We start from the raw sequence: 253,045 nt of genomic DNA, 5'->3' as shown, positions 1-253,045 counted from the left end.
GTGTTGAAGTGAACCTTACCTACCAACTGCTCTCCTAATGGCTTCCATGGGGCATGGGGGTTGGAGGGGCTGCCATCAGTGGCAGAGTCAATTAATCCTAGTTTTGCACCCATCCTCTTCCCTGCTAAATTCTACAAGGGTTAGGAAGCCTCTGGCAGCCCCTGGACTGGTTGTAAGTTGGAAGGCAGATAGTTGGGGGCTGGCTGAGGACAGAGGCTGAGGTTGCCCTAACTGGCCAGCCTCCACTGACAACCTCTTGCCCTCTGCTTCAGGCAACAGAAGGCCTTAGGTTGGTGCTTGAGGTACTTCTCAATGGAAGTAGCAGAACACTTTCCCTCTTAGGGAAGACTTACTGTGTGAGAGGACACATATTCATAACCAAATGTCTGTGTCTACCGCAGGCGTGCAAAATGTGAATTTAGCCCACTGGTCAAGCCCACCAAGGAACTTGAGAAAGGTGTTTTTGCAAGATTTGAAAAATAGGAGCTCTTTTGTTCATGTGTTTACTGCATTAGCATCCACCTTTCCTCCCAGGAACACTCTTATTACACCACATGGAGGAAGGCAGGTGTGATTTGACTGTTGAACACCACAGAGGCCCCTATCTAGAGATCCATGACTGGGAACTTCTGGTCCATGTGCCCAATCAGGCCTGCCAGGCCTCCCCACTTGGTCCCCTTGAGACCGTTTTGGTCAAGCCACGTCCTCCAGGCCTACACCCAATTCTAGGTGGGAAGTCAGGGATGGGGCAGGTAAAGCTGTGACTTAGCCAAAAAGGAGATTCACAGACCCTGCAAAGCCCTGCTGTGACTTTTTGCATGCACAGGTGAGCAGCTTAAGATATTGTGAATGCTTGTGGAAAGCGGACGGTGGTGCTTTGAAGTCCCAAATATCAGCTGATTAGCAATTCTTCAAAATTCTGCAACACAGAGTGAAAGCAGGTTGTGGAGGTCAGCAGTAACTGGAAGAGAATGCTCTGTTCTTGATGGGCATTAGCCAAAGGGGCAGGTTACAGTCATACCAAAGCCTGTGAACTGTTTGCCAGTTTCTTTTGGCAATTCAGTCAATGTGCTAATTTAAATAGAGTCCCAAACTGAGATGGGAAACTGCGGCTCTCCAGATGTTATTTATTTCATAAAATTTAGATACCACCTGATTGTAAGAAGAACCTCAAAACTGACATTCTATATTATAATATTATTAATATGCATCACCCTTTTCCCTGACCAGGACTCAAGGCAACTTACAGATTAAATAAGAACAGCTAATTAAAAGAACAAAAATTAAAAACAATTAAACAGTAATAGAATTAAAACTGTGTGTGTAAAAATTATAATAAAAGCAGCACAGCACCAGCCTTTTTACTAAAAGCAGTCAGTTCCCAAAAGCCTGTTGGAAGAAGAAGGTCTTCAGCTGCCAGGGGAAGGACAGCAGGGACGGGAAGCCTGTCTAGTTTCTCTAGGGAGGGTGTTCCAAAAACTGGGAGCAGCCACCAAGAAGGCCCTGTCCTGCATCTCTACCAGGCATGCATGTGAATGTGGTGGGAACGAGGGAAGGGCTCCTCTGAAGAACTCATAACCTGGGCAGGTTCTTACAAGGCAATACGGTCTTGGATCTAAGCTTTATAGGTTATAACCAACACTTTGAATTGCTCTTGGAGACAGGCCAGTAGCCAGTGAAGCGGCTATAATGGTTTGGCTACAGCTCTTTGAGCCAGCGCTGGGCTCTTCATTTAACCAGTGCTGATGCGTTGCCCCACCAAAGGTTCTCAGATAATGTTGTTTTCTTTTTCACAGTGAGTTCTTGCCCAAGTGACTTTGCTGGGTGGGAAGGTCAAAGGCATTCCTTTACTTGTATTTAGCATTATTAATAACTGTTTTGGTGCCTGGAGCCATCTGATGATGGGAAGGGAGGGGTTTGCGAGAACCCGGTGTGAGTTCTTCTGAAGAAAGAAGAGATGGAAGAATTACAAGTAGACTCAGGAATCGCGATAGCTAAAAAAAATAAAATATTTAGGAATTTGGATGACAACAAAAAATATAAACCTGTACAAGGACAACTATGAGGTGGTATGGAAAGAAATTAGGAAAGATATGGATATATGAAGCAGACTAAAATTGTCATTATTAGGCAGAATCTCTGTGATAAAAATGAATATACTACCTAGACTGTTATTTTTATTTCAAGCAATACCAGTGGTAAAAGGGATAAGACAATTTAAGGATTGGCAAAAAAAATTAGCGAAATTTGTCTGGCAGGGGAAAAGGCCAAGGATAAAAATGAAGATACTAGTAGATAAGAAAGAGAGAGGAGGTTTTGATTTACCAGACCTGACTTTATATTATGAAGCTTCGTGCCTGGTATGGTTAAAAGATTGGCTGACTTTAGAAAACACTGACCTATTAGATCTAGAGGGACACGACAATAGATACGGTTGGCATTCGTACCTATGGTACAACAAAGTAAAGGTGCATAAAGGTTTTCTAAACCATGTGATTAGGAAATCTTTATATGAAGTATGGGATCGGAATAAAAACCTCCTGGAAAGAAAGACACCGTGGTGGATATCACCAATTGAGGTGTTGACAACAAAAAAAGTAAACATGGAAGGGGAAAGAGTAACATATGAGGATATTACTAGGAAAACAGACCAAGGGATAAAGCTCAAACCATATGACCAAATTGAAAAGATGTTAACAGGGTGGCTGCAATACCACCAGATCAGTGACTTATTAAAAAATCGAAATTCCAAATCGAGTTAATAGACTGTAAAGATAAAATTTTATCAAGAATGTATAGTTTATTGCTAGAATGGTATACAAAAGACGAAGAAGTAAAGGAATCAATGATAAAATGGGCAATTGATATTGGGCATAACATTGAATTGGATGCGTGGAAAAGATTATGGAAGGAGGGTTTGAGATTTACAGGATGCATGGCTTTAAAGGAAAACTTGCTAAAAATGATGTCTAGATGGCATTTGACGCCAGTAAAATTAGCTAAAATGTATAGGAAAAAAGAAAGAAAATGTTGGAAATGTAAAAAGGCAGATGGGGACTATTTCCATATGTGGTGGACCTGCGATAAGGTAAAAAAAAATTGGGAATCGATTTATAATGAACTAAAAAAAATATTTAGATATACTTTCCCCAAAAGACTGGAAACGTGTCTATTAGGCTTAATAGGAACAGAAATTAAAATAGAAGATCAAAATTTGTTCATGTATGCTACAGCTGCCGCGAGGACCCTTCTGGCCCAAAGATGGAAAGTACAAGATATACCAACTATTCAGGAGTGGCAGGCGAAGTTGACAGAATATGCAGAACTTGCCAAACTGTCAGGGAGGATCTGGGACCAGGGAGATCAAAGATACCAAAATAACTGGAGTAAATTTATTGAATATTTAAAGAAGAATTGTAAAGAGGTCAAGACACTAGCAGGATTGACATAATACCTCCAATGTATAATAGTACTAATATGAGAATGATGTGTGTGATGGAAAGAGGATAAATATACCAGTTGTGGGGAGGGAGGGGGGTTGCGACTCGGTAGAGTCAAAGGGAATGTACGTGCTATTACAATTTGTTGGAAAAGAATATGTAAGGAAAACAATAAAAATTTACTTGGAAAAAAACCAAAGGCATTCCTTTACTTGTATTTAGCATTATTAATAACTGTTTTGGTGCCTGGAGCCATCTGATGATGGGAAGGGAGGGGTTTGCGAGAACCCGGTGTGAGTTGTTATTATTAGTTTCTGCAAAGGGAGTTGTCTCTTCCCGCACCAGGAAACATTAAATCACCCTGCAAGAAAGGGGGGTGAACATCAGTTTGAAACCATAGGGGAAACGTTCCTCTGAATATGACTGAAATGAAAGAAACACAGAGTGAGGGCTTTCTGTTCCTATTCTTCACCTACCTCAGTCAGAAAGGTTTCAAAGAAGCAAATTGGAATCTGTGGAACATGGTCTCAACCACTTCTGGGCATAGCTAGATGTCTCTCTTGATGTGGTTCATTGATCTTGCAACATCAATTCAATGTCATACAATAGATAGTTGTCCATGGGTGTGACCCACTCCTAGCTAGCCATGCCTGATGATGGAGTTCTCTGCCATACATACATCTTATTACGAGGATTCAGGCTTCCCATGACATGTTTTGCATACAGGAGGCCCCGAGTTCAGTTCCCGACAACTCCAGGTATGGCTGGGGGAAACCCCCAGGTTGGAGAGGTGCTGCCAGTTAGTGTCAACAGCAATAAGGTAGGTGGACCAGTGGCCTGACTTGGTATAAAGCAACTCCCCTATACTGTATTCTAATCAGTCTTCACACATGTGGCCTGATTTTGACTCCAGCATCTCAGGAACACCTCTGTATTTTCCTCCATAGCAAGAGCACATCCAGCAAATGTTATCCAGATGGATTTTGTCCAATCTTAATTTATTTTACAAAATCAACATAAATGCATATCAGGTAGAGAACTCCATAGTGCTAACCTTCCAAGTGGCAGAAACAAGATAAACGGGGGGGGGGGGGGAGAAATTGGGAAACAAACCAGATTCTTTTGCTACTTATCTCAATTGCACCTCTTTAGATTTGCAGTCTACCAACACATTTGTAGATTGCAAATATTTACAATCTTTAACCAACAGAGAAAAATCCAACACATTAAGTAACCTCTGCCTTTCCTGCCTGGTGCCAGAGAGCAGTTAGTTTAGCTTTCTGTAAGCTTTTAAGGCAAAGGGGGAAAGCAAGTGAATGAGAGTGATGAAAAGGGAAGGAACACAAAACAAGCAATGTCTTGTGTGCATTTGGCCTTATGACGTAAAAATCCGACAGAATTTCTGGCCTCAAACCAAATCCTAAATATTTGCACTGACGCATTTCCTTGGAATGCAGATTTGACGCCATGGCTTAGAACCGTGAGCCACCAAAAGGTCGTCTTCTTTTCAGAACAAAACTTTCCTATGTGGCTGCAGAATTGCAGGATGTTTAACCACATCCAGGCCACACTTTGAAACCCATTTCGCTCCCATCCCACTTCCACAAAAAGGACACCAGTTCCTTGACAGAAAAGCTTCCCCGAACACAGAAAATGTGAAGACTTCCGCCCTGGTAAACCTCCCTATCCACCTTTCTGCACTTACAGCTCTGTCAGGTGTGCCCTTTGCCCCACTTGTTTAGATTTTATATTCCCTATCAGGGTTCTCACAATAGCTAACTGACTGCAGGTAATCTTCCTTATCTTTATGGCAGTAGAAAGCAGGCCTACAAAGCAAAGAGCAGAAGGCAAACGTAAGTGGGTAAACAGCGGCTGCTTCACTTTACTCTGAATCATTTGTGAGTTGGGCCACCTTGTGATTTACACACGTACACACAAGGTTGATACATAAGGCACAAGCCAATATCACATAACTGGAAAGAACTATCTATTTACATAGGTGCAAATATGTACAAGGAAGGTAGAAAACACATAATTTCCTAATCTTTCATTGTGTAAAATCATCATGGAATGTACAAGGCATGATAATATAGAAGCAGTCAACAAAGGTCAACTGATCTTACTAGATCAATGGTAAAAAAGGTAAAGGGTAAACGACCCCTGGATGGTTAAGTCCAGTCAAAGGTGACTATGGGGTGTGGCGCTCATCTCACTTTCAGACTGAGAGAGCCGGCATTTGTCCACAGACACCTTTCCGGGTCATGTGGCCATCATGACTAAACCGCTACTGGTGCACGGCGGACCGTGACAAGTGCCAGAGTGCATGGAAACACCATTTACCTTCCTGCTGCAGTGGTACGTAGTTATCTACTTGCACTGGCATGCTTTTGAACTGCTAGGTTGGCAGAGGCTGGGACAGAGCAATGGGAGCTCACTCTGTCGTGGGGATTTGAATTGCCGACCTTCCGATCAATGGTATGCGATTTGTGGCCCTCCAAATGTCATTGGATTCCACCTCCTATCAACCTCCAGCCAGCATGGCCAACAGGCATGGAAGATGGGAGTTATTATTCAGCAAATAATAATAATAATAATAATAATAATAATAATAATAATAATAATAATATGCCACCCATCTGACTGGAGTGCCCAGCCATTCTAGGCAAAATCAGGAAGGCCGCAGGTTCCCCACCTCTGGGGAACATAAGACATCGGCTGGATCAGGCCATGAGTTCATCTAGTCCAGAATCCTGTTCTCACAGTGGCTGAGCAGTTGCCTGTGGAACCTTGCAAACCTGCACAAGAGGCCTCTTCCCTCTTGTGGTTTCCAGCAACTAGTGTGAATTGTAGCCCAAAGCACTGAAGGTGGGGAAGTCTGAGCTAGGCATTTCTAACACAATCACTAATACCAACAACGCCAGATTGATGTCAGTAGGTAGCAGAAGCATGCATGTTGCATTAGCAAAAACCGGACCAGCAGCTACATAAAATAAAATCCTAAGCCCCACTGCCAACTTGGAAAGTTTAACACAGGTTCCAATGTGGAACTAAACTTTGCAATGATCCAAGGAAACAAAACTGTAACTGAAAATGTTTCAACCCTTCTGGGTACTGTAGTTTACCTCACCCGAAGTTACAGTGCCCATCAACCCTCAACAAATCACAGGCCCAGAATTCTTTGAGGGAAAGAAGGTGCTTCAGATGTGCAAAAGGCATCCAGACTCATTCAAGTTCCATCTCCAACGACTCCGAAGCCCCTCACCCTCCCTGCCTCTTTCCTTTAGATCTCTTTTAGTAGGGGAGGCCCCCACATCTTCTCTCCCCACAGTGTCAACTATAGTTTTTGGAGGCCCTTGAGCAAGACACACTTGGGGGGGCACCTACCCTCAATCTGGCTGGGGGGAGTGGAGACCCTCCAAGTGTCCCTATTTTCCAGGGACAGTCCCGGATTTACAGAAGCCGCCCCGGTTTCTGATCTGATCCCAGAATGTCCTGCTTTCCTTAGGACGTCCCTATTTTAATTGGAGAAATGTTGGAGGGTATAGAGTTAAGCAACCTCGAGCCAAGGAGATAAGTAACTATACAACCTTTAGAAGACATCTGAAGGCAGCCCTGTATAGGGAGGTTTTTATATGTTTAATGATTATTACGTTTTTATATATGTTGGAAGCCGCCCAGAGTCAGATGGGCAGAATATAAATAATACAATTGTTGTTGTTGTTGTTACGATACGATACGAATTGTTGTTGTTGTTGTTGTTGTTGTTGTTGTTGTTGTTACTACTACTACTACTACTACTACTATGTCCCTATTTTCATCTGAGAAATGTTGAGGGGTATGGGAGTAGGGGAGTGTGGGCCATCAGCCAACCATACCGAACTTTGGCTGGTACTGCCTCCCCGAGGCCCCAAACCAATATGGATGCTCTTTCAGCCTTATTTTCAGCCTGGAGATGAAATGACGAGAGACAGCTTTTGTGGTTGAAGTCTTCCTTGTTAGTATGCAGGAGACTTGTGTGGATCATAGAATGCAGAGCTGGAAGACGCTATGAGGGTCATTTAGTCCAACCCCCTGCAATGAAGATCTTTCACGCAACATGGATTTTGAACCCACAACCCTGAGACTGAGAGTCTCATGGTCTACCAACTGAGCTGGTTTTGAGTACTTTCTGCTGCTACATCTTTCTGCTGCCCTCCAGTCCCTTCACTGATCCAACCTCTGTCTACATCAGAAAGTATTGTTACCCAACCTTCCAGCATGGGAAGTCTCAATTTATAGATGAATTTTAATAAGGCCACATGCAGACTATGCACTTAAAGCAATATGATGCCATCTTAAACAGTCATAGCTTCCCTCAAAGAATTCAGGGAGCTGTAATTTTTTAAGGGTGTTGAGTTGCTATGAGACCCCTGTTCCCCTCCCAGAACTACAGTTCCCAGAGTGGTTTAATAATAAACTCCTCTTCATGGGGAGCTCTGGGTATAGTAGCTTTGTGAGAAGAAAATGGGGCCTCCTAGCAACTCTCAGCAAACTACAGTTCCCAGGATTCTTTGGGGGAAACCACAGCTGTTTAAAGAGGTATCATCTATCTATCTATCATCTATCATCTATCTATCTATCTATCTATCTATCTATCTATCATCTATCTATCTATCTATCTATCTATCTATATCTATATCTATATCTATCTATCTATCTATCTATCATCTATCTATCATCTATCATCTATCTATCATCTATCTATCTATCATTGTCATCATCCTTTTTAGATATGGGAGACTTGTTTTTTTCTTAGGTCTTTGCTTAGTTAATAGCTAAATAGCCAACCACACTGGTGCTTCCTTAAATGTGTTGATGGCTTTTGATGGCTAGTGGCTACTAACTACCAAACATACTTTACTTGCACATGAACTGAAAAACAAACAAACAATGTTTAAAAGCTGAGCTGCAAGTAGTGCAGAAGACAGACATCTGAGTTGTTGCAGCTCCAAGAAACGGGTGCTACATCACAATCCAGCAATGCCTGTGAAAATTTGTATATTTCTACGGAAACATATTACAAAACCATTCTAAATCTCAAGGGCTCTCATCTCACCAGGAAACAGGTAGTGTGGAAAAAAAAACCTGCTGTTGAAACTCTACCACTCAAGTTGAGAAAAAATAATCCCCTGGTTTGCTGAGGGAGAAAGTTCAGGTGCAACTTGCAAAAACATTCAAAGCAGATTGAGCCATGAGATGATTTTTAACCCAGTCCTGCTATATTATGCCTATCAGAGCCTTCCCATCATCAGTGCAGTCACTATAATCCCCACACATTTTACATACAGGAAAAGGAACACAGTAAATAGAGACTTGATTAAATAACAATTTGTTCACTTCTTCCTTCACATACACTCATTAAAGAAAAAAAGTAAATGTAACCAAAGCTGTGCATCAGATTTTCCTTCAGGCAATGGAGCAGCACAAGGCAGGAGAGTGACTAACAAATCTCCCCCCCCCCCCCCCGCCCCCAGTGCAGCTTCCCCATAAGTCACCTTCCTCCTCCCGGCACCTTCTTTCCTTGACCTATGCAACACTCAAATGTATGTCTCTGAGATCTCAGTGAAGAGATTACTGGCTGCTAGCTAAGTACTTTAGGAATGGGTTGACCATCATACTAGATAGATCCATGTGCCAGGACCTCAAAACGTAAGTTTCTAAATTGTCTTCTTGGTGAGGAACCTTATAGGCATTCACTCAGAGCTGCTTCCCATAGATTAATTTGTAGCGCAGGTACTCTTCTAAACACTGTAAGGCATAGTCATCAACTCTGGGGTCAAACTTGTTGGCAAACAGGTGGTGCTGGGTGATCATCCAGTGTAGGTCGCCTGCCCCATAGACACACACTGCTCGCCGGTAAGAGCCTGAGCAAGGAGGATAAGGGGCCCCCTTACTGATGTCTCCTTCACTGTAGGACCATTTCACCAACCTTGGAATGGCGTTCATGTCCGTCAGGTCAAATTTAGCACTAAAGGGGACTGACCCTGGGACTCCCGGCATCCGGTGCAGAGTGGCCCACAAATGTTCGTCTGGGCTATAAGTATCTTTGGACCACTCTATCAGTGCTTTTGCCATTGGATCTTCAAAAAGATGTTGAACAAACTCTCTGGTGACCACGATGTATGCGTTCCCAGTGAACATGGGGGAGCTTTGTGGAGGGGGGTTCTTTGCAGTGGAGGTTCTCACCACAGAATTCGTCACTTCGTGCCGGTACTTCCACCGGCCCTTTTTGCTCTCTGACGGTTTCTCTGACTCCATGTTGTTTTTCCCATTCAAAAGCTTTAGAGCATGGACAATCTCTGCGTTGGTTTTGATGGGGAAGTCTGTCCCACAGGTGTTCAGGAGGTATTTCCAATGTACTTTGCTCTGAAGGAGGTCTTCCATGCAGTTCAAATCAGCTTGGACCCTGGACCACGAAGCATACACAACACGCTCCAGCTTAGATGCCACAAAGACATTCCCAAAGCAGGAGGCAATGGCCCGGACTGCCTCTTGGAAAGGTTCTGGGGCCTTCCTGTCAACGTGGACGCAGTACACATTCTGGGGGGCATAGATGGACCTCAACAGTCTCTCAAACATTTCAATCTGATCATGGACCACCATGGAGTAAGCGATGGGGAAATCCTCCTCCTCTTTGCTCAGTGGGAACTCGATATACCTCCGGCTTTCTTTGAAGAGTCCACAGTCCTCAGTCATGTTCAGGTACTCTTTCTCTCCCAGGAGATCCCTTTTGTTTTTGAGTTGCAGCCTGCTCAGAATAGCCTTCTCGATCTCTTTGGGGTCCCCTCTGCTGATCCGTGAGCAGCTGATATTTCCCTCGGGAGCGAGTCTCACAGACTGGTAGAGCCTGTCTTTGCAGAACTGAATCCCGGGGTCTGCGATGTCTTTTCCCAAGTGGCTGAAGCCACATTGCCAAGTGGAGTATTTCAGAAGGCCAGTGGCAAACAGCATCAGGCTCCCAAACACCAGCAGGCGTGAGATTCGACCCAGGAACTTTCTTTCAAACCAATACATTTTGGGGGGCAGGGTGCAGAGAAGGACCCTGATAGTGAAGCCCAAAATCCTTCTCCCAGGCCAGTAAACTTCTGAGCCTACTCAAAGGTTTCTTGTCCACATCACCTTGGCAGCCACAGGTGCTCTAAGCAGTGCTTCCTCAGTCCAGCCTGCCTCATATCTGTGCTGCTGCCAAACGTAACCTGAGAGCTCAGATGAGCTGTCAGGCGTCACCCAGGGAGGGAGGGAAGAGGCTTGTTTCACAGCAACGTCTTTTCACCCTGGAGATGTTGCAATCCAGTGCAAAATGAAAAACAGGACGTATGGGAGGTTTAAAAGAGGCTTAACTTTCCATTAGAGCATCAGTGAACTTTAATAAGTTACTTGATTTTCTGGTAGATCTGGGATTCTAAATATTGTCTGTACCAAGAAGAATATAATGTGAAAGGTGGCATTTGTGATTATTGGGATCCGGGGGGGGGGCGGGGGAGAGAGGTGTGGTTCCAATTGTGGAACTGGCTTCGCCGAAAGACTCATCTGGCATCTGCACTGTGTCTTTTCCGTATCAGGTGAATCATTACATTTTCAAAAATCTCCCCAGACTTTTTAGTGTCAGTTATTTCCAAGATGGGGTGGGAAACATTTCCCAGCCCAGCTCAATGCCTCATGGACAGTCTTCCAGGGGCCACTTGCTGGGGGGGGCGGGGCAGAGGCAAAAGTGGGTGGGGCAACTGAGACATTGTCTTACCTGTGTAACATAGGTTACATTCCTACCAAAGGGAATGCACACAAACACACAACTCCATTCTCCATCCAGGCAAAGGACAGGTGTGGTTGTGGTTCAAGGACATGTTCCAGCCAGGCAAACACACTTGAGGAGGGCTGGTGATGGGTGTGGATTGGGGAGATAACTGCCATTTGGGGAGTGGGCTTGGTCTGAGGAGAGTTCCAAAAGAAGGATTCAAAGGCCTGACTTTTGCTTGTTTTCCTCTTCCTCGCCCACACCTGCCCTTTTCCCTGGAGGGTAAACTGCTCCAAAAGTCTTTCTGACTGAAGAATCTACTGCATACTTTGAATATAAAAATATTTGTATAATATAGTGTATTTGTATAGTTAGTATATTTTTCTCTGCCTTTTCTCAATGCATTTGGACCCCTCTTAAGATATCATAACCAAATTTTGCCCGATGGTTTCCTAAGAGCAGGGTTTCATCTAAGTTTGGATACAACTGGGTGCCATTTTGAATTAAAATAGTGGACTGAACCTTTCAAAACTGGGCTGAGTTTAACCACTGAATTCAAAACTGCACTGCTTTTTTGTTGTTTGTTTCTTAGAATTCCCAAGAAATGCCAGACACTGCCAACTTGTTCTGTTCTGTTCTGTATGATCTCGTTGAGATTCCTGCATTGCAGGGGGTTGGACTAGATGACCGTCAAGTCCCTTCCAGCTCTATAGTTCTATGATACTAGTGGGTTACAAATGCTTTGAATGGATGGATGGATGGATGGATAGATGGATTAAAAGCCAGGCCATTTCCACAGCTGCCAAGTGTCAATGTGTAACAAAAGGGACAGCATTTTGGTTTTTTTTTTTGCTTTATTTTGGCAAAACATGGAGAGAGGAGGGGAGGTGGTTTACTGATTAACTAGGAAGTCTTTCATTTTCTTGACAACCCTGTGATCCATTCACCCTCCCCACCCCCACCACCCCCAATGCAATTCAACTCTCCCTTACTGTGACTTTTTATTCCTGTGTATTTGCTTCCTCTCTAGTCCATGGTAGTGCAGTCAAAAGGATAGTAAATTATCTGACTAAACATTGTTGACAGATCTTAGCTATCGTAAGGGTTTGATCCCTACCCAAACTATATATTTTAGCAGAGCCTCCCAAACTTATTTGGCCTACTGCCCCCTTTTCAGGAAAAAAATTACTTGGCATTCCCTGGAAACCTACCTCCTTTAAGCCTCCGGGTATACAGCAGTGTATCATCAATCAATCAATAAAAATAAATAAGTGAAGGGGTGGGATTGGCACCGTAGCCCGCCTGCCATTGGCCAAATAGGCAGACAAGCTGCGATCCACTTTCCGGGCCTGGGTGAAGCTGAAAAGAGTTCACCCAAGCCCAGGAAAACCCTTTGCCTCCAGAACGACTGCTGGATCCAGGAGAGGTGTTGTCGCTGTCCCGCATCAGCATCCAACCTAGTGGTAAGTGTCATTTAGGGACGTGGGTGGCGCTGTGGTCTAAACCACTGAGCCTCTTGGGCTTGCTGATCGGAAGGTCAGTGGTTCAAATCTGTGCAACGGGGTGAGCTCCCATTGCTCTATCCCAGTTCCTGCCAACCTAGCGGCTCAAAAGCACACCAGTGCAAGTAGATAAATAGGTACTGCTGCGGCAGGAAGGTAAAGGGCGTTTCCATGTGCTCTAGGTTCCATCACAGTGTTCCATTGCGCCAGAAGCGGTTTAGTCCTGCTGGCCACATGACCCGGAAAGCTGTCTGTGGACAAACACTGGCTCCTTTGGCCTGAAAGCGAGATGAGCGCCACAACCACATAGTTGCCTTTGACTGGACTTCATTGTCCAGGGGTCCTTTACCTTTACCTTTTGAATGTCATTACATAACAGATGAAACATGACCGATTTTTCAAAATTCTCTTCTCTTCTTTATGCTTCCACCACCCCCTTATTTTTATTCAACACCCTCCAATTGCACCAGAGGCTACTACTGCCCCCCTAGATCATTTCAGGACCCCCAGGGGGCAGAATCACCCACTTTAGACAACACTGTATTAGAAGATAATAATGATACACTTTTGAGGCAAAAGGCCAGTAGGAATGACAGTGGAACTGCTTGAACTGAACAGAAACTGATTCTACAATCTAAAAAACATTATTAACTTCAGTAAAACCCAAAATATGCTGTGAGAAGAAAGGAAACACCAGAAAAGAATTTTAACTGGAAAAGAAAGAAACAGAGCTTGAATAGAAGCAGTAATTTAAATGCATCTACTTTTGAGTTTGAAATTAATGAAGTTGAGTTTGAGAAAATGAAGACCTTGATTGGGTGATCTATGTTGATCTTGAGAGCAAAGGACCACATTACTTCCGTCTGTTAGATGATGATGATTCCATAGAAAATTAAGGAGCACTGTGAAAAGTGACCATAATTAAAATGGAGTCAAAAGGAGAGTAGTCTTTGCATCACTTTCATCACTGTTGAAAGGCATCCTGCTCCTTCTTTCAGCAGTCTTTTCAGATTTGCTCTTCAGGAAATATTGCTGGCAACAGGCTTTGCCTGCTCTCACCTTCCTGTTGGGTTAAGATTGTCCATATGGCCAACCTTAAGAACATCGGAAGAACCTGCAGGATCAGGCCAAGGCCCATCTAGCCCTGCATCCTATTCTCACAGTGGCCGACCAGATACCTGTGGGAAATCTGCAAGCAGGACTTAGTACAAGAGCATGCTCTGCTTCTGTAGTTTCCAGAAGTGGCATTCAGAAGCATTGAAGCCTCTGGCTGTGGAGGCAGAGCAGAGCCCTAAAGGCTAAAGGACCCCTGACAGTTAAGTCCAGTCGCGATAACCCTTTCTTCCATGAAATTGCCTAATCCTCTTTTAAAGCCATGCAAGTTGCTTTTTGAAGATGCATACAAGTATGCAGCCACAGATGGGGCCAGTGTGGTGAGGGTAGAATCATAGAATCGTAGAGTTGGAAGGGAACCTAAGGGTCATCTAGTCCAACCCCCTGCAGGGCAGGAATTGCAGCTAAAGAGTCCACGACAGATGGCCATCTAAGTTCTGTTTAAAAACCTCCAAAGAAGGGTAGCACCTCAGAGCCATCCTCTTGCAGATTTAAAGCTATACCTGTGGTGCCCCAGCAGACCTGGCCCTTCCCCTGAGGCATCCACGCAGCCCTGCCCTGTCCCAGCACCAGGCACTGGCTCTGTAGCTTTGCCCCACCCCACCAGCTCTGCTCTGCTGCTGTAGTTGCTCACCTACTCTGGGCCAACAGCTGAACTCCAAGTAAAATTCCACACAGGGGAACATGAGCAGCCGTGTTTAATGAGGCGGCTTGTTTCTTCTGTTAATGAATTACCAAATATGTACAAGTGATCGAAATCAGTTTCTTTCCCCTTGTACATTATTTGTTTCTTTTAAAATGCATCCTTTACAACATTAAGTTCCAGTAGGGAACATCTAGCATTGATTAAACACAGAAAAAATGATTTGGGGTAGATTTATAAAAGCCCTATTGAGCATTAACACAATAAGTTAACAGCACCAAAGTACAATTAAGGACTTCTGAATTAGTACTAATAAGGATCTCCTCTCCCCATATGAACTGACTCAGACCCTGTGATCATCACCTGAGGCCCTTCTTCATGCGCCTCCTCCATGAGAGGTCTGGAGGTGGCAGATGAGAACCAGGCCTTTTCTGCAGTGGCTCCTCATTTGTGGAATGCTCTACATATCTTTAGGCACCAGGCAAAAACTTTCCTTTATATCCAAGCCCTTGGCCTTTAACCATCTGTGGCCTTTTAGAAGTGGGTGGGAATTTTTTTTGATGTATTTTTCTTTCCTCTTGGTTTGACTGAATCTATGTGGGTTTTATTGTCTGTCTGCCTGTCTGCCTGCCTGTCACTTTGGATTGCCTTGGACAAGATGAAATGACTAACAAAGGTAATAAATAAAAGGTTTATGATACACGACAACAAGGGCGCTCCAAGAACATAGAAAAGAAGTTGGTTTAGCAAATCTAAAGGCATTGCTCTTTTTTTAACTGCTTCCGCATACTTCAAGGAGTGTCTTCTTTGACACATTCCTGCCCATTCAGCTCGGGGAGGCATTTGTTGATATCCACTCCTTTCAGGAGGAGTTAAATCTGGGGTTGCTAGCATGGAAACCACAAGCACAATGGCACCCTCTGTGCCTTCCCCTGGCAGCCACAAATCGTCCGAGTCCCTCCCTTCCGCTGGTCGCAAGGTGGTAAAGGAGGTTACCATTTTCTTCCTTGAAAAGGACATAGAGCTGAAAGAGGAAGTGGGAAGGAGCTCTTTCTCGCTTTCAGCTCTATGTGCTTTTTCTAGCTGGCCACTGCGAGAACAGGTTGCTGGATGAGATAGGCCATTGGCCTGATCCTGCAGGTTCTTCTTATGTTCTCAGAGCCCCTCATCCAGCAGGTCTTGATGTCTTTTCAGCATCAGGCAAAGGCCTTTTTTCTTTAGCTCAGGTGTCTATCCAGCATGCTTTATGTCTGGCCTTAGTTCTATTTTTAGGGTTGCCTTCTGCTGGATTTTGCCAACCTATTTTATGGATGCTGCTTCTGTGATTTTTGTGTCAGCGTTATGGTTCATTTTTTTCCTTTTGGTGCTCAGGTTGGGAGTGCCATTGATTATGTAACCAGAATGGTAGTTTCCATGTGCACAAAGCTCAGTTAGCAAAATTACTGCAATGCCTTGCTCTGGTGCCATGAAGGAACCCACAGGGCAAGCCAGGCCAGTTGTCTCAGCACCAAGCAGAGCTCCTAATGAGCCACTTGCTCTGATGCAGGTCAGAAATGAACCAGGCCTTCTGAACCTCTGCGTCCAGTTTGCCTTCCTCCTAGGCTCTGCCCTCCTTTGTGAACTAAAGTGTCTTAAAAGACTTGATCCTCTAGACTGAGGGGAATGTAAATTTCTTTTCTCCATGGACTTCCACCTGGAGTGCTCTCTGCACCATTGCACTGGTGAGACACTCCATACCTCAACCCAGGGGTAGGCACCCATGATTATCCTGGCTCTGGTTCCATGGGCCTTGGCACTCTGGGATCTAGTTCAGCCAGCTCCAGCTAGCTAGTGGTCCCCAATCACTGCCATTGAGCCAGGAACCAAGTCTGCCCCCCCTTTTTTTTCTGGTTGAGACTGTAGTTTCTGGCTTGGTGTCCAGGTCACTACTATGCTTCAGGGGGGAAATGTCTTTAGAAATTGGGGTTGTGTGGACTCAAAAGCAGCCTAATGAGGGTTGAGTATGGATCAATGAGCAAGGAATCCTGATTGGATGGAATGGAGTGTCCTGGATGACAGCATGACTGGCTGGCAAACAGCCTGAACAGAAACACTCCACACTGCAACAGTTTGTTGCTAGTCCCATCTGTTGTTAACTTCTTTTATTTTCCTTGTAGAGTTTTATTGCATTTGTTTCAAACTGCATCACACTCTAGGTGAAGTGTACTGAAGTATGGCTTATAAACCACCAAATAAATATATAAAAACCATGTTCCTCCCTCCCTCTATTCATTTCCAACAGCAAGTAAAGACGTGGCAGGTTTTTGTCTCTGTCCAACTGGACTTAGACTGGTATTTATTGCAGACTATAACTGTGGGTTATTTGCTCTGATGTCTTTATATCCAGCACTATGAGTGCTTCATGATGTTACTGTGCTTTTATGGTTGTGGTACAGTAACTTTGAGGATTATATAGCAGAAACTGACAAAGAAATATCCACCCATACCAGTAAATGACTGGAGGCAGGGCAGTGAGCAGCACTCTGGGGTGAGCTGGGAGCCACAGAACAGAACCATGGGGCAAGCCAGGAGTCAAGACCAAAGAACAACCAAAGGTTGCCAGAAGACCCTGCTACTCAAAGAATCATACAACTGTAGAATAGGAAAGGACTCCAGTGATCATCTAGTTCAACCCCTTGCAATGCAGAAATCACGGCTAAAGAATCGTTGACAGGTGGCCCATGTTTAAAAACATCAAATGAAAGAGTCCACCACTTTTCCATGTAGTCCATGCCATTGTTGAACAGCTCCTAATGTTCTTCCTCATGTTTAGTCTGAATCTCCTTTCTTGACCTTTGAATCCATTGATTGGGGTTCTACCAGATGGAGCATGTGGCAGCCTTTCAGATATTTGAAGATGGCTATCCTATCACCTCTCAGTCTTCTCTTCTAGCCGACTCCCTCAACTGCTCCTCATGAGGCTTGCTTTCCAAACCCTTTAGCATCTTGATCGTCCTCCACTGCATACATTCCAGCTGGAATCCTGGGAGATGGTTATGCAAGATCTCATGGAACCCAGATGGCCCTGCAAGCTCTCACAAGATCTTATGAGAACACCCCAGAGTCTGTGTGCTGAGTGGGCCTTCAAAGCTCTCCACCTTGCTTACTGGGCAAGGCCTGCTCAGTGCACTGGCTCCAGAATCCAAAGGATGTTTTATGTGTGGGTGGTTCCAAGGGTTTGAATATATGTGTCTTCGTGGAACTGAACCCCTGCATAAGATGCCACTGTACTGTACAATATGTGCAACTTGGATGCTAGGCTGGGCTTGGTAAGGTTCTTCTAACTTTCATTCTGTTACCACATCAGGATTCCCTTTGCGTGCTGCAGGTGTGCATACAGTCTTCATATGAAGGAAGGAAAGGCATCCTGTTTCCACCAATGTGCCGTTTACTAGAAGAATTTGGACACACAGCTGTATGACTCATGCTATATAAGCAAGGAATAAGTGATTCATTATTGGCACATGGGGTGCGGAGGAGAGTATTTCTTCACTTACTGGGCTTCTTAGATACCCTATCTTAACGAGTACATTATGATCCAACCTGATAAGCCTCCCAGTAACCTCCTCACTGCTATTTTCTACTTCCTGCATGCTCTTGTTTTAGAAATAAGAATCCCCATTTAACCAAACACAAAAGGCCTTTGGTATGAGAGTGCTGTGATCCCAAATACATGGTGAATATTCACACTTCAAGGGTTCACAGCTTTTTGTTTCTTTTTTTTAAATCATCGTTGATTTATTCATCACCTTCCAAACAGGCTCCTCAACGAGACTGACACATAATAATAAAAACTGTTATAAACAAAACCATACAAACAAACAAACAAACCCAGATGAATTTAAAACAAGACTAAAACAATTCTAAGAAACAGCCACACTCATGGTAAAAAGATCAATTTATCCAGCTTTTTAACTTGTTCTCTAGATCATTGAAGAGTTCCATTAACGCAGGTGTCTTCAACCTTTCCAAGCCCAGGACCCACTTTTCAGCACAAACATGCGTTTGGGGAACAATTTATTCATATCTTGCCAGATATTTGCATGGTGGCTGTGCTCCTGCTGTGAGCCGCCCTGCATCAGGCTGAGTCCCAACCCACCAGCTGAAGACCAGTGCATTCGCAGTCCATTTTTATCCATGGCTCCTTGGGCCAGTGAGCCAGATCAGCTTTGACTGGTGTGTGGCTACTCACTTTTCAATCCCTTGAAAAGTGATCAACACCTGTCAAAGTTCAAAGGAGGCTGCTGTGACCACCAATCAGCTGATCAAGTGGTCCAATAAAGTCCATTTGGAGGAAGCAGCTTCAAAGTGGACTGAAAAGCAGCCCCAACTTGGCTTGGCTTTAGCTGTGGATTGCAACTTCTCACAGTCCACAGCTTTCACTCCTACCAGCAAGCCACACGTCTCTGGCTCCCTGGCACCCTTGGGTGGCTTTCTAAACATGGATCCTCATTGTTCATTGTCATCATGGTCCTAAATAACAAATACTCCTATTAATCCTGGCTGTATGTGCATGTTTGGTGGTGCAAAAAGGTGTGCCAGCTTCCCACAGAGATCTGTGTCTGCTAGGCAGTTCCTGGAACCTCAGCAGGTAACGGCTCACTACCACCGCCACCCGCCCCACCCATTCTTTCTCAGAAGCTAGCCTGGTGCAACTATGGGATTAATAACAAGGGGATGGGAAGGGAGGTGGTGAATTGGGCATTCATTAGCTGCAGTTACCGTAGTTCAGAATGCTGCAGCACAATTGCTGGCAGGAGGAAGACCTTGTCAGCATATGACACCTGTGCTTAGAGATCTGCAATGGTTGCTGATTTGCTGCTGGGCCAAGTTGAAGGTGTTACTATTAGCATATGAAGCCCTGAACAATTTGGGACCAGATTATCTGACAGTTCATTTTATCCTACTCAAGCATCTAGACTGGTGAAATTGGCAGTATTACAGACGCCACATTCTGCACATGTAAGAATTTGACCTTTTAGTGTGGCAGCACCAACACTTTGGTACTCCCTGCCTAATGGTACTAAGCAGGTGCCTCCACTGTGCTCTTTTCCGCTCCGGCTGAAAACATTTTTGTTTAGGCAAGTCTATCCAGATGCATGGAAACTTGATGCAAGTTCTTGATGCAAGTTCTCATCAGGTTTTAGGCTATTGTTATTTTAACTTTTGGTATGGCTTAAATTATTGTTAATTTTATTTTTATTTTTATTTTATTACCGATCATTTTATTGTTTTATTGTTTTTGAGGTTTGTTGACAACCAAGCAGTGCATAAATTATATTAAATAAAGAAACAAATGCCACTCTTTTGAATTGTGTCCACTCCAAAAGGAAGTGTTAATGGAAAACCTAGCATCTGGTCAGAACATGTCTGAAAAAGGTATGTTTTCTTTCTGTTTTTAAAGGAGGAGGAGTTTGTACAGATGCGTGGATGTAAGGGGTCATAGTGACATCCACGTCGCACACAAACCTCAAGAGAAGGGCTTAGCCCTAGAGTGGGGCACCTCCATGAGCAACTTTCAGGCAGCCCCATCCCAGAGGGAGGTGAGTGCCACATGGGAGACCCGCGTTTGAATCCCTGCTCAGCCTTGCAGCTCCCTGGGTGCCCTCTTGGGCCAGTCACTGCCTCTTAGCCTGACCTACCTCACAGGCTTGTTGTGGGGATTAAATGAGGAAGAGGAGAACCATGTACACCACCTTGAGCTCCTTGGAGAAAAAGGTAGGATACAAATGCTATGAATACAATTAAGAAATTTTTAAAATGCAGGTTGTTTATTCTGCCACCTGCACCCATACACCATCCTGCCTGGTGTATCAGGGGTGTTAAGATCAGGGGTCAGCAACATTTTGGGGGCATGGGCCGGTTCGCGATTCTGCAGATGCCACAGTGGGCCAGAGTGTGTGCGCGCACGCACGCACAAACACCATTTCCAGCACTCCTTCCAGCATGGAGGAGGCATGCACAGCTCCCCATTGGCTGGAGGAGCATCTTGCAGCCAATGGGAAGCCACCCAGCATCCCAGAAGGCAGTCCTCGCTCTGCTCCATGCGCGGGCGGCAGGGGTCCATGGGCTGGTTAAACAACCCCCCACGGGCTGCTTCCGGCCCACGGGCCTTAGGTTGCCTATGCCTGCTTAGGATGTGTTTTGAGGGCCCACCTCCTAGGGACGCGTCAGAGGAACAGGTGGGATTGGAGGATGGTTCAGCAGACTCCCTGCCCGCTCCTCAGCAAGGCCTCTCCTCTGTTCATTGAGTGCTCTGCATAGGGACATAAGAACAGAGGAAACTGCTTTCTAATGAGTTGGATCTTTGGTCCCTCTAGCTCAGCATTGCCAACTTGAGGGTCTTTTCCAGCCTTCCCTGGAGATGTCAGGATTTACACCTTGGATTGCTGCATGCAAAGCAGATATTCTACCACTGGCCTACAGCCATTCCTCACTTCAATGATAGGTACTGTAGTTGTAGTAGTATTATGACGTCTTTCCCTGCTCCCCTTTTTAGTTTTCTGCGTAGAACATTTTCTGTGGAATTGCACCATCTGGTGGTGGAAGAAACATTTTCATGTTGCAGTCAGAGATGCAAAAATTGATAAAATCATGGAATTTTAGAACTGTAGAGTTGCAAGGGACCACAAGGGTCCAAACCCTCTGCAGCGCAAGGGTCTTTTGCCTAACGTGGGGCTCAAGCCCACAACCTTGAGATTAAGAGCCTATTGACTGAGGTATTTTAGGACTGATATATTTGGCACAAGGTCACCTTTTTTTGGTCTAGGAGAATGTTTTTTAAAAGATATGGATGTGGCAAGGGTCACTTTCCAGTTGAGGCAGCATGGAATGTATAAAAAGTTGGTGTATTCAAAAGCAAACCACATTGCATGGATTTCTTTGTTTCTTTCCAAAGTAATCATAGATGCAAAGTTAAAATAGTCTTAAGTTGGGAGGAATGGCCTGACTTGGAATAGGGAGGCTTCATATGTTCCATGATCTCTTGACCATGGCAACCTACGATGGGCAACCTATCTTTGCCTTCTCAGGCAGCTAATTTTGTGTGTCATGAGAAGCAAGTGAAAGGTTAATTAATCTATTTATTATTGTGTGTTGATTTGGCAATCTTTGTACAGCTCAACTTGACTTTGAGACAGGCACTATTTGTGCCCCAGGCCCTAAAATGGCTTGGGCTGGTCCTGTGGAGAGTATCAGAATAGCACTTTGCAAGGCCCGCTACAGAAGATAATAACATAATAAAATCCAAAACAGTAACGATTAATTAATTGCACATTTATTCAAAACCCAGTTAAAACTATTTCATAGAATCATAGATCATAGGCATACACAGTTGGAAGGGACCCCAAGAGTCATCTAGTCCAAGCCCTGAAATGAAAGAATCACTGCTAAGGAATTTCTGATCTCTGCTTAAAAACCTCCAGTGAAGGAGAGTCTACCATCCTCTGTCAAACAGCCCTACCAGCAGAAAGTTATTCCTAATGTGTAGTCAGACTCTCCTTTCCATCTTCCATGTGACAGCCCTTGAGATATTTGCAGATGGCTATCATATCTCCTCTCAGTCTCCTCTTTTCTAGGCTGAACATGCCCAGCTCCCTCAACCATTCCACATCAGGCTTGGTTTCCAGACCCTTGATCATCTTGGTGACCCTCCTCTGCACATGTTTGAGCTTGCTAATGTCCTTATTCTGGTGCCCAGAAGTGGACACAGGACCGCAGGTGTGGTCTGGCCAAGGCAGAATAGAGTGGCATTATCATCACACCTTTGAGTTGCATTAAGCTTGTGGTCTACTGAGACCCCTATGTTTATACACTGCTTAATACAAAACAGCCTCTAAATAGTTTACAAAAATAATAAAGAAAATATAAATCAAATAAAAAGAAAAAAAGGCAAAGGATCCCTTACAGTTAAGTCCAGTCGCAGACGACTCTGGGGTTGCGGCACTCATCTCGCTTTACAGGCCGAGGAAGCCGGCGTTTGTCCACAAACAGTTTTTCCAGGTCATGTGGCCAGCATGACTAAGCTGCTTCTGGCGCAACAGAACACCGAAACCAGAGCAGCGCATGGAAACGGCGTTTACCTTCCCCCTGGAGTGGTACCTATTTCTAACTGCTATGTTGGCAGGAGCTGCGACCGAGCAACGGGAGCTCACCCCTTCACGGGGTTTAGACCACAGCATCACCCACATGCCCATTTGTCTCTATAGTGACACCACCCGCGTCCCATATAAAACAAATAACAAACCATAAACATATCTCAATAAAACTACAACAGTCCTTATATAATACAATAAAATCTTAGAAAGGCAACAACATAACAGCAGGATTGGTGCTTCTACAGAATCAATCTTTTAGTGTGGCAGCACCAGCACTTTGGAACTTCCTGCCTATTGACAGTAAGCAGATGCCTTCACTGGACTCTTTTTGGCACTAGACAAGCCGATACAGATATATAGAAGGCTGATGTGTGCTTTAAACTTTTGGGGGGGGCTTATTGCTGGTTTTATTTTAATGTTTTAAATAGTTGTGTTTAACTGCTTCTACTGATGAATTTGTTGTTTTTTATCATTTGTAAAGCACTTTGAGGTTTCACAATCAAGTGGTATAATAAATCTGCTGAAATAAAATTAAGATGAGTTCCCCCCCCCAAAAAAAGTGCTAGAGATTGAACCTAAGGCCTCCTGCTCTCAAAGCAGGTACTCTACTCTAAGCTATGTCACGTTTATATCCCACCCTTTAAATCAGCCCTGGAGAAACAAGACCCCTCCAGAAGTTGTTGGACTTCAATACCCATCAGCCCCAGTCAGCATGGCAAATGGTCAGGGAGGGGGGATTTGTAGTCCAACAGCATCCTAGCGATCCACCAAGTTATCCATCCCCGTTTAAAATTAAAGGTGTGGCTGAAATGTTACCAGACTTTGCATTTATGGAGCTCAGCAGCCCCAACTTATGCCAGTGGATCAGGGTGTCCTCAGTGCGGGGCATTTCCACAAGGAAAACCACGTGCTCAGAGAGGGCAGACCACATCATGAATGCCCCATGGAGTTTGGCTCTGAGCAAGCTGCAATTTCCAAGCATTTTTAAAATGGCAACCCCATGCAGAAGACATTATCAAGGAAAGATCACAGTGCACCTGCTTGGATATGGGGCTTGCCCAGCTGCAAAGAAATGTTTTAGCACTTGAAAAGGGGAGCCAGTGAAGGAGGCAGAAATCTGAATGGGTACAGCAGCCTGGCAGAAAGGAGTGGGGAGGGGATGCTGTCTTTTGGAAGGGCTGACACCACTTGACAGACCACCCCTGACCCACCAAATCCTTGCCCACTCCCCTTTACTCAGACTATACACCTGCAAATAAAAAGAAGTTACAAAAACATCTTATTTTCACTGGTGAAATGTTGGATGCTACCATCAGATCACATAGGAAGGGTTTGTTGTTTTTAAGAAAGAGGTTTGCAACTGTTTTCAGAAGCTTGTTTTGGGAAGAAAGAGCAAGATATAAATTTAATAAATAATGACAGGAAGAGACAAAAACAGGATACAGGTTTACATAAAATTTATGTGTGGCAATGGACATGTCCAGATGCCAATTTAGAAGTCATTAATAAAATTTTGCTGTCCACCACTTTGAGAACCTCTGGGCTAAAAAGCTGTAAAAAGAGACCAGAACATGAACCTTCCACCTACAGAAACCTTGTTATGGCTTTTACTTCCTCTAGATAGTTAAGTTTGACTGTCTTCGCAGCACTCCACCAGGACCAAGGCCGACCCCTGTGGGGCCGATCTGAGGACCTCACTAAACCATCCAATCATAGACAGCATTAACACTGTAAAGAGTGTTATCTCACCTTAGAGTGGGGAGAGAGAGACTGGGACCAGGTGACCTGCTGTACGCCCGCTCAGTCTGCTGTCCAGGTGCTGCTACCCATTGATGGGCCTCTTCATGGCCTCCACACTGCATTCCATTCTTGTTGTTCCTTATCTTTAAACTGGTAGCTTATTTCAAGTGTTCCTTTTGCATGGGGGGGATGCTACTTTGGGAACTCCACCAGGGATCCTAGCCATGTTAATTCAGCCTTGCCTGATCTTCTTCCCATCCCAGCTCCTAGCATTTTGAAATCCAAAGTTGCTGACATGCATTCCAGGATGAATGGAACGAAACACAGCAGCATATCCTGCACTAACTTAACATGTCCCTGATACAGGCTGAAAACACAAACTGCCAAGGGGATGTGCAAATGCCCTCGTGGTCGGGGCATGCCCCCTTGAACATCTTCATTTGCAGAAATTTGCTGATGCAGATGCACTCTTGGCATCCATCCAGCATATCTTTATTGGTGCATTTCCCAAGATCTGCTCCAGCTTGCCTAAGGTCTGCCTAGTCATTAGTTCATCATTAAAGCACGATGAGGCCTTGCTAATGGGTTTTTGCTGTTCCAGCTGCTGCGCTGAGAGCTTCTTACTAGGTTTTGCTCTTTCCACATCTACGACTGATGTGGCGATGCTCGAGGTTGAGAGGGAATGTTCAAAGGGAGCCAGTAGTCTTTCTTCTCCACTTTCCCCCCATGCAATAATAATCAGAGCAGGAAGACAGGAAGATGTGAGCACTTTCCTTTGACATTAGCAAAATGATGGGTTCAGCTTGTCCTGGCATCCCACTGGCAAAGTCCCATTGGCTGAGCCAAAAGGGGTTTGCAGCTGATCACTGCCACTGCTGAGGCCTGTGCAGAGGGCATCTGACAGAGATTTGACCATTGACATACATTAAAAGCCCTTTATGCCAGAACTTGTGAGGCCCCCCCAAAAAACAGATTTCTAATAGTTATAAAAGTTATACTTGAACAAAATAAAGTCCAGGGGTCTATTCCCTGCTCAGCCATGACTGCGAGCCAGTCGTTCCCTCTCAGTCTAACCTACCTTGCAGGGTTGCTGTGAGGATAAAATGGGGAGAGGGAAAAACATGTATGCTCCCTTGAGCAAAGTCACAGAATCATAGAGTTGGAAGGGACCCCCAAGGGTCATCTAGTCCAGCCCCCTGCAGTGCGGTCACAGGATCCCAAGCCCCCTTGTTCCCTGGACACAGTCACACATGCACAAAAGGCCTTCAACTATGCCAGCTGGAATCACTTTGGGGCACGGGAAGGGGCAGAGGAAAACATTGCTCCCTCAACCTTGTGACGGCCGCTATGAGCTGGTAGAGCTCTGCATATAGTGGTATCTGTTTCCTGAAGGGTTGGATTGCTCTCTTACTGAGCATTTGATAACTATAAGGAGTCTATTCCACCCTTATAAGTAAATGGTTGCCATTCATGAGGCTTGAATGAGTGTGTGTGTGTGTGTGTGTGTGTAAGATAGTTTGTGTGCATACCTACAATCTCATTTTCAGAGATAAAACCTTTGCACTGCAGCTTGTATTAGCGACGGGAATCCCATGGCAACCTTGTCCGTGTTCTCCTGTGATGTTTTCCTTTAAGCAGAATGTAGTGGTTTAAATATAGCTTGATAGTCACCTGACATTTTTATGTTCCGAAGTTGTTCATTGCCAGGGAGATAAATATATATGAATTTAAAAAGGTCTGGAATACATTTAATGACTCCCCTTTGCTGGCGCCTCCTTTGATTGCCTTCTGTGCTGGAAAGGACTTGACTTCTCATTCCTGATTTCACTGCACCTCCATGACTGTGGTAAATATCAGGTTCTTTTGCTCCCAGCTGAGACTGTTCCCACTTCTCCTGAGTGTCAGAAAGGACAGACACTAAGCAGGTGAGATGATTGTTGCTTTCATGGAGGCAATGCCTGTGGGTGAAAATTAACAGGAGGGCTTCCGACCTTCCGTGTTCTGTCTGCAACAATTTTTGCCAACCCAAAAGAGGGAGTGGAAAATAGAAAGAGGCAACCAATGGCAGAGGGCCTGGCCTGGCTCCGGGGTGCCTCTTCTGCAGGCATAGGCAGACTCAGCCCTTCAGATGTTTTGGGACTACAATTCCCATTATCCCTAGCTAACAGGACCAGGGCTGAGTTTGCCTATGCCTGGTCTTCTGCATAGCCTCATATTTCCTATGTTTTGTTAGGAAAGGAGTTGTGGTCCATCACAGCCTTCCCCAACTTGTGTCCTCCACAACTTTTGGACTACAATAGCCATACAATGCTGGAGCTGATGAGAGTTTTAGCCCCAAACTCTGGAGGACAGAAGGCTGGCAAAGGCTGGCCTTTGGGGCTCCCAGGAAATCCTACTGCTCCAGCCCTTTCTTCCTCGGACTGTGATCAAAACTAAACTTTCAGAAGAGTTGGGGTGCTCCTAGGCAGGTGCTTATTGTGGAATCCGTACTGCCATTGAAAGCAGTTGATACACTGTTGGGACTCCAGATAAATGGCTTGCCAATGTGAAAGCACCATAAGACTGCATCCCTTGTGCCATTGGATATGCAGGTTCTGCACCATACAGAATGTGATGATCTGGCAGCACCTCATTAGCACAGGATCACCTGCCTGAAGGGGGACTCTTCCTCCACTTGCCGTTTAAGTGCCTGCACAGTCACTGCCTTATCAACCTCCTAAAGGTGAACCAAGAACCCTTATGATACAAGAAATAGCCTGGGAGCTGCTTCCGTAGGTCTCTTCCCACACTGATCCAGGAATATTTCGACACATGAAGCACATAGGCAAGACCAAGAACATGGATGCCTATGGCGTGATTTTTACTGGGATGAAAGTAATGTCTAGGTGATAAGAGAGAATTTCAAGTCAGTCACAAAGAAACTCAGGAAAAAGTGAAGCCTCAACACCACTTCAAAAAACTTTATTTTCCACGGCAGGGACAAGAAATCACTTGGCATTGGCTGTGTGTGAGTGTTGTTTTTTTTCTTTTTCTCTACTTAATCTCCAGAGAAACACTGCAATGTTAAAGCCTATGATCATCAGGAACTCACAAAGGCTGCAGGTGAAACTCTGTGTGGTCTCTCTCTCCCTTTTTAGCCCTGAGCGTCTAAGAAAAAGGAAAGAAAGGAACTCCTGCTGACAAAACTACAAAACTTCTGGTTTTCATTTCTAAGAAAGAGATGGAAATGAAATAACATTGAGAGGTGAGTCATCAGTGAAGCATGAAGCACTGTGGAATTTAACAGTCAGGCTTAACACTTTTTGTTTTTGAGTTATTGGGAAACTGTTATTTTTAGCTATTACTGATGGGGATGTCAGAAAAGTTGGCTTGCAGAAGACTAAATGAATAGGAAACTTTTTGCAGAAGACAACACACCTCCTTAGAAACTCATTTGTGTTGACTTCTATGTTCATTCATTTCCACAACACTAACCAAAAAATATAAGGCTGGCTCAATATATTTTGCTGCCTGAAGCAGGGTGGCAAATGGCACCCAAGATCAGCTAAGTTATTAAAATCTGAGTGTAATAACAATATTTAATATTTACATTTGATATTTATTTTGGAAACAACCTGCCCAACTTTTCTGTCAGCATTTATGCCAGTGGCTTACAATATAAACAACAAAACAGTAAAAACAAAAACAAAAAAGAGGAGGAGAAACCTGTGGCCCTCCAGATGTTGGACTACAACTCCCATCAGCTCCAGGAAGCAGAGCCAGTGGCAAAGGAGGATGGAAACTGAAGTCCTGCAATAGCTGGAGAGATGCAGGTTGTGGAAGGGTCGGCCTGCTTAGTGATTAGCCATGTATGGAGGCAGCATCTCTCAGGAACCGGCAACAAGCAGTGACTGCTGCCACTTTCATCCACTGCGTGTGAGCATCCTAGAAGCATCAGTCTAGCCATCGCTTGATACAGAAAGTTGGGCTAGATCAGGCAGGGGAAGCTGGTGCCCTCCCATCAGATTCAGCCAGCCTGGTTGATGGTATCAAGAGATTATGGGAGTTGTGGTGCGGCAACATCTGGAGGGAACCAGGCTCCTTATCCCTGGCATATGTTAAAGGCAAAGGATCAGCTCTTAGAAATGCTCAGCATGAGCATCAAACTCCAAATCCAACTGCCTGTGCTTTGAATTCATGACCTTTTGGTAAGGAAGTGGAAGCCAACTAGGCAGGTGAAAGGATGTGGCTAAGTAGCAAAACATGTGTTTTGCATGCAGAAGGTCCCAGGCTGAATCTCTAGGCAAGCATCACGATGGGTTTGCAGAACCAGGAAAGTGCCAACCTCAGCAACACTGGACGGTTTGGGAAACAAAGTGCACAGTTAAACTATGGAACTCACTCCCACAGGAGGCAGTGAAGGCCACCAATTTGGATGGCTTTAAAGTCTGGTGTTTCTCTTCACAATCAGCAATGCTTAATGTATGAGAGGGGGCAATGAGGAATTGGTACATAAAACATGAATATCCTTCATGTTACTGACTGCTCGACTAATCACTGAAAAAACCTCAAAGCTGGCAGTCAACTTTCCACAGACTTTTGTATATTATAATTTATTTACTTTATATGCCACCCTTTATCCAAAGATCCTAGGGCAGTTAAGCATATAATTTATGCAGCATAATACACAGCATAATAATAAAATAATCACAATAACAGTATCCCTCCCACATTTAATGGGCCATTGATTATTTATTTTATTCAAGTTTGCATGACAACACACCCTCTGTTGTGGAGATTAGCCTGGGAAAAGGTGGGGAGACGATGATGTACAATAAGATGACCATCGCAGAGGAAGGCCAGGATAAAAATATGTTTTCACCTGGCACCTAAACATATGTAATGATGGCGCCACGTGAGCTTCTCTGGGGAGAGCATTCTACAGTTGGGGAGCCACTGCAGAAAAGGCACGATCTGCACAAAATGCTTGCAGAAAATTGACATTCAATGTAAAATTGGCTAAAGCAAAAGCAAAATAAAGCTCCCTGGGTGACCTTGAGCCAGTCATCCCCTCTCAGCTTGAACCTACCTTGCAGGGTTGTTGTGAGGGTAAAATAGGAAGGAGAAGGACTGTGTACACCACTTTGGACTCCTTGGAGCATGGGTTGGCAAACTAAGGGCCGGGGGCCGGATCTGGCCCAATCACCTTCTCAATCCGGCCCCCAGACAGTCCGGGAATCAGCATGTTTTTACATGAGTAGAATGTGTGCTTTTATTTAAAATGCATCTCTGGGTTATTTGTAGGGCATAGGAATTCATTCATTTCCCCCCCCCCTGCAAAAATAGTCCGGCCCCCCACAAGGTTTGAGGGACAGTGGACCAGCTCCCTGCTGAAAAAAGTTTGCTGACCCCTGCCTTAGAGGAAATGTGAAACATGAATATTAAATAAATTTCTTTTAACTTTTTTTTGCTACTCAAAGCTCACCTGTGGAATATGTTAAGGGACGTATACAAGGCCTTCATATTTTTTTAAAAATGGTTTTTATTAAAGAATTTCTTGGGTTACATAAGTACATATAGCGTCTCTGCAAGTCAGTTATAGTCAATGTGAGACACTAATGTTTTAGACAAGATAAGGTTGGGGAAGAAAAGGGGTGGGCAGAGAGAAGGGAAGAGAGAGGAGAGGGGTCGTGAACATTCATTATTTTCATTCTTAGTGTACTGTCAGTTTTACATGAGTGCGGTGCTCTTTCTATTCATTTAATAGAGGGGGGCCCCAGGGCCTGTTTGCTGCTATCCAAAAGGTTTGGATTTGGGGGCAATCTCACCACATGTGGAGGTATGTGCCTGTAGAGGTGCAACCTCTCCAACATTTTGGTGATGTTCCTGGGTGTATCAGTGCCCAATTCTGTGGTGTTAGGTAACGTCTATAGATAAGTTTCAAGGTGAGTTCCCTTCTTTTGGCTGACATGGATTTCAAGGGAGGTTTAGACCAGTTTAGTCCACTGGGTAGGGTTTATTTCGTAGCCTATGTCATGCTCCCATTGTTTTTTGATTGAGATGAGAGGGGTTATGGGATTCTGGAGCAGTATTTTGTATATTGTGGATACCATCCACTTGCCATGTCCTTTTGGTGCCAGGAGAAGGTTTTCAAAGGTGGTCAAGGGCCTAGTGGCTGCTGTTCTTACTGCTGGGTTGTTTAAGAAGGCGTACAGTTGGTAGCGTGTTAGCCAGGGCATTTGGGTGTCTCCTAGTTTGTCTTGTATTTCTTGTGTTGGTATGAGTTTATTATTTTTGTAGAAGTCTGATAGCCAGTACAGTATAAGCCTTTGGCTTGCCAAGGTTTTATTTGGAAGTTTTGGAATAGTGGATGGTGGGCCAGGGGGGTTAGTGGGGCTGGGGACAGTTTGCCTACCTTTTCTTTCCATGCTTTAAGCATGGACTGTGTGAACCTGTTTAGCACTGTGAGGATTTTCCTTAGTTTGTTTTAGAGGAATGGGTGCGCTGTGACAGGGGTGTTTTCAGTTGTGTCTATCTCCAAGTTCCATCTTGTCTTCTAGAATGTATGGCTGGTGATGTAGTACAGTTCTATATTGGGAATAGTCAGTGGAGACTGAGGTGCATAGGATACATGGTTTTATTTGCACATGTATACAACCTGAGCATTGGATGGAGGGTCTCACATCATAAACACCCCAATAGATATTGCTTTCATATTCAGTTTCAGGGAAGCCCCCAAGCCACCGTGTTGGAGTCCAGCGCACAGCAAGATATGTCTCTGTCTCCCAAACTTCTAACATCAGCAAAACTCCCCCCCCCCCAGCCCCATTCTTGGCCTATTGTTCTTCAACCTAGGATGACACAACACCCAGCCAGGTGAGGTGAAAAAGCCCCCCCCCCATTTGTCTCTATAAAGGTAAAGGGACCCCTGACCGTTAGGTCCAGTTGCGGACGACTCTGGGGTTGCGGCGCTCATCTCGCTTTATTGGCCGAGGGAGCCGGCGTACAGCTTCCAGGTCATGTGGCCAGCATGACTAAGCAGCTTCTGGTGAAACCAGAGCAGCGCACGGACCACTGTTTACCTTTCCGCCAGAGTGGTACCTATTTATCTACTTGCACTTTGATGTGCTTTCGAACTGCTAGGTTGGCAGGAGCAGGGACCGAGCAATGGGAGCTCACCCCGTCAGGGGGATTCGAACTGCCGACCTCCTGATTGGCAAGCCCAAGAGGCTCAGTGGTTTAGACCACAGCACCACCCGCCTCCCCATTTGTCTCTATAGTGAATGGTAAATGGCAGTACCTAGGTGGCCAACCAAGCCATTACCTTCATGAAGTAACTGATTTGGTTGGTTTCCTCTAATAGAGTCTAACCTCACATACACAAGATCACAGGTTTGGGAGGCTCCTGCGGGTATCATCCAGACTGACATTCCCTCCTCCCAACTCATAACATAGCTTGGAGGATATGGTCTCTGTTGTAGATGGGGTTGATGCTGTTCAGGGGCTGTGATGCGAATGTTTCCCTGTTTTTATGGCACAAATGAAATGTAGCATGATAGAGTCACAGCAAGATTCTGTTGGGAAAAGTAAGCACCGAGCCCATTAAATGAATTGATTAGAATACTTTATTTTAGCTAAGTGGGACCGATAATGTGCAGAAACTCTCAGTCTGTGCAAGCTGTTAGGAAGACAAACATTTTGGTAATTAAATATTGTGTTGCGGTAATTGATTTTCTGATAACTGTGCCGTGCAAGATAAATTTGGAAATACAGAACCTAAGACTATTCTCATGAGATGTGGGAGAAGGATATTTATGGTTTGTGGATTTTGTTTTCCTGCTTAAAACTTATCAGTGAGGTTTGCATATTAAAGCTTCCCACCCCACCTACACACTCCCAAATTTAGATGAAGACATTATGAACACTGTTGCCTCAAAGGCATAAGCAAGGATAATTAACTACGAACCCCAAAATTGTGGTTCCCTTCCAAACCTGTGCCAAGGTTTTGCAGTTGTTTTGCAGAAATTTGCAGTGAAAAGTCTTGTGTTTTGCAGTCATTGATACATCAAACCTGGGGTTCGTAGTTAACACCCAAAAATTCAGCATTGTCTGGTTCTCTCCAAACCTGTGCCAAAGTCTGGCAATAGTTTTGCAGGAAGCACATCAAGGCCAGATAACCAAACTTAGAATAATAGAATTGTAGAATTGGAAGGGACCTGAAAGGTCACCAAGTCCAACCCCCTGCAATAAAGGAATCTCAGCTACAGCATCTATGACATCCCACAGTGCACCTGAACTATCAAAGGTTTTCTGTGGGTTTTAGGTAGGGAGGTACAGAATGCTCACCGCCATTAAAAAGGTCATTAAGTGGTATAAGAGTTATATAGGGCATCTTCAGTTTCATTGTAGACAAAATCCACCAGCATCTCTAAAGTCAGGTATGTGTGCTATCAGGGGGATGATTTTAGCTTACTCTCATCTCCAGAGATGGTTCAATTTTCAAGATTTCCCCGGTGCTGATTTCGGGGGCCCTGGGTGCTCCAGCCCCCACCAGCTTCCCCATGAAGGGGCTAGGCACCCACAGATTTTTTGCTAGGGCTGTGCACACTGCGGGGGCATGTGCACCTGACACCTGCATGCCCATCAGGCACACACTCTGGCAGGTGTGCTGACATCAGATGCACAAGCACCAGCAGCATGTGCAGCCCCAGGCACCCAGAGTCCTGGGGAGGCCTGTCCCATGACTTAGTTGGCTGCCAGGCTTGGCAATGCCCTTGTTTTTTAAAAATGATAATATCATAGACTCATAGAAATGTAGAGTTGGGAGACCCCAAGGGTCATCTAGTCCAACTCCTTGCAATGTAGGAATCACAGCTAAATAATCCCTGACAGATGGCCTTGTTTAAAATCATCCAATGAAGGGGAGTCCACCATCTTCTGAGGAAGTCTGTTCCACTCTCAAACAGCTCTTCTTACCATCAGACAGTTCAAATGAATGATAAATAGGCTGGGAACATACATTTAATTGATTTGGTCATTAGTTAGATTAATGGTCTTTAAAAAGCTTAATTGGCTAAAATGGTGACCTGTTTCCAGGCAATTTTTTTTTAAAAAATGATGGAATGCAAGTGCTTATAAAAACCTCAGATACTTAAAAGAGGCACAACCTCATTCTAAGACATGCATGTTTAGCATCTAAAAATAAAGTATGTTTCTTGCTTTGGAACTATTGTTTTTAACCATACGAAAATTTCACTGATAATCAATTAAGTGGCTAAAGATGCAGTCTTATACTAAACAACTTCTACCAAAGTTGATGGGACTTACTTCTCAGTATTCATGAACAGGGCTGCACAGTATGGTGGTAACCCTATAACACTTACCTTGAAGTAAGTGGAACTCGATGAAAGGACTATGAGTTCAGTTCTGGTACTAAGTCCAAGGGTGCTTCCAGACTCTTGTCATTTGGTGGGGGGGTGGGCAGATTCAAACACTTACTGGCAATTTTAAGCTGCATAATTAAAATTGATTTGGTGCTCTTGTGTAGCAAACCTGCTCCCCCAGCTTAAACTTTCTGTCATAAGGAAAATGTGAAGAAAATGCACAACAAAGCATGGGATAACAATTTTTTGAGGCAATATCATGTAACCTCCCTGTCAGGGAACTGCCATCGGAAGGAGAGGAGGAGGAGGGGCTCCACGACGATGCTGGAGAGGGGCCAAGTAGGGAGAGAGACAGGTCTCCTGTTGGGGAAGAAATTCAGCGCGACACCAGGGATGGAGGGAGGCCAATGGGGGAAGCGGAGAGCAGGCTCAGAGACTCTTCACTGGACACCAGCGGAGAGAGCACAGGTCCTCCAATACCCACGCCCACCCTGCGCAGAAGGCTTCCGCGCAGGGAGGCTAGGAGGAGACTGGGCGTCAAACAACTTTTATGTTGAAACAAAAAATTTTTTTTTTCCTTTCCAGTAGCACCTTAAAGACCAACTAAGTTAGTTCTTGGTATGAGCTTTCGTGTGCATGCACACTTCTTCAGATACACTGAAACAGAAGTTGCCAGATCCCTCTATATAGTGAGAAGGTGGGGAGGGGTATTACTCAGAAGGGTGGTGGGAATGGGTGATTGGCAGATAGCTGTGATGAGCCTGTTGACGACTCTTAACGACTGCAATAGGTCTTACAGGAAAAAGCAAGGGGTGAGAAGGTGAAAAATGGCTTTGTCATGTATAATGAGATAAGAATCCAATGTCTTTGTTCAGACCAGGTCTCTCCATGGTTTTAAGTATGGTAATGAGTTGCAATTCAGCAGCTTCTCTTTCCAGTCTATTTCTGAAATTCCTTTGTAGTAAAACAGCTACTTTGAGATCTTGTATAGAATGTCCTGGGAGATTGAAGTGTTCTCCTACTGGTTTCTCTGTCTTGTGATTCTTGATGTCCGATTTATGTCCGTTTATTCTTTGGCGTAAGGTTTGGCCTGTTTGTCCAATATAGAGAGCTGAAGGACACTGTTGGCATTTGATGGCATATACAATGTTAGACGATGAGCAATTAAATAGTCCCGAGATGGTATGTGTGATGTTGTTGGGGCCAGTAATGGTGTTGTCCGGATGTATGTGGCAGCAAAGTTGGCATCTGGGTTTATTGCAGGCTCTGGTGCCAGTGTCCGTGTTACGTCTGGTTGTAGTATTATTGTGGGTTAGGAGTTGTTTAAGATTGGGTGGCTGTCTGTAGGCAATGAAAGGTCTTCCTCCCAGAGCTTGAGAAAGAGAACTATCATTGTCCAGGAGAGGTTGTAGATCTCTGATGATGCGTTGTACTGTTTTAACTTGGGAGCTGTATGTGATGACTAGAGGTGTTCTGTTATTTTCTTTTTTGGGTCTGTCTTGCAGCAAGTTCTCTCTGGGTATCTGTCTGGCTCTGTTGATCTGTTGTCTAACTTCATCTGCTGGGTATTTTAGTTCTAAAAAGGTTTGCTGTAGATCTCTTAGGTGAGAGTCTCTGTCTGTAGAATTGGAACAGATACGGCTGTAACGTAGTGCCTGGCTATATACAATGGACTGTTTGGTATGTTTGGGATGGTAGCTAGAGGCATGTAGATATGTTTGTCAGTCAGTTGGTTTACGGTATAAGGTGGTGTCTATGCGCCCATCCTGTATTTTTATAGTAGTGTCCAAAAAATGTATTTCTTGCATAGATTGATTCATTGTTAGGTTGATTGTGGGGTGAAAATCATTGAATTTCTGGTGGAAGGTGTCCAGGGTCTGTTGACCATGTGTCCAGATGATAAAAATATTGTCAATGTATCGCAGGTACAAGAGAGGTTTGAGTGGGTAGGAGTTTAGGAAATGTTGTTCTAAATCTGCCATGAAGATGTTGGCATACTGTGGGGCCATGCGGGTGCCCATTGCTGTGCCGCTGATCTGAAGGAACAGGTCATCACCGAATTTGAAGTTGTTGTGGGTAAGGACAAATTGGCAGAGTTTGGTGGCAAAGTCCGCTGTGGTTTTATCTGAAATGGTGTTCCTTATAGCTTGTAAACCATCGTTGTGTGGGATGTTGGTATACAGAGATTCCACATCCATAGAACTGGAACTTTTATGTTGGAAAAGGTTGAAGAAACGCCCACTGTCGGATTCTGCCAGCGACTGAGCAGCCACGAAGTGAGGGGCTGTCCAGCCAGGAAAGGTTTAACCAGGCCACCTACCCAGGAGTGGCGGCAACTTACGCACGAGCAACCCCATAACCATTAGACTCCCAAACCAATAAGAATGAATAAGTAGCTGCTGTCATCCAGCCTCCCCCAAGCTCTATGCTAACAGATTATTTATTTATTTATTTTATTTAATAAGATTTATATACTGTACTGCTTGATTGCAAAACAACAACCTCAGAGCAGTTTACAAAAAGAAGAAAACAATAAAATTATATCAGTAAAAAGAAGTTATTCAACAATAAACTGAAAGCAGATGAAAACATGTATCAACATCCTACACATCTGGGGAGGCTTGCCCCAGCCAAAAAAGCTCAACAAGAACTTTGCTCAAAACAAGAAAGTTTGCTCAAAAGAAACGGTGAAAGAATGGTGTCTCCTCCCCATTGAGAACTACCTGCAGCTCACGGGGCTCTCGCAGGGCCCCTGCCTGGATCTCGATATGATCATAGTGTGTTTTAGGGAGCAATTAGGCAGGCAAGGAGCGCTCTTGACTCGAGATGCAGGCCCTATGCATACATCATGGGCCTGACAATAAAATTCACAACCACTTTGTGGAGCTGCCAACATTTTAGAAAACAACTCCTTCAAGAAGGGGAATAAAAATATGGAGTTGGGAAGTTTTTATTAATAGACATTTCTGCACAAGTCTGCTGAATTGTGAAAGCAAAGCACCTGCTTTCTGAATATGGTAGCTGAAATGTATGTGGGTTTCTACGAGATCAGATGTAGCGATTACAGCAAGAGACTGTATTGTGCTGATGGCTAACAGAACTGAACTGCCAAACAGGGGCAATGCAGCTGCTTTTATGTATTTCTGAAGGCCTGGGCCACTCCCACCCTCAACGTGACTGGCTGTCAAAGACCCCAAGGAGCGAATCATAACCCAGAGCTTAAGAGCCTATGCCAGTAGCCCAAACCCTGACAATACTACGTGATCGGATATCCTTTATCCTTTATTGCAGGCATATCCAAAGTCCATTTCGGGGGCCTAATCTGGCCCACTGGTTGCTTTAAACCAGCCCCTGTGGCAGTTTATTTCAATCCTTTAAAAAGCTCAAAAACTTCAATTCTAAAAAAGGGTTAACAACTTTGGTCGGCCCTCACGGCCCTTCACTTCATCAAATCTGGCCCTCTTTGAGAAAAGTTTGGACACCACTGCTTTACTGAATCAAACGCAGGGCTCAGGATCCTACTCCAGACTCCGGCTCAGGCAAACACAGAACCCTGCCTACATAGCAGTAGCCAGACATTTTGAAGGACAGGATCATCAAGGCTCTCCCCCCCTGCTCTCCATCAGCTGCTTTGCCCCAGCACAAGCTCTTTGTCATACTGGCCTGGCAAGAGCTGAACTTGTCCAGGGCCTCTGGGCCCAGACCCCTTTCCCGCTGTCTGCTTACTGCGGCAGGCGGTGCTCTGAGAAGGAGCCAGAGGAGGGGATATAGTGACTGAGGAAGGGGGAGAGATGAGCTCAATTATTCCTCCCCCCAAAAGATTAAGGAAACGAGGCCACAGGTCAGTGCATACCCTCCAAGTGTCCCTATTTTCTTTTTCTTTTTTTTAAAGATTTTTATTGGAGTTTTACAGAAAAGAAAGATAAAAGTTCACAGAATAAAAAAACCCTAAATTACAGAAAAAAGAAAGAAACACCAAAAATACAAAAAGAAAGCACAACTAATTAAGAAAAATTAAATTTAAACATAAAAAAGTTAAAACCAATCCATTTTTCAAATAACCTCAATTTCATATGCTTATGTTCTTGACCTCCTCCCGCCTCCCCCCTTTTGTATTCCCATTCAAATATTTAGTTCAGCAAATTCTTACCCTTTTTCAAATGTTAAACTTTATACCATAACATTTACTATATCCATATTTTCAAACATATCAATACCTATTTTTTTGCATAATCTTATTAACTTTTATCACTAATTACCACTTATTGCCAATCCAAGCACAGTTTTAGCATTCATTAATTTTATAATATTTCTGAAGATAGTCTTTGAATTTCTTCCAGTCTTCTTCCACCAACTCTTCTCCCAGGTCTCGGATTCTGCCAGTCATTTCCGCCAGTTCCATATACTCTATCAACTTCATCTGCCACTCTTCCAGGGTGGGTAGCTCTTGTGTCTTCCAATACTTTGCGATGAGAATTCTTGCCGCTGTTGTTGCGTACATAAAGAAATTTCTGTCTTTCTTTGGCACCAATTGGCCCACCATGCCCAAGAGAAAGGCCTCTGGCTTCTCCAAGTGTCCCTATTTTCCAGGCACAGTGCTGGAATTACAAAAGCCATCTCAGCTTATGATTTGATCCCGGAATGTCCCTCTTTCCCTCGCCAGTGCTGCTGAGCTTGGGGAGCAGGGTGAGACAGCGTTTGTCCTGAGTCTGCAAGGGAGCACCCTGTTGCCTCTCCATGGCTTCTTCATGGCTGCCGCTGCCGGCCTCCTCCCTTGGCAGCAAAGATCCCCTGTGTTGCGAACAGAAAAATCTAGCAACCTAAAAGCAATACAACAGGCTAATAATTTGATTACAACACTTTATATAGCTACAAAATTGTATCTTCATTCAGAGTCAAGTGGCATACAATATATACAAGGTAACACCAACTAATGTGACTTCAGAGAATTTCCCAAAGTAGGACCTCTTATTTGCTGAGGAAGAAAGTTTGAAACAGTCGGTTATCCAGGAAGTACTGTCCTGCTGCTACTCTGGAGCTCCCACTTCTTTCAGCGTGTTCACTGCTAAATATATGAATAAGTCGTGAATATAACCAGCCGCATCTGTGCTGTGCTTGGGACTTTATACTTATTTTGGAAGGCATGTTGCCTCGAGATTGAATCATTCTCTGTTTGATACACCGTTGAAAAAATCCCCTACTTTGGGAAATTCTCTGAAGTCGCATTAGTTGGTGTTACCTTGTATATATTGTGTGTGTGTGTGTATATATATATATATATATATATATATATATATATATATATGTATGTATGTAATTCCAGGACTGTGCCTGCAAAATAGGGACACTTGGAGCCTGTTGTGTTGCTTTAGGTTGCCAGGCCTCCTCCCTTGGGCAGCTCATAGTGGCTGCTGGAGAGCAGGCGAGGAAATGGAGAGGCTGCCACCACAAAGGCCCAGCTCTGAGGGACAGGCAAAGGGAAGGGCCGCCCTGGGCAGGAAGAAAGGGGGAGCAGAGTGGAGCCCAAGGAGTCTTGATTTGTTTTGTGCATCCGCGTCCAATCTTGTCCCTTTCTAAAATGTATTGATTGATGTGTGGTTCTCTTTTTGTAAATCTACGAAGAGTAAAACAAATTCTGATCTGGATTAAGGGGTTTTCTCAGGACAAGGGCGGGTCTGTGTGCTGTGTTCCGTCCCGTGGGTGTAGGGGTGGGAGAAATGCTCTGGGTGAGGAGATGAGGAGAAAAATGTGGCCAAGGAGGGTGAGTTGTGAGGGACCGAGAAATGTCCCTATTTTCATCTGAGGAATGTGGGAGGGTATGCCACAGGGTGGCTTGAGGGAGGGGGGAATGTATGTGCACAGCCCTAATGAGAATTGGGAATAATACTGGCAAATGCTGCTTTTGTATTATGTGACTAATTCAAATGGATCTGTATGCACTTTCTCTGTTTCCTTAAACTATGTGATAGCAGCCTGCTTTTTTTTTTTTTAATTGCACTGGAGATGCAAACCGTGGGATGTGTGGTGTGTGTGTGTGTGTGTGTGTGAGAGAGAGAGAGAGAGAGAGAGAGAGAGAGAGACAAAGGGAGGCAGAGAGAGAGAGAGAGAGAGAGAGTCCTTGAGGCTCTGCTTTGAATGAAAGATGCTTCAGTATTTAGGGATTAGTTTGGCCTGCATCTCTGCCAGGTATGAATTCTAAAACAGCGAGGCTTAAAAAGAAAAGACAAAAAAACACTTCCTTCCTCCCCTGCATGGACTAGTTCTGCTACTTTATATGCAGAGAATTGTCACAGAGTATGTTTACATGGTTCCAGTGCAATGATGGGAAAATGGCCTGTTCATTCATATAATTGCATTCTATCTCTGTGTAGCCTCTCTGCACTCCATTCGGCACCTGAGGTTCTGCACTGGGCTCCCCTGTCTGATGAGGTCTGGCAGGTGGGCACAAGGGGCAGAATGAAAACTCTCTGGAGTTTTATTTTATTCACCTTCCCTCTGGCCTCGACATTTACAGACCACTTTTCTTTCTTCGTTTGTTAAATATATAGCCAGCTCTTCTCCCAAAGAAGCCCAGCAAAAAAAAGGATAAAGCAATAAAAAGAAGGGGACTGCTGCAACCACTAAGTTGTTTGGAATTAAGAGTAATGGCTTTCTGGAAATTTATGCTAGAAATTTAACACTGTGTGTCATTTGCCGTTTAACTGTACAGGCAGTACTAATTGCCAGAAAACCTCTTCTTTCTGACACCGTGGGTGACTGGTGCCCATTGGTGCAGGGTAGGGGGCAGAGGGCAGAAGGCAAGGATAGAGGCCAACATTAGGTGGAGCCAGAGACAATGATAAGCAGAGCCAACCAATTCTAGTTTTGCACCCATCCTCCTCCAACCCTTGCTGAGTTCTGCAAGTGACAACACCTGACACTAAGGAGGAGGAAATGGATCATCAGTCCTGCCCACTGGCCTGGCTATAAGAAAGAAGGCAGGCAGGTGGGGCTGGTTGAAAGCACACTGCCCCACTTGCCCTAATAGTCTAGTAGGCTCCATTGGTTAGCACTGTTGCTGGGCTACAGCTCTCATCGTCCCTAGCCGTTAACCATGAATAGGGTTTCCGCAGAAGAACTTTCTGGTGGATTGTGCCCTGCTAACATTCCAGGCTGCTGGAATGATTGTAGTTGTAACGATGAAGCTGCAAAATTAGTGTTTAGAGACCCCAACTGCTTTTTAAGGGAAAGCATTAGTCAGCCTACTGCGAGGATGCACAGTCCACTTGATTGAACTGGATTCTTTTGGCTTTGTTCATCCTTATCTCCTCAGAACAGCATGGAGAATCCACACTCTACCTGCCCTCTTTGCACCAAAAAGCATACATTTTTATTTTTTTATTTTGCACAACTACTTACTATTTCTCTCTCTCTACATCAAAGCTTCTGGGATGACAGAGCTCAATTTGCTATGCAAGGATGTATTTATTCATCAGCTCTACAGCTTTTTCCTGGGGGTCCATTTGAGGATCCCTTCCACTATCTTTCTGTGGACACCCCTTTCCTAATGGAATGAATATTAATCTCAAAATGCTGCCTGTGGACTTGAATCTTGCCTCACTTGGGGCGAGAGTACAAAAAATACCCTTTTACAGCAGCACTATTCTTTCCTTGATATTTGATCCATTTTTTGGGATCCCTTAGAGTGGCAGCAATTTGACACCTGTGCAGGCAAGGAGATTCCCACCCCAACTCCTGTCTTTCAGGGCTGCAACACACTGTGGACTCATGTTCAGCTTGTGGTCCACCAAGCCCCCTAGATGCTTTTCACATGTACTGCTAGTAAGCCAGGTGTCCTCCATCCTATATTTTTGCAGCTGGTTCTTCCTTCCTAAGTGCAGAACCTTACATTTGTCCCTATTGAAATTCATTTTGTTTGTTGGGGCCCAGCTCTCCAATATGTTAAGGTCATTTTGAATTCTGATTCTGTCCTCTGCAGCATTAGCTCCCCCTCCCAAGTTTGGTGTCATCTGCATATTGGATGAGTATCCCCTCAATTCCTTCATCCAAGTTGTTTATTTTTTATTTATTTATTTATTTACGGCTATTAGCCCATAAAATATGTACAAACATAAAAACACAGAGACATAAAAACTGATATATCCGACAACAGAAGGTGAACACCACGATGCAAGGGTGGGTCATTGAGCAGAGCCAAATGACAGCTTGGGGCCAGGAGAGCTCCAAGGGACGGATCACAGAAAAAGAAAAACTGAAGACGAAATCCGACATGCACTCTCATCATAACAGTCCGATTAGTTTTGCTGTTGTTGTTGTTTTTTGGTGGTTTTTGAGTGTGAGATAACCGCATTCAGGAATCTCGCCACCTGCAGAGTTACAGAAGGATCTGTATCCTGCAAAAGCAGTGCGGCGTGTGACTCAACAGGCCTGCCAACCAAGCGCAGTAAAGCAGGACCCAGGAATTTAGTCCTGGCTATGCTATGTAGGGGACAGTTGAACATTATATGTGTAAGAGATTCAACAGTTTCCCCGTCACACACGCATAGCGGAGACACCAAACCCTTGGAAAATCTGTGGCTCAGCTGATTCGATGGAAGGACATTGAACCTTGCACGAATAAATGCAAGTCGGTGTGGTACTGATGAAAGAGATGACATGTATGATGGAAGGCCAAGTGGTGGGGTTATTCCGTGATACCTGGGGGAGCAGACACCCCCACCCCTGGCGAGGTTGTGTTGATTTTCAATGTCCACTAATCTTTGCTCAATAAGGCTTTTGGCTGAGCGTAAGTTCATCTTTAAGGAGTCCGCTGGGGAAATTCCGATGCTCAGAAGTTTGGCATGGATTTTTCCTACCCACGGATTGACAAAGACGTCCCGCCAGAGGCACTGAAAAAGGTAATGGTCGGGAAGCCTATGCCAGCTGGACAGCCAATAGCCAAAGACTTGCTTCCAGATGACAGTCTCCAATGATGCAATCCTTAACTCCAGACGTATGGCTGCGTTGCTCACACACATGGGGAGTTTCAGAAGGCGACGGAGAAACTGATTCTGCAATGTCCCCAGCGATGTTAAATTGGACCCTGGGGCCCAGAGCGGGGCAGCATAACAGAGGGTGGAGACCACTTTTGCGTGGTATACCTTCAATGCAGAAGGGATGTGAGAGGCTCCGTCGGCCGCAAAAAATTGGAGTAGAGTATAAAGTATTGTTTTCCCTTTGTTTAGTAAATACTGTTATCTGTGGCTTCCAGCTTAGATTGTAATGAAAAAAGACTCCCAGGTATTTAAATTTGAAAACCTGTTCTAATTGGACTCCATCTAACTTCCAGCTGTAAGTTTTCCGAGACCTGGAAAAGACCAGGACTTTAGATTTCCCATGATTAATTGTCAGATGGTTAAGTTTGCAATAAGCCGCAAAAATCTTTAGAGCTCTGCATAAACCAACTCTAGAGTAGGAGAGGATCGCTGCATCATCGGCATATAGGAGCAGAGGGCAGCGAAAATCAGCTAGGCGGGGGGCATGAATGTTGGCTTGAGACTCATTCAGAAAGAGCTTCATATCGCTAATAAACAAGTTGAAGAGGAGTGGGGCCAAAATGCAGCCTTGGCGCACACCTCTATTTATTGGGACCTCGTTGGATAGGTTTCCCGCCGGTGTGAGTCTCACTCTAGCCGACGACCCATGGTGTAATTGGGTTATAAGCCATAACAGCCTTCTATCTATGCCCCATCTCTCTAATTTCTTCCATAGGCAGTTTCTTGGGATACTGTCGAAGGCAGCCTTTAGGTCTATAAAAGCGAAACACAGGCGCCCCCGACTCGGGGCAGAATATTTTCTGGCAAGATGATACATGATTACCATATGGTCAGAGGTCGAATAATTGTTCCTAAAGCCCGCTTGCTCATGGCCAATCAAATTTGAGTCGTTTGCCCAATGGGACAGCTTAGACAGCAAAAATTTTGCATAGATTTTCCAGATGATAGACAAAAGGCTGATGTTCCGATAGTTCTCCGGGTCAGCAGGGGGACCCTTTTTATGGACTGGCACGATCACGGCCTCCTTCCATGACCTAGGGATAAGCCCCGTAGAATTAATTGCATCAAAGACTTTGGCCAGAATTTCAGCCCACCACCTCGGTTGCGCAACAATAGCCTCAGCAGGGACTAGATCCGGCCCGGGGGCTTTGCCCGTTTTCAGATCTAATATCAAGTCCATTATCAGGTCTGGGTGGGTGGAGGGCCACAAAGGTAGATGGTCGGCTCGGAATTCCGTGGAAGAGTTGGATTCCTCTGCCAAGGAGAAATATTTACTCAAGAATTGTTCCCATGTGGGCGCAGGGATAATCGTCAGTGGGTACTTCCTTCCTCTTTTGTTTATCAGAGCCCAAAATTCCTGTGGTCTACGGGATCTCGAGGCCGCAATCAAGGCTCGCCAACGCTTTTGATACCACTCGCGTTTGGCCAGCTTTAAAGTCTGTTTGTATGCTCTTTTGGCTTGTAAATAGGAGGATGGTAAAGCCTGGGCATTAGAGTTTTTGTATTCATTATAGATGGAACGAAGAAGGGATCTTGCTTGTTTGCAAGAGGTGTTAAACCAAGGGGCCCCAGCACTGCAATGCGCCACTTTCGCCTTTTGAGAAGGTGATGTAAAAAAAGTGGTAAGGTTTGTTATAAGAAGGTTAAAAAGTTTCAAAACCGAATTGGAATCTTGTAAATCAGTAGTTATTTGAGGTAAGTAGGCAGTGATTTCCCTATGGAAAAAAACCTGGTATTTTTGGGCCACAGCCTCCGACCATTTGATCCCTCTTATTTTGTTCGATGATAAGGTTTCCAGAAGGACTGAGTGTTTATTGTCGTTCTGGCACCGGAACAATGACAAAGTGGTCACTATTGGGAGGTGATCACTGAAATGTTGGTTTTCAACTTGGAAGGAAAGTACATTAACGGCCAGATTTGCGGAGATCAAGAAGTAATCGATAACACTGTTAGATGTTAGTCCCAGGTGAGTGAACTCCCCCGGTATATCGGGGGGGAAAGTGCCGTTCAAAAATACTAGATTCAGGCGAATGGCCATTTGGTAAAGGGTCACTCCTGCTTTGTTTACTCTGTTGTCCTTTGAAGTTCTAATTCTGGCATGTTCCAAGTCAAAATTGTCCAAACATGGGGGAGTCCACCATTTGGACTTGGTTAGTAGGTCCCAATTTGTGGCAATACGAGCATTAAAGTCTCCCCCAATTAAGGAGTACGAGTTAGGGCATTTGGTATGACATAACAGTAGGTGATTTTCAAATGATTCCCATCTCCAATCAAGATCAGGCGCTGAGCCTTCGGGGGGGGGAGATAAACATTAGTAATTAGTAATGAGGACTTCCCTTCTGTGATCAGTCCAGATAGAGCAAAAGGCGGGGAAGCCCGTACCAGAGTGAATTTGGCGCGAAGTTGGAGTGAGATCCCAATCAAAAGACCCCCTTTGGGGCGTCCACCTTTCAAAGAAGGGGAGGCCGGAAGTGTTAGAAGATCAAAGCCGTCTATGGTAATCTCTTCCTCATCCCATGTTTCTTGGAATAGAATGATTTTAAATGAATTTATGTACTTCCTGAATTCGGGGTCTGATTTTTTGGTTCTCCAACCAGCAATGTTCCAGCTAAGTATTGATAATGTCGGGTCCTTGTGCTGTCCCGGTAATTGTCACTTTGAGTAAGTTGTTTATAAAGACATTAAACAATAACAGGCCCAGGACAGAACCCTTTTTCCCCAGGATGATGAAGGACCCTTAATGAGTACTTTTTGCGTTTGGTCAGTCAACCTGCTACCAAACCACCTAACAGTTACCTCATTCAACCCACATTTTACCAGCTTCCTCACAAGAATATCATGGGGGGACTTTGTCAAAGCCCTACTGAAGATACACTACATCCACAACATTCCACTGATCCACCAAGCTTGTAACTTCATCAAAAAAGAAAAAAAGAAATGAGATTAGTCTGGCATGACTTGTTTTTGAGAAACCCATGCTGTTTCTTGATAATCACAGCATCCTTTTTTTCTAAGTGATCACAGGCCGTCTGTTGAATTATCTGTTCTAGTACCTTTCTTAGAATCAATATCAAGCTCACTGGTCAGTAGTTACCTGGGTCTTCTCCCCTCCCCCCTTTTAAAGATGGGGTCATTTTCCCACCTCCAGTCTGCAGAACCTTACCTGTTCTCTAACAATTCTCAAAGATTATAGAGAAAGGCTCTGAGATTACAATCGCAAGCTCCTTTAGTACCCTTGAGTGCAGCTCATCAGGCCCTGGAGATTTGAATTCATTTAAGGTATCTAGGTGTTCCCTTCCTACCTCTTTTCCTATCTTGGGCTGCAGCTCCTTCCTAACATCATTTATTCTGTTATCACCAGGTTGGGCATCACTTTTCTTTCAGGTGAAGACAGAGGCAAAGTAGGTGTTGAGTAGTTCTGCCTTCTCTCTGTCACCCAATAGCATTTCTCTGTGCTCCCCATGCAAAGGACCTACCACATGCTTGTTCTTCCTCTCACTTTGGACATAGCCAAAAAAACCTTTACAGTATTATTGTTTTATCCCTAACTCTCTCTTGCAAGTCTGAGCTCATTCTGAGCTTTAGCCAGCCTGACTTTCCCCCTGCAACTGTTGACTACTTGTGTATACTCATCCTTTGTGATTTCCCCTTTCTTCCATTTCTTATACATACCCTTCTTAGCTCATTTGTAAGCTCCTTATGCAGCCACATTGGTTTCCTTAGATGCCTCCCACTTTTCTTTCTTGTTGATACTGTTTGCATTTGGGCCTTCAATATTTCTCCATGGACTCCCTTCCCTTTGAGTATTTCTGACCAGTAGCTCCTTCAGGTTTTGTTTTTGTTATTTTTTGAAATTTTGAAACCTTCTTAAAGTCCAAGAGTGTATGTCTGACTACATTCAGCTTTTCCTTGCCTGTGTATCATGAAATCTAAGTTTCTGAGTGCTTCTACTTCGTCAGTCAGTTCCTCCTTGTTGGTGAGGACCTGGTCAACCACACTTCCACAACTCTGCCACCTACATTTTTTATTTCTTCTGTTGTTTACTACCTCATCAGCCCACCCACTATAAATCCTGGCAACCCATATGTTATTTCATAGTTGAAGTAACTATGTATATCTTAAGAAGAAGTGCCTTCCCAGCCTCAAGCCAGATAAGATCAATTGGTGACAGGAAAGACTCCTGTAACGCTAGGGAGCTGTTCATGGTGCTGGAATAAGATGCCTTCAGCTTTCAGTGCCAGTTTACTAGGTCCATCTTGCTCTATGACACCATGGTTTCTTTTCTCTGGCTATCAGTTATTTATTCACTCAAGTGCTTATATACCACTTAATATAGCAGTGAACTGTAAGGGAGACACAGAGATCTAAATAGAGACCATTATTTGTGGTGCGACACTCCTTTTGCTTGTATTTATTTTTGATTCAGATTTGTCATGGCCAATAGCTAGGAGAATAAAGTCATTTTGATTGGATTTATATCCCACTTTTCAAGGCAAAAGACTTCACAAAGTAGCTTCGTATAGCTTAAATCCCATCCATAAATAATAATATTCAGTAAAATCAGCCTTTACCTAAACATAACCTTAATGCAAATATTAAAAAACAAGTTTAAAATAATACAAACCTGACACAACACTTTAAGAACAGGCTAAAACCCAGCACGGCATCTGAAGTAGGGCAGGGTGTTCAGATATGAACATATAGTACAGGAAAAGCAGGCCACAGCCTTCCTTAGACTTTAAATAATGATGATAATATTGAAAACCATCTGACTTCCCTGTGAAATTTTCCCTAAAATGCAGCCAGAAACTGCTGGCTTTCATAACTACTGGCACAACAGCACTACAGATTTAAGCCATTTCCAGATTGGTTTTACTGTCAGGACTTGCTTCCAGCTCATGAGAATGATCCCCAGGAGCACCATTCCAGGTTTAAGTAAAAGGGTATGAAGAAAAGATTAACGGAAACCTACTCAGGGATCCATTCAAGATGCAACTGCAACATAAGCACGTGTATTTTTAAGAGCATTTGTTGCATTTGCATTTTAATATCTCATTATCAACACAGGTCACACAGCAGCCTCCCCCTCCCCTCTGCTTGTTTGTTTTTAAATAAGAGGATTCATGCCTTTGCCATTCACAAGCCCCTCCAATGTTTATAACAGTTAGGGATTATGATTGACTTGAGCAGAGATATAGATGCTTCTGAGAAACAATCACAGCTGGTCTAAAACATTTTTGAGGGGGGGGTGTTCCCCCTACTCTTCCTAAATGGCACCCCTTGTTCTGTTTCTTTCTTTCCCATTTTGCTTATTCACACAGCCACTTTTAGGACTTCCTCTGCATCTATTCAGATTACACAAATGCACATACAATTTGAAGAGCACTGGAAGACGCTCTGCCTGCCAGATGAGTAAATGCACGTGGACAATTTTTACCATGGCATTGAAAACTGTTAGAACTGGGGCAGTGTGCAGAAAATTTGTGTGCTGCCAGCAATAGCCCTATCATGAGATAGTGTGAGTTGGACTCAGGGGGTGGATTTGTGGCACCATTTATGGAGGCCAACTTGGAAACAAACAATTTACACTCATGGGGCACAATCCCCTGAGATGTTCTCCTGTCCAAACCTTGCTAAAGTGAATGGGAGGCAGCTTAAGAGTACAGTGAACCATCAAACCCCTTTCTCTTCTTTCAAATGTTCACTCTCCAACATTCCTACCTTTCAGGAGTGACACTCCACAATGGAATCTGAAAGATCAAAGTTCAAATTCCTGCTCAGTGCACAACTGCCAATGCCACCAATGCAGTATGGAGCAAACTGTTACGAAAAAGGAGCAATGCAGAAGCAAGCACCAGGTGGCTGGAATGGTAAACAGGAAACTGATGTTATTGGATTGTCCCGTGGGAAACTGGGACTGTCGGTAAAGTGCTCTGAGAGCCGGATGTTACCTCAGAGCAGCACATGACCCTGTACTGGAAGTACATGGGAGGAGTTTATTCTCTCTCTGCAACTGGGAAGCAAAGTGTACAGACATGTTTCTCTGTACTGCTGAAAGACAGAAATAAAGGCATGTAGATATATTTCTGTCTGTCTCTTTCCCCCTCCCCTGGGAATGGAGGTGGGGGGGGGAGTGGTGTGTTCTCTTCACGTTGAGGAGAATCGCCGATTGGAGACCTCCTTTGATCTTGCCGGGAGTCGCAGACGGGAGGTCATAAGGAATCAAGCCGGGCACCTGGAGGGTGGCCAAATTCCTCTGGACTAAGAGCTAAGCTGGAGGCTCTGACTTTTGGCTTGGATCCCGACAACTGGTAGCAGACCGATGGATATCTGATCTATAAGAATCTGCATGAGAGGTGAGAGGTCGATGAATCGTTGCCATCCTCTGCACCTAAGGAGATAAAGAAAGCGTCTGCCTGCAGCCAGAAGCTGAACAGAACAGACAGCTGGACACCGAGAGGAGTGTATGCTCACAAGGTATGCTGCATTTCGGGCTAGAAAAAATGAACGCAGAAAGGCTTATTTTCTGGTTCACAAGGAAGAGCTGCGTTTGAAAAAAACAAGCTCTGAGGGCAAGCTTGCATACCAGGAATTCCTGTGGTTTAGATAAGGAGTTCCGTCCTGAGCAGGTTGCTAGGCAACGTCTGCCAGTTACTGAGTGGCCTAAAAAGAGCCTGGGAAATCAAAAGTGTATCTGCGCAGCTGTGCAAGGGTTTTGAAAAAACAGCCCAAAGGCAAGCCTGCCAGTGAAGCAGTAAACAAAGACTTTTGGAGTTTTACTGGCTTGAAAAGTGAAAGCTGGCTTGAGATTGTGTGCAAAACTGACCCTTGGATTCAGCATGGATTCCAAGAAGGCGGGAGGTTTGCCCTATCCACCTCCCCTCACTAATGACAATTATTCATCTTGGTCTATAAAGATGAAGGCCCTGCTGCAGAATCAGAGGGTCTTTGACGTGATTGAGAACCCCATCCCAGCAGCACCAACCCGAGGTTGGGAGTCACAGAATCTGAAAGCCAGGACGGCTATAATTCTGTGTGTGTCAGATGACCAATTGGTGCATATTCAGGGTTTGGAATATGCACGGGAAATTTGGGAGATGCTACGAAGAACACATCAGAGGGATGCTGGTTCTTCAGCATTGCTGTATTTTGAGAAGCTGACCAATCTGAGGCTTGCGCCTGATGGAAATGTTCAAGCGCACCTGACGGAGATGAAATATCTGCGCCAGCAGATGGTGGAACGCAATTTCCGTCTGCAGGAGGAAGTGTTTTGCTTCATGATGATCAACAGCTTAAATCGGACTTACAAAACCGTTGCCAGTCAGCTTGGTTCCCTCCCGGCTCAGGATTTGACCGCGGAGAGGGTGTGTGCCGTAGTTCTGAATGAACAGGACAGACTTGCTGCACTGGAAGTAAAGGACAGGGGGAGGGAGGAACGGAGTTCTAATTCCCCCGCAGATGAAGCTACTGGAGAAAAAGCTCTAGCTTTGAACGCTGTCCGATGCTACAATTGTGGACAGGCTGGGCATCTTCAGCGAAACTGTAAGAAGCCACGTCAGCCTAAAGGAGCGAAGGGCCGCTCAGCAAAGCCTGAGGCGTCAGGCAAAGGTCACACCAAGACTTCGGTGAAACCTGGAAAAGCTATGATGGCGACAGGAACCACGCCAGACGTTGGGAACTCGTTTGTTATTGACACGGGCGCGACAGTTCATATGTCTCCACACAAAGAACTCTTTTCATCGTTTAAGAAGCAAAGCTTCGCTGTGAAACAGGCCAATGGTCAGGAGCTAGAAGCGGCCGGCGTGGGGACTGTCTATCTAAAGAGTCTGGACTTGACAATAAACAATGTTTACTTGGTTCCTGAATTGAAGTTCAATCTGCTGAGTGTTTCGCAGATTGCAAAGAGAGGACTGAAACTGTCCTACGATGCTGAGAGCTGCGAGATCTACAAAGATGGAGAGTTATTTCTTTCAGCCAGGGAGAAGGATGGACTTTATTTGTTGACTTTTGCACAAAGTGATTACATGGAATGTAATTCATCTGTGTCTAACCTAGTTTCTCTTGCAGGTGTGAGCAAGAAGAAGACCGGGGTCAACAGGGCATTTCAGCGGGTGTATGCTGATGTGATTGGTCCTCTAGAACCATCTAGAGGCAATGCAAGATATTATCTTGTGTGTGTGGATCATTTCTCTAACTATGTCTGGGTTTATGTGCTGAGAAAGCCAAAGGAAGCCTTAGAGAGGTTTCAGGAGTTTTGTGACAAAGTTAAGAGTATGCATGATGCTAACATTGATTGTCTATTCACAGATGAGAAGCAGATTTTTCTTTTACAGGATTTCCAGAGGTTCCTGCAGAAGAAGGGAATAAGACACAAGGTTTCTGTTTCAGCGGAAGCGTGGAACAGGGGTGTCTGTGTACGGGTGAACAGAGAATTGCAAAAGGGGATGGAAGCGCAATTGCTTAGTTCACATCTGCCACATGAGTACTGGGCCGAGTCTCTAATGTCGTTCTGTTATACGAAAGTGAGAAAGGTTTCAAAAGAGTTGGGAAGTTCTCCTTTTGAGAAACTGTTCCACAGAAAACCTTCTGTTGCCCATTTCAAGGTTTTTGGGTCTCATGTGAGAACAGAAGCTCCAGGTGGAGTAAAGAATGCCAGAGGCATTTTTGTGGGGTATGAAAAGGGTCTCTACAGAGTAATTTTGTCTGAATCTGGTCAGGTGATTCTCACAAAATTTCTAGAGAGTGCTCCTGAACAGGAGAGAGTGATAGTACACACTTTTCCCACTGAGGACGATTCAGATGATGATGATTTCACTGATTTCAGCTGTACAGAAAGTGATGACACTGATAGCTCGAAGAGCTCAGTTGTCACAGTCATTGAGAGGAAGTCTCACACAATAGATAGGCCTTCACAACTGAAGGATGAACCACTGTTTACCATTGGAACTAGTTCTCCAAAGAGTCCTGAGACTGGACCAGTGAGCAGAGAAGATCAGCACCTCATACGTAGGTCTGAGAGAGTTACAAAGGGTCAACCACCCAAGAGGTACTCAAAAGAGTTTGCTAACTTAGCTGTTGCATGTGTTGCTGTTGTAAACAACCGAGGACAGGTTGGAGCTGTGTCTAAGTCAGAGACAAAGACACAACAGAGAGTTGCTAGCCAAGGTAATGCAGATGCACTCATTCCTTGGAAACCAGACAACCAGAGAGGTACACTGGGGAAACCAGTGGCGGGGAGTTCCAAGAGTGGAACTGAAACAACAGGGGAGTGTTATGTGTATAACAACTGTTTGTTTTCTTCTCTGGATCATGCTTTGCTTGCTGCAACACGCATTGATTCTTTTGGGGGAGGATGTTACGAAAAAGGAGCAATGCAGAAGCAAGCACCAGGTGGCTGGAATGGTAAACAGGAAACTGATGTTATTGGATTGTCCCGTGGGAAACTGGGACTGTCAGTAAAGTGCTCTGAGAGCCGGATGTTACCTCAGAGCAGCACATGACCCTGTACTGGAAGTACATGGGAGGAGTTTATTCTCTCTCTGCAACTGGGAAGCAAAGTGTACAGACATGTTTCTCTGTACTGCTGAAAGACAGAAATAAAGGCATGTAGATATATTTCTGTCTGTCTCTTTCCCCCTCCCCTGGGAATGGAGGTGGGGGGGGGAGTGGTGTGTTCTCTTCACGTTGAGGAGAATCGCCGATTGGAGACCTCCTTTGATCTTGCCGGGAGTCGCAGACGGGAGGTCATAAGGAATCAAGCCGGGCACCTGGAGGGTGGCCAAATTCCTCTGGACTAAGAGCTAAGCTGGAGGCTCTGACTTTTGGCTTGACCTCGACACAAACTGCCACCCATACTCAGAGTTTGTAGTCAGCATTGTTGTATCTCCTCCAAACCTCTGCCAAATGGTTTTTTTTTCTTGTTTTGTGCCATAAACCCTGGGTTTCTGACACCACCAGCAAGCATGCATCCAGTTCTCCCAATGGCCAACCAGATAACCTGTGGGAAACCATCAAGCAGGATTCATGCACAAGAACCTTCTCCCCTCCTGTGGTTTCCAGCAACTGATATTCAGAAACATTGCTGCCTCTGACTGTGGAGGCTGAGCAGAGCCATCATGGCAGGTATCCCTTGATAGCCCTCTCCTCCTCCATGAATTTAACTAATCCTCCTTTAAAGCCATCCACGCTAGTAGCCATCCCTGCCTCCTGGGGGAGAGAGACTGTTGGCAACATCACCGCAAGTGAGTTTCTACATCCAGGTGAAACCGTCAAGCTCCCTTGTTGTTTTTGCCATTGCCATGTGCAATGTTGCTGAATTAATCTTGTTACATTTACATCCCTCTTTTTTTCACCAAGGAGCTATAATTTAGGTTTACCAGACGTCCCCATTTCCCGGGGACAGTCCCTGAATTTGCAAATAAGTCCCTGGACAAATTTCATCCCTGGAACGTCCCCGGATTTAATCTAATGTCCCTGGGAAACGCAGCAGCGGCAGTCTCAGCAGCCCGGAGCAGTTGGCTCTGGCTGGCTTCAGGAGCTGCTCAGAAGTCCCCATATGATGGTGGTGCAGGGGCTCAAAGATGCAGCTTCCGGGCTGCCTCCACCTTCCCTGAGCCCAGCAACTAAGCTGTGAAGGGAGGCTTCATGCTGCCTGCCTATCGGAGCAGCCTCCCAACTCCTCCTTGCGTGCAAGCAGGAGCGGGGCAGGGATCTCTCAGCTGTGAAGGGAGGCTTCACACTGCCTATCAGAGCTTGTGTGCAAGCAGGAGGGGGCAGGGATCTCTCAGTTAGGCAACGGGAAGCCTCCCTTCCCAGCTGAGGGATCCCTGCCCCCACCTGCCTGCATGCAAGTAGGAGTGGGATTGGGGCTGCTCTGATGGGAAGGGAGGCATCGCACTGCCCAAGCCTCACCACTGCCGCCGCTCTCGGCCCTCCTTCTCCGCCTTCCATGCCTGACCCACCGCACACTGCTTCCCCACCACCCCCACCGAAGAACCAACAACTCGGGGGCTGCTCAGGCTCATGGAGAAAGGAGAGAGAAGCTCAGCGGAAGGGGAAATGTGGCGGATGAGGTCAAGGTGGCGGCCGCCCCTCTGCCACTGCCATTGCGGCAGCATCAACGTCCCAAATGTGTAGGATTTATTTAATAATTAAAGTGACCCTGGATTCATTGGAAAAAAATCTGGTAACCTTACTATAATTACATTTTAATGGTTGCCTTTTCCATTTTCTTTTTTTAAAGCTTTCTCCCTATTTTATCTGTGGCCACTTTACATTACATGACACCACATGGCTGCCCTTTCCATGGACTTTCCCCCTATTTCGTGTGTGTAGGCCGCCTCCAGTTTGTGTCCGCCGCCTTGGGCGCCTCGCCCTCCCCTCGGGCGCCGGCGAAGGAGGAGCCCGCCGCCCCATCACCTCGGCGGCAGCGGCGGCGGGTGGGCCGGGCCTGGCTGGTGCGCCGCGGCGGCGGGCGGCGGAGGCGGCGGCGGCGTCGCGAGCTGGGCGGAGGCGCCGGCGGCAGCCTGGTCGTGACGGGTCGAGCCCGGCCGGGCGGCCAGCGGCAGGTGAAGAGGGGCGCCTGCTCGGCTTCTGCCCTCGGGCTGGAGGCAGGGGACTGGGCGCGTCTCCTCCCCGGGTCGCCCCCGCCCGCCGGCCGGCCGGCCTGCCTTCGCGGCCGAGCCCAGCAGCAGCAGCAGCAGGAGGAGGAGGCGGCAGCTGCAGCCGCCCGGCGGGGGAGGCGAGCGCGGGGCCCCTGGCGGAGGGCGGCGGGGGGGGGGTCTCCTTCGCGGCCGCCGCTTCTTTCCTCTCCTCGTCGCTCGCCTCGCCTTCATTTGAGAGAGAGAGACAAGGCAGCGGAGAGCGGAGCCGGGCGGGTTTGCGAAGGGAAGAAGGCAGTGTCTGCATTGCAGAAGCTCCGTCTCTCTCCCTCTTTCTCTCCCCCCCCCCCGCCCGCCTCTCGCAGCTGCTGGGAAATGCCTTCCTGAGCCGGGATGCTGGAGCAGGTAAGGGAAAAGAGCCAGAGTCTGCTGGACCCGGCTTGGTTTTTCAGCAAGCAAATAAAGGGGTGATGTGCCAAGGTGTGTGTTTTGGGGGTGTATCTAGTAGGTTGCTGGACTGATCATGGCTCCCCAGCATTTGAGAACAGCCTCCGTATAGCGGAGGTGACGGGGGGGGGGCCACTGGCCAAGAAAGGCTGCTAGGCCATCCTGCTGCTAGTTGCCTGCACAACCGTTGCGTTTGTGTGTGGGTCCCCATCCACGTATGCACATGGGTTGTGTACTGTTCTCTTCCTCTGCCTCCCTCTGCTGCCTGCAAAAGACGACCTGGCAAGGATCAGAGTGAATAAGCACCTGGCAGTTATGAACGGGAGAGCAGAGTGCAATGAGCTATCATGTGCCTGTCGAACGTGATACATCTGCAACAGCAGCTAAGAGGGAAACTGGGTTTTTGGTTTTGTGTGCATGTGTGCTTTGGCATGATTATGATTTCTTTGAAAGTGCCACTGGATCACTGCAGAAATGTCACACCTGTAGATGTTTCTATGGAGACCCTCCTGAAGCCGAGGGCTGGGGTGGTAGCCTGTGCCGTAGCTTCCCACCACATGCCATAGTAACGCCACAAGAGGATATGTGGCTTCACAGAAAAGGAATATGGTCCTATTTGCTACAGAAATGGTACTGGGCTCTTTGGGCTTCAGTGGTACTCTGGCAACAGAGTGTGGGAAAAGATGTTGTCACTTGACCCTTCAGATTTGGCCAGGGCCGATGATGTCATCTGGTAACAAACTCTTGTGTCTTCATCAGCCTCTTCTTTCTCCCCCCTCCCCCACAACAGTGCAGTAATTAGCAACACTTAACCTGGGCCTGTGGCATATAATTAAATGCAAATAGCCAATAAATTAGAACAAAATTAATATGTGTCTTAAAAAAGGTATTTCAGAATGCTTAAATTATGGAATGGATATTTGGAATGGTCTGGGTAGTTCTGCATGAAACAACTGAAGATATGATTGGTTTTAACCAGTTAGCTGTTGACGGAGGCTAGCATTCTTTCACCCTAGCAATATGAAAAAAGTAGGTCCATTCTATATGAGAACTCGTTTGCTTTCATATCTTGAAATTTTATTTAACTCTTAAATAAACTGGTACTTAAATGTTTGCTTGTTTTGCACTCAATCTATAATTATTCATGTCTAATATTTGTTAATGTATATAGATAACGTCTCTCTAGCAAAAGGCCAGATTCCAGATGGTGGGTATGGTGGGCAACTGTGCAGTGTAGAGGACTCTCAGTTCTTTTTCTCTCTCTTGACCCTTGTGAGATGCTTCTGGTAGGCCAGTGAATATAGTTGTTTGGCTTTTTTCCTGGAGGATATGAATTGGGTCCTGGCTCATTACTGGGTGTCAAGGTGCCTCTCAGGCCCATTTCCCACTCTGTTAAAACAGGGGTATTATGAAGAGGAACAAGAAAGCTTCTTATTCTTGAGTCTAAAAATATAGCAGACGAGAAAAAAATGTTACTTGCTCTTTTGATTTTTTAAATTATTTTCAGTGCAAATTGATCATATTGTTTCTTAATTTTTTTTTAGTAATGAGATCAGAATTTGACCTCCACGTGCATAAGTATTTTGCACTGTAATGGAAGTACAGTGGAACCTCGGGTTAAGTACTTAATTCATTCCGGAGGTCCGTTCTTAACCTGAAACTGTTCTTAACCTGAAGCACCACTTTAGCTAATGGGGCCTCCTGCTGCTGCCACGCCGCTGGAGCACGATTTCTGTTCTCATCCTGAAGCAAAGTTCTTAACCTGAGGCAATATTTCTGGGTTAGCGGAGTCTGTAACCTGAAGCGTGTGTAACCTGAAGCATATGTAACCCAAGGTACCACTGTATGTATCCCTAAGTGTAATATGTGTGTTTCTGTTTTGTCTTGTTCTTCATTTGCAGTGCTGTCTATTCGTGTCATGCACATCATGCCTATAATCCTGTACCTGCTTACTTCAGAGTAAGCTCCATTAAACTCATTGAGACTTGCTTCTGAGTAAATGTGTAGGAGTGCTTTATGATTGTACTTCTGCTGTCTGTTTATGTCAGACAATATTCATGTATCTGTCCTATAGCTAGGATATTTGGGCCAAGAAGGAGATACACTGAGTTGCAATGGAGGCATTTAATCCAGTCTGTCAGAAGGCTTTTATATGTTACAGGTATTTGTTTTAAGGAGCATGTACATCCCATTGAATTCGGTGGTGCTTACTCTGAGGTAGGTTGTCGGATTGCAGCCTAAGAAAATAAGTTGAGGGAAAATCTGTATTTTATCATTTGTATTTGTTTTCGTTAGACCAATAGGCCTGATTCTCACGAGCGTGTTTAGGTGTCAGACAGAAGGAAGTTGTTGTATCTTCATTTTTCAATCTGGTGGTATGAAATAAACTTTCAAACTGTGGTAGAGATAAACATTTTCTCAGATATTACATTAATAATTTTGTTTTTGTTTTAAATGACACATTTTCCGTTATTGATAGGGCTTTAATGGTCTGCGGTGATGATTGTTATGAAGCAAGCAGAGTCCATTAGAAATTACAGTTGTATTTCATAGAAAGTATAGTCGCATAACACTCCCTCTTAGCTCTTTGTGTCTCTGTTTATAACATTTAAGCTTTCATATGGAAGGAGTCTGGAGCTGTGGCCAGTGTTAGAAACTCAAATATATAAGGTAACTGCCAAATGGCACCATAAACCTAGGTTACGGTTGCCACAGAAGAATGTCTAGGTGCCATTTCCTCCACAATGAGCCTTATTGTTATAATTATTTTTCATTTCATTTCTATACCAACACATTAAAAATCAAATAAAACAATCCCAAATAAAACAAATTCAAGCTTCAAGGAAAATATTTCAGATGCTTCTCTAAGTGACATTTTGCTTTTCCCATATTTATTTATTTATCCACTTAATTTATAGAGCTGCCCCATAGCAGAAGCCAGTGTGGTTAGAGTGTTGGACTAGGACCTGGGAGATCAGGGTTCAAATCTCCACTCAGTCATGAAGCTCACTGGGCCAGTCACAACTTCTTAGCCTACCTCACAGGGTCGTTGTAGAGATTAACTGAGGAGGGAACCATGTGTTCCTTGGAGGAAAAGGTGGGATATAAATGCAATAAATAAGCTCTTCTGCTGACCTGCTTAAGAAAGAAGAGGGGCCAGCCAGGTGGAGATGTCCATTGCCAGCCTGGCATCCAGGTATCTCCAGGTTGCAGTTGGACCCACGGCAGTTGCAAAACGTGCCCAGCTAATTGTGAACACTGGCTGGCACTCTCCAACACATCCTTGGGAGGTTTGAATAGGAGAGAGCATTCCTTTGCATATGCCCTTTCATTATGTAGAGATGGAAAGATCTCTCTTCCAGTCCCTCTTCAGCCAGACCTGAGTGGATAAATTATAGTATAAGAAAGCTGGGCTTACTTTCCACTCCAGCCATAAATATTCCATCCCTAGTGCTTTTCTGAATGGTGAAATGGGACCAATAATGACCTCACAGGCTTTTTTTTCTATTTGGAGCCTGATCCTAAGACTGAAGTACCTCATCAGGCTCCTGTGTAAGCTTAGCAGTTGTGGGATAAACGGAGAAGCAGAGTGTAGAACTCAGTGGAAAGTTCTCCCAATGGAGAAATGTTGAAAATGGAATCCTTCAAAGATTGATATTGGGACCTATGGTTTTTAACCTGTGCATAAATGACCTAGAGTTAGGGTAAGCAGCAAGATAACCATGCTTGCTACTGATACAAAATTGTTCAGAGTGTTTAATGCAAAAAGGGATTGTGTAGAGGCCCAGCAGTAAAATGGCAAATGAAATTCAGTGTAAGCAAATGTAAAGTGATGCACATTGGGGTGCCCATGGCGAATGAAGAGGAACAAGAGCTTGAGGTCATAATGGATGGCTCAATCATGATGTTGACCCAGCTGTGAATTCCCTGTTAGGCATAATTAGGAAAGCAGTATATTCCTTTTCTTATCACAATCCTGTTATACAACCACATTTCAAATACAGAACATAGTTCTGGTTACCTCACCTCATAAAGGATATTGTAGAACTGGAAAAGTTTCTGAAGAGGGTAACAAGAAGGATCATGGGCTGGGAGCAACTCTCCTGTGAGGCTATGTGATAACATTTGGTTTAGAGAACAGCGAAGTAAAAGGAGACATAAAGGAGGTGCATAAGATTATTCCTGGTGTGGAGAAATAGATATAGAGAAGTTTTTCTCTTTCTCTCATCACACTAGAACACAGGGCCATCCAAAGAAGAAGAAAATAAAGTACTTCTTCACACAGTACATACCGTATTTTTCGCACCATAGGACGCACTTTTCCCCCTCCAAAAATGAAGGGGAAATGTGTGTGCGTCCTATGGTGCGAATGCAGGCTTTCGCTGAAGCCTGGAGAGTGAGAGGGGTCGGTGCGCACAGACCCCCCACGCTCTCCAGGCTTTGCACACCTCTCTGCAAGCAGCGGGAGCCCAGCGCTGGGCTCCCGCTGCTTGCGGAGAGTTGCCTGCATGCTCAGGCCTGCGCGCGCTGAGCTCAGCGCGCCCAGGCTTCGCGGACCTCTCCGCAAACAGCGGGAGCGGTCCCGCTGCTTGCGGAGAGTTGCCAGCATGCCGAAGCCTGCGCGCGCTGAGATCAGCGCGCCCAGGCTTCGCGGACCTCTCCGCAAACAGCGGGAGCGGTCCCGCTGCTTGCGGAGACTTGCCTGCATGCCGAAGCCTGCGCGCGCTGAGATCAGCGCGCCCAGGCTTCGCGGACCTCTCCGCAAACAGCGGGAGCGGTCCCGCTGCTTGCGGAGAGTTGCCAGCATGCCGAAGCCTGCGCGCGCTGAGATCAGCGCACCCAGGCTTCGCGGACCTCTCCGCAAGCAGTGGGAGCGCTCCCACGGCTTGCAGAGAGCTGCCTGTTTGGGGGCTGGGGTCGGGGGAAGCTTCCCCCGCCCCAGCCCCGCGTCTGGGGGGGAAATAATTTTTCCCCTTTATTTCCCCCCCAAAAAACTGGGTGCGCCCTATGGTCCGGTGCGCCCTATGGTGCGAAAAATACGGTAGTTTGTGTAATTTGCTGCCACATGATTTAGTGATGGTCACCAACTTGGATGGCTTTAGACAAATTAATGGAGCATCAGGGTCTCTTGCAAATGCCATCTTCTCAGGAGGTCCCTTGTGCACAATATAAGAATCAAGTCTTTAGTGCTCTATAATCTCCCCTTTGGAGTTCCCTCCTATTAGATAGGTGCTGCCTTGGTTGTCTTTTAAGCACCTGCTGAAGGCCTTCCTCTTTCCACAAGCATTATACAGTGGTACCTCTGGTTACGTACTTAATTCATTCTGGAGGTCTGTTCTTAACCTGAAACTGTTCTTAACCTGAAGCACCACTTTAGATAATGGGGCCTCCCGCTGCTGTCGTGCCGCCGCCGAGTGATTTCTGTTCTCATCCTGAAGCAAAGTTCTTAACCCGAGGTAATATTTCTGGGTTAGTGGAGTCTGTAACCTGAAGCGTATGTAACCTGAAGTGTATGTAACCCGAGGTACCACTGTAATGGGAGATCTTTTCCAGTATGCATCTGTATTGGAATTGTTTTTAGTTTCTTTAAGATGTTTTGTTTTGCTACTTGTGTGTTTGCTACTCTGGAATCCTTTTGGGAGGAAGGGTGGGATATAAATTTAATACATAGAATAAATAATCAAATAATAAATACGGCTATCAAGAACTACAATCAAGGGAAGTATTAGACTGCTCCATTCCTCCTTGTTTTAAGAAGTTTAAGAAGAATATGGACAAGAAGAATATAGACAAGTTGCAACGTGTGCAGAGGAGGGTGACCAAGAGGATCAAGGGTCTGGAAACCAAGCCTGATGAGGAACGGTTGAAGGAGCTGGGGATGTTTAGTCTGGAAAAAAGGAGACTGAGAGGAGATACAATAGCCATCTTCATATATCTGAAGGGCTGCCACATGGAAGAGGGAACAAGCTTGTCTTCTGCTTCAAGTTATAAGACAGGAGATTCCGACCAAACACCAGAAAGAACTTTCTGACAGTAAGAGCTGTTCGGCAGCGGAATGGACTCCCTTGGTAGTTTGTGCGCTCTCCTTCACTGGAGGTTTTTAAGCAAAGTTTGGATGGCCCTGTGTCATGGATGCTTTAGCTGAGATACCTGCACTGGGGTCCCTTGCAACTCTACCATTCTATGATTCTACTAGCTATGCTGAATATGTTCTCTCTCCACTATTGGAGGTCGTATGCCTCTGTATACCAGTTGTATACTCAAGTAGGACTCACAAGTGGGCAGAATGCCACGGCATCCTACTTGTAAGCTTCCAATAGGTATTTGGTTGGTCAGGGCTCTTCCTAGGTTCTTACCCACAGTTGTGGTAGCACATCACAAAATATGGTGTGCTGAAGTTGTAGATGGTTTATCCAGTTCTGAAGAAGTGTGCATGCACACGAAAGCTCATACCAAGAACTAACTTAGTTGGTCTTTAAGGTGCTACTGGAAGGAAAAAAATTTTTTGTTATGGTTTATCCAGTGCAAATGATTAGTGATGGAGTTGTAAGTATAAGAATTTTAAAAAATACGTTATATTGTGTGTAATAACTTTATTGTACTTTTAGGCCTGCGGTTCAATCTGCATCTGAATGGTGCCGGATGGGGGAATTTTTAATTTTTCCATCTCACTGAATGCCCCACTTTAATAAGAATTTGCTTTACTGTGTTGCCTTAAGTAAAATGAATTAATGCTTTAAAACTAAAAATCAGTGGTTTTAAAATACATTCTTCAAAAGAGCTGGTAGAAAGCAGCTAAAGCAGCAATCTGTATTTTTCTAAGGAGGAAGATTGGAACTTGGTCAGTGAATCTTTCATAATTGAAGGCTGCGGCTTCCCTTCTTTTCAATTTTTAAAAGACTTTTTAGATTGAGATATTGGTCATGTCATATTGAACCACAGCTTAATTAAACTCTGTTTTAATTTGAACAAGACCATGCTTTGCTCCCCTGTTCCATTTCAGCCCACTGAGAAGGAAATCAGAGACTGGCTTGCTAAGTGTGAAGCAGCACTCATGGTTTGTCTGCTAACAAACCACAATGTTAATTCAAGGATTGTTGGAAGACAAGAAGTAAGGAATGCTGGTTTGCATGCTGCTGCAGCTCCTGGCACACTGATGAAAAGAGTGGGCGAGGAGCAAAGTGCACTTTTACATTATTTTATTTGTTTGCTGTCCTTAAAATGAGTCAAGGACAATGAACATCAAACATATAAAATATACAAAATGTTTTATACAATACAGTAAACTAAAATTATATAAAACAAAACAAAACAGCACCTTTAAGAATTTTAATTGATCATTTAAAACAAATATTTGTAAGTTGCTGATGAGGAGCCATCCACTTATTTCTCAGATTGTGGCAGCCTGAGCAAATAACAATGTTTTCAGTTGGTGTATGAAACCTAACTATGTGTGGGACAGATATACTTCTAAATGTGGATCGTTCCAGAGTTGGGACCCTAAAACAAATAAAGCTTTTCTATACATCCCTTCAACCCCAGACTTGGTGGGGAATGCAAGCAGAGCCCCCACCCCCTTAGGTTTTGAATTGGTTGGTGGAGGAGGTGCTCCTGCAGATATTTGGGCCCCAAGCTGTATATCATTTTGCAACCACCGTTGACACTTCTATCAAGCCTAGTAGCATACAGGTAGCCGTTGCAGAACTTTGTAAGGTGATCCTACCTCATTGAACCAGTTAATAACTTGGCAGCCACATTCTGTCATAGTTGCTGATTCTGGGCCATTTTCAAGTGTAGCTCCATGTGGAGCGCATTGCAATAATCCAAACATGAGGTCACTGAAGTATGGATTTCAGCAAGCAGGACCTCCCAGTCCAGGAATGGGCCTATCTAGTGAAAGGCTCTACCTGCCACCTAGACCTCCGATGACGACTCTTGATCAGTGCCCACAAACGCTGAACCTGCTCCGTCCAGGGGGAGTGCTGCTCCACTCAAACAGAACATCTTACCAATTAACAGCATTTTCTGCTGTTATCCTTGCACTTTAGAATGCCTTTCCCTCTGCCACATGTGAAATATTATCAGTTGTTTGCTTCAGAGGTCTTGTAATACTGTATCTTTTTGTGCAGTTTCCCTGATTCCTAGGATTAGCACTAGAATTCTGTTTTTAACTGTTTTATGATATTTTACTGTGTTTATGTTGATTTGTATTTGAACACTGCTTGGAAATGTTTAAATCAGTAGCTTAAAAATAAAAGAGTAAAGGTAAAGGATCCCTGACAGTTAAGTCCAGTCGCAAACGGAGCCAGTGTTTGTCCACAGACATTTTTCCCGGGTCATGTGGCCAGCATGACTAAGCCACTTCTGGCAAACCAGAGCAGCGCACGGAAACACCATTTACCTTCCCGCCGGAGCAGTACCTATTTATCTTTTTTTATATATAAAATTTTTATTAGGGTTTTTACATTACAAAATAGAAAAAGAAAAAAGAAAAAATACAAAATAAAAATAATTAAAAACAATCAATCTTTTCATCACATTATTTTTCATTAACTTATTTCCCGGACCTCCTCTTACCTCCTTCTTTTGTATTCCAGTTCAATTTATTAACTTAGCAGTTTCTTTCCCTCTTTATTCTACCCAGATCTTTAATCTTAAGTTATTATAACATTAGATTTTTACTTATAAAAAACCGTTTTTTCATGTTCTTTTATACCATTACAGCTAGAAACCACTTAATTTCAATCCAATATCATTCTAACATTCATTAATTTTACAGCATTTCTGTAAATAGTCTTTAAATTTCTTCCAGTCTTCTTCCACCAACTCTTCTCCCTGATCTCGAATTCTGCCAGTCATTTCTGCCAATTCCATATAGTCCATCACCTTCATCTGCCACTCTTCCAGGGTGGGTAAATCTTGTGTCTTCCAATACTTTGCAATAAGTATTCTTGCTGCTGTTGTAGCGTACATAAAGAAAGTTCTATCCTTCTTTAACACCGATTGGCCGACTATGCCCAGGAGAAAGGCCTTTGGTTTCTTCAAGAAGGTATATTTAAATACATTTTTCAATTCATTATATATCGTCTCCCAGAAAGCCTTAATCCTTGGGCACGTCCACCAAAGGTGAAAGAATGTACCTTCAGTTTCTTTACATTTCCAACATTTATTATCGGGCAAGTGATAGATTTTTGCTAGCTTGACTGGGGTCATGTACAACCTGTATATCATTTTCATAATATTCTCTCTTAGGGCATTACATGCCGTAAACTTCATACTTGTGGTCCATAACTGTTCCCAGTCAGCAAACATAATATTGTGTCCAACATCTTGTGCCCATTTAATCATAACAGATTTCACCGTTTCATCCTCAGTGTTCCATTTCAACAGCAAGTTATACATCCTTGACAAAGTCTTAGTTTTGGGTTCTAACAGTTCTGTTTCTAATTTTGATTTTTCCACCTGGAAGCCAATTTTCTTGTCCAAATTATATGCCTCCATTATCTGATAATAATGAAGCCAGTCTCACACTTTGTTCTTTAGTTTCTCAAAACTCTGCAATTTCAATCTATCTCCATCTTGTTCCAAAATTTCCCAATATTTCGGCCATTTAGCCTCCATATTGAGCTTTTTCTGAGCTTTCGCTTCCATCGGTGACAGCCACCTTGGGGTTTTGTTTTCCAATAGATCCTTGTATCTTATCCAAACATTAAACAATGCTTTCCTAACAATATGGTTTTTAAATGCTTTATGCACTTTGACCTTATCATACCACAGATATGTATGCCATCCAAAAACATTATTAAAACCTTCCAAGTCCAAAATGTCTGTGTTTTCAAGAAGTAGCCATTCTTACAACCAGCAAAAAGCTGCTGATTCGTAGTAAAGTTTAAAGTCTGGCAGGGCAAATCCACCTCTTTCCTTTGCAAAGACCAAGCAGGCTTTCTCCCAGGAAGACATTTATCTGACAGTGTGAGAAACATAATTAATATTTTAGAGAAACTACAAGTGAATATAAATACTAAGGCAGTTTTAATATTTGTGGATGCGGAGAAAGCTTTTGACAACATTTCTTGGATTTTTATGAAAAAGAACTTACAGGGTATGGGGGTAGGCCAAGGCTTTGAAAACGGTATAAGTGCAATATATTCAGAACAAAAGGCCAAATTAATTGTAAATAATGTGGTGACGGAAGAATTTAAAATAGAAAAAGGGACACGACAAGGTTGCCCAATCTCCCCATTGCTTTTTATATCGGTCCTGGAGGTTTTGCTGAATATGATTAGAAGGGACCGGTTGGTTAAAGGTATACAGGTCGGAGCCAAACAGTACAAATTGAGAGCATTTGCAGATGATTTAGTATTGACGTTGCAGGAGCCAGAATCTAGTACTAAAAGGGTCTTAGAACTGATTCAAGAATTTGGTCAGGTTGCAGGGTTTAAATTGAATAAGTAAAAAACCAAGGTTTTAGAGAAAAATTTAATACCAATTGAGAGAGAGAGGTTTCAGAATGTGACAGGTTTAACAGTGGTTAAGAAAGTTAAATACTTGGGGATCAACATGACAGCAAAAAATGGGAATTTATTTAAAGACAACTATGAAAAATGCTGGGTGGAAGTGAAAAAAGATTTAGAAATATGGTCAAATTTGAAGCTTTCATTGCTGGGACGTATTGCTGCTATAAAAATGAATGTATTGCCTAGAATGTTGTTTTTGTTTCAGGCATTGCAAATTGTGGACAAAGTGGACTGTTTCAAGAAGTGGCAGAGAGATATTTCAAGATTTGTCTGGCAGGGCAAGAAGCCTAGAATAAAATTTAAACTATTTATCTACTTGTACTTTGACGTGCTTTGGAACTGCTAGGTTGGCAGGAGCAGGGACCGAGCAACGGGAGCTCACCCTGTCACGGGGAGTCGAACCTCCGACCTTCCGATCGGCAAGTCCAAGCCGCACGGTGGTTTAGACCACAGCACCCCCCGTGTCCCTTAGCTTAAAAATAGATTTAAGTGAATAAATTTTAGCAGAGCAGGGATGAGGAACCTGTGGTCGTGCAGATGTTAGTTGGCAAACCCTAGAACCCTTAGATTGCTAAGATCTCAAGAAATGTCTTTTTATTTAGAAGCCTCTTCTGCTGTATAAGCAAACCTTTTGGGTCAGGGATCTTGTCTTTTTCTTTTTTTGTTTATGCAACTTTACAAAGCACCATTTACCTGGTTATGCTGTTTAAACAGTAATAGTGTCATTTAATCCTTTTTAAAAATGTAGCGTACAAAATTGTGTAATGAAAGTTGCTGAAAGGAAATGGTGTTAGTTGAAAGAGATTTGGAATCTATACAGAACAAAAAGCTAAACTGATTATAAATAATGTAGTTACAGAAGAAATAAAGATACAGAAAGGAACAAGACAGGGATGCCCACTTTCACCACTATTATTTACAACGGTGTTAGAAGTCCTTTTGAATTCGATTAGACAAAATAAGAAAATAAAAGGAGTGACAATCGGACAAAATGAATATAAGATTAAGGCGTTCGCAGATGACTTGGTAATAATGATCGAAGAGCCAATAAGTACAGTAAATGAAGTATTGGAGGAAATGGAACAGTTTGGAGGAGTGGCAGGTTTTAAATTAAATAAGAAGAAAACGAAAATGATCGTGAAGAATATGGACCATAGTGCAATAGAAACAATGCAACAACAATCACAGATAGAGGTGGTTAAAAAGGTTAAATATCTTGGAATACGGGTAACTCCTAAAAATATAGATTTATACAAGAATAATTACGAGCCAGTGTGGAGTGAAATAAGAAAGGACCTGGAGGTGTGGGGAAGAATGAAATTGTCATTTTGGGGAAGGATTTCTACAATTAAGATGAATGTGCTACCAAAAATGTTATTTTTATTTCAGACTATCCCCATAATTAAGGGGAATAGAGTTTTCAAAGAGTGGCAAAGAGCGATTTCAAGATATATTTGGCAGGGCAAAAAGCCAAGAATTCAATTTACCGTATTTTTCGCTCTATAACACGCACCCGACCATAACACGCACATAGTTTTTAGAGGAGGAAAATCCGTAGGCATGCCACCCGTAGGCATTTCTTCCATAACACGCACAGACATTTCCCCTTACTTTCTAGGTGGAAAAAAGTGAGTGTTATGGTGCAAAAAATACGGTAAGTTGTTAACAGATATAAGAGAAAGGGGAGGCTTTGCCCTGCCGGATTTGAAATTGTATTATGAGGCATCATGCCTTTGCTGGTTGAAAGATTGGGTTAAACTAGAAAACAACGAACTGCTTGACTTAGAGGGGTTTGACAACAGATTTGGATGGCATGCGTATTTATGGTACGAGAAAAGGAAAGTCCATAAAGGTTTCGAGAACCACATCTTCCGAGGTCCTTTAATTGAAATATGGGATAGGTATAAAAACCTATTAGAACCTAGAGTGCCACACTGGTTATCTCCTCTAGAAGTTTTGAGTGTAAAGAAAATTAATATGAGTAGTAAATGGATAACATATAGTCAACTGTTATTTAAAGAAGGAGGAAAATGGAAAATGAAACCATATGACCAGGTTAAAGATTATGTATATGATTGGTTGCATTATTTTCAAATAAATGAAATGTTAAGGAAAGACAGTAAGGAACATGGCTATGCGGATAAGGATTCTAAATTTCAGATGGAAATCATAGATAATGATGGGAAAATACTATCCAAAATGTACAAGTTGTTGTTAGAATGGAATCTAAAGGATGAAGAAGTTAAGTCGGTAATGATTCACTGGGCCAGAGATGTGGGTCACAACATACAATTTGAGGATTGGGAAAAACTATGGAAGGAAGGCTTAAAATTTACTGCATGTATGACGTTAAAAGAAAATGTTATGAAAATGTTTTATAGGTGGTATATGACACCCGTAAAATTAGCAAAAATGTATAAGACATGTAATAAGTGTTGGAAGTGCAAAGATAAAGAAGGTTCTTTTTATCATATGTGGTGGGAATGTAAGAAAGTGAAAGACATCTGGGAAAAAATATATAATGAATTGAAGAAGATTCTAAAATATACATTTATAAAGAAACCAGAAGTCTTTCTGTTAGGGATATTAGGAAACGAGATAAAAAGAAAAGATTGTAAATTTTTTCAATATGCAGTAACAGCAGCAAGAGTGTTACTAGCCCAGAAATGGAAACAGCAAGAAATACCGACTGTGGAAGAATGGAGAATGAAGTTGTTGGACTATGCAGAGCTGGATAAATTGACAGGAAAGATTAGATACTTAAGAGACCAAAAGTTCATCGAGGACTGGGGGAAATTTGTGGAATATCTGGAACATATAAGTGAAGGACAGATAACCCTAATGGGATTTAAAGAAGCACTGTGAAAGACTAAGAAATATTGTCTAAAGGGAATAGAAAGAAAGATATAAATAATGTCAATACAAAATTAAGAAATGCGTAACTTAAATTATAACTACGGATGATTTACGGATAAGCTGGAGGAAGTCCTGAAAAGGAATATGTTGTGAAATTTTGATGTGAAACTAATATGTTTTTTGTTTGTTTTTTCTTTTGATGTAAATTAATAAAAATTTATTTTTTTAAAAAAAGAAAGAGATTTGGAATGGAATGTACCAAAGTTCTTAAAGAAAGCAGCATTGCCTCATGGAGCTCTCTCTAGACATATTGGGAAAGCTCTTCTGTTGCCTCATTCAAAGGAAAGAGAGAGGGCACTTTTTGCTACAGGGAGTCTGCCGAACTAATGTGCATCTCATTTAACTGTAGTACCTCATAGTTCCTTCCTTCATAAGGGAGGCCTTTGGGAAATGACTGTACTTACTGAGGTCCGCAATTCTTCCTGCTTAAAGTGTTTTGTGTTCACTTTAATTTTCAGTAGTAGTTAATGCCTTTCATTGCTCTGTTCTGTGATGAAAATTGTCTATAGGATGGAATTTTGAAAAATACTTTCCCATTTGCTGGTGTTTGGGGAACTCTACTCATTTCCTTTCCTGCAGTCTCTGTCTCCGGGGGCCATGAGAATATTGAAGTTAGAAAATGCAGTCATCGCGGGATGTGTGTGTGTGTTGTTAATTAAATAGTTGGTGTTACAACTGGAAGGAAATAAAGAGTGATTGTAACATAACTGGTCAAAGCAGACAAAAGGAAAACACCAGGTACAGAGGATATACAGTAGTAGCAACAGCTTGTCCAACAGCTGCTCCTTTTCACCCAATCCTGGGGTGAGTCTATATGATCATTTCCACTGGAGAAAGCATGTCACAAGTTGAGAATTTTCTAATTATCTCATAGTTGTTTGTTTTAATGAATATGCCCCACCCATGTGATGAAAATAATTGTGATGATTTATATTGAACTTTATCTTTCCCCAATGAGATGAATTTGCGTATTGGATTTACGGTACAATTGCAATTTACGCACATTTAACACATGTGATTTCAACTTTATACGGATGAAATCTGGCTGGTTGAAATCACACAAATTAAATGCACAGAAAGCTTAAAAGCTCCTTTTGCTCAGGGTTCTTTTAACACAGAAAGAGCTTTTAAGTTCTCAGGTTTACTTCCGAGGATCTTGGAGGGTTTTGCGAGATCTTTTAGGAACATGGATGACACTGTGAGATCTGCCTTCCTTAGGGAGCAAGATCCACTCAGCACACGGCTCCAGAAAGGTAAGGATGGTCACACAGGGCCATTCCAAGGTTTCAGTATACATGTTTTTGCATATACGGACCATCCCCGAATTGTAACCCCTGCACAAGACACAATGGTACTGTATTTGGTTTTTATTTTTTTTATAAGATATTTATTAGAGTTTTACAAAAAACAGAGATTTACAGAATAAAAAGAAAGCAAAGAAAAGAAAGAAAAGAAATAAATAAAAATACAAAAAGTACAAAAATACATAGAAAAAAAGAAAATACAAAATACAAAGAACAAATAGATAGGAAAATTAAAAAAAAAACAAATCCATTTTTTGATATCTTTAAGCTCATTTGCTTGTTTCCTTGACCTCCTCACACCTCCCCTTTTTGTATTCCCATTTACTTAATCAATTCAGCAAATCCTTACCCTCTTTCATTTATCTTAACTCTATATCTTAACATATTATAGCTATATGTTTTCATCCATTATCAATCCATTTTTGCATATTCTTATTAACCTTGTTACTAATGCCACTTATTTTCAATCAAAGGTGGTTGTCACTGATAGAAGCAAAGGCTCAGAAAAAGCTCAATATGGAGGCCAAGTGGCCGAAATATTGGGAAATTTTGGAGCAAGAAGGAGACAAATTGAAATTGCAGAGTTTTGAGAAATTAAAAGACAAAGTGCGAGACTGGCTTCACTATTATCAAATAAGAGAGGCCTATAATTTGGACAAAAAAAATGGCTTCCAGGTGGAAAAATCAAAATTGGAAACAGAACTGCTAGATCCCAAAACAAAGATACTTTCAAGAATGTATAACTTGCTTTTAAAATGGAACACTCAGGATGAAACGGTTAAATCTGTTATGATTAAATGGGCACAAGATGTTGGACATAACATTATGTTTGCTGACTGGGAACAGTTGTGGACCACAGATATGAAATTTACGGCATGTAATGCCTTAAGAGAGAATATTATGAAAATGATATACAGGTGGTACATGACACCAGTCAAGCTTGCAAAAATATATCATTTGCCTGATAATAAGTGTTGGAAATGTAAAGAAAATGAAGGTACATTCTTTCACCTTTGGTGGACGTGCCCAAGGATTAAGGCTTTCTGGGAGATGATCTATAATGAAATGAAAAAGGTATTTAAATATACCTTCCTGAAGAAACCAGAGGCCTTTCTCCTGGGCATGGTCGGCCAATTGGTGCCAAAGAAGGACAGAACTTTCTTTATGTATGCAACAACAGCAGCAAGAATTCTCATTGCAAAGCATTGGAAGACACAAGATCTACCCACCTTGGAAGAATGGCAGATGAAAGTGATAGACTATATGGAATTGGTGGAAATGACTGGCAGAATCTGAGACCAGGGAGAAGAGTTGGTGGAAGAAGATTGGAAAGTTTAAAGACTATTTGCAGAAACATTGTAAAATTAATGAATGCTAAAATGATGTTGGATTCAAATGAAGTGGCTTTAGCAATAAGGTTAAAAAGAATATGTAAAAATGCACTGATAATTAGATGAAAATATAAAGTTATAATATGTTAAGATATAGAATTAAGATAAATATAAAGAGGGAAAGGATTTGCTGAATTAACCATGTGAATTGGAATAGAAAAAAGGGAGGTGTGAGGAGGTCAGGAAATAAGTAATTGAAATATAAGATACGAAAAGATTGATTTGTTTTTTAATTGTTTTTTATTTCCTTATGTATTTTGTATTTTTCTTTGCATTTTTGTATCTTTTTTCTTTTTCTTTTTCTTTTTCTTTTCTTATTCTGTAATTCTCTTTGTTTGTAAAATTTTAATAAATATTTTTTTTTAAAAAAACACAACTTAAATCCTGCCACATGACCAAATTCTTGAATCAGTTCTAATACTCTTTTAGTACTAGATTCTGGCTCCTGTAACGTCAATACTATATCATCTGTGAAAGCTTTCAGTTTGTATTGTTTGGCTCCGACCTGTATTCCTTTAATCAGATGGTCCCTTCTAATCATATTTAGCAGAACCTCCAGGACCAAAATAAAGAGCAATGGGGAAATTGGGCAGCCTTGTCGTGTCCCTTTCTCTATCTTAAATTCCTCTGTCACCACATTATTAACTATTAATTTAGCCTTTTGTTCTGAGTAAATTGCACTTATACCATTTTCAAACCCTTGACCAACCCCCATCCCCTGAAGACTGTATTTGGTTTTTAGTGTATATGTGCGTGCTTTTAGAATGCAATGCATTTCAACATTCTTCTCTGAATGGAAATGCAGAATAAAAATATGATTGAAAAATAAGAGAGTTTTTTAAAAAACCTATTTTTTTGTTATTGTTTATCTTCAGCTCCAGATAATCCCCATCCTGATCAAGAACACATGGGGAGATGGTCAGATGGCTATGTTTTTCAAAATTATAGCTTAGTAATTCAACTTCCCTGAAAAATGAAAAGGCCCTTTTAAAGTTAGTTTACCTGGGATAGGTTATAAGTGTTGCTCAGGAACTTTGATTTATTTCAGAAGGTGAATAATATTGCAAAACCCTGATAATTTAAGCAGTTTGCTAGCTTCTGAGAATTTGGAAATTATGAAGTTGATTTAAAAATCACATCTTCTGTTTTATGTGTTTCAGTTTTAATTCTTAAGGGAGACTTCTCAGAACCTACCACTTAAATGTTAAGGGACAAACTAAGCAGTTGAAGGCTGCAATCCTATGCACTTTTACCTGGAATAGGATTGCACTGCAAGCAATGTTAGAATCTGACATATAAAAGCTAGGTGCCAAATGGCATCTTAAACCTAGGTTTCAGTTGCCACAATGATATGGCTAGGCATATATATTTTTTACTCAATTAGAAAAGCAAATGAAGAAAAGGTGTGGGATTTAGCTGAAGATGGAATAAATGCTGTGCACAAAAGACAAGTTATTTTAGAACAAAGAAGCAATCAAGTGGAAAAGCAGTCCAGAAGAGATGTGACTGCAGTTTCATTCTAGCAAAAGTAAAAACCAAGCCTCTTTTACTTAATTAGAGCAGGATGCTTTCACAAACCTGTATTTTTATAAATTTGTGAACAACTTTGCATAGAGAATTTATTTGGGTTAGGTTTTTTTTTTTTTGCAATTTGTGGTATTTGGAGGGTTGAAACCAGGCATACCCAAAGAGGTTATACAGTGGAACTTAATTTTTTTTTCTTTTTAAATGATATTTATTAGAATTTTCCACCATAATACAATAACAAAACCAAAAAAGACAGAAAAAAGAAAGCAAAGACAACAACAACAACAACAACAACAACAACAACAACAAAAATTAAAAGCACATACAATTCACAGTCCTTATTTTCTATAACATATTTCCTGACTTCCCCACACCTCTCCCTCTTGTATTCCAGGTCCAATTGTTGGTTCAACAAGCTCTTATCCCTATTTTTAAACCTTTTTATATTTAGTTCCTTTTTCTAAAAAAACCCCAATTTTACCTTATAGACTTCATATTTATGCATCATTGCTTATTCTTTAAACCTTTTTCTAAAATCGGCCTAGATTCCCTTCCACGATTTCCCCAATTTTCATAAAAATATCCAAACAAAATAAAAACAGAACAAATTAAATTATACACCCTTTGGATTCCCAAACTCCACCCCCCCTTTCCCGGTTTCAATCCCCTTGAAACGTCCATCAGTCCATCTACCATCAGCCTGGAGACTTCACGTCTGAGGCTCTCAACTCTCTCTCCATTCCTCTCTGCCGGTTTTTCTGACAGTCTTTGATATTAAACACCAAATCTCGGAGAAGCTCGAGTCCATTATGATCCCCATTTCTTCCAGCCAGACCTCCACACCCAAAAATGAAGCCTGAATCTTGTTTCTTGATCCTTTCAGGTCCCAATGTCCCCAAAGCTCCATCTTCCACCTTGATCAAATTTGTAATCCTTAGGTCTTCAGATCTCCACATAAGGAGATCCCTCCATTTTTCAGCAAGGCCCTTCCCTGTAAATCAGTGGTGGCCAAACTCAGCCCTCCAGATGTTTTGGGACTACAATTCCCATAATCCCTGACCAGTGGTTCTGTTAGCTAGGGGTGATGGGAGTTGTAGTCTCAAAACATCAGGAGGGCCGAATTTGGCCACCACTGCTGTAAATGGTACAGGAGCACTCCTGCAAATCTTTTTAAAAGAAGGGTGATGCTCCACCATTTCAAAATCCTTGGTTTCTGAAATATACTCAGAGTTGCAAAGTGATTTCATGCTCTTTATTCAGCTCATAGTGGTGAGGAGGAATGAATGGAAGTCCCCTCAAAGTATCTGCTTTATATACATTATTTACACAATGGGCTGCACATGATTGGCTAATTCTGGAATTCTACTGTAAGCCAATCAGGTTGTGGATTCACTTATATCTGGAGCATGATTGGGTGGTTCCTGCCAACCAATCATACTGCTGCATTGTTCTAGGACCAATCAGACTGCTGCAATTTGGATCCTATTGTTCTAGGACCAATCAGACTGCTGCAGTTTGGATCCTATTCCCTCAGTACATAACAGTTTCTTTGAAGGTTTGCCCCCACCCCAAATTACCATTGCAGCTGTAGTGTGTTAACTCCATAAGTGTGGATGGGAGGAAATCTTTGGGAAATGTTTTCACGTTGTTGTTGTTTTTTAAAGTGACCCTTTTATATTGATAACTAGGATTTAGTATGAAAACCCTCATAGGTGGTTGATACAAACCCTAACATATCATTTCTTCTGGCATAAAAAAAATGGAGTTTCCTTAAGAAGAGGCACTTCTTTATTTCATTTTTCACTTCCAATAAAGAAATGCAAATAATACTGACCACTTGTAATTTGAATTATAAAATGTTGATAGGTCATCCTGGCATCCCTTGCACTTAAAATATCATACAATTACATCCCCCTTTCTTCTATTTCTCAAAGATTCAATTTTATAGCATGTGCGCCAGTTTAGAGGTTGTTTCCCACACTGCAAAACTATAATTTTCTCTTTGAACAGCCTTATCTCCCCTCCTGCTCCCCCCACCCTGCAAGAGAGAAGCAATCCATTCGCTTGCAAACTACCTGCACAGATTGCTCTTTAAGGGGAGAGGTGAAAAGCAGGGTGCTCCCTGCCCCCTCCCCTCCGGCAAGAGAGAAGCAATCCATTTAACTCTTCCCAGTTTGCAAACCATTTGTTTGCAAATTGTACAACAATGGAAAAGTTCCCTCTTCAGCAAATCAATAGGCTTCCTGGAGAGCCTGTGGAAAGGGAGCCTTTGGCTCTCCCGCCCAGCCAGAGGAGACCTCTATTGCAAACCATGTGACTGGAAATCTCAGTTTGGTCTCAAGAGGGCGGTTCTGAGTCATGACTGGCAGCTGGCTCATTTTGGTGACTGGTTCATATTGAATGCCGACTGCAAGACACAAAGATGCAGACCTACACTAAAATGTTGCAAGTGTATCCCCAGCCTATAACAGGAATGTCCAAATTCACAGCTCCAACTAGCCTTGCAGTCTCTTTCGAGACCTCCTGAAAGCATCCCTCAGTGTGCTGTATAGTACAGAGAAAAGCTCAAGATTTTGACTTTCTCTCAGCCCTGAGCCAGAGCTCTCTACAGCTTGGAGTAGGAAAGTCCAGGGTAGAGTTTTTAAATCACCAGGCTACCTTCAAGGTGCTAGGGGGTCAAGGAGGTTGGTTCATCCTTTCTTCCTCCTTTTCATCATACAGTAGATGCTTTAGAAATCCCATGGGTCAGCTGCCCTTAGTCTTTCTTAGGCACACATTCCCTTACCAACTTCTAGTTTATTTAGACCCGATTTTTTCCTTCCATGTGATAGAAGTAAGAGCGGCACATAGAAAACAAGAGAGGAATCTAGGGTATAGAAGCCTATCCTGATAAGGATGCACTGCAGTGTTGGGGATACACTATGGTATTTTATTCTTTTGATGAAGGGTAGTATATAAATTTAATTAATAATAATAATAATAATTTTTGTGGTGAGGCTTTACTTGTTTATTTTTAAAAAGCAATCTTTTTGTTATACACACAGGCTTCGGTCGAGAGACAGCGGAGTCCGCCTCTGGGGGTGAAGTCAGATTGCTGCGTTAGCAACCCCCAAGTGACCTCCCCAGCCTCCAGGCCTGGGTGGTGTGTATGGCGGTGCTGGGCTGCCAGGGGACAAGGGTCCTCGCTGCTGTGGTCCATAGGAAGGCAGAGCAAGATGTTTGGCACTAGCTTTGCAGGAGTGCCCGGGAGGAGGCATGCAGGGCACCATCCAACCCCCTTAGGGACTCCACTCCAGATTTGGGTTGAGCTATTTCTTCTCCCAAAGATATCCCACAAAGCAGTGGACGTTTTGGATAATAGGTTTTCTTTTCCTAGATGGGCTACTTTCCCAGGGCGACGAGCCGCATCTGCCCTCACTTCGCTCTATAGCACATGCAGCAGGGCTGAGCAATGGATGGCTTTCAACATTGTGATATATCACCAGTTAAACCAGGCATAGGCAAACTCGGCCCCCCAGATGTTTTGGGACTACAACTCCCACCATCCCTAGCTAACAGGACCAGTGGTCAGGGATGATGGGAATTGTAGTCTCAAAACATCTGGAGGGCTGAGTTTGCCTATGCCCCAGTTAAGCATTGCAATATACCAGTATATCATGATAGAAATATGTAGAGGTAAACAGGGTAATATCCTGGCTACTTAGGGGTCTAAAACCGAAACATTTTTTCTTACCTTTAACATACTGCTGCAACTATTAAAGTGGTACCTCGAGTTACAAATGCCTCAGGTTACAAACGCTTCAGGTTACAAACTCTGCTAACCTGGAAGAGTTACCTCGAGTTGAGAACTTTGCCCCAGGATGAGAACAGAAATGGTGTGCTGGCGGTGCAGCGGCAGGAAGCGGCCCCATTAGCGAAAGCACGCCTCTAGTTAAGAACAGTTTCAGGTTAAGAACGGACCTCTGGAATGAATTAAGTTCATAACTAGAGGTACCACTGTATTTTATAGTACAGAGCAACGGGGGTGGCAGGAATCATGGGAGAAGTGATGACCGGATCCACATTTTCCACCAGATCATGATTTTTTTGTGTAGCACACACATACATAGTGTCTCATGATGTATCATGTTGAATATTATGAAACTGTTACGACAGTTTGGATTTCAAACAGATTTGGACAATGTATTGATACAGCGCCCAGCCCTAATGTGCAGAAACTGCCTTCTTGACCTACTCTTGGGCTCATCCAGTCCATCCAATGGAGCCTGTCTTCACATGCAAGGGAAGTTCCTAACTCACAGAGGGTTTGAGTCCCATCAGCTGCCCACACCTGGTTTAACTGGCCAATCAAAGCCATTCCTGGGATTGTGGCCACTGTTGCATGCTGGCAGTGCAGGGTGGGGATCAAAGCTGGGCAAACGACCCCAGAAGGAGCCCACCGGAGGTGCTACCCCTCCCCCAACACCCCATATACCCCTTGTTGAGCAACAACAGCTCTAGCTGTTAGTGGTATAAAGTTGTTATACCACTGATTTTAAAAAATACAAGTGTTCATGATTTACTCAGATTTGTTCATTTTTAAATAATTGAACACAAAAGTCTTTCCTAGGTTTTTTTTTTAAAATTCAAGTAAAACTAAGTCATGCTTTGAATATCAAACAGTATTTTTGAAGATCAAGGAAGCTATTAGTTTAGTCTTAATTTCCGCAAATAAATATAATTACAATAATTTTTTAACCAAAGTTTTAATGAATCTTGTAAGGAGGATAAAGAAAAACAGGCATTGAAGACTTTCAGATACAAGTTTTTAAGAATAATTAGTATTTGTCACAGTTCCGTGCAGCTGTTGCATGATCGGACACCTAAACTGTTGTAGTTGTGAGAACTGCAACAATCACATGAGAGCTGCTTCTGCAGATAAATGGTAAACAAATCAATTGGCAATCTCAGCTAATGATGTGTGTTGGCCCTTTGAGGCTAGGGCAGGTATTAATTGCCTATATAGCAAATAGTTATGGTTAAGAAGGTCAAGGGAGTGTACAAACACCACTTTTTTTTAGTAAAACAGTACTTTTACTAAATCAAATGTATTCAGTTTGCCTTTCTGATGTGGAAATCCAAACCAGCTAAAATAACTTTAGTTTTAAATACTTTAAAATACTAGCCATACAAATCTGAACAATAATAAATACAAGCGAAAGGGGTGTCGCGCCACAAATAATGGTCTCTATTTAGATCTCTGCGTCTCCCTTACAGTTCATGGCTATATTGTCCAGAGTTTCATTTCTGATCTTTTTGGCCACCCAAGCAAAAAAGGCAAATTTTTAAGTCACTGAAGTGATAGGACCAGGGCTGTCTTAAGCATATCAGGCGCCGTGGTGCAAAGATCCACCCCCCCGTTTCCCAGAGTTGTCGACCTGTTCCCAAGCCTCTGCAGGGATCGCTCTCCTCCCGCGGAGGCTTGGGAAGGAAGCTGCACGCCCGCATGTCATATTCCTAATGGGGGGGGGGAGCCTCTTCCACAACAAAGCAACGGGGGCCCTTTCCTTTCATTTAAAGCACACCCGGTGCATTTGAAGTGCACGCCTTCAAAGAATCCTGAGAAGTGGTGGTTTGCTAGAGGGCGTTGGGAATTGTAGTTCGGGGATGGTAGTTCCCAGGATTCTTGGGTGCAGGGTATTGAGCCATGTGCTTTCAATGAGTGTGTGGGGGGGGGTGAGGTCCTGATCAGCTGCCACATGTGTGGATCCGGATTAGAGCACCCTGAGACACAAACCTCCCTGAGACAAAGGGAGCCCAGGCCTTCAAGCTGGGTCATGATCCAGCACCCAGCACTGCCTCCTCCTCCTCCTGCTGTGTGGCTCACCTGGTGCCGCAGGCCACATCGAGCACCATGTTGGAGCGCTGGGCGCGCAGCAGTGACACCAGCCAGTTCTTGTACTTGGTGGTGCGGCTCCGCATGTCGCTGATGTAGAGCTGCCAGACCCACGCCACACGCCCATCGGCGTACTGGTCTGGCAGCCCCTCGGCCGCCACACCCAGTGAGTGGGTCTGGTAGATGCTGTCCACCATGGTGAGTGCACAGAGGTTCCTGTGGGTGCGGATGCACGGGAGAGCGCGCGCACCCACGAGCGCACACCTAGCTGCTGCTGCTGCCGCCAGCCATATAGTTGGAGGGGCTGGCACAGCTTCTATCCTAAGCCTCTGCAGGGATTGCTCTCCTCCCGTGGAGGCTTGGGAGGCAAGCTGCACACCCGCCAGCCATATGGTTGATGGGGCACAGCTGGCGGGTGTGCAGGGAAAGGGGAGGCCACCGGCAAAGCCGCGCAGATCCCCCACTCGCTGGGGCACTCCTGAGAGGCCAGCGCCCTGGCGCAACGCACCACTAAGCCCAATAGGAAAGACGGCTCTGGATAGGCGCTCCTCTTCCAGGGAGACATTTTTCCTGTATGGACGGTAAGGTGAGAAATCAGCTCCTGGGTACTCCTGTGTAGTAAGTAGTGCAAGATGTCTTCCCTGTGCAGTTGCTCACATAAACGATGTCTTCATTCGGTACCCTGTTCTATTGTCCGTCCAGGATGGTAGAGGGCATAGCTTTGAAAACGCAGCCTCAGTAAAAGTGAGGCTGGCCGGAGATTTGACAAGTAATTGGCTCTAAAATGGACCGTTTTTAGATTGCCGATCGTGTAGTGGTTTTGTCCAGTGGCACCAATCTCTTCATTGATATGAAGTGGAAATGTAAAATCTTTTGAAACTTGGTTAAATTTAATACTGAAAAAAATTAATACAGTCGTACCTTGGTTGTCGAACGCCTTGGTACTCAGACGTTTTGGCTCCTGAACGCCGCACACCCGGAAGTGAGTGTTCTGGTTTGTGAATGTTTTTTGGAAGCTGAATGTCCAACGCAACTTCTGATTCAGTGCAAGAAGCTCCTGCAGCCAATCAGAAGCCGTGCCTTGGTTTTCAAACAGTTCCGGGAGTCGAACAGACTCCCAGAACGGATTAAGTTCGACAACCAAGGTACCACTGTACTGAAAAAATTGTTACTATCGTATTTTCAAATCTGTGAGTGCAAAGGAAGTTGTGAACCATGTGCACGTTGGACATTGAACATCTTTTGTAAACGAGGGCAATGGGAGTTAGTCAAAAAGTTGCTTCTTCTGGGTGAATGTGGTATGTCTGGGAGAAAAACCGTTTTCAGTACAAGTGCCCTTTAATAGTAGTGGGTAGGTTTTCACACTGTTGGTGAGTCTGGAAGTTCTTGAGATTCACACTTTCACATTCATCATAATTTTTGATTTTGAGAGTGTGGTGATAAAATACAACAGTGGTCTCTTTCTATTGGTGCTGTGAATTAGGGATGCAATGATAGGGTGCATCCAGATTTAACAGCTTTGGTCTCCTCTCAATCTTTGCTTAGTTAAATTAGGTCATTGAATATATTGCTTTCTAAATACTAATAGAAGCACCAGAGATCCTTCAAATGTAGTTAAAATGTCTTATAAAAACATTAGACTTCACCCTGATCTGTATTCAGGACTTTGTCCTCCCCCCTTCCCCTCCTTCCTTCCCTTTCCCTTGATCAAAGAGGGCAGGCAGGTTTCTTCTGAGCATTTCTCACAGTGATGAATGGCTGGTTCACATAATTTTGTGCTTGTGTACAGTGCCAGCTGACCTTGGGCACACGCACAGATGCATGGGAAATGAAATGTTATATATGAACCGGACAATCACAGATGTAGATCTGCAGCCATTCTTGTTCTTGCCACAGCCATTCAGTCTCATTAATGTCAGTGGATTGGTGAAATTGATTAGCCTAGCTAGCAATTGTCTTATATCCCAACCTGCGCCACTTTTTATGGAAAACTTCAAAAATAAAACTATTTTTAAAACAAATGATATATTAAAACTGCATGTTTGTTGACATAATGTCACCCTAAGAACAGAAAAGGAGTTCTGCTGGATAAGACCAGTCTAGCCCATCATTCTGTCCCCTCCGTCCCTGGGGCTCCCCAGCGACTAGTATGCTGCTTCTGATCCTGAAAATAACATCTAGCCAACCTGCACAGTAGCCATTGATAGCCTTATCCTCCATAGGTTAATGTAGTTCCCTTTTAATATAAGCTACTTATTGCCATCACATTTTGTGGTAGGAAATTCCATAATTTAACTGGGGGTGGGGTGGTTAAAGTTATTATTTGATATATAATGTGTAAAAAGTACGAGGTCCTTTTTGTGGGATTGTTGCCCTTTATGCCAGAGGAAATGATTTTAAAAATGAGGGAATATGAACATTGAGAGTGATGAGCATCAATTCTTTTAGGATCCTTGAAAGCATTTTAAAACCACTGTAACAAAAGGCTAAATGAATTGCTGGAAAAAGTTTGAACAATTATAAGAGGATGCCAGTTTGGTTAACGAACAGAATGAAGGAAGCTGTAAAAGGTAAGAGGGCTTCCTTTAAAATTAGGAAGTCATATGAGGAAAATATGAAAGAGCATGAATTTTGGCAAAAAAAAAAGTAAGTTGACAATTTGGCAATAAAAAAGATTTTGGAGATTTATTACTAAAAAAGCTACAACAAACAATAGCAAGAGCAACAGAATTACTTGGAGACAACTCGAGTTGGCTTTTCAACTTTCCCCGCACTTTGTGATAAAGCCTTCTGTGCTAGGCTACTGTACCTTGTTAGTGTGACTCTTGGAAGGGGGGGCAGTACCCAAAACCTCTCACATGCCCCTTTCATGCCAGTAGCTCTTCAGGTGAAATTTTGCTCTTTATGCCTGTTTTCAGACGTTGGATATTATTTATGTCTGAGGTCTTTTCTGTAGTGTGTTACTTGGAGGTCACTTGCTCATTCTTGATTTTAGAAAAGTGGTAAAACAACCTTATTTAAAAGGCCTTTGGGGTTTTTGAAGGAATTGCAGCAGTTTTATGAATTTCTGCTACAGTACTTGTTTTATTCTTCGGTAGACCTGGGGGATGTATTGATCCATCGCCCTGGACCGGTATGAGGGCCGGAGCCTGGGGGCTGCTTCACCCAGCGCTATATTGCGGCTGAAGCAGCCCCCTCTCCTGAATCCCTCTGCCACCGGAGGGTGAAGTCGCCACAGCGCTCTGGCCCTCATACCGCAGAGGGAGGAGCACGCTGCCATGGGGAGGCACTGGAGCCCATGCAGCTTGTTCCTCCCTTCCTTAAACTTTTCCACTGAGGGGCGTGCGACTTTAGCGAAGCCCCCACTCCGACTTTTCCGAGGAGCTGGAGGCAGGGGGCTTGATCAGCTGAGAAGCGGGCTTCCTTGAACCACCTGCTTCTAAGCCAATCAAGCCCCCCCCCCCCATTGGCTCATGTGAGCCAGAGTGGGGGCTTTATTACTAAATTGCTCCGCTGAGGGGCGTGCGGCTGCCCACACCCTTCAGCAGAGCAGTTTAAAGAAACCGGCCACCTGTGTCACCTGCTTCAGTCCCTTAGCCCGGACAGGCAGACGCTGGAGGAGGAGGAGGAGTCTTTGCCCTGTGCCTTGTGGGGCTGGGTTCCTTCCGTGCGCTGGGCGCTGGAGGAGGCTGCGGATTTGCCTGCCTGGCCTTGACAGGAATAGGCAGAAGCTGCGCACGGTGATGCTAATGGTTTCTTTGGCCGGCAACTGCCTTCTTCCTCCCTTCTTCCTTCCCGACATCTTCATATACCGCCATATCGCGAAGTTTAGCTGGTGGTCTATTATGATGTTGGAAAACAGATATCAGCCAGCCCTATTCTTAATACTGGAATTTTAATACTATAAGCTATTGAACAACACTGTTGTGCATTTTCATTGATTAACAGTTGCATAGATAGATGACCAGTGTGCTGGAGAGATAGGATATACTTTTTAGAAATAAATACATTAATACATTAATAGAGACTAAGTGGGAATGTGATGCAAATTGCCAGATGGAAAGGAAGAGGGGTTGATTGTGTTTCTTATGCATGGTGTTCCCCGTTTTTTGTGTATAACTAGCAGAAAACTGATTTTTAAATTCTGTTGTTAGGACTGCTTTTTGTCTTATTAAGCCAGGCATCCCCAACCTGCAGCCCTCCAGATGTTTTGCCCTACAACTCCCATGATCCCTAGCTAACAGGACCAGTGGTCAGGGATGATGGGAATTGTAGTCCAAAGCATCTGGAGGACCGAAGGTTGGGAATGCCTGTATTAAGCTATAAGTGGCAGAAAAGAGAATGTTGTGGGGTTGAGTTCAGCTCAGTATGTAGAGAGAACACACTGGTTGAAATAGAAAGGGTATTAGGATTTGCGTTAAACATTGTTTTTCATACCAATAGCATAGCCTTAAAGGTAAAGATAAAGGTACCCCTGCCCGTACGGGCCAGTCTTGACAGACTCTAGGGTTGTGCGCCCATCTCACTCAAGAGGCCGGGGGCCAGCGCTGTCCATAGACACTTCTGGGTCACGTGGCCAGCGTGACAAGCTGCATCTGGCGAGCCAGAGCCGCACACGGAAACGCCATTTACCTTCCCGCTAGTAAGCGGTCCCTATTTATCTACTTGCACCCGGGAGTGCTTTCGAACTGCTAGGTTGGCAGGCGCTGGGACCGAACAACGGGAGCTCACCCCGCCGCGGGGATTCGAACCGCCGACCTTTCGATCGGCAAGCCCTAGGTGCTGAGGCTTTTACCCACAGCGCCACCTGCGTCCCACAGCATAGCCTTAGTAGGACTTAAAAACAGAATTGTCTGAGCGTTCTTACTGTGCTGGGAAATATAACTGTTCTTCTATATTACTGAAGACTGCATAAAAAGTAAGTACTTCTCTTAAATGCTTCTCTTACAGGAAAGGGCTTTGACATCTTCAGATTCTGTGAGCAGCGTGTGAAAGCAGGCTTGTTCTTGTGCAGATCTCAGATGGATAGCTGTAGTTATTCAGTGACTTTTCCTCCACAATCCATTTCCGTAAGTGATGAACTCAATTATTATAACTTTACTCATTGTGTACCATTGCTAGTATATTAGTGTAACTGACATTTTAAATGCAAATAATAAAATCAAACAAAAGCTGGATCTAGACACATAAAAAAATTGTTTCAGGAAAATTCGCTGTAAAGCTTCAAGTGTAGGTGAAAGATGGAACTCCACAGCGCTACCTGGTGTCACAGGGTGGTAATGCAAATAAAAAGTTTTTTCTTTACTAATGTAGCTGAGTCCAAAATTTAATCTTTACAGATTGCCAGTAGTATGCACAGAGCTATTTGGGAGCACTAACTGGTTGGCCATTAGCCAACCACTGAAAGAAACTAGCAGTAGTGATAACAGCAATTCGTGCCTTTAGAGATAGGCTTCTGATACTTCATTCCTAACAACCTGTATCAGAAGGGGATATATGTAATGAAGATCACTTTCACCTGTAGTTTGCAAAGCTTCCATTGACATATGTATCAAATAAGTGTGCCTCTGTTTACTGCCTGCTCTCTATAATTGTATTTATAAACAGGTTTTGAAAGTGATAGTTTAGCAGGAATCTACTACCACTAACAACTCTTCAGGCTTCCCTACAGTGCCCCACCTTGCACTTTCACAACCACCTCACTCTACAAAGGCCAGCTCTATCAAGGCCAAGATGGAGAAATTGAACACTAATATCCAGGAAAGGCTTGATGCTGGTTCAGCAGTTGTTCACCAGAGATTCCCCTTTGACTTAAAGCTATGAGCAGCGTATAATAAAACCAGGAATGAATTGTACTGTTAAGAGTATTGCAGGCTTATGTTCTCTGTTGGGTTCCTGTGAATTGTAGACTCTTCACTGAACTTGAAAATGTGGCAATTTAGAAGATGAGATTTTGTTAATATTTTCCCCGCCTTCCTTTCTCTCTGGCTTGTAGTTGTATTGAGCTCCTAGAATTTACACTGTGCAGTTGAACGCCATAGTTTTCTGGGGTAGGACAGATTCTAGAGAATGGCCCTTAAATGTTCCTTTGTATACATTGATTTTCTTTTGATGACTAAGCATGTGGTGTTCACTTCTGGTTGTTGTTTTTTTGCCATTCCTGTAAGTGTGTGCTGTTTGATTGATTGTCCAAGACTGCTTTTCCCCTCATGTACTAAAGCAAATTACTATTGATGCAGTATTCCAGAAACTGCTGTGCTCCAGGAGACAATGTAATTCTACAAATGGCTCCACAGTTTGTCTTTAGGTTCAATTTGCTCAGGGACTGTTGTATTTTACTTTTTAAAACTACCTCCACCTTCCTGTTCCTAGTTCTGTACCTGTAATTCTGATCCTTTCTGCACATGCTTGGCTAAAGGGAAGAGAAGGCCTTGGCTCATCCATGCATGCCCAATGTCTCAGGTTCAAGCCTCAACACCTCCAGAGAACTGCTGGTCAGAATAGACAATCCTGAGTTAGTTCAATTGTCCAACTTGGTATAAGGCAGCAGTTTATCTCCTTATGATGAATATAATTTCCCTTGCATATCATTTTCGTTTTAAAACTCCATAAGATTAATCTGAAATAGTCTTGCTATTATTGGCCAGAACGAAATTAAATGAACTGAAGAGATTGGCTGGCGTGATGCTGATCTGCCCTGTCAATGTATATCTCTTTAAAATTGGCTGCAAGCCATCAGAAATATAATCCCTGATGGGGCTATAGTACATCTCGCCACCAAACACTGTCACTTCGTACTTATCCTCAATTACTTCAGTTTTGGGAGAACTTGCATCTTCAAGACAGTGACACTCCTACAGGCACAGGCCTGACTCCACACTATGCCAAGGCCTTCATGGTTGACTTAGAACAATGCTTTCTTGTCTCCTGTCCTCAAAAGCCTCTCCTGTATCTGAAATATGATGACATCTTTATCCTCTGAACTCATGAAGAGGAGACACTTGAACAACAGGACTGCAAGAATTTTAGCCACAATGCAAAGTGATCTTGGACCACTCCACACAATATACTAGCTTTCCAGACACTTGTGTGCAACTACATAGTGGACCCACATATAAGCATTATCTTATACAGGGATACCTCGGGTTACATACGCTTCAGGTTACAGACTCCGCTAACCCAGAAATAGTACCTTGGGTTAAGAACTTTGCTTCAGGATGAGAACAGAAATCGTGCTCCGGCAGCGCGGCAGCAGCGGGAGGCCCCATTAGCTAAAGTGGTGCTTCAGGTTAAGAACAGTTTCAGGTTAAGTACAGACCTCCGGAACGAATTAAGTACTTAACCCAAGGTACCACTGTATAGGAAACTGACTGACCACTGCGCATACTTCCATGCTTCTGCTCACCACCTGAAACACACTACAAAATTCATTCTCTACCGTTAAGCTCTACAGTACAATCATGTATATTCAGACTCATCAGCTAGAGACTCATAACTTAAGCATTTACCCACCCAGTGAAGAGGGGGGGGGGAAAAGGCAAATGGGGTCAGACCCCAAAATCGTCTACTACAGGACAGATCTGGAAGAGAACATAGCAGAATGCCACGTGAGGTTGCTCAGAGTTCCCGGCTGAAGGACAATAAGCATTTGGGATAGTGGTAGTACCTTTGCTCTGGAGCAAAACTAATGGCATACAAGCTGTGCTGTGTCTCTTGGGACAGCTTTAATATTTTTGCCTCAAGACTAAGAGTGTTCGAAATTCACCAGGCACTAGGACTGGCTGATAGTCGTACCTTGGTTCTCGAATGCCTTGGTACTTGGACGTTTTGGCTCCCAAACGCTGCAAACCCGGAAGTGAGTTTGCGAAAGTTTTTCAGAAGCCAAATGTTTGCCGTGGCTTCCACGGCTTCTGATTGAGTGAAGTAAGCTCCTGCAGCCAATTGGAAGCCTCACCTTGGGTTTTGTACCATTTCAGGAGTCTAATGGACTCCTGTAATGGATTAAGTTCAAGAACCAAGGTACCACTGTACCTGCTTTCCAACATTGTAATATACAGTGGTACCTTGGATTACATACACTTCAGGTTACAGGTGCTTCAGGTTACAGACTCCGCTAACCCAGAAATAGTACCTTGGGTACCTGTTGACGCCGGATGGGCGGTGCTGCTCCGGGCGGAGTGCATCAGCCAAGGTGCCACATGGCAGGGCACTGGAGAGCTGCTGGCCTCTCCAGAACTGCCAGCTGTGGCTTGCCTTAATGATCTCCTGCCTGCCGCGCAAGCAGCAGCTACCAGGAGTCACTATTCAGCCTGTGGACGCACCACTAGCTGCCCTCCGCTCTGGAGATTTCTCAGGCTGGTGCTGTTTGCATTTGTCTTGGGCAGCCACATGGAAATGTGGTGTTTGTGCCTCCCCTCACTACTCACCTGAACATTTAGGCTTGGGAGGCGCAAGCCGCCATCTAGGCTGCTGGGCCGGCATTGTGGCATGCCAGGAATTCTCAAAACATTGCCTGATCGGAAATTCTAAATTCGCTCTCACCATTTTAAATTTAAACCGGTTTCAGGTGTCGGTGCTGACCTTTAAAGCCCTAAATGGCCTCGGCCCAGTACAGTGGTACCTCGGGTTACATACGCTTCAGGTTACATACGCTTCAGGTTACAGACTCTTCTAACCCAGAAATAGTACCTCGGGTTAAGAACTTTGCTTCAGGATGAGAACAGAAACCCCGGCAGTGCTGCAGCAGCAGGAGGCCCCATTAGCTAAAGTGGTGCTTCAGGTTAAGAACAGTTTCAGCTTAAGAACGGACCTCGGGAACAAATTAAGTACTTAACCCCAGGTACCACTGACATGGACACGGAGGTCCAGCTCCAAGGGCCTTTTAGCAGTTTCCTCACTGCGAGAAGCAAAGTTACAGGGAACCAGGCAGAGGGCCTTCTCGGTGGTGGCGCCCGCCTTGTGGAACGCCCTCCCGTCAGATGTCAAGGAAATAAACAACTATCTGACTTTTAGAAGACATCTGAAGGCAGCGTTGTTTAGGGAAGTTTTTAATGCTTGATGTTTTATTGTGTTTTTAATACTCTATTGGGAGCCGCCCGGAGTAGCCGGGGAAACCCATCCAGATAGGCGGGATATAAATAATAAATTATTATTTTTATTGTAACACCCACCCCTTAAGTCTCTTCGCAGACAACATTGCTGTCTTCCTTATTGCTGCTGTAGTGAGTCTCCTCAAGGTCATGCAGAAATATCTGGCCTTCAAATTAATTACGATAAATCTATATCACTCAGACCCCAGGCCCAATTGTTTTTCAGCATGATCTTGGGGATAAAGCTCAGGACTCAGACTCTGAGAAATCTGGAGGAATCTGTCTTACCTTTTTCAATTTAATATTCCAGGCCCTTCATATATTGTCCCCCCACCCCACAAAAAGATCAGTGGGTGGCATTCAATCCTCAACAAGTTTGTTTTACAAGCTCAAAAGGCCAGGGCTTCATCATTTATTCTGTACACGAAGTCCTGCTTGGAGGTTGGGGCCTTCCTCATACAGACACCCCCCATTTTGTGTGTGTTCAGAGAACATGTGAGCTGTGTATGTGCCGGCTGTTTTTGGATCTGGAAGAGGGCAAAATGGGGGCCTCATGGGGCGGGCTTCTGTGTGCGCCACTAACATGCTTGATGACCCAGAAAGCAACCCCTGCACAAATCAGAGTTGTCCCTACACACTTTTATTTTGAAGCTTTCCAGATCTATCAGGTGGTTCCAATACCGGCTTCCACAGTGGATAGCTGTGAAGGAACTGGAATTGCCCTCCCCACACTTGCAGTTGAAGCAAACAGCAAAATAATCAGCCTAGGCATGATGACTACGTAGAACCTCCACCTTCAGAAACTGTAAGCCACACAGTGCTACTTGCTGGGGAGAAGGAAAGGATCTTTGCCTCCAATCTCCGGGGGGTTTTTTGGCTACTCAGACATTGGTCACTGTGGGAAGCAGGATGCTGCTCTAGCTAAATCTCTGCTGTTAATCCATCAAGGGTCTTCTTGTTTCTGAAAGAGAGAGTAATTCAAGGCCAGAAAAGGCTGAAAATAGGTCCCATGTTGCCTGGTGGAATGAAAAGTGGTTCCCAGTTCTGAAAAGGTTGCAGACTCCTGCTCTAGACAACTGAGACAATTGCTTATAGAGTGGACGGTCCCAGCAAATCAAGCTCCCTAACCCAGTTTTTATCTTCCGCACCCAGGAGGCTTTTTCTTGATAACACACATTGCAGCTGCATCCTTTCCTTTGTCTGTTTATATAATGCCACTTTTCTTCGTTTTCTTGGCATATTAACTGGGATTTTTTCTCTCCATTCACTAATGAAACCACATCTGAGGCTACCCATTGCCTTCCAGTTTGGTCTTATACTTAAATCTCTTGACTGTTTACTTGATTGCACAAGGTTGCAAGTCTGGAAAAATATTTACAGGGTAGCAACATCAAATTGTAGAAATCAGTGACACATTTTAGATATGCATAACACTGAAAAATAAATTGCATTACTATGGTATTTGGGTGATTAGCTTGCCTTTTTTTATCACTTACTTGTAAAAAATGCATTTGCAGCATTTTGTTTTCAACATCAAGTAACCATTATACTGGTCGTTTGTGTCCAAATGTATATCTGATATTTTTTTAAAAATCTTCATTGTGCTCTAATTTTTTTAGAAGAGGAATTGAGAGAGGTAGTGGCTTGCAAAGCAAAAAAGAAGGAGCAGAAAGATATGGAATGTCAAGAGTTATTAGCAAAAATGTTTTGTATTGAAAAGATTGGCAATAATGGTTTGTTTCTTTAAGACTATATATGCTATCATGTCAATTGACACAAATCTCATGGGACTAATTGTGTAAGACCTTGTTTTTCTGTATACAGTAAAAAAAATGCTCATTCCATTTAAAATTATTTGTTAAGTTACATGGTGAACAGAGGGGAATATATATATATAAAACCTTCAAACAGAAGGACAACCAGCATACATCAGAATTAGATTTTAAGCTTTGCAGGCTTAAGTTTCTCAAGAAGAGATTACCAGAGGCAGGGCTGTGTCTTTGAAAAGCTGTCATATGCCATACAAATCTTGGTAGTGATTGCAAAAAATGTCACATTAACTCTTACAACTCTGTGCTAACTTCTTCCTTCAGTATCTAGCTTGATGTTCATCTAACAAAAACTTACTTTTAGAAAAGATGTGTTCATTTCTGATAAGATTTTTTTCTTTTAAAAAGAGAGTGAAGCTGAGTTGAACTATGACTCTGATATGTGATAAATAAATTTCCTTAGGAAAAGGTTTTACGACCTCAGCAGTATCTCAGTGAGCCGAACCTACTGTAAGTAAAAGCTTCAGTACTGATGAAATGGGTTTGGTTTCTTCTTCTGGAATAGTGCCAAGAAGTGACCTACAATAATAGTGGGCACAGTGGAGAACAAATGAACTAAGGATACAAGCTTGTAGCCAGTGTCCAACATTCGGATGAGTGCTCTCCACCATCCCCAGCTCCTAGGATTCAACAGATTCAAAACCACAAGCAATTTCAGGCCCTGAACTCAATGTCATGTTTTTTATATATGCCAAGATAAATAAAATAACTACATTAGGAAACCGAAATATTGACCTCATGTGTATTAGTAACGCAGCATTTTCTTCCCCAATACTATCTTTTATTTCAGGTGTCCTCACCATCCCCTGCCCCCGGGTTATAAGTGTTAGACTTGTGCACACAGAGAGAAAAAATCTGTTTATATTTTGGTTGGAAATTAAGTGTACCAAAGCCAGCAAAAAATATTACCAAGATAATGGCACATCTATTGCCCATGGTAACAAAGCTTATGAATGATGAATAAATATTTGTCAGTTGAATTGGTTCTTGAAATCTAGAAGTGAAATAAGCTTAAGCATTACCATGTCACTACCACATTTAGTTGCTGCAATAGTTCTGATGCAGTCCCTCTTGGTGTCTACCTTCAATAGTCCTGCTTTTCCAATTATATTGTACAGTATACTAAGGATATACAGTCATACCTCATGTTATGGATGCTTCAGGTTACGTGTTTTTGGGCTGTGGACCACAGGAAACCCGGAAGTACTGGAATGGGTTACTTCTGGGTTTTGCTGCTCGCGCATGCGCAGAAGCGCTACATCGCGCTTTGCGCATGAGCACCAAATCGCGCCTGCACAGACGCAGCGCTTCAGGATGCGAACGCTGTGGGTTGCGGACGTGCCTCTGTCACGGATTACGTCCGCAACCTGAGGTTCCACTGTACAGTGGTACCTCTAGTTACAAACTTAATTCCTTCCAGAGGTCCATTCTTAACCTGAAACTGTTCTTAACTAGAGGCGTGCTTTCGCTAATGGGGCCTCTTGCTGCCGCTGCGCCGCCAGCACACAATTTCCGTTCTCATCCTGGGGCAAAGTTCTCAACTCAAGGTAACTCTTCCAGGTTAGCAAAGTTTGTAACCTGAAGTGTTTGTAACCTGAGGTGTTTGTAACTCGAGGTACCACTGTATTGAAAAAAAACACCTCTTACCAATTTCATATGATACTGTCAGCGTCAGTCCTCTAGTGCCTCTTCCTTTAGCTCATTATAATCTTGTAGTTGGAGAAATGTCTGAGGAAATCATTTACATTTTGTTTAATAAGAGGTTAAAAGCATTCTATTCGTTGTTTTTACCTCCTCTATGTGTGACAATTACTACAATGATAGCTGTTCTGCAATGTGATAGAACCATTTAAAGTTGTTGCTGTTATTATAATTTCTATAGTGCTTTAAGTGTACAGTATAAAATACCTTCTGTTTCTTAATTACAACCCCATTGCCATGTAAGGCAGCAGCTTGTCTAAGCTTAAAGGCAGATTGTGGATGAATACCAAAACTGTATAACTATATAGTGGTACCTCGGGTTACATACGCTTCAGGTTACAGAATTAGAACAGAATTACAGGATGAGAACAGAAATCATGCTCTGGCGGCGCAGCGGCAGCTGGAGGCCCCATTAGCTAAAGTGGTGCTTCAGGTTAAGAACAGTTTCAGGTTAAGAACGGACCTCCGGAATGAATTAAGTACTTAACCCAAGGTACCACTGTATGACATATTGCTTTTGAAAGTTCAAAGAATTGCTTTCATAGGGAAACATGCAAATATTTAGTAGTAGTAGTAACAATTTTTTTTTTTTGCTTAGCTATAAGCTATAACAAAGAAAAAAGATATTCAGAGTTGAGCCCCATATTTGGCTCTTAATTAGCTGGTGTTAGGATCGTCCTACTTGTGTGTAGGACCCTGGCAGAGACACATGCCCTACTGGCATGTTCTCTCCCTCCTGGTCGATCGTTCGGGAGCTTCAAAAGCTTTCTCCAGCCCAAACATCACAGCGACTGATACCAAGAGGCATCAGGACACTTACGGAACCTGCAGAGTATTAGCGGTTCGCATAACAAATACAGCAGCACAGCATTTTGGCTAATCTACTTTATTTACATACAGTATAATACACTCAGAGCATTCTGACTTAGCTCCTTCCTATTTCTCATCAGACAGCAAAGAGAAAGAACAAAGGACAATAGTCCTACATCACGGAAACACAGTAATCCAAACATCCTGTCTCTGTCACTTCCCACTATGTGACAAAACAAACCCATGACTGCAAGCACAGAGCAAGAATCCTAACAGCTGGTAGCCAATGCAGTTAGAGAAGCATGCAATGTAATATAATTTTCCTATCTGACAGCAAAAAGCACACAAACTTACGTCATGTAACTTTTTTTTTGCAGCTAAACTCAGATCATGAGAATGCTTTACAAAACATACAGAAACACTGCTTCAAAGGATAGTTCTTCAAAGAGCCATCTAGAAGGGCAGAGGCCATAACTTTTTTTAATTCTGTAGAAGCAATTTTATGTGGAGCCAAAGTAATTAACTACAGATAGTTAGCATTTTGATAGTCTTAATACATGGATACAGCCTGGAAAAACTCAAGGAATGAATAGTTAACATATAAATCATAGAAGCTCTCTCATATCCAAACATTTATACCTGAAATTTAAACATTGATTAGATCATAATCAGCTCACTATTAAGTTCACTGACAACTGTATGTAAAGTTTTGTTGTTGTTTAGTCGTTTAGTCGTGTCCGACTCTTCGTGACCCCATGGACCAGAGCACGCCAGGCACTCCTGTCTTCCACTGCCTCCCGCAGTTTGGTCAAACTCATGCTGGTAGCTTCGAGAACACTATCCAACCATCTCGTCCTCTGTCGTCCCCTTCTCCTTGTGCCCTCCATCTTTCCCAGCATCAGTGTCTTCTCCAGGGAGTCTTCTCTTCTCATGAGGTGGCCAAAGTACTGGAGCCTCAGCTTCACGATCTGTCCTTCCAGTGAGCACTCAGGGTTGATTTCATTAAGAATGGATGCGTTTGATCTTCTTGCAGTCCATGGGACTCTCAAGAGTCTTCTTGTATGTAAAGTAGTAACTTGCTTTTGAGAATTTATGGGTATGCCATAACCTGGGGAAACTAGACCTGAAGATGACAGAGTTAGCATTCTGTTACAAAAGTTTTAAGAGTCAAACTCGCATTCTAGTCTGGACAGAAAGCCAACCCATAGAAGGAATACCAACGAAGACGGCCAATACTATCATTAGAAATAAATGTTGAACATCCTTCAATTCCTGGACTAATGATTGACTGAGACCCCAAAGCTTTACACTATATAACATGGAAATAATAACCTTAAAGAATTTTTTAAGGTCTGTTATAACTATTTGCCTTCCCTTTGTATAAGAAGAACTTCAGAACAGCTCCTACAAGATATCTTGCTTTCCTGAGATAAGCATCCTGATCAGCCTTCCAAGAGGAAATAACTGTGAAAAGGACCCCTAAAAACAAAATGATTTAGTCAATTGAATAATTAGAATTAACTATTTAAATGTGGGAGGTTTCTTACTAAATACAACCTCTTTTGTTTTGGTAAAATTAATGCTAATTTGTTCTTCTCCCAGAAGTTAGTCAGCAAGTCCATCTGCTTTTTCAAACCACACCTGGTCAGAGATAATATAACCATATCATCTGCATATAGGAGTATACTGACCTTTCTATTTCCTATGGCAGGTGGGCATGCATTCACTTACCAAGCAATTTATCCTGATCATTAAAATAAAGACTGAAAAGGAGGGGTGCTCAAACACATTCCTGTTTAACTCTCTTCATAGTTGGGATTGGATTAGCTAAAAGACCATTCCTGTCTATACTGATTTTAACAGTAGTAATTTGAAGAAGCATGAGCAGTCTAGGGTCTATATCAATGGCATGCAGTTTGGCCCACAGACAATTTCTGTCTATTGAATCAAAAGCTTATGATAGGCCAACAAACACTGTAAAGAGCATTTCATTGTTTTCAACAGTTTTCCCAACAAGATGGGGCAAAGTATAGCAGTGATCAGTAGTGGAATAGAAATTACTAAATCCAGCTTGCTGTTCACACAAAATATAACTGGAGGATATCTGCTGTTGAAGTCATATATTTTAGAAGAGATATCCAACATTCTGACTGGTCTGTAATTTTGCGAAAGAGAACATGCACATAAACAATTTCCCCTACTTGTGCTTTCATATGATTAATAATAATTTATTATTATTATTATTTTATTTGTACCCCACCCATCTCACTGGGTTGCCCCAGCCACTCTGGGCAGCTTCCAAAATATAAAACATGAAAAACTTCCCTATACAAGGCTGCCTTCAGATGTTTTCTAAAGGTTGCATAGTTACTTATCTCCTTGACATCCAGTGGGAGGGCGTTCCACAGCCTGGGCGTCACTACCAAGAAGACACTCTTCCTGGTTTCCTGTAACCTCACTTCCTGCAGTGAGGGAACTGCCAGAGTGTCCACTCTGAATGATGGGGTGGAGATGCTCCTTCAGGTATACTGGACCAAGGCTGTTTGGGGCTTTAAAGGTCAGCACCAACACTTTGAATTGTGCTTGGAAATGTATTGGGAGCCAATGTAGGTCTTTCAGGACCAGTGTTATAGGATCCTGGCTGCCGTTCCCAGTCACCAGTCTAACTGCCACATTCTGGATTAGTTGTAGTTTCTGAGTCACCTTCAAAGGTAGCCCCACGTAGAGCGTGTTGCAGGAGTGCAAGTGGGAGAGAACCAGAGCATGCACCACTCTGGCGAGACAGTCCACGGGCAGGTAGGGTCTCAGCCTGCGTACCAGGTGGAGTTGGCAGACAGCCGCCCTGGACACAGAATTAACATGCACCTTAATGGACAGCTGTGAGTCCAAAATGACTCCCAGTCTGTGCACCTGGTCCTTCAGGGACACAGTTACCCCATTCAGGACCAGGGAGTCCTCCACACCTGCCCATCCCCTGTCTCCCAGAAACAGTACTTATGTCTTGTCGGCATTCAACCTCAATTCGTTCATTAATCCATCCTCCAACAGTCTCCAGACACTCACACAGGACATTCACTACCTTCACTTGTTCCAATTTAAAGGAGAGGTGGAGCTGGGTATCATCTGCAAACTGGTGAACACCCAGCCCAACCCCCTTATTATTTCTCCCAGCGGCTTCATATAGATGTTAAAAAACATGGGGGAGAGGACAGAGCTCTGAGACACCCCACATGTGAGCACCCTGGGGTCCAAACACTCACCCCCAACTCTACTTTCTTGTCACGGCCCAGAAAAAAGGAGTGGAATTACTGCATAACAGTGCCCCCAGCTCCCACCCCCCTAGATGGTCCCCCTAGATGGTCCAGTCGATGGTGTCAAAAGCCTCTGAAAGGTCCAACAGATCTAGGAAACAGCTTTCACCTCTGTCCCTAGCCTGCCAGAGACCAAGGCAGTTTCAGTCACATGATGGGGCCTGAATCCCAACTGGAAGGGATCCAAATGGTCCACATCCTCCAGGTGTGCTGCTCAATCACCTTGCCCAAGAATGGAAGATTTGAGACTGGGTGATAATTGACCATAATTGCTGGGTCCAAAGATATTTTTTAAGAAGCAGTTTAGTAATTGCTTCTTTAAGGGGATCCAGGAAGACTCCCTCACAGAGGGAAGCATTCACCACCCCACAAAACCCATTGCCCAGCCCTGCCTGGATCACTTTTATGAGCCAGCATAGGCAAGGATCAAGGAGACAGGTGGCTGGTTTCACTCATCTAAGAAGCCCATCAATATCCTCAGAGGCAACAGGTTGGAATTGATTCCATACAACATACCGTATTTTTTACTCTATAAGACTCATTTTTCCCCTCCTAAAAAGTTAGGGGAAATGTGTGTGTGTCTTATGGAGCGAATGCAGGCTGCGCAGCTATCCCAGAAGCCAGAACAGCAAGAGGGATTGCTGCTTTCACTGCGCAGTGATCCCTCTTGCTGTTCTGGCTTCTGAGATTCAGAATATTTTTGTTCTTGTTTTCCTCCTTCAAAAACTAGGTGCGTCTTGTGGTCTGGTGCGTCTTATAGAGCGAAAAATACGGTAACTAGACAGAGCTCTGACACTCTCCCACCCCTGCTGTGCCCCCACTGTGGTGTCTGCCTCCTTCAGAATCTCAGCAATTTTATCTGTGAAAAACTTTGCGAAGTCATTACAGGAGATCTTAGAGTCTGCACCAGATGCTGATGGCAAAGGTGGTTCTGTTAGATTCCAGACCACCTGAAAGAGTCTCCTGGTACTGTTTTCCGCAGATGAAGTAGAGGTGCAGGAGAGGTTAAACTTTATCATATCCAATGACTTCCCTTCTTCTTGTTCCATGATTCATTTTGTATCTTACATCCCTGCATATTTTACATTAACTATTCCAATCAGTTTTCCACTATTACATTCGTAAAAAAATATTTACTCTGTTGAATTTATCTTAAAGTTACCAGTGTTTTCAGCTGTACACAGTTATTTCCCATATACTCAATAAACGTTTTCCAATCTTCTTTAAATGTATGTTCTTCTTGCTCTCTTATTCTGTATGTTAAATCTGCAAGTTGTGCATATTCTGTCAAATTAAGTTGGCAGTCTTTTTTAGTTGGGACCTCGCTCACTTTCCATTTTTGGGCTAACAAAACACGGGCCACAGTTGTTGCATACATAAATAACCTTTTCTGACACTTGGGGATTTCAGTCTGAGTTATCCCCAGCAGAAAGGACTTTGTTTTCGGGGGGAAAGTAATTAAAAAAATAAATCAGTTTATTATAAATCATTTCCCAATACATGTCCACCACATGTGAAAGAACGTTCCCTCCACCTCTTTACACTTCCAGCACTTACCTGATTCTGTCTTGTAAATCTTAGCAAGCCTACTCAGAGTTAGATACCATTTATGAATCATTTTCACATAGTTCTCTTTCAAAGAATAACATGCTGTAAAATTCAAGTGGTTTTTCCAAAGTTTCTCCCAGAGGTTAAAATCTATTTTGTGTCCTCTATCTATTGCCCAGTGTGTCATTGAGGCTTTAACTAGCTCGTGTTTTGTTTCCCATTCTAATAACAGGTTATACATTTTAGACAAAAGTTTATCTTTGTTTTGCAAGAGTTCTTTTTTGAATTGTGAACTTTGGTCTGAAAAAACATTTTTTCTATCTAATTTCAACATATCATGTTACTGATGATATCTGATATGATCAGATCCTTGCCATTTTTAAGACTGACTAAAATGTGTTCACAAATCTATTTATAATATTTCTTTTTTAAAAAAATAATATTTATTAAAGATTTTTTAAAATTATAAAAAAGAAAAAACAGAAAAAAGACAAAACAAAAAAATAAAAAGAAAAAATACATCCATCATTCTCAAGTTTTTAACTCGTTACCTTCTTTCTTTGACCTCCTCCTCCTCCCCTTTCTTGTTTCCTGGTTAATAATTATCACAGCAAATCCTATCCATAATTCATAATATTTTGTCCTTACATTATCTTAATCTATTTTCATCTTGTCTTATAGCAAACCTTGAAACTTAAAACTTAAATCTTATTTTTACCGACTTCTCATAACCATACCATTAACCTAATTCTTTAAACATTTTTACTAGAACCAAGTAGTTCCATTTCAACATTTTTCTAGCATTCATCAATTATTTTAAAGCAGTCCTAATGATAAAAGAAAAACAAGTAAAACAATCCAATCTTCATCCAGCATCCCTTCCTCCTGGTTCCGGATTTTGTCAGTCCTTTTTGTCCCATTTATCTAGCGCATTAACCTGGTGTCCTTATATCCGAGGCCCTCAAGTCTCTTCCATGTCCCTTCCGCGGCTCTTCTTCATATTTTCCTTCCACTCGTAGGAACTCCAGCTTAGTAATATTTTTGACCCTTTTCAACAGATCAGCCCCATTTCCATAGTCCAGACTAAACTCCATGTGATATTTAAACACCTGTTTCAGATTCTCTCCAAAATTAAAAGCCCCCACAGCTCCAAACATCTGACGGCCCATTATCAGACTCAGAAAGTCCAAACATCCCGGCATGGGAGGGTCATTCCAACCCCCCATTTCCAAACCAAACCTAACTTTATCTTTCCAAGCCTGGTTTTTCCCCAATTCATTTATCAAATCCAAAGGCTCATGATCCTGCAGGGCAGCAGCTCCCTCCATTTCTGACACCCAGGATTCAGCAGTATCCTCTTCTCTCATCTGTGCTGTCATAGCACACTCCTGTTTTAGTTCCTGGGTAGGCTCCGTGTAGTTTCCTACTGCCTGTTCAAAATTTCTGGTCGCATTAGTCATCAAGTCCGTCTTCTGGCTTAGCTGATCCAATAGCGCATTTATTTTACAGAAAGCACCCAACAGAGCTTCTGAAAACATTGTCCTGCAAGGTCACAAGTCCTTTCCCATGATTGTAATCTGTAACAGCTGCAAGCTCCTGAAGTTGGTTACAATTTCACAGTCTCCCTCTAGGGCACGGGTGTCAAACACAAGGCCCGCGGGCCGAATCCGGCCCACCAGACCTCGTCATGTGGCCCGTGTAGCTGCAGCCGGCCGCCAGCCTTCACCTTTTATTCTCGCTTTTTTTTTTTACACAAGAAAGCCGCCTCTTCAGCGCATGCGCGGCAGCCTACAAGCCAGAGAACGTCTGCCCTCTAGCGGCGCCGGCCGTTCTACACAGGAAACCTCCACTTTACATGTCCTTTACATAGTCCTACAGATACAACCGGCCCTTTGAGGGTGACCAAACTGCTGATGCGGCCCCCGATAAATTTGAGTTTGACACCCCTGCTCTAGGGGGACAACTTGTTTATTCTTTCTTTTAAGAACAATAGCAACAAAGTTTCTTTTTTAAAATATTCAGTCAATATTTGTTCCTTTGAAATGCGAAAGGAAACAATGGAGTCACTATGTTACTTTTCTTTTAACTATCTGTCAGAAACATTTGTCTCTGGTCAATGAGCTTCAAACGTCAGTCCTGACACTCCGCTCCAGGATCAGGACGGTGGAAAGTTACTTTACTTTAAACTCACTTCTGCAGGTTTAGACAATCCAAAAAAAGGTCCCCCTTCTTCTCCTGCTACCGAAGGGGGGGGGTTCCACGCTCTAGTTACGTTATCTTTGCTTTATTCTGACTACAAAGAAACGGAAGGCTGACTTCCTGTTTAGACCTTCCCGTTTCAGTACCAAATTGAAATAAATTTTAAGTCCAATTCCTCTCTACTGGCCAATCCTTATTTGAAGTCCAATTGTTCGAGTTTTAAGTACTCACGGGTGATTCTTTAGATGCCAAATTGTCCCAGGAAAAAGGCATCACTCTCCGTCAACGGCTATGCGGCTTCGCTCCATGGAAAAAGCAGTAGACTCACAGCACCGCGCCACACACCCCTCTTCGCTTCGGAGCCCGTTTATGGGTTTCTTTGCGGGTTGGGGGGGCGCTAAAGGTGCCCGCCGAGTCCCATGGTCACAGGCTTCATCCGCCTGTGATTTTTTTAAAGGGTCCCCGCTTCGCCGTAGCGGAAAAGACCCGTTTCGCGCGGAGCTGGTCTCTCTGGTTCAGAGGGAGCCGCTTCGCCGTAGCGGAAAAGACCCGTTTCGCGCGGAGCTGGTCTCTCTGGTTCATTGCCGATGGCGCCACCCCGGAAGTCCCAAATCTATTTATAATATTTCATCTACCCTGTCAGCAATTCTTACCTGGCTTATTATTATTTTTAAAAATACTTAATCACACAAAGAAAGCCTAGATGAGAATAGTAGGAATACTCATATTTCTACTCTTATACGTTGTGTATGGACTTTTTTTGGGGGGGGGGAAGGCTTTTTTAAAACTGCAGATTAGACTTCCGTTGGCACTACTGAATAAGGACTAAAATACTCTCTATATCTCCTGGCATGTTCCTTTAGGTCTCCTGAGGAATGTCTGTGTGCTTTAGAATCACATTTGTTTTCCTTCCAGTTTAGAGACACTTCTCACTGCACTCCAACATATGACATAACCTGTAACGTGTAAATGATTTGTTTTTTCTTTAGCCAAAGCTCTCCTGTCGCAATTGCTTGTGTGTGTGTGTGTGTGTGTGTGTGTACATGTATGTGAACATGTATTCTCTCTCCTAAGGCTTATTTTTCAAATCAATAGCAATTTTGTTCTATTTCTGGCTATCAGACTTTCCCATCTTACACTATCTATTGGTCAGCTGCTTGGTACTGAATGAATGAATGAGGTCACAGAATGAAGGCCATGTCATCAGGGAGCTGAAAGCGACTCAAAAGGCTGCCTGGTCCATCCTTGCTGCAAGACCTTCTGCTTAACATCTTGCCTCCTCAGACTGTGTCACATGCAGATCTTTAATTCTCCTTGACCTAATAACACATTTTGCCTTCTCCCTGCTTTCTCCTGTAGAACTGCGGCATATACAGAGTTGTGCGTTAGGATAAGACAGTTATTTATTCCTATTATTATTTATTAATTTTTTATACTGACCTTAATTGGAAGATTACAGTGTGGTTCACAGCATAAAAATGCAAAATGAGAGCACAAAATACCAAACCAACCAACCAACCAACCAATCCAGTAGCCCTCTCTCCCATAAACACATTTAAAAGACCATAGAATGTTTAGTCAGCCAAACACCTGGTTATAGAGAAACATTTTCACCTGGCGCCTACAGATATGTAATGAGGGGCCGGGCAAGCCTCCTTGGGGGGAGCATTCCACAAATGGGGAGCCACCACAGAAAAGGCCCTGTCTCATCTTGCCACCCTCTGGACCTCTTGTGGAGACACATGAAGAAGAGGCTCAGATGATGATTGCAGGACCTAGGTCAGTTCGTATGGGGAGAGGCAGTCCTTGAGCTTTCCCCCAGATCTGGATTAACCTACGTCCAAGCAGTGCTATCTGTACTTGCATGTTGTTCTGTTGAACTTTAGGCCTATGTGTAAACAAGCATTAGCAGAAATTGCATCAGTGTTTTCCACTAGGGTAAAATGTGACTGCGGTGCCCCCATCCATGCTATTGTCTCATTTTTGATCATGACAGATAGTCCGTGAAAGACAAAGATCTTTTTCTTCAGCTAGTTTGTGAACTAAGTTTCATAATAAGATCATTTTAGTTGGGATACATCTGTTTACCGGAAAGCAATTTAAAATTGTGAGCTGCTTCCTGACAATTGTGGTGTTTAAAGCAAGGATGCAATATTTAATATAGATACTCAGCTTGGTCTGCCTTGACAAAGTTGTTTTCAATGTGGTCAATGAGTAAGACATGTGACTTCATTGTCATATCTTTAATTGATGACTAGGATAGGTTAAGGCTATCAATAAATAAGAAGGGAATTGCTTAGATTGCCATGAGCATTACTTAAATTTGTGGCTGATGTGACACTGGAACCAGGAGCTTCCCGACTCACTTTTAGCCATTACCCTATACTGCCTCTAGTGGATTAAATCAATGCAATTAATCAACTTGAGTTTTAGTCTCAAATTGCCACAGGTTTGATAGAAACTTTTCTGGAATCTAGTATTTGTACATTCTTAGCTGTTGTATCCATACTTGCTCTAAAAAAATACTTTGAAATTACACTGGATTCAAATTTGTACAACATTTATCCACAATATATATTTTTCATACAAAGATCAAGTCTAGAATTTGTGAAGTACTAGAAAAGAAAAAGACCTTCATGTGTGATCAGAATCCTTCTCTATCACTGCCCATGCTCAGGTAGGAGCCTACCTCTTAGGGCTCTCGTATTCATTTTCTCTCCTCCACTCTTTGTTAGAGAAATCAAGTACTGAGTGTTTTAAAATTGAAGGTCTAATCCTATTGCTGTTTTTAATTAGCTTTGCAAAGTGAACATAATAATCAAATTAGCATTGGACAGAGAAAGCTCTCACGTGGGAGCAATACCAGTGAAGGATTTTCAGGCATTATTTTGATGTACATGTTGTTGTGTGTATATTTTTCTGCTGTATTTAATAGGGAATAAATGCTTTTAGTTATCTAGCTATTGAGTGTGGTCTGAATACAGAGAGCATTCAAAGCTCTCTTCATTTTTGCCCTGACATTATCTTATCATTAATTTTAGCACCTGCTGCACTGTCATCACACAACACAAGCGGATTTGTTAGCTCCCTTATTTCTGGTTATGGAGATGATACAGGAAAATAATTACAGGTCTCTTCCTGAGCCCAGTCCATACAACTCCATGCAGTCCATAAATGTACACCACTAAAATTATACCTGTCACCTACTAATAGATTTTAGTAGCCAGCTAGACTACAGTCTTGAGCCAGAAATACTGGAACAGCTAGGAAAATGTTTCCTAGCCATTTGGTTCCAGGCAAATCCCTCATGAATGCACATGAAATCACCAGTCCTTGATATAAGATCCCACAGCAAGCATTTGAGTCATTCACCTCTTGGTTTTTTATTTGCTGTTCTAGACAGTTGTCTCATTTATTGTTTGTATGCTGCAGCTGCAAAGCAAGAATCAAGCATCTCTTACTTACTGCACTGGACAGCCAAAAAAGCAAAGGCATGGCAGAGGACTGATTATTCATATATGCAGCTGAATCCCAGATGCTGCTTGTCATTAATACAGTGCATTCATTAAGCTGAATATGGTAGCGTGATGAATTTCATACTAACAGGCATTCTGTTTCCTTACAGATTTCTCAGGGGACACAACTTATTCACACACTCTACTGTGATAAAAATGAACTGTTGTCTTCATTGAAAAGAAGTGGTATAAGGTTCATCTAACACATGCCGCCCAAAACTGTTACTTAAAGTCGACTGAAAGTAAGTCAAATGGACCACTTAACAATAGCTTTAAAAATCTCTCTAGCTATTTTGGGATGAAGAGCAGACAGCCTAAACAAGTGCACTAATTTTAGCAGGTTAAGACGGCTGCTGTTTATTCTTAAATAAAACATATTGAAGAAATAGATCCCAGAGAAGGAAATGAACATTTGCCCCTTGTGACAAGCATTGTCCCAAACCATGTGACTGTAAACCAGTGGTGGTGTCTCTGTGTTAACTGTTTTATTTTAGTTTTTATCCCCTGCTTTTCTTTCTGGGATTCTAATATGCTCAGTGCATTAGATTGATTATTTATTTCTGTATCATCCAAACTCATCTTAATGATTCAACACAACTTGCAACAGTTTGGGAATCCTCAAAAACTAAACAAAAATGATGTATACTGTTTTTTGTTTGTATCTCTCAAAGTTATGTCATTTCTTACAGAATGAAAATGTTCACATGTGTGCATATGATACTCTTAATAAGGGGATGAGGGTGGCGCTGTGGTCTTCAAATCCCTGTGACGGGGTGAGCTTCCATTGCTCTGTCCCTGCTTCTGCCAACCTAGCAGTTCGAAAGAACATCAAAGTACAAGTAGATAAATAGGTACCGCTCCGGCGGGAAGGTAAACGGCATTTCCGTGCGCTGCTCTGGTTCGCCAGAAGCGACTTAGTCATGCTGGCCACATGACCCAGAAGCTGTACGCCGGCTCCCTCGGCCAGTAAATCGAGACAAGCGCCGCAACCCCAGAGTCGGCCACGACTGGACCTAATGGTCAGGGGTCCCTTTACCTTTACTCTTAATAAGAATAATATATTGCATTGTATCCCACAGAGTAAAATATAGCAGAGAAAAAGAGGTGCATTAAGAAATGCTTCTTTGGAGGGAAAATTTTGGTGGCAAACTTTATTTGATGTTCATTTACAACCAATTTATATTATATTCTTTCCAGACACAAGAGTTACACCCACAGCATACATTTAAAGCACATCTATAGCACTTTAACAGTCATAACCTCCCCAAAGAATCCTGAGAACTGTAGTTTATCCACCACAGAGCTATAATTCCCAGCACCAGTAATAAATTACAGTTCCCAGGATTCTTTGGGGGAAGCCTGGTGCTTTTAATGGATGTAGCCATCTCCTAGGAGTATGACTTTGAGCGGTTTATCTGTGCAAGCTCAGACTATCAGTGGGTTACACAAACATCGGGGCTTTTTGCACTGCAGTTTCTCAGGGAAGGAGGTAGGATTGTGTTCAGAATGGGTGGGATGTTGGTACTTCTTTATTTGGACAGAGAGATCAAGAAAGTGAAGAAAATTAAGCTCACATGGTGTGTCATATAATCAGTAGTCAAATGTGTATATTTTATGTTTCAGAATAGTAGTTTGATGCCTTGTAAAGCAAAATAGCAGGTTATTGCCTTTAGCTGATGCTTTGAATCTCATATTAATTATCCCTCTGAAACAAATGAATTCTAGTGATAATGAAGCACAATAAAATAAGCAAAAGGTTAAAATAAATTTAAAAATTCCTCTCTTTAAAAACAAAGAAGTGATCAGCATGTAATCTGAAGAGCAATTTGCTCTCATCAGGGAAAGTAACTAATTTTGGAATATGGCTTTTTAAAGCGACTCTCCAGCAATTTATAGTGTGCCTGTTTTTGAAAATGGATTAAATACCTCTTCAGATGAATAATTTGAAAAGAAAATGATTTACTTGAGAGCTAGGAGGAATTTTTTTTAGCTCCTAGACATTTAAAAGGGGGGAAAAAAATCAATGTTCATTGATACTGAGTTTAATGTATGTTAGGATGAAACGCGGGTGGCGCTGTGGGTAAAACCTCAGCACCTAGGACTCGCCGATCGCATGGTTGGCGGTTCGAATCCCCGCGGCAGGGTGCGCTCCCGTCGTTCGGTCCCAGCGCCTGCCAGCCTAGCAGTTCGAAAGCACCTTCGGGTGCAAGTAGATAAATAGGGACCGCTTTATAGCGGGAAGGTAAACGGCGTTTCCGTGTGCGGCTCTGCCTCGCCAGGGTAGCTTCGTCACGCTGGCCATGTGACCCGGAAGTGTCTGCGGACAGCGCTGGCTCCCGGCCTGTAGAGTGAGATGAGCGCACAACCCTAGAGTCTGGCAAGACTGGCCCATACGGGCAGGGGTACCTTTACCTTTAGGATGAAACAGCATGAAGGTTGTAGCTCTACATTGCTCCTATTCAGGGCTCATTACTCCACCAGCTCTTAACTAAGCACTCTAGCAGAGTTCTCAAACTTATTTGCCCTACTGCCCTATTCTCAGGGGGGTGGAAATATGGGGTGGACTGGAGTGAAGCCTTCCTGCTCAGTCCAATCTGCCCCAGGACCAGGGCTGGTGCTGCAGCCTGCCTACCATTGGCTAAATAGGTAGGCAAGCTGTGATCCACTTCCTGGGCCTGGGGGAAGGCAAAAATTGTTCGCAGGAAAGCTCCTCGCCTCCAGCATGACCGCTGGATCCAGAGGAGGCATTGTCGCCGTCCCACAACGGTGCCTGACCTGGCAGTAGGCATCATTACAGAACAGATGAAGCATGTACAAACAGGTTTTTTTAATTCTCTTCTCTTCTTTATGCTTCCACCGCCCCCTTATTTTTATTCAATGCCCCCAAATTGCAACCAAGGCTGCTACTGTCCCCTGGATTATTCCAGCACCTCCTAGAATCACTCACTTTGGGAAACACTACACTGTAGTGTTAATGGCAATGCTATAGATAGCAATGTAGCTCTCCAGTTTGGGACTTGCTAGTTTAGCATATCCTGCAATCCATGTAATTTTTGAAGGCTTATGGGCTGATTTCTAATCTGAAACCCAAATGATTTTTGTGCCTTAGAGTGCAAGGATAAATACCCCATAACAAAATCTACTCCTCCCCTCCTGCCAAATGTTGGGTGAATTCTAAAGTGCTCAGGTTTGGGTCTGGTTGCCTCGGACTTTCCTTTAGCAGTGTTGGTTTGAGACATTAAACCTTGCTCCCTTTTTTCATAGGAAAGTTGGGCCTGGCTACCAGCCTTGAGCCTAAGCTCTTTGCTGCTTAGACATTTTGGGATGCAAAGGTGGCCTAAAATAATGAATAAAGAATAAAACGAATAAACATTGAGTGGGGAAGTAGAGGTTTGGGGAGAGTAAGAAACGACAAATTGTGTCCTTTTCCCTCCTCCTGAAAAACAGGACCACCTGGCTGCTGCTCCTCCTATGTCTGCTAATACTTGCTGTGGTTTGTGAGTGCACACAATCCGCCTCCTACTTAAATCTTGCCATGAAGGGCATGAGATACCTGTGGGGAGGCTTGAGTGCTAGGAGGGATCTTTCTGTAGCCCCTTTTGCCAAAAGTGGTTCCTGCTCCTGTCCTGGGAGTGATTCTTATGCCTTCATTCACATTTCTCCCATGGCACGGCCTTGTAAGTGAAGGACATGTTAAAGAGGTTGGAATGTGAGGTAGGAGACCCATTAGTGGAGTCACTAAATGGTCCTCAGCACGTGAGCAAATGAGTGAATGAAGTGTTGCTTGGCAACGGGGAGCATTCCTGCTCAAAATCGGAATACCTTTCTTATCTGCAAATCTTTCTGTGCAGCATTGGAGCATGTTCACTCCCTACACAGAAGGGTTAGGGATGGCTCAGAAGTCAGAGTAAGTTCATAAATTCATTATTATTTTAACTTATTGATGTTAACTGTCTTAGGTTCATTGAGGAATGGCAGGGTATAATTATTTGAAATAGAAGGTTGGGGCATAATATTTGTGGGAGAGGAGACACTATAAAATAGGGTATTTATTGATCATGGAGAGTACTTAGGGTGAGCTCAGGTTTTTAAGGCTGTGCAGTTTATCTTGAGTTATGGATATAATTTCGTTACACTCAGAAATAATGGTTTTGGTGGTTTTATTCAAAGTTCACGTAGTTAACTACATGCTTAACTATTTTCATATGGTAGGTCTAGGGTGATGGGTAACAGACAGAGTAGTGTTTTGGCGTAGGAAGACCAGAAACCATACCTGACATTTTTTCAACCCTGGACTTAAAGACAGTGATGAGACTTGTCACTCATGTCACATTATTCACATTTCCATAGAAATTCCATAGAAGATTGAAAAGATTTGCATTGTCAGCAAGCTGGCTTCAGCAATTGCTAGTCGGTTGGACTTCTGCAGTTCTGTGTGTAATGTGAAAGTTAATACACAAACTATCTTTGCATTTCTGAGAGGGTGAGTTGGAAAATGTGGGTCTCTACCTGCAACATATTTGAATGGGGCTATAATATTGCTATTAGTAGTAGCAGTAATAAGTAATTGATGTACAAAATAATACTAACATCACTTGTTAGTATTATTTATTACATTAGCGTCTCGTGCTTCAAAAGGGCAGCAGGGGAGGCTTCTAAAAAACGCTAAGCAGTAAACATACAAAGTGCTGTACTTATATTCTAAGCAGAGTTAGTCCCTGCCCACAGGTCCACAATCTAATAGATGTGAGATTGGAATGGAGAAAAGAGAAAGGACTTCTTACAAAACAGCTAATAAGAAGGACTAAAAAGCAAACATCAGGAAGGGAGGGGGTGGGAAGTCAAGAAGAAACTTTGTATGTTAAAAAAAATGTATATGATGATAAATGCTTTGAAATATTGTTGGATAATAAAAATGATATTAAAAAAGAGAAAGAAGAGGAAAGAGGATGGACAACTCAGAAACTGCATCACTTTATAGGAAACCTCAGTTGTTGTCAAGAGGTGTTTTTTACCCAAGTCCATGGCAGGGAGAAAGTATCAAATTCCCCTACCTCACCTTTGGTCCCAAGACGGCTCAGGCTTCCTTGTGGACATTGTCTACATAAAAAATGCACATTAATTACCTTAGTGGTTCTTATTTTTGGGGAAATAAAGCCGTGGACCCCCTCTCCAGAAAAATGGACATAAACACATACAAAATTGCATTAGAAATGGATTTCCTTTACAGACCCACTGAATCCCATTCATAGTTAAGAATCCCCAAATTACATCAGTACAGTTAATGCCACATTTAGTTTGGCCCTGAGTTTCTCACGCTTTACTGAAGCTGGATCCTATTCCTGCCAAGCCTCTCTCTGCAGGGCCACAGAAAAGCATGTAATTTTAGTGCAAAACTTCCAGCACCGCAGTATTTTATCTCTAGCAGGTTTTACCATGACACTTCAAGTGAAATGGATACAACCTGCCATATTACCTTAGTAGCACTCTCACACTCAGTGCAAAAAGTAGTTGTCTCATATTCAGATTTTATTAATAATAACAATTAATAACAATTAATAATAATAATAATAATAATACCCCAGCCACTCTAGGCGGCTTTCAACAGAATATTAGAACATGATAAAACATTAAACATTAAGAACTTCCCTAAACAGGACTGCCTTCAGATAGTTTATTCCTTGACATCTGATGGGAGGGCGTTCCACAGGGCGGGCATCACTACCGAGAAGGCCCTCTGCCTGATTCACTGTAACCTCACTTCTCGCAGTGAGGGAACCGCCAGAAGGCACCTCAGTGTCCGGACTGAACGATGGGGGTGGAGACGCTCCTTCAGGTATACTGGGCCGAGGCCATTTAGGGCTTTAAAGGTCAGCACCAACACTTTGAATTATGCTTGGAAACGTACTGGGAGCCAATGTCTGGGAAACATACTGGGAGCCAAAGGATCAGTGTTATATGGTGATCTCTCCCAGCAGCTTCATATAGATGTTAAAAGCGCGGGGGGAGGACGGAACCCTGAGGCACCCCGCAAGTGAGAGCCCAGGGGTCTGAACACTTATCCCCCATCACCACTTTCTGGACATGGACCAAGAGGAAGGAGCGGAACAGTATAACAGTGCCCCCAGCTCCCATCCCCTCTAGACTGTCCAGAAGGATGTCATGGTCGATGGCATCAAAGGCTGCTGAGAGATCCAGGAAACAGCTTTCACCTTTGTCCCTAGCCCGCCAGAGATCATTGACTAGTGTGACAAAGGTGGTTTCAGTCCCATGATGGAGCCTGAATCCTGACTGGAAGGGAGTCAAATGGTCCCAAGTGGCCCCTTGTAAGGTCGTGTTGGCATGGATGTTAAAATCCCCTAGGACAACCAAACTAGGTGTCTCCAGGAGAACATCCGCCATGACCCAAAGCAGCTCAGGCAGGGAATCCTTGGTGCAGCGGGGAGGTTGGTACACCAAAAGGAATCCTGTACAGTGGTACCTCAGGTTAAGAACTTAATACATTCTGGAGGTCTGTTCTTAACCTGAAACTGTTATTAACCTGAAGCACCACTTTAGCTAATGGGGCCTCCTGCTGCCGCTGCACCGCCAGAGCACGATTTCTGTTCTCATCCTGAAGCAAAGTTCTTAACCCGAGGTAATATTTTTGGGGTTAGCAGAGTCTGTAACCTGAAGCATATGTAACCTGAAGCATATGTAACCCAAGGTACCACTGTACTGCCCCTCTTACCCAACTTCCAAAACACGCACTCAGAAAACTGGGTCTACCCAATGGAATGCCTGGTGGAAGCTAATTACTTCCTAATAACCACTGCAACCTCCCCTTCCCACCCACATGACCTTGGTTGTTGTGCATAAGAGAAACCTGGTGCACAAGCAGCAGCAAGAACAGGCCCATCTGCTTCATCCAACCAAGTGTCTGTTACACATGCCAGGTCAAGTCCTCCATCCATGATCAAGTCGTGGATGACAGCCGTATTGTGAATCATTGACCTGGCATTGCACAGCAGCACCTTAAGGTCATGTGGGTTTCCCTTGTTGATTCCAGTATCCTTTCGGTCAAGGCCAGATCCGGAGGCAGGAATAGTCTTCAACCAGCGACTAAACCTGCTTCCTCAGTAATGACATGGTCTGGTGTTAGCGTAACTCCTCCTCCTACCCATGATCACTGAGACTGGGTGTCCCAGTGCACACACCCCGTGGAACCTATTCCAGCCATACGGTTGGCTGGGGCCCACAACATATATTCTTGTATAGTACTGAAGCAGCCATTTAGTATTTGGTGGCATACATTTGGTTTATATGTTCAGAGCTTTTCAGCTATCAGTGTCCTTTTTCACATGTGCTGCTAAGGCAAATGTAGTGCAACTAAGCACTCCTGGAGAGAAGAATATGGCTACTTCACTTATTTTTGGTTGTTTGGTTGCTCTGCTGCATTGAGCTAAGCCATGGCTTGAATTTCCATGTCATTCAAACACAGGTTTGGGGTATAGCTCTGTCCCAATAAACCAGAAGTTGTAACCAAGGTTTGTCTTATGGTCTACAGCTTGTGATTTGTTTAGAAGAGCTAAACTACTAGCTTGGATTCAGACAATACACTATATCAAACCATGGCTTGGCTTAGTTTAGTGCTGTATCATAACTTCCAAAGAGAGGAGCAAAGCATTCTCCTTTCTGGGAGCCCACACCTTTCCTCATTCACACTAAGCCATGATTTGACTTTGGGATGTGTGCAAACTGGTCCTACGCCATCTTGCATTCCCAATATTGTGGGTTCTCCCTTTGATAACCCTAGTCACTTACTGTATATGATGAGCAGAACTGTTGCCTATTAAAGTGTTTGCCACAATGAATCAATTACTGCTGAGGTACCTTGGCAATTCTTAATGTTTTGTTTACAGGTGAATGTTTCTGATATAAAATGAGTGCTCACCCCCCCCCATCTAAGGCCCTCTTCACATATTATATACTATAGTTATACACTTGAAATTAAGTGTGCACCTGAAAATGTAAAGTGAATGTGACAGACCAGAAATTTGACAAACATCCCTATTTTCCTGGAACTAGAATTAGCTGTGGTGCTGTGCTGTATATGCATTTCATTGCTGTGTTTACACTGTAGTTGCAAGCCTGGATGTGCTGCTCTGTAATGCAGCAAACTATAAAACAGGCCTAATTGTAGCAAAAGATACTGAGGTTAGAAATTGTTATATTCAAGCAATACTACAATATGAGAATTAAAACATTCAGTTGCAATGTTTATGTAACTAAACACTATTGGATCTGTCTCTTGAGAAGACTTGCATAATTTTTATTTTTTATATAAAAATGGATACTGCATGGGACATCATAAATTGCTTTTTTACAGAGAAGTTTTTAATTTTATCGTCTTGGTTCTGAGTGGCATAAAATTATGTTTCTGTCAGTTGTGATATGTCTCTGTAAAAATTTCTCTTTGTGAGCAGCTGGACATCTTTCTACTATATTTGGCTACAAATCACAGAAGCACATACATTTAGACAAAGAGAGATTGCTCTCCTGTGAGAAACAGAATACTTTCTGTTTAGACCCCATGAGCATTAATCAGGCCTCAAGGACTTCAACATTTTTTTAATGAAGAATTGATATTTCCAAAGCGTTAAGCACACCAATGTTCCCACTGGCTGCAGGTTCCATTGTCCTTTTCAAATAAAAAGCAGGAAAACCTATTTCTGAGGTGTAGCATCCAGTTCCCTTCTGTGTTGTGTCTAATAGCCAAGAAATAACTTCATACAATATTAGGTTTATATTTGTTATTTTTTATGACATTGCTGTGAATGAGCTAGGGACAGTAATTCTTCAGCTGTGTTAGTAAATGGACTTCCTGTCTTTAGTGCCTCATTATACTATGAGGAGGGTCAGTCCAGAAAGCAGGGGGCAGAGCTGCAAAAATGTTGAATTATAACATTTTTGTAGTTCTGTTTCCTGCCTTCTAAACAGGCCCTGAAAAACAGAGTGAGAATAGCTGGGGGGGGGGCATTTATTTGTTTCAATACAATTGAAAATATTGATATTCCACACTTCATTCAAAATTCCAAGACAGGTATCTAGAAGCCATGTATGTGAACATGTGCCACAGGCACAAACATTGTTTTCTAGTTTAGGCATGTATCATTTTTCATGTTTTTAGTGAGTCCACAGAGTGCCATGTTAGAGCTCCCCAAGTAGTACTTTTCAAAAAAGGAATCCAAAAGGAAAAGAAGAATCTCTCAGAATCATTATTCATCTCTAGCTAATATAATGATTGAAGTTTTCATCTTCATCTTTTTGTTTTGCCTGGCAATATATTTATTTACATTCTTTCTATGGGTACATCACAGCATCACCAAATTGACCCAGTTTAGGAATAAGCAGGGATTTCTGATATATAGAACCAGATTATGTCCTATTAAAATCAGCCACTTGGTTATTTCCAGTGCTTTTTTTCTAAAAAAAAATAGGTTTAGGGGTACTCTCATTTTCCTACTCGTATTGGAAAACTGCCCCTCAATGAGACCAAACTTAGATTCACAAAATGTTTAGGGGTATGCGTCCCCCCAGAAAAAAAGCACTGGTTATTTCCAACCATCCAGTTGTTATTTATGCTCTTATCTACTACTTTAGTTTTAAGAGACATGTTATATACAGTAAAGTAAGAGCCTTTGATGACATTGTGCACCAAGAGAAATAATAATTAGGAATTGGTGGTAAAGTGGTATAGTCACTGGATAGTGTAGGAGGTGATCTGTTCATCCATTTTGAACAGACTGAATGCAGAGTTTCTCATTTAACTTATTTTTCTGTGTTTCTTTCTTAGCTTAAATTCTTCCTCTTATCACCTTTACTAGCAAAGTGACACAACCCCTTAGATCAAGTTGATTCCAAGCCAAAGGCCAGGCGGAACAACTCTGTCTTACAGGCTCTGCGGAAAGAAATCAGATCCTGCAGGGCCCTGGTCTCATGAGGCAGAGCGTTCTAACTTCCTTAGAGCCCAGGACCACTAGGGTGTTGCTATTTATGGACCTTGAGGCTCTCCGTGGGGCAGACTGGGAGAGGCGGCCCCGTAGGTACGAGGGTCCTAGGCCGTGAAGGGCTTTAAAGGTTACCTTAAACCTGACCCTGTACTTGAAAACTTCCTCCGCATTCCCACTCCTGCGTAGCACCCTAGAAACCTCCTTTGGTATACCCACTCAGTTCCAAAACAGATGCCTTATGCCACTTCACCCATTATTGAAATGCACCACTGGTGAAGTGACCCTTTGGTCAGTTCCTACAAATATAGCCTTTTCTGCTAAATATGGTCCCACACTTCACAAACATTATCTTTAGCTTGAGCAAACTCAATTTGCACCAGTCAAGGATTTGACAAGTGACAGTCTACTGAAGGTGCCCCTTCCTCACACATGCATATTCCCTCTCTCTCTGAAGTGGAATCAGCTTCTACAAAGAGCTGCAGTCCCATCACTGTAGGTATGAATTAAGTAGCCATATGGGCAAGGATAGTTGCATGTATCATTCCCAGCTGCCCAGGGGAGGAAAGGATGAGTGGGAAGGTTCCTCGTGACTGGCTCTGCCCACAAAGATGCTTCGTTCACAGACATTATTAGTGTTTATTATTGATTAAATTTGTATGCCGCCCTGTGCCTGCAGGTCTCAGGGTGGTTCATACTTTGGGAAGCAGCTTCCACATTGTTGCTTGTGGTGTGTGAGAGTGGCCACTAAATAAGAGTGCAGTGAGGGTGAACTGGAGTTAGTAGAAAAGATGTAATCGGAATGAAATGACATGGGTGTGTAGGGTTTTATTTTAACTAATATGCAATGCCTTCTCTCTCTTTCATCATGCACTTTCTTACAGGCTGGATAAAATTGTTTTTAATTGTTTTTAAAATGTTTTTTCCCCCATTTTTAAATAACAGCTAGATAATTAGGTAATCTTGACTTAAGCATGTTAAAACCAATTTGATCATTTCTTAAATATGAATATTTAACTTGTACTTTCCAAATGCAGGTATTTCATATTTACCTTGAAAATAAAATGCTCTAGTTCATCTAGCAATTGTCTTGCCTTGCTTTAACCTGTCAGTCATGGGCATTTTATTTTGTGTGATTCTTAGATTTTGTGGCTGGAGGAAAGCAGAAAGGAGGGACACTTGAAAGAAAAAACAGAAGACAATTGTCCAGTAAGCAGGTATTAAAGCTGCAATCCTATACCCACATGCCTGGAATCACTCAGTGGTGTTCAGCTAACAAACCAGCATGGTTGCTTGTCCACTATAATGGACTCTATAAGAAAGAACCAATATGGGAATGGGAGAAAATGAAAACTTGCCAAACATACAGTATGACAAAGAGATGCAAACTTGGTTGTAAGAATTTAACATTCTGATTGGGGAGGGGGAGCCACCATGTATGAAGCCCACGGTGCCTTTCCTTCTCATTTCCCCACAAACAGATTTCTCCCTTTCCCCCCTTTTTGCTCTAATCCTAATTGTTGCATGGGGGAGGGAGAGATAATGAATGAGAGGGAATATGGAAAAGTTATGCCACCCTTGGTGTAATTAAATATTGAATGGCATTCAACCAAGTTTTACTCTTAGAAGACCCATTTAAATGATGGACATGACTAAGGTCAAGTGGCCATTTGTACGGGCCATTCACCATACAAAGCTTTTCTGCGCTGGGCTTGCCATCCTCAATGATTGAATTGAGGGTTTCACTGACAAGAAATCATGCTAAATACATGATGATGTCCTAGGGCAGGGGTCAGCAACATTTTTCAGCCATGGGCCGGTCCACCATCCCTCAGATTATGTGGTGGGCCGGACTATATTTTGGAAAAAACCCAGAGATGCATTTTAAACAAAAGCACACATTCTATTCATCTAAAAACAAGCTGATTCCTGGACCATCCGCAGGCCGGATTGAGAAGGTGATTGGGCCGCATCCGGCCCACGGGCCTTAGGTTGCCTACCCCGTCCTAGGATTTAGATCAGGCTTCCTCAACTGCGGCCCTCCAGAGGTTTTGAGACTACAATTCCGTCATCCCTGACAACTGGTCCTGCTAGCTAGGGATCATGGGAGTTGTAGGCCAAAAACATCTGGAGGGCCGTGGTTGAAGAAGCCTGATTTAGATGCATCCTGTAGTTTAGGAGATAGATTGCCCTGAGTTCTTTCAAAATCATGTGTCATAAGTTTGAGATTGGGTAAGAGATTGGAGAACTATTGGGTCAAGAATTTAATCATGTTTTGCCCTTTCTCCAAAACTGTTACTGCATGTGCCCCAAGATTTAAGTGGCACATGTGATTTTCCAGATCCTCCAACTGAAATGGCGTCTGTAGTGTCTCAGCATCATTGCCTCCACATCCAGGTCAGCAGCAGCAGCAGCAGTGCAGCTGTCAAGAGGGCAGAACCACATTGACCACGACTGCTGCACACATCTGGCAGGAGCCTCCTAATCTGCTGTCAGATTTCTATAAACAGTTCTCAGTCAAGCCATATAATTGGGGGAAAGTAAAATAATTGAGCTATTTTATTTTTTTTAAAAAAATTATGCCACCTCCATTTGATCTGAAACTATATAAGAAAATCTGGAACAAGGTGGAGCAGATAAATGTGAAGGAAGGAACTATGTTGGGATGGATGAACAAGGCAACTTCTGGAAGCATTGGCCACACAAAAAGAAGTCATGTTGTTCACCTGTATTCTATTATTATTATTATTATTATTATTATTATTATTATTATTAATTGAATTTATATGCCACCCTATACCTGGAGGTCTCAGGGCTCAAGACTTGCCACGGCTCTCTAAACTTCAAAATAAGATTGCTCTGTATCCTAACTAAGACATTTAGATTTTTATTTCTCTCTTTCAGGTTTAAGATGGTACTATGGCTGCGTTTTATGTAGCAGAAGGAGGAGCTCTGAGACTAAGCTGCCACTGCTGTCTGACGATGCCACCACCATATTGAAAACCAGAGGAAGTCTTTGAGCATTTTTTTCCTGTAAAAACTATTCACCTGCAGATGGAAGGACAGTAGAAAGGTGATCTAACTGGCCTTAGTTCAATGGTGGAGCACATACTTTCTTTCACTTTAGCTTATATGCTGCATTTGATAACGTTAAACCAGGCTTTCATTGAGCTTGAACTGTTGCTTTAAAAAGTGCAAGCCAACCTGTATTTTTTTTTAATTGTAACTTATACTCTAGTTTTGGGGGGGGCGGGGGGCAGACCAAACTGGCTTTTAGCTGGTTTTATGCTGAACTAAAAGCTGAAACTTACACCAGTCTGATTTTACAGTGACTTAAATCTAAACACTAAGCTTCTTTTTTATTCCAAACTGACTCTCCCACTAACCAGGCCTATACATTGTGGAACTACATTAGCAGAGGCTGACTATTCTTTTGTGTTTACCCCTTTTCCAAAATTGGGATTTAATCTAAGTTCCTGGTGTATAATGTGGCTGCTCAGGATCTCTCTGTTTTGCTGGAGCTGAAAACTAGGTTTCTACAGGCTTTGTCTTACTGAGTTCACCACTAGGATTAAGCTACATTTATTGCTTCATTGTAGCTCCTCCATGATAATATGACAGCAACAATCACAGCTAACAATGGCTCTCAAAATGAACCATTCACAGTGGGATCAGGAGTTAAACAGGGTTGTGTTATTGCCCCAACTCTATTCATTATTTTCATTGCCATGATTCTACACTTTGTCGAGGGGAAACTCCCCACCGGAGTAGAAATCATATATCGAACAGATGGAAAGCTCTTCAATCTGAGCAGGCTGAAAGCAAAGAGTAAGGTTACCGTAACTTCCATCATATAGTTTCAGTATGCTGATGACAACGTAGTGTGCGCACGCTCAGAGGATGACCTCCAAACCATCCTAAATATCTTCGCAGAAGCTTATGAACAGCTTGGCCTATGACTCAACATCCAAAAAACCAAAGTGTTGCACCAACAAGTACAAAATAACCCCTCTGCAGCACCACAAATCCAACTCAATGGTGTAACGTTGGAAAATGTTGATCACTTCTCCTACCTGGGCAGCTATCTTTCCATAAGGGCCGAAACTGATGCCGAAATCCAGCATCGCCTGAGCTCTGTGAGTGCGGCTTTCTCCCGACTGAAGTGCAGAGTGTTTGAGGACCGGACATTCGCAGGGAAACCAAAATGCTTGTTTACAAAGCTATTGTACTACCAACCTTCCTGTATGCTTGTGAAACATGGACCACTTATAAACGCCATCTCCAACTTCTCAGAAGATTCCATCAACGGTGTCTCCGAAATATTTTACAAATCACTTGGGAAGACAGGCGAACTAATATCAGTGTACCGGAAGAAGCAAAGATCACCAGTGCTGAAGCAATGATTCTTCAACATCAACTTTGTTGGACTGGTTATGTTGTGCGGATGCCTGATGATCTTCTTCCAAAGCAACTACTCTATTCTGAACTTAAAAATAGAAAGCATAATGCTGGTGGTCAACAAAAGAGGTTTAAAGACTGTCCCAAGGCAAATCTAAAAAAAATGTAGTATAAACACTGACAACTGGGAAACACAGGCCTGCGAGCACTCCAGTTGGAGAACAGCCTTCACAATACACGACAAATTAGGGGACACCCAAATGCCCTGGCTAACACGCTACCAACTGTACGCCTTCTTAAACAACCCAGCAGTAGGAACAGCAGCCACTAGGCCCTTGACCACCTTTGAAAACCTTCTCCTGGCACCAAAAGGACATGGCAAGTGGATGGTATCCACAATATACAAAATACTACTCCAGAATCCCATAACCCCTCTCATCTCAATCAAAAAAACAATGGAAGCATGACATAGGCTACGAAATAAACCCTACCCAGTGGACTAAACTGGTCTAAACCTCCCTTGAAATCCATGTCAACCAAAAGAAGGGAACTCACCTTGAAACTTATCTATAGACGTTACCTAACACCACAGAATTGGGCACTGATACATCCAGGAACATCACCAAAATGTTGGAGAGGTTGCACCTCTACAGGCACATATCTTCACATGTGGTGAGATTGCCCCAAAATCCAAACCTTTTAGATAGCAGTCCTATAGGAAAAATGCAAAATAACTAGACAGGTATTAGAAGCCACCCCAGAACTAACCCTACTGAATATTTTCCAATACAGTAACACACTCACACTGCAAAGAACTCAACAGCCACCTACTCTCAGCAGCCAGGAGCATCATATCTAGACAATGGAGGGACCTGTCAGGAGTGGAGGCAGACCAGTGGTACGAAACTGTATGGGAAATAGCCTTACTAGAAAAGCTAACCATCAAATGGAATCTAGCATGGGACAAACAAAAGGGGATGCCTCCACCCCAATGTGACTCCTTTTTATTACACAGCCGAACATAACAACAACAAGAACCCACCCACAGCATATGAATTGATATGGCTAACTTGGCCCAACCACCCCTCCCTCTCACACACACAAACAAACCCCCTGCAGTCAACTGAAGGCAAGCAACCAGGCCCTGCCCCCCCAATAAATGAATAGAAAGAGCACCGCACTCATGTGACACTGACAGTACACTAAGAATGAAAGTTTACGACCCCTCTTCTCCCCGCCCCCCGTTCTTCTCTCCCCCACCTTATACTGTATACAGCTTTAAAGTCTCACATGGATCTGTAGAAAAGACTTTATGATCTGAAAATAGAGACGATGTACGTACTTTTGTAACCCAAGAAAATATTTAATAAAAACCACTGTATTTTTCGCTCTATAAGACACACCCGGCCATAAGACGCACCTAGTTTTAGAGGAGGAGAACAAGAAAAAAAATACTCTCTCCCTCTTTGTGCAGCGCCTCTCCAGCAAAGCGGGAGGAGAAATGGAAGGGGCTCCGTTTCTCCTCTCACTTCGCTGAAAAGGTGCTGCGCAGAGAGGGAAAGCTGCGCAGCGCCTCTCCAGCGAAGCAAAGTCAGAACAGCAAGAGGGATCGCTGCGCAGCGAAAGCAGCGATCCCTCTTGCTATTCTGGCTTCTGGGATAGCTGCGCAGCCTGCATTCGCTGCATAAGACACACACACATTTCCCCTTACTTTTTAGGAGGGAAAAGGTGTGTCTTATAGAGCGAAAAATACGGTAATGGTAATAATAATAATAATAATAATAATAATAATAATAATAATAATAATGCTAAGTTGTGTGTGTGTGTTGTACAGATGGGGGTGGGGTGGGGTAGAGAAGCAGGTAGCTCTTGCTTTACAGCAGTATCTTAATGGAAAAAGATTGTGCTTGCATTTCCTCAGCTGTGACTATTAGTTCCATTAGCTACCTACACACTAGCCCCTATTCCAATGAGTCACCCTCACGTACTGGTGCGATTGCTGCTTTTCTCAGCAACTGGATGGTACAGACAGCTGGCGGTAGTTGTTGAACACACATTGCATCACTTAAGTTGAGAACAACTAGATCATTGTGCACAGGAAACAGGACTTCCTACCTCTTCAGAAAGAACTCTGTGCACAGAATTTATTATGTGATTAACTTGATATGTGCACAGTCTGCACTCTTCTTATAAGGTGTTCCATTTATTTTAGGTTATTACTGAGGTTTTATGCTTACTTAAAGTTTTCTGTTCTATTTAATATAATTCATGTAAGTTCAGAGTTATACATGTGGGATTTTGGAAGAAGTATAGTTGGCCAGTGTGGTCCTGTTGGCAATTCTGGCCCGTTGTGTGATGACACAGGATACAGCCTTTTCTGGTGGAGTTGTCCAGTTGTGGAACTCCCTGCTGCTGGAAGTGCAGTCGTTTCCCTTGTTGACAGTTTCAGATCAAGTGAAGACATCTTGGTTTCTCTTTGGAGCTTTTCGGGGGAGGTGAGCTAAAAAGCTGTCTGGTCTACTGCAGTGGTAATTTTGTGATAATTTCAGTTTTATAGTTTTAAAATTTATGCTGTTTCATGGTATGTTTTACTGGAGTTTTGTATACCTCTCTGGGATCCTTTGGGGAGGAGGAGAGTCTATAAGAGTGTAGCACCACCCCAGGATGCTGGACTACGTCAACCATTGGTCTGATCCAATTAGGGTCCTACTAATTTGCTCTAGAAGTAGAAATTGCTATAGATATTATTTCTGTGCATAGTGGCAATATGACCACCAGTTTTATTTGCCTATAAATTCTCTTAATTGAAAAACACGTGCTATCTGTTATCAGATTTTGAACAGTTGTGTGTTTATGTGTGTTTGAGAAAGAGAAAGAATTAATTATTTGGTTTAGCCTTCATTGTGTTTTATTTGTATTTTTATAATGTTTCTAAATTATGAAGATATTTATAGCTTACATATTTTACATTAAGGGAATATTAAGGGACCGCCCTTGGTTGTGGTGAAGAAAAGCAAAATACTCCATATGTAACAAAATAAGCATTAAATAAACACTTATGTGTTGCCATGGGGATTTCACTGAGAAGGCAATGATATGGCCTTTATTGCAAAAAACCATTTTTATCCATCTGATTTGAATAATTATTGCCTAATATCCCAGATCCAGGTGCTCTTGGAGGAAACTGATTTTCTAGATCTGTTTCAATCAGAGTTTAGGCCCAATTGTAGCACAGAAGCTGCTTTGGTTGCCCTGCATAGTGACCTCTGTCAGGAAAGAAACAGGGAAATGGGTCTTTGCTAATACTCCTCAACTCCTGAGCAGCTTTCAGTACCATTGACCACAGTATCCTTCTGGAGTGACTGTCCAATTTAGGGGTGGCTGGCACTGCTTTGCGGTGGTTCCAGTCCTACTTGGATGGACGTTCCCAGAGGGTGTTACTTAGGGAATGCTTTTCAGCCCCATGGAGCCTTCAATGTGGAGTTCCTCAGGGCTCATTCCTCTCCCCCATGTTGTTTAACATCTACATGAAACCGCTTGGTGGGGTTATCTGGAGGTTCGGAGTACGTTGTCAGCAGTATGCTGATGACACCCAGCTCTATTTCTCCTTTACATCTGCAAGTGAGGCCGTTGAAGTGCTGAACCAGTGTCTTGCCTTGGTAATGGACAGGATGAGAGCCAACAAAGTGAAGCTTATTCCAAATAAAACTGAGGCACTGTTAGTAGTCCTTAGACCAGATGGATGGAAGCTTGCCTGCTCTTGATGGGGTCACACTCCCTCTGAAGGAGTGGCTATGTAGCTTGGGAGCATTTCTGGATCTGTTGTTGCTTTAGGCTCAGGTGGCCTCAGTGGCATGGAATGCCTTCCATCAGCTTTGGCTGGTGGCCCAGCTGTGACCTTATCTGGACAGAGATAGCCTAACTTCTGTCGTCTATGCTCTGGTAACCTCTAGGTTAGATTACTGCAACACATTATATGTAATGTTTCTGAATACGGTTCAGAAACTTCAGCTGGTACAGAATTCAGAACCCAGGTTGCTCACTGGACAAGACAGTTTGAGCATATAATGCCAATCCTGGCCTGACTGCACTGGCCGCCGATTAGTTTCTGGGCCCAATTCAAAGTGTCCTATAAAGCCTGAGATGGCTCAGGACTGCAATACCTCAAGGACCACCTCTCCCCATATGAACCGGTCCGGACCCTGCAATCATCATCTGAGGCTCTTCTTTGTGGGCATTTTCTGTGGTGGCTCCCTGCTTATGGAATGTTCTCCCTGGGGAGGCTCGCCAGGCGCCTTCATTTCATGTCTAGGCGCCAGGCAAAAACATTCCTCTTCTAGGCCTTTGGATTATTAAACAGTTGATGGTCTTCTAAACTGTATGTGTGAAATTACTTTTTTGTTTGTTACTATGATATGTATTTTTGTGTTTTTATTTTGTAAACCTCCCTGTGATCTTCAAATGAAGGGTGTGCTCTTCAGTTGTAAATATGCCTAAAGCCATCTACCGAGTTTATCTTTGAGCGTGAGAGTCAGATGCAAGACTACAGATCAGAAGGTTCTTGGTTCACAGTTCATTCTCAAAGCCACTGAGCTACACCATCTGTGGTGTCTGTGTAACTCAAGGCTCTGCATATTTTTAAAGTTGGTTGATGATATTTTATATAACTACACATTTAAAGGGCCAGAATTTCATTCTTTGTGCTTAATAACAAAGCAATAAAATACATTACTGTTAATATGAACTGGACTACATAATTTGACAGTAATGACCGCTCCCCGCTTAAAACGGGGGGTGCCCTTTGCGTGGACGCGTGCAGCCCTGGATCTGGAGTGGCCCCATCAGCATAGGCTTTGCCTTCCCTCAGGTGGGATACCTGGAGGTCCCCGCCTACCTCAGTGAGTTGTCCAATCCCACCTGGGGGAAGCGTTGCCAGGGAAACCAGGCCAGGTAGGGGGAGGGATTACCTGCCCACACAATAGAGGGAGGATCTTACCTGGTAATCCTCACTTGGCTCCAGAGCTTCTCCCACCCTACCCACCCTCAGTTAATGTCTTCTTTTGCAGGTTGACTTTTCTTCATAGGTTTTGCAGGTTAACCTTTCTCCACAGGTATGCGGGCGCTGCTACGATAAGGTCGCTGTTAAAGGGCCGGAAAGGAATTTCCCTGCATTGGCAGGTTTCGCCTTTCCCGTAGCAAAACGTCACAACTTTGGCGGTATCAGGCCTTGGGCGGAATCCTTTAGTCCATCTTCCTCTTTGCGGCGGCGATACCAGGGTTCCCCGTTAAAGGGGTTTCTGAAGGGAGGCTTTGACCGTACGCCGAAAGGTCGTCATTGCTCTCCCCTGCGGCGGCAACGTAACGGGGGCGGCTATCTCTGCTTGAACATATGTTCTCCAGAGCCAGCCCACCCCCCCCACACACACACACACTGGATAACCCTGAAGCTCCCTAGGTCCCCGGCTGGGGACTGGGGAGGGAGAACGCCCAATGCCTGAGCCAAGGTCTACCCACATTTGAAATTTAATAAAGTTGTGGCCAATTTAATCCCATAGCACGTTGTCTTGAGTCGTTATTCCACATGACGGGGGGGACCACTCGGGATCTGGGGACTCCGCCTGTCCACGCAAAGAGCCCTACAATGCTTGGCTGTTGCTGTTTTGTTTTGGTTTTTTTAATAAAAACAAAACCTTTCCCCTAAATGAGTCTACAGTTTCACTCTAAATACTAGAGTGTGACAATGGCTAGTTTAATCTTGTAAGTAGTTGGTTTCACTTCCCATGGTCATCACTGGGTGGTTGGGCCATGCCTTGGTGGAGAAGCAAAGCATAGTATCTTTCATGTACTGACATGACATATCATCATATTGCTCCTAAACTTGATTGTGATGCAACAAGGGGAGTGCAACAATGAAACAAGGAGTGCTACCATGAGATAAATATCATTGTATACAGCATTGGGCTCTCAAGCTTGCCATCTCAATTACAAAGCCACCTCACACTTTTAATATGAGAAGCAGCAATCTGGGAATTGCCCTGGGAATACTATTCACCATTCTCCTGATGATTGCTATCATTGTTATACTCAGAAGAGATTCCCTAACATGGCTGTACAAAAGTCTGGTGAATCTTCCCTCTCTGACAAAACAGACATCACCAGTTGCTTCTGAGGAAAACTCTAGCGAGACCGAAAGGCCTCGCGATGAAAGAATTAGTAGCTCTGCATTGGAAGAGAAAAATGATAGTGGTCATCACACTTCAGCCGAGGTGGAAGGAAACTTGGAATCCAATGCAAGCAAAACTTCCAGGCATGGACTGATAAATGAAATGATAAGATTGTGAGCCTATGGGCAAGGCCTATAGTAGTAGTGGTTTTGCCTGTTTTAATATTTCAGTAATCCCTACAAGAATTATCTAAGGTTGTATATGGAACTATAACTGTGGAACTCATTCTGAATTGATTTATGCCTATGCTGCTTAAGCACAGGTCTAGAGCAATCTTTCTCTGCCCTGCTGCCTTTAACTGAGACTCGTAAATAGAGTGTGTATTTCAGAGCAGAATTCATTTTTGCAGTTTATTTTAACCAATCAATAACAATCTTGTGGGTGGAAGATGTGAGAATGTGTGCATGATGGGTTTGGGTATGATAACATTGACTAGAAATGGAACAATGACAGCGACTGCAGCAAGAATGCTTGAAAATGTATAATGATTGTCAGCATTCCAAACTTAGAAAGTTGACGTGGCACCTTTCGATAACCTTTTCTATATAATTCCTTTATTTTTCTCTTTCTAGATGGATGTCTTGTAGCCTGTTGCCAAATCCTGCCACTGCTGCACATTCAGCAGTACTTCTACATGATCCCATGACTCTTGATATGGATGCGGTCCTGTCAGACTTTGTTCGGTCCACAGGGGCAGAACCGGGTTTGGCAAGAGACTTGCTAGAAGGTAAGTTCAAGACTAATGGATCTCAGGAAATGATTCTTCATCATCGCCATCATTTATTAGTGACTTTAATAAATAATAATTCATAAATATTAGCTATCCTTACAAAAGTGACCCATTGCAACTTACAAGCACAGTATAGAGACTAAAATCGATTGTAGCAGACACAAACAAATCAATAGGTTTCCTTCTCTCCATTCTGTGGAAAGATTCTTTTTTTATACACTCCTGATCCCATGATGTAGGACTTTCCTTCATCAGGCCAAGATGTAAGTTGGACTTTTATGAAAGATCGCTTTTTGGTTTTGATTCTGTTATCTGAGAGATCTCAGGAAGTTTCTTGGTTTGTTTTTTCACTTTCTTTGAGAACAACGTGGAGTGCGACGGAATGTGAATAGGTTCTCTGATTTAAAAAAATTATGTACAAGTTTTAGCATTGATGGGTTTTGCTGCTCTGCAAGGGCTGAATGGCTGTTCGCATTCACTGTGTTGGGACTTGCACAGAAGAACTGTAAAGTAAGCTCTGTCCTCGTTTGGTGAGAAGTGGTGGTAGTGCGTAGACAACACTGGATCCCCACTGAGAACATCTTAGATTGGACTCAATATTGGCAGTCCACTTCTGAAAAAGTATAGACTGCTACAGAAACTGTTCATAGCAATTTAGGCAACCAGTTCATGTTTGTGGCAAAGTGGGCTCTCACCCATTAAAAAGGCCCAATACTCTCTGTTGTGTTAGTAAGGTAAAGGTACCCCTGCCCGTACATGCCAGTCTTGACAGACTCTGGGTTTGTGCGCCCATCTCACTTAAGAGGCCAGGGGCCAGCGCTGTCCGGAGACACTTCCGGGTCACGTGGCCAGCGTGACAAAGCTGCATCTGGCGAGCCAGCGCAGCACGCGGAAACGCCGTTTACCTTCCCGCCAGTAAGCGGTCCCTATTTATCTACTTGCGCCTGGGGGTGCTTTCGAACTGCTAGGTTGGCAGGCGCTGGGACCGAACGACGGGAGCGCACCCCGCCACGGGGATTTGAACCGCCGACCTTTCGATTGGCAAGCCCTAGGCGCTGAGGCTTTTACCCACAGTGCCACCCGCGTCCCTTCTGTTGTGTTAGTACAGTGGACTATTTTGGCTACCCTTCTGGAATATTTGTGGTGCACATGTTTAATGTAACTATTGCTTTTATCACAGACTCTGGTAGATAATTATTCCAGTATAAAACCAGATTATTTTAGCAAATGTGATTAATATTGCTAATTTTGAAAACTTCATCTGAACTTTGCTGTGTTTTAGGAATTGAATGTGGCCCTTTAATGACTTCAAGTTTAATCCTTCAGGCTTCAGTCCTTCTTGCCTGAGAGTAAGCCCCATTGAACTCAGTGGGAGGCCGCTTTATGATCACCTACAGAATGTGAGGGGAGGTTGAAATAAAAATGAAAGGAAATGCAAACTGAATATTGCCATTTCTGATGTCAGATTTGTGTCCTAAATTCACATTCCCAGTGGGGGGAACATTTCAACCTCCCAGGACAGACGTAACCTAGAAGTAACTATCCTTGGCATACCAATGTGTCTGACTTATTTGTTTTCTATATTACTACTGTTAGTTATGTACAGGCGACTCCCCACTTACGCGGGAGTTACGTTCTGGGCCTCCATGTACATCAGTGAAATGCACGTAAGTGGGGAGCACCCTGGAGAATCCTAGTGGTTTGCGAGGAGACCCTCCCTAGAGGCAATAGAGGATGCAGCGTGTCAGGGCTGGAGTCAGGCGCAAGTCAGCAAGCAAGGAGCAGACTTTGTCAGAGAAGTCAACTCTTTATTCAAATAAATGGCATACAACTCTGCAACACTTCCCAGTAACTCTTGCCCCTATAGAGCAATTGCTAGGACTGATGGTCCCTGCTTTCAACCCCCTCTAAGGCTCTTCCTCTGCTGGATGTTTCCAAAGCAGTCTTAAACTGTGCCTGCACATCTCTAATCTCTGCTCCGCTCTACACATCACTCTGTGTGACCTTGGAGACAAGGGAGGAGAGGAGCTTGTCACAGTAGGAGAGGCAGGCTCCCTGTATTCTTCTGCAGCCTCTTACCCCATCTCCTTTGCTTCAGCCTCTGAGTCAGAACTGCTCCTTGTCACAGGCTCTCCCTGCTCACTAAATCCTGTTGCTCCCTCAGTATCTAACAACTCCTCCCACTCTTCTCCCTCTGACCTTTCCTGGGTGTCCCACCACCAATCCTTGAGCTCTGAGCCTTTCTTCTCTGGGCTTTCCCTTGGGCTTTCCTCCAACTGGTTCCTCCTACCACTCCTCATCATCCAGCCAGTGCCTGACACAGAGGGCTTTGTGGAGGCTGCTCAGCCTCCCCACATAGCACAGCAGCAGCAGCCGCTTCCCCGTGCATCAGCTGAGCAGCCAAACAATGCCCTGCTGCACCTCCAGCTGGCATGGAAACCCTTCCCAGATCACAAAGAGGACGTCCTCTTCCAGCTCTGGGGAAGGTCTCACAAGCCAGGAGGGCTCTCCCAGGTGCTCCCCACTTCTGGGTTCCACTTCCAAGTTCCTGGCACTGCAAGTGTGCATGGTTGCAAGGAAGTAGATTATGCACAAATGGAGAATTGCCTGCAATCAACACTCTTGGTATTTATCTGCATTTTATTTGCCCCTGATTTAAAAGTTTACAAATCCTCTTCCCACCATTTGTATATTGACCTGTAACTCATATATCCTCGGCAGAGTAATTGTGGTATTGGCACTTTGAGTCTGGTTATAATTTATTGGGCTTTGTGAGGAAAGTCACATTCTAACAAACTTAGTGAAGAAATCACTGTGATATTGCAGCATTTTTTTTAAAAAACCCATTAATTTTAAATGGCAAAAAGAGCACATTTGTCTAAATCAGCGAATGATACATTTGTTCTTTTTTGCGCTAAGCCATCTGTATCAGAACTATATCGCCACCTGCTACTTGGAATAATTATCACCCACCTCCAGCTTAATATATTGCTTAATTGAGGTAGGTACAATTTGCCACAAGGGAGCCTGAATGACCACAGTCTGGTGAACTGACTCAGCATTAGTTAATACCTAGGTAATCCATCTTTGTATACCCCCAATGAGCACACACTTGATAGGCGCAGGCCCAGTTTTCCACCTACAGGTAATGGTGCATATTACCATACTTTTCCGTGTATAAAACTAGGTTGTTTTTTTACTAAAAAATAATGTTAAAAGGGGGAGTAGTCTTATACACGGGGGCAATCTCCCCCATTTTCTTAATGTTGAGTCCCGCAAAATACACGGGGTGTGTGTAAAATATGGTAAATCATGCCCAACATTATTCTGCTAGCTATTCAGGTGATACAGAAATCTTCTCCTTCTTAAGAAATGAATGTTAAAACTTGGTAGAATTTGAACACTTTAAAAAATTTGAGGAAAGAAATATTTGCTAATAATCAGCATGTACACATTTCTAACATTTTAATGTGAAATGTTCCTTTTTGAATTGTCAGGAAACCTGTAGTTTGACATATATGTCAACATTTCTACCTCCCTCAACCTACAGAATTGGTTCATCTGTTTGATTGTTCACAACCATAGTTTGTGAATTGTTATATTCATTTACAAGCCATTAACTAATGCTCTTTTCTTGTCCCGTATTGTCAACACAACACTGGCTTTCTGCCAGTCAATATCAATGAGAACTAAAAAGTGTGTCACCTTTCCAACAGAGTAATATTTCATGTTCTTTTTCTAGTCAAGATAAATTGAAAATGCAGCCCTCCTGGTTATTTTCGTAACCTGCCCTCTGAAGAATTTGGGAATAGAATTTCCATTGTATTTGTCTAATTTGGGATCAAAATAAATTTAAATTATTGAAATGAATCTAAATAGATTAAGTAATTAATCAAAACATGTATGTAAAACTGTGCTTCAAAATTATCAGATACGTGCAAAACATTTCTACTTTTATTTTTTGCTTTTTAAGATGAAAATGTTCATTATAAAACCCAGAGCTCAGGCCATGTTATACACAAATATGTTCTGCATTTACTGTTCTCATCTCTTTATTTATTTTTTAAATTAAGCCAGTTAACATTTTAGGCAAAAGTTTCTGAGTCATAAAAAAAAAAGAGCTAGAATAGGTGGTACAGAACGTTATACTTCTATTTTCCCCCTCTTATTCCTTTTGACTGTCAACAATAACATATGTTGTATTAGAAACTGCATGTTCATTCCATTTAAACACCCTGCAAAGTAATTTGGGAATAAACGTGCCATTAAAAAAAATAAACCCTGAGCTAATACATACTGAATAGTAGGACTGACTTCTGCCATAACTGAACAGGTTTTACAATATCAAATAATGTTAAATTCTAACCAGACAGAGCCAGATTGAAATAATAAAAAAAAGATGGTTCCTCTTTTCATCATAAAATGCAGAGGTGACTTATTATTACATGGCCCGTCAATGTCACATTTCATTCTTACAAGTCTTACACATAGAATATTCTCTTGCTGGTGCCAAGAAAAGTCCTATGCAGTCTGTAGTGTATGTGCTTTCCCTGAGGTGTTTCTTTAAAAATAAAAATCTGGAGTGGCTATTAATATCTAGCATTAAGATAATTCTAGAATGAAATGAAAGTAACATTTAAATAATAGTGACTTGGGGGGAAAAACCAACCTGATTGCCTGACGTCGGCCAGCTTTTTAAACATTGCCATTTAAAATAAATGTCAGCATCTAAACTAGTGTTAAGGACTGTCTCACTGTCAGCCTGTTTTTGAAGATGGTCTTCTCAAGAGCCTGCCTTGAGGGAGTCAGGTGATTTCTGACTGTGCTTTGGAAGATGGTTAAGTGCTTTCATCCTTCTGGTGTAAATGATGCCCTAATTCAATAGAGGAAAATGAGAGGCATTATGCTTTGATGAAAACGAATAATCATTGTATGGTTTGAGAGCCAAGGATTACTCATATGTCCTTTACTCTGACTGCTTTTTTGGCAGAGGTAGCTTATCCCATGCAACTCTTTGCATCAGCGTCCTGTTCAACTAAATAACAATGCTACTTGAGTTCTTTCCTTAGGAATAACAAAGCTTTTGCTATAGTAAAAAATAGTGTGTTGTTATTGTTACATGTTAAATAATTATATAAATGCCATTTTTCCCTACAACAAAAAAGTCTCTCAAGGTAGTTGGCTTAGGCTCCAGTGTATTTTTAAACCTACTGTATTTTTCACTCTATAAGACGCACTTTTTCCCTCCCAAAAAGTATGGGGAAATGTGTGTGCATCTTATGGAGCGAATGCAGGCTGTGCGGCTAAGCCAGAGAGGGAGCGCTGCCTCTTGCTGTTCTAGCTTCTGGCTTAGCCCTTCTGTCCCTTCCCCCATCTCCCAGAAAAGCCCCCAAGAGCCGCGCTCCCTTTAAAGAGCCGCGCAAAGCGTGTGTGCGGCTCTTGGGGGCTTTTCCCTTGGGGCTGCCCTTCTCTCGCCTCGGGGAAAAGCCTGCAAGCGCCACACACACGCTCCATGCGGCTCGTGAAAGGGAGCGCTGAGCAGAGGCTGGGACGCATAGAGGCTCTGCTCAGCGCTCCCTTTAAAGAATATTTTTTTCCTTGCATTCCCCCTTGCATTCTTGAAAAGTTCCATTCTCATTATTGAAAGAATTGATGATTTTTAAATAACCTTTTGAAAAGTCACACATTTTCTGTTAAGCAGTTTTGTAGTGCCATTCCCTAACAATCTGTACTCTAGAAATGCTTTGCAGAGATATAAACTTGCTTTAGCGGTGTGCAGCCTTAAAGGCACTCCTCCCTGTGGTTGGCTTCTGATATTTCTATGTGACTGCTGATACACAGCAAAAGCAAACTCTTGAATGTTTCAACAGGAAATGTGGTAGGAAGTGGGGTAAGACACTAATAGATGTATAAAAATGAGCATGAAAAACGTCAAATGTTTTCTGTCTCCTACCTCCATGATAACAGAATCACAAATATGGGAGTGGTTAAGTCATAACCCCCCACTGCCACACAGAGAGTTCTGATTGCTAGGAATAAAAAGGTTTAGAAGGTCCCCCTCCTTCATTATAGTTAGTCTGAGAATTCTTCTTCCTTATTCCAGGAGGAAAAGTGTGATGGTGAGTTTTTCACCTTCTAAAATGCTGCCATGGAGACGAAGAGGGTTTCCCCCGCCTTTGCGATCAGATATAAACAGTTTCCTTCAGGGAATTTATGTCACAGGCTGCTATGCTTGTTTTTAGCTATGTCACAGAAATCCAAAATTAGATTATTTTGCAGCACAAAAGAACATGAATGTGCAAGGCATTAATGATCATGGCTCATCAGAAACTGCCACAATACTCATGGGTGATTGTTCAAGCTAACAACCCTGCCACGTGGTGTTAAAAATTATATGTACAAAATATACACCCAGTGAAACCATATTTAGTACAGATCCCACTGAAGTGAGGCAGTCGTGTACAATACTGAGAACTGCACAGCCTCTGCAAAATAGCAAACTCCACCTTAATAAAAGGAGCATCCTGTTGTCTGCTGGAATGTTGTTTGAAGTGCCCTCCAAATTAGTTTCCATGAAAGTCCATTGTTGTTCTTCGAACCAGTTTGTCAAGGTAGATATTAAGATAGCATATATTTGTTTTTAAAGAAATGATCTGCAACAATAAAGAGAATTTAATGAAGTTTTGGTTGCTCTTTCCTTATTGCATGTATTAATAACCACCATCTTTTTTAAACACATCCCCTGCTGCAGTTTCAGTTATCTTCTTTGTGCTTATTTGCAACTAAGTATGGCCAACGATTAGACCACAGCGCCATCCGCGAATCCCTGTGATGGGGATTTGTGGATGGCGCTGGGAGCTCACCCTGTGATGGGGGTGAGCTCCCGTTGCTCGGTCCTAGCTCCTGCCAACCTAGCAGTTTGAAAGCACGCAGTGCAAGTAGATAAATAGGTTCCGCTCTGGTGGGAAGGTAGACGTTGTTTCCATGAGCTGCTCTGGTTTGCTGGTTTGCTAGTCATGCTGGCCACATGACCCGGAAGCTGTACGCAGGCTCCCTTGGCCAGTAAAGCAAGATGAGCGCCGCAACCCCAGAGTCGTTCGCAACTGGAGCTAACGGTCAGCGGTCCCTTTACCTTTTATGTCCAACGATTAATTTAACTGACAGATAATTTGCTAGTACTGCACTAAGTATTTATTGTATACTTTTTAAAACACATCCCCTGCTGCAGTTTCAGTTATCTTCTTTGTGCTTATTTACTGTACCTCTTGTAAATGTTTTCTCCTAAGGGCATTCACTATGTAGCAGTGATTCTTATCAAAATGTGTTCTAGGACCTCTAGGTGAATGATGGGCAACCTTCTCAGGAAAAAAACAACATATTACCCATTGCTACCATTTCCCCCCTGTGGTGTGCAGCTGTAGAAAAGTGTTGAGTCTTTTCTGGGTCACATTATCAGCTTAACCAGAGCAATAGCAAGGCCCATCATACTCACCTGGGGCTGTTGCAAATTATGTGTTCACCTTAGAAATTGCCCTAGAATCCTCTTATAAGACACCAGGGAGTGACCTTGACAAGATGATGGGGAAGGGGTTCTCGGAAGGTAAAATGTTTGAAAACCATGGGTGTACACCATAAGCATGGCACTTTGCTCTTTGCCATATTAAAACACTATTATTATTAAAACATAACATTATTTTCATGACTACAGAAGTAACCAGAAATAACTTGAAAAATCATAGCTACTTGAAAAGCTGAAATATGCTTAATGGTGTGCAAAACATGCTCATCATAATTTGGAATGTGCTGAGTCTTCTAAGTATTTTTTAGAGAAGTCTTATAAAAAGCTTAGACTTCTGACAAGAATTCTCCAAAGCCTGAGAAGATACAGCCAGATCCAGAACCACAAAGCTGGTAATGGTAGAGATGCTATAGTTTGTCAGCTTTCCTTCTCTCTCTCCCCTACCCCTCCTTCCCAAATGTATCATTTTAAAACATTTAGGAGAGATAAAGTGCTTTGATTTCTCTCATACTCTTCTTTCTTTAAATAACTTGTTACTGGTGTCACCAAAGCTCAGTTCCTGCACCTCTTAGGTGGTCTCCATTGCCATTATAAGACAATAAGGGAGGCGTTCATTGTGAGTTCCAACCCCTCTTTTTCAAGAAAAACAGCATTGGTAACAGCTATGTTAATTCTGGTCTCACTAAATTTAGATTTTCTGGAGATGACATCTGTAAAGGCAGGGCTTTCATATTCACTTGATACTCCAATTCAAAAGAGAGGTTTTCAGTAGGATGATAAAAGATGAAGCTCCACAAGCAGACACTGTTTTTGGTGTGCAGGCAGAACATGGCACCTTTTTACTCCAGATTAATTAATACAGAACAGTTGCCACTGCTTCGATACTTTCAAACACCAGTCACTCTTCCATGCATGTTAAAGTTGTTAACAATGCTCTTGTGATGTCTCATTCTTAGGCAAAAATTGGGATTTGACTGCCGCCCTGAGTGACTATGAGCAGCTTAGGCAGGTTCATACAGCTAATCTGCCACAAGCGTTCAACGAAGGGAAGTATCCTAAGCCACAGCAGGAAACGGACCCTTCCCAACAGGTGAACAAGAGTGAACGACCATCACTTCAAAGGCAGGATGACATTGCTCAAGGTAAAGGGCTTCTAGCTCAGACTTTGATTGGCAAGCTGCTGTTGTAGGTTTCCTGTTAACCTAACACAGGTAAAAGGTTTACTACTGAGATGCCAAAAAATAAAATAGGTAGGCCCACTCCAAAACTATCCTGCCCTTGATATACCTTCATAGATTCAGCGTTGGCAACATACAAGTTTGTCAAAACTATGGATGTTAGGTTTTCATATTGTTGGACACATATTGTAAGATAGGACTCTCTTTTTCTCCATTACCAAAGAGTTTCAGATTTCTGCCAAAGAGAGGGTGGGCATAAAAACTCAGAACAAACTATTATGTAAGCTAAAGATTACAAAAGACATTTACTAGCTTCTGATGCCATTTACTGGGGTATTAATAGGAACAACTTTTATTTATATGAGCCTAATTGGTTTATATAAGTAGAATCCTGAGGGTTTTTTTTCTATCAACAAAAAAGCAGCAGTAGTGGTCTTTACCAATAGTACTAGTAATAATTATTTATATAGTTATATTATTAAATACCTGTTAGTGTTCAAGGTATTTTATAAAAAATAGTGAAATTCAACTCGGCAGGTATGTGTAAAATCTACTCAAAGCCACTTTTTTTTAATTGGGGAAGAAAAGAAAGAGGGATTCTTTAAAAGCTGAAGTGAAGAATTCACATGCTTTTGTAAAGATAAAAAATTGAGAAGTGGAAACCGAGTGTCACAGTAAGAAGCCCACCATAGCAAAGAGTTAATTCACTACCTTGATATACACTGCTAGGATTCCCAAACAGCAGGCAAGGTCTGAGTGAACATAACCAATGCTCTGGATGCCATTAGTTCAGCTGCTGGGATGTTAGAGAGGAGCTTTAGAGCAGGGATGGGGGACCTTTGACTCTCCAGATGTTGGACTCTGGCTCCCATCATCCTCTATTACTGGCTCTGCTCATATTGGGAGATGGAGCCCGACAACAGCTGGAGGGGTGTAGGTTTCCCATCCTTGCCTTAGACCAGCAGCTATGAAGTCAGAGGCAACTGAGAATTCCTAGACCCACAGGCAACTTTGCACTAAATAAAATGGCACTAGACGGTGTTTATGCCATGGGCTTTCAGATCCTTGTGAATAAAAATCAGTTGAGCAGGCTCAGAGCTTTTCACTAGAAGAGGTCAGACAACACTTGCTGTGGATAAGATGCGATGTACAGTATTTTCTGATAGTCATGTATGTGCAGATGTCATCCGAGTCCACAGCACCAGGCAAAAAAACAGAACCTGCCTTCAAATTTGAGCACGATTGTTACTTCTACTCAACTGTTTGCAGATTAAAGCCAGCTTTGGTCTATTTGATGTTGTGCTGGGGTGCCAGAGAGTGACTTTGTGATGAATTTTATTTGATCTGTTAGGAAAGTTGAAAGTGAATTACTGAATATTTATTTAATACATTTCATGATCAGCTAGTACCTATTTCTTCCAGAAAATCATGATAACTGTGAAGCCAGATTTTGCAGAAGCAGACTTCTTTCACTATCTTATATAAAAACAGGATCCTAACTAACTAGTGACATTTCAAGATAGGGATTAAGGGAGCAGCTTCTCAGGATTTCCAGTTTGGCTTACGGGGAGGTGGGGGACTTCAGTACTTGTGTACTGATTTTCCACTGCAATTTATTCCAGACTGGAGCTGTGACACATGCAATATACTCTCAGGGAACACAAAGAAAGTGATGATTCATCATAAACTTGGGACTAGGTTGCAGGAGAGACTGCATTCTCCTGTTCAGACCTGCTTGGTTGCCGATGTAATCTGAGGAGGTCTTCTTAGTGCTGCTGCAAGCCTTTGAAATTTGTATTGTGGCCACCCAGAGCATGGTCTTTAAACCTGCAATGTAGAATGCTCTACCCCTTGAAATAAGGCATTCACTGATATTCCAGTTTCTTTCCATTTCACACAAACCTATGGCTGTTGATGATGTATTTTGTGATATCCTACTGGTCACTGTGAAGTTTTAGTGTATTTTATGCTGTTTTATTTTGGTTGTAGGTATTGTATACATGCCTACATGTTAGAGTATACATTGTATACTCTAACATTGTACACTCTAACATTGTATAGTCCTTTTAATAAAACAGTCCTTTTAATAAACCTACAATCAAAGGTCACGGGGTTCTATTTCATCTTGCCTTGAGAGCAAGAATATAGCACAGATGAGAGAAGAGATCATCGTCTCCATCAGGGTAAAAGTACTTTGGGAGTACAATCTTAAAGGCACTTGCTAGGGAGTAAGCCCCATCACGCTCATTTACTTCTGAGTAAAAACATTTAGAATTGCTTTGGTTGTCTCATTCCCCCCCCCCTTTCTTTTGTTCCTGCACAGAAAAGAGGCTGTCTAGAGGAATTTCTCATGCCAGCTCAGCCATAGTCTCCCTTGCGCGGTCCCATGTGGCCAGTGAATGCAACAATGAACATTTCCCTTTGGAGATGCCCATCTACACATTCCAGCTCCCTGACCTTAGTGTTTACAGTGAAGACTTTAGAAGCTTCATTGAGCGGGACTTGATTGAGCAAGCAACCATGGCCGCTCTGGAACAAGCTGGTGAGTAAATACTTAAGACAAGAGAGTCTGGCTTGTTTGGCCTTCTTGTTTGTGTACCACTCTTTTAAGCCCATATTATTGTTGGAGCTGATTGCTTACATCTTAGATACATACGCAATACTGTAGAGTTGGTGAAAGTAGAAAACAAAGACAACTAAAATGGTGAAGGGGCTAGATCACCTTTGCTACATGTAAAGGGTATAGAAATTGGGTTTTTTTTATTTTGACAAGAGAGTAATACAGACAAGGAGTGTGAGAAAGGAATGTGAATGTATGAAGACAGTGGGGAGATAGAGTTTTTTTCTCTTCCTTGCCCCCTCTCTCATAATTTAAAAGTTGCACAGTGAATCAGATTGACAGTTAGGACAGACAAGGGGAGGTGTTTCTTCACACAATGATTAGCACATTCCTAATGTTCTGTGGCGGGTGGCGCTGTGGTCTAAACCACTGAGCCTAGGGCTTGCCAATCAGAAGGTCGGCGGTTCGAATCCCAGCGATGGGGTGAGCTCCTGTTGTTCGGTCCCAGCTCCTGCCCACCTAGCAGTTCGAAAGCACGTCAAAGTGCAAGTAGATAGATAGGTACCGCTCTGGCGGGAAGGTAAACGCCGTTTTTGTGTGCACTGCTCTGGTTCGCCAGAAGTGGCTTAGTCCTGCTGGCCACATGACCCAGAAGCTGCCTGCAGACAAATGCCGGCTCCCTCAGCCTATGGAGCAAGATGAGTGTTGCAACCCCAGAGTCGGCCACAACTGGACCTAACGGTCAGGGGTACCTTTGCCTTTAACATTCTGTGGATTGGCAGAAAAGGATCAGTGTTGCTTGATTTCCCCCTTCCCTCCCCTGTCAGAATATTAAGATGTCACTCAGGAACACAACACAAAGTCTGCCTTGCAAACCACAGTCTGTGTAATAGCAGTTGATGGGTGCCAACTGTATATGCTGCATTTAGGTTGCATGGCATCTTGGGAATTCTCTATAAGCTGATTTTGAGTGCTGTGTGGCTGCATATAGAATTTCTTAATAATATTGTATGTGGTGTAACCCAACAATTCAGATGGCTTAAAAAAGATTAAACAAATGTGTTTTATATGACAGCAGAAAAAAGAAATCTCTGAAATAACTGCAGTAGCATGCAGGTTGGCTAGTTCAGTCAGGGCCATCACAAATTGCCTCAATTCAGAATGACTAATGATACATATATTGTTCAGTTGTTGTTAGCCATGATAACTGTGAATAGAAACTTCATTTTCAGTGGAACAGCGTACCTTGGAGTACTGGATGGGCCACTCCAGTGGGTGGCCATTGCCTTCACACCCTATTTGTCACCAAAGCGCCCCCCCCAACCAATTGAACATTGCCAGTGGTCTCGACAGACCGCTTAATGATTTTTCTGCCTGTTGTAGCCACTGCAGTGGGCTGTGCTTAATGCTTTATGGGTTTTAATTGTATTTCTATTGCTTCTTTTGTTTCTTACATTGCATTTTAGTGTAATGCAATTTGCAGTCTATAGAATTCAAGCTGCAATACAATACAATTTAAGGGATTAAAAACAATAGAAATACAATGTAAAAATGATGTGAATATATAATGTGGACATGCAGTGGACGACCTGAATGAAGATTGTGAACCACTGCTGGCCCACATACCACCTTTTGGGAATGCCTGCTTTAGAGGTTCTGTGGCCGCTATTGGAGTAAGAAAATTATTATGCTCCTGCAACTTCACTGTAAAAGAATATCTAAATAATTTAATTAGACAGAATAATAGATTAAAAGGCTTTTATATAATCTATATATATCTATGTTGTTCTGCTGTCTCAGCAAAGTCTCAGCATGCCATAGCAGCAGGCATTGGTAACACCTCTGCACTCTCCATCCCCGGAACAATTCTTGAATACATAGGGGCTGTTTATTGAAAGTCCAGCCTAGGGCAACTTTCAACAGATGAAGAAGATGGAGACAGGATGGATTCCTGCACAGCTGATGCGTTCCTCAATTCCCATCATTATTATCTGGATAGATCCCAGTCACCTTTGAATAATGTCAATGGTATATGTTGGTCTTTGCTTAGAAGATGACCTACAACTGTGAGGTCTCCTTCATAATTTAGGGTTTATATGTAAAGTGCTAACTTACTGAAAATCTGCTTCTGCCAGTTCTCAGAATTGATGGCATTTTAACTCCCATTCTGAATGTGAAACAATGCGTCATGTAAACCACAGCCTGCACAGAGATTCTTGATGTTTCTGCCTATGTATTTTGCATGGCATAATGAGATATGTAGTTTGCATGAACAACACAACTCTGAATGTTATTGTGCATATGTAGGACCATCAAGGCCACTCTCTACTGTCCTGAAGAGTCATCGGGGCAAGTGGGGGTTGTAAAGGATTCAACCTGAATCCAAACCCAGGTCAGCATTTTTCCTGTTGAATTCAGGTGTTATTCTGAACCCTAGGGCCAAACTCACCCTCAAGGGTAGTAAGCCGCCTCCACTCCTTTTTCTGTCCAGTCAGCCTGAGCCAAGAGATAATCAGGTTGTACACTGGACATCCCCAAGATTCCAAGGAGCAAGAGCTTCGTTGAGTATTTGTTGTCATCAGTGCCGGATTTACATATAAGCTAAACAGGCTATAGCTTAGGGCCCCACTCTCTTGGGAACCCCAAGTACATTTCCAATTGTATTTCAGTTCAACAATTATTTTGATAAAATACACATTTTGTTATGTGCAAATGGCTTTAGATACCTATTAGGTCCATAAATGACCATATACTGTAGCATATATTAAACACAAAAAACAGTGACAATTTGTTGTTGACAAAGGACAGCTGGACATATAAATGACCCCATTACTTTATATGTCCAGCTGTTGTCATGTTTATGCTTTTAAAATTGGGAAGATTTGCTATAATGTAAGTGCCACCATTTACAACTTTGAAACCATTTTTGCTAAGTCATAGAAGGAATGGACATTGCTGGTATGACCTCTCTGGAAAACTATTTCTTAACACAAGAGAATTGTGCTTTGTATCGACTCTGAAATGTAACAGGCAGCCCACCTTAGATTTGTTTTCTTAGCTATTACTTTCTTCACTATAAAACTCATATCAAGAAATGTATAGATTTTATATGGATTATATATGTCTCCTTTATGCAGCACCCTTGATTTTTCTTACCACGCCTACATTATTGTCAAAATCTTCTGCATGGTGCAGGTGATAGTCTGTTATTTCACCATGCCTGCAAAAAAGGAGTTGCTAAAAATGAGGATATGTTACTTCCAATTTTATCACTCCCAAAGGCAGCCCAACCCACTTTAAATTATGCTTCCCTTGTGCACTCTTGATTTAGATTTCATAAGAATGGTTAGGCATGTGAAGTGTGTGCCAGCTGCTGCTTGTTGAATACATGTGGCGATTACCAAGTGTTTTTAATAACCCAACCTATTAATATAGCTACAATTTATATGCTTTTTTGGATATAGGGAAAATAGACTTCCAGTAGGATCTGAAATTCTCCTGGATTTAAGTATAGCCACACATTTTCATGTTATAGGTTGCTTTAGCCTAATTTCAGTTTATTACGACCACAACCATTGATTTCAGTTGAAAAGATTAAGCTATTTGTTTTTAATATCAACAGGACTCCAAAGTGCTTAATGTTGGCAGTGTCCTTACATTTTAAATTAATTTTCATTTTTCAGGTCGTCTTAACTGGTGGTCCACAGTGTGTACAAGCTGTAAACGCCTTCTCCCACTGGCAACCACAGGGGATGGCAACTGCCTCTTGCATGCGGCTTCCCTGGGTAGGTCTTCTGGTAAATAATGCATTCTGAAAGAATAGGACAACTCTCTATCTCGCTTACAATGCTTAGATTCAATCTTTCTCCTTCAGAAGGATTGAAAGAACCTCACTTGAACAAGATGTGGACCCCATGGTGTACAAACACAATGTTGGGGGGGTCTCCTCTTATCCATGTTAGCAAATGATACTGTGATATATAGTAAGTGACTATTTGGACTAGGTTCTGTGAGATCTGAGTACTCATCTCTGGTTGTCCATAGACTTGCTGAAAGCAACACGGGACCTCTCAGCTTCAGTTTTCTGTTTCACAGAGCAGTTGTAAGGATCAGTGAGATAAGGACACATTCGTTTTCTTTAAATTTCAAGATAGAACTGGGCTACGTTGAAATAAAAAGGTGTTCTTCAACACACACACACACACACACAAGTTACATTGGATATGTCACTGGTCAGTACAATTTTATGGAAGACAGATGCTACACCACTTTGCTGGCACTGATGAAGGTACAGTAGCAAATTAATTTTTTAACCTGTGGGGCCAGCATTTGATATTCATAAAGTACTTACCTGATGTGGACAAATATTCCATTTATTTTAATAAGATTGTGTCAAGAACAGAATTGCAGGCAGAGGCCTGAATCTTCTGAAATATTTATCACAGAATTTCAATGTTGGAAGGGACACTAGTGGTCATCTAGTCCATGCTCTTGCAATACAAGAATCAAAGCTGAAGAATCCCTGACAGATGACCATCCAACCCTCATTGAAACACCCAAGAAAGGAGAGTGGAGTCTGTTCCACTCTTAAACAGGTGCTAAAGTCAGAAAGTTCTTCCAAATGTTTAGTAGGAATCACATTTCTTGTCCGTTCTTAAACCAAAACCGTTCTTAAACCGAGGTGCACTTTCCCTAATGAGGCCTCCCACCGCCGGTGACCTTCCACCGTTCGGATTCCGTTCTTAGACCGAGGTGGACACCAGGACACTATTTCCAGTTTTGCGGAGTTCATAAACCAAATTGTTCATAAACAGGGCTGTTACTAAACCGAGGTGCCACTGTAATTTGAATCCATTAGTTTGGGTACCATCCTCTGGAGCTTGCTCTGTCTTCCATGTGTCAGCCCTTCAGATATTTGAAGATGGCTGTCACATCACCTCTCAGTCGTTTCTTCTCCAGGCTGCTCCTAAGGCATGGTTCCCAGACCCTTTATCATCTTGGTCACCCTCTTCTGCACCTGTTCCTGCTTGTCAGTATCCACCTTATATTCAACTTATAATTCAAATGGACTTTATATCTGCTTTGTCTCATTGTTTGTTTTGCTATTAGTGTAAAATGTAGCCCTATGATCATTAACAACAGAAAAAAAGGAAAAGCATCAATATTAAAAAAAGAAAGTAGATTCCAAGTTGCAGAAGAAACACATTTGTCACACCAACTGCATACTTAATGAAGATGCCGTTTGTCATGTCCTCTCCCCCTGCCCCCAGTGCCTCTGGAAACTTCTACTGCCAGAAATGCTGGTAACATGGAGGGAGCTGCCAGCACATCCCCCTGCATCACAACATGTAGGATGACACCACACTACCTCAAAGACTGCCCCATCGCCAGGCCTGAGGCATCCTTACAGGCAGTTCAGTCCCCCTTATGCTCCTTCCACCCATTGTTTTGGAACACACAGCATACACAGGGAAGGAAGGGGAAGGCACATGGCATGGAGCCGTGAGGAAGAGACCTGCAGAGAGTACCCACAGCTCCCCCTGAGACAAGCGTTCAAGACTTTAACCCAAGCAGCCATGGTGAAGGGCCAGGACACACAACAATGCCAGACACAAATTGACTCCAGGTTGAAGAAAGACATTCTTTGGTAAAGCAGCAATCAGAATATTATTTATATATGAATTAAAATAATTTCAGTGCATTAAACACAAATAATTTGCTGGTTTTTAAGCTTGCAAGCCTGTGGCTGGTAGTATTTTTAGGATTCAGATATAGCAAATTCAAGTTCTTTTATAATGAACTTGGATTCCAGGGGCTATTCATCCCTGTCTTGTGCAAGACAGCCAGCCCTTAAGTTTTTGGGTCATTATTTCTGAAACAGTCAAAAGAGCCCCCAGTGATCATTAGTCATTCAAGGCCCACCGATAGTACTCCAAATTTCTGAGGCTAAAATCAAGAACGTTTGTTTCCTTCCGGCAAAGTTGTGCATCAGGCAACTCAATTCTTTCATTGTTTCTAAAGAACATTTCCTAAAACTTGCTTTGAATTCAGTATTGCCCTGTATTAACTTATTTAATGTTTGCACCTATTATTTGAAATGCTTAAACATAGTCAAAGGGAATTAAACTCCAGTTAGGAGAACCATGCAAATGATTACACCTAAGCCTTAATTCCTCTTCATGTGTGTTTTGTGCTATTCCTGTTTTCAAACTTGCTCCTGTCGCACTACTTTTTTGCATTTAGGAATGTGGGGGTTTCATGACCGGGACCTTGTATTACGGAAAGCACTTTACACAATGATGCGAAGTGGTGCTGAAAGGGAAGCCTTGAAGAGAAGATGGAGGTGGCAGCAGACACAGCAGAATAAAGAGGTTTGTACAATATCAAGAATTTATCAATCTTAATTTTGAAGCCATACTCACTATGGCTTCCTCATAGAGTCCCTTATTAGTGCCTGATGCTTGTGACAGAATGCTGAAGAATGACTCTGAGCATGGACAGAGTGCTTTCCCCATCCACTGGATATCTTCAGTTAGTCCTCATAATCCATTTGGGGGGGGGATGATTTGCAGGACAGTCCATTACCTTGCATCTTTCACTTAACATTGAGACACTTAATTTATACCACTCAACTTTCAGTATCAGAAATGTTCCCTCTCTGTTCTGTTCTAAATTATTTTGTATGATGTCATTGTGCTGTTTAAACAAACATTTTGGGAGGAACATTTTGTTAAACACTTGGTGCAAATAGGCATTTTTGCACAGCAAAGTCTGGTTTGACAACCATTGGAAGTCTGAGACACTGACAACACAATTCTATGCATGTTTCCTAGGATATCAGTATCACTATATGTAGCAGGACTTACTCCCAGTAGTGGAGCATAGGATAGCAGCTTCCACACATGCACACACAATTTAACCTTTTTTATTCTGCCCTCCTTCCAGAAAAATATTTATAAGAGAAACCAAATAAGATTGTTTCTATGATAATTCAAAGTGGGGTGGCTTACTTTGGTCATTAAAAGCAGCTGAATTAATGTATATTGGGGGGGGGAGGGATACTGCAAATGAGCCTTAGCAATTGTACTCTCAGGTTCCAGAGAACTTGTGCATACGTGAGTTCAGAGATCTCTTAACTCAAGGAATAAAGATACAAATCAAGGCACAATGTGTAAGTTACAGTTGTCTCCTTGTTTCTTGAACTGCCTTCTCCTCTCTCTCCTAGTCAGGGTTAGTTTACACAGAAGAAGAATGGGAGCGGGAATGGAATGAACTGCTCAAACTGGCTTCCAGTGAACCACGAACTCACTTCAGCAAAAATGGAGGCACAGGAGGCGGGTAAGTGGGGGTTGCCCTGTTCCTTTTCTGATTTACTAACCTACCATGACATAATTTGTGATATAATAGGTAGGAAAGGAAAGTTTTGTATCATCAAATCCTGCTTCCAGAAACGTATCGGGAGTTACAGGATGTCTTTCTGTTGCTGGAAGTGATATGTTGTAGTTGATAAATGTCCAGTAAACTGAAAACACCTAAATATTGTAGCCGTTTCTTATAAGAGTTGAAGCACATTGCCTAAGATGAGGGTAGTGTTAAGAAAACAAGATGACTTAGGGATTCATAAAATTATGAATAGCATGAAGAAAATAGGTAGGAAAATATCATAATAAAACTTGCCTAATACACAACAGAGGCCCCCTTCAAGCAGCTGCTTGCTCCACATCCCAACAGGCAGCAAAACAAACACAGCACTAACTGGAGGATTTCCATGGTTCTTTGCCTGTCCCCACCTTTTTAAAAAGTTCCACAAGCCTGCCGACAGGCAGAAAAATGTGCGGCAGGCAGTTCCTGTGCTTCTTCCACTATTCCAACACGCCTGTTTTTAAAAAGCCTCTCAAGAAACTGCCTGTGAAATGCTCCACATGGCTGACAGGCAGCTAACAGGTGAATTCTGTGAATATTCACATTATTGTATTTCCATATGAGAAAATGCTTCACCTGTTGAATTTCTGCCTGCCATACAGCTGTCAAAGAATCCTGTTTCCCCCTAATGCCAACCCTAAACCAAAGCCTAGGTTGCCATGCTGTAACCACTTACCAGGGATTTAGTCCCATTTAAAACAAGTAGGAGAAGACATGCATACCACTGTACTATAGGTCCCCTCCTGCACTGCACCCCCAAATAATTGTGGGAACTGTTGTTTGTTAAGAGTGCTGAGAGTTGGTAGGAGGCTTCTGTTCTCTTCGCAGAGCTCCAGTTGCCACAGTTCCTTGGGAAGAGGCACTGGCTGCTGAAGCACTCTGGAATATTCTTTGTGGGATGAGACAGTGAATTACTAATGAGGGTCTTTAGCCCCTGCAGAGCCAGAGACGTGCCCAAACCTTTCCCCAAAGATCTTTTCATTTGTCCATTTTGGGGAAGAGGGATTCTTTAGCACCCACCTGTACTTACTTTGTAGCAGTATTTGCAGAAAATAACTTTTAGGGACAACCTGATCTCAGATGAACTCACCACAGGAAAGATGGATTCTATTTGCTAGGAGAAAAGGAAGGGGAAACTACAGAGATTTTGAAGACTGGGAAATTCAACGGAAAAGCACACTAAAGAGAAGGTGGAAAGAGCAGCTGTTTAAGACACCAGGGATTCCTATTTCCTGGTCTCCAAAAAAGTCACTCATCAGTGACAGCTGTGGCATCACTCATTTTAACCAATACTGACAGAAAGAAACAGCTCAGCTGGCTCATTTCACACAAATTGCTAAGAAGGGTACCTCTAAATTATGCTTCATAACTTTCTTTCTTTGAAGACTTATTTTTTAAACATTATGAAAACTCAGAGTCTGAAGGCCCTGCAGGGGTGTCAGTGAAGGGCAGGGTGCCCGTGACCACAGTGTTGGTGACCACAGATGTAAATAATTTTAGTTCTCACTCTCTCTGTGGGGTTGTGTGTGTTAAAAAATAATAATACTGCGCTGTTTTTGCATTTACTTAAATTTCTTCAAAATTGCTTTTTAAAAAGTGTCTTAATCTGCACTACTTTTGTATTCAGGTCCTTATTAGTAGTTCTTGCAACCTCATTCTGTCCTTCTCAGGCGGTTTATGCCTCATGCTTTTGCACAGCTCAGTGTACTCCAATTAGAGATGTGCTGAGATGTATTTGCCAAAATAAAAGAGCTCAGTCCTTGAAGAAGTCACTTTTGACAGCTTTGCTTCTCTGGAAATCAAAACAAAAGTACCCATCCAACTAATAAATATTTTAGATGTCCAGTACCACAGTTTTCAATGTGCAAATCAATCCTCCTTACGTGGAGCTGCCAGTCAGAGGGTGGGATGTTGGCTCCCCCCACCGCCCACCCACTGCCAGAGCTTTCTAGATCTTGATCTGCAGGGAGTATCTCTTACACAAATGTGAAAGACCATGACTTTAGTAAATATAGCATGGAATTAAAAGACCATTCTAAAAGCAGCCCAGTGGCTTAGAGCAATGGGGGGGAGGGGGAGTCCTGACCACACATTATTCTCTGGGAATAAACCTCAACTGGTGAGAGTCTCATGGACTTACATCTCCACCCCCTTATGCAGGGGTCAGCAAACTTACTGCGCCTCAGGCCGGTGTCTCCAGCGCCGATCGCACAGCAGGCCGGAGGGCGGGGGAGTGCGTGCCCATACGTGTGCACACACGCTATTTCCAGTGCACTTCTGGGTCGGAGGAGCACTGGAAATAGCATGTGCACGGGCCTCCTCTGACCTGGATGTGCACCAGAAATAAGTCTTGCACATGCGCAAATAACACATGCACACAAGCTATTTCTGGTGCTCCTCCGACCCGGAAGTGGGCAGCCGCACAGCGCAGCGCCGGTAAGAGCGGGCAGTGGCAGTGGGCGGCGGGGGTCGCCGCGAGCCGGATAAATGAGTCCCTCAGGCCTTATCCGGCCCGCAGGCCTTAGTTTGGGGACCCCTGCTCTTATGCTTCTTCCATATGGTGTGGAGAATGGAAATAGTGAACTATTCTGTACCTTGCTCATTTGAGTTTAGGAACGTTCTGACCCTGGGGTGCATCCCTAGATTGAAAGGATTGCAGGGCACCCAAGGAGAGCCCAAGGTCAAATAAAATTTGGTGCGGCCAATTCATGTGGTGGGCTCTGGGCTGGAGGAAGGTGCAAGGGAGCCTGAGATTATAATAGGGTTGAGATTTCTCCCCAGAGTTAACAGCTGATGAGTGGCAACCCAACTGGAAACCATTGTAATGTTTCTGGGTCCAACAAAAGGCACCAATAATAAGGAGTAGCTTTATAAAAGAAGCTTTATTCAGAGAAGGCTCTAAGACCTTCTGGTAGAATTGAAACTCAAGGCCTAAGGAACTGCCCAGTTCATGTGATTCCAGGGGAAGTCCTCAAATTTCCAAGGCTTAACATTGACGGTGTCAACAAATTATGAGCTCTGCCATTTCACATATTTCTACTGAAAACCTAGAGAGAGCTGAGCAGCACTTCAAGTAAGGATTTTGTTTGAAATATCATTGATCAGCAAATTAGAATATTTCCTACTTTGTGCAAAATTCACAAATTTGCATTTGAATGTAATTTTTTTCACTGGAGCTTTTTCTGTGATAGAATTGAACTTTAAGTTACAAATATGCTGTCCCTGGAAGATAGTAACCACATGCATAATTTACTTTAAACCTCTTCTCTCCCAGTGGCAACACTCTGGTTTTGCTTAAAGCAGGACAAATAAACTTTTTAAACTCAGTGACCACATTGGAAACCATGTGCTATCTCTCTGTTTACTTATGGTGAGGCAAGACAGGGAAGCTTCCTAGAACAATGTCCCTTTCCGTCTGTCAAGCCAGCTTCCTTCTTTCTAGAGACCAGGTAAAGTCTGTGGCCAGATTGGGATTTTGGTTTGGCACCACCCAGTGGTCAATAGGCAACATTGCAGGCTTGAATAACAACAACAATAATAATGAATTAAAACAGGAAGCTTTTCATCTAAGCTCCTCTCTGCTTCTTCAGTTTTTAAAATTTGCATCACAGAAGGCAGTCATTTCTTCCTGAGACCCCTGGTGTTCTCCTTTCAGGCTGGTTATTTCCTTGCTTCTTCTGCCTTTTGCTGAACTTCTCTGTGTATTTAGCCCCATCAGCACTCCTTCTCCCACTCAGATGTTTTCCTGGTCATTTTTTGAGGCCTGTTCAGTTGTTGGTTTCTTTATCTGCAACCTCTTGGGACTCTGTCTTGTCCTTGCTTTGCTGACTTTAGTCATAGTAGACTCTGTATCCCCTCCTCCCCGCCCAGCCCCCGCCCCAGCCATTTGCTCAGTACAGCTAAGGTTTTTCAAACCACTACTCATCAGTCAGTTACCCAAGTTTTTCTGCTAACGATAAGCTTCTTTGCCTGCATTTAAATGGAAAGGCGCAGACGAAATCCACACTCTCCCACCAGGAGCAGATAGCAGCAGCAAAATTACAGTGTGTAAAGGCAATAGACATTTTTACAGCTAGCTCTGCTTCCACTCAAGATTTGGCTACAGCCCTCCCAGTTAAATGGCAGCACCCACCACTTACAGCTAAGGCAGATCTTCCCAGTTTGCTACCTCTCGCCAAGGGAGTTCTATGCAGAGCATCTCAAAGCCAGATCAGGTGTGAGCTGAGGCAGTTTCACCCCAATGCCTCGCAGGGCCAGAGTCGAGGCAGCTTGTTCCTCGCTTTCAACACTGTGATGTTTGGCTGGTGAACCATCGTAATGTTGTAAAGCTAACATCCCCCAGCCCTGGTGACAAGTCTTTCTCACAACATCATTTCCATCCCTACAAGCCAAAGTACTTCTGTCAAGGTCCACCAGAGTTGGGGATTTTTGGTCCTCCCTGCCCACTCGAACAGACAGTGTGGAGGATTCAAAGGAAATCAACAGTCTTGCTCCTGCAATGCCCAACAGAACAAACCATCTCTCAGCAATGTGGGCACGATCCTCCCACATTTGGCAGCAGACAATGGCAGCCCTATGGTTGCTGGACATTTTCTGCAGTGGTCTCCACCTGGAATTAACCTGAACTCCACACAATTCTTACTGTCTCCAGTCTCATCAGGTCCCCACAAGAGGAATGTACTTCTGGATGCTTGAACAGCTGCCACCAGAGTCCACCTGGGCTGTCAGCAGCTGTTTATTCTGATGCGCCTCATCACTTGTCTACTTTTTCTAATAGTTCCTCCATTATACTTCTCTACCTTTCCTACCAGAGTGTCTCAGTGAATTTTTAAAGCAACCTTTCTGTTGAAAGCCATCTCCATGCTATACTAGTACTGAATCACCTCGCTTTCTGGCTTGTTGCTTAAGAACTGAAAAGGGAAGAAGCTAAAACGACAGCTTCCTGTTTGAATTCTTTATTTTATTTTTTTGCAATCTTGCTTTGTTGCCTGTTGACAGTTGGGCTTTGCCAAACCTAAATCCCAATCTGGCAGTAGCTTTTATAGGATCCAGAAATACCTTTCATCATAAGTATAACAGGTTTTCTCTTTTAAATCTGACTGTTCCTTCAGAAAAGCCTTTTCAGTATCATACCAGCCATAACTAACGTGCACACCCACCGCCTATGATTCTCCTCTAAAATCTTACTTGCTGCTCATGTGTCAGTGCTTGACCTCTCCCTTTCACCTCTACCTCTGCCTTGCTTGGCTAAAAAGGGCAAAAGTAGGTATGATTTGAGAAATCAATGAACAGGATCTCTTACCTTTTCTGTAAGATCAGGGCTACTGTGGGACAGCATTGGTGCTGTGGCATGGGCCACGGGTTCCTCTTCCATTGTCCTCTGCAGCATATTTCTCAAAATTGCCACCCAAAGCTGCTGTTTGCCCAGTGGGGGGGGGGAACATAAGGGTACCTGCTTTCCAACAGTGTAAGTGCACTAATTCTATTTGCAGATCAAGGTTTTGATCTGAATTGCGGGGCTCCTCATAATTTTTTTTTCATATACTTGCTCAACAATGGAAACTAAATTACAGTAGTCTTCACTTGGTTGGGCTTTTCTCTATTAGCTACCCCTAAAGCTGTTCATGTGTGTGTTGCTTGGGGGGGCGGTGGCCCCTACATATGGAATTGATTCTGCAGTGGTGTGGGGATAGAAATGGGAGCCCTCAGTCCTTGTCCCTTTTTGGGAAGAGAACATTCCAAGAACCCTTCTGAGCCCAGAACCTCCCAGTTATTTCACTGTGCTGTTGCCAAGGCCAATTTGCATGATGCCCTTTGAATTATAGATGAGCCAGTTTTCTCTGGTGCCAGAACAAACTTGAAGCATTCAAAGTTGTGTCAGCTTCAAAGCAAACTGTTTTAAAAAGAGGAAATAATGGGTTCTGAGCTAGACTGGGCTGCTGCTGGTTGCATCTTAGGTTATTTATTTATTTATTATTTTGCAAGCAAACATGTTCTCTTTTGAAAAGAAAAATACAAACATTGTCAACTTTCAGAGCTCTGAAGAATTAAATCAGGAAATATACAATGACACAAAACTGTCAACAAAGTTTCCTGGTGGGAAGTTCCCAAAGTGCTACTAGCAAGGTTTATTTACAGGTAGCATAAGGCATCTCATCCAGTCATTTCATTGCTAACCAGTTAGATGCCGGAGAAGGTGTGGTGATAACCCCCTGTTGTTTCCCACAGTATCTGGCAGTCAGAAATCCTGCATAAATCCTGCATCTATGTTCACTTGTTGGGTGGTGGTGTCTAAATGAGCCATCACTGATCAAACACTACAGCTAGAACTTTCACATCACCTCAAACATAATGTTTCTTAGCAGAGTGAGTTCACACATTCAGTTGTCAGCTAGCAAGGGATGAATAACCAAGAGACGTACAGCCCTGTGTGAACCAGCCCTGCCTCTTAACACAGAAATGCCATTCTTGGTGTGACTTGAGAGTGTCAGCAGTAAGTGTGCGCTAAGGCTTCGTGACTAAGCACATCCTAAAAGATATGAGGGACGCAGGTGGCGCTGTGGGTTAAACCACTGAGCCTAGGGCTTGCCGATCAGAAGGTCGGCGGTTTGAATCCCCGCGACGGGGTGAGCTCCCGTTGCTCAGTCCCTGCTCCTGCCAACCTAGCAGTTCGAAAGCACCTCAAAGTGCCAGTAGATAAATAGGTACCGCTCCAGCGGGAAGGTAAACGGTGTTTCCGTGCACTGCTCTGGTTCGCCAGAAGCAGCTTAGTCATGCTGGCCACATGACCCGGAAGCTGTACGCCAGCTCCCTCAGCCAATAAAGTGAGATGAGCGCCGCAACCCCAGAGTCGGCCATGACTGGACCTAATGGTCAGGGGTCCGTTTACCTTTACCTTTAAGAGATATGAAAGCTGAAATTCTTAAGGTGCTTTTCTTGTTCCAAAGGGAATTTGACATGTAACTTGACTTTGAAAAAATGTTTGTTGCAGAAACAAAGACTGATGCAAAGCAGGAACCACATGAAATGTTATGGCTGTGGCATGAAGTCTGCTCCACGTGGAACTGTTGCTTTGGCAGCAGGTGTGCCACAATCCTAACCACTCAGTTTAACCTGAGAGCAACTTTTCAGACTAGGTTATATATTTGGATGTAGATAACTAGATTGCAATATACACAGAGTGCAGCAATGCAGAAGGGGGGGCACACATGCGGTGCTGCTTTTCTGTTTTTGTTTTTGTTTTAAATAGAGGTGCCAGAACTCACCATGACAATCTGGGTGCCACATGGCACCTGAAAAGTAGGCTATGGACACAAAATTACAAAGCTGAAATGACTGAACTCCAGCTAAAATGTTTATTTTCATATGGTCTAGTCCTCATCTGAGACTGCAAAAAACAAAGCCATGCTTCCCCTGCCTGCCCCCCTAATATTCTTATGTGGTCCCTTCTCCCATCTTCAGAAAGTGGCTGAAAGTGGGACTGCAGAAAAAGGTCCTCCTTTCCTTCTACTCTGCAGAAGATTTCTGGATTCTCCGTAAACCCCCTTTCCTTCATATGAGATTCTGGCAAACAACTAACACATATTACAGGCACCACTACAAAAATTGTTTAGATTTTAACCATCACTGGGAGTCTGAGGTAGATAACGCTTTGAAATGCACTACTTGAACCATCATAAACTAACCAGCTAGTATATTTCAAATTAAAATCATATTATACATTATAAGTACATTAAACAAGGCAAATAAAACCTCACCAAAACATGTTGGGTTTGAATGAAAAAAAGAAAAAGTTCTGGAAAGCACAAGCTCAAGGAAGTTTCATCCCCAAATGCCTCACCTTCTCTGTACGCTTTCTGATATTTCTCCAACTTCTTGGACTCACCAGCCATCCTAACACTGGGATGTTACTGCCAAACTCAGCCCACGCTGCCTCCTCCCTCCAGAGACACACAGCTTTCACATGCCACATCATCCCCAAGTCCACTCCTAACTTTGCTTCTTCCAGAAGACATTTAGATGAACTCTTACTGGCTTCCCACCTCAATATGACTCCCAACATCCATCATGCCTGTCCATTTACACGTTTCCTTTCTCCTCCCCAAGCCAACTCCTGGATCCAGAGGGGCTAAGTTCTGCCCACCACTGAGGGAGCTCATTGCATGCGTGTGATGTCACATCTGCAATGTCATGCATGTTGGGAGGAGGTGCCCAGATCCGTTGCCACTGCAGAGAGGCCCAGCGAGGCCCCTCAACATTGGGGTGGCGGGGTGTGTGTGGTCTTGGTTAAAGATTGGAAACCTCTCGTAGACTTTTTGTGTGAAAAAGAAATAATGACATCAGATTTTAGGATTGAAGATAATGTTTGTTTATAGAAAGTGGCTTTGTGGGGTGTTATATTGGATTGGACAAAGTGAATATTGTTATATAGCGGACAGATAAAGAATCAGAAGTTCTTAACTTTCTGAATCTTATTTTTCTATCTTTCTCTTTTAACCTCTTCTCTATTCTTTTCATTTATTTATTTATCTCTATTTCTCTCCCCTTTCCTGCTGCCTTTTTTTGGTGTTTTTATGGTGTCTATATAAAGGTCTTCATTTGGTTAAAAAAGGGAAACTATATTAAATTTTGTATATTTCTCTATAAACCTTAATAAAATTAATTTTTAAAAAGATGGGGGGGGCTTGGCCCTGTCCCCACATACATTGTCCCCACATCTGAGGTGTCCTCAGCCCCATAGAGCAGGTGCCTGTGTCTAGAATGCCACCATCTCCCTTCCAGGGAGTTATTCCACGTGTATCTCAACACACACACACCACTCTTGCGCACGCACACACCAAGGCAAGGCTTGACACGATTCTTTCACGTGTCTCCAAACCCCACCATCCCCACATGCTGATCCACTTCCTCACCCTTCCTCCCCTTCTGTGTCTCCTTGGCAAAGAATAGTGGCCAGATTTAAGAGCCCCCTCCCAGCCCCAAGTGCGCTTGCACACGCCATCCCACTCAGCGGCAGCCATTTTACTTGTGAATCAGGCAAGGCGGCACTTTGAATCTCTTGCCTCCTGCAGCGCCATCTTGACTTGCACAGTGGCGGCACAGGGGCAGTTTCACTCAGCTGCCGGTGCTAAAAGTGAAAAATTAAGGAAACCCCCCTGTGGACACTCCCCCAAACCATTCTGCCCTCACTGATCTTTTTCCTGAGAGGGATGCAGGAGCAATTTTAGGAAAGTGGCTCTGGAGGGGTTGAGGGGAGGAAAGGAGGGAAATCCACAAACAAAAAATCTACAGTCCCACCCCCTTGCCTGCTCACAATTGGCCAAGCAGGCAGATCAATTTTTCAGGGCAGGGTGCTCTTCTGTTGGCTTTCCTGTTGGATAGGGGGGGCACTGGCCTGCAATGGCAGCCACCTGAAAGGTGCCGGAGCTGCCGTCCAGTGAGCTCCAGCTGAAAAAAAGCCCTGCACACAAGCAATGTTCTTGTTCTTTAGTATATTCATACCCCACTTGTCAGCCAAGATTTGTTATTCATTATTGAGATTTTTGTAAGGTATTTGTAAACTGCTTTAGGAACTAATCTTGTCTGAGAAGTGGGGTCAGTCTGCTGGCAGTTAATGATGCTGTCCAGGTTATCTCCAGCAGTGAGCAGCCAAATCTCTCTTTAAAATGCAGTTGGAGCTTCAACTCTTTCCCAGTACCTGCTTTGGGGTAGGGATTCCATTCTTTGTTTGTTGATGCCTTCCTTAACTGATGAACTATGTGAATTTTGTACTCTGTTATATATACCTCAAGTTCAAAATTTAGCTATCCTGAGTGTCTTCTGGAAACTATGTAAGCATTTATTTTTATTTGCATTAGCTGTTAGGAATAAAAATGGCTTCTGTGTTTTTCATTATATTTGAGTTGAGTTGGAAATGCATATAAGAAGCTTTGCATGAGAACAAGTAACTGTAAGGAAAGGGGTGAAAACTTCTTTAGTTCTGAATTGTGTGCCATTGCACTTGGTTTTCTAGAGTTGACAACTCTGAAGATCCTGTGTATGAGAGCCTAGAGGAGTTCCATGTTTTTGTCCTGGCACATATATTAAGGCGACCGATTGTTGTTGTTGCAGACACAATGTTACGAGACTCGGGAGGAGAAGGTGAGTCATTTTGCTGGCAATCATTTATTTAAAATGTTTTTATACCACCTTTAATAAAATATTAGGTTGGTATATAGAGTTAATATTAAAAATACAACAATAAACATACACAATTCAAAGTGTTGGTGCTGACCTTTAAAGCCCTAAACGGCCTCGGTCCAGTATACCTGAAGGGGCGTCTCCACCCCCATCGTTCTGCCCGGACGCTGAGGTCCAGCGCCGAGGGCCTTCTGGCGGTTCCCTCATTGCGAGAAGCAAAGCTACAGGGAACCAGGCAGAGGGCCTTCTCGGTAGTGGCGCCCGCCCTGTGGAACGCCCTTCCAGCAGATGTCAAAGCGATAAACAACTACCTGACATTCAGAAGACATCTTAAGGCAGCCCTGTTCAGGGAAGTTTTTAACGTGTGATATTTTACTGTATTTTTGGTTTCTATGGAAGCCGCCCAGAGTGGCTGGGGAATAAATAATAAATTATTATTATTATTATTATTATTATTATATGTAGAAACAGTAAAATGTCCAACCTGGGGTTAATTGAAACCATTTGGTGCTTGAAGCCAGAGATGTCCTGGAGAAAAGATGCTTGTCTTCAGCAAGCATCTAAATGGCGGGTGCCTGACTCAGTTCATATTACAGACAGAGAGAGAGAGAGAGAGAGCGCCATGTCAGAATGGGCCACAACCAAGATAGCCTCCTTAGCTGACCTCAGTGACCAGGCCAGTTGGTAAGGGAGAGGAGTGCCTTCAAGTATCCTGGTCCTTTTATATATCTACAACAGCCTTAAATCAGGCTCAGTAGCATAATAGCAGCTACTGGATATTAAGGGATATTAAGTAAACAAACTCATTTCAGTGGAAACTGTGTTAAACTATGGAACCTGGTAGGTGTGATATCTACTCTTTTAGAAATGAAATATTTGTCTAGAATGGCAAAAAGCACAATTTAAAGGCTTCATATAAGTGAACAGGAGTTTTAGTAATGGTGGTAGAATTCCACTGCTGGTGTTTTTCCTGTCCCGAGTGTGTCTGACAATCCAGTTTCCCCCCTATTGGTTATTACTTTTATCTCCTAATGAAAAGAACCATTTCAGCGCCTGTAATGGCTGCCAGTCCTCAAAGGAGCTATAGGCAGCCGTGCCTCAGTATTCCACTTTCAGCCCTCTCCTTGATCAACAGTTAGGGAAAGGGGGGGGGGAGTGAGAGGTGACAACTGTAGTACTTCATTCTACTTTTTGTCTCATTAAGAAATTTTGTCTCATTGAGATTATGACTGGTTAGCAGTCATAAGCAGGAAAGGTGCAAGCTGCTTATGTCATTTGCTTTGCAAAAGCCTGAACAATGAATTTTTCCTACTCTTCTGGATATTAGAAAATTCTTATCTAAGAACCAGTCATTTATGACGTGTAGAAATTTACACATTTCACCACAAAGTGTATTTGTGCCTTGGGCTGAATGAGAGATGCTAAATAAGTTCTAAGTGCACCCTCTTTGGAGTAATCATGGAAACTCTGTGTGATAAACTGAATAAGCCAAAAGAATGTAAGATTCAGCAGTGGACATTTGTAGCCAATGATAATTTTTAAAATTGCTGAAAATATTTTGATATCAGACATAGTTCACTATACTTTGTGTGTCTTATGAATACAGTAAAGAGAGCAACTATATACAGATCATCCCTGGTTTGGGGAAGGCCTGCACAAGTTGCAACCCTCCAAGATGAGCATAGTCCAGCAGCAATTCATTTTGGCCTGTCAGCTGCTGAGCGAGCTCTCTTGCGGTTATAATCAAACAGCAGCATGCCCAATAGGCCACTTTGCATGATTGTGATGTGATATGAATGAAGTAGTAAGGTAAAGGTAAAGGGGCCCCTGACCATTAGGTCCAGTCGTGGCCGACTCTGGGGTTGAGGCACTCATCTCGCTTTATTGGCCGAGGGAGCCGGCGTACAGCTTCCGGGTCATGTGGCCAGCAGGACTAAGCCGCTTCTGGCGAACCAGAGCAGCGCATGGAAACACCGTTTACCTTCCCGCTGGAGCGGTACCTATTTATCTACTGGCACTTTGAGGTGCTTTCGAACTGCTAGGTTGGCAGGAGCAGGGACCGAGCAACGGGAGCTCACCCCATTGCGGGGATTTGAACCGCTGACCTTCTGATCGGCAAGTCCTAGGCTCTGTGGTTTAACCCACAGTGCCACCCACGTCCCGAATGAAGTAGTACATCAATATTAAAATACATTGAGGCTGCTGAGGCTGCCTATTCCTAGTTTCACAACATGTTTGCAAAATCTTGGTTTCTCTTCACAGCATTTGCACCAATTCCATTTGGTGGAATTTACTTGCCTTTGGAAGTCATGCCTAACCGATGTCATTGCTCACCTCTGGTCCTTGCCTATGATCAAGCGCATTTCTCCGCTCTTGTGTCTATGGAGCAAAAAGATCAACAAAGGGAACAAGGTATGTCAAGTAGGAAAGAAAATGGTTTTCTTTTAGTGGAAAGGAATGCAGAGCTACTGTCTGTGGGCCTGCCATCTGTATGTGCCTATCATAAACGCTGTGCTGAGTTAGAAATGATAGCAGCCAGCGGCCCGTGTTTTGTTAGCCCAAAAATGGGAAGCAAGCAAGGTCTCAAACAAAGAAGAATGGCTACTTAAACTGATGGAATACACGCAACTTGCAGATTTAACATATAGAATAAGAGAACAAAAAGAATACTATATACGTTTAAAGAAGACTGGAAACTGTTTACTGAAGATATGTATGAAAATTGTGTTCATTTACAAATGCTGGTAGCATTAAGATAAATTTAACAGTGTAAATAAGTTTCGATGGACGCAACAATGGTTTACTGAATGGTTTAGTTCATGTAAAATATGCAGGGATGTTTGGTGTGCAAAATGAACCACAGAAAGAGAAGAAGGGAAGTCATTGATTTAAGGTTATTTAAATGAATATTTTGAAACGTAAATCTGTTCATATGAATCTCTGGAAGGTGTATTTTATGGGTCACACTGTAGTATCTTGAATCATTGCCAACATAGCTTGTAGAAGTGGCAATTCCAAGTTAGCATTGTACTAATCCATTGTTGGTGGTGTGATTGGGCAGCCTTTGGTTCTTCCATCGCCCTTGCTTTTTTCTCTTATCTGTTTCCTGCATTCTGCCTTTCTAAAAAGTGAAAGGTATACCATTGGTGTTCCAAGGCACAGCACCCAGACTCCAATTCCAAACCATGGTTTAAGACCCTGACTTGTTCTGTAGCTGGCACACATGGTTTCCTGGTTCAGATGAAATATATGATTGTCTAAATGTGGCTACTACCTACCTTTCCCTCAACTTCTACGTTTCTTTATTTAATGGAATCAGAAATCCTCATTAATCCAGCATCCATGCCAGATAATTCCAGAGAGTTATTGGAGATACCACAAGTTCTCCTCCGTTATGGTTAGGGAAGACTGGTTTAGTCTCAGGACCATATTATGCAAAGCACCATATTATACTAGCACCTTTGGTAAAGGCAACTAGGTTATTTTGCACATGCCTTGTCAGCAGACTGGGCTTAGGCTTGCTGTTAATGTAGAGCTGAAGCTTCTGTGTAATCTATGGCACATCATCTGTATTCATCATGTGGCACTGGAAATGTATCAGTGAGATGATGGAAATGTGGGAAATTTCATTTGTCTTGAGTACATTGTTTTTTCCTTAGTGTTTTGACTCCTTCCCATAACTTAACAATTCAAGTGCATACGGGACTGTCATTTCCCAATTTATTCTGGGCCTTCCACTTTAAATGAATCCAGAAGCATGACAAAAAACTATGAGCAAAGTTGGTTAAAGATTAAAATTATTTCCCCCAAATGTAATGTGATAGAAATGTAGTGGGCAAAGATATGAGACAGGGTTTTAAGAAGTATGAATAACAGGAGCACAATACTTTTAGCCAGCACATGAATAAATGGTTCCCTCTAGTCTTGTTTTCTGGCCTGAATCCTCATCATCACCACCATGGCTGCTATTTCACTTTTTAAAAATGCATGCAGTCAAGATACCCTGCAGCAGATCTAGTTTGACCTTTGTTCTTTTAGCCACAGACGTACTGGAGATCATGGAAAAAGCCTAGCCCAGACTTTGGATAAGTGCCTCCCAATAGCGTCAGGCAAAATTGTTAAGCAAGCAAAGAGAAGAAAGTGGGAGGAGTTTGACACTGCTAACTAAGAGAGGATATCCTCCCTAGGGCTTCATGCAGTCGTATGATGGAACACAGGGATATTGCAAAGTAATGTCCAGAATGCAACAATTTGTTTGTTTTGTATACTCCAGGCTTCTGCTTTTATATATCTGAAGATGCTGAATTCCCACATGAAGACATTTTATACCTTCTAACAGATCTTTTTTATTTCAAGATCCTTTTTCTGTGCAGAGCAGAACAGCTAGAAACAGGCCTCTTGATTTCTAGATCTTGCCATATAAAGTAAGCAGCTGTTGTGCTGATATTTTTTAAATCATGAGTTTTTAGCTGCCTTTAATCATGAATTTGCTGGTTCAAAGGCACAAGTAACTCTTTCTGTCAAAGGACTGGTTTCCCATAAATGGATAAGTGTGATGGCTTTATTCCAGTGTTGCTCAAAGCATGCTTTGATTTCAACAGTACAAGGAGACACTATGAAGGAAAGAAATGCTGTGATTGTGGGTGCCTCCTCAGTAGACATTTCCAAATACATTTTAAAAGATTAAATGATATTCCCTGGCAGGTTGTGGGAAATTGCAGCAAAAGAACAAAGACAGAAGAAAAATTCATTCTATATTTTTATTTGATCTGGGACCATTTGCAACCCCCTTTCCATATAGGAATGTGGGCCAAGTCCGCTAGTGATTGCAAAGGTGCATCTCTTACTATTAAAAGGATGCCAGTCCTTTCCATGTTTGAATACAGCTTTCAAGTAAAAATTTCAAGCTATAATCTTCCTTCAAGTGCTGTAGATTAAGCTGACAATATTTTTGCTGCTGCTTTTTTGCTAGAAGATGTGTAGCCCTTCCAAAATTTATCTCCTACCTAATATCGTTTAGTTCTGCAGCATTGCTCTCTATAGCTTTGAAGCTATTCTGACTTTTGGCTAATTCTCAGAGATGAAAAACCCTCTAGCCAGCTGCGTCTTACTGATTAGTGTAATTACCTCTGTGAAGGCTCTACTGAATATGTATAAGATACAAGGGTTGTTGCCATTGAATTTCCACTGCTTCTCAACGGTTTTTACCAATTTTCAATCAGACTCACAGATGTGAAGTTGCCACTTCTTTTACTGGCTGTTCTCATGCACATTTTAGCAGCTGCCTCATGCACAGAAATTTACTGGTGAAGCTTTTTTTCTTTTTCTTTTTTTCTTTTTTGTTACTACTTCATGTCACAGCACACTGAATATACAGTGTGGTTCATTGAGAACAACTCAATAAGAGGTCAGATTTTCATTCCTGCCCTTTCATTCTCTCTGGTTTTTAATCTCCCAACAGAAACTCAGTATTCTTTTCTCATTGCACATGCTTGGTCCTCATTACACTCCTTTTTTGGGTGAGGATTATCGCTTTAGGGGTTCCCCTCTAGTTCTGCATATCTTGTGATTTCTTCAAGCATTCTGATACTTCCCTTTTGTTCCTCAGCAGCTCCACCTTAGCTACATTGACACTGCCTTCATAACTAGGTAAACTGAGTTAACTACTGAAGAGTCTTCAGAACAGCAATAAAACTAGATACACAGGGGAAAGGAAAAGCACAAAGAGACAAGTAAGAACAATAGAGGATGAAAGAAAAAAGCAAATTAAAACATCTCAATTAATTAGGGAAGGAGTAGAAAATTATATATTTCATGAAGTGCTTCTGAAAGAGTGGGAGGGATCAAATCCTATGAATATCTAGAGGCAATGAGCTTCAAACTCTGCACTAAAGACTTTTTTAAAATTCATATTTTGCCTCTAAATCTTGTTACAGAGCAGATTGAACTAAATGAATCTTAATGCCTTTCCCATTTCAGAACTGCCTCATGGGATGCCATTTACTTGCTGGTGTCAAGAGCAAGTAAGGCAATGTGATTTTGGAGGCTTTTTAAGGTAACAGAGATGGAGACAGGCATAAATTTTACAATTATGCCATGCCAAGCACTTTCCCATGGTTTCATTCCATGCTGCTAGTGTTGTCCTTTAACGGTCTGCAAACACCCATGTGACCTGGTCTTTTAAATGTTATGAATGTGAAGATCACCTCCCACAGTGTTCCAGTAATGTCTGGGGTACGGTTATGATTGGGGTATGGGGAGAAACAGAAGGCTTTCACCTAGCAACTGGGGCTGGGGTCGGGCACCCCTCAGTGGAAAAGTGTGACAGAGCCTGCAACTCCCCAGCTGAGCAGCCTCAATCCGGCTCCTGCTTGCAGGGTATTTGGAGCTTGCTCTGCTGGGGGGGGGGGGGGTAGGAGCATTCCTGACCTCCAGCTGAGCATCACAAGGGAGCCCGATCTCCCCACTGCTCGCCAGGACATCGGGGCTTCTACAGTGCCCTTTCTCAGCATTGTATAAGACTCCTAAAACACTCCTAGGTTTAAAAAAAACAACAACTTGCAGGCTGGGGTGGGGTTAATAGAGAGCTGCTGTTTGGGAAAGCCAGCATAAAAACCACACATTATATCTGGCAACCCATGCACCCACTTATGAATTGTTAACTGCAGGCTGTTGGAGCAATGTCTGCCATATTACATTTTAGATATTTAGGATTTTATTTTTAGGCATCTTTCCAGTGGAGTAATTAAAAAATAAATGTGAAGACACACAGCCCACATGTTTATTTTCAAGTGCTTGCAAATTAATATGAAACAAACGTTCTGTTTAAAATAAGCCATTGAAAATTGCTAGCTCTCTGCAGCAGTGGCTGATAATATTTTCATAACTCTTCTCATATTAGGATGAAGCAAACAGTGATGCGAATATCTTGAGAGAAAGTTACACAGCAAACCTTTAATGAGAGGAGAGGCTGAATACATTTCTGTGTTTTATTCCTGAACAGCTTGAAAGCAGCTGTCCCCTTGCATGTTCTCATAGGCACAGCCCAGCTTGTACTTCTTTTAGTATGAGAAACCTGAGAGGTTTGTAGAATAATCCGTACATCACCCCTTCAAGAGCTGCTGTGTGCATGCCATTTTTGACAGGGTTTGCCTTTCCAAAGCATATTCCCTACTATGCTTCTGAGCATAAATAAAAACATGCAGAGTTCTTTGCATCTTTGACTTCTAGCTATTGACTTTGTTGGTACAATGCAGAATACGGCCTCTAATGAAGAATGCAATCACTTATGTTTTCCTTGAGAGAGAGAAATAACCTGAAAATACATTAGCTGTAGCCACTAAAAGAAAATAGGTTGTTTCAGTTTCTTTTGTTTTGGTTGTCTTGAGATGGAGAAATCTGTTTTTGTTTATAAACCTTTATTATCTGTTCTAGGAACTAGGAAAGGTCCTAGAACAGATAATTCAACAGTGGGTCTGTGAGCACTTAGAAAAAGAGCGCTATGATAACTAAGACCCAGTATGGGTTTCTCAAAAATAAGTCATGCCAGACCACTCTTTTTTTGACAGAGTAGCAAGCTTGGTGGATCAGGAAATGCTGTGGACATAGTGTATCTTTATTTCAGTAAGGCTTTTGACTGAGTCCCCCATGATATTCTTTGAGGAAGCTGGTAAAATATGGGTTGAATGAGGTAACTGTTACGTGGATTGTTAGCAGGTTGGTGGAATGAACCTAAAGAGCACTCATTAATGGTTCCTCATCATCCTGGGAAAAGGTCACCAGTAGGGTGCCACAGGATTCTGTCCTGGGTCCATTGTTGTTGAACGTCTTTATAAACAGCTTGAATGAAGGAATTGAGGGGATGCTCATCAAATTTGTAGATGACAGCAAACTGGGAGGGGTAGTTAATGCTGTCACAATCAGACAGAATCAGAATTCAAAATGACCTTGACAGATTGGAGAACTAGGCACAAGCTAACAATTGAATTTCAGTAGGGACAAATGTAAAGTTCTGCACTTGGGGAGGAAGAACCAGATGCATAAATATAAGATGGGGGACACCTGGTTTACTAGCAGAACATGTGAAAAGGATCTAGGGGTCTTGGTGGACCACAAGCTTAACATGAGTCAACAGTGTGATGCAGCAGCAAAAAAAGCTAATGCTATTCTAGGCAATATACTTCAACAGAAGTATATTGTCCGGATCAAGGGAAGTAATAGTACCACTCTGTTCTGCCTTGGTTGGACCACACCTGGAATACTGTGTCCACTTCTGGGCACCACAATTTAAGAAAGATATTGGCAAGCTGGAATGTGTGCAGAAGAAGGCACCCAAGATGATCAAGGATCTGGAAACCAAGCCTTATGAGGAGCGCTTGAAGGAGCTGGGTATGTTTAGCTTGGGAAAGAGGAGACTGAGAGGAGATATGATAGCCATATCCAAATATCTTAAGGGCTGTCACCTTGTTTTCTCCTGCTCTGAAGGATAGAACTTGAACCAATGGCTTCAAGTTGCAAGAAAGATTCCGACTAAACCTCAGGAAAAGCTTTCTGACAGCAAGAGCTCTTTGACAGTGGAACAGACTCCCTGGGAAAGTGGTGGACTCTCCTTCCTTGGAGGTTTTTAAACAGAGGTTGGACGGCAATCTGTCATGGATGCTTTAGCTGAGATTCCTGCATGGCAGGGGGTTGGACTAGATGACCCCTGGGGTCCCTTCCAACTCCTAAGATTCTATGTCAACATTGCTTTTGTGCATGTGAACTGGTTCTGAACGCAGATGGCAACTACGGCTGTTAAAGGATTCGTGCTACATGCTCTCTGAATCAGAGTGAGTTGCTGTGATCTGGTGCCACCTGGTGAAACTTTACTAATGTTACAATCTGCTACATTTTTACCTGTGACTGCTATCTTCACCAGTCCTGGAAAAATACTTTCTCTTGCAAGATGCCTTTCGGTAAACTCTTATAGTTTTCTGTTTCTTAAGATTCTTGTAACCAATTTCTATATAAATGTAGCCCTGACATTCAAATAAGTACGTCCAAACAATGTGTAACCTTTTGAAATAGTTTATAATGATGTTTTGAGAATGCTCTGCCATCCAGAATCTGGCCTAATTTCCTTTCTCTCAAGCAGGAGTTTGACCGTTCTTTCAGGTGTAAGGTCGGCATTGTCTTCTCTCAGATCCAGATTTAGAAACATTTTGAGATTCTTTCTCTCAAGTCAGAGCAGTACACTGCGACATTGCTGGTGATATCATTTATTTGGGTGGAGCCACACTATTTAAGAACTGTTCTTTGGAGCAGATCCATACTATGTAAAGGAAAAACTAAAGGTTTTTTGTGCACTTTGGGCGGCTTCCAGCAGAATATTAAAATACAATTCACCAAATATTGAAAGCTTCCCTAAACAGGGCTGCCTTCAGATGTCTTCTAAAAGTCTGATAGTTGTTTATGTCTTTGACCTCTGTTGAGAGGGCATTCCACAGGGCGGGTGCCACCACTGAGAAGGCCCTCTGCCTGGTTCCGTGTAACTTCGCTTCTTGCAGTGAGGTAGCCGCCAGAAGGCCCTCAGAGCTGGACCTCAGTGTCCGGTCAGAAAGATGGTGGTAGAGATGCTCCTTCAGGTATACTGGGCTGAGGCTGTTTAGGACTTTAAAGGTCAGCACCAACACTTTGAGTTGTGCTTGGAAACGTACTGGGAGCCATTGTAGGTTTTCAAGACAGGTGTTATGTGGTCTTGGCGGCCACTCCCAGTCATCAGTCTAGCTGCCGCATTCTGAATTAGTTATAGATTCCGGGTCACCTTCAAAGCACATTGCAGTGGTCCAAGCAGGAGATAACCAAAGCATGCACTACTCTGGCAAGACAGTCCACAGGCAGCCTGCGTACCAGATGGAGCTGGTAGATAGCCGCCCTGGACACAGAATTGACATGCGCCTCCATGGTCAGCTGTGAGTCCAAAATGACTCACAGGCTGTGCACCTGGTCCTTCAGGGGTACAGTTACCCCATTCAGGACCAGGGAGTCCTCCACACCTGCCTGCCCCCTATCCCCCCAAAACAGTACTTCTGTCTTGTCAGGATTCAAGCTCAATCTGTTAGCCCACCATCCATCCTCTGATTGCCTCCAGACACGCACAAAGGACCTTCACCGCCTTCACTGGTTCCGATTTAAAAGAGAGGTAGAGCTGGTATCATCCGCATACTGATGAAACCCAGCCTAAACCTCCTGATGATCTCTCCCAGTGGCTTCAAGTAGATGTTGAAAAGCACGGGGGAGAGGACAGAACCCTGAGGCACCCCACAAGTGAGAGCCCAGGGGTCTGAACACTCATCCCCCACCACCACTTTCTGAACACGGCCCAGGAGAAAGGAGTGGAACCACTGTATAACAGCGCCCCCAGCTCCCAGCCCCTCTAGATGGTCCAGAAGAATGTCATGGTCGATGGTATTACAGGCCGCAGAGAGATCCAGCAGAACTAGGAAACAGCTTTCACCTTTGTTCCTAGCCCGCCGGAGATCATTGACCAGTGTGACCAAGGCAGTTTCAGTCCCATGATGAGGCCTGAATCCCAATTGGAAGGGATCCAAATGGTCCGCATCCTCCAGGCATGCCTGGAGTTGTTCAGCAACCACCCGCTCAATCACTTTGCCCAAGAATGGAAGATTTGAGACTGTGCGATAGTTGGCCATACTGGCCGGGTCTAAAGATGTTTTTTTAAGAAGCAATTTAATAACCACCTCTTTCAGTGGGTCTGGGAAGGCTCCCTCACAGAGAGAAACATTCACCACCCTGCGGAGCCCATTGCCCAGCCCTTCCCAACTCGCTTTTATTAACTAGGATGGGCAAGGATCAAGGAGTCAGGTGGGCAGTTTCACTCGTCCACATCTTCAGAGGTAACAGATTCGAATTGATCCCACGCAACTTGACTAGATAGGACTCTGGCACTCTCCTGCCCTGGTCCTACTCCCATGGTGGTGTCTACCTCTTTCCGAATCTGAGCGACTTTATCTGCAAAAAACTTTACAAAATCATTGCAGGAGATCTTAGGGCGCTTACTGACCCCCGATGACACAAGTGGTTCCGTTAAATTGCGAACCACCTGAAAGAGTCTCCTGCTTCTGTTTTCTGCCGATGCAACAGAGGCGGTGAAGAAGGTCCTCTTTGCCACTTTGCCGCTTTCACCACTTGGTAGGCTCAACGTTGAGCTCTAACCCTTGTCCTGTCAGATTCAGAATGAGTTTTCCACCACCAGTGCTCTAGCCGTCTCAGCGATTGTTTCATCGCTCTTAGCTCTAGGGAAAACCACAGGGCTGTCCGGGCTCCATGCAATCAGAGAGGGCGCTTCGGAGCCAGACAGTCAATAGCCATGGTTAACTCCGCATTCCAATGGGCCACAAGGGAATCAGCTGAGAGGCCATCAACGTGGGATAATTTTGCTAGATTTGTGGTTGCAGCCTGAAAACTGAGAAGAACATTCATCAAAGACAATGTGGTGGACTGTAAAGTCTGATCGACAATGTAATATGAGAAATTGATTTGTGGATGTCTGCACTTCAAGGTATAGATGTATAACTTGCTTTATTTTAACAGTGTACCAATGCATATTCTGTACAGGTTGCATAAAACACTTTTATTTCCTTTTTGGTTGAAATGACCAGGATGGTCACAGCAACTAAGATTTAGTGTTCAGAGACTGGTATTATGACTCAGTAAAATCTGGAGTCAATAGCCTACTAATTATTTGGGGTTATATTCCACTTTCCTTTGAGATTGCAGGAGAATGACAGTATATTGTAAATGAAAGTGAAAGCAGAAGCATATAATTTCAGCTTTCAAAACATTTGCTTTAACCCTGTCCACCAAACCAAAAGAAAAGAAAAAGTTTGTGTTCATTTTGTCAAATGCTTTGGCTAGAGATGTGGTCAGTATGAGATCTACGAAAGAGGCTATGGTTATCTCATATTATAATATCCTAATTGCCATCTCTGAGAGCTGACGACTATTTTTCTTCATCATGAAAAATATCACATGATATACAAAGGTGTCACTGTTTGCAAAATAAGCAATTTCTTATGAAAAATGCCAAGATGCTATATATTTAACACAGTGTCTTGAACAAATGCTTCTAAAATTCTTCCCCCCTTTTCTTCAGCCAACTGTTGTTTCTCATCCTTTTCCCACCTAATTTCTTCACTTCTGATCTTTTCCTCTTTCCTTCAGCGGTGATCCCTCTGACTGATTCTGAACACAAGTTACTACCTTTGCACTTTGCGGTTGATCCTGGGAAAGATTGGGAGTGGGGGAAGGATGACAATGATAACTCCAAGCTGGCCAAGTAAGATCTCTTTTAAATAATTAACACTTCAACACCTTGTGGACATCTGTGTGCCTAAAATGCTTGGTAACCTTTGATTAGCCTGCCCTTTTAAAATCAGTTTTTAGAACAAATAACTATATCGTTTTTGAGCCACATACATCTCTTGCATAGTTCACTAGCTGGGTGTGGAGTTTTGCCATCTACAAAATGCCAGTTGGTTGCCCCAGTCTGGCAAGAACAATGTGAGGCTGCAAATTTCCCATAGCAAGCCCAGTGTCAGACTTTTCTTTCCCCCCAGCTTATTTCCTTAAGAGAGCATGGGGATCTGTAACTGAAAGTACTCTTGTTAAACCTGATGTTTTTTCTGTTTCTGTTGATTAAGTGTGAGTATATAGCTGTAAATTTTCAGTGATTATATGGTATGTGGTCTTTCCTCTTTTTCCTTTCCTAGTTTGATTCTGTCTCTGGAGGCAAAGCTTAATCTTCTGCACAGTTACATGAATGTAACCTGGATACGCATACCATCGGAAACACGGGTAACCCTTTTATTCTCCATAAGTAGCTTGAGAGAAATAGGCCCCAACTGTGTGTGTGATCTCATGAAACAGATGATCCTGGGTTAGGCTGCCATCACTAGCGCAGCAGAATCCATTACATCCTTGCTGTGTTGGGCTAGCGGTTCAGGGAAGCTCCTTTGGGAGGCAGGGGCAGGGAAAGGCAAGGTCCAGGTCCCTGCCTCCCTAGAATTAATGCAGCACTTTCTGACACAAAAAATGGCCATGCACTACTGTAACTGTAGCAGCAATGGATTAGACCGTTGTTATGTTTTTATCACTGATGTTTTGTAATGTATTTCTAATGTTGTACACCACCCTAAGATCTTTTGATAAAGGGTGGTATATAAATTGCTGCTGCTGTTGTTGTTGTTGTTGTTGTTGTTGTTGTTGTTGTTGTTGTTGTAATAGACTGTACTGTGCATAGATTAGAAAGGAAAAAAAGATGCAAGTAAAGCAGCTTGGTTGGAAATTCTGCCCTCTGTCATGGCATATGAGATGGTCAAAACCAAAGAGTAATTGACCAGCCTGTCTATCCATTGTCTGGGGAAAAGGCTGAAAAGCAGACTTTGTTCTGCTCCTTGCATTTGTGCAGTTCCACATTTGAGAGTGTGGATTCTTAGGTCCAAATATCAGAACATTCTAGTGGTTTAACAAAAGTATAGGGACTATCAAATGTGAGACTGCAAAGCTGATACCCAAGGTTGTCAGTCAGGGGTAAGCAAATTAAGAGTCCAGCCAAATTTTCATGTGCACAACAGGGAGCTTTGGGGAACTGAATATGTTCTCTGAAATATCCCACTTACCTTATCATACTTGTTAATCATGCCTCTCAGAAACTGCTCCAACACTAGCTTTTTTCATAAAGAAGGAAGTTATTATTGCTCAGTCATGCTCCAGCCAATCATGAGTTGGTATGTGCTTGAAAATTTATGTGTTAATTCAATGTCCAGGACCAATTCCCATAAAGGTTATCATGTCTCAGTTTAGCTCCTGGAGATTAGTAGTACTTTTTATTTTACATGATAGGAAGACTCTCTTGCCATTTCTATATTAGCCTTTTCAGACTAATGAAATTGTCAAGAAATCACACACATCATCCAATGAGAAATATGGTCAGGTGAACTGGTTTTCAATCATTGCCCATTGTGAATAATTTGCAAGATTAATTTCATAGGATTGTGTCAGGGAACTGCCATCTGAGACTAAGGAGGTGAAAGGGCTCATGGAGGGTGAGAGAGACCATTCAGCGGAGGAGGGGACCAGCAGGGGGAGAAGTGGAGTTCCAAGGGAAAGTGAGTCGGAGGGAGGGCTCAGAGACACTTCAAGCGGGAGCAGCGGGGAGATTTCAGGACCTCCTGTAGGGACACCCACTCCTCGGCGGAAACTGTCACGCCGAGAGTCCAGAAGACGCGTTTCCGTTAAGGAGCTTTTATGCTGGAAGAAGTTCCGTAAACGCCCACTGTCCGATTCAACGAGCGATTGATGGAGTCATGTTTAAGGAGCTCCATCACAGACAGAGGTTTGGGGACTTAGCCAAACTCTGAGGGATTAGGATTTTACGCACAAGCAGCTCATCATCCCATCACAGCAATCGGACAGTCCCTGAAAGCAGCTTGTGCAGAGAGGCATCATGAGTAACCCAGCCGGAGCCGGAGGAGCAGCAGGAGCTGGAGAGGGTCCAAGCCTGGAAGAAAGGTACAGAGTGTTGGAACTCCAGCTAGCAATGCAAACGGCGAGGCTAGAAGAAAGGAGGGCGCAGGATGCAGAAAAGGCAAAAGGCGCTACACTAGCAAGAAAGATGCCAGGAATGGTGCAGAAGTTTGGGGGGGACCCCAGGAACTACCAAGCCTTTAGGACAGAGATGCAGTATGCTCTCGAACTGCAGTTTAATGACTTTCCCGACGAGGCATCGAGAGTGGCGTTTGTGATTGGCCATCTCGAAGGAGGGGCGAGAGATTGGGTCAGACCCCTGATGGCAGGGAATAGTGACATGCTGAAGGACGCGAGGAAGTTTTTTCGCGCCATGGATTTGATGTTTTCCAGCGAGATTGAACAGGGGCTGGTGCGCAGACAATTGATGGCGTGCAAACAGGGGAGCCGATCGGTTCGTGAGTACTGGACTGAGTTTACAATGTTGATACATAGATTGGGGTGGGACCTTTCGGCGGAACCCATTCAAATGCTCTTTGAAGAGGGGCTTTCTTCGGCGGTGAAAGATGAACTTTCCCGGGCGCCCAGGGCGGAGTCTATGGACCAGCTGACCAAATCAGCGCTGACCATTGGAGCACGCCAGGAGGCAAGAGCCTTGGAGAAGCGGGAGGGGAAAGGAGAGCGTTGGAGGGATTTCCGCATTCCAGAGATTCCAGAACCAAGTTTCCCGCCAGGAGAGCCGATGGAAGTTGGAACAGCGCGCGCGCGCGCAGTTTCAAATCCCAGTGAAGGGAGGAAGAAGGAGGGAAAGAGCGCCAAGAAATGTTATCTCTGCCAGCAGCCAGGTCACTTTGCCAGAGTCTGCCCGCAAAGAAAGGAATGGCAAGGGATGGCTGGAGCTGTTGGGGGGAAGGAGGAGGAAGTCCAGGAGCCAGTAAAAGCCAACGCCTGTCTGCCTCTGTCAGGGCACTGCAGACAGGCCAAGGAGCAGTAAAAGTGCCCACTCCGGAACCTCCAAGACCAGCCCTAGTAATAGAGGTGTTGCTAGAGCTGGCAAACGGATACCCACTAAAGACTAAGGCGCTGCTGGACTCAGGCAGCTCCTGTAATTTTATGAGCAAGGAGTTTGCAGCTGAACACCAGATACAGACACTCCCTTTAAGCAACCCCCTGCAGGTCACCACGATCGATGGGAGGGAGCTGCTGGGAGGAGAAGTCAGCCTACAAACCGTCCCAATGGTTATGAGGGTGGCCAGGCACACTGAGAGGATAGCGTTCAATGTAGCCACCCTGGGAGGGGCTCCAGTCATTTTGGGAATGAGCTGGCTAGCGTTGCATGACCCGCTAGTGGGCTGGCATCAGAGAGTGGTCTCCTTTGGGTCAGCACATTGTCTGGAACACTGCAGAGAGGGAAAGGTGCCAGAAGGGGCAAAAGCCTCTCTAGCAGGGACGGAAGTGGCGGACAAAGGGAAGGTGCCCAAACAATACGCTGACCTGAGCAAGGTCTTCAGTGAAAGGGAAGCAGATAAATTACCACCGCACAGAGACTTTGACTGCCAAATTAATCTGGTCCCTGGGGCCCAGCTCCCCATGGGCAAGCTGTACGCCATGTCAGACAGGGAAATGCAGGAGTTAAGGGAGTTTATTGATAAAAACCTGAAGAGGGGCTTCATCAGAGAGTCCAGAGCGGTGGGGGGGAGCCCAGTGTTTTTTGTGGACAAAAAAAACACGGATAAACCGAGATTGGTCGTGGACTACCGGGCCCTAAATGCCGTGTCAGAACCAGTGACTTTCCCCATGCCCAGGATTGATGACATTTTGACCAGGGTGAGGAAGGGAAAGATATTCACGAAACTGGACCTGAGAGGAGCATACAACCTGATACGAATAAAGAAGGGGGATGAATGGAAAACCACCATGTTCACCCCTTTGGGGGCGTTTGAATATCTCGTTATGCCATTCGGATTACAATCAGGCTCCGCCTGTTTTCAATCGCTCATGAACCACGTACTGGGACCTTTGCTCTACAAGAATTGCGTGGCCTTCCTCGATGACGTGCTGATATATTCAGAGAATGAGGAGCAGCATGTAAAGGATGTCAGGGAAGTGCTGAGCCAGCTGCAAGCAAACCAGTTGTGGGTGAAATTGGAGAAGTGTCAGTTCCACACCAAGGAGGTGGAATTCCTGGGGTACCGCTTATCAGACAAGGGATTAGCCATGGATCCAGGGAAGGTCCAGGCGGTGCTGGAATGGAAGACACCGAAAACGAAAAAAGATGTGCAAAGGTTCTTAGGGTTTGGGAACTTTTACCGTAAATTCATCAAGAACTTTGCCCACTTAACGGCTCCCATCATGGACTGTCTAAGCAGCAAGAAGAAATTCGTTTGGACGGCGGAGGCGGAGCATGCTTTTGAGGAATTGAAAAGGGCATTCGCTTCGGAAGAACAGCTCCTGCATGTGGATTTACAAAAACCCATGAGAGTGGAAACTGATGCCTCAGACCGGGCGGTGGGGGCGGTGCTGCTTCAGCCAGGGAGCAATAAGTCGGAATGGAGACCGTGTGCCTTCTTTTCGTGTAAGCTGAACAAATCCGAGAGGAACTACACGGTATATGACCGAGAACTACTCGCCATTCACGAAGCGTTCCGGAGATGGAGACACTTACTAATTGGCGCACAACATAAGGTGCAAGTGTGTACGGACCACAAGAATTTGGAGTATTGGAGAACGGCACGGGTGCTCAACCAACGACAAGTGAGATGGGCCCAGGAGTTCTCCAAATTCCATTTTGAAATTTGCTATGTGCCAGGTCCAGAAAACATCAGAGCGGACGCTCTCTCTCGCAAACCTGAATATTTGGAGGGGGAGGGAGCGCCGGAAGAGAGACATATTATCCCAGAGGACCACTGGGTGTGTGGTGCGGCCTGGGTGGGGCAAAGAGAACTGGTAGAGGGAACGGTAAATGATGAGTACGCCCAGGACAAGCTCAGAGGTCTAAGGAGAGAGGGAGAAGACCCCGGGGGTTTTGAAGAAAGAAACGGGGCATTGTATTACAAAGGGGCGCTATATATACCCGAAGGGGAATTGAGGGGGAGAGTACTCAAACAGCTGCACGACAATCCCACAGCGGGGCATTTTGGGCAACACAAGACCATGTGGTTGGTGACCAGGGAGTTTTGGTGGCCCAAGGTGAGGGAGGATGTACGGGAGTATGTGAGAAGGTGTGACCAATGCCAGAGAGCCAAAGGAGAAAGGCGGGCACCAGCGGGGTTATTAGAACCGTTACCCACACCAGAACGACCGTGGGAGGCGGTGTCGATAGATTTTATGACTGATCTGCCCAAATCCCAGGGGAAAACCGCCATACTAGTCGTAGTAGACCTGTTAACTAAGATGGGTCACTTTGTAGCTTGCTCACATGCAGTCACGGCGGAAGAAACAGCGAAATTGTTTGTAGAACATATTTTCAGACTGCATGGCGCCCCCTTGAGGGTGGTTTCCGACAGAGGGAAACAGTTCACGTCCAGATTCTGGAGGAAACTTATGAGCTTATTGCACGTAGAGGTCAACTTTTCGACTGCCAGGCACCCTGAGACCAATGGGCAGGCGGAGAGAGCAAACGGTATTCTCCAACAATACCTGAGGTGTTATGTCAATGACAGAGAGAACGATTGGGTCGAAAAGTTGGCACTAGCGGAATTTGCTTACAATAATGCTGAGAATGTGTCCACCGGGATGAGCCCCTTTTTGGCTAATTATGGGTGCCACCCCAGGGCGTTTCCAGGGGAAGGAGGGGAAAGATGGAGTGTTCCGGCCGCGGAACTTTTTGTAGAAGAAATGGAAGCGATCCATCGTCAACTCCAACTCAACTTAGAAAGGGCCAAGGAAGAATATAAGAGGCAGGCAGACAAGAGCAGAAGGGAAGGTGAAACAATTAGGGTGGGGAGTCGGGTCTGGCTATCAACCCAAGGGTTGCCGTTCAAGGGGGGTTGCAAGAAATTGAGACCCAAAAGATTGGGACCATTTGAGGTCATCCAACAGGTCAACCCAGTGGCGTTCAGACTCCGGTTACCGAACCACATGAAACTGCACCCAGTATTCCACAGGTAATTACTGTCACCATACAGGGGGGAAGGTGAAGGGGTATCCACACGGGGGCCAGCCATAGAAGAAAGGGAAAGCCGCAACCATGTGGCGGAAATCATCGACTCCAGGTGGAAGGGTAATCAGGTGGAGTATTTGGTCGCGTGGGAAGGGGAACCGGAGTCGGAAAACACCTGGGTGAAGGCAGAGGAGGTCCGTGACGAGATCTTGATCGAAACGTTCCACCAAAGGTTCCCCAGGAAACCTCAGCCAGTAGCGAGGTTTCGGAGGGAGTACTTTGGCACCACCGACGATGAGGAGGAACTGGAGGGATTCAGGGAATCGGAGTTGGAAGGAGGAACAGACTCCGATGAGGAGGAGTACTTGGAAACCGGAGACAGCAAAAGGTGGAGGGAAGTGTTCGAAACTTCGGAAGATGAGGGAGGTTCCTTCAGGGGTTTTGCTCCCTCGCCTCCCGCAGAGGAGGGGAGGGAAGGGGGTGAAGGGGGCCCTGGAGGGGAGGTGGATGTCAGGGAACTGCCATCTGAGACTAAGGAGGTGAAAGGGCTCATGGAGGGTGAGAGAGACCATTCAGCGGAGGAGGGGACCAGCAGGGGGAGAAGTGGAGTTCCAAGGGAAAGTGAGTCGGAGGGAGGGCTCAGAGACACTTCAAGCGGGAGCAGCGGGGAGATTTCAGGACCTCCTGTAGGGACACCCACTCCTCGGCGGAAACTGTCACGCCGAGAGTCCAGAAGACGCGTTTCCGTTAAGGAGCTTTTATGCTGGAAGAAGTTCCGTAAACGCCCACTGTCCGATTCAACGAGCGATTGATGGAGTCATGTTTAAGGAGCGCCATCACAGACAGAGGTTTGGGGACTTAGCCAAACTCTGAGGGATTAGGATTTTACGCACAAGCAGCTCATCATCCCATCACAGATTGCCTAGTTGTTCATTAGGTCAAGTTGATCTACAAGTTGCTTCCACTTCGTATTTTCTTAAAATATATCATGGCAAGCACAATCTTTTACTCAACTGCCCTTTTTCTTATATAGGGATGGTGATCTGAAAAAATGTTGATACTTTTTTTGCCTAACATTAACTAATTTTCTTGCCCCAGAAGAGTAGGTGAGCAGAATTAGGCAAGTAAAAACAATCTCAATTTCTTTGAGATAGGAGGATATCTGTTTAGGAGTCTTGGAAATGAATGTTTTGAAATGTACTTCTATAGTTACACTGAAATTTACTTGCACCACATCCTATATTTCAGGTATAAATGTGAACGGCATTGATAATTGAATTATTGCACAATTTGCTTTTTAATCCCAGATCAATTATTGCCGTCCTAATCATTTTTTTTAAATCCCTTGCTAAATACCCAGAGATTGGCTTCTGTATTTGTGTTATCTTTCATTTTGCTTCTCTGATGCCATTTGTACTGGGATGTATCCTACAACGTAGCCTTTCCACACAGAATGGTCATCAGGACTGAACTTTACTTTTGCTATCCTCCATATAATCCAAAACAGTGTCTCATGAGCACTGAGCAGGAGTAAGCAAGAAACAACAGACCAGATTATTTCAGATATGTTGAGCAAGAGAACCAAGCATGCTGCATAAAAAATTCCAGGAATACTAGCTGATCTATTTGAAGAGAGAAATTCCCTCCTAACCCATCACCATCAACTTAAAAATCAGAAAACTTGTAGTGAAGAGCGTATCCATTCTATCTAACATCATATTGCAATGGTTCCTGATGTTTCAGATATAGAAAAGCATACAAAAACATGCACTGTTTTCAGATTTGGCTTTTACCATCTTGAATATGCTGTGGAATTCACAGCAAACACCTGAAGTTTCAAAAGAATGACTTCCCAAAAGGACAGTCAGAGAGATCTGACAGGCTATTATAAACCTGGATCTAGGAAGTTTCTTCCAAAGATTAACCATCTGTTAATGTAATTGTGACCCCTTAATGTAATGACCTTATGTGCAGAACCATTCTTTTGAAGACTTGCATTTTTCAAATGCTAAATATCCTGAAAAACTGCATTCAAATGTAGAGAGGATCTTACTGCAGGAAATCATTGTGTAATTTCTAATTGTTCACTTACTTCTCTTCATAGGCTCCTCTGGCTCAGCCAGAATCTCCCACTGCGTCAGCAGGAGAGGATGTTCAGTCTCTCGCTGATTCCATGGACTCGGACAGGGATTCCATCTGCAGCAATTCTAATGGCAATAATGGGAAAAATGGGAAAGAGAAAGAAAAGCAAAGGAAGGATAAAGAAAAAAACAGGGCTGATTCAGTTGCAAACAAACTTGGGAGTCTCAGTAAAACTCTAGGCATCAAGCTAAAGAAGAACATGGGTGGGTTTGGTGGACTAGTGCATGGCAAAATGAGCAGAGCAAATTCAGGAAATGGGAAAAATGGGGAGATCATTGAGAAAGTCAAAGAGAAGAAGTCCAAGTCACGCAAAGGAAGCAAAGAAGAATCTGGCCAGTCTGCAAGCACTTCTCCATCTGAAAAGACAACCCCCTCTCCCACTGAAAAGACAAGCATTTCGCCTGTTGAAAAAATGAATTCTAAATCCCCTTCAGATAAACAGTCAGACCCATGGAAGTACAGTACTGATGTGAAGCTGAGCCTCAACATCTTGAGAGCTGCCATGCAAGGGGAACGGAAGTTCATCTTTGCTGGCCTCCTCTTGACCAGCCATAGACATCAGTTCCATGAGGAGATGATTGGCTATTACTTGACCAGTGCCCAGGAGCGCTTTAGTGCTGAACAGGAACAGAAGAGGAAAGAGGCAGAGAAGAAGGCTACTCTCAATGGATCGTCATGCAGGAAACTGGAGCAAGAAATGTTCTCAAAAGAGAAGTTGGAAGCATCTCCTCAGGGAAGGGCATCACCAGTCTTGCCTCAAAGCCATACGACTCAACTGGTTTTAAAGTTTAAAGACCGTACTAGTCCCACACCAGGGTCATTTTCGTCACCTAGCAATGGTGCCAAGAAAAGTGGACCCATTCCATTGTCTGCCCACTATAGCCATACACCCCCTGTTCAGAGGCAAAGTGTCATCCACTTGCACGATGTCAACTCCAAGCCATCAAGCTTCCAGGATGATACCTACAAACCGGTGGTTGGCACCTTAAAAACATGTGCCACATATCCCCAACAGAACCGGTCATTGTCTTCACAGAGCTATAGCCCAGCCCGAATAGCAGGCATCCGTACTGTCAACACAGTGGAGTCACTGACCTATGTTATGCCTACGGACCACAAGTCACAAACATATACCAATGGGTTTAATACCAGTGACATCAGAGACTGCTTGGAATATGCCGATGAGGATGCACCGCAGACCTGGTTGAACAATGACAAAAATCGAGGCAGGAGCACAGTTAGCCCAATATATTCAATCCAGCAGAACCGCTGCAAGAAGGAGAACTGCTCTTTTTATGGTCGCCCCGAGACTGAAAACTATTGTTCCTACTGCTATAAGGAGGAGCTGAAACGCAGGGAGCAAGAAAGTAAGGGGCACCGACATTGAAGGTGATGGAGCTCTTCCCATGAATATTTATTTCCTCCATTTTCTTACTTGTAAGGTATGTGGCAATGGATTACAGGAGGAAGGAAAAGAGAATCCTGCAGAGGGATCTGTGGGGAGAAAGGTCCAGCTTATTTGTTTTTCCCCTGCAGCAATGAAAAACTAAGAATTAATTTATCATAAAGAGTTTATTATTTTCCATTTTGTCAGTGTCTTTTTTACATACACTGGTAAGCTGAAAGGTTCTTTACTCCTTTGTCAGTGCTGTGTATACGTTTGGTCAAAATTTACTAATGGTGCCTGAATTTACACTGACATCACTCAGGTAGTAGGAAGATAGGGAAAAAGTCATAATAACTGGAAATGTGGTATTGTAATAAGACGTGTCTGTTTCATTCTTTAGAGCCATCTCATCTGAAGAAATATAACTTTTTCATAGCTCTTTCCTCTTCCTTTAAAAATTGGGGGAAGAATAGTAATTTGCATATAGTTCATACTAACATGCTAACATCCTTGCTTGTATTATTTTAGTAGTCCTGTTTTCTCCACAGATACACAAATGAAAGCCTGGATTCATTAGCAAGCTTCTCTTACAAAACGCAAATTCTTGTTTTTATTGATGTAAGCAACTCCAGTTTTGTACTGCACAAAATGTCCAAGAATGAAATGCTTATCCTCCAGATGACATATCTATTTTATTTTTAGACAGGGCTCAAGCCATCATGCTTGAAAATAAGTACTTTACAATTCAACAGTTGGGCAAGTGGATGACCAAACAACTGCCTCAATAGCTTTGCAGTCCTGTCTTACACCTCATTCAGTGCAACCACATAGCCAAGTGCCCTGTATCTCACTGATCATATCCTTTCCTTGGTCGTTTTGACCAGTTTATCAACACTGCTTATTGGAACCACATTATTTAGCTATTAATTCCCAAGAATTAAAGAATCAAAATATTGGCATATGCAAGACTTCATATTTTTATTATTCATATAGCACAATGTAGATTTGCTACCTCTTTGCAGAGAAGACAAAAATTGTTACTGTTAATTTGCACATGTGTTGCAGGCAACTCCCTGTTTGCGCAGGAGTTGTATTCCGGGTCATTGCGCACATCAGCTGAAAACGAAACATTGGCAGTCGTGCGTCAATTGGAAATGGGCAAAATGGTCTTAAACACTTACAAGGACAGCTCATGGATTTGTGTTTAAAGTCTGCTCTCAAATTTGGCCCTCTGAGATGAGTACTAGACAGTGCAGAAGATGAAATCTAAACACCATTGCAAAGACAAAAATGAAGCAAAGATTGTAATAGAGTTCAAAACTAGACAGAATAATTTAGATAACTTCTACCCCTGGTGCCCTTCAGATGTTTTAGATAAGAGCTGAATGTAACACTGGTGTCTACAGTAGGGCTTCAGTTGGCATTGATATAAACATGTTTGCAAACCACCAAATAGCATACTTCATAATTTATTACAGCCATCAGCCCTCCGGTGTATACTCTGCATGAAAGTCTGCTCTCAATGCAAGATTCAAGAGCACATTTAAGCTGTGAGAGTAGAGTATGGTGCCATTAAGAACCAATATACCCCGACTATAGAGCAATCCCAATGTTGGCTGGCTCCCCCAGTCAGCATTGTTGCCTTTGTATGATCTGAATTAAATTTCAGTTTACTCATCCATCCCATTACTGAGGCTCCTGTCACATCTAATGAAAAGGGAAGAAGAAATACATCAGTGTCATTAACCTAATGGCACCGCTCTAAGCCCTCGAAGTGACCCTCTTTTATTAGGAAAGTTCATCACTAGGAATGGCCTATATTTTTGGTTCTTCTCTTTAGCTCTAATATTTTTAGGTAAGCTAAGAAAATATTCACTCATAGCCACATCTCAGTTTACGTAGTGAACTTGGTTTCTGCATCCTCGAATAGAAAGTACTTGAGACTCCTGTCTGTTCACCACTTGCACACACATTAAAACGCCTGTTTGTGAAGTACTTTGTGGTAGCAATCAGTAATTGATCCTATAATTCAGTACAAAATGAAGTAAGAAGTGATACTTAGTATTAATTAATAATAAATGTTAAGTTTGGCGGGGCGGGGAGGCACACCAATATTACTTAAGAACAGCTCTTAATGAATCCAGCCTTGCAATTCATGTATCTCTGAGAATGTGTACTGTATCTGAATTGGTATCTCCTTTCCCCCCAGAGGAAGATGTGTCACCGCACTTAAGGGTGCACTCACACTGCAAGATGTTACAGCGGTGGTGCTGCCAAGCTGGTCCCCATTCTTTTATGGGAAGTCTACTCAAGAAAGAGGATCAGCTGTGTCATTAGTGGCGGCTGACTCTGCAGTGTTCTTGTCCAGCTTTGCCATTTATTTCAAAGCAGGGGGGGAGGGCGCCTTCCTAAGGGCCTCTTCTTCCCTTGCCTCTTCTGTGCTTCCAACTTAGAATTAAGGTGCAAAACAGATGTGGTTTGATGGCTGCTGTGTGGATTAGAACACAAGTAACCTTTGGTGTGGTTCACTCATAAGAATCTCAGATGTTCCAATTTTGTCCAATACTGTATGCCTTTTTATGTTTTTAGTTAATTGTGAAAAATCCTCCTGTTTCTTTGGCCAAAGAAATCTGTGGTACCAGATGGACTTATCTTTGATTGTATTTGTGTGTGTGTGTGTGTGTGAGAGAGAGAGAGAGAGAGAGAGAGAAGAGTACGGATGATATTTTAAAAGTTTAAGAAAGAAAATATTAGTAATTACTAATGCATTACTGTAGAACTAGCTTTTGGAATGCCTATAAATGCTTCTCTAGGTGGAGGTAGGCATGAGCCACTTGCTGCTAACAGTTTATGCTTTTCCATTTTGATTCAAGTATACTATCTGAACAAAAAGCTTTAAAAAAAGCTTCACAAAGTATTACAATATTTTTTTAAAATAGTCATCATCAGGAAAATACATTTTAGTGGACACAATAATTTCATATATTCACATGGTACTATATTTTTTTTTTAAATACACAGAACTGAATGAAAATAAGTTTTGCCCAGATGATAGAAATGCTCTCATGAGTTGTTCAAATCCATACCCCACCTCCAAGAACTGTTTTCTGGCACCCATGCTCTAACCTGATCCTTGTTTACACCCTACTCTTAGAAATAATTCACTAAACATTATTTACCTAGGGTAGCACCTTACTCTGTGTAAGAATCTAATTATATAGCAGAGCATCTCAGAAAAATCTTAGCTCTGAGTGCCACTTTCCACCCCTAAAATTTCATCTGCAGAAGTTAGGGGTGAGACCAGTGCCAATTAGACCTGGAATGAGGAGCCTCTAGAGTTCTGGAGATCAGTTTGGCTAGAGTCAGAGCTGGACTCTTAGTGGAGAGTCAAAAGATATTAACATTATTACTGCTTCTTTGACCAGGAAAGGGCAGAGGATCAAGCGCTGAGTCTTTATAACAGGCCTGGTATGTACCCAGAGGGTTCGTGCTGACACTGAAGCTCAGGTGTCAATGTCAATACCTCTATTCCTCTGTGTGCCTGAATTTAACTTTAACTTTAACTCAAGAGCAGTGTACATACAGTCATTGGTATCTCACCGGGCTAGATCTCCATTTCAAATTGTGCAGTTCTTGGTTCCTTCTGCCTGAGTCCATGAAAACAGACATAACCCAGGATGAGTTAGCATATTCAAATTGCTGTGATTCTATCTAAACCACCACAAAATGGGAACCAAGGTAACAAAGAGGACATGGTCTGTGGGGTATCATTGTATAATGATCATTCCAAGCAAAAAGTGTGGGAATGTTCAAGGTGGCAGGAGAGGATATATTGTTTATTAATATCCTTCCTAACTTGCGCTAGCAAGTTCCTTTATTTTGCAGAGTGCATTCCCCTTTACACAGCAGAAAACTAGTTGCAAACTCATGTGATTGGCTTGTCTAGATTGAAATGTCTTCTAATATTTTCCTGGTAAGACCCCTTGAATCCCTCCTGAAAGAATAAAGACACCATAGTCTTATTCATAAGCAATAAAAAGAGAGTTTACTCATGATCAGGCAGAGCACAGTGTGGTCCCTGAAGGCAGACTTTAGGCTTAAAGTCACAAGCATATACAAACAGGTTTACCCCATATGTGGGTTGACCTAGTGACTGCAGTTAGCAGACCGGGAAGTTTGCAGGACGAAAGGAAGATGGAAAAGAGGGAGAGTGACAGCATGCCTTGGCCTTTTACCAGGTCCGGAAAGGTCACGCTCACCCACTAGTCACATGCAAGGAAGATGCTCCAGGCCAGGAGGAATAGGAAGTTTTGACTGGCTGGACCAAACATTCCCTTGCTGTATGTATTGTATTTGACTGAATGTTGCATTTGACTGCTCCCAGTGGATTACATCCCACAAAAAGTAGTAGGCAATTATGAATGACCTCACCCTCGGTGTTTTCAGGATTTTGTTCCTGTCTGCCTTATCTGAAAAAGAGGCAAGTGTTTGAATGAAGCCTCCGTAAAAACTATACAATTTAAAAGGTCATTCTCACTGGTAATTAAGTCAAAATATATAAGAAAATAAAAAAAATATCCAGTAGCACCTTAGAGACCAACTAAGTTGGTTCTTGGTATAAGCTTTTGTGTGCTTTCATCTCTAAGGTGCTACTAGACAATTTTTTAAATTTTCTTATATATTTTGACTGCGTCAGACCAACATAGCTACCTACCTGAATCTGGAAATTAAATGTTTATGAAACTTGTTCTTCCAGAGATTTTTTTTTTTAAGGCCAAAACGTGTTTTGCGTGAACTCCCTGTCTCTTGTTCTCTCTCTTTCTCTCTCTCAATATATCTATATATAAACATGACTGCTGTTTCATCCAGCTCAGCATTTTCTTGGGTTGTGGGTTGGTCACTTGGTGGGTAACAAGTGGATATTGTAGACAATTCAGTATATAAAGGGCTAAGGGTTTGTGGGCAGTTAATTCCAAGTCAGGAAGGCTGGGCTGTGCAAAGACAAAATTTGATTGTTGAGATGGGAATTGGAGGCTTGTGCCAGAGCTTCTTTTGTGAAATATGACACAGTTCTCTGGGAAGTTCTCCTGCACAAGCATTGTTGAATTGAACAGTTCTCTTTCACTGGAACTTTTCATTTCCTTGGGCTTGCGCATAAGGGGATTGCCAAGGGGCTGTGCCCTTTGTTTGGTATTTGAGAAGTACAAAACATGGAACAGTGGTTGAATGTAATAAGTATTGCTAACTGTTCTGGGGTAAAGTGATGTTTTTATAAATGAAAGAAAAAATGCTTTATGGTTTCAAATAAATTATAATTACTCTGCTAATAGGCATCAGAAAAAAATGTGTGTTGGGGGAAAGTAAAAGGCTGTATAAATTGTTCAAGCCACTAATCCAAAACTTGTCAAAGAAAATATGCAAAATGTTTGACTTTTCTTTTGTCTATGGAACAAAGGGTCTAAGGGTTATTTCAAAATGGTATTTAAGCATTCTCATACTTTGTAATAATACATGAAAAAGTAGTATAGAAAAGGGCTAATGAATGAATAAAACATGATACACTTTGTGTTTACATATAAGTTGTGTTATGTGTTGTAGGTGGTTCTAAGCAGGTCTGTGGAAAGTTTTGCGGGTGGTCATAAGCCACAGCAAGCAAACGTTTGGACTTGGTAGCAGAAGCCTCTCTCTGCCACTGCACTGCCCCAAGTCCAATCAGTTACTCATTGCGGTTCTTTCAAAGCAAAACGAAGTTGTATTATTGCGCTCCTGGAATCCAGATAACAGACAAATCTAATTCAGCATGAGTTAAAATGTGTAATAAAGCACCCCTTGTCAGCTGAAATGGAGTTCTTGGGGGAAGGACTGGTGTAATATATCACAGATAATGTGTGTCTTAGGCTGCAATCCTTTACACACTTACCTGGGAATAAGCTCCACTGAGCTCTGTGAGACTTCGGATTAGATGTGTTTAGGATTGCAGGAAACAACAGTTCCTGTTCTGCACTCAGCTTCTCATGAAAACAGACACATTTTGCCATTCCTACATTGCAATATATTTGGTAAGCACAGCCATATGTTTCATAAAAGTCAGAGGTAGAAAAATTGATCAGTAGCTGTGTTTAGTTTCCCCTTTTTTTTCTCACCACCCTGTGTATTTCGTGCACTTAACTTAATGTGGGTGACCATTTAAATCAGCCTCTCTCCTTATGAAAAAACAGGCATGAATGATCAATAGGAGTTTTATCACCAAGCAGGTGAAGGGCATCATAGTGATTTTGCTGGCAATGCTGTTCCTGCAATTTTGTGCAGAAAAAGCAGCAAGTGTTGTACAGAACACAGAGTTCAGCTTCCTGAGAATCTCAGCACCTTCTTTATCTCTCCCCACACCCTTTTTAAGGCTGCTGAAACAATATGCTTGAAACCGTGTTGGCTAGTCCTGCTGAAATCTCAGAAGCCAAAGAAGGAGCTCTGTAACTGTAAACTCCTTTCTGTGACTAGCAAAACCAGAAATATTTATGCAAAATAGTTTAAAAAATCAAAATCAAAAGAAATTACACAAATTTGTTAAATTTGCATAATTTATAGAGGAGAATTCAGATTTTCTGGGTGCAGAACTGAAATGCATGAATGCAGAATTTCAGCCCTTTCAGCACAGAATACATACAGTCCTCTTTAGAGTGAACATACATATAAAGTTAAGCAAATTTATATTGACAGGTAAGAATCATTATAACAATGGCACTAGAAGGCTGTAACTTTTGTTTTTATCTGTCATTTTATGGTAAGCAGCCCAATGTTTTTAACTTCTTTATCACACTTCTAATGGCATTGCCCCATTATGTTGACCATTGGACTGGAATAATGACAAGCTGTTGCACATGTAGTAAATGGGGAAGAGCTCATGTTAAGAATGGAAGGCCCTTTAATGGTACGGTTTGTCCCAGAAACAAAGTTATTCACTCATGGGAGCACTCATTTAAGACAGATGGGAGCCTTGCATTTTGTCAATAGGTGTTGATTACGTTCTCTTCCCAATCCAAAGGAATTAATACATTTCTAGTTCCAAAAACTGAGAATGTGGTGTATTGAAATGTTGTAAATTGTATCATGAAATAATTGATTATAGTGGGGAGCCAGGGATTACTTCCTTTCCCTTGTATGGAAAAGTAGACATTATTGTGATGGCAGAACTACAATGGAAAAATATTAGCTGACCTTGATTGCAAGTGGCTTTTCAGCTCAGAACACATTCAGATTTTTTTGTAGTGTACACTGCAAAATAAGGACTTTTTATTTGAGAGTATGGCAAACTTTGTAGAATTACTGCCCAATAAAACATGGTGTAGAGTTTAACTGACTTTAGTAACTTGTTGGCACATTTGCTTTTTTTATGGACATGCTTGTTTTTTAAACAAAGGAAACAATAGTACACACACACACCCCAGGCATCCCCAACCTTCAGCCCTCCAGATGTTTTGGCCTACAACTCCCATGATCCCTAGCTAACAGAACCAGTGGTCAGGGATGATGGGAATTGTAGTCCAAAACATCTGGAGGGCCAAAGGTTGGGGATGTCTGCTATACACCCACACCCATAAAGAAAGGTGTTTGTAAGTGCATTCTGTTTGTAGACATAAATGACTGTATTATGTTGCAATTTTCCAAGCCAAGTTTAAATTATAATATAGAGATTATTTTTATATTACTTTCAAAATATGCTACAAAGCAATATTTTGCACCTTTATTATAGAGAGTTGTTGTCATTTTAGTAGGTTCATATGGGAAATATAGTACTACTTTCTTGTGAAGAAAGCTTTGTAAATGTTAACGATACATTCTGAATGCTCATCGCCAGTGTCTGCCAGTGTCTGCCAGTGTCTGTTGAAGGTTGGAATACAGAATGATTTTTACTGAAAAGCTTTATATGGTGGTTTATATATTTTGGTAAAAATACATGTTCCCTGTTTTATTTCTTTATGGAATCCTCTTTTATAGGACATAAAACAAGACTCAGCAAAATAATAATAATAAACAAAACATCATCATGAAAATCAAACTTTGAGATTCTCCCCCTGCAAATTTCATAACAAAAGTGACCTGATGTTTTTGAAGCAAACTAAGATTGAATATGAATATTTTTTCTGAATAGAACTATAATCACTTATAGAATATGCAGTTATTCTGGCCCATTGTCATCTCTTGGGAACAATTTCTGTAGATTTTTGCAGCACTACTAAAACCTGATATACTTCTCATCTTGTTTAGACTAGGTTTAAAAGAAAAGTGCTCACCACAATTAAGAAGTTTATTATAAAATTTTCAAATAGAAGATCTCTTCAGTTTTAGCAAAGATTCAAAAGTTCACTTCATCTTCTTCATTCTTATGATAGCGCTCCATGTGGAAGACGGTCTCCTAAATGGGATCTCACATGGGTCACCCGAGGACTTGATGAACATATCAAAACAAGCAGATTTCACCACAAAATCATCCCCCAACTCCCTCCAGTTAATAGAAATATCTTCATCTTTCACTCTTTATCACAAATATAAGGCAATCTAGGTCCATATATGTGACATATGAAAGAATTAGATTCCTCAGTAATGCTGCATTATCTTCTTATGCAGAAATCCAAATGTTGCCAATAAAATCATAATACAGCATATAACAGAAATAAACAAAAATGGCCACAAATTTGAATTAACTGACATTGCAGTCAATTTAATATATGACTGAAACCATAGACTAGGAAAAAACCAAAAAGATTATATAAAGATTCCATAAAACAACAGTTTTGTTTCCACATTTGAATGTTGTGGTCCAGTTTCATTTCAGTTCTGGTTTTTCTGCTTTTAGGATCCAATGAACAGCACTGTTACCACCTTTTATTTTACAAATTGCTAATCATAAGCGACAGCGTTGGTATTTTGTTTAACTTGGACCAAAAATCTGCTTGAACACTTAATATCCCACAACCTTCAACCTGGAAACGTGCAACACAGCAGGTGGATTTCAAAATTGGGTGGGGGTCATTTAGGTCTGGATCAATCTTCTTGAGTGTATTATTTATTCCAAGTACTTATATGTTGCCTTTCAGAGCAAAAACCTCCCAAGGCAGCTTACAGTAAGTTTCATGCAAATACAAGACAATTGTCATATTTATCATAGAGACTTTCAGATGGAGCTCTGTCTAGGCAAGATGCAGAGAAGTGCCCGAATGCTTCTTCCTCTCTCTCTGGTGGCCTCTGGTAGCTAGAAGGCGTGGGGCTCTCAACGGGAGCTGCAGCAGCTTCTTCCTCTGCATAGTTGTGTGTTCCCACCCACCTTCAGTGTGGACTTGCTGCGTTGCTTTCATATAAATTTCTGCAGACTGCTCATAGTCTGGTTAATTATATATTGCTATTCAGTTTCCTTAATTGTGTGTTGTTTGAAGATAATTTGTTTTGTAACCTATCTTTGATGTCTGCCAGAATGGCTGGAACCCTCAGTGAAAATGAATAAATGGAAGAGATTCCTAATAATTAGGTAGATCGTTCTGTATCTATAGTAACAAGGAGTATTAGTGGAGGCAGAATTCTCAATATGAAAGGCCATCATCTCTTGTGCTCTTGACCAGATTCACGATGATTTTAGCTGTTATTCTGTTTAGTTGTGGGAAAATTTCTTCTTTGCAAAAACCTATTTTAAAGTGTCGAGGTGGATTGTATTTTGCAGTTTTATTCAAACATTTTGGAGAAAAAATTGGCTTCGTGTGGAGTATTAGTCTGAAAGACGTAAGAGAAACATACAGTAAAAGGTCAAGAACAGCAGCCCAGTAGTTCCATTTAAAAAATTTTAATTGCCATCTATGACAAAGAGAGCCTGATTTCCAGATGCCATTCACTTTAATGAAGCTGCTTCTCCAGAAGTCATTGAAGAAAGACTTGAGAGTGTTTGCACTTTTCCAGCATGAAAAGTGTGTCACTTTGTCATAATTTATGTATTATTATTTTAGCTCTTTGAAAGTCCACCATCTAGGTGACTGCAATTTCTTCTCATAAAGATGTGGTCCCTGACATAGGCTGATCATGGACCATCTTGTTCAGATTCTCAGCTTCCCTGAGCCCTCTTTAACTACTTCAGGGCTTGGCTGTGGGCTGGGAAGCCCCCTCTGGCACCAGAGCACCTCAAGCAAAGGCAGGCAGAGGTGTCCTGCGAATTCAAGCAGATTAGTATGTCAGTGAAAGAGAGAGAGAAAGAACCAGCCAATCTTTGGTCTTTCCCACTCAGTGAAAGATCTGAAACAAATGTGGTGCTCCTTTAAGCAAAATATCTGTGGGATTTCAGGGGGAAACAGGAGTTTAAAAGGAAGAAAAGATGACTAACAAAACTTTCTCTGGAATATTTTGCACATTCCCTAGCTCAAAGGTGTCAAAAGAAAGGAGGTAAGACCTGAAGAAAATTTGAAGTGTATGGAGTTTGGGACACGGAAAGCCATCCAGAGGGAAGGATGACAACCTGCCATTAGTATATATTACTCTTAATCATTATTTTTGAAGTGGAATTAATTTTGAGCAAAGGCCTTTCCTTTTAAAAGCTATTTTGATTCAAAATGGAGGCTTAAGGTTGGCCACTGTTGTTGGGGATGTTGGGACAGTGTAGCAAGAGAGATTTAGAGACCCTTCCCTCAAGACAGGACACTGCTTTCATAGGAGAACGCATTTGCATCCAAAATTCATGCCTAAATTTATCATTCATGTGCCTCTATTTGCTGGGAGACAGGTGTCCAACTTCTAGTGCTACAAGTGGATATTTGCCTTACATCTTGCCACCACCAAGACAGATGTGTCCATTGTAGTTGGCTTATCACACTTCCACAACTCTTTCAATAACTTTGTTATTGAACTTTGAAAAGGTAATGTGAAAAGTGCTCCACAGGAGTTTCACTTATGTCTTGAGTAGAAACGTAACATTATTCAGTGAACAGTGAAGGAGGGTCAGATTCAGTCTCAGGCCCTTGAGAAACACATGCTAACCAGACTTAGGCCAACCCTCTGCTAATCCTGGGGCTATCTGGATGGTGGAGTCAGACCTAGAAGTAACCTGTCTGACTACAATATCCAGTGTGGGTATCAGAATCCATAGGAAAAAATATAAACTTGATCAATAGACTTCCTTCGTCATATACCACATTTGCCATGGCAGCAATGTGATGCTGTGAAAAGCTCCCTTGAAAATATGCCTTCAGTTCAATTTAAACTGTTGGAAGATTAGTTTTTTCTGTTTATTTGCTACCTTGTTAACAAATAATACCATATATCCCACCTTTCATAGGTGCTATAGGGCCGGTGCCCCCTCAATATTTGTAGGCAGGGGGCTGAGCCCCCCCCCATGTTGAGTGGGCAGAGGAGGCATCTCCTACAAATGTTGAGGGGGCACCAGCCCTATTTTCTTTGTACTTCCCCCCCCCCCAACTGTTCTTCATGACGGATTCCTAGTCATAATGGTCTGAGAGTCTCCATGCACACTTATCACCAAAGTTTTTTTGTCACTTTATGCAAGAGGAGTGTTTTTTTACAGTGACCAGTGGTCTTTGCAAATGTATAAACAAAATGCAGAATGCAAAAAAAAATGTCCCTTGGTTCTTTTAGAGCAATATTTGACCATATTTTCAGAATATTAGCCTAATGGATAATTTTGCTATTTATTCTGTAAAATTTTATACTTTCAGCATTGTATTGCAACAAAATACATTAAAATGACTAGAAGAACAACTTGTGCATAGATATTAATCCATGCAAAGGAGTTTGGTTGGTTTTCCTTTTTCTCTTGAGCCCTTATCCTAAACATTTATCATTATTGTTGTTTTTATTAATTTATTTACTGCTTAAAGCCTAGTTGCTTGTTTTTTTAAAAAAATGTCAGTACAGCATCAATGAATCCCTGTGAATGCCTAAGCTATACTCTAAGGAGGCCCCTAATTATGCATTTATTTTCTGCTACATGTCATTGGATTAAACCCGTCAAATGGTTGCAGTTCATGTTTATAGCAAAAGGTGGAATCCAAAGAACTACTTTAGGCCAACCGTGGACTTAGGCATGGCTCATGGAATTTTTGACTTTTCCCTTCTGAATGACAGACGCCTTCACACAATATCACAAGCAGCTTTTGAAACTTTCCTCAGTTTCTAAAGTGGAATATCATGCAGCATTGGGAGCTGATGTTTACGTAACAAAAGTCCAAGACTTCTTTGGATTTGTGGATCTGCTCCTGTTCAGCTCTTTGTATCCTGTCCAGAGTTTTAGTTTTTTAATTTACCCGCCATATAATATTTAAAGTGATTGTTACAAGAAACAGGACCAGTAAGTAACTTGAACAGGTAACAAATGTTTCTCTTCTTATTGGATATGTATGTCCTTGAAATTTTTTCTACGTGCAATCTTCCTTCCAGTTAAAATTAAATGTTATTTTTATATGCTCCATTCTTTGACTAAGAAGATGTGTAAGGGCCATTTTTAGCAGTTGGGTTGTTATTTTGTAAAGTATGAAAGCATTAAACCAATTTTTTGCAATAGTTACTATTAAATATGGCTTCTGTTATGACTTCCAGTTATGACTGTCACTCTTTTTCTAGAACTGTAATTAATTTCTTTTATGAAAGAATTCTACAAGTTACTGATAGCTCTGTAATCTATGTGATCGGCTCCTCCATTGTTTGGAACAGAGGGTAGCTCTGATAGCTATTCAATAAAATAAACTTATTTGTAAAATATCAGTTTGTCTGAATTTTTGTGTAAAACTTTGCCATATTTCTTCTTGCTCCACTGGTTTTTGATAATTGATGATTTGATAATCAAATGCCTTGTAAATAATTAATCAATTCATTAAACTGAAATTTCATTTTTCAGAAACATCACCATAGCTTTTTCAGATTTTGAAGGATATGTGAGATAATTTACAGTGATGGAACCCATGCTTTGCAGGCATAAGATCCAAATTTATTATTCAATATCACTAGCTAAAAAGATCTCAGCTGGGCTAGGAGAGACTTCTGCTGAGGGAGCTGACCCTAGACAGCAGTGGACTAGATGGACTAAGGGTCTGGCTCTGTGCAAGAGTCCTCCTGTTCAAGAAGGAAGTTTATTCTAAAGCAGCACTTGCAGTAAAGTGAGCGATGCAACGGAACTGCATCACTCCTAGTCACAAAACTGCATCTCAGGTTTAGGAAGGGATACAACGTGCCTTTAATGTATTGGTTTGCCCACTACTCAAGCATTCCACCTCGGAGACCAGCTCAGAGAAGGACGCAGATGCAGCAATAGAACATTTGCACTGCGTATTATATCAATAGTTAAATAGTTAATATGTAGGGTGCTTGAAATGCTCTCTCTCTGTGTTAAAATCTTGTGTTTCCTTATATTTGTGCCCACTACTGAAAAGAATAGTCAATCCATCTCTGCTTGGATGTTTGCCTCAATCTTTAGAAACTCCCAGCTAATTTCTGCCCTGAAATGATGAAGCGGAAGATGTAAAAATGTTGTTAATAATAATAATAATAATAATAATAATAATAATAATAATAAGGCAGCTGCTGAAAAAGGGACTGTACTGAAAAACACTGTATTGAAAAACACAGTCACACTGTGATTTGGTGTCTAGGCAACAGCTTGCTCTGAGCAGTCCTGGGAGGAAGAACTGCATTGCCCCATGAATTGAGGAGAGAAGGATGCCTGTGTGAAAGAGTGCTCAGCCCTTGAATGAGTTAACTGGCTGTAAAGCTTTATGGGGAGGGATCTGTTTGATGCATGGAATATCCCCTTGAGGTCTGTGCAAGGCTGTTATTAAAGCGGTGCCAGGAGACTTTCTAATTCACTGAGGACGGGCATAGGCACTAGGAATTAGCATCAAGCCTAGGATCAGCTGACCTGCTCAGACTGCTGACTGCAAGGAAAACCTGCCTTTCCCCACAAAGAGTTCTCTTGGAGTGGGGTGGGTTTAAAGATTATATATTTGTAAGTGGGAGGCTGAGGAGAGGCGAGGCAAATATTTCTCTTTTGAACTGTTCTGGGTTTGTCTAATGTGGGACAAGCACACACTGATCTGCCTCCCCCCCCCCCGCCCAGGTGCTATAAACTGGTGACACTCCAAATAAATTTGTGAGGCTGGGTTATTCTCCACCAGATCAGAGTTAAGCCTGTAGCAGATGAAATTGATGTTTTGAACTGGAAATATTTGCTCAGAACTCTGATGAAAAGATGAAAGAACACGATGAAGGCAAAGAACTGATAATATGTTCCATGTTAAAAGCCCCTTTTAAAAGCAGAGGTATTGAAAGCTCACCCGCTCTCATGTGTCTTAAATGGCCTCTCTTTATGCAGTATTATTCACAGGGCAGGGGCAGTGGAGCAGTTAAGAACATTAATCATTAGGCAGCAGCAAAAATTTGTCCTAATAGCCTAACTAGACTGGGAACAGCTGCGGTGTGCTTGTGCGTTTTTTCCTCTGTAGCTAATGGCAACTCCAGGAGGGGAACCATTTGGATCAAGGCTGCCAAGTAGGGGAGTGGAGGGTTATATCCCCCTGCCCTGACCCAAATTCCATGCAGCGCCAAGTTGGTTTTTTAAAAAGAAAGCTACATCTTGAAATCACAAATCTCCTACAGGTAATGTGCAACTAAGGCATAAGAGGCAGCCTATGGGATGGCTGCATTTGTTCCTGTTGGTGACCGTTTTCAAAGTTACCCTTTGACTGAGTCACCTAGCCAGAGGCTTGCCACCATAAACTGTCTGAACATGTATACGGTCTGAACCTGCATGTAAAAACATCTCTATTTAGGGTGAGCATGTCATTGCCTCATTTGCCACATGCAGTGAGGCAAAAGATGGGAGCAGCTGCTGCAAATAGGTGGTTCCTAGATCCTGGGAAGTGATGGGTTTATTTAACAGGGTTGTGAATCCAGCTTTTGGTTACACTTGAATTGTGTGAATATTTTGATCTTGGATTTCAGTGGCTGGACTCAGATAGTTCCAGCATGGTGTTTGGCGGTGCTCCAGTTATGCATTATATATTGTAAGCTTTATGAATGTAACAGCAATGCTTTGTCCAAGAACCAGAGGACTGAAAGAGAATCTTAGACCTCGTCTACACACGCAGCAGAATGAATTAAGAGTAAGAAGGTAAGAGCCCTAAGGCGATAGCGGTCACCAACTTTCGGGGGCCTGCAAGCACATTTGCAAACTAAAAGAATTGTGGGAACTGCACATACCCCACAATACACACATCACAACCCCATACATGTATGGCAATCACACAGATACTTAAACCCACCACCACCACCCTGACTCCAGCAGTTAGGCCTGGGCAACATGTGCCTGCTTTTGCTCAAACCGAAGTGGGTGGGGGATCTTCCTGGAGAGTGCAGGTATTAATCTTCTCTCCCCAGCAATAATCTCCAGTGTAAAAGCTTCTCTGATACACGTCAATTAGGCTTGGATGAAAACCTTTTATTAGAACTGGAAGAAGGTTTCTTCAAGCCAAATTGTGGTAAGGGGGCGTTTCCAGCAATGAAGAAGGACTCTGGCTGGAAGGGGCAATCTTTATCTCCCCCACTAACTCCGCCCTCCATTGTAATTATTGTCTACACAGGAGGTTTATTTGAAGCCTAACTGTAGCAAAGGGGGTCATAGCTGGGGAGGGAAGAAAGGAAGAATTGCTCCCTTTATGTGCCTCCCCGCAAGAAACCCCTCCTCCTTGGAAGTAGTCTCCAAAGAAGCTTGCTATTGTAACCAAGGAGAAGCCTTCCTTGAAGCTTGCATTGCAGTGGTGGGCAGCTTTGGTAGTAGAGCTATGCGCCCCCCCCCCCCCCGCACTGGTGTCACTCTCCTGAAATCTCTCACCCCACCCCCCACGCTGCAACTAGGCTTGGGAAATCCTTTCTGTTGGGTGCAATGGAAGGTTCCTTTCAAGGCAAATGGAGGAGGGGGCTTCATGGGTTCCAGGGAAGGGCAGTGTGGAGGTGCCCACAGGGGTTGTGTTGGTGAGCAGTAAAGTAGATGGTACTATTTCAGACTTCAAGCAAGGGGTTTTGAATATGCCCCTTAAAAAAACATAGCCCAGAGCCTGATGTGCTGGTTGGCTTGTGTGTGTGTCTTTTCCACCTGCTGTCTGAAGTGGTACAGTCCATGTTTGCTATATCACTCTGCTCCATTTGTAAGCCAGGTTTTAAACTGCAGCAAGTTCCTCTTCTGTGATGGAATTCTTCTCCCCACATGCCTCCCGGCAGAGGAATCCTCCAGCACAATGGGATCAGAAGTGCCCCATTTCATTCCTTCCTGCCCCTTGCCTCACCCAACTCATCAGTTGCCCTGCTTGATTTCCCTTATTGCTCGTCTAATGAAACAAGAAGGTTTTCTGCCCACTCTTTTTAAATTCCATTTGCAAATCTTGTTTATGATGCAGAAAGTGGGTGTTTTCCGTTTGTCTCAAGACAGATGAGTCAGTGAAGTTTCTTAATCTTCCTGTGCAGTTGAGAAAGTTATTCCAGACAGCCGTTTTTTTGACTTGTCAACAACATATGCTGAAGCCTGGTCTTACATAAAGCTGTCTGGAAGTAGAAGGAAACTTTACAGGTTGGAAACATTAAACCTCAAACTAGCACACTAACCATTAACCAGGCTGTTTTCCAGGAGAAAGACCATAGTTGAGTGGCCGAGCACATTATTATTTATTATTATTTATTTATTGAATTTATATACCGCCCTATACCCAGAGGTCTCAGGGCAGTTCACACAACAAAATAAAAATATAAAACCACAAAATATATAATCAAAATAAAAACAACAACCCAATAACACCCCCCCCAAAATGTATTGTATTGTAGAAAGTCCCAAGTTTGAGTGATTGTATTTCTATTCTGCTTTTCATTAAAATGAATCTCAAAGTGGCTTTCAAACAATGAATAACAATAACATAATACATAAAATGACATCACAGATACAGCATAAATCATATAAAATAATTAACAGATAATAAAACAATGACAATCTATAAACCACTTTTAACAAAACAGCAACTAAAAATAAGCTAAACATCACAATGACTCCAAAAGTAATATTATATGACTACAATCAATATGTCATTTAGAATCCATAAAACATTTTTTTATTTTTCCATGATTCTTTACTATAAAAATGAGAAATGTCTAGTTGACTTCAGTTCAGCTAATTTTTAGTCATATGATGAATGCTAGTGTTTTTATTGACTTTTTAGATTTAAATTTTATTTTAATGTAGGCAGTGTGGTGTAGTGGTTAAGAGTGGTGGACTTGTAATCTGGGGAACCGGGTTCGCGTCTCCGCTCCTCCACCTGCAGCTGCTGGGTGACCTTGGGCCAGTCACACTTCTCTGAAGTCTCTCAGCCCCACTCATCTCACAGAGTGTTTGTTGTGGGGGAGGAAGGGAAAAGGAGATTGTGAGCCGCTTTGAGACTCCTTCGGGTAGTGATAAAGCGGGATATCAAATCCAAACACTTCTTCTTCTAATACAGTGGTACCTCGGGTTAAGTACTCAATTCGTTCCAGAGGTCCGTTCTTAACCTGAAACTGTACTTAACCTGAAGCACCACTTTAGCTAATGGGGCCTCCTGCTGCTGCTGCACCACCGGAGCACGATTTCTGTTCTCATCCTGAAGCAAAGTTCTTAACCCAAGGTACTATTTCTGGGTTAGCGGTGTCTGTAACCTGAAACGTATGTAACCTGAAACATATGTAGCCCGAGGTACCACTGTAATACAAGTAAAAATAAATATAAAAATGTATACCCACCCCCATCATAATTATCCAACCTCCCAAAATTTCAGCACTTCTTGAGATGGTTTGGCCCCTTTCCATTTTAACAGTACAAATTCTACAAATATATTCCATATCTCCTCAAAATCATTTCTCCTCCATATCCCCATGTTACCATTGAATCTATAAAACATTAGTAACAACATTAACAAAATATCAATTTAAAAAATAAGCTAAGCACTCATAAGTTCATACCCACCTACATAACTCATAATCTTTCACTCTATTCATTTCATTGAAATAAGTCAGCTCAGGCAGATGCTGGGCCCGCTAAGGCTCCTTGGGCCACGGTGGAGATGGTGGGGCCAACCATCAGTGGTAAGGTGGATGTTGACTCTGGGTAGCCTGCCCAAGCACTGTTCAGGAGGAACTTGCCCACATCACTCTCAATAATGAGGAGGTCCATTCCCACTCGAGGAAGGCCAAGATGTGCCTGCCCTTCTGGAGTGGGTGAACCATGACTGCACTTGGTGTTTCAATGTTATTTCCAGTAAAAAACACATCATGTTCCAAGTGATATGCAAGACCTGAAATCTTGGAGAGCTGCTGTCACTAGTTTAGTGCTTTTCTGTGAGTATTTTCTGCAACATGTTACTGGTGTACTAATAGGGGCGTTAGTGATATATGCTTGGCTGTCCACATATCATTCCATTTTTATTAGTTGTTCTGTGATGCTTTCCCAAAGTTGCTGCCTTATTGCAATCCAGAGGGGTGCTTGTGTTATAGCAGAACAAAAGCAGGACAAACCAACCCTGAGGTGTTTGTGGTATGAAAAGTTGCAGGATTTCTGCAGGACGTTATAGGATATGCACCAATTGGAGATAAAGTAGTATGTCCACCCCAAAGTTTTTGTAGATGCAACTAGGAATTGTATATAACCACCCTGAGACCATCGTGAGCACAGATAATCATGAAGGCACCAGGAAAGGGGCATGGAGGGGCCCTTAGAGAGCCAAATCCATGGCTAGGCCAGTTACTAGACATTAGCCCTGAAGGCTAAGTGGAACCCTCACCTTCAAAAGACCAAATACCAGTTTAGGGAAGTGGAGGACGCTAATGCAAGACTCTTGCCTTCTTGCCCTCATGATTGTTGGCTTTGGAGGCAAGATTCCAGGTAGCAGGCTGGAGAAGATGGGCCCTTTAGATTGCCTGCAGATCTGAGCACATCCTCATCCTTCTCTTGATAGCTGGCAACTGTATCTGAGTTGGAAACTGCTTCAGCTGCCCTTCTGGCTCTTGCATTTCCAGATGCTGAATGTCTGGTGTCAGATGAGCATGATGACATGTTCAGAAGTTTGTCTCTGGGCTTTTGCTTGGTATCCAGGGAGCTGCATTACAAAGCCAGTGTGGTGTAGCGGTTAAGAGCAGTAGACTCGTAATTTGGCGAACCGGGTTCGCATCTCCGCTCCTCCACCTGCAGCTGCTGGGTGACCTTTGACTAGTCACACTTCTCTGAAGTCTCTCAGCCCCACTCACCTCACAGAGTGTTTGTTGTGGGGGAGGAAGGGAAAGGAGAATGTTAGCCACTTTGAGAGGGGAGTGAAAGGTGGGATATCAAGTCCTCCTCCTCCTCTTTTTTGAAATATTTCATGATTTCCTTGTTTTCCTTGTTTTCTGAAGGCCTTTTGTGCCTAGAGGAAATGATAAGCTATCCTTACTTGAGCCACCTGAAAAGTGAAACTGCCTTTTCTATATTTTTATTAGAATGTTTTCTTGAGTAGCATTAGTACACACAGAGTCTCTGTTTTCAAGTCATATTTAGAGTGAGACAGTACTGTTATATGCAATCTAGGGGTAGAGGGGAAAGAGGGGTGGGAAGAAAGAGGGGAGGAAATGGAGAAACTGTAAAATTTTATTCCTTAATATAGTATATGAGCAAAGCTTTTTGTGTCAGCATCACGTAGAAAGGTACTTTATTTATGTAGGTGGTGTGAGAGACCAAAGGGCCTAGGGTGTGGTTGGTTGCAGTGTGTCTGTGTGTGAAAGGGGGGTGGGTGTTGTTGGGTCAGGTTAACCATACAGATTTGTATGTTTTCAGGGGAGATAGGTGTTTATTGTCTTGCTGGTTTGCATATGTAATAAAGGGGAGCCGCATCAGGGTGAAGGCATCCTCTTGTGTTTTTCCTCATGTTAACTTCAATTTGTTAGTTAGCTTTTCTAGCAGGGCAGTTTCCTATATAGCTTGGTACTTATGGTCCATGTTCACTCCAAACAGATCCTTCCAGTGTCTAGTTATGACACTCCTAGCAGCTGAGAGTAAGTGGCTTATGTGTTGTGTGTGAGCATTATTGTCTTGAAGATATTTAATAGGGTCAGTTCTGGAGTTGCAGATTTCTTGTAAGACTAATATTCAAAAGGATTGGATTTGGGAGCATTCCCACCACATGTGGAGGTATGTGCCCTCTCCAGTACCTTGGTGAAGTTAATGGAAGTATCATCACCAGCTTCCATGGTGTTAGGTATCATCTAAGTTTCAAAGTGAGTTCCTTTCTTTTAGCTGAGAGAGATATAAAGGATAGCTTAGATAGGTTAGGATGTCACCTGGGTGACATCTTTAACCATGGGTAGGCAAACAAAGGCCTGGGGGCCGGATCTGGCCCAAACGCCTTCTAAATCTGGCCCACGGATGGTCCGGGAATCAGCGTGTTTTTACATGAGTAGAATGTGCCCTTTATTTAAAATGCATCTCTGGGTTATTTGTGGGGCATAGGAATTCATTCATTATTATTTTTTCCAAAATATAGTCTGGCCCCCCACAAGGTCTGAGGTACGTTGGACCAGCCCCCTGCTGAAAAAGTTTGCTGACCCCTATCTTTAACCATCAAAGTAGAGCAAATAGACTTCATGTTCAGACCCAGCAGGTGGCGCTGCTGCCTCTATACATAAACTTTTATATTTTGACTAGAAGTAATCTTGTGTAACTTCTCAGACTAATTGTGGATCCAGGTAGATTCCATATAGCACTACATGCACTCTCTTCTTTGATAGGACTTGTTCCCTTGTCCTTTTTGGGGGGGGTCAATCTTTGCCATTTTTCAAGAACATCTTCAGCTTATATTGCAGTTTCTATCTCCATTATTATTTATTTGTCCCAAGTATAACCCCAGCAAACATACATTTGCTAAACGGTACAGATCTTTGCTGATGGCGATTATACATTTGTTTTTAAACTTCACATTTTTATTTCATGATATTTATGTTCTGCATTTTGACCCAGGGAGGAAGGTGGTCTGACCTCAAATGGAAGGGAATTTTAGACCTACAATGCACAACTTCCTCCCTTTTATAATACTTCATTCATGTAATTTGAATGGGGGATGTTCTGTCCTCCAGAAGAAACATCTTCCATCCTCTTCGAAATCACTATGATTGCTGGGCCAAAAAGGGAAAGTTGTGTTTGAGAAGCACATAAATCACTTGGGGGGGGGAGGCATGTAATTATGTGTTTTCTTCAGGAAGGAAAGAAAATTCTATAGTTTACCAACTTCACTGTGATTGAACTCAAAAGTGTTTCATTTAAAACAAACACAAATCTGGTTTTTCCTCTAGCAGGAGGTTGGCTAAATGCAGAGGCTCCAACAGGCATGTCAAGCAGAGGATTTCCCTTCCTGTCCTGCTAGCTTCCCTTTTGTGTTTTCTGTGTTATGCAAGGAGAGAGAAAACCTAAGGCAGTGTTCCACCTCTTCAAAGAGCAAACTTGGCTTTCTCTTGGGGCCATGTTAGGTCAGACTCCAGAGAGCAGGAATCTTTAACCTTTAGCCCAACCTGAAACACAGGATCCACGTTTAATGTTTAATGTTATGCTGTGTCAGTCTCTCTGCTTTCTCTCTCTCTCTGGCATCTTTTTTATTTCTTCTTTTTCTTGCTATTTTAAAAAATAACCCTAAACAAAGAAAAATAAGTGGTGGTGGTGGTTGTGTATTTGTGTGATACACAAGAGTTTTGTGTGGATGCTGGTCACCGATCCCTAGCAGGACTCTTAGCACAGCCGCAGCATGGTTTGTTAATTCGCTTGCCTCTGCAGTGAAGTAGGGCCACTTATGTGACTCATCTCAGGTTGGCGCTTTTGGTACCCTGATTCCATGCGGCAGGGGGCAAGAGGTTCCCAAGAATAATACCTTCCATGCAGAAAGAATGGATGGTGCATGCAGAGAAAGCCAACCATGTCCCATTCCCATTCTCACACACAAACTCAAGATCTCTAAGCTGTTTGATCTGGGGTGGCTACAGAGGAATTATATCCTGTCTCAAAGGATGAGCAAAAACCAGTGGCCTAGTCTTCCAAAAAATACAATTTGGTACATGTGTGCATGAGCAGCAATTTCTTCTGGAAAAAGGTGCCTGAAGTGCCCCTTCAGCTTCTCCCCTGTGCCTCCTGCCCCCTTGAGCCCTGGGAGCCCTTCCATGGCAGACTGTGGCTTGCGCTCACAGTTTTTCTTTTCTCCAAGCAGGTGACAATGATGATAAAATAATTATTTTCAGAGCAGCTGCAACAGAAGCAAAAAAAAAGCATTGCGAAACCAAACTTAGTCACACATTTGGTGACAGGCTGTGAACCATAGGAGAGACGGCCGCCACAAAAAGGCTTCTGCCTGCAAAGAGGTTCCAACTGAAGGCAGAGTGAGGAAATTAGTGGAGTTTAGAGGGAAGAGAGGGAAATGTACCCTGCTGCAAAGATCCTTCCCTCCCTCCCCCCCTCCCCCTGCCACGGCCCACCAAACCTCCAAGCCAGCCATGGAGTCACTGCGCCCCAGCCTGCCCTCCCTTCCACACTCATGCCTCCCCCCCCCCACTCTGCCTCCAACATCTGATCTTATAGAAAGATGAGCAAGCTCCAGCTTTGAGTCCCCTTGTCTGTGAAAATGAGTAACTACAAATCTAGTTTTTAAAAAAGGTGTGTGGAATCATGTTGGAGAATAATGGACAGATAGTAAAAATTGAATCTCTTTTGCCTTGCTTGGTTACTCATTCACGGGGGAAACCAAATAAGCCGAATGAGAAAAGTGCAAGTTGAGTAGTTCTCTGGGCGGATTTCTTTTTTCTGTTCCACTTGGACTCTTTTGGTAGGTAAACAGCATTTGTGTAAAATGTGCACGTAGCAAAGTGTGGGAGTTGTATAAGGAAATGAAGAAGGGGAGGAGTTTATCGGTTCTGGTTGCTATTGTTCTGTTCTGTTTGGTGTCCCTGTAATTTTGTCTCCAGGATCTTGCAAGAATGACTCATTTGGTGAGTTCCCCACAACACCAAAGCCTGGGAAAATGCAAACATTCATCTCTTAAAGTCACAAACACCCATTTAACAAGCAGCAACAAAAGAGGGTTTTTGAACATCCAATGTCTAAAAAGTGTGTGTGTGTGTGTGTGTGTGTGTGTGTGTGTGTGTGTGTGTAGCTGGAATAAAATTGCACACAGCTGCTGCTAGATTCTCCCTCTACCCCTAAGTGAGCCTTACAGACAATCCAGACTCATCTGCCTTTTGCACCCCAACAGCAGTTGCAAGGTGGGTGTTGGGGTAACAGTCTACTTAAGGAAAAAATGCAGATAATTTTTCTCAGTTCAAACATCATCACAGTGAAATGAAATATGGGGTGACATTAGAGAGAGCATTCTTGGATCAGGTACTCCAACATCTTCCCCTCATATTTGTTTGGTAAAATCTGTTGTTGTTGTTGTTGTTGTTGTTGTTGTTGTTGTTGTTGTTGTTGTTGTTATTTATTAACTGGTTAAACTTTACCCAGCCTTTGGGGGCGTTTTTTGGTCTCTATGTCTGCTATATAGTTTATTTGTCTTGCTTCTATTTTATTGCTGCTTATGTATTTCACTGCAATCAACAGCAGTCATTATATCACCACCCTGTTCATTGTTTTATATGTATTTCACTGGCAGTTGTGGTCCTGCTATGGAATCATCTTGCAGGTTGAGAAACATAATAAAGGAAAGCCAAAGGAATTTCAGCTCAGCAAAACGACTTTTAAGAGAGCATTGTTTGTTAGTTAGTTTGCTAAATTCATTTATATGATGCTCTTAATTTTTTAAAAAACTCGCAGAGCAGTTCACAAATAATGAATCCTGTAAATAATACAAATCACAATGATTAAATACATAAAAGAGAAAAAAATAAAACCATAAAATAGCAGCAAGTAGACAATCTCATAGACTGTTCTACAAACCTATTTTTTCTGCATCTAACTGACCAGAACCTCAAGAAGTCCGGAATGTCTGTGAGAAGAGGCCTGTCTTTGGAACCCACAAAACTGGCGTAAGACTGCAACCAATAGTGCTCCAGAGGCAGCAAGTTCCTCATCCACGAAGGACCTCAATTCAGTCAATGCCCCGTGAGCATCATCTGGCAGCAGTACCCCCAGGTCCCACTCCAATGGCCAGGTTGGCACATACAGGGAGGGATGCTTTGTCAGATATTTGGGCCCTGATCTCTTAGCACTTGCAAAGTCCATGTAAATTGGTCTTGGCAATAAATAGGCAGCAACTGCAGCTCATGGAGAGTAGAGTATAATGTGCCTTAGAAATGATGTGTGGCTCAAAACCCAAACATTCTTCACTTGCTGCAGCTTCCAAAGCATCTTCAAGCGCAGCCCTGCATACAGTGCACTGCAGTCATCCAGGTGTGACGTTACCAGGGTAGGGATCACTGGGACCAGGATATTCTGGTCCAGGAACAGCCATAGCTGGCAAAGGAGGAGAGTTGTTCCATTCCCTTGTTTTGGTTGCCCTTTAAAACCTTTTCCAACTCTTTTTTTGGAGGTGAGGCAATCAGAACTGTACACAGTATTTCAAATGCAGTCACACCATAGATTTGCATAAGAGCTTTATGGGGGCAGCTTTATTTTCCTTTCCTAATGATCCCTAGCATGAAATTTGCCTTTTTCAGAGCTGCCACACACTGGGTCCGTGGCTCAGGCAAAGCACCTGAGAAATATCAGGAAAAGACACCAGGAAACGTTTTGATCAATTGAGCAAAATTTCTGGGGAGGGACTTGCACGTTCTCCAAGTGATAGTAATCCACATACAATGAGGTAAAGAGACTGAGCAATGGGGTTCCCCCCCTTCTCCTCAGTACATTTCACACAGATCAAAAACCACGCCTCCTTCTCACCTAAGGAGCATTTGCTTCCTCCAAGCGGGAGCAAAGAAAAAAGTGGGTGCAAAGCACGTCCTGCCTTAATGGCACCTAATCAGGTTGAGCAGGTTAATATTTTAGTTCATGTTCTGATGAGGCAGTTCTTATGCTCTGTAGGCATTTTCACTCCTAGTTGTGTGGAGTAATTAAGTCCTTGTTGATTATTATGAACTGTCTTCCAGGGTGCTATGCTCTTGCTTTCTAAAATGCCTCACAAGTATAATATACAGTGGCACCTCGGGTTCAGGTTACATACGCTTCAGGTTACAGACTCCACTAACCCAGAAATAGTACCTCGGGTTAAGAACTTTGCTTCAGGATGAGAACAGAAATCATGCTCCGGCGGCGCGGCGGCAGTGGGAGGCCCCATTAGCTAAAGTGGTGCTTCAGGTTAAGAACAGTTTCAGGTTAAGAACGGACCTCTGGAACGAATTAAGTACTTAACTCGAGGTACCACTGTATTTGTGTGTGCACATGTACATATGTGCCAGAGTTCTTTTTGTCAGTTCTTTTTGTCAGGTTGCTTCCATCCTGGTTCACAACAAGAGCTGAGTTTTTCTTTTGCACCCTTCCCAAGAAAATCTGCTCTCACATTTATGCTCTTCTCCATGTTGAGTTAGGATTAAGGAGACTGTAAATGGCTCCCTGTCTTCACTGCTAATGCTAGGTGATAACAGAAGGTCACAGTACTAAACAGAGCCAGGTGCACAGGTAGGCTTGCCCTGCCCTGGCCATCTCCCATAGTCAGTTTTTCATTCTTCCTTACTTTCTTCAATAAGAACACCTTTGTACTAGTTCCTTACATGCAGGTGTGCACTTAGCCACTTGAAATCTGCTTGCCTGAGCCAACACAGATGACTCTTTTAGCACACATAGCTGTGTAGTAAAATTATCCAGGACACTACAGAAAGCTTCATAGGGTCATCGGTTGTGGCTTAGAGTATCATCATCCTGCCAAGTGGTAAAGAGAATGTTGTTATTATTTCAATTTATATCCCGCCCTTTATCAGAAGATCCCAGGGCAGTATACAACATTAAAAACTCATTACAGAACATTAATGATAAAAACATAATAAAAAGCAAACTGACAGGTAGCCTAATAATAACATAGTCATCATAATTTTTATGCTGGAAAAGAGGAGACTGAGATATGATATGATATGATGATATGATATGATGATACGATATGATAGCCATTTTCAAATATCTCAAGGGCTGCCATGTGGAAGATGGAGCAGGCTTGTTTTCTCCTGCTCTGGAGGGTAGGACTGGAACCAATGGCTTCAAGTTACAGGAAAGGAGATTCTGACTATGCTTCAGGAATAACTTTGTGACAGTAAGAGCTGTTTGACAGTGGAACAGACTTCCTGGAAAGGTGGTGGACTCTTCTTCCTTGGAGGTTTTTAAGCAGAGCTTGGATGGCCATTTATCACAGATGCTTTAGCTGAGATCCCTGCATTGCAGGGGGTTAGATGACCCTTGGGGTACCTTGCAACTCTACACTTCTATGATTTTTTTATTCTGTAATAACAGTCCCCTCCCCCACACTTTCACAAGCCATAGATTATTTAATAGCCATAAGCCTGGGTAAAGAGGCCTGGTGCCTAAAGACGTGTAATGATGGCGCAAGGCGAGCTTCTCTGGAGAGCGCATTCCACAATTGGGGGATTTTACCACACAGGTTCAGAAGCATGGGGAAATGGTAATCTGTATCCACCCTCAGAATACACAGTGTAAAAGTATTAAGCATGTAAAGTACATTCGGTAAACATATAATTATGTGAAAAACGCAGCCTGACTGGGTTTACCCCAGCTAATCTGGGTGGCTTCCAACAAATTAAAACACAGTAAGACATCAAACATAAAGAACCTCCTGATACAGTGCTGCCTTCAGATGTCTTCTAAAAGTTGTAGTTATTTATCTCCTTAACATCTGAAGGGAGGGCGTTCCACAGGGCAGGCACCACTACCGAGAAGGCCCTCTGCCCAGTTCCCTGTGACTTCACTTCTTGCAGTAAGGAAACCACCAGAAGGCCCTTAGAGCTGGACCTCAGTGTGCACGCTGGACAGTGGGCTTGGAGGCACTCCTTTAAGTATGCAGGGCCAAAGCCATTTAGGGCATTGAAGATCAGCACCAACACTTTGAATTGTGCTCGGAAACATACTGAGAGCCAATGTGGATCCTTTAGTACTGGTGTTATGTTTTCTCGGCAGCCACTCCCAGTCACCAGTCTGGCAGCCGCATTCTGGATTAGTTGTAGTTTCCAAGTCACCTTTAAAGGTGGCCCCACATAGAGCCCCCCAAAGGCGTACAAAGGGGAGTGGGTGCGGTCCACCCCAGGTGTCATGACTGAGGGGGGGACAAAATGGCAGTCGAGTGGGCAGCACACCTCATGCCCGGCGGCAGCAGTTCTTCTGATCCAGCAGCAGAGAGCAGCCCTCCTCAGCCGTGGCGAGGTGCACTCAGCCACAGCAGCTCTGTTGCCGGATCATGTCTGACCTGGCTGCAGAGAGTGAGCAGTAGCTTTCCCGCCCCTCTCCAATCCTGAACTGTGGCGCGTGGGAGGGCACCCTCCACACCACACACCCCCTCGGAAGCATGCCCCGCGCCCTGCCCCCCTCAGGAGCGCACCTGCCCTGAGCAGTGCAGGCATATGCTCCACCGCTGAGCCCCACACAGACGTTTTAAAGAGAAAATGTAAGAGGAAAGTGCCACTGATTCACACAACCCTCTGAATGCTTTATGTTTCTTTGATCAGTTTATTAAGTTCCCTAATTCAGAATGTAATTCTCCATGTTATGGAAGATATGTATTGCACAATACATGAAGAATTGTACAAGTTGGTTCTGGGTTTTATTTGCATTAGGTGCATGTGCTAGGAAGCATGGCCCTTCACACAACATGTCCCTTCACACAACATTTGTGTGTGCATGTCCCCTTCATACAACATTTGATTTTACTTTTTCCCCACATGAACAGAGAACACCAGCAGTTAATCTTTGTCCATTTGTGGTCAGCCACTTCTAAATAGGACCCATCAGAATGAGTTGCTAGGTGATCTACAAATGAGGCTAATTAGAATGCTTCTTGGATATGTGAAATACGTGGCACGATAAAATATGAATGTCTTGGTACCTCACGTTAATAGCTGCAAGAGCGATGGTAATCAAGCCTTAGAGAAGTGATACTGATCCTACAGTTGATCAGTGGCTAAGGAAGGTATGAGTCATTATGCTGATTAATAAAATCATCAGTTATAAACACGGGAGAGAAGAGCTCAAATGATTTAGGCATTTTAATAGGCGAGAGCACCATTTATTCTGTACTGGAATCAATATAAAACAGTTACCAATATAAAATGGTTACTCTGGACATATTGAGTATGATATGATGTTATAAATAGGTTTAAACAAATACAAATGTAAATCCAATAAAAAGTAGGAGAGTGAGTAGTTGGGCTACTGCCAATTGCTACTGAAGGCAGGGGGGTGCATTTTTTAGTGAGTATCTGCTACACTACAAGACTAAATGGGATTAGCATTCATATCCTTTCCCCAGGGCATCCTGGGAACTGTGGTTCCATGAGGGATGAAGATATAGTATGCTCTAACAAACAATGCTTAGACTTCTCACTTAACCACTGAATTCCCATGATTTCTCAAAGGAAACCAGAGTGGTTAAATGGGTATAAATCTGATGTACAGTGGTACCTCGGGTTAAGTACTTAATTCGTTCCGGAGGTCTGTACTTAACCTGAAACTGTTCTTAACCTGAAGCACCACTTTAGCTAATGGGGCCTCCTGCTGCTGCCGTGCTGCCGGAGCATGATTTCTGTTCTTATCCTGAAGCAAGGTTCTTAACCTGAAGCACTATTTCTGGGTTAGTGGAGTGTGTATCCTGAAGCGTCTGTAACCTGAAGCGTCTGTAACCCGAGGTACCACTGTACGGTAAATGTTTGTAGCATAGATAGTGTCAGGTGGTGTTTAGTACACTTGAGTGCTGTTCAGAAACAAAATTCAGTGGGTGGATTCCTTTTGTGCAAAGCTGGGAAACAATGCCAACCCTTTTGCATAGTGTACATTGATTTTTCCATTGTGCTTCAGTCTCTGTTCCTCTGCGCCATTATTCTTTCCTGTGAGGTTGTGTTATTGTAGCTTTAATTAGTCTCCAGTGATCTGTAGGTGGACACACTCCAGGGTTGTTTCCTTGCAAACCAGAGGCACAGTTAACCTTATGGAACACTACATTGTCAGCCCCACATTCATTATCTCCTGCACAGATGGATGCAGGCCAAGTTTCTGCAGAGTTAATGATAAAGCGTTGAGTCAAGGGAAAGGCAGGCACTCCCATTAAACTACCTGCCAACCGTATATGCAGTCCTATGTGTGGGCGTTTGGGTGTGGAAACCTCTAACATTATTGTATCTGGGCAGTGACAGTTGAGAAAGCCTGTGCCAATGCATTTCCTGAGAAGCAACTTTCAAAAAGATGGTTTTGCTTTTCATGTTGCTTTTATCTCAACCAGCAACACAACTCTAAGTATTTTACTCAGAAGTAGGTCCCACTGAGCGCCAGGGAATTTACTTCCTGGTAGGTACATTTAAATGTAAATGTTTGTAGTCTAAAAGTTCAAATATGCTAATATGTTCAGTGAAAAGAATGCCAGATTTAGTGTTTCAGCATAATCCATCTGGAAGTTCTCCTACGCAGGTCCCATTGAAGGGAAGGGATGCGAGTTGAGTCCCCATTGCTCTCAGTGGAATGTGTGCAGGAGAGTTTCTGGTGGATCCCTAACCTGCCCCCCCCCCCCGTCTCCCAAGTTTAAGTTCCCTGGGTTTTTTTGGAAGAGGTACAGATTTATGGTACAGATACACTCTCTATGTTATCTTGGAGGAAATGGAGAAATGCTTCCGTCTTAATCGTTAATTTTATTTAGAAATGCAAACATCACTAATCATGCATACAAGTTGACATTTGACATTTGTTAGTTGTCTGTCTTTTCTGTTTGTTGATTAGGAACATTGTCACAATATATAAATCTATGCAGTACAAAATAACATTTAAAAAAATATTACAGTAGAGCAAGTAGAGATCAACATATGACTGTACAACTGCAATACTTCGATGTAGTGATTCATTTAAAAAATCCAAAAAACATGACCCATGAAAGCTTTGAGGTGCTGCTCAGAAAACGGATGAGAGTGAAGTGGTGGCAAGTGCTGCCATTTTTCACCCTCAAAGTGAAGATATGTATGTAAACATGTGATATTCACATACTTTCATTCCTGTAATCACACAAAGATCTCAGTATATATGTACAAGTAACTAAAAGCAGTATACACAGTTGTGGCTTCAACAGACATAGGACCTGGAGGTGGTCTACACATTGCATTTACCATGCAGAAGCACCTCTGTCTTGCTGCTTGAGCCTTTTAGTAAGGGGAGGTTTCTGGAGGGTGATGTTTTTCCTGAAACATCATCTCATGGCAAGGCTCCTGTTCCAGGCCAGGAAGAGCCCTGGACAGAAAGTGGAGGAGACACGCAACATTTTCGCAGATCCCCACTTACAATCTCATTTTGACAGGGCAGGCTGGTACCAAAGGGCAGGGGAAGGGATGGTTACAAATACTGAGGAGGCAATGGGAAAGGCAAGCCTAGGAATGAGAGCCAAGTGTTCATCCCTAGATGAATGGCATGTTGTACCAGTAACCACATCCTACTTCCTCTTCACATGGGGCTTCTCCACGCTGTGGAAGGCGCTGGTGTTGGTCCGAATGCATCAGCCCCAATAGGTGCTGTGCTGTTAGTGATGCACCCCAGATGATGTGGAAGAGAATATGCTTCTTGATGGTGCAATATGTTGTGATCATAAAGGGACAAAGGTTATAACCTATAGGCACTTTGGTGTGTTTAGAGTAATATGTAGACCAGCCCCAAGCCACAGATGAATGTTCCACTTCTCCAAAGCAATATGTGCCCAGAAATTTTGGCCAGGCACATCATTCATTGTAATGAAATAAATACCCAGAGTTGTTATGAAGATATTCCCACTCAATTGTGGAAAAAACATTGCTATATATACTGTATTTGGATTCACTGGGGAGAAATAAACACATTCCTATCCTCAACATATAGGAGGCTATCAGACAGCTCTCTGCCAGGCAGCCTGGTAAACAGAAGGGGTGCATGGCCCCAGCAAGACCTCCTATATATCCAAAGTCAAGTCATGGAGAGCTACACAAGAGAGCAGATCCTTTGTTTTAGTTCAATAGTGACTAGTTGATACCATCACCCAAACCAAGGGTTAAACTTATTTCCTGGACTGGACCACTTTCAGGCCATAAGTAGGAGTGGGAGTTGCATGTTTGAACACCCCCATGCGTCAAACAAATAAACAAAAACAACCCTACACCTAGACAAACAATATTTCAGGTCAAGGCTAAACTGAACCTTTCTTCTTGACTTGATCATGTGGCAGGTAACTCCTACCAACACCATGGTGGAAAATCCAGCCATGATTGCAAACTACCTTTACTGCCCTCGCTTTGCAGGAGGTGCTTAAAGACTTGGTTTGGGTGATAGTGCATCCTGGCCTCTGATGGTAACCTGCAAAGAAATTCCCAGTGGATTACTCCCATTTTTATTTTTGCATTGTTCAAGTTCTACTTGGGAGTAATAGCACATCAGGAAATCAGTGTGCGTATGCAGTTGCCTGTTTAAATTTGCAAAATAAATTATTATGAGAAAACAAGCTTTATAGTCATACACGAAGTTTGTTTTCCTTATGCTTGGCTACATAAAACTTTTTTTCAAGAAGCTTGCTTAACACACACGACTTAACTTCTAGAACTCTGATCATTATTGCTTGGATTAAGCTAGGTGTGAATGCTAATTGCCTAAAGTGGGCGAGAACCTTTGTGTTCCATGTTGTGGAAACTGATCCTGAACATGACACTTAGCCAGGGCTTTATTTCCTTAAAAAAAGTGTTTAGGGGTACTCTCATTTTGACTCTAGAAAATCACAATTTTATAGTTCAAATCGGGGAAAATAAATACAGTAAATGGACAAAAGTACAAAGATTCACAAAATGTTTAGGGGTATGCATACCCCTGCATACCCCCCCCAAAAGCACTGCACTTAGCCTATATTACAAAGCACACCAAATGTTTAAGGCTTTTAAGAACCAGCAGAAGGCTGCAGGGCTCAAAGTTATTGTGAGATGAAGGCAAGATGTTTTACACTAAAATGTGTGTACAATACAGAAAGCCATCAGGCACAGGTGTGTGTTCACTTATAAATATACATTGCCATACACTATTCCCAGGAAACCATTGTAAACAGCTACCAAATAACAAATGACGAAGCAAAAACTAGATGGGGGGAATTGGGCCCTCCCGTAGCACAGAGCCTTCTTGCTTAGAGTTTCTCTAGTCATCAGCCCAGCTTCTTGGCCAGTCTCTGCAAGCCTATAGAGGTATGGCAGCTCACTATGCAAAACAAGTGGGTTGTGATGGAAGAGGAGGTACAATGTGCTTTTATTTTGAGAAATGCACTCGGTTCTTTGCAGTGTGTTTTTGCAGGGCAATTATTCCCCTGAATGCTCTGGAATGCATATGAGGGTCATGGCCCATCATGGCTCAATACAAATTGAGGCTGGAGACCCAGGAACTCACTATGCTTCATAAAACTATCAGAACCATCAAACAAATGGCCCTGCTGACACAACTGGGCATCAGTATCCATGTCCATATTCTGTTCTTCATGGTAGCAGCCAACAGCTGGCTTCTTTAAAACTCTACCATTTCAGCCCCTTCAGATTGCAGGTTTGGGGTGGGTGACTGTTTGTGCAGTTCTCCCGGTGTTCCTGTCCTCTTTAGGTATCAGGGTGGTCCCTGTGAGAACAGAACAATGGACTAGATACTAGGTATTGGCATGATCCAGTAAGACTCCAGTAATCTTAACAAATCTTCCCTTCTCACACAAAACTAGATTAGCTTGAGATAATAGCCCTAACATTTAGGGCTATGGAATGCCTTTTGTGGGGAAAGGGAAAGGCTGGCTAGACCTGTCTACCTGGCACAGCTTGGAGTGCCTGTCAGAAAGGGGCCCACCAGGGGACATTTCGCCTATGACCCTCTCAACCCTTGACCACCTGACCTACTATTTGTGTAGACAAGTATTTTCCAGTCACCTTTGTCTAGTCAGGCAGCTGGAACCAGGTTATCATAAAGCCCAGCATAAACCAGCCTCATTGGTTAGATTCAGATTCAGATTCAAATGAAGCAGCAGATCCACCAGGGATTTTGAGTGGGGGTGGGTGGGATTTATTATTAGAAGGGCTGTTCATTTTTTAGCACAGTCCAGAGGGAACCTTTGGACCTCTAGATGTTGCTGAGCCACAACTCCCATCACCCTGACCATCAGCCCTGCCTGCTGGGGCTGAGGGGAGTTGTAGTTCAGTAATATCTAAGATGGAAGATGGTTCCCCACCCCTGCCATAGAGTCTCTACCACTTCCTAATATTTATCTGAATTTATCTGTTCCAAGCACTTAGATGCTCTGTGGAAGCATCTCTATATTGCTTATTGGGCTGCATTACGATACTGCAGATCACTCTGACTGTGCCAACACCTACTGCCATGAGGTTGCTGATGTAAAATGAACAGAATATACCTGTTTCTCCTTATACAAGGACAAAAGGGTAACCTGACAATACACTTTCCCGAGTGCAGAAATGGATTCATTCATCTCTTGGGTCAGTTATGCATCTGCACATGACACCAATACACAGCAAGCTTTCTTTTCTTTTTGCAAAATGTGCTATTGAGCATGGAGCTGAAAAGCCAGGGAATATTAATGCTTGGGGGGTGTTGCTCAGGAGGTCTTGATAACTTTACAGATAACTACATATAATCCAATGTTTTGAGATAAAAAGAAAACACACACATACATGAAGGAGGAAACTGCATCTGCCCTCATGTCTTGCTGGTATGAGCAAACTAGATGCAAGTTACATGAATAGCCAAGCAGTTGCCAGCAGGGCTGAAATGAGGTTTTGTGTCCTCTCTGTCACCAGAGAAACCCTGAGTGTTTTGGTGTATGTTTACTATTATTTATGAAACTGTAAAGAACGGAAATGGTTTTTTAAGTATCTCAGAAGCATGTCAGAAGCAATCTGCATGAACCCTCCAAATCCCAAATTAGAAATTATCCCAAATATATATGCAACACTTTCCCTTTTGTTTACATATCTAGGTGACAGTCCTGACCCATATGTACTTGTAGGCTACATTGAGATTAGGTTTAAGAGAGTTGCCTGTATTTTTCTACTTATCTAAGTAATTCTCATGAAGAGGCTGCAAAGCTCAATGGAGGAACACACACTTTGCATGTGCAAAGGATGCCAGATTCAGTCCCTGGCATCTCAGGTTATCAGAGATGGAAAAGACCAAGGAGAGTCATATTGGATTAGATGGACCCCATTGTGTCCCCTAGCATAAGCACTCCTGCTCAAATAACTAATGCGAGGCTGGCAATACTCCACGACCAGATCACCTGCACCAGCTTTAACTCTTTGGTATAACTATTGGATCAAGCATTGCATCTTCCATGGATCACATGCAGCTTCATTCTGCATCCCTCAAAATATTGCCACTCTAAGCATCAGCTCAGCTTACTTGTGCGTTGGCCATGATTCAAAGGAAATTTACTAGTGCATAGTACCTTTTATTATTGCAATTTCACACTGCTCGTCAAAGGAAAGAGAGAGGTTCTTCTCTGTGAGAAATAATAATGCTCTTTTAAGTGGTTTTTATTAACAGGTGATATGGTTAGATTAGATTTTGCAGTCCTTCATATCCTACCAACTATGAAAATAAATACTTTCTCCTACCTATTAAAAAACCAATCTCTGTTGCTGGCTAGCTATATTCCTAGTGTGTGTGCCTTTTTATAGGTAATTTATGTTCCTTCTTAGTTGTGCTGGATATTTCCCAATACCTACCCCCAGTCTTACCGATGAAAATTATCTGAAATGTGAATTTCCTATATCTGAGTAGCTTTACTTGGCCAGTCCCTGCAAAGCTATAGAGGTAACGCAACTCATTATACAAAAGAAGCAAGATTTTGCACATAATAGTAGCCAAATTGATCCGTTGCTCCTGCCTGTAGTTATAAATCCACACCAAAAGCCTTGTCTAGCGCAGTTTATAGCTGAATGAAGTTGGAAATGTTAATGAAAATGTGAACTTTGAAACTAGTGCCATAAAATACAGAAATATCTAAATTTTGACCTGTGTTTTTTTGTAGGTGACTGTTCATTAGAGAGAGAACCTTGTACTTACAGAAATCTTCGTATGTACCTAGAAACGATGTTGTTGTTTTGGGGGGGGTTTGTTAAAGAGGTGGCAAAATGGAATTACTGGAAAGCAGGACACATTTGGAATGTAGATATACTTATTGTAAACAGCAGTTTGGGGTTGTGGAGTTTGTTTTGGTGTGCTACAATCAACTGCATTCATCATTTACAGTAAAATAATAATAATAATAATAATAATAATAATAATAATAATAATAATAATGGAAAATTACAAAGAAAAACCCCTGAATGTTTAATATGCAGCTTCAGAACCAACCAAGCCGGCAGTAACGAGGTCTATGCACTTTGCAATGCATTGACCAATTGCTGGTTTAAAAAAGTTTGCATTTATAAATCTAGAACCTGACCCACCTGTCAGTGTTTAACAATGGGTGACCCAAGATAGACATGTGCACCAAAACAGCTTTAGCAAGATGTGCCTCCGCTCCAGTAATGCAGGTGGAAGGCTCTTTATGCACACAAATCTCTCTTGCTCCGGTGAAGTGCCTATTTTTGAAATGGCCACAAATCTCCCACCCAGGCACTTCAGGTTGTGGCCCGTTGGCCCCTCCAGCTGTGACTGAGAGAGATTTTCTTACAGATATTAGGCAGGTAACGTGGCAGATGGTTCTCCACGGTGGTAGCCGAGAGAGTGGGGCGTCCATCTGGGAACCCTGGACTAGCTGGCTGGGAGAGGGGTTCTCTTATCTATGCCCAGTCAAACCATACACCCATGGGATGCGAGTGTAGGAAAAATACGGAGTGCTGTTGAGCTAACACACCATGTTTGTAAAACTTTCTAGATGCAAGTTCTGCTCTCTCTTTTTACCCTTTCCTAATAAGAGACCATTTTCTGATTACTACTACTTGGTTTCAATTGTTACTTACTGACCAAATAGCTACAGTGCAGTGTTATATGGAAGCCTCTGCTTTGAAGCAATGTAAAACCAAGGGTCTTTATAACAAGTACCTGGATAAAGCTTTGATGAAACTTTATATAAACAGTTTCCCAATGTTGCTCCCCACCCCCACCCCCACCCCTGCATAAGATAAAATAGTTCAAGTTGATACAGTCTAGGCACCTATGTTTGGTGGCCACATGACAGATGAGCAAGCAACACAGAGAAGCTCAGGGACAACGTGGGGCTCACAAGCCTCTGAGAAGTTCTTCTGCAGAAGCCTCACTTATTTCATAGGGTGTTTTACAGGAGAACCCTGGAAAACAAATCCCTAATGCCTCAAAACCACAAACCATTTTGAACTTAAATGCATTGTTCCCCAGTGTAAATACATTTCCCTATATTTGGGGGTGGGTGGGAATGATAAAGGCATCGAGTTCGTTAGTTTTTTAAAAAATCCCCTCAACCCGCCCCCATGGGGTAGGTAGGACTGTATCAAACTTTATAGACAAGGTTTCTGCAGCAGGAAGTTGATGTGGTAAAATCACCTCGGTATGAAATGACATTGACGGGGCGGGGGCAGGGAGAGGGATTTAATGAAGTCATCCAGGGGCATGCCATAGATGGTCCTGATTCCCCAAACATATTTATAGCAAATGTGAAACCAAACCATTTGAGTGCGAAGTCCAGCGCTGGTTTCCTCCTCGGTGAGTGGAAGAACTCGGCCCCACTCATTTTGAGTACAGATCTGTTTGCCCGCTGAGGCTGCAGAGAGTGTGTCTTCATTGTACTTACTGTGTTACATAAATACTTATCCCTGAGAAAGTTGAGAGGAGGTGGTGGAGTGGTGGAAAGTCAATCCAGTTCAATTAGGCATTCCTCTTTTGTAACCTCTTTTTTATAAAATTTGCTTTGACACCTGAGCAAAGGTATTTTTTAAAAAATATACACACATATAGATATATTTAAAAACAATTAACAGGAGCATCTTCTTAAGGCTCTGAAGAATGAAGGCTGGCAGACAAAATAACTGAAAATCTTGACCAGGAAGAAAAATTGCTGGCAGAAGATGGAGAAGAGGCTCATCAATGTTAGTTCCATTGTGCCAGAGATAGTCTGCTGGAGAAACGATGTATAAAAAAGAAAGAAAAAAAGATAGTGGGGGGGGGGGAATAAGCAAAATGTGCAAGGCAAATAAAACTCCAAAAATGATATCTATAAAATGATAAGAGCAAAGTGCTGGCGTCCAGTGCAGGCAGGTCTACGGGGAGCTGGAAGGACTGATGGTGGGACTAGATGCGTCTGAACGGCTATAGTCACTGACCGATCCTGTCCGGGAGCTGCTGCCGCTCCTCCTCTTGAGCATGCTGGGGTGGAAATTGCTGTGGCGGCGGGCGTGCTTCGTCAAGTGGTCACTGCGCATGAATCGCTTCTCGCAGAGAGGGCAGCCAAACTTTTTCTCTCCGGTGTGAGTGCGGAAATGCCGCGCCAGCTCATCAGAACGGGCAAACTTTTTGTTGCAATCTTCCCAGCGGCATTCAAAAGGCCTCTCGCCTGGTGAGAGAGAGAAAGAGAGACTATGAAATAGCCGTATTTATTTTATTATTATTTTGTTCAAATGTTTCTACCCTGAAAGACTCTGGAGGCAGGCAGCTTACAGCATTTTAAAATAATAACAAAATAAGAGCTGCAGCCTAGTCCTATTCACATTTCCCAGCATCGTAGCAGCAGCAGCAGCAAGACAATCAGATTTTATTAAATGCTCAAGAAAATGGAAAACTCTTCAATCCAGAAATGAATAAAATAACAATAAACTGGGGGCTAAAATAATGAAAGTGGGTTCCTGACAAACTGAAATGGATAGAGGAATTGAAAGGTGAGGCACTGGATCCCTGAGAGAGTTCGTGGGTTTTCTGCATAGGAATGCTGCCAAGCCCTGCTTAGGATGCAGACTTTATATGCAGCAGCAGAAGTTACCATATTTTTTGCCCTATAGGACGCACCGGCCCATAGGACGCACCTAGATTTGGGGGGGGGGAATAAAGGGGAGGAAATTATTTTTTCCCCCAGGCGCGGGGCGGGGGCGGGGGAAGCCCGAGCTTCCCCCTCCCCCAGCCCCCAGGACGCGACCCAGAGCTATGCCGAAGCTGCGTGCAGCTTTGGCATCGCTCTGGGAGCTTGCGGGGCTGGAGGAGGGGGAAGCCCTCCACCAGCCTTCTAACCTAGTCAGAGGACAGCGGGAAAGGCACGCTGTGCCTCTCCCGGTGTCCCCCGAGTTTGCGGGGCTGGCGACGGGGAGGAGGAGGCTTCTCCCCCCCCCCGCCAGCCTTCTAACCAAGTCGGGGGACAGCGGGAAAGGCGCGCTGCACCTCTCCCGCTATCCCCTGAGTTTGTGGGGCTGGCGGTGGGGCTCTCCTGAAGCCTGGAGAGCGAGAGGGGTCGGTGCGCATCGACCCCTCTCGCTCTCCAGGCTTCAGCGAAACCCTGCATTCACCCCATAGGACGCACACACATTTCCCCTTCATTTTTGGAGGGGGAAAAGTGCGTCTTATAGGGTGAAAAATACGGTAGTTTAGTTAAATGAATCCTTGCTTGGAAAACACCTTTGGTTGGAAAGTATTCAGATTGAGTCTTGGTATAAAGTAAGAAAGATTATGTTTACTAATGGAACTACATCAGGGGTCAGCAACCTTTTTCAGCAGGGGGCCGGTCCACCATCCCTCAGACCATGTGGGGGGCCGGACTATATTTTGGGGAGGGGGGAATGAACGAATTCCTATGCCCCAGAAATAACTCAGAGATGCATTTTAAATAAAAGGACACATTCTACTCGTGTAAAAACATGCCGATTCCTGAACTTTCCGTAGGCCAGATTGAGAAGGCGATTGGGCCGCATCCGGCCCCTGGGCCTTAGGTTGCCTACCCCTGAACTACATTCTCAATAGGGAAGCATTCTATAGTCCTAGCTAACTATCTAGTTGGAGGCGCAAAGAATCCATGCTTCCCCCTTTGCTCTCAAAAGAAAGATCCAAGATTAACTCTCACCTCAAGGTCCAGAAAAGTGTGAGAGGAGGAGCAGGAAGTTGTAAAGAGGATGGAACCTTATACTTACCAGTCTAAATAAACATTAAAGAGGGGCGGGGGGGAGGTCAGCGTAGTGATAAAAGTATAGGGATAGCCTGGGAAGCTGGAGGTCTCTTGCTTTGTCTTAACCAGTGCAAACCCCTCTGAGCCAGCAGAGTTGCACCCAGAGACCCAACAGCCCCCACCTGCTTGCTCTCAGTAGAAGTTTCTACTCAACAGGAAGCAACACTTCTCCATTTTGCTCATCCAACTGTATGCACATTATGGTGCTATTTAGTCATATTGCTTTAGGGAACCCATACAAAAAACTCAGCTGTTGTTGTTGTTGCTGCTGTTACACTTATTCATCACTTTCTACAAAAAAAAAATATTTTAGACCCTGCCATTTCTCCTGTATTTCAAGGAAGCTTACAAAAATAAAAAACAAACAGCTGTTAAGCACTTTAAAAGCACTTTAAAACCAGAAAGGCTGCATATAATTGCAATAAGCAAGGAATTAAATTCAGCCTCTGAGCTTGCTTAACAAGCAGGCCTCAACACAGTGGCAAAATGCCAGCAACCCTCCCTGGGTCGGAGGTTCTCAAGTCTGGGTACAGCAAGAGAAGGTCTCTGTAGGTGATCTTAGTTAGTGGGCAGGTACATAGGGGAGAAGGTAGCTCATCAGGAACCACATCCTAAAGCATTACAGCTTCACAATCCAAACTTTACCATTAGATCCCAAAATATTAATTCCAAAGTTTAGTAATAAAGTTTAAAAAACAGCAACCTTATTTTACATCCCATATCAGAGTCTCGCAGGTGAATGAGGGGATTTTTATGGCTTCCATGAAGACCATAACCCTGCTTTTTGTTAATTTCACTGGATATCGTTCCTGTCTCATTGCTTCCCGGCAACTAATGATATCACATCCAGCAGTGGCTTTCCCTCAACATCCATTGTTTAGCTCTCTTCTTTCTTAGCCAGATTGCCTTTTCCTATTGAGCTGCTTTTTGCACAGGAGAAGAAGTAATTCATGCACTTCATGCGTCGGGTTTTGACAGGGAGATGAATGAGGAGGCGTGATGAGGTTGTCAGTCCCACTTGCCCCTTGAATTATATCAGGCATGTTTTCCCTAATTCAACTAGCACTCTACAGTTTTAATCAAATCAGACCACAGAAGCTGAATGTACAACAAGCTTTAATGTAGGAAAGAAGAATATCCATCAAGTTGCCAGTGTTTTCTCCTACCCATAAGATGAATAGATAAAAATAAATATTAGTAAGACCAGCTTGGCTACTCTTACTTGACCTTCTTGTTTGAATCACCTGTTTCTTCCAAGGGAATAATAATAATAATAATAATAATAATAATAATAATAATAATAATTTATTATTTATACCCCACCCATCTGGCTGGGTTTCCCCAGCCACTCTGGGCGGCTTCCAACTGAATATTAAAAACAGTACAGCATCAGACATTAAAAACTTCCCTAAAGAGGGCTGCCTTCAGTTGTCTTTTAAAAGTAAAATAGTTGTTTATTGCTTTGACATCTGCTGGGAGGGCGTTCCACAGGGCAGGCGCCACTACCGAGAAGGCCCTCTGCCTGGTTCCCTGTAACCTCCCTTCTCGCAGAGAGAGAACCGCCAGAAGGCCCTCGGAGCTGGATCTCAGTGTCCGGGCTGAACGATGGGGGTGGAGACGCTCCTTCATGTATACAGGACCGAGGCCGTTTAGGGCTTTAAAGCTTGCCATTACTGCTAGGACCAATCATAATTATTTTTAAATTTATACCCCACCTATCTGGCTGGCTTTCCCCAGCCACTCTGCGCAGCTTACAACATATATAAAAGCACAACAAACATCAAACATTAAAAAACAAAATACCTTATACAAGCAAACCAATAAAGAAGACACTAACAATAATAACAATAACAGTTTACAGTTATACCCAAATTAAAATAACTGCCAACCCCAACTAAACATTTAACCAACACCAACCCAACAAATACAAAACAGAGGAACCAAAATTAGAACTGTTTAAAACATTTTAAAACATTTTAGCCAGTTTCCCCAACCCAAGAGTTGTTCCAGCAATGTCCCATCAGCCTCCCAGGAGCCACTTTTAGCTGTTCCAGGTGAGTCTGGGCCCCGCCCCCTGGGCCAGGTGGAAATGGGCCTTGCAGCAGGGAGCGCTCTTCCTTCCAGCACTCACAACAGCAGCAGCAATGGCTCATCCCTTTCCCCTTGTGGCTGAGGGGCCATTACTAGACCTTCTGCAAAATCATGCTCTGTTCCAGCACGTGATGAAGATCTCTGGGCATGGCACATTCGCCTTTCCCAGACAAGATAGGTGTTATGTACTGAGTTGAATAGGATCCAAACTGCAGCAGTCTGATTGGTCCTAGAACAATAGGATCCAAAAGGCAGCAGTCTGATTGGTCCTAGAACAATAGGATTCAGAATGCAGCAGTCTGATTGGTCCTAGAACAATGCAGCAGTATGATTGGTTGGCAGGAACCACCCAATCATGTTCCAGATAGAAGTGAATCCACAACCTGATTGGCTTACAGTAGAATTCCGGAATTAGCCAATCATGTGCAGCCCATTGTGTAAATAATGTATATAAAGCAGATACTTTGAGGGGACATTCATTCATTCCTCCTCACCACTATGAGCTGAATAAAGAGCATGAAATCACTTTGCGACTCTGAGTATATTTCACTGGCGACGAAGGTGGGATCCCGCTGAGCTGACTGCCACACACAGCACCGCAGCACCGCCACCTGCCGCACCGCTGCCTCACACCATGTATCCAGGCTTTAGCTCCGGGACACAAGGAACTAAGAATGGCAACCGACAGCAGCTTCTCGCCGTTCAACCCAGCATCTGGAGACTGGGAAGCGTACGCCTCCCGTTTCACCTTCCTCCTAGAAGCCAAAGGGGTCACCGATGAAGAAGACGCCAAGAAGAGGGCAAGATTCTTCAGCGTCTGCGGAGAGGAGACGTTTGAAATCGCCCGGGCTCTCCTTGCGCCTGAAGACGTTGCTACTGTTCCATACAAAACAATAATGGAACAGCTGAAGGGGCACTTTTCGCCACAGCCCTCAGTGGTGGCTCGTCGAAATGCCTTCTACGCAAAGCGGCATGCCCCTGGGGAAACCATAACTGGGTTTGTGACCTCTCTCCGCCAAGCTGCCCGGTTCTGCAACTTCTCAGAGCTGGAGAACATGCTTCGTGACCGCCTCGTTGGTGGCCTGAAGGATGAGAAGCTGCAACGACGCCTCTACGCTAAGAAGGACCTAACGTTCCAGGTCGCTCTGGAGGAGGCCCTGGCAATGGAAGCTGCCGAGAGGTCGACGCAAGAGGCACGGCCGAGCCAGCCGTCCCAACCGAGGGTCCACCACGAAGACCTCAACAACGACTCAGGATCCAACAGGGAGGAGGTGCACCGAGTACAGCAGCGCACTCAAGCAGCCCACATACCACAGCTGCCTCGACGAGAAGGAGGGAACTGCGCAAGCTGCGGGGAAAGTCACGAGAGGAGGACCTGCCGTTTCCGCAACGCAGAGTGCAGGCAGTGCAGAAAATTGGGATGCATCGCCCGGGTGTGTCGGGCTCGGCCCACCCGACGCCAGGCATCAGATGACCAATCCAAGAGCCCCAGGTCCCGGGGCCCAACGCACCAAGGCAACTCGACGGAGCTCACGGACTTCCAGGTATACCAGTTGCCCCACCCCAACGTAGAGAAAATTTATGTAGAGGTACAGATAGAGGGGGCCCCATGCTGCATGGAGCTTGACACGGGTTCAACTCTATCCATAATCTCAGCAAGGACCTTAAGGAAACTGTGTCCTACTGGGGGTCCCAAACTCAGGCCGGCCCCATTCACCCTCCGGGACTTCCAGAAACGTAAGGTCCCCACAATGGGGGTGGGGACCTTCAGGGTGCAATACCGAGGGCGGACGTGGCAACTGGACTTGCTTGTGGTCAAGGGCCCCTACATTAGCTTACTGGGATTGGCATGGTTTGGACCACTGGGGCTAGCCGTCACCGGGGTGAACCACACGAGCTTACAAGTGGATGTGGATGCCATATGCAAGGAATTTCCGGGGGTTTTCGATGGGAAATTGGGACAGTATATGGGCCCCCCCATTGCTCTACAGCTTGACCCCGTAGTACGCCCGGTCAGGCTCAAGGCCCGCCGGGTCCCGTTCGCCCTGAAACCCCGTATAGACGAGGAATTGGACCGACTCGTGGAGCAAGGAGTGCTGGAGCCGGTGCCTAATGCCCCCTGGGAAACCCCAATCGTCACACCCGTCAAGCCTAATGGTTCGGTCCGCATCTGCGCAGACTACAAATGTACCATAAACAAGGCCCTCACAGCCCATGCATACCCAGTGCCAGTGGTCAGCCATGTCCTTGCCACCCTGGCTGGGTCGAAAATTTTTGGCAAGCTGGACTTGGCCCAAGCATATCAACAGCTGCCAGTAGATGAGGCCACAGCAGAGGCACAGACGATTGTGACGCACAGAGGAGCGTTCAGGGTAAAGCGGCTGCAATTCGGTGTTAGCGTGGCACCAGGCATATTCCAGAATCTAATGGACTCTCTCCTTAAAGGGATTCCTGGTGTCACCCCCTTCTTCGATGATGTGTTGATTGCCGGGCCCACACCAGAGGAGTTTGAGGACCGCCTCCGCACTGTTCTGCACAGTTTCCAGACAGCGGGTCTCAAGGTGAAGTGGGAAAAATGTCTACTAGGAGTGCCTCAGGTGGACTTTCTGGGATTTATGGTGGACGCAGAAGGGGTCCACCCGACTGGGGACAAGGTACGGGCCATTTGTGATGCCCCAGCGCCCAAGAACAAGACTGAACTTCAGGCCTTCTTGGGACTATTGAACTTTTACCATTCCTTCCTTCCCCACAAGGCGGCAGTAGCGGAGCCCCTACACAGACTCCTGGACAAGCGGGCCCCTTGGGTGTGGGACCAGCGCCAGGAGGCTGCATTCCAGGCAGTCAAGGACTTGCTTATCTCAAGCTCGGTCTTGGCACACTTCGACGAGAGGCTGCCGGTGGTGCTAGCATGCGACGCCAAGCCCTATGGCATTGGCGCTGTCCTGGGACACCAACTCCCAGATGGAAGAGAGGTACCGGTGGCATACTTTTCCCAGACACTCAATGCAACCGAGTGGAACTACTTGCAAATCGACAAGGAGGGTCTGGCAATCGTGAAGGGAGTAAAAAAATTCCATGATTTCTTGTACTGGCGGCCCTTTACCGTGGTGACTGACCACAAGCCGTTGCTTGGCTTGTTTGCCCCCGAAAAGCAGACCCCCCAAGTGCTGTCTCCTCGCGTCCTTAGGTGGTCAATTTTCCTTGCCAGCTACCAGTATGCACTGATTCACCGCCCTGGGAAGGCGATGGGCCATGCGGACGCCCTCAGCAGGCTACCACTACCGGAAACAGGCCCCGACGCAGCACCTGCACAAGAGGTTATGAGCCTGGAGCTGCTTCCCGACCGCCCCATTCAGGCACAAGAAGTTGCACACCATTCCAAGAAAGATAGGGTCGTCTCCCGGGTCCTGGACTGGGTGTGGAGGGGATGGCCCAGCAGCAGCCCCGGGCCAGAATTCGCCGGCTACACAACCCGCAAACATGAACTGTCGGCCCACAAGGGGTGCCTGTTATGGGGAAGCAGGGTCATTGTTCCCCAGCCCCTCCACAAAAGGGTCCTCACAGCCCTACACGAGACACACCCAGGGGTAGTAAGAATGAAGGCCCTTGCCAGGAGTTATGTGTGGTGGCCGGGGATCGACGGAGAGATAGAGGCCTGGGTCAAACACTGCCAGGCCTGCCAAGAATCCCGCCCAGATCCCCCAAGGGCCCCAGTCCAGTCCTGGGAGTCCGCCCGAGCACCATGGTCACGCCTGCATGTGGACTTCGCTGGCCCCTTTCAGGGGAAAACATTCTTCATAGTGGTGGACTCCTACACCAAATGGCTGGAAGTCGCACTGGTACCGTCCACTTCTACGTCCGCAGCCATCCGGGTACCACGCAGGCTGTTTGCAACCCACGGGCTCCCTGACACTCTCGTCTCAGACAACGGGACTGCATTTACGTCAGGAGAATTCCAAACCTTCACAGGGCAGAACACCATCCGCCACATCCGTTCGGTGCCATTCCACCCTGCCACCAATGGCCAAGCAGAACGCATGGTGCGGACCACCAAGGACACCCTTCGCCACATGACGCAAGGGGATTGGGAGTACCGCCTTGCCACATTCCTTCTAGCACAGCACAGCACTCCCAGCTCAACGCCTGGCCGGAGCCCCGCTGAACTACTAATGGGTCGGCGCCTTGCAATCAGATTGGACCGCCTTCACCCCGATAGAGCTCAGGATGAGGTAGTGGTGGGGGAAGGCAGGAACCCCCGGACCTTCAAGGCCCAGGACCCAGTGTACGCAAAGAATTTTGGGGCAGGCCCTGCATGGGTACCCGCCACAGTCACCAGGGTCACTGGCCCCGTGTCGTACGAGGTGCTAACAGATGGGGGGCAATGCTGGCGCCGCCACTGCGACCAGATACGGCAACGATTCCCAGGAGAAAACCAGGAGGAGGAGGACAGGTCAGAAGAGTCCCAAGAGAACAGTGGGGCAGTGAGGCCCATAGAGCAGCAGGGGCAAGCAGGAGAGGCAGAATCAGTAAATACAGAGAGGACCCGTGAGGCCGAAAGGACACCGGAGCCAGAACCACGACTGAGCGAGCCGGTGACGCCAGACCAAACAGCCCCATCACAGCCAGCATCCTTGGAACACGAGCCAGAACCTGAACCCCGGACCAGGGAACACCCCAGGCTGCAACGCACACGTAGGCCGCCGGCGTACCTTGAGGACTATGAATGCGACCTCCCGGGCAGGACTGGAACTTAGAGGGGAGGGGTGTTATGTACTGAGTTGAATAGGATCCAAACTGCAGCAGTCTGATTGGTCCTAGAACAATAGGATCCAAAAGGCAGCAGTCTGATTGGTCCTAGAACAATAGGATTCAGAATGCAGCAGTCTGATTGGTCCTAGAACAATGCAGCAGTATGATTGGTTGGCAGGAACCACCCAATCATGTTCCAGATAGAAGTGAATCCACAACCTGATTGGCTTACAGTAGAATTCCGGAATTAGCCAATCATGTGCAGCCCATTGTGTAAATAATGTATATAAAGCAGATACTTTGAGGGGACATTCATTCATTCCTCCTCACCACTATGAGCTGAATAAAGAGCATGAAATCACTTTGCGACTCTGAGTATATTTCAATAGGGCAGTGATCCAACAGCAGATGAAGTGCAGTAGGTTTAATTAAAGCCAACTGCAGAATCACAAAGTAGTGAGCAAATATTTAAGGTTCGCAGAAGGCTTCCGGATAGTAAGCAAAAGAATGCAGGGCATTTGGGGAATATGGCTCTGTATTGCTATGATTTTGACTGTTCTAATTGACTGACAGAGCTACCTCTGATTTGTTGGTAAAATGCAAACATAAGAATGCGCCCTCCTTGGTTCAGGTCAAATTGCCTTCAGCGAAAGCCTTCCAAAGTTCATTTCAGGTGGTAATGTGAGGCTGTTCCATTCTGTCAAATCACTGCTCCCTTCTGCCAGGGTGAGGGGAACTGATTTCTTCTGTGACCCTGTGCAGAATGCAAAACGTCCTGCATTTTGCTTCTCCCCTGTGTGCAGTGCACATGTAGCCTGGCAGTGGATACACCTGAACTTTTCCATTAGCTCACGCTAAAGTGTGAGAGACTGTAAAGGGAGCACTGGATTTTCTCAGCCAGAACAAAAGGTGGCGGGGGCTTCCGATCATGTTATCAACTGCACCAAGCAAGTATCAGGTTGATTGTGTTTTCATAGCAACCATGATTAGTAAATGGTGCTGCCAAGGAGGATGTGATTTCTAAAGCTGGAATGGTAATCTGGGGTGGGGAATTCCCTTAACCATTATCATTGCTTTGCAACAGCTTTCAATTCATATTCATATTGTTGATTTTTTATATATTTGCTATATATTTTTCTATATTATCAGTATTACATTTATAGCCACTCCATCAACAACCCTGTGCAGTAGGTTAGGCTGAGAGACCATGAACAGCACAAAGTCACAAGCTGAGGTTTGTGGCTGATTTTGACCTCGGCCTCCCAAGTCCTTGTCCCCTTAACCCCCCTCCACTTTATCCCACATTCTGGACAAAAGATGTAGAAATGAATAAAGTGGAGGAGACCTATATTTTTCCCATAGGTCCAAAATTTATAGGGTCTGTTTTTAACAGTCGTATGTGACACCTTTAAGACCAACCAGTTCAGACTTCAATCCTGCACATACATACTGTATGAGGGAGCAATCCTCATATTGGAATTCAGTAGGGCTTAGTCTTGAATAATGTACAGTTATTGCAGCATGAACCCACATTAGAAATTGTACAGTAGTGACCCCCTTTTCAACCAAGGTAAGGCACTTCTGTGCTAAGTACTGATGAAAGTGAAAGGTTAAAGTGCCCATTCCTTTTTTACCAAGGAGGAGGATGGGGAAAGAACTGAGACAACTTGGCCATGCCCTGTGAGCTCTCATTGGCCATGTCCCTGTGACCCCCTAGCTGCCCCACCTAGTCTAGCGGACACTCAAACCATGGTATCTACTAGGCACTCTAATTGGCAGATGTAAATGAGCCTAGAAACAGGAACGGAACATGCTTGGTGTGCACAGGTACGATATTATCATGCACTTAAGAATTGCTACAAGATCCTTTGGTGTCTTGTGGAAAACAGCCTGTAAAGTTAGCCTAAACCTAAAGCTTTGCACAAACACCACAGAAACAAACATGCCGTAGGGTATTAATTATGATGAGACTTTGCTCTGCACCAACACCCTGTATGGAAACTCTCAACTGGGGTTGAGGGGTGGGGATGCGGTTTTTTGAGCAGGTGAGATTGTACAAAGTGCTCTTCTGTTCCTGGCAGGAAATAAAGCAATCAAGAGAAATGGAGATTATAGGAAGTCGTTGCCTCATATTTATTAGGGAAGTAGCAATGTGGCAAAGTCTTCTTGCAGCAACCTGAATTCTACAGCCTCCCCCCCCCCTTTTGCAGCAAAATAGCTGCCCCTGTCAACTGCAAAACCATGCTTGTTGTCCAGTACTCTGAAAGGGGGAGTAAAAAATGGCTTTCTATCCAATATTTTGAAGGCAACCAAAGAGAGGAATGGCAGACCTTTAGCTAACCTAGTAAGCATTTCCTCCCTGCTCAAACCGCGCTTCTTACTCCTTGTCATGTTATTAAAGAGCTTTGGGTTACAGCAGGGATACCAGAGAATGGTGTCTGTATGCCAAGGCAGCACAGTAAAGATATTGCAAGCCACACTTCTGTGGCAACACCATATCAGATTTGGCAAAAGCTGAGGATTTGACCGAACACATTGAACCAATCTGGAGAGGATTTATGCTTTTGCATATTCCCCAGATAACTGAGGGAAAGGGATGCTGCTTTCTAGTCCCTGTCACACATACAAATTATAATAGAAACAGGAGTCACCACCCATCCATCACTCACACTTTGGGGGGCTCGCTTACATGAACCCCCACCTGATGAAAAAAAATTTTTTCCCTTCCAGTAGCACCTTAAAGACCAACTAAGTTAGTTCTTGGTATGAGCTTTCGTGTGCATGCACACTTCTTCAGATACGTGCATGCACACGAAAGCTCATACGAAGAACTAACTTAGTTGGTCTTTAAGGTGCTACTGGAAGGAAAAAAATTTTTTTGACTATGGCAGACCAACACGGCTACCTTTCTGTAACCCCACCTGATGAGTTAACACTTATATAAAAAGCTGGGCATTCCTAGTAGCTGGAGCTGGAGGGAGCTGTAGTAGTCCACTTTGGGGCAGCGGGGGGGGGGGGGGCTTCTTACAGTCAAGAGATAAAGAAAATTTATAAAATAAAACAAATAATAGTGTTTTCTACCTAACATTCACATGAGTTGCCTTGAGGCTGCCTTGAGGTGCCAGCTGATTTTAGACTTTTATGTATTGTATTGTTTTATATTACCGGTATATGGTGTAACTTAAGTATCTTGTCATAAGGACAACAAATACTGGAAGCAGAGCAGCAAGATGGGCCTACTTACAATTTAGGGCTTATCTGTTTGCTAATTATTCATAATCAAATGCATTTCAGTTCAGTGCATATCCTTGAAGGCATGCATCTAATTAAAGCAAAACCTGCATAATAAAAACTATTTTTAAAAATGTGTTAAAATTACAATCTTGCATACATCACGTGGCAGCTTCACTTCTGCCCAGAAGAACAAACAAAGCATAAAGAACAAACTCATACCAACATGTTGTATTTATATTGGGTTCCCGAGGACTCTTAGGAGCACTACAGTGCCTTCCAAGCAGTTTGTTGCAAAGGAAATTGCACAGAGCCTTCTCGGTAGTGACACCCGCCCTGTGGAACACACTCCCATCAGATGACAAGGAGATAAATAACTATACAACTTTTATAAGACATCTGAAGGCAGCCTTGTATCAGGAAGTTTTTAATGTTTGATGGGCAGGGTACAAATAATAAATTGTTATTGTTTTGTTTTGTTATTATTATGCCTTCTCAGAAAGAAAGATTTTTTGAAGCTGGAACAGGAACGTTAACATTGGCAAGCACTGCATGGCAGCATTCCCTGTTGACTGCCAGTCTCTGTAGATGTTTCACAAATGCTTGATCTTCTCTACAATCAGTATCAATCCTACTGTGAAGAGAGGAGAGAAATGGCTGGGGATTCGGATGGGTGGACAGAGACCTTCTCCTGTGGTAGCTTGTTATCTATTGGCAAATAAAGGCCTAAGCAACTTGGGACCAGCTACCTTTGAGAATACCTTCGCTAGTATAACCCTTCCAGTTCTTTAGGTCCTCAGCCAAATGCTCCTGAGGTTTGTCATATGTTCACTAGGACCAGGGCCTGTAATATAGCGGGGCCTGCCTTTTTGGATGCCCTTTGGGAAGACATCAGGCAAGCACCAAAGCCGTCTTAAAACATGCTTAAAACACAGCCGTTCACCTAGGCTCTCCCAGGGGCAGGAGATGATCCTTTCCCAAGTAACGTCCACCTGATTTGTGATATATTTTGTGTTTATTTTATGGATGTAGTTTTATTGCTGATCTTGTGTCATTCACAGAAATGTTTTTCTTAAAGTGGGTGGCATATGCATTTTTGCAAATAAATAAATAAACAGATCCTTGCACAGACAGGAGACTGTCACTGGTGTAAACCTTATGCCTGCAAGGCTCCGCCAGTGCAAGCCAGTAACTGGTCAGAGTTGGGAGTGTGATGTGAGAGAAGCAGGCAGCAGTTGCAACAACTTGAAGTTATCCTTGCAAACAAGGTGGTGTAAATGAAAACATTTCCAGGGCAGTCAGTTATAAGCCCCACATCTTTGGTATCAGGCACTCCACTTGTGGATCCATCTGCACAATTGGCTTGTTAGTAGAGTCTCTCCTTATTTGAGGAGGAAAGTCAAACCATTGCACACCTCACAAGTGGGCAAAGCTCCCACACCACGTGAATCAGGGCACCGCCAAAAGCATTTATCAGTCAGGCTTGGTTTATTCTGTTGACCACTAAAAGAACAGCTAGAATATTATTTCTCCAGAAGGCAAAAGGGAGGAGATTTTCAAAGATAGACCAATCACATAGGGTTTATTGGGGTGGAACTGTGGTCTGAGTAAACCAGCAAGTATTTTTAAACAAAGCATCCTTAAATAACTCTTGGCGTGGTCTGGGAAAGTATTTCCACTTCCACTGTTTTATATATGCACTTCAAACTGACCAACAAGCCAAACTTGGAACCATCCATGAGACAGCTGATGCATTATGCTGCCCCTGCTTTGAACAGTATCAAAGGTGCTTTCTTACCAGAATGCGCAAAAGAAAACCAGAGCTCACCCCTCTTCCAACAAGCCGGAAACAGAGCTATTTTAAGCCCTGCAAGTTATTTATTCCCTTTACAGATTTCATTTATTTCCCCCCTCAACTCTTTAGAGTTGTAAAAGCTCAAAGAGTCTCCAACACATACAAATGCCAGCTTATGTGTCATCATGGCCTGAACTCAGTTTTAACCACAGTCTTGGCAATGCTTAAAAAAAAAATCTGTGCCACCTTGATGTTGGAAAGATGGCTTAGAAGAGACCTTCTGCATTTTCCGTGAAAAATATAAAAATGAAACCTCACTCCCCTGTCTGAATTATTCATTTTCTCTCTTTCTTCTGGCTCCCTCTTCACTACAAAATATTCATGAAGTAAAGTCATCTTGACATCAGTTTATTTCCAAAAAAATATTTGATGTTTCCATATTGGGTAACTCCTGAAGTTTAATTTTCCTGAGCCAGATAAATGACCTCAACCTATTTGACCTGGGTTAACCAAGTGGGGTTGGTTCCTTGGAAATTCCAAGACACAGCGGAGCTGACCCCCCCCCCAACACTCTAAAACTCTAAAAAAAATAATCTCATTTCCAAAACTTGGGGGACTGCCCAGAGCTGACGGTTATATAGTTTCCAGTCTGGTTATATTTTTAGTCTTTCTGCTGACTATCAATGTGGTGAACCTAGGCACATAGCAAGCTTTAAGGCTTGGAGAAGATCAGTTTAAGTAAGGTTCTGAGAAAGAAGGAGGGAAGGTATATATCTCTGGGAAAAATTAAGGCTCATAAACAATCCAATATATTGGCAGCCAAGGATCTAGCCCTGACCAAGTGGTGTCCCTCTGTTGAATAATTCAGTGTTGTTGTTTTTTGGGGGGTGATTGTTCCAAAAACCTGTCATTCCATGTCCTTGTGAAGAACTGTGAATAATTCAGAACATGATCCTGTACAAGATCTACTCACTGAAGATTTTGTGGAAAGATTTTGTGGAAAGCCGGACACACCATGAAATATTTGCCCACACACACACACACACACACACACGCACACAAAACTGGTGATGGCTAAAACTAGGGCTGAGTCATGGGTGGACGGTGGACCTCCTCCCTGGCCACGCTGTGTTGAGGAGGGAAAGAATCAACAGCTACTCCGCATGGAAGACTAGCCTGCCCATACCACTATGACAGATTATGGTTGAACCCATGACTCAGTCACAACACACCACTATCAGTATGGGAACCTCACACATACAACAGAGTGCACAGCCCATGTTATGCACACTTCATAGAATCATAGAATCATAGAGTTGGAAGAGACCACAAGGGCCATCGAGTCCAACCCCCTGCCAAGCAGGAAACACCATCAGAGCACTCCTGACATATGGTTGTCAAGCCTCTGCTTAAAGACCTCCAAAGAAGGAGACTCCACCACGCTCCTTGGCAGCAAATTCCACTGTCAAACAGCTCTTACTGTTCTTACTTAAAGCTCACCGGGGGGGGGGAAACTCTGGTGATGGGATATGATGGGGAAAGGGTGCTTTGTTCAAAACAGCCTGGTGTCTGAAGACACATGTCAGTCTGAGCACATTGCTAGCATACCTCTGCCCACAGCCCTGACAGTTAAAAAACATATCTAAATAGTTAACAGTTAACATTGAATTCTGAATTTTTTAATTTAAAAAACCTTCATGAATTAATGCAAAAATGGAGCAAAGCAGACCTCTGAACACAAACGCATGTGAGAATGTCATGGATCAGAAATGGGCTGATGCATCCTGGAGGGGGTGGACTAGATGAACCTTGGGTTCCCTTCCAACTTTACCATTCTATGATTCTATGATTCCATCCCTCGGCAGGTGACACACAGGAGCCTTGGGCCCTATAAAGCCTCAGACTTTGGCCTGGCTCCATCGTCTGAGCAATCTGTTAATTGCTTTCAGACTGCCCAGACTTGTCACTGATTGCTTTGCCTCCAGATCAGCAGTTGTAAATGTACCAAAAAGCAGAGCAGGGATGAGCAGGGTACACCAAGCCAGAAGTGCCTACAGGCTACATATTGTTTAGTAAAACAATACAGATGACTTGGAGCCAACCAGGACGCTGCAGGGGAAGACAAAAGCACACCAGAGCTGCTGCTCAACAGCTCCATACCAAAGAAGATTCCTTTCAGACTTGAAATTAAGCTGTTGATGCCAGTTCTCAGAAATGCAAAGGAGTTAGTTGGCAAACCTGTTTCTGGATTATTCCCTTGCAGATTGCAGGCATAGCACATGTGATTGAACTTTCCATTTGCAGGGAATAAATAATTATTGCACACAGAAAAGTGCCTTATCAGTGAAAAGGGTAGGCTACAATTCTTTCTTCCTGACAACTAGTTTTCTGTGCAGGGTTTTATTTTATTTTTGGTGTGGAGAAACATCCAATTGCAAGCTCTCGTTTGCAGTGCAGAATGATACAGACAAGGCATAGCCAGCTGTTCTTTGAGAAAACTGACCTACAGATCAGAAAGAGGAACTCTCAGGCTTAGAGACCAAATGTTGCCCTCCCAGCCTTCAGGATGGTCTCTGGGTCGCACCGCCTCCCCAGACTACATTGGACCAGCTCCACACTCTCCTCCAGCGCTTTACAACCAGCTGGTGGTTCTGACCCTGCCCATCACTTGCACGTGGCCCTCCGGAAGTCTCGCCTGTGAGGGAATGCAGCACTTGGGCCAAAAAATGCTCTCCACTCTTGCCATAGATGTTGGGAAATTACTGGAATTCTTCAAGAGAAAAGTTCCTTGGCCCTGCAGTGTACCAGCCATTCCAAACCACTGGCTCCCAGTAGGTTCCAGTTCAAATTCAATGTGTTGGTTCAGATTTTTTAAATTTTAAATGGTTTGAGCATTGGATATCTCAGGGACCACATTTCCCATACGACTCTGCCCAAACACTCAGGTGGTGTGATCTGATACCATGAGTTCATGACTGTTATAATGTGGGAAGTAGAGAGGAAAGGAGGTCTCCCTTTGATTTTCCACTGAATATAGAAACACAGGAGAGGAGGGTGGGCACAATTAAGCAGTTTACAGCAACCCCAGGCAATTAGAATACAGCATACAACTACCAGGAATGAAGTATTTGAAAAATTGTTTCATTGGCTGATATTTCAACACTAGACTTGTGTTCAGGCTTACAAAGTGCAATTACTGTTGGGTGGCATTATAAACTCATCGCCTTCACCTTATAAAAGCTTCTTCCTGAAATCAAAAGCTGGGCTTTTGTAACCCCTGGATACACATGCATTTACAAGTGTCTTTGTTGGTAAGGAATGTGAGCTGCATTCCAGAAAGCAATATTTTAAAGAGTTTGGATTTTCAGTAGAGCCCCTGCTTGATTCAGTAATTACTGCTTGGTTTATCACCTGCCTTTTAGCTGATCAATTATAAGTGTGACTGTTACCAATATAGGTTCCTTCTTGCAATAAAAGTGAGAGTTAACATTTCTCTAAGCAGAAGTTACAACTTATTTTAAGATGCAAATGACACCCTTAATAGTCATTTTTATTTCTCTAGGGACAGCAGCAAACCAGAAGTAAAACAGGTGCTAATAAACAATGATGTGTACCCTTAATCAAATATGCCCTGTTTAATCAACTAAAGATTGAGTTGATTAATTTACGGATTAAAACCTGAAGCCCTAGCAACCAAGCAATTTTGAGACAGTGGAAGGAGATCTCTAACCCTCCAAATATTGCTCAACTACAATTCCCATCATCCCTAATCATTGGCCATGCTGGCTGGGACTGATGGGAGTTGGAGGCTCACAATACCTGGAAGATGACAGGTTCTCCATCCCTATTATAATGGAGGACCATGAACATTTGCAGAATAGTTGGTTAGACTGAGATTCACAGGCTGTCATACTACCTTTCCCCCCTCTCAGCTGGCTCAGTCAAGTCAAAGCCAAATACACAGATTGAGTGTAAAGTATTGGTTGAGTTTGTATAATCAATTCCCCACAATTCTTTCTAGTTCCCTAGCTTGCTTCCTCAGGCCTCAGAACCAAAAGGTTAGTTGAGCCTTTATGAAGATGGAGGAAATATTTCAGAAATCATGAAAAGCAGTATTTAAAGATGTATCCAGAGGGATTTCTCATAAGCTCCATTTTACATCAACCCTGATCTCTCTAGATTTGGTGGCTTATAAAACTGGGGTCTGCTGTGATTCCCTGCACAGCACAGGGCAGGACACGGAAAATACCTTCCCTAGCAGTGCTTCAGTTGATGCTCCCCTTTGCATCCTTTATTAGGCCTTGCAACTCTGCTGTGTGGAAAAAAGCATAGCTTGGGAAATGGCCAGAAATGTGTAGTCCCAAGCGTATCATTAGGACTTAAGTAAATAGAGGAACGAGTGGGAAATCAAATGTAAATGCTTCAGGAAGACTTTGTTTTCTGTAAAAGCACTGTGAAAACCTTGCAGCGTTTTGATATATGCCATGAAATGCAGGCTATTCCTGAACGGAGCCTCTGTATCCCAGAAGCTGCCAATACAGTTATGTGATGCTACAGTTGCCATGATGAACTGCCCCTTCACAAGGAACAGGAAGGAGATGGTTAATGGCCAGAGCTATTAACGGGGTCCATTTACTCACTTATATATATGCCTCGGCCAGCTAAACATGCCCCTGAATTTTATGTTCCTGCTGAGGGTTGATTCCTTCAGCCAAAATCTGTTTTGGTTGTTTGAGTACCCTGTTGAGGAAGGACACACCACCAGTTTTTCCTGTGTAGCCTGGCGTTTCTAACATTACCAGAATTGTTAGGAAGCCGTGGGCTGCTCAGTAACACGAGAAGGGCTTGGCTTTGACTATCCACCTGCCTCTGGACCCTTGGATCATTGTCTGCTGCTCTGGAACTTGCTCCCTTCCCATGCTGGACCAGATGCCCTCCTGGGCCACTTTGATGGGCAGACCTCTGAGTCCTGGAACCCAACTGCCTGTAGCATAGCCCTTGTTGAAGCCATTGGAAGTGGAGGACTGCTGTTGTGGATGCAGTTGTACAGGAAGGATGTTTGGAAACTGCTCTTCTATGCCAGTTTTGGCTTTGCCAGACCACACAGAGTCCACAGTCTCCAGTCTAAGCAAGAAGTAACATTTAATTTTTTAAAAAAAGTTTGAGCAAGAGTCTTGCTCTCTGATAAGTTAACTTTTCCCCAAGAGATCACACAGTACTTACTGAAATGTCTGTACACAAGAGATGAGGCAAGCGGTGGAGATCTGACACACAAAATGACCTACTGTTTCCTGTCTAAGACTTTGTGGTATGAAGCTTCTTGAGAAGGCCATGTGATGCAATTAACAAAATCAAGCAGCTAAAATGTTTTTAGAAATTCAGGCTGCCAGTGAGACAGATCACGTGACCAGACCTTCTGTAACACAAAACTCCCTAGTGATATAAGACTGACATGGCTCTGTTCCCTCCATGCTAGCTTTGAATGGGCGGGGTGTTCTAATGGCGGAACATAGCAAATGTGCTGCTCACTATCAGGGACCTTTTCTTCCTTTTAAAAAGATCAGAAAGTACAAGCAGAGTGTTCAAAGGGTGTGGTTAAGACTCCAAAAGGCCTGCTCTCCATTTAATCCTGAAAAGAGAGGCCTGAAGGCAAGACTAGAAGAAGATCTGAGCACATGGATCTTTCCAGCGCTTGATAGCGGGCTGCAGGCTGGGATGGGCGAATCTGTCAATCTCGATTTCAGTTTCTCATTTTTTCAGGTTCAGCTCTCCACATATACACATAAAATGTAGATTGATTGATTGATTGATTGATTGATTGATTGCTTACATATTCAGCATCTGGGTGTGAATTTCTCCTGATTACATGCAATTTTGTACAAAGCATACAGGTTTGCAAGCAATCACCCCTACTATAACACATTTTGGTATGTTATTTTCACCAACATACACATTTTTGTAAACATCACTTGGCTGGAAAACTGCACTGCAAAAGTTATAGAAGTGTGAATTTAGAAAGATGGATGCACTGTTCTCTGGGTTTCATTTTGAAAAATGCCTGTTAAGTGCAAACTAGATTTGATTCCCCCGTGGTCCTTGCTGGAGAGCCTGGATGGTGAGCCAGAGGCTTCAGTGACTCAGGTGGCCAATTTGGGGGGTTGGTGTTGAATCTTCCAGGAAAGAATAAGCCTCATCTGGGGGAAACCTACTGAGTAAGTTACTTAGGATTATTTGTACCAAATATGTTTTCGGGGCAGAAGCACATAAGAAAACAGAGGGTTCTGTTCTGCTGCCAGCCCTGAGAAGTTCCTTTTTTATAAGCAGAAGTTGGATGGTCATCTGCCATGGTTGCTTTAGTTGAGATTCCTGCAATGCAGGGGGCTGGGCTAGATGACCCTTGGGGTCCCCTCCAACTCTACCGTTCTATGATTCTAAATAGGTTTTGACAAAGCAGTGAAATAATATGCATTCCAGACATCTCATCAGTAACAACCCTACAATAAATTTTTCTAGATTCAGATTCATATGGGAATTTTGTATTTTCAACCTTTTTTTGGCTGCATTTTAGATATGTTTCTATGTATCATTGCTGCAACATATTGTATTTTCAGAGGCTGGGTGGCCATCTGTCATGAATGCTTTAGTTGATAGTCCTGCATTGCAAGGGGTTGGACTAGATACAGAGGCAAAACTGGACCCTTCTAGGGATGCAGGCTCAAGCAGGGCGCGCAAACATCACCTGTCAGACTATGGACAGTATGGTGTATGATGTCTGTGGGAACACAAAGCTGCTGTCTTAGCGAGATCAAATGTGGGAGAAGCTTCCCACTCTTCTCTGCAGTAATGTGATTTTTCATGGGCGGGACTGATACAGCTCATTGTACAAGGGACCCTAGGTGTGCCTCTGACTGAATGACCCTCGAGGTCCCTTGCAGTGTTATGGTTCTATGATTCTATTTCTCACATTGTTTGGGGGTCCCATTGTGCTTGTCTGTGTCTTTTGGGCTTATTTGATCTGCCATGTTCTAGGTTCCTCTGGAAGTTCTGGTGTGAGCAGGAATGTGGGGGAGGGGGAGGTAGAGTCTTCCATTCAGAAATATTGGCCTCTTGGTAGCATGCCTAGCTCTGACCCTGTCCTGGACACAGACAGGATGAACCCACCATCCCACAGCCTGTGGATCTTGGGGAGAATGCACATCCGAGAAGAACCTGCACTGAAGATCCTCTTGAAGGACCATCTGAGGGAGATCTTGCTCTGAAAAACCCCAGCCTACAAGAATGCTCACAGGCCAAAGAACAATGACATAAGGGGTTTTTCATATTATGCTGTCCCTGGGGAGATGTCAGTTATACCTGGGTTTAGCTGCTTGTGAAAAGTGTATGCAAAAGCTGACATATGTATCTCTCCCCTTAATAAACTGACGTTCTGCTTATGTGTTCATCTGTCCCTGCACTCTCTCTGCATGGTTTCAAGCCATATTTTCTAAAATATGTGTGGGTGCAGATGGGGCTCGTCAACCTAGGAAGGTAGCCCAACTAGGAGAAAGAAAACCATGATCCTAAACCTCTGCTGCCTTGTGGAATGTCCTTGGGAGAAGAAAAGGCTCAGGAGTAAAACCTGGAGTGGAGTCCCCAAGGTGGTTGGATGGCATTTTGTGCAGTGCCTCCCAGCAACTCCCACAGCCAAGCTTGCTCTGCTTTCCTTTGGACCTCATCAGCGAGGCTGATGCTCGGGCATCCCAGGACCTCCCTACACACTGCACAGGCTTGCACCCCAGGGAGGTAACTTCAGTGCTGCTAACACTACAGGAAGTGCTAAAGAGATAATCTGGAGCTTGCTCTTTTCTCAACCCTCAGTACAAGTGCCTGGGAGGGAACCATGGCTTTGGTCATTGCACCCGTACAATACATAGTAGCTGGTTGGCAGTCCTAGCTGGGTGACTGGACTTCATTCCCCTGCAGCCCAAAGAAGGCAAAACAAATGCCTGGCACCTCTGTCTGCAATGGTGTCCACCTCTCTTTCATTGAGGCTTTGCAGGAGAACTGCCTGGTGGACACAATCCACAAGAACTGCTTGGATTTATTCATTTAATTTGCCTGCAGCACTCAATGTCAAGAGCACAGCTTCAGAAACTATTCCTTTGTTGCTAGTTGACGCTGTTAATGTTACCAATTTTTCTTTTTCAGCCCAACTGTATCTTCTGTACATAAACCACTGAAATAGCAAGCTTTGCAAAACACAGGATACGTTTGTCTGGCCTCTGTGTCTGCACTTAAATAACCCTCATTGTCCGACCGTTGTCTCACAATATGCAGTAAGATAATGATCTCACTGACCACGTGAGGCCTCATCTCCAGCAAAAGCCAAGTGGGTGACCAGCAAGCTACAAAAATAGAAGTGTACACAGAGGGAGAAATCCCTCAAGAATTGCTTCTGAAATGGTTGCACTTAAATTTGGGTTGTGGTTTCTCCTTTCTTTTTTGGCTGGGTCAGCAAGAGCTAACATCCAAACAGCTGATCCAGGATTATTTGGAGTGGAAAAGGAGGAAAAACACTGAGTCCTGCATGAAGTTATAAAACAGAACTGGGAACCACGTGGCCAACATGGACTCGTTCCAGGTTTCCAGGTTTGGACCTGCACCAAACGTGCAAAGCCAGACAACAGAAAAATGCATTTGTGCTTGGAAATGTGGAAACAATGCTTTCTCTTCAAACAGATTCTGAATTGTTGCTTTATATTAATGTTTTGAATGTCAAGTTGGCACTTGTTTTGTCCTCCCAGTAAAAAACCCACACCATATGCCTGAGTATATTTTCCTATGACTTTTCAGAAGTGCTCATGTGCTGAATATGGAATCACCTATTTGGGTCCTCCTCTTTGCCCCAAAGTCCTGATGGGCCCAAGGACCAAGGCAAAAGCCTTTTTCATGGTCACACCCAAACCCTGTGCCTTCTTGCTCAATGAGGCCATCTTCTGTCACTGGGCTAAGACCTTCCTCTCTAGGAAGGCCTTTTTGTGTGTGTGGATTCGTTTAAACATTGGTTTTAAATTTTCCAAAGTGCTCCTTTGTGGTTGCTTTCATTTTAATGATGTGTTAGGTGTTTTTGTTAAGGTCCGTATAGTTAAAGCCATGGTTTTCCCGGTAGTGATGTATGGAAGTGAGAGCTGGACCATAAAGAAGGCTGATCGCTGAAGAATTGATGCTTTTGAATTATGGTGCTGGAGGAGACTCTTGAGAGTCCCATGGACTGCAAGAAGATCAAACCCATCCATTCTTAAGGAAATCAGCCCTGAGTGCTCACTGGAAGGACAAATCCTGAAGCTGAGGCTCGAATACTTTGGCCACCTCATGAGAAGACTCCCTGGAAAAGACCCTGATGTTGGGAAAGATGGAGGGCACAAGGAGAAGGGGACGACAGAGGACGAGATGGTTGGACACTATTCTCAAAGCTACAAACATGAGTCTGACCAAACTGCGGGAGGCAGTGGAAGACAGGAGTGCCTGGCGTGCTCTGGTCCATGGGTCAAGATGAGTCGGACACGACTAAACGACTAAACAACAACAGGTGTTTTTGTTGTATTTCTGTTTCTTTCCTTTTAGTAGCCACCTTAAACATTTTACATCTTTTAAATAAATAAATAAAAAGCAGCATCTAGTGTGGTGCTCCTAAAGACTGGCATGTTCTCCCTGAACACTGGTTTAACATCTCTGTAGCGCCAATGTGACAAAGCTGCCTTGCCTAGGAAAGCATTTGGCTTACAGCTGATAAATACCCCATTCTGATCAATTACTTGCTTCTGTGTTTTGCCTATATATAAGAACCAAACAGCCTTGGCTGCTTTCATTTTTGACAAATAATAGCTCGGGGTGAATTGTGGCATGAAAACAGGTGGGGAGGAAAGGATTAGACATCACACATTGTGTTTCCAATCTGGATTGAGGTCACATATTTTTATCGAAAAAGGTAATGGACAGTGCTGCAGACACTTAAGCAACAAAAAGCATGCTTAAAGCAATGTATAACCTGCATTGTAGATTGTGTGACCTATTTCTATCTATGCAGCAGTTGAAGCAAGTAGAAATTAGGTTTTATTGCCCAAGTAACTTGTTCTCCCTTGTCTCACTATACAAAAAGGTCTCTTCCAAGACATGGGAGACGCTGGCCTGGGGCATCTTCAAAGTGCTGCAGCATTGCAAGCCCTTGTGGAGCTCAGTAGTTGCACCTAAGGGAAGGGAAGCTTCTGCACAAGATACGGCTTGGCTCTGATCACACACCCCTTTTAGGTATAACCTTGATGGAAAGAGGATCAGTTAAGTCTGAACCTAGCACAGAACTAAGCCCATGTTTGCAAGTAGTGTGGGTGGTCAGGCAATGCAGGATCAAATGGTTCCTCAGAAACAAAAGAACTCACATTTTAATCCATCCAACCTAAATTTTGAACCGAGACACAGCTCTTCCTGAAAATTCACTCTCTTCCAAATTTTGTGATACCATTCTCCTGTCAGGAAATGCATACAAAACAGTCTACATTTAGGGAAACTGTGTGTAGACTTGGTTATGTTAGTGAAAACATACATACATTATGGAAATTTACTTGCAAAATGTGTATATTAAGCATGATTGCATACAAAATGTTTGTTAGGTTTTGTTTTGTTCTTTAATGCAACCTGACATTGTAAACTGAAATTAACATTGGAAAAATGAGAAACTGAGACATCAAAACTGACTGGCTCATCTTTCCCCATTTCCTGAGGACGGGAAAGAGTTCTAAGAGGGATTTTTAGCAGTTTTTGATTTGCAATTCCCTCCCTTATCTGAGGACTGGTGGAACAATTTTACCTTGTGATTTGAGGTTTGTATAGTCTGGTCTTGAATTATTGTGGATTTGAGTTTATTATGTACATAGAGGAGATTTAACATACAAGGAATTTTCCATTTTTAGATCTAAAGGAAAACTTCCTGCAAATTCATTGCTGAGTAGGGGTGCCAGCTCTATGAGGGGTGCCAAGGTGTCTTCACCCCCCTAATATCTGCTGGGAGGGGATCGCCTTGTTGTGGCCGCTCCTCCTGTGAGAGAGGAGCTGCTGGCCATTGAAACAGTGCTATGCTGGGCTCTGCACTCAGCCTCCTCCTGACCATGTGACGTCATGTGCATGATGCAGCTGGGCCCCCTGGGCACAAGTCAGCATCTCTGACGCTGAGTGAGTTGTCCTTGGCTTTTGCGAAACCCACTTAGAAGGTATGTGAGTCCTTTTCTCAGGATGCCTCCTTGACTGCCAGTGGCAGAGCATCTGCTTTGTATGAAGAAGGTCCCGGATTCACTCCCAAAGATCTTAAAGTAGGGCTGAGAGAGACTCCCTGCCTGAAACCCTGGAGGGCGTCTGCCAGCCACTGGAGCAAAGACTGAGCTACATGGGTTTATTTCATTAGAGGACAGCTTCCTATGCTCCTGTGTTCATGCCCAACTGCTTAGAGAGACATTTCTGAGTCACAACTGCAGTTATCTGCAACAGATCACTTGAGTCAGAGGGTTAGGCTAACCTTGTTAAATCAGTTTGTCTTCTCCTTTTGGTGAATTTATATTGTTCTTTAAAAAAAAACATTAAATATCTAATACATTTTGCCCTCTTAATTTTCTGTCGGAAAGTGGAAAACAAAGCCTACTGTCTCGATTGTGAGCTTGATATGTTAACAGGGCTAATTAGTCACTTGGCACTCCCTTGTCATTATCTCTAGCTAATGTTGCCAAGGAACTGATATGAAGCCATTTGACTCATTATCTAGAAGAGTTTGGAAGGGGGAATTGTGGGTGTTGGATAAATAGACGCCAGAGACAGAAAATCCTCCACCACTTATTCTTTTGTCCAAAGGCCAATTTATTAAAATGAGAGCTATAATGCAGAGCAACTAAAACAAGAGACCACCCTGGACCTTCAAACTGAGAGTCTAGATTCCAATAAGAAAGACTTCTTCATGCATTACCTTTTCAGATGTACACCTGAGATTATTTAATTCTACACCTTTAAAAATAAGCACACACCTAAAAATATAAAGTGTCAATATGGCAAACTGGGTGGAAGGTTGGAAGCATTTGTACTGTACAGGTGCTCTCAAATTGTCGCTCCCTGTTGAATACTCTTGATGGCAACAGCTAGGTGTTTTGCTGTCTAACATGTGAAATGGTGTAGAGATTCTACTTTAAACTTCCCAGATCAGATTATGGATGGTAAGCCAAGGACCTCTTCTCATATTACTTGGTATACACTTTAGATATTACAAGTGTACACATAGGGATTTAGTTTTCTCTCAATTTCTCATTTCCACCCCCATCGTTCAGCCCGGACACTGAGATCCAGCGCCGAGGGCCTTCTGGTGGTTCCCTCATTGCGAGAAGTGAGGTTACAGGGAACCAGACAGAGGGCCTTCTCGGTAGTGGCGCCTGCCCTGTGGAGCACCCTCCCTTCAGATGTGAAGGAAATAAGCAGCTATCTTCTCTTTCAAAGACTGCCCTGAAGGCAGCCCTGTTTAGGGAAGTTTTTAATATTTAATGCTGTGTTGTTTTTAACACTTGATTGGAAGCCGCCCAGAGTGGCTGGGGAAACTCAGCCAGATGGGTGGGGTATAAATAATAAATTATTATTATTATTATTATTATTATTATTATTATTATTATTATTATTATTATTTTCCAGTCTAACATTCAGTTCCTTATAGTTCCCCATTAGCCATAGAATTTACTTTATTTATTTAGAAGTTCTCACAAAAATTCATCAGCATTTTAGTGTGAATTGATCCTAATATACACATGCTTGTATGCTATTTTGCCCAGTATACACATTTTTGCAAAGCAGGGCCTAACACTTTTTTGGGTGTGCTACTTTCACTAATATGTGCATTTTTACCCAAGCCTATGCATTTCTGGACAATTTTCTTGGTTGGAGAAAAGCATTGCAAAATTCAGAGAAGTGCGAATTATGAAGGGTGGCTGCGTTTTTGTCTAGGTTTTGTTTTGGGAAGTACAAATTGCTTTTAAATGTAAACTGAATCAAATTTCTTCCCCTTCCCTCACAGGTATGGTACACAGGACTGGCTGCAGCTCCCTGTCACGGAGTGGCAAACCTGGGCAGAGTGATCCTCTTACTGCTATAGAGTCTGGTTTCTTTCCCAATAACCTCAGTCATTGGGTATCATCCAACACTGCCTTTGCTTGGTTCACACACGAGGCTGCAACTATGTTTGCTGAATGTGCCCCAATACAGAAAAGCATGTCTGCAAACACACAGCAGGAATGCATTAGATGGAAGGAAACACAACATCTCTCAATCTTCCCCCAGCTATTCAAGACAAAATATATTGCTTGGGTTAAGGAATGTCAGCTTTTCTATGTGTAAAAGGATGAACCCTTTCCTGTGAGCAGACATTTATCAGCATCAGCATATCCAAACCCAAAGAGCTGGGTCATCCCATTCCCTATTTAAAAAAGCAACGAGGGCTTGAGGAGGATGTGGTAGTGTATGAATGGGAATTGAGGAAGAAAATTAAAACCATCAACAGAGAAGTTCTCCCCTCCCTGCAAAGACAAAGCATTTTCTTCCCCTCAGAGCTAGACCAAGACTCTGTGGTGCTTGAGACAGAACATCCAAAGGTACCCTCTTACGTGTGAATTAACCACTGGAAAGGGCAATTGTGGAAGCCTTACAATGACAGTCATAGCAGAGTTTACTTGCACAGCTCTTGTTAATATCGCTGGGGCTCCCACTGGCAGACTTCCCAGTGGAGTGGGCTTTCTCCTTCTCATTGAACAGTATAATGGCCTTGATTCCAGGTGGCTCTGGTGCCTTTCTTTCATGGCTCTGATTGGAATCAAATTTCACTTCTTTTGCATTTAGAATGCACTCTTTTCCCTTGACCTACAGAAATCATCAGGACTTTTGTCAATTGTAAGGAATCATGAGCTCCCATGGGAAGCAAACTGAAGAGGAATTGGAGAACCTGTGCCAGGGAAGCTGACCACTCCTCCAGGCAAGCTTAATTATTTATTTTTATCATTGCCTTAAGGGCTTTGGGGATAAGACACCAAGAGGAAAATTCTGGGGAAATCTAGACAGATATCTCCTGTGCTACCATGTGACGCTTGTTTTGGTTTAAATCAGTACTGTACTAAATTTGCAAAAAAGGAGAGGAAAGTTGAGAGGGTTTGATACTCCCCTCCCTGAAGAGAAAGCTGTTGTTTCTGGGAAATGTTGGAAGGGCACACAGCACCTACTCAGAGGCTGATTGTCCCAGCAGAGGGGGCAAATGTTTTGAATCTAACACAGGCCTTCAGCAAGTAAAAAAGGAAACCAACTTATCTGTTGTTAAGAATGTTTTGTCATGGTCGATGGTATTTCCATGCTAGTAGGATATTTCTGCCTTTTTTGCAAAAATGGCTCTCCAGGGACAATAGAAAGATATGCTGTTCACATGTCCTAGATGGCAAAGGTAGATGGGATGCTGCTTTCCTGTTTGTTTATTAAGTAAGGCTACATGCACAGGAATCTTGTGGCATTAAGTGCTGTGTGGTAACTGCTTCTCGGGTTGAGAGCCAGGCTCAGCCCCTCTGACATTGCAGGCGGCCTGGGGGAGGCTGTTTACCTGCTGGTGAGGTACAGAGCTGTGGCTGAAACAAAATTTCAAAACTAGTTCAATCTCTGGCACATGTTCTAGTCGGAGTTCTGTTTTATAAACTGAAAATTTCCCCATCATATTTGCTATTCACATTTCATTGATGTCAGCATGTGATTTCTGACTGGTTTTGATGCCCTTCCCTGCAGCTCCCATGGAGCATTTTCTGGCTAAGTGATGAATTGATTAAATGAAATGGAGGAAATCAGCAGATATTTTATTCAATGCTGTTGCAAATCAGCTGTCGGATTCTGTCAAATATGAATGGATGCTGCATGTCAGGTGGTGGGGCTGCATCTCAATGCTATTGGTGACTAAATGTTATTCAGATGTTATCCCTAACGTATTTGGAGTGGTACAGAAACCTCTTGGCCTGTTTCTCATTGCCCATCCTCCTTACCACCTCTAATTGTCTAAAACTCAGAATGGGGCCAGGGACTTACCCTAGACCCAAAAATACAGTCATAGGTTCTTTCTAGAGCTCCGGTAGGATAAAAATGCTGCAGGACTGCAAGGCTATAATTTGATTCTATATTTAAAAGCACCACCAGACTATGATCTCTAAACATCATGGTTGCTCTTCCAATAGTTCCTGTAGTCAGTCTTGTGGAAGGAAGCTCAGGCAACCCCACGAGCCACCAATTTTTGCATTCATTGTAATTTTTATATTGGCAACAACTCTGTGAAGTGAGTCAGACTGAGGGTTGGGAGGATGGGGTTTCAGTATTGCAGGGGGTCAAAGATAGTCTGTTAGTGTTAGTGTTTTTAAATTTTAGTATTTTTTATATAGCTTGTAACTCATCTTGAGACTGTTTGTAAATGGTATCTTAAAAAAATCTATTAACTATAATAATAACGGTACCGTGATGCCATATTTTTTTAGCTATACACCAATGATTTTTAAGTACACTCTTGAAAATGTAAACTATGGTTAAAGTATGATGAACAACTTGTGCTTATGAACACATGGGCAGCACACACTCATTTGGCTGGCAAAACAGGTCCCAGTTCCTGCTGCTGTGGGATCTAAGGGACATCAGAAGCTACTCATTTTGAAGGCTTTATGAATTCCATGCTGGGGGTGAGGGTGCTCTGCACTGTCAGTCTAAATTCTGTGCTATAAAAATATGGTATCCGTAACCTGCGTAGATTATGCAAGATAAGCAGATGTATAAGAATTCTTTGATTCTAGTCCTGAGAAGGAGTTGGAGAGCAACACAGAGCCCCACTCCTCTACTTTTGAGGAGGTAGAGCATTTCAGCTCTATTTGTTCTTCTTCTCTTACACTTATATTTCATCAGTATATGAGCTAGAAACTTGGCCCTTCTTAAATTGAAGTTGGACTACTCAATGAACTGAATTCCACGCTTGGTGCCATGCTCTATTATTATTTTTCTGTGATCGCAGAGAATGGCAGCACAAACCCAGCCCCAGTTTTCCACTCACTCCAGCACTCTTCTTTTCCCTTCCGGCATGCGAGTTTAGATTTCTTTATCAATTTGCAGTGGGAAAACTACTATTTATGAGCATAGCAGCCCAAAGGAAAAAGACAAAAGAGACACACGCGTCTAACAAGTACAAGGTGTCCCGTATGTCTCTGTCTGAGTGTAATCAATCATTAGGTGATCCTCTGCTTTTTGCCTGAAGGGCTCCTCTTAACTTTCACCTGGCGTATAAAATGCTGAACAAGCTATTCCGGTCTTGCAAGGTGTGTAAGTGACCCTGTTCCATCACAACTGTGTTCCTGCAGGAACTGAGACACACCGGGGGTAGATATTATTGAGGCAGAAATTTGCAGTGCTTTGGAGCCAAGGTCCTCAGCGCAAACAACAAATGCTGAATCCAAGATGGCAAAAACAGCTGAAGTTTTGGGTTGATCATCAGGGTCTGCCATCCTTCCATTTTAGGGAGGCAAATGATGGCATGTGGGCAGGGCGGCCTGGACACATGGTGCTAAATAAATTTTTTTAAAAAAAACCCAACAGTAAGAAGTATTGAGTTGAGTGTTAGATGGAGAAATAGAAAATTAGCTCCATCTCACCAGTCATAATGTGAAATATTTTCCTTCTCTCCTGAAGATCAAGTTCTCAGTATGAATGATTGCCTGTTTTTCCGGAGCCCTATGAAATCCAAAACCAAGCATGTGTCAGGGGAGCCGCCAAAAAGTGGAAGCATCAAAGCAGAATTTCAGCTAGAATCTGCCTGGGTCCTGTTCATACTGTAAAATACAACACACAATAAAAAATACAATTCCTAAAAACTGGGGGGGGGGGCACACTGAGAATATTTATGGGCAGCAAAATATTTCCAGTATTTCAGCAATAGCCCTGATGGTCACATGTGGCTTTCCACTCTCCATTATCTTCCAAAGGCCTGAATGATCAAGTATACCTTAAGCTGGCATTGAAAGATTACTTTGCAATCTTGCTCATTCACTAATTCATACATTAGAGACAGTGTGGTGCAGTTAGAGTGTCAGACTAGGCCCCTGAAGACCAGACTGAAATCTGCACTCGGTCATGAAGCCTTGAGCCAGTCACTCTTGCCTCTCAGCCAAATCTACCTCACAGGGTTGTTGTGGAGATTAAATGAGGAGGGGAGAACCATGTGAGCCTCCTTGGGCTCCTGAGAGACAAAGGTGGGATATAAAAGCAGTCCATCGATTTAGAAAGCGTGGCATAACCATACATAGCAGGATTAGACTTCAAGTCCCATGATGGCGTGCAACTGCAAGTAACGTGAAGACATATAACTGAAGACATATGGCCCCTTTTTCAGGACCAGGGTGAGAGGAATGCTTGGGAAATTCTGCTGGATATTGACAAAACAGATCTAGCTTTGCTAGCTCACACATTAACATTATGTAACATTATGTAAATACAGCTTTAGTTCGCTCCTTGTGGCAGCTATTCCTGCATGCTGAACCATCCACATGAAACAGATCAATTGCTGTGTATTTTGAATTGCTTTCCACTTTGCCTGAAACATTTTTTGATGAAATGTGGTGATAAAGCAGCCTGATCCACATGGGGAGCTGTCCCACAATTTAGCTGACCTCTTTGAGGTAGCTATAATGTGTAAAGTAGGACCAATATAGAAAGGGAGGGGTGATTTTCACAAACATCTTGTCAGTGTTGAAAGGTCACACCTACTATTTGTGAAGCGTTACTCTAGATAGACTTCCTTTGTTCTCATTTACCTGATTCACATCCATTTCCTAGTATCATGTATGTGGACAGTCCTGGAAGCAGCATTCACTTTAAACAAGCTTTATTTGCCCTCAGCGATGTCAGCACTTAAAGTCCAAATCCGATTCATGACCCTCACAATGTGATCCTATTCACAATATGATTCCAAAATGGCTGAGGACATTGAAGGAGGAGGGTGTTTGAACTGGGAGAAAATTTCTGTGTAGTTTTATAACAATTGGGATGGCTTATTTGATAGAAAATACATTCTGTGTTGTAGGTTTGTTTTTTGTACATTTGTCATGATTCTGTTTTCATCCCCAAAATTGAAATAGGTGTGCATCTAGTGCAGCCCTTTTGCAAACTTGTCATTCGCTGCCTCTCTATCCCAAAACTACCTCTCAGTACAGAGGGCCATTCAACAAAACTTAGCCACTTTTTGGAAATGGAGCAAGACCTCCCACCTTGGGGAATGGGTGGTGCTGTGGTCTAAACCACTGGGCCTCTTGGGCTGGCTGATCGGAAGGCTGGCAGTTCAAATCCGCATGACAGGGTGAGCCCCCATTGCTCTGTCCCAATTCCTGCCAACCTAGCAGTTCGAAAGCATGCCAGTGCAAGCAGATAAATAGGTACCGCTGTGGCAGGAAGGTAAACAGCGTTTCTGTGTGCTCTGGTTTCTGTCTCGGTGCTCCATTGCACCAGAAGCAATCTAGTCCTGCTGGCCACATGATCTGGAAAGCTGCCTGTGGACAAACGCTGGCTCCCTTGGCCTGAAAGCAGAGATGAGCACTGCACCTCATAGTTGCCTTTGACTGGACTTAACTGTCCAGGGGTCCTTTACCTTTACCTTTACCAACCAAATGATCAAGGGGATGGAGCAACTCTTCTATGACCAAAGAAGCATTCTTAGTATAGAACAGGGGTCAGCAACCTAAGGCCCATGGGCCACAAGCACCCCACAGGTGTCATTTAACTGGCCCACAAGCTGCCCCTGAACCGAGCTGCCCGCTCGGTGAGTCCCCGCACGCTGCACTAAACCGGCGCTGTGCAGCACGGGGACCTGCTTCTGCGGCGCCGGAAATCACGTCTGCGCATGCACAGATGCCGGAAATTGCGGGCACACGCACTCATGCGCGCACACGACCCAGCCCACGGAGGAATCTCCACTGGAGTGAACCAGCCCAGGCAAGGTAAACCTTGCCGACCCTTGTTACAGAGAAAAGACAAGGAAGAGGTGACATGACCGTGGCTTATAAAATTATGCATGGTATGGAGAAAGTGGAGAGAGAGACAAATTATCTCCCTCTCTCGTAACACACAAACTCATGGACATCCAATGAAGCTGAATGTTGGAAGATTCAGGAAAGATAAAAGAAAATTCTTCATGCAGCAGATAGTTAAACTATGGAATTTGCAGCAGGAAGCAATGATGATCGCCAAGAGGGATGGCTTTAAAAGAGAATGGGACAAATTCAGGGAGGGTGTCTGTTCGTGACTACTGGGCGCAATGGCTGTGCTCTTCCTTATGTTTGGAGGCAGTCTGCTTCCCAACACCGGCTGATGTTTCTCTCATGTCCTACTTGCAGGCATCCCATAGGCTTTGGGGATGAAGCTGAATGAAATGGACACTGGGGGAGGGGAGAGAGGATTTTACCTGGTATACACTTCTCTACCTGTCAGGCTGCTGTCCATGTCAATAATATTTGATTGGAAACATCTCTGCTCATGAAAAAAGCCCAGAAGGGGAGGTGACTTGTAGCTGTTCATGCATAGAATTAATGTGAGCTGGTCCTTGAGCAAAATGCTTTGTTATTATGAAGGGTGGACTGGAAGAATATTAGCCCCCTCAAACTGTTTTCAAAGAGGGACCCACTCCTTGCTAAGAAGGGGAATTTGGGAAGGCCTGTTTTCCTCTTGTCTGCCTGAGTAGGAAATGGTTAAACAAAGAAGCTTGAAAGCCTTTGGGATTCAGCCAATCCTGCAACCAAGCCCTGTCGCTGCCACCTCTGTTTTCCACCTAGCTCTAGCAACACAAACAGCACAACTAAATCCTGCATTGCAGAAGGAAACAAGTGAATGAGGCGAGCTTCATTTTTAATAGTAAGAACAACAAAGGAGAGCAGGGCTGCAAGCCAGTGTCCCTATATGACTCGCACTTCCCCAGCCCATTCCTGAATGACGTCTACTAGCGCTTTCCTCCCCTCCCCTCCCCTCCCCAGAGGCGTGAGCTGCCAAGCCCTCCTTCTCCGTATCAAAGAGGGGAGTTTTCCCAGCAGCATCCTCTGCTTCAGTTTCCAGTCAGTTTACAAGCTTAGAATCCCTTTGTCTCCATGTTTAAAAGAAGCGAAGGAAAAGTTTGAGCAAGAGCAGAGTGTGGCGTGATTCATCTACAATTTGCCAACTTTGAGTAGCAACAGAGAGGATAGCTATTATTCATTAAACATGAAAGCTCCAGTAAGGGAGGGTGTCAGGAGAGGCAACTCAAAGGATGCAAACTTGGAAGAAATACCCTTTCAAATAAAGGGGACTTAATTCTAAAGCAAGCATTTAGGACTGAGCTGCCCTGTTGTTTTTAGAGGACTATGGAGGGTGGTGTTACTTGTTCTTTGGAAAGCTTGTTTTTAATGCCTTTACCAAGCAAAGCCCTGGTTTGTTGGTTATTCTGGAGGTTACTACAAAATGGGAGGAAGGGTGGGTCAGAAGCAGCTCAACAGTGAGGCAGCAGCTCACCTCTCCTCCAGCTGCAGCTTGGGTGTGGCTACAGGTGGCAGAATGAGAGGCGGGCAGATCCAGCCCATGGAGTATAACCCACCAGGAAGTTCTCCCAGCCGCTTGAAATTAAAGGGAGTTCCTATGCCAGGCCATGGCTGTGCTTGCACAGTTCCTGACCATTTTGAAGGGTCTTTCATGGAAGAACTTCCTGGTGGGTTGTGCTCCATGTTGTGGGAGGCACCAAACTGCCTGGGGTCATCACTGTATTCTGCAAAATCATTAACCTGCACAACTACAAGTGGGTAACCAGCAGCCACTGGTCATATGAACTCAAAAGCAGTGCCAACTCTTAAATAAGGAGAGCAGGTGGGGGACCCAGAAACGGCTGGCTCTTGCCATTGACTTCCTTGCACTCTGACTCGCAGCTCCCTTGATAAGAGCAAAAGTGGAAACAATAAGCCCCAGTCATGGTTGGTGTTGGAAAGGAGGCCAGTTTACTCATTGTGGCCAATGAATTGCCAAGATGATTTTCCCCCTCCTTGTGAAAATTTGTTGAAGAAAAGAGGTGACTATATTTTTGAGACTACTATTGACAGTTTTTGTTCTGTGAAACACCAGGGTACACTTTGCTTTAAGCACTAACCACGCTACTCTCTTGGGTGCCCCGTTTCTGCTTATGGATTCTGATCAATGTGTCCCTCTCTCCTTTTCATTCTTTTAATTTCTAGGCCACCTTTTAACAGATTGGGTCTCAGTATAGCTTGCGATACCAGAAGGTTCGCTGCAGAGAAACCATAGAAATGTAGACAGTACCGCCGAAAGACAGTACTTACAATATAGAGAGCACCAAAATACCCCACGTCTCCACATCACTGCAAAACAAACAACCAAATAGCAACAACACCCACATGCTCCTTTTCCTAGAAGGGGCTGTTCTGCTGGCTATAAGTGGAGGAAGCTGAAACAATGCCTGGAAATAGGGCATGGGTTAAGGAGGGAGCAGGAGGGAGCAGAGATAGTGAAGAAAGGAGGGCAGCAGGTCACAGTTACACTTCTGTGTTTATTAAGGACAGGCTCGGCTGAACTACCTGTTACAGAAGCAACAAGAGCTGCACTGTAAGTTTTTAGGTTTACCGTTTTTCTCATTAACTTGTCCCAGACTTCAGTCCTGGGAGCCTGAACATCAGCCAGTTTCTCTTCCCTCTCCTCCCAACAAAGCTATTGGAAATAGACCAGCCAGTCACTAACCTGTGTGGGTCCGTAGGTGAGCCTTCAGATGGGACGACTTGCCGTAAACCTTTTCGCATCCCGCATAGTGGCATTTATGCTTCTTCTGAGGTAATTCAGGCTCAGTCCGACATCTTCCTCGCCTGCTTCTTTGCCTGGGGCTTGGCTGACTCGGTGCCCCCAAGCTGGTAGGTGTGGTTGCTCTGCCTCCTTCATGTTTGCCGGCCAGCAAGACACTTTCCTCCCCAAACTCTTTGTGGGAAAGAGAAGCCCCCCCTCTGTCAACACTCTCAAGATTCTCCCTCTGAGGCGAGGAAAGCTTTGGTGGAACATGCTGGTTTAGGTCAGCTAAAATGCTGGCCACAGCATATACAGAGGACCCACCTCCATTGTCTCTCCCAACCTCTTTCACTTCGGGTTTCTCAGCTCTGTTTGAGATGATGCGGGGGGCAGCTCTCCCAACCGGCTGAGGGGCCGGTTCCCTCATGGGGCTGTGGATTACAGCACGGCTGGACATGGAGACAAGGCACTCGGCAGCAAAGTAGGCGGCTGTTGCCATTTTTCACGCCTCCTGAGGTGTATAAATCAACTGCAATTTTTCCTTTTGTGTTAACCTTCAAGAAACCCACATACACGCTCCTGGAGATTTCCTTTTTGTAGAAAATGAGATAGCTGGCTCCACAGCTCCCTGAAAAGTACTTTCTTTGTATGGGTCACACCCAGTTTCTCTCTTTCTGAAGAGGAAAGGCATCCAGGGAAAACACCAAGCAAAACAAACCCCGTCCAGAACAGCTTTTTGTCTGAAACAAAATTAATGAAGGTTGTCCACAATAACAAGCCTGCAGTTCCTCCAGTCTCCCGGGTGCATTCTGACAGCAGGACTGAGCTGGTCCGTTATTACTCCTTGGATTGCTTCAGACCCTCATAGGGGTGTGGCTTTGCCAAACATCTGGCTGTGATGTCACATAGAAGCTGTATCCTGAGCTGATCAGGTTAGCAGCAAGTTGAGACTTCAGCTGCTGCTGAAGCAGCTGCTCCTGCTGCAGCCGCCAGAGAGCCAGCGGAGAGAACAGAGCAGCAGCAATGCAGAGCGAGCAATGTGGCTGTGAACTTGAGTTTGGACAGAGCCTAAGAGCAAGTTAAACGAAAGGAAGGAGCTGATTGGCTTGGGATTAGCCAATCAAAATAAAAAGATCCACATTTGCACTTCTCTGTGGGCTAATGCATCCCCCCCCCCCCATGACCCAACAGAAGGCAAGAAATTCAAGATTACTCTTAGGCTTCTCTTATGCAAGACAAAATATCTCCTTGCAGAAAGAGGTTGCCTTTTCCTCTGGCAAAACAGTACATGTGCAGTTGAAAAGCTTTCTTGTGTGTGCACATGCTGTCATGCGCAAAGTGACTAATGATGTAAGTAACTTGTGCTGCGGTCATTAACCTCTTATTTGTTTTCAGGCACATTCCTTCTGCAGAGCCTTCACAACTTGAGGGCACAATACAGTAAAGTGTTTACTAGGGAAGGGCAATTTAACAAGCCTTCAATTCTCTCAGGCACCTTGGACCCAGTACTTGAAATACAAAGGTGAGGCTAGTAATGCCAACCCAGGAATGTTTCATAGAGTTGTGAAAAACAAATGAACCCACTGCAAACGTTGGTGGAACAGAACAGGCACAAACAATGTGTTTTTAGTTAACTGCAGTTCCACACTTTAACCCTTTTTTAAAAGGCAACTTGCTGGTGACTTCGGTCATCATCAGCAAACTGTCATTACTTTAATGTAAAGAGCTCTGCAATCTGTCACTGTCAGCAACTGCCAAGCGCCAAGCTGGATGGCTGCATATTCTTGTGACCAATGTCACAATTAGGTGAGCACATACTGTTTTGATGAAAAGTCTAGAAGTTTCACCCTTTAGATTTGTCTTAGATATCACTTTAAAGAAAATTCAGTCATAACTCTAAAAATAAGCAGTGGGCCCCTGATTTAGCCCCAAAGTGACGGGCTTTCTAGGGGAAAGTGTTGTGGCAAAGGCAAAATGGCCTAGACCCATACTTCCTAGGTGAGGGAGAAATGGGAGTGTGGACAAACCCTTGATTTTTGTGATGGAAGCATAATTAGAAATTGCACACAGATTGCATACTCTAGAAGGCAGCTCCCTGAATACAGTGTGTGGCTTGTTGTAGACAATCTTTCTGGCCTATGCACTCAAATGTCATCTTAGAAAAGCTAAAGGTTGCACAGAAATGGACACATGCTCAACTGTATAGGTTCCTTCTACAACAGCATGGGCATCTTACTCATAGACTTTAGTGGCGCAGGGCGCCAGTGTCTGGTAAGGAGAGTCAGGGAACTGACTCCATTCCCCGCTCTGGGGCAGCCTGCTCCTCACCTCTCAGCCACCCATTGGAGTGCACTGCCTCCAGCTCAGGGAAGCCCCTTTGTGTCCCCTCCCGCCAGGGCTGCCTGGGTGCCTGATGGGCGTGATTGGAGGCAGGCGGGCACCCCTCTTTGGTGTTTCGCTGCCTGCGCGCCTCCCTGCGAAGTCTGTGAATGGAGCAGGGAAGCGCCCTGTGCGATCCTGGCGCCAAGCGAGGATGGCACAGTCGACAAGCCACCTGAACTGCTTGCTGGCCCTCCTGTGGCGCAGACTTCCCCAGATGGGGGCAAGTAAGGGCCACCAGGCACTTAGAGGGAGGCTTTGCAGGAGACCATCTGGGCTGTGATCTGCGCGCCTTTTACTTACGTGCAGCGCCGAGCACGCGTCGGACCACACAATGTAAACGAGCCAGACTGAACGCTCACCCCCCCACTTAAAAAAGGTTGACAACTCTGGAAAACGGGGGGGGGGCAGGCAGGCGCCATAAAGGTATTTGCACCACGGCACCGGATATGCTTAAGACAACAGTGTGCCAGTTCAGGAGAGAATGCCACGTTGGTCACATGGGCCACTCTGGGGGGACTCCATTCAGTAATGGACAGCACTGGATTCATGGTGGTGCTGCAGTTCTGCCGCACAAGGCACTGAACCGAGGGGGTGCAGAATTGAGAAGATTGAGAGAAGGCAAATTCTGGCCTCATGCAGAACACCATACTACCACAGATTACCAAACTCTGCTCCTGATGATGTTGTGCTTGGAGGTGGGATTCTGGCCTTCTGCATACTTGTTAAAAAGCTACATGGAACTTACTTTCAAACCACTTTTCTGCTTCCCAAAGTGCTTTATGCTTTCTATTGTTGTATTTGATTACTGTATTGTAATATTTGGAAATAAAATTACAAAAACTTTTAAAAAGCTAAGCTGCTGGGCATCCCAGGCTGAAATTACTCAGAGACTGAAGTTTTTGGTGATGGGATAGTGTGTTCCGCTGCCTCAAGATGCAGCTATTTATTATACATACATCTGCTACCTTTTTAGAAGCTGTGAAACAAGAATATTCATATTTCCTGAATCTAAGCTCTGGAACCATCCTTTTGGGTTCTGTTAAACTCATTTTATGCTGTTGGTATTGGCCCTCAGCCTCCCACCCAGAATCCTGCTCACTTTTTATATTTTAATATCCCACCCCTTTGTACTCAACGAAAATTGCGTATGCCACCAAATGTGCAGAAATGTGTTTTAATTTGAAATTCTAAGGAAGAATAGAAGAGCCAGATTTGACAGAAGCAAATTGATTGACCCGGTTTACATTGTGTTGTTATGTTATTTGATCAGATTTTATCCATATTGGACCTGATTTTTCAACCTGGCGTTTACTAGCCAATGTGTACAGGAAGTTCCTTGTCTGTACACAAAGGGTGTGTTACCCTTCTGTAATGTTGATTGTTTTACTTTTAGTATTTAATACCTGCCCCACAAACCCTCCAGGTTGGAGAGAACACAACTGTAGGCTATCTGTGTATTGATTTAGAGTTTCATTGTGAAGGCTGGGGAAAATGTTCCTGCCCAGTTGAGCTCCCATCTACCCAAATCAACATCTACAAACGCACCTCTTTCAATTTCATTCCCTCCTTCTTTTGCTGTCTTGAGGTTATGGGAGTTGTAGTCCCAAACTTCTGGAAGGCACCAGGTTGGCTGCTGTAAACAATACCAAGCTAAGATGGACCATTGGTCTGACTCAGTATGAGGCAGCATAACAAAAGCACTAGTCAGGAGACCCTGGGCAGGCTCCCATCCAGTAACTGGGTTCTGGGAGTTGAAGGCAGTTAGCTTCCTGTGTTTGTCTATCTGGGTTTTAAAATACAGCATTGTGTTCTGGCTGTTCTAGAGGATTCACCTGACCCACCCTCCCCCCTTCTTTTTTAAACCTTCTGGTGGTTGCCCTTTCGTGGCTAAAAATCATTGACTAGAAACGAGTGTGTTGGTTGTGCTCAGTCCAGCAGGTGCCACCTAATTGCATGTGTTCATTTCGCAGCTGCCATGTGGGCCCAATGGCCAGCTGAGGAGGAGGAGGAGGAAAGTTCATCTGAACCCTGGCATGGGCAACAGCCTTCTCAAACAATAGCACCATTGTTCTTGAGCAGGGTCGGTGAACGCCCAGGGGCAATGCTCAGAGATTAACACTTTTAAATTATTCCATGCTGTACAAATGCTGAACAAAGCTCCTCAAACCCATAATAACATAATGTCATGTGTGTGTGTGTTTTTCTTCAAAGTTGAAAAATTGTAAATACACACACACACACACACACACACACACACACACGAAATAGATGGCCTTTGAGAACAAATGGGATTCCATTCCTCCTTGCAACAAAAGTGCCCACTCTCATGATTTCATTTCTGTTACACAAAGATAGAGAATTAAGTTGCAGCTGCAATGCTCCCAGATGTAACTATGCTCATTAATGTGAGTTATTCTTTTTTTCTTTGACTTTCCTCCCGCTTCGTACGCTTGTTTTGCTTTATGTTCTAGCCTGATCAGGCATGAGAGCTTGAGTTATAATAAGGATGTTGTGTTCATTTTCAGAGATGGAAGTTTTAATCACTTGTTGCAGTTCTCGTTAGCGCCCACCACTCCCAGCGGGGTTCCACTAGCCAGACCTCATGAACACATGCTTTATAATGCAGCTGAATTTGATAGATTAAAAACTTGCAGCCAAAGCTTTTTAAGGCTGTAGATGCTGTGTATATTTCTACTTGCAGTAGCTATCTAAGGTCCCACTACACTGTCTGCTCAGATTAGAACACCATAATATTTAATGCTATATGGAAATATTTTATTAATTGCATAGGGGTTTATTGATTACATAGGGAGCACTGGCACCAGGTGTGGTCATCTTACAGTGCTCTAGCTGATGTGGCTTGGCAATCTCTTTTATGAAGCCCCGTGCTTCATGCAG

At 43.4% G+C, this 253,045-nt stretch overlaps 3 protein-coding genes across 7 annotated transcripts; 1 reads left to right on the top strand and 2 right to left on the bottom strand.

Annotated features, from left to right (window-relative positions):
- Nucleotides 1–8,188: 8,188 nt before the first annotated feature.
- On the bottom strand, nucleotides 8,189–10,674 carry GCNT3 (glucosaminyl (N-acetyl) transferase 3, mucin type). Its single transcript, XM_053365429.1, has one exon. It carries the CDS (start codon nucleotides 10,491–10,493, stop codon nucleotides 9,177–9,179), a length of 1,317 nt encoding a protein of 438 aa, XP_053221404.1. The 5' UTR covers nucleotides 10,494–10,674; the 3' UTR covers nucleotides 8,189–9,176.
- A 43,565-nt stretch (nucleotides 10,675–54,239) lies between these two features.
- On the top strand, nucleotides 54,240–174,875 carry OTUD7A (OTU deubiquitinase 7A). 5 transcript variants are annotated; one of them, XM_053365424.1, is made up of 16 exons: nucleotides 54,240–54,311; nucleotides 83,272–83,390; nucleotides 102,434–102,565; nucleotides 113,456–113,529; nucleotides 115,217–115,385; nucleotides 123,507–123,661; nucleotides 132,140–132,325; nucleotides 134,685–134,903; nucleotides 138,605–138,706; nucleotides 141,165–141,292; nucleotides 142,147–142,259; nucleotides 152,356–152,483; nucleotides 154,785–154,934; nucleotides 164,745–164,859; nucleotides 165,293–165,377; nucleotides 173,255–174,875. In XM_053365424.1, exons 6-16 carry the CDS (start codon nucleotides 123,511–123,513, stop codon nucleotides 174,677–174,679), a joined length of 2,802 nt encoding a protein of 933 aa, XP_053221399.1. In that variant the 5' UTR covers nucleotides 54,240–54,311; nucleotides 83,272–83,390; nucleotides 102,434–102,565; nucleotides 113,456–113,529; nucleotides 115,217–115,385; nucleotides 123,507–123,510; the 3' UTR covers nucleotides 174,680–174,875. The 5 variants fall into 5 exon arrangements, with proteins under 5 accessions (XP_053221399.1, XP_053221400.1, XP_053221403.1 ...); XM_053365425.1 differs by lacking the exon at nucleotides 102,434–102,565; XM_053365428.1 differs by lacking the exon at nucleotides 113,456–113,529.
- A 35,145-nt stretch (nucleotides 174,876–210,020) lies between these two features.
- Nucleotides 210,021–249,042, bottom strand: KLF13 (KLF transcription factor 13). Its single transcript, XM_053364829.1, has 2 exons — nucleotides 247,727–249,042; nucleotides 210,021–212,451 (listed from the first exon to the last, which is right to left on the bottom strand). The coding sequence occupies exons 1-2, from the start codon at nucleotides 248,262–248,264 to the stop codon at nucleotides 212,159–212,161; spliced, it is 831 nt and encodes a 276-aa protein (XP_053220804.1). The 5' UTR covers nucleotides 248,265–249,042; the 3' UTR covers nucleotides 210,021–212,158.
- Nucleotides 249,043–253,045: the final 4,003 nt, after the last annotated feature.

The sequence above is a fragment of the Podarcis raffonei genome, chromosome 14 (assembly GCF_027172205.1).
Source record: "Podarcis raffonei isolate rPodRaf1 chromosome 14, rPodRaf1.pri, whole genome shotgun sequence".
Taxonomy (NCBI): Eukaryota; Metazoa; Chordata; class Lepidosauria; order Squamata; family Lacertidae; genus Podarcis; species Podarcis raffonei.
This window is presented reverse-complemented; position numbering and strand designations above follow the sequence as displayed.

Excerpts from the sequence above, each read along its gene's own strand:
- GCNT3 (XM_053365429.1), bottom strand. The coding sequence starts at position 10,493 with ATGTATTGGTTTGAAAGAAAGTTCCTGGGTCGAATCTCACGCCTGCTG.
- OTUD7A (XM_053365425.1), top strand. The coding sequence starts at position 123,511 with ATGTCTTGTAGCCTGTTGCCAAATCCTGCCACTGCTGCACATTCAGCA. Across the intron at positions 141,293-142,146 it reads AGACACAGCAGAATAAAGAG|TCAGGGTTAGTTTACACAGA; the intron begins GTTTGTACAATA and ends TCTCTCTCCTAG. Across the intron at positions 154,935-164,744 it reads AGATCAACAAAGGGAACAAG|CGGTGATCCCTCTGACTGAT; the intron begins GTATGTCAAGTA and ends TCTTTCCTTCAG.
- KLF13 (XM_053364829.1), bottom strand. The coding sequence starts at position 248,264 with ATGGCAACAGCCGCCTACTTTGCTGCCGAGTGCCTTGTCTCCATGTCC. Across the intron at positions 212,452-247,726 it reads TCACCTACGGACCCACACAG|GCGAGAGGCCTTTTGAATGC; the intron begins GTTAGTGACTGG and ends CTCTCTCACCAG.